Genomic DNA, 288,358 nt, shown 5'->3' with positions numbered 1-288,358 from the left:
CGTGTAACTTCTGTGTCTTCCAGATACCTTAACACAGCTCCCAGGAGCATCAGCTCCATAATCATCCCTGGCACAGAGGAGAGGCTGACAGATGGGTTGTTCCCTGGGTTGTCATTTTTACCCTTGTTTAAAAAGGATGTGATATTGTGTTTTTTTCCAGTCATCAGGGACTTCACTTGACCACCATGACTTTTCAAGTATCAATGAGAGTAGCTTGGTGACTATATTAGTCAGTTCCCTCTGGACTCTAGGATACATCTCATTGGGATTGTTTCTGAGAGAATGCATAAGCTTACACAGAATCACAGAATCACAGATTGACCTGGGTTGGAAGGGACCTCAAAGATCATGTAGTTCCAACCCCCCTGCCTAGCAGGACCACCAAACATACACCTTTACTAGATCACCCTGCATTGGAATTGGAGTTCTGTGTAAAAACCAGACTAATTTCTTCTTTTGTGTTTATTTATTTATTTATTTTAATAAAACATTATCAGGGCGTTGTTTCTTCCTCAGGAATTCTATGGGATCAGATTAATGGTGTCTGAAACATGTCACGATGATGCATAATCTTACACAACGATCTCTTGTTCTGGGACTAAAAGCTGTTTGTTTACATAGTATAAGATGACCTTTTGGAAATACAGTACTGGCTCAGTTTAATGACACTTCTGAATTTCGTAAGATCACGATGCAGGAGAGAAATGATGTTGCACAACCAAGAGCACAGTTTCCCATGCCTGCTGTGACTCAGTGTGCTGCTGGTGTCTTAGAAGTCAAAATAGGAAAGCAAAGGATCAAATTCTTGCACTAAGAAAGTCAGTTTGATGTTTTTATTATTATTATTATTATTTTTCTCTTATCCCATGGGACAAGCAGCCTGCCCAATTCCTATGCAGAATGAGAGTGATATATTTTTCCAGCCATCAGCACCAGGAGGTTTATCAAGCAGGATTCTTCTGAACTAGTCCCCCTTAATCCTTTCTACAGGAGAGAAACAAATGCAAATAAGATGCAGTTCCCCTGTTCTGAGTGTCTGCAAGATGCTCTGCCATTAAATTCAATTACAGACAGGAGCTGAAACCCAGCAGCGTGCACTCCCAGCAAGACATCTGCTTTACAAATAGGACACAAAGCTCAACAACTGGCTGCAGTTGTTGTCTGCTGGCTTCTTGGCTGTACTGAAAACTAAAATTTAAGGGGTGTTGACTCATATTTCCAAAAGTCTTTGTTGACCTACATATCATCTGACTTCTCCCTGTGCCCTGCATCTGCTGATAGGGCATCTCTCCTGAGCTTTGTCTTCATCCTCCATGGACACAAGGGCAGTCTGGGGCTGGTTCTGTGGGGTTCCTTCAAAGCATTTCCCCCCCAGGTCTGCTCTGATACAAGGTGCAGGGAAGCAGAGCTGAGAATAAAATTCACTTTTTGGAAGAGTCCTGCTAGGGAGAGATGCGCTGCTTTTAGGCCAGCATGTTTTCAATACAAAATATAAATGGTTTATCTTAAGCAATGCATCTCAGTAATGAATTTTGGTTATGCTGTTTTTTCAGTGTCTAAATAACAATACAGAGTTCTTATGGAGTGAATTTAACGAGCTGTCATTAATCATAAGGAGTCCATATTATTAATAAGGCTGAATACTTAAAGTGCCTGGTGTTACAAGTTGTCACAGGAAGAAAACACTTGCCAGAAGCCTAAGTGCTAAATAGGCAAAAGAGATATTATTATCACAATTTTAGCAAAGCAAGACTCTGAGGTGCTGGTTACACCAAAAGTATGTGTCAGAGCCAGGCATCAGAAGAAACAACACATCTCCAGGTTTAGTGAAATTCACACCACTATATTAATCACAATCATGTCTTAAATGCCTAATAAATTACAGTGTAATTTACTCAAAAATACAGTTGGTTGCTTCTCAGAGCAACGATTAACATTTGGGCCCCAACTTCAAGCCTTTGCTTTGACTACTACAGATGACTGAAGTCTCATGTCTGTTTGTCAGACCTTCTCCTCAGTTCCATCTACTGCAGGCAAGCACTTGTTTGTTGTGTTTCCACCCAAGAATTCTGGTTGTGGCTGTTCAGTCATTTGATTTTTTTTTTTCCTTTCTTTTCCTGAATAAGATTTTGTTTCACTAATAAAATTAATCACGTATACTCACACCAAAGACCTCCAGCCTGTTAAACCCAATAATACTGTGAATAACTAAAACAATTCTGTACCAGCCTTCTCAATGGGTGGGCACTTATCATTGAGAATACATTTCTCTTTCATTTCCCCTCTTTCTTTCTTTAACAGATCATTTTTTTTTCAAACCTTCTCTTTCAGATATATATATATATATTTCCAGAGCATGGAAGTCAGAACTCTATTAGAATTTCATCTAGATGCTCTTTTCAAGTACATATTTTGGCTTTACAAAGCAACCACACTCCTTGGAGATTCTTTCTTGTAATTTTATAAAACATTATTAACTGTGGGAAAAATCTTGATCTCTTGTTGTTTCTGACTATCGTTGTGGAATGGTGTCTTTTTCTTTCCTTCTTTCTTTCTTTCTTTTTCCCCTCCAGAGACATCTGATTTATGGGAGCTGTCTCCACGAGCTCTCCTAATTAACTGGCTGTTCTTTTATGCTTCAATAGGAAATAAAATCTGCATTTAAACATCTCCTGTGAATCTCCACGCACTGGTGCCCCCTGTGCTGTGAATGTTTGCCATTCCCTCACCCATTTGCCTTGGAGCCCACTAAGGGTATTTATGTTGTCATGGCTTTTTTTTTGGTGTGTTTCTGAAGACATATTCCCAACTATTGGAAGGAGTCAAAATGCCACAGGATCATTCTTTCTCACATGCATTTTTCTTATGGAGGTCATGAATTGGCAGTGGATAAAAAGAACAAAAAGGGAAGACAAGTTAAAATGTTGGGCTGTGTCTAAGTTTCATTGCCTCTCTTGACAGGTCAGTATGGTATGAGTGCAGCTGTCTATAGGATGGTCTTGATACTACTGAATGTTGAAACATATGTTTTGGTAGATGAATCTGGAATGAAAAATTAGGAAGGGGACTCCCAACAGGTAATGAGTGTACAGGTAGCTTTTGGGGCTCTTCTTTTCAGAGGAACTTGTTAGAAATTAGGCTCCATCTGCTTGCTGGAGGTGCACTATATGATCACAAACTCCTCCTTTTCTTAAAAAGAGAATATTGCAGTAACTATGGAATATCTGGAGACTCTTTATGAGCATCTCACATGCAGGATACCTGGATACACTCAAGGTCAGTCTAGGTGGGGATCTGAGAAACCTGATCTAGTCATAGTTGTCCCTGTTCACTGCAGGGGATTTGGACTAGATGACCTTAGAAATTCCTTTCCAACTCAAACAATTCTATGATTCTATGACACAAGGCCAAGGCTGATGTCACCATACTCAAGTACTGCAAGCTGTCAGAGCTTCTATTATGCTTGAACTTAGCTCCATGAGACCGATAGATATAAACTGTGATAGCTTTATTCAAACCTGCATGGATGCATGGAGATGTGCAAGCTGAGGTCTTGGTCCCTCACCTCCTCTGGGAGAGGTTGTGCAAAGGATGCCTGCAGCTACTGGTGGAGTAGGACTCCAGCTGCAGAAGCTCAGCCAGGCTCTGCAGTGCTGTTGGTGCAGGCTGAGTGCACTGCTTCTGCAAAACAAGACCAGTAGATCTAAGTGGTGACATCTGCCATGTGCTTATGGCACAGCTTCTGCAATGCCATCCCAAACATGCTGTTGCTGTATGCCCAGAGCCACAGTTATGTTCTGACAGGTGTCTGTGGTATGGGAACTATATTTTCTGTGAGTGTCTTTGTTCTTTTCATGTCCTTGCCAGTGTAGGGAGTCTTGCACCAAAGGACACATCAATCTGTGTTTGGGTAAAAGACAAGTCTAGGGTCACTATTATGATGGGAACAGCTCAGTTGCCCTCTGACTGGGGATACTAAACACACAGATGAACTTGCCTACTCTGTGAATTTCATCAGCCCATCCCTTCATTTTTGGTATGCGTTTTGTTTCTGTACTTAATGTGCTTATTAATCTCAGTTATCAAATCAGCTGCTGAAAGCAGGACAGTCAGCTGGCTACATGCCTTGTACCACTTCCCAGTCTGGTCCCAGTTGTCCTTCTGCTCACATTGCCCAATATTCGCCAGGGCAATCCATCCCTGCAGGTCTGAGACCTCCCAGTTCTGGTAACTTGAAACAAGTTATGTTTTTCTTTAGAACCAAATGTAAATGCTCATTTCATTTCTTCCTTTCTTTCATATCTCCATGGGATTTTCAAATTCTGTATTTCAAGAGCAGACAATATCCATCAGGGAGTAAATTCACACCTGTTTGCACTAATCTCCAAAATCTCTTACAGACATTTATATGATACTTCTGAAGGATGATAGGATGAATCTCCACAGGTTCAAAATATATGCATGTATGTGCTGCTTTACAACACGCATTAGAATTCTGAATGGCCTGTGAGACTCAGATTTTCATTTTTTTATAGAAGTTACAGATGTTTTTGAAGACAAAGGGATTCAGAGTGAAATTCAAACCTCAGTTTGACTTTTTGGCTTTAACCACTGATGTCACAAGCTCCACTCCCATTTGTCCAAGCTCAGCACAGAAGACCTATTTTTCTCTAATGAAAAATGACAAGCAAGCAGAGTTTCTGGTTCGTGGGAAATCTTGTGAAAGTTTTGATTTAATTTCATTTTATTCCTATTTCCCAGAAACTGGGAATTTACTTCTTAAAAATACTGAACCATGCTGTTTACTAATGAAATAAATAACAGCAGCTGGGGAGTCCAGGATGGTGCCAGTTTCACAAAGAGCTGCCAGGACAACAGGGATCTGTGGCTCTTTAGCAAGCAGGGAGCCTGGGAGCAATCAAAGCCCTGGCTTTACCTTGAAAGCAAAGAATTTCCAGATTGCCAGTTATAGAAGAAAAAAAAAACCTCTAAACAGATCTGGCTTTTTGTGGAAGAGATTGGGGTGTGATGAAGAATGTGGTAGTCCTGGTCATACAATCACAGAATTACAGAATTGTCGAATCATAGAACTATCAATGTTGGAAATATCACTGAGAATCTAGACCAACCATTAGCCCATCACCACCATACGATTAAGGTGTCCCTAACTGTTTCAGGTGCCCCTGAAGGCCAAGTCACACACCTGGTCTGAGTTCACCTTCCTTTGCCTTGGTCACCACAGACTACCAGGGCTGCATATCTGTAATGGGAAACATCCCTCTGGGACATGGCACTGGGTGTTCCTCATCTGTGCTACTTCCAGAAAACATCTTTGGACTCTGTGGTCCACGAGGATGTGTTACCTCTGCTACCCACAAGGTTAGCTCTGTTCTAACCTCAGGGCAGGATGCAGGAACATTTTTTTGTCAACACTCAGTGTAGAGTAGTTTGTGACATTGTACAAATGCAGCTAAGCAAAGCCTGTGGCAAATTTCCACCTCATATTTCTCTCTCACCTCTCTTTTGCTTTAATTATAACACTTTGAGAGGGCGGGGGACATTTCCCCCCTTAATCAGTGCCATTATTTCATCTTTGGAAAAGCTTTTTGCCAACCAATTGTATGAGTTACTCTCTCTCCTTGAGGCCTTGGAGTAATCAAGAGCAAATCCCTCTTTATAAAAACCCTGAGCTAAAATCTCCTCTTGTTTTATCGGAATTATGTTACCCTCTATAATCTAAGGCTGTAACAAGCTTTATCTACCCAAACTCAACCCACAGTTATAGTTAAATACATTTTTCTGCATTGATTGGCTTATTAATATTTTAACAGTCCATCTTGATTGTTACTATGTTATCAAGGTTCGACTCTGCTTCTCTGAGAGTTATTAAAAAGAAGGCTAATGAATATACTGATAGACAGAGAATAAACCCTTCTTGTGCTCTGTTTCTCTGAAAAGTTGCAATTTGAATCATATTTTGTTATGACTTCTCTCCTTGTGTCTGATAGCCCAAGGTTTAGCAGCAGTAAGGCCAGCCTGCTTTAAGTCTCTCTTCTGACTCTGGTTTCTTAGGCTGAATACTTTCTTATCTTTAACACTGGTACATGCCAATGTCCCACACAAACGTAAGCCAGGTAATTGGAAATGTCCCCTACACTCATGCCAAGTATTAAAACTGGCTCTGCAGCATTGTAAAAAACTTTAAAATTTTATAGCGGCACCTTCTTAAAGCTATTAGGGGATTTTATATTCATTTTGGAGGGTTGACAGTGCAACACGCTTGAGGCCAACCAACATAGACCAGATCTCTGTCATTTACATGAATTTACATAGTATACAGACCAAGCATCAGTTGACGTAATGATAAATGATTTAAAAGTATGCAAAGCTGCAATTCACTTTGTGGCAACCATAGAGCAGATAGATAGGTAGAAGCAAAATTTCCTGTGTTTCGACCATTCCTTTCTCATCTTTCCCATAGCTCTCTTTAGACTGTGCTGTGTTTCATACCTGTCCTTAATACCCAACACTTACAAAAGATCCACTGCAGCACAGACAACAGTGTTGCTCACAGTCCCCTGTTAATTATGTGAATGGGTGTTTGCATGTGTTGGTAAATTGTCGTGATACAGACATGGTGGCAATGCCTGACTTCTGCAGGGTGATGCAGTTCTGCTTTGCTCCTGCCCCACTCAGCCTGACTGCAGCACAGCTCACAGGTTAACACTCCGGGGGCCTTCTTGGGTGCGACATGATGGGTGTCTGGGAATGAGCTGTGTGGGGATGGATTCCGGGAGAGGAGATAAAAATAATTGGAAATGTTTCTCTTTGCCATGAAACATCGGACGTTTACATGAGTTACGAGCAGCCAATATGTCTTGTTCTCAAGAGAGGCAGGTAGGAAATGGGTTTATAGCTGGCAAGATAAGCCTTCTCCTAGAAGTTGTTGTTGACTAATACATCTAGAAATAGCCCTCGATTTTCAAATCCTTGGGGATTGACCAGTGAACCAGAAAAAAATTACATAAAGCTGGCACTTTTTCAATGCAGCCAGGTTGAAAAGTGAAGGGAACCAATCAGGAAAGACCATTATAAAATACTGCCATTGGAATTAAATAGATGATAACTTGTGAGACGGGGAAGTTTCCCCAGATAGAGCTTGGCTACGTGCCTGCTCCAGTTAAGTGCTTTCTGACAGTAAGGCGACAGCAGACAGAAACTGGGACTTTCAAAGGAGGTTTATCTTCCCTTGTTCCATTCTCATTCTCTAATTGGTCTGGACTCTGGACCATTAAAAGAGTTGCCAGATGCTACTGGACTAAGAATATGAGTAACCGATGCAGTTAATGATCTTGAGTAGGCTTATTACAGGGAGGATGAATTCTTTATTTCATGGGGAATGTAAATGAACTTTGCCATAGGCATTAATTGCATTTAATTCCATGCTAGAGCCCATTCATCCACCAACATCTTGGATAAAAGCCCAAAAGTAAATGTGATTCTTTCTGAAAGTATTTCTTATGATCAAATACTTTAGATACTAAGAATTGAAAGTACAAGAAAAGAAAGTACTTTATATATATATATATATAGTTAAATGAAAATAATCTGCTTCCATGAGTGTAGGAATTGGCAAGCAAAAACACGTGGGAGTACAGATGGGTGCAATATTTTTATGTTGCGCTTCAGATGATACCATATGCCGAGCCTTAGGAAGTGCTTTGTTGCCAGTAAGGTACAAATAGACATTTACAGAAGGTAAAACCGAAGGCTGTCTTCTCACCATGTTTTCAAGCAGTGTGCTCTACTGAAATATCAGGCTGTCCTGAGAGAAACAGCAACTTCTCATCTTAGAAATTCAAATGTCACTTTTTGTTTTCTCTTGAATTACTTTGTCTGTGATCCCTCAAAGGTAACTATGAACAAGATGCTCCCTTCTAGCTGAGGAAGTAAGCGGGCAATATTTTTGAAGGTGGACAATATCACTCCCCTGCTGGCATTTGAGAACAGAGCAGAAGACTGAGGAATATCTTCTATTGATTAGCAATCATACAATTAAGTATAACGAAATATTCACATTTGATAGCAAGCCCTTAGGCATCACATACTGTGCCAGTCTCTGATCTGCTAGCATAGAAAGGCTGTTCAGAAAACAGGGTGGTTAGGAGAATCTCTGGGGCCAGTGTGCTTATTTGTCTTCACCCTAAGAGAAAAGTGTGTGGACACTTGGACAGCTGAGCTGTTTCCATAACACTTACCTTCATCTCACTAGCGTTTACATACCTTGCCATTTTGTGAGGTTTATTTGTAGTACCTCTGTTGCTGCCAAGGTAGCAATGATGGCAGACTTTGGGAAGGTGGGAGGCCTACAGTTTAGTGAATCTCGACCAGCAGCACATGGCCCCTGAAGATAAAACCCAACTTGTGAGCTGCTTCAGCCTGAGCTGGAGCTCATCCCTTGACTTCCCACATGCTGTTCTGCACTGTGCCCACACTGGGTGCTCACGGGAGGATGTAAGAGAATCGTAGAATCACAGAACCATAGAATGGTTGGGGTTGGAAGGAATGCCAAAGATGATCTACTTCCAACCCTGTGCTGCACTGGCAGGGCTGCCCCTGAACCGCTGCATGCTTCTCCCTGCTGACCCACAGCTCAGCATATTGGGTCTCAGTCTCTGCTCCTGCTTGCTTCAGGAATTTGCTTCAATGCTGAGACCCTGTGCTGCCAGGAGGAGCTGCCAAGCCCTAAGCAGCACAGTTTCCGACACAGTACCCTATTGCTCCATGGATAAGACTGGCTGAGAGAGACACTTCCGTTTTGGAATTGTGAGGCTTTAGTACTTGTTTCCACTCATTTTTTCGATGAATTCCCAAAACTCCCACACCCTGTGTGACTACTTTAATTGCTGTTAGTACAGAGCAGGAAACAAAGTTGTGACTGGGCTGGGAAGTATTTTCTAATAGGAATATATTTTTGTTCAGGGGGTTCTTTGCTTTTGAAATATATATGCTATTTTACCAGATTTGTTGATTTGCTGCATTTGCTTTTTCATAGGCTTTATTAAAAAAAAAAAAATAGTAAACCAATGAACAAATTCTAACCTCCAAGTTCTTGTGTCAGTGAAAGGGCTGAAACACCAAAGGTGTATGGCAAGGCTCATAGTGTTGATTAAACATGAAACAATCTCATCCTAGCCTCTGTTTCATAATACTGAATTTCTGCGTTTCTTCAGATTGACAGCTCCTGCTTCTAACTAGCTCCGGGCTGCATTAAATCATTGCTTAATCAGAGTAATTAACTTGTTTTTGTAGCAAACAGATTTTTTTCCCTTCATCTTCAGTATTTCTTCAGTTTGCTGGAATGTTACTATTGTGTGTCTTTGGTTTATTAACAGGTTATCGTTGGATAGACCTAGCATGGAAATAAAGGAGTTGGAATTGTAGTTAAACATCTTTACCCTAAATTATCAAATAAAGCATTCAGAAGCTGAAGATAAGCAGTGTAACTTACTGAAATGTGACTTATTAAAACCTGTAAAAATGCCAGGCCAACCAGATGATGAGGGGACCTGAGTTGTCATGATTTTCTTGGCAGTATCACAATTATTAATTAGGAAGGATATACTATTCACTGTGATATAACTCTGCAACTGGAAATAATAGAGTATTTCCACAGTTCGCCATCTGAATGCTGTGTCCAGGAAACCACAGTAGGTGGTTGGACTGGCGCCAGTGGGATGCAGTGATTCAGTCAGCCCAGTGCCAGTGACCAGAAGGAGCTGATGCTGAGTGCTCCCATATGTAGCTTGGTAGAGGGGCATAAACGTCAAAGTAGTCACGGCAAGCCAGCAGCCATGCTGAGCTTCACCAGCAGGCCAAGTCTCTGCTCACACAGCACCTGGAAGTCAGCAAGGTGGTAGGAGGAAGCCTGTTCCTCACACACCCGTTTGTTCATACCAGTTAAAGCCATGACACCACAGAGTTTTGCTGAAGCGTGGTGCAGTGCTGGGCCACCATGTTAGGTGGAGAAAAGGCAGATCTTGTGTGTGTTGCTTCATGATGTCTTGGTGCTACCCTCTGAGCAAACTGATTTGTGGTGGTGTGGCTTTGCTGGTCTATTTGTTTCTAGAAGAGATGGAAGAATAATTGTGGTCACCCACAGAACCATTAAGTGGTACACTTAATGCTGCTGCTGCTGCTTGCTGTGTGTGTTTTCCTTGCTTGGCTCACCATCACTTCACAGTTATTCATTCCAGACATTGAAATCTTGCCCAGAGAGTGGGCATTCTGGCAGGACAAGCAGTCACTGCCTCTCCTGTGGCCCTACTACAGGGGGTGACCAGAGACCTCCTCAGGTTGTTTGGGGAGTGTTGGGGCTGATCTAAGGTGAAACAGCAGGAAAACACATTTCCCCCCCAAACCTGCGTCAGCACGCAGCTGAAGCAGGTTACAGGCCACCAGCTAGCTGTGTAGCCCATCTGCCTTTAGTGAAGAGACAACAGGGATGATCCTCACTGCAGTGATGGGAGCAGGCAGGCATGGACATCTCAGGTTATTATTGTAGTCACTGCAGCTTTATCAAAGAATTACCGAATCACAGAATGGCTTAGGTTGGAGGGGCCCTAAAGTTGTCAAGCCCTAACACCTGCTGTAGGCAGAGCTGCTCCCCACCAGCTCAGGCTGCCCAGGGCCCCATCCAACCTGTCCTTGAGCGCCTCCAGGGATGGGGCACCACAGTTTCTCTGGGCAGTTTATGAATGCATGCTATCTGTTCTTTGAATATCAAGTGTTAAATAGTGCCAAAAAGCTTCCTGGTCTTTAGAAAACATAACAAAGGGGAAAAAATATATATAAAAATCTGTGTAGTAGAATAAGAAGAAATTCTAACACCCATAGGTGGTACCCAAATGAGTGTTGCTGGGAGGTGCCCAGGCAGAACAGACGAGATCCGCAGTGAGTCTGGAGCAGAGCTGAGCTGTTTCAGTGGTGCTTGGGGTTACGTACACACAGCTACAAATAAAAATGGGATGGTGACTGCTTTCCAGTGCTGAGGGCATGCCTTGTGCTTGCATGGCTTAGCTCCCTTCCTGGCACCCTTGACAAACAGGGTTGCCTTGTTTTAACCTCATGCTGGGTGCTTCCCAGGCCACATTTGGTGGGTACAGATGCTGGCATGGTTGCTGGCTCCACTACTTACTGTTGCACAAGGAGCAGCTCTACACATGGCAACAGTGTTTGGCTTTGTGCCCTGGTGTAACTTGGTCAGCAGCAGTGGCTGTAAGCTGTACTTAGAGCATAGAGTGGATGCCAAGGTGAAAGCACGGCTTCTTGTCACACTTGTGGAGCTACTGTCAGGTCAGCAAGATTGTGCTGGCACAAAAGCACTTTTGGGATGGGTATCTGAGAGATGTCCCAGCTCCTTGTCACCTGAGGGTGACCGCTTTTCACCAGCATCTCCTGCCGGGTATTCCCTTACGTTTAACTGTATAAAGCTTCCAAAAAGAATTGTCATCAGTTTGATCACCGAATCAAAGAAGTATTGAATCATAGAATATCCCAAGTTGGAAGGGACCCACAAAGATCACAGATTTCAGCTCCTGCCTCCACCTAGGACCACCCAAAATCAGACCATGTGTTTGAGAGCATTGTTCCATGCCGTTCCCTCGGGCCCTGTCGCTGTCACACAGAGCAGAGCTCAGCGCTGCCCCTCCGCTCCCTGTGAGGAGCTGCAGCCACCATCAGGCCTCCATCAGCTCCTCTGCTCTGCGCTGAACAGAGCAAGGGACCTCAGCTGTTCCTCATACATCTTGCCCTCAAAGCCTTCCCCATCTCTGCAGCCCTCCTTTGGATGCTCTCTAACAGCTTTATGCTTTTGTGTCTTTTTTAATGTGGTGCGCAATACTGCACACAGTACCCAATGATGCCCTCTTTTTTCAGCCTCCATGCTTCTCTCTGACGGAAAAAAAAAATAAAGCAACATTCTGGAGCACAACAACGTGTTGCTCAAAGAAATGTATACAATTCACGTTCTCAGCCTGGCAAGAGTGACCTGCTTTTGTGAGGCCAAGGGGTTAAGCCACAGCAAACATAATATGTGATGGATGGCCAGGGGATATTGTTAGCATGTGTGCCTGGCACACGGGGAATCAAGAAATGAAATATCTGATTGGTTGTTTTCATCCTACATCAAACAAACTTTCCCTTATGTAAACAGAGAGAATTAGTTAATCCATATCTATTGCCAGTCTCTGCACTGCTACAAAACCAAACAGTGTTCTGAATTCAGGATATTTTTCCCAAGACAGGAGCAACAACAGAAGTGATATATTCAAGTCTGGTGAAATGGACTGTAACATTTGGCGATGCATGCAGGTCTTGGAATATGTGTTTCACCAGAATAAGCAGTGCTGAATATAATCCTTTGAGTTCCCCAACTCACACACATTCAGAAAAAATAAACAGCAGAGTGTTTATTGAGCAACTGTCTTTGCCCCTTGGCTCAAAGAAGGCATTGTACTGTCCACCTGCAGGTCTTCTTAACTTTCCTCCTGTTTTCTCCTCTTTTGTAATGATGAAAGCTTTCCCGCTTGAAAGAACAGAAAGGGATTGTTGTTGTTGTTGTTGTTGTCGTCATCTTTAAACAACAAATTGCAGACATTAATATGTGGAATTTCCAGGCAGTATAGTATGAGTTTTAAAAATTAAGAGGAGCCTCCATTCTTTAATAGAGTCACCTCCAAGAAGTTGAAAGAAGAAGAAGCTCAGCACCTTTGCTCCATGGTGTCTAGTTCCTTTGTAAACAGAATCATAGAATGGCTTAGGTTGGAAGGGACTTTAAAGATCATTGAGCCCCAACCCCTGCTGTGGGCAGGGCTGCCCCCACCAGCTCAGGCTGCCCAGGACCCCATCCAGCCTGTTCTTGAACGCCTCCAGGGATGGGGAACTACAGCTTCTCTGGGCAGTTTTACCCTCCAGGTAAAGGATTTCTGCCTAACATCTAGCCTAAATCTCCCTTCTTTTAGTTTAAAGCCATACCCCACCCCCCGCCTTGTTCTATCACTATCAGACTGCGTAAAAAATTGGTCCCCCATGGGTGTCACACAAGAGACTTGTGTGTACCTCCTGCCATTGCAACATGTTACTCAAGCACAACATTGTTATACATACTCTCATCAGGTCTGTGATGCAGCAGTGATGTATGGCACTCATATGGTTCCTGCTGCTTTAGTAAAGTATCTGGGGAATTGCTCAGCTGTGCTTTAGTAGCTGTGATGGTTTTAATATAACTCTTTCATTGAAACTCTCCCTCCTTGTGTCTGTGTTTCCAGTAGAACCAGTGACTACTTTGAGAGGCTCAGAATTAGTCTGTTAGAGGAATTTCTTTCAGAAGGGCAGGGCTTAAATACTCTTGTGGCCATTCCTGGTTGATTTTGCTTTACCTCTGGCTCCAAGGGAAGCTGAGGCTTTGCCACTGGCTGTGGGTGGTAAATATGCTTAGCCAAGCAATCGCTGGGGTAATAAAAAATCCAGTGAGTCATGCAAAACTGCTTCTTAAGAAGATCTGAAGTCTTTCAGGCTTCTCTGGCTCATTAAAATCCAAAGTGAATGGGAAGGATCCAGACCTGACTGCTGAATGAGCCATATGAACTCTTACAACATTTATTTTGATACCATAAAAACTATAGCCAAAAAGTGATACTAAATGTCTGTTTAGAGCTATTTGTGTGTGTCTGTCCTAATTTCATCTGGATCACCACAAAAGAAAAGAAAAAAAGAACAACAACAACAACAAAAAACATAAATGAAAATGTTCTCCTGCTGTAGTATTGCCTGCATACCCTTCTTAGCCAGCAGTCTGGATGCAAACTGCATATGTTAACTTCAGTCTTATCTACAGGACTGAAAAGTCTGCTGCTCCCATTACTTCTTTTCCTTTTATAGGTGTTAATGTTTCTGGATACACTTTAAAGGACACTTTGCACATGTGTATGGATACTGCTCACCAGTACTGTATTGTAAACCAGGCATGCACTGCAAATTGTGCAATACATCACTGCTATTACTAAGCCCCGATAAAATGACTTCTTCTGTGATAAATGTGCTCAAGCCCTTTCATATGTTACTTGAGTAAATGATAAAAGCTGCAGTTAAATTTTAATAGGCTATGTTTACAAAGGCATTTTTAACTAATGCCAAAATATACAATCTGCAGTCTGTATTTTTATACATCCCAAGGTGGAGTCTAGGTTATTTTTATGGTAAACATATGGAAACTTTTTTCACTTACTATTTTTTTTCCCCCAAGTATATATATCTATTTTCATTAGACTGGGCTTTTTTTGTTGATATATTCAGGCTGTTGGAAGGACTAGGAATGGTGGAAGAATCATGACTGAATTTCTCCCCTTTTTAGGGAGAATAAAGGGCTGGCATGCATTCACAGCTTCATTTTGGTTAAATACAAGTCCTTGCAGAGCATATGTGAGCCTTTGTTCCCTGCCTGGCCCTTAAGCGCACTGCATGTGCAGGTTATCATCTTTGTAGCTGTGTGGGTTAGTCTGCAGGTGACACTATTCAGTCAGAAGAAAATGCTGTCTATCCTAAATGCCTTCCAGTGTTACAGCTTGATCCTAGCTAATAATGTTGGTGACAGGTGAATGTCAATATACAAGTACAAACAGCGGGATTTATTTATATCTTGATCCTGTGCCTTGTGTGGGTGATGAGACTTGTGCACCAGTATGAGACTGGAAGACATCTGGCTGCTGGGCTTTACAACCTTTCCTTCTTTGTTGTGAGGGAAGGTCCCTGAGCCAGCCATGTACTGAAGCTTTGGAGAGATCCTATGTATTTTCCTGTTTGTTTGTTTGTTTTTTGTGTGTGACAAAAGAGCGCAGTGTAGGACTTAGAAGACTGCCAGACATAGCTGCAGTTGAAAGGAGTCTGACCAATCCCTTCCCTTTCCATGGCCATGAAGTTCTTGCTTGTGGGCACGTGCTTCCCTTCACACATGGGCATGGTCCCAATGCAGGTAACACTACAACTCATGCATACAATTAAACAAGTATGTGCATGCTTAATAGAGCTGAGGCCAAAAATCAGATCATACTGGCTTAGCAAGGGGCAAATCTGACCAGCAGTTTTACCAGCCCTATGACATCACATTTTCTTGACCTATCATGAGTAATATAATTACTGCCCAGGATGAGCAAGGTGTGAAAAATAGGACACGAGAGGAAAGAAATTACAAGGTAGTGACGAGACAGAGAAGTTAGCATTGGATACAGGTCCAGTGTGAATTAAGTGCAGAGTTCTGGGGAGATGGTTTCAAGTGATGAGAGCTGAGAAGAGAAGGGCTGAGTGACCTGACCAGGTTTAATTTTTCTTCACACCAGCAGTCTCCAAGTGAGCCACCACTCTAAACTATCCTATCAAGTTAAAGGGAGAAATGGATAATGCTAGGGGCCTGGACTTCCTGCCAGTCCTAGATGAGTGAGCTCATGCATATACTACATCTTCCCTCATGCCTCCATCCCTTCAACTAATTTAATGCTCACAGGGGCTGGGATGGGGCTCCCCTCAGCTCCCTTTTGATATGGATATCATGGATGGAAGTGGGATTACTTTACAGGGAAACAAAAAGGCAAGCCCCAGAAGATAAGGGAAGCCCCTAGGCCACTCTTCCCTTGCCCACCACTAACCAGTTATATTAGCTTTATGTGAGGATGGGATGGACTTGGCCAGAGAGTATTTCTGCTGCTGTGAAAAAGAACACTGGGGAAAAAGAAGACAATTTTTCAGGCATAAATCATTGTTATTATTGCATCTATAGAGTATGTGGCAGTATTTCAGAATATGCATTACACAGACAAAACAACAACAAAAACAACACTTGTGAGCTAACTTGTCTTTAATAAGAGTGTAAGTATTTTTCTGGTAAAGAAGGACTGGTCTGAAGTTGTGGAACCCATAACTGAACCTACAGAAATGCTACATCTTCTGAGGATCATATTCCTAGGAACAGCCACTTCACTGTTCCTGACAACAGCATTATTAAGTCCTGGAAGAACTGAACTGAGGAGAGCTACTGGTCTTCTTCCTTGATGAACATGATGCAAAGCCAGCTGTCCCAGGAGACTAAAAATCACAAGCTGAGAGTCACTGCGGGTGAGCTCAGTGTAACTCTGGGGTACCTCCCTTTGCATAGATGATATCACACGAGTGGGATCCTTTGGTGCAACTCCCACTGGTTAGGTTCATTAGCAACGATTACACACCTGTTAAAAACATCTTATATTGCCTGTAGCAGGATGTGGCCCTAAGTGTCACGAAACGAGGCAGGTTGCATGGACAGCCCTGTGTAGTAGAAGTTTTGCAAGCACGTGTTCTAGACAAATGTTGCAATCTCTGTCCACCCATCATATGAGACTTGTAGGCAGCATGGATGGGATGTCAAACGTGATGAAGCCATAGTACCACTCCATCTCTTGAAAGGGATTAGTGATGAGCAACAGTCCTTAGTTTGCAATGTAAATGTAAACATAGCTGTTAGAATTGGGGAGGGGGCTATGGCCAAGCCAAAGGGTTGTGCGTGTAGTAGCAGGAAGATACTATGGAAATGGAGAGTAATGTGGAATTCAAACAGCCAAAGGAATTCTCCCTTGTTGGCATTGTGTCACTCTCAAGGGCCCCAAGTGAATTCTCAAAACATTGTTGTGCTAGTGGGAAAGACTTTTGTACCTGGTCACTGGTACATGAACTCACATAACCTGACCAGAAAGGAAAGACTTGAAACAACAGAATTTCTGAGTTAACAAATGGTCTTTGCATTACTTTGAAGACTACTGGAGTGACACTGAATGGCAAAGATCTATTGCCATATTCTTTTAAATGTACCTGTGTCACACTGTGCACCTAAACACTAGTTAAGTCCCAAAATGCAAACAGTTAAAAATTGTGGAGAGGATCCCAGTAGGTGTCATCCTCTGTATGGAGACATTATACATCTAAACAGTTCAGTGGAGACACCAGATCAAGCCACTGATTTTCTGTATGGTACTTCCAGTGCTTGATGCTTCTATTTGCTGAAGCAGCACTTCCAGGGACATGACCTTCTGAAATTACAGTGTGGCCAACTTAGTCAAGCTCAGGACTGAGCTTTGTGAATTCCTGCATTCTCATGGACTGTGGTACATGTGTGGCAGCTCCATTTAAACACAGGTGTCAACCACTCATCTTTTTTACTCTGAACTGTCTCAGGTTAGTCTTTGATGTGTCGGTTTCAATGCCAGGTACAACACAAACTTATGTGAATTCTCTTGGATCTTGCAAGAGTATATTTCTGGTTTTGTTTTGTTTTGTTTTGTTTTGTTGTTGTTGTTGTTGTTGTGCTGAGCTCCCAGTTATTTACATGAAGAAATTTCATGTGTGTGTTTGTCTGTGGCGGTAAGTTTGTGCTATATGTACACTAAATATTTTGGTCTTCAAGAGATCAGAATAAAATAGGAAGTGCATACCCATAAGTCCAAAACCACAGCAAGTAAATAAAAGGAACACAATATTAACAGGAAAATCAGAAGGTTCTTGAAAGAAAAAAAGGTTTTGAATTTGTAGCTTTCCAGTAGATTTTTTTTTATTTTTCTTTTTGTACGCTTATACTGTAATGATCTTGTTGATTGTAAAACTGAGTGATATAAACCCTTTTCCGATTGGTTTTCCTTCTGAGGGGCAAGAAGCAGTTTCCAGTAAATGAACAACAATCAACTGCTGAATCATCTCTGTTGAGCAGAGGTTTCAAAACCAGAGCCAGATAATAGTGTGAGTGCTGTTGGCACTGTGTTCCTCCTCTCTGACTGATGGAGCCAACCTTGGACTCACCTTTCCTGAGCATGTGGTTTGTTTGGCTTCAGGATTGCTCTGGCAAGTAAAGGTTGCCAGAGCCAGCCCCAGGAGGTGAGGAATGAGGACCTGTGAGTATTTGTCAGTGCATTCAGTGATGCAGTTTAGTAAATGTTCCCCCCACTTGGCAGCCCCTCTGTCCATATGCTGAAAATATTTACTGTAAGAAGAAGACAACTTCAGGCTGGGTTCTGTGCCTTCTGGCTGAGCAGTCAAATAAATAGACCTTGATTTCAGTCCTGTGTTCCCAAAATGTGCAAATATGTCTCGTTTAACAGGGAAATAACAATACATAATTCAAAAGTGTGTGCATTCAAGCCTCTTCCTTTAGGCTGACCTATTTCTAGAAATGAGGGAGGATTCACCTGTCTTGACCTTAGACATTTATTCTGTAAGTATCTCCAAAACAGCTAATCACACACACACCTTTATAGACAATGTTCTTCTGGAGCAAGAATCACCCTGTCCTACTGTGAGCACCTAAGATGGACCACAAGATCTAACTGCACGGGGGAGCAAGGGATGCCATGGCTGTGGCATCTCAGACATGGTGAGAGGGATCTCATTCTCAGCTGTTGAGAAAGGATGCCAATCTGGAGGTACTTTCATATCCACCTTACCTGGGGGGTGCCATGGAAGCCAGAAGCTGTGGTGACACTGTGAAGACCAAGGCAGGGACAGCAGAAATTCTTGAACTGTGTTCAGAGTCCACATGTGCACCTTGCTTTGTCCCTGTCACCTGGGCACATGCTTGCTGTGTCCTGCTCTCTGACACCATTGCCACACATGGAGGCTGCTCACTCAGAAGGACCTCAGTCACAGCTGTGAGCTTTTCCAGTAGGTGTGAAATGGCCTCATGTCATCAGCATGCTGTTTGTACCTGCCCACAGTGAGTGGAGACTGAAGTTGTGTGTTCAACAATGATGGATGAAAACACTTGGGAAATGGCATCAAAAAACTTCTACCAATTCTCACTTGTCAGTCTTGGCTGGGATAATGGTTTACTGAATCCAGAATCTAACTCCTTCTGTGAGAAGATAACTTTTCTACAACACTAAAATGTAATTTTATGCAGTCTTCTTTTTTCAGTGTCGTTGTTGTGGAAAACCGTGTACCTGTTGAAAGACCAGATTTCCTGGTTTCCATCTGTCTTTAAGGTCTGCAGTGGGGAGATCAGAAATGTGACTCAGAAAAGGAATTTTCCCTTAGAAAGCCTCCTTCAGTGGAATACTAAGGTGTATTTGTTTATTCATTAATGATGACATGGTGCCTTTACACAATCTCGTTTAAAAGTTAGTTTTTACAAGTTGTTATCCACCCACAAGGCTGGGGCTGATTGGTCTAGATTCAAATTGTAGCATGCTGTACACACCTGTGACTAAACATCAGCAGGTTTTCATAATCAACTTGTCTGTGAGTGTCCTGCAGAAGATAAATGAGAAGAAAGACAACTGATGAAAGTGTGATGGACACCTTGCCATTTCCAATATGTTGGATGGCTTGTAGCTTAGGAAGACAGAAAAAGAAGGAAGCTGTGATAGCCCAAGTTTAAAAAGGTGGAATGGGGATTAGAGTAATAGTTCCAATATAACACTATAGACTGATGTTAAAAAAAAAAAAAAAAAAAAAAAGGTGACTTCAAAATTTGTGGCCTAAATACAAACACTGAGAAGTGCATATGTTACAAAATGAATAAGCAAAGCTCAGTGAAATGATTTTGTCTGTGGGGTTATGGGTCAGCCTGCATGTGAAGGTTGTGTAAGAAATGAAATGTTTAAGAGATGGCAGTGGTACAAGAAACACCTAAATACCAAAACTTGCTGCTATGAGTGCTGGAGGGAGGAGCTCAATGGAGCATGTCCTCTCATGTCAGAATTTGAGAGGCTGAAGATTTTTCCTGGAAATCTTTTTCATCAGGATGTTTTTCAAGCTCATCTGTCTGACAGAAAAAGTGTGCAAACTTTATGTCACCATATTAGAAACTCCCTCTGCTCTCCACTACTACATCAGTTGGAGGTGATGTGAAGGTTAATGAATTAAAAGTGTGATGTGCTAGAACAACAGACTTTTTACTTATGGGAGGGAGTTTGATATCACTTACTATACAAAACACATAACAACAACAACAACAGAAAAAAAGAGTTGGCAGTGGTAGAGGTTAGAGTGAGTGAGAATCACAGCAGTAAAGGTGTTGGTGTCCTTCGCACGTAGGAGGTGGTGGCATGAGGAAAGGGAGGTGAAGCTGCTGGACTACAGGAAGGAGAAGAGGTGATGGTGATAAGTAAGGATTTAAAACATGCAGTGGAGATGACCACTGTTTTCAGTTATGACTCAGGAGCTGAACATGTTTGTTTATACATACGTGACACCACGACACCAGAAGGAAAAATACATATCTGTGAGGGGTGTTGTATGCAATTTCCATGAATTGCAGTAGCAGCCTTACTCATGAATATCATTGACAGAGGTGAATAAAATAAACTTAATGAGTGAAAAAGCCAGCGGGCGGTTTACCGCGCCCTTGGAAACATGCGGCTGGCTTGCTTCATTGGGGAGGAGCATCCCGGGATTGCAGTTTCCATTTCAGTGGCATGGGATCCACACACAGTGGGAAATGGCTGTGGGTTTTGAATAAGGGAAATGTGCTAATGTGGTAAGAAAGGCAGTAGGCTGCCTCATGGTGATGTGGGCACCTCTCTCATGGTGGCAGAGGGGTGATGAGCATAGGGGTGCCTGACATGCAGAAGTGTGACTTTGCCTAGGCTTAAGGGACCTTTGAGGTCCTTTGATCAATCCACTCCAGTGGTAGCTGGGCCCTGGGACCCTTGAAGCCAAATGATACATGGATTGAAACAGAACTGGAGGCAAACCTAAAATCCAGTTGGGAACCTTCTCAGCAGCACTTGTTGTAGGGTATGGGACATCCCCTCCTGAGATTCTTGAGCTGTTCCCAGCATGGCTGCCCGTTTCCTGCCACCACCACCGGCAGATCTGACACTATCACCAAGCGCTGAGTGCTTCACTCTGGGTGAGCCCAAGCCAGATTGTCTCAACAATCTTTTTTTTCACTGTACTCTGTTTGCTCTGAAAGAAAAGTTTGTTGTTCGCTACCTTTCAAGGACCCAGACCTTTATGGTACATATTAACTACCTGAGAGGAGGCTGTGGTGAGGTAGAGATCAGCCTCTTCTCTTAGGTAACAGTGTTACAATGAAAGCCCTTTCTGAGTGGTGTTAAAATATATTCTCTTGCTACCACAGAAATTCCAAGATATTTCCCCACACATCTGGCAACCACTGTTTACGTCTTTCAGTGTTTCAAAAGGAGCTGCAATTAACAAAGCTATTTGTGTTCCCAAATTGTAAAAAAGTTATGTCATAACATATTTGCTGTATCTCCATCATCTGCTTAGTCCAGATTTTTGAAGAACGTTTATTTGCTGGGAGTTTATTTTGAAAGATTTCCAAAAGATGCTGTGGTGCTGTCCAGTGGTGCAGAAGCTCATTCTTGCCCCGTGCTTTGGCAGCAGTCTGAGGCAATTCTTCTGCCCTTTTCTGCATTAAGTCACCTTTATCTGATCTGCCCACATATACAAATGGCTCAAGTGCCTTTTTAGACCTATCTAGATAGGGATAAACTGCTCCTTGGGTGGAGTACTGGTAGGCATAGTGATCTTCCTCACCAGATAGATGTCTCAAGTACATCATCTTTGAAAATTAAAGGCTCCAATTGCCTCATGAGGAGCTGCTCACGTGGGATGTCACCTCCCTGGGTAGCACTGCTGGCAACCTGTCTACCCTGATCAGATGGGACAAGTGAAAAGAGCTGGGAAAAAGAGGCAATGGCAGGATTTCAAAGGAAAACACTGGGAATCACTTGGAAAAGATAGTAGTTTCCCCTTTTCATTTTTTTTTTCACCACATCCCCTTGCCAGAGGGCCATGAAGTCGTGGTTATTGCAGTGCTACTGCTATGCTGTCCAGGATGGTGGGTTCTCTAGAAACCCATTTACCTGAGTGAGTGAACTGGCAGCATCCAAAGACTCCAGCAGCAAATACTGATCTCCATTTTGGCAAATCAGTGGAAAAGCTGATGTTCACACCCTTGCTCCCTCCTCTGTAAATTCCGTAATGATGTATGGAGCAAGGTAATGGTGGGCTCTGTACCACCAAGAGGGTCTCATGGAGGCTTTTTCTCTCAGGTCCACTCTCACATGAGTGTGTCCGGGAGACAAAGGAAGTTTTGTTGGCTTATTTTTAATGAGAAATCTAATTCACTGTTACATAAAATATATTACAAAGGCAAACGATACTTGCAAGCTGCCCAGAGAAAGAGATGCTGGTGAGCTTCACCTGGAAGACTCACATGAACTTGAAACACTAAGCCATAATTTGGGAAGGTAGACTTGGGTTGCTGAGGATGATTGCACAAAACAGAGTCCCAACAAACTACAGCAACACCCACCCAGCACTAATGCCAACACTGCAAAAAAGAATAAAAAAAATAAAATAAAATAAAAAAAAACCCACAAAAACAACAAAACATCCCAAGCACAATAATGTCCCCAGGGCTTTGTCCAGGCATGTTGGTATGCTTATTCATTGAGCAACAATTCCTGAACAGATGTCCTCTGTTTAAGTGGCTATAGCCCACCCACTTTCCTCCTCTATCATGGCTCAGCACCCTAACAATCTTCTAAGATTCTAATTCTAATTCTAATTCTTCTAGTTCCTTCTAATAATTGTTTCCCCGTGCCACCTAAAAAATAACCACTTCCAGTAGATCAAAATATATTTACTTTGCATTCACTGCTTGAGATTCATGGACTGGAGGAGAAGAAAGGGATTTATGTTCAGACACATGAACAGAAGTGAAATGAGCAGTGGTCATACTGCAAAGCAAGACTGTAATATCAACAACATCCATATAGTGCACCTCACCAGACCTGGGTTGCCTATACGTGGGTGCTGGATGATGTGTATATATGGATCCTACTGAAGGGACATCTCCAAGCATCTTGTGGAAACACTAACATTTCTCCCCAGTTTAGCAGGTGAATTTGAAACCACAAAATGAGCATGAACTGCCTGGGTCTAGCACGGAAACCAGACAGTCACTGCTGCTGGAATAACAGCTGTTATGCAGGAAGATGAAAATGCCAAAAATAGCAGAGTTCGGGTAAAGTTTGGGTATTTACTTACAGATTTTGTGGGTGTTTCTAAAGCCTCAAGGAGATGCATACAGTCATTTTAAACTTACAGTTGTGCTTGCATCATTCAGGTTGAGGAACATTGCAAAGAGACTGGGTTTTCTGTGGTTCTGAACACCTATGTTGCTCCTTGCCTCCTTGGCAGTACCTGTGGAAAATGTAAAGAAAAACTGATAATAGGGAGCTCTTCGTACAAGTGTGTTTTCAGCACTCATCCTCTTTCTTCTCTTTAACCTCTCAGATGGGTCTTTTCCAATTTCACCCAAGTCAGTTTAATGACTGGCTTTATTTTCCCTTGGCGCTACTGAAGCACACAACCACCTGACAAATTTTACTATGAGAAGGACATGGTGACCACTCTTAGAGTACCAAGAGAGTTCACTGAAGTACTCCTTTGCAAGGGCTTTCCAAGAAAAAATCACTTATGAGTTAAAAGTAATCCTGGGAAATTTCAAACCAACAGTAAGCAGACAGGAGCACAGACAGGGAGTGAGAAAGCAAGCAGCATGTTGTATGCTCCCACTTGTGGTGTTGCTCCAGCAAAAGGAAACAGACTCAGGCTGCAGTGGATCAAAGGAAACAAAGGCCTGGCTTGGCTTCACTCATCATCCCCGGGAAGCTGTGTGTATTCAGAAACAGCTAGAAACAGACTATTGTTTTCCTCCTTCAAGTATAAAATAAGTCTCATCCAATTCTCATCTGTAAACTGCAGTATGTAACAGCTTCCAAAGCAGGGAGCAAATTATTTTATTCAAATCAGGTTAGCTAGCAGGTTGTTTCATTGCATGTCAGGTTTAGGAAAATATAATGGGGCAGTGGGAGGAGAAAATACCACTTCAGACGTGCTTTTTAACATGTTACTAGCAGCACAGTATATGCATTTTGTGGTGGTGGTAGAGTCACCAACCCTGGAGGTGTTCAAGGAACATTTGGACATTGTGTTGAGGGACATAGTTCAGTGAGTACTATTGGTGATAGGTCGATGATTTGACTGGATGATCTTTTCTAACCTTGATGATTCTATGACTTAGCTGTGTTCTGAAGGGAAAAAAATAAATGAGCATAGTAGTGTTTGCATAGATGGGCATCAAGCTTTGTTTTGTGAGTTGTAGAGCCAACACATCTTCACAGATTATTTTATTTAAATACAAAACCATAAATGCATTGTAATAACTTACCAAGTACATAAACATTAAGAAAAAGAATAATCATTTAAAAATATTGCAGCTCACTGTGCAGTTTCAGTTTGAGTATGTTTTGTTCCATAAATAAAGAGCATCACCATAAGTACACTATATTTTTCAACAGGTATTGGTCTAACTCAGTGTATAGGATAGCTGGTGGTCTTAAAAGATTCAAAGTCAACCTTTAACAGTCACATCCAACAGTATTAACTTTACAACTAATGCAAACAGTCAGAACACTAACTGCTGCTAGACATAGTTGTATGAGCACAAATTAAAGCACACTCTAATGTACCCAGAGCTGCGCCATATATCATATTTTATGCTAGTTATCATCAACTATCCGGTTGTCCAGCACTTTAGATGTTATTACTTCAAGGAGAGGTTTCAGCTACTCAGTGCCAAAATTGCCAGTTGTACTGGGTTGGGACAGCCATTAAATTCCTGCAGATTGAAGCCAATTTCATTATGAATCATGAATTTTGTGGATTACCACATGCTTGCTTAAAAGGACAAATAGCTTTGCTACTACAAGAATAACAGTCTAGGCAAGATTAAAAGAGAGAAGGAAAAAAAATAAATGCCTCCAGTCATGAAGAACACTCAAAGCAAGTGGTGGCACAAGGATTATATATTACCCGTGCATGTAGAGCAAAGCAAACTGTCATTAAGTGTTCCCAGGAAGGCAACTAAAGAGTACTGGCAAACTCTTGTAGGCAGTGGAGATACGTAGGCCAAGATTTTTTTTAATTTATTTTTTTAATGAGAGTTTTTTGTTAAGCGCATTACAACAGCTAAAAGAAGATATCAGGCTTCCTTTGGACTTTTATGAGCACTTTTGGAAATCAGGGCCAGGGCTAATTATCTGGAGCTTAAGGAATTAGGAACTCAGCAGTAGATGGGAGCAGAAGGTGGCTACTGGCTTTTAGCATAGCCCTGGCAATCCGCTGCTTTGGTTGTCAGTTCTGAAAATCTAGGTACTTATGGGAACTTACTCTAACTTACACGTATGAGTCCTTGGTAGAGCCATAAGCAATGAAATTGTGCATAGTTCAAGAAGAGTCTGGACAGAGCTCTCAGATATGTGGTCCGATATTTGAGCAGTCTCCTGTGGGGCCAGGAGTTGGACGTGTTGATCCTCACAGGTCCCTTTCAACTTGTGATATTCTGTGACACTATGATTCTAAATAGCTCCCTAGTATGTGGGAGAAGCTGGAGGAAACAACTACTTTGACCAAATGGCAATATATCCCATGTGAAGTCCTGGTGTGTTTGCAAAAAAAACAGCTTCTGTCCCCTCAAAAATCTATATTATATTATTGTACTGTATTGTCCCTATGTGACTCTTCAGTTTTAAGTAGCAATACCAAAGTCTCAGTCAGTAGCAATTTTTTCTTTCCAGGGCCTGTTTTTAAAAGATTCCAAATAAACTGTGAAATAACACATGAGAACTGAGATAGAGGCTCAAAGCTGTCTATGAGGTATTCATGAAGGGTTTTGGTTAATGAGTTGATGCTGCATGCTGACCTGGGAGAGGGGACAGGATGGCGCTTGGTGCTGCACTCCAGGGCCATGGGGTGAGCAGTCAGTGTCATTGTTTGAGATCTTTCCTTCTAGCTTTGTTTCATGGCAAATGTCTTTGGTTTTGTTGACATTACAAGTGTGTGAGTGCTGAGAATTTTAAAACATCACTCATTTTCAAGATGAAGTACTGAGAAACATCTGCTTGCTTTATACAAGGGAGCTGGAGTTTCCTTCTGCAAAAAAAATAAAAAATAAAAAAAAAATCAAACAAACATGAAGAGACATGAATCTTAAGAGTTGATGTGAGAGTAAACCAAGGCATCCCATGCCTGTGACACAGACTGGGAGGACTCACATATAGGCAGATCATCCCTGCTAACTTGTCCCAGGGCTGTGACCGTGTCTGAGATAGGCGTCTAGTAGGAACTATGTGAGAACAAATAGCTTGAGCATCTGAGGAGCTCTAGTGTGTGTTCTGATGTGCAGTGTGAGGCCAGGCCACACATGGCACTGTGCCGCTGTGCAATGCGACCTCTGTCAGCTGCAGGGAATGGAAGTCTTTCCCAACCCAGTGCCTTCCTAGTTTTGAATAGTTACTTTGATGAAGCCACCATGTAATTTGCACAGCCTGGCCTTGGGTTTTATAATTGCGGAGTGCTTAGTCAGCTGAAAATACTGTGCTGTCTTGCGAAGAACATTTTCGTTCGGCAATGTGTAAAGAGGGGTGAGCGCTTGCATAGCAGTGAGGGAGTGGAGCACAGGAGATAAATGAGCCAGGTGACGCAGCCTCTGTGACGTGGTTACGGTCCCGTGACAGGTGCAGGACATGCTAGGTCACAGTTCCACCTCCTACGGCTTCTGAAAACACACAGGCTGTGCTTCTCCTCTGTACCTTGGCATGGCCAGAAGGAACATAGTTCAGTTTCATGTGCAGCAGGCGTGACAGGACATTTCCTCCTCACACTCACCCTGCTACATGCTGCACTGTGGTGGTACAGCCACCAACTTCGTGATCCGCTGGCATTGTGCCATCAACATGAATACTATGAAATGCACTGAACAAAAACTGAAGTTCTGTGCTGCAGTAGGTCAAGAGAAGAGCGGGTCTGGTAGGCCTGCAGGCCTTCTTCATTCACATTCTGACCCTTGGTTGGGAGCATAGGAGGAAAAATTAAAGAGACCTGGGACTGTTCAGTCTGGAGAAGAGAAGGCTGAGAGAGGATCTCATCACTGTTTATAAATATCTAAAGTGTGGGAGTCAAGTCAATGGGTGTGGATTCTGTTCGGTGGCAAGCAGTGACAGGACAAGAGGCAATGGGAAGAGGCTGGAACAGAGGTAGTTCCATACAAACAGGAGGAAGAATTTCACTGTGAGAGCCACAGTGCAATGGAACAGGCTGCCCAGGGAGCTGGTGTGGTCTCCTTCTCTGGAAATATTTTAGACACTTTTTCACATAACTGCTATAGGGAAACTGCTTTAGAAGGGCGTTGGTCTTAATGGTCTCTAGAGATCCTTTCCAGCTCCTACAATTCTGTGATTCTGTGATTCTATGATCACCTGCTATGATACTGGCCAACACCGACAGCTTCCCACTTTCTGCTTTATAAGGGCCACACTTGCTTAAAGGAGGTGAGCAGTTTGCAGGCTGGAAGGACAAAGTTCCCCCAGCAGGTGACACGGCTCATCTGGCAGCCTTGAACTTTCCTACAGAGCACACCTCCTACGTGGCTGGGCAGCCAGCCAGGAGCTGCACCCACAAGAGCTCGCCCCATCAGGACGAAAGCAAGCAGCTGGCTGCTGGTATGGTACTTTGTCAGGCTGTGGGTTTGGGGTTTTTCCTCCCCTCTTTCTCTCTCTCTTAGAAACGGTTCAGTTTTGCCTCATTCTTACTCTTTCTCTCTGCCAGAAGCCTGTCCACATCCTTCCCAATTGTGTTTAAAGACTTCTCAATCCTGTGAATAAGCACAGTAAAAGTTAACGTCCTAAGGATGGCTACTAATGTCCAGTTATAAAATGAGGTCATCAACCAGGCAGCATTGCTAAATGCTGGCTCAGGCAGCCTTTTTACTCCTTTCCATGATGCTCTCAACACCCCGACAGCCTTATTGGTGTTGCTTATTGCAGCACCATTGCCCAACATGGAAGTCCTGTGAGGTACAGCAACGCACCGAAACCTTTGCTCATTCAGACAGGTGAATGGAGAGCCAGCACATTTGGTGCTCCCTACCCCTTGTTCCACTCCAAGGACAAGGCTTGCTCACTGTCCCGAATACATCCAGGGATCAGGACCTAGGGTTCTAAGCCTCACTTCTGAGTCAAGTCATAAAATGGGTTTATGAGATCCAGAGAGTATTGTAAAAGCTGACACACCCTTGCTTGTATTGTATGCATCTGCAAGTAGGTGCTACTTCAATAATTGCAGCCTTGTAAAGACATCAGACTCTCGCTGTTGTCCTTTGTATGTCCCCTATTGCCCCAGGGGGCCCCAGGGGGGCTCTATGTTTGCTCTCTCCATGTGTAGATCTTTGGTGAACCCCCAGCAAATGCTTCACACAGAGGACACCCTCCTTCCTTGCTAGTGTCAGTATAAGGCAGCTGGAAGAGAGCTAGTCCTGGCTGGGGCAGGCACAAGACAGTAGAGCAACTCCAGACTGGTTTTGAGTGGGCTGTGTTGGTTTCCAGGGGCACAGCAGGGGAAGCAAGACCACCTAAGGTGCTTGAGGCTGCTCTGCTGGACACTAACCCTGGATGTTTTCCTTGCTGGGCTTTTGCATGCCCACCCTCCATAAAAAACAAGAACAAAAAACAAAAATCAACCTCTCCCTCTTCCTCCCCCCCAAGAAAAAAACAACAAAACAAACAAAAAACCCAAACCCTCTGGAAGTTATTAATAGTTGAAAACAAGTTGTGTCAAGTTTTAACAGTATTGAGTAGCATAGCTGAACAGATAGGCTGGGAAAGGCACAGCCAATCCTCTCCTGACACATATGCTGCTTCTGCAGATCACTTTCAGTTATGTTTTGAGTCCCCAGGGAACACGGAGTGGGACTGTTGCTGTTCTTAGAGGGCAAAAAAAAAAAAAAACAGACTCCACGTGCTTCAGAGGGGACTTCACTTGCAAAGGCTTATTCCTGCTTTGCCAGAATCTATCGCTTTCAAGTTAGTTAAGGGCTGATTTAACTGTCAAAGATAATTACCGGATGGGGCTTGCTATTCCCGTAAAGATTATATTCACTCAAAACTATCTTTTCTGAATACACAGACAATATTCACAGACAATAAAATGTTATTGGTAGCTGTTAAGTCCTAAACATTGTTTATCTGCTGCAGAGTAGGGACACAAAGGTGGCAACAGTTCAAATTCCAACAAAGTGCTCAGACTAAACCTGTCTTTTTACACCTGGGCTCACACAGCAGCTTTGTCTGAAGGGGCATTTGTGTGGATGGGGTTGGAGAGAACCTTGGTGCCTCATCCCAGCTAAAAGAGAGGGGATACATTTATTTGACTGGGGATAGGGACCAGGATGTCCTCTGTCTCCACCCTCCCCCTCTCCACTTCTTTGGCTTCTGAAAGATGAATGTGGTTTGAGAATCTTGGTTTGGCATCCTAGCTGAATTTAAAATAGCCATATAGCATTTTATTTCACAAAATATAGTAATATATAAATATAAATGGCACATGTATGCATATGCATGCATACAATGTATCTTTTTTGTTGTTGTCAAGGCTATTAGATGTGCTTACTATTTTTGTTAAAGATCAAGTTCTTGTGGTTAGTCACTCCTATACCCTTCTGCAATGGCTAAATGATTAACATCTGATTTCAGTTAAAAAAAATTAAAACACGGGAAGAGGTTTTCCCATTTTCTTTAGGACCTTGTAGGCTGGTTGTATTTCTGTGCCAAATCGCATTTTTGGCTAACATGGAAACATCGATTTTTGGCAGCGCATTGAACTAGACTGGCTTTGCTAGAGGGATTAACTGTGCAAACTCAGTTGCCATAAACTTTTGCCTTAACTACTCTTCTTTCAAGGCAACTTGATATACCATGTTTGATATTAGTGCCAAATGGATGAAGGAGTTGAACTTGCTTCCAAAATGGTTTTAACGAAAGGGAAATACTGACTTGATCTATTTTGATAAAAGAAACGGCCAGGAATGTTGCCAAGGGCTGACACCTGCAGACATAGACCAGGTAAGATAGTAAACTATTTCACTGTCCAAAGCAAATTGGCTGTGTGCAAGTGTACCTTTTGGGAGTGGTCCTTGAAATGCTTTATCAAGTCATGCCCTAGAGTTATTCGGGTGTAATGCTAGACACTGAATTCAGGTCTTCTTCTGCTTTACCAGCATAAATGATTGTGTGGCAGGGCCTGATCACACATAAGGACATTCGGTTTGTCATAACATTCATAAAAACTTTAAAAAAGAGGCATACTCCATTGCTTCACTCTTCCTTTGTACTGCTGGATACTCATAAACACAGAGATTAAGAAAGGACCAGTTTGACTCTACATATGTCTAATATGGAATAATTTAGTGTAGATGGCTGCATGTACTCCCTTTGTTCCTTTAGGGAATATATGACTGTGGAAATTAATGTGAACAGAGGGTCATACAAACTAATTCACTGAATTTATGCAAGAAACCATGCACTTCTGCTCCATCAGAACAGTGGGGTCCAAAGACAGTTTTCAGTAGGAGTATGGTGCAACTTCTTTCCAATCCTGAATAGTTTCTAAGTGGAGTTTATTACTATTTCTAAATTGTTTTATTGGAAGTGGTACCAAGAGAGCATATTAAGCAGTCCACAGACCTTCTGTCATACTTTCCTATTGGCAATCCAGAGCATTTGGATTGCTTGACATCAAGAGATTTCAATTGGGAAATTCAAGAGTTTTACTCAATGGCTTTATGGCAAGCTGCTGGAAGGGTTCAGTGGTCAAAACCACTGCTTTGGTGAGCAAACTGTTCTGTTTAATGGCCATCATTTTATAAGATGCAACAGAAATTAACCAAAAGCAACATAGGACTCCCTGACTGGGACTTAGATCTGCCCCATAATGGTTATGTATTATATCTACATCTAACTGCTGCAGCTAAACTGCATACTGTGTTTTGCCTCCAGCTCGTGTGTCAACACAATTCACAAAGCACTAAATGCAGGAACATTTATCTTAATTTCTACATGGGTCTGTGAAAGTACAACAAATCAAAGTCTTCAAAAGAAAAGTGTCTGCTTCTTCTTCAAATTTCATTGTTTTTACAGATAAGTTCAAAGCTGTGTAAATTTATGTTACTTCCAAAGTGATAACTTCTAAAAAGCTCCACATGCTCTCTAAAATCATACATTTGTAACTGCATGGCCATGCCACACTACATGGAAACAACTCCTAGTAATAGCTATTCATGCCAATTGCATGCGTGAGGAACAAGAAAGTATTAGCTTATTGTTGTTCTCCTCCTCACTTCACTCCCCACAACTTGACATTTGCAACTGATTTTTTGTAGCCAAGTAGTTCTACTCTAAGGCAGTCTTGGAGTAGTTTCAGCTTTGTCCTCTGTGCCCATGCAATGCCTCTTGGAAGTGCTCTGACTAAAGTGGCAGGGGAGCTATTCCAGCTGGGCTAGACTCCCTAGCCTGGCATTACTTAAAGCTGGATTGGATTTCTCAAGAGGTAGTTGTTGCTGAAAAGTTTGCAAGACTTACTGTTTCATTTTAATGACAAAAGCGTTCACAGTACTTTTATGACTGTGGTTTCTGATAACTGATTGACCCTTTAGTTGTTCTTGGCTTCCACCTGAACTGTCTACCTGAGTGGTGAGTCACAGTCTAGTTTCAGCTGAGGGCAGACTTATTAAAAGATCCCTTGTTTGTGTGTTCTTTCATTTTCAGATATCACAGCGAGAAAGGAGTCATCACTAGGTTATGTCAAAAGAAAGCCACCATAACCCTACACAAGATGAACAGTGTGCCTTGTAGGTGTAAAAGATTTTCATTCTTTATGAAGGATGTGGTGAAAGAAAAGAGTCTTGCTTACTAAAGACTTTCTGTACAGCTGTTTGGTTTTTGTTTGTTTGTTTGTTTGTTTCTCCTCTTTAGACACTGTCGCCAGTTCAAGCAATTTTAGAAGAGGTTACTTTCCTTGAGACATCACACTGATGGCCCATCTCCTAGGCTGTTGGGTTGCATGTTATTTCATGATGAAATACTGTGGTCATAGGGCTTGAAATGACCACTGATTTGTCTTCAGAAGAACTTCAGTCAACTTTCTCACTCTGGACCATTTAGATTTGTGGTCAAGAGAAAAGAACAAAGGTTCCCCCTCAAATTGCCACAACAATTTTCAATGTCAAGAGTTCTGAAACAAGCAATTCAGAGCATGGGCAAATCTGTCTTTGCTTTGCTTTGTTGTAACGATTTGTGACTTAGTAATCCATTTGATTTGTGATCCTTAACTGAAAGGAAACAGACCATGCAACCCACATGCTGCTTTTTATTTATTTATTTTCTTTTTAACTTGTCTTCTGAATTCTGCATTGAGGGAACATATCTTTGCCACTAGAGGAGCTTGTGATGTGTGTTGTGAGCTGCTCTGACAGATACATCTGTAAAAAATGTGTGTCTAATCTTTCTAACTACAGTTGATTACAATTTATTCCCCTATCTTGAGGGGGTTTTTCAGCTTTTTGAATGCCTGGCTGACAGTTGCCCATGAATGATGTATCAGAGTGGTGATCTATACCCAATTCAAAGACATAGATGTTCAGACACACACACGTTTTCTGAGAAAAGTGGATTTTCATGGGACACCAAATCTTATTACCTGGCTGCATCCTTCAGTCTTGTGATAGAAAACATTCCCCACACTTTTAACATAGGATTCAGACTCGAGTGCAGCACAGAAGCTCCTGTGCTGTCCAGATGGATTCCAAGCAGAAGGTCCAAGCAACTATGTTCCCAGGAGCCACCCATGCTGGTATGTCTCCCCTTCCTCTCACTATCAGAAAAAAAGAGGGCTTGATCTGTGGCTGGACATATTAATTACTGTCTCCATACTGCTTGCCCAGGTGAGACTGGTCTCAGTCTGGACACTAGTGTAGAGTACAGCTCTGACACCAAACCCTGTAAGCATGTCTCTCTCTCTTTTTTTTTTCTTTTTTTTTTTTTCATTTTCTTTTATTTTTCCTTTTTAATTTTTATTTTTATTTTTTAAAATTAACTAATGGTTTCCGTTATTCCATTTTCAATTTTTTCTCCACAATAACTTATTGGCTGTAACAAGTATAAGCCATGCAGCTTGTTTCTAAGGTGATCATGCAATGGCTCCTGATCTCCAGCTGTTCCTCCCCACTGCAGCCAGAGCGTGGGAGGTGAGAGAATGCACCCATGGTCTCACATCTGTGAAGTGTCAGGAGAACTCCCATATCCAATGGTTGTGCTGCAGTCAATTTGATGCACACCCAAAACTCAGAAATACAGTGCTGCAGGCAGAGTTATACACTCTCAGAACAGCACATATTAGTTGTGAGACTGCCATGACACTCAGCAGGAAACTAAGGAGTACAACCACTTCCACAAACAAAACCTGCCCCTTTTCTTGAAATGTCATTCTTTTGAGAGCATGGAAAGAATGAGGATTAAACTGCAATGCCTCTTTAATGACACATCAAATGATGTTGAGCAACACTGAGAGGCTGCCTGCATTTTAGAGCGTTAGTTTGAATGCTTGGTAGAAATGGTTTATAGAAAGTCTTTCCAGGCATTTGTACAAACAAAGCTCCATTAAACTGCATACCAAACTAAAGCCTTCATTTGGTGAGCAAAGCAAGGAGAATTTAGAGAGATCAGAGAGGCTGTGATGGGCACAAGGAAAGGAAAGCACAAGAAAGGATGAGGAGGTATTTCTTCTTTTCTTTCTATTGCGTAGTCCCCCAAGTGCAAGTTCCTGTTGCGGGGCTGTAAATTGCTCCGTTCCCACTCTGTAAAAGGTTAAAGCTCAGAGAGAATCACAGCGCAAGACAGGAATTGTGAGGTTTCCCACCGAGAGAGATTATGGGACCAACCTGATCTCTGACGATGTCTGATCTCTGACATATCGTGTCACCTCTTCGATTTCCTTGAACTGCATTTTCCTTGAAATGATGTTCATGTGAACGTAAGTGCATGAGCAAAAAATATAATAAATAAATAAATAAATAAAGGCAACAACCCTTACTGTGTGTTGATGATGACATTTCTAGAAATCAGAAATCTAGCACACCACATGAGATGTTTTACACTGGTTAATTCCTTTCATTATGAGAAATGTGTTTATTTTTTTTGTAGCTCACTCATATCTGGCTTTAGTTCTGAGACACCGAGTTTTGTTGTATGTTCATCACATACAGTGGCCTCACTGTCATCTAAGTTGCATTTTCCAAGGGCACATTGATTGACTCATTGCTCTACCTTTATTTTTTTTTTTTATTATTAGTAAAGTTAGACTAAGTTTTTGAAGTTCTTCAAAGAAAATACTAGTTTCTGTTTAAAAGCTTGCTGTTTTTTGTTTGCCTGCTTGTTTTTTCCTAGAAAGCTGGGCAGAACTGATAAACTATTAGACAGTTATTACATTTAATTTTTGTACCAGAAGCCCCTTGTACCTTAATGGTCCTGCTAAGTCTTGCTGTGAATATCCATGTAACAGTACCCCACTGGAATCAACTGAAGGCTTAGCCATGATTCAAGACAAAGGGTGGTCTGTGCAATCCAAAAGGGTAACTAGCACACAACACCTCTTCACTGCATTTGGTCATGGGCAGTATGCATGTTGGGAACCATAATTCAGAACTGTTCTCCAAACCATCTCCCTTTAGAATTAGCCACCATACTTCGGGAGCCTAGAGGAAGTGCTGGACACCATTACACTTCATGATGTATAAATGCTAACAATGGCTGGGGGCAGGGCAGGGGGATAAGAGATTGCAGCATTACTTGGGGTTGGGAGAGGGGGGTGGTGAGGGGGCAGATAGTGAAGTCCCTGCAGCAGTTGGACCTTTTGCCAGCTGTTTGGCAGTCAGCACAGTGGTGGAAGGCTGGAGGGGAACTAGTAAAGAATATGTGTAAATGATTATGGAGAGTAGTTCATTGTGTAGATACTACGTCTTCAAGCTTTAGTGCTATGTAGTAATGAGAGAACTTGCCATAAGCCAGCCATCAGGCAGGGGCTGCATTCCCAGAGTACACTGAGGAAATGGTTGGGACAGAGACAGGTTGTAAAGGAACTGAGATCTGACTTGACCATTGGACTGTAAGACTTGAAGATACCAGTGGTCTTGTGAGACAAGAAGTCTGGTGCTTTAAAAACCTTAAACACAGAAGACACATCAACTTTCTGTTTTTAATTCATAGAATCATAGAATGGCCTGCATTGAGAAGGACCATAATAATCATCTAGTTTTAAGCCCTTGCTATGTGCTATGTTGCCGTCCACTAGATTAGACTGCCCAGAGCCACATCCAGTCTGGATGTTGGTAATTTTGGTTTTCTCCTACCCCCACACTCAAAGATGATATTAGCTCTCCAGTCAAATGTCACACTGTGATGATAAGCACATCTAGCTGCCTGCTAGAAAGAGACATAGACATTATCAAAGTTTCTTCTCAGAAATTTTCTTATCCCAGGCTTAATGGTTTTATACATGCCTATCTCAATGTGCCCAGTTTATTTTTTTCCATCTTACCACGTCTCTGTATCAATAATCTGTTATCTTCCTCGATGGCTATCAGGTCTCAGAAATGCTCCATGAGGCTGACTCTTTTGCACTAAATTTGCTTCCTTCCTTAGAGAGAAATGCAGAAAGCACTAAAAAGTGAGTGCCACGAGCATCGTTAGCAGTCAGTTACCAAACACCATCTTAGAAGGCTCAGTTATGGAAATGATGATGTTGGGTTATACCTGTTGCCATTTACCAGATGACAGCATTGCACAGTTTAAGCAATTCTATCCCACTATGAAGCCTGCTCTTGAGGCTTAGCCTTATGTGGCCTGTGGGAGTTACTCCTGAGTGTTGTTTTGGAAGTCAGTAACTGAAGCAGTCATGAAATGCAAGGCAGAGATCTAAGGAAGCTATCTTCTTCACTACTGGACTCCCAGCAAGGTATGAAGGTCAAAGACATTGGTCAGATAAGGGCCAGCAGGTGAGCACAAGCTTCAGGTCATTGTGTTCTCAGTCTCCGGACTCTGTAGGCTACTGTACCACAGCTCAAGTTTGTACCTCATTTGCTCCCCCTGCATAGATGGCAGCTCTGGTGGTCCAGTCCCAGTGTAGCCCCAGGTGAGATGGGGCTGCCACACTTCTTCCAGGCCTTGTTTCCAACATTTTCCAGAACAGGGAGGAGTTAATCTCACAAACATTTTCTGAGTACTAAGTGCATTTGGTCACATTGGTATCACATCAGGAATGGGATATGTTTTCCAAGCTGATAAATTTTCAAAACCTGGACAACAAGTAAAATGTTTGCAGTTGCAACAGGGAATCTACTCTCATCTTTACATGCAAATCTAGATAGTTTTTCCTGTTGTTATTATTTTTCATATTGTAATCAAAGTCATGGACAGTAATTAGATTTCTTGATGTTTTTATCTGAATTTTCAAATAAAAGAGCAACACTATGAAAATAATCGCAAACATGTTTCACTAAATCTGATAAAAAGCACTTGCCAGATCTAAGAAAAAAAAACACAAAACAAAAACAATTGAAATCTTCCTGCCTGTTATCCCTTCAGATTTTCTTGTGAAATGCTACACAGTCGCTTGTTTTCTTTTAAATAAACAAACAACCAGAGAACAGACTACTTCTCTAAATTAGGTTTATCAGTGTTTGTTTGTTTTCCTCCATAGAAATTCAGGCCTTGTCCAGACTTGGAGCCTTTAACAATGCCCAATATTATGTTATGATAGATGAGAAAGAGGAACTCAGCTGAGGAATGGATATGCTGTCAGGACTTTCATGGGCTGAGCTATGCTGCCTTGTTTTTGCTTGTCTTTTCCATCAGTACAAAAGAGAATCTGCATTGGAAATGAAGCCATGATGATGCAAGTAATTTTTTCCCATAAATACGTATTTTAAAAAATAACACTTAAACTGCTTCGTGCACTGCATACAAATACACCCCACTTCCAGCAAGGGAACCATCTAAAACACCTTATCTTGGTTTTCACTCTCTCCCAATTAATTCAAATAAAGGGCAATAATGACACAACATTCTTTGTTTAGAAAGCTAGAAATAAAACTGTGTTTTTGAGTTCTGTTTCTCCATTCCCATATATAACACTTATTTTCAACCCGATAAAACACTTGATTCATAATGTATGTACAGTTCTAGTTTTCATTTCAGGCAAAATTGGCAGAGGGGAGGCACAAACAAAGAAATGAAAAAATAGATCTGTTAAGAAAGTGTTTTGAAACATAAGATTACAGGAAAGAGGAAAGACAAAATAGTCTTCAAACAAGTAGAAAAACTGAAAATATGAAAAGCAGCTTCTGCTTTGTGATGCTGCTGAATGCCTTCTGAATGCTGACATGCGTGATTACTTTAAGAAGCCAGCACTTATTCCTGACATGCAAGTCCGTCAGAGCCAAAACAGTATGGACATTTACAACACCATGATGTAATCTTTTCCTACACTTTGTAAATGTGGTCGCATGTTGCAACTTTCCTTGTTTTATAATAGCAGAGCAGCAACATCCAGTGCACAGTCTGTACTGCAACATTGCATCTCTTTCCTAGCAGTTCAGAAGGCATTTCGTAACTTGATGAAAAAAATCTGTGTTCACACAGTTATCACCCTATGTCTTCATCTGGGTACAACTTTCGGTTCCTCTATTTTTGCAAGCGGAGCTGACAGGTGCTGTTCCTGTTCCTCTGTGGTGAATGGCAGCCTTGTAGCCAGCCCTGCAAGACCAGGGATGCAAACCCCATTTGGCCCCGAGGTCTTGTGTCCCTGGAACATCCATCCCCTTCCTACCCAGGCAGGCCCACACTCACCATAGGGCTGGCCCTGGCTCTCTGTGGTAAATGAGACCTGTCAGGAAGCAGATCTTGCATTTCAATGACCACACTAGTATGAGAATGAGGGGCAAGTGGAGTCCCAGCCTGCTCTCTGCCTGCATTCCAGGGCCCTTCCCTGATGTATGGAGCTAAGGAAAAAGTATTACCCTGCCAAGTGGTGGCAGCCCCATCAGGGAGAAGTTCTACCTAGAGATAAGGTGAAGATGGAATAGCACTGTTGTAACACTAAACACTGTAACACTATAAGGTGGAAAACAGTATTCCATGCCTTATTTTAACATCTGGAGACACAGAGCTTGCTAGCAGGGTGGAAGAGCCCATCTATACTGGCAATTGTGAGCAATTTAAGAATCAGCTGTGTTTGTAAGGACCCAGAAGTGCTGACATTACTGCTAGGCCTTCTACATCTGCTTGAGAGCAGTCAGTGAGCAGCTCTAGCAGCTCACTGACTGTTGTGTGGCCCCTCTGCCATGCTGGACCGTGGTCACTCCTGTCCCTTGAGGACATCCCACATCTCTGAGAAGGTGTTAAGGCACAAATATTGCAGTCCCTTAATTCCATACAACAGACTTGCCTCACATATTTGGGTGAAGGAAGGTGCCTTCAGAAGACAGGCAGCCAACAAAAATATCTGTTGTTCTTGTTGTCATGACATGACTTTGTAATATCAGAGTGAAGGATGTGTTGGGTTGTTGCAAACAAAAAACCAGGACATGCAATAACTGAGGCTGGCAGTGTCTGTAGTGCAGTGTCTGCTTGAAGCAGGGCATCTCTAGGGCTAGCTACATGAGCTTGCAGAGAAGGCATGTCTGTCACAGGTACTTTGTGATAACACAGGATGAGAGAAGAGGTAAAAACAAAACCTGACAAACCCAGAGGGTTTGGGTTGTATGCATGTTGTTAATGGTTTCTGTGTGTCCCCTGCAGCTCTGTTAGTGATAATCACAGGATTACATAATTGCAGATCTTGAAAGGGACCTCAAGAAATCCCTGAGTCCAACCTTGCTGCTATCTTCTCACAGCCAAGAGTCCAGATGGGGCTTAAAAATCTCTTGAATGGTAGCACAGCCTTCTGGTGTGTCAGCCTCTCCTCCCAGCTTTGTATCACCAGCAAACTTGCTGAGAGGGGATTCTGTCCCTTCATCCAGGATGGTGATTAAGATGTTGAACAAGACCAGACTCAACACCAACCCCTGGGGAACGCTGCTAGTTACAGGCCTCCAACCAGACCTCTGAGCTCTGTCAGTCAGCCAGTTCTCAATCCACCTCACCGTCTACTCATCTATCCCACACTTTCTAAATTTCATAACAAGGATGTTGTGGGAGATGATATCAAACTCCTTGCTGAAGTCAAGGCAAACAACATCCACTGCTCTATCCACAAAGTAGAGAAATCAGTGCCAACAGTAAAGAAGATGTAGAAACATTGCTGTGGTGACCAGTTCCTTGTCACAGCCATAACCTGCCGAATTCCTTATGGGAAGAGATGGGAGAGTTTCTATCCACCACTGCTGGTGCTAGAGCAGAGACCCACTGCTGGTGCTAGAGCAGAGACCAAGCAGGGCTGCAGAAACTCAGTGCAACCTTACTTCAGCTGTATTCACTGTGTATTCCTCTCCAATTGGAAGAAAATGGGGACAGTAATTGGCATGGAACAGCATCTTGTCTGTGCTAATGACTGTTAATACCATGGGAGATATTAAAGGGCTGCTGTTAAGGTACTACTAATAATTTTTGGAATCATTTCCATTCCTATTCTTCCCCTGACAGACTGAAACTACTGTGGGTCCTGTTAAAAACTGTTCTGTCTACTAATGGTTTATTGCTTTATTTGATAGGTTGCTTAGGGATGGGATGGCAAGGAAGCTTGTGTTTTTTTTCCCCTCCTCCCTTTACATAGGGAGAACATTCTAATATTTCTTGGAGAAAGATGGATGCAATAAAATATGAATGCTTTGGGTCCAATCACACTGCAGTGGAAAGCACTGCCCTGAGAGGCTGTTCTGTTGCTGTGCTCTGAAGAGAACTGGCATCGTTGGCACTCTGGCTCCTCGTAAACATCTCTGTGCTGAAACTAGTGGAAAGATTCACTCATTTAGGAAGGGAAGATGGAGCATATCTGGACCGCTGTGGTCTTCACTGATGTTTTTCTGAATGAGTAATTGCTCATGGCTGATCTGGGAAAAGTCACGTGGCAGTGGCCAGAATTGCCCAAGCACCGGTGTTACTGCTAGCAATGTCACTTTAGACTGTGGTCTTCAAAGTTGGGTAAATATATGTGTGGTAGTAACGACTCCACTGAGAGCTAGTTGTACTGACGCACTGGAGAACAGTCAGTGGTTACAGGTTGCTAACAGCATTGCAACAGGCACCATGAATGTAACAGCGTTTGAATGAGTATTGGTAAGATCTGAACAAAGCTCCTTCAGGGGAAATGACAAATTCTCCCATTTAACCACTTTTAACCATTTAATCACATTTAACCACTGATCCCACTTAACATTGGATCAGGCAAAGAAACAGGGAGGGCCAAATGGCCATTCTGATGGCTCTAGCTGCTCCTTCTTAGCCGTGAACCAGGCTTGGGGGAGTCTCCTTCCTTTGAAATGTGCAAGTAATCAGATGAGAACTCATCTAAGGCACTGGTCTCTATAGTTGGGGATGCCATAGATTGCTCAAAAAAGTGAAATGAAATTCATGTGTATAAAACAGGGAGAGAGCCTTGAGTTCTGGGAGGAACTGCCTGTGGAAAACATCCATTCTGAGCCTTCAGCTGCTGGCAAAGCCCCTGCAGGAGAAAGTGGAATTTTCCCCTGCATAAGCAACAATGCATATACTTGTTTAAAAGAAAAAAAAAAAAAAAAAAGGGAAGCCAGCAGACGTAGAGTCCTGGTGAGGAACAAAAGGAGCGTTATGTCCAGGACATTGGGGAAACTGTTCAAAAACAGTCCATCCTTATGCAAGAAATCATCCCTGTTTGCTTACCAGTGGCAGTGTTAGCTTGAGTTAATGTTGGCTCTGCAGAGGGTAGAGCATGAGAACACAGTTTTGGGGCCTTATCCTAACTTCAAGTAGATACCTGGTTTCTTGGCTGGCACACTCCTACGGGCTGGCACTCAGGATGGGGAAAACAAACAAAAAGATCTGTTCAAAGGCATGCAGGAGGAATAATTTCTTTCGGAATATCTCTTCTTCCTCAGGGGAACTGCAAATCTCCCTGCAAATGGGAGGAAGCTAAATGGAAGAACTGCATCTGCTGAATTGCTCTTTGCCCTCTGTCAAAAATGAAGAAAGAAAAAAAAAAGGAAAAAAAAAAAGATTAAGGAAAAAAAAAAGAGAATATTGATTCAAGATTTATCAAGTCAAAGAAACACAAGAAGGAACAGATATATCTCTTTAGCCTAAAAAGTAGGTATCCATCTGAAAGAGGGGAGAATTCTGGTCTCTGCATCTGAAGTGGTATTTTTGTTTGTTACTACCTCATAGATAATTCCTTCCTTCTTTTCTTCAGATTGACATGGCTTTGCTTGGATTCCCAAGACTGGGAATGGACACTGGAAACCCTCCTGTGGCACAGAAATCTGACCCAGACGTTGCCATGCAGGTGAACAGGTTGTACACCAAGGTGAGTGGGAGCCACCTCTCCACCAGCATCCCTTTTGACCACACTTACTTAAAGACAGCAATCTTAGCCCTGGTTTTCCAGGAAGGTCAGGCCTGGCATCAGCCTGTATTGCCTTCAGGCCCATGTGCAAATATGGCTTAGGAGGGCCCCAGTGCACAGTGATGTTGAGCTGGAAGGGATTCACTGCTTAGTGGGTTGGATCCTTCCATTTCTACATCATTCACTTTCAGCTCTATTTACCCACCTCCTTCTCAGCTCCAGTTTTCACACCACGGCCCAAGCACACACATATTATATATTACACAGACAAAATGGTTTTCAGCTCTGGTTCTCCTTACAGTGAGAGAAAACAATAAAGAACTCCTTTTTGGATATTCAGGCTTCAGAGGAACAGCATTATGACGCATTGACACTCCCATTTTAGGATGTGATGCAGAAAGTCACTGCAAACCTTTTACAAGATAGAGTGGGACATTTTGTTAGTACATGCTATTTTGTTTGCAAATGCAGTGAATTCGTTATGCTTGTTATACTTGTTGTATATTAAATTTAGTTAAATTCATCATTTTCTTGGAACAGGCTGCCCAGGGAGGTGGTGTAGTCACTGTCCCTGGAGGTATTCAGGAGCTGTGTGGATGTGGCACTGAGGGACATGGATCGTGGGCATGGTGGGGATGGGCTGACGTTTGGACTATGTGGTCTTAGTGGTCTTTCCAACCTCTGTTATTCTATGATTCTCTTATTTACACCAGTGTAAATACCAAAAGACTTAGAGACAGAAGGGAGAAAAATCGTGGGATTTTGTGCTTCATCCCAAAAATAAAGAACTGCCGTCAAACTCTTCCATTCATAAATGACAGTAATCACTTGAAAATCTCAGTTTTCACAGAGCATATTATGTCGGCCAATGTATTTTACTCATTTTTCATATTTTTCTTTATTGTGTGGTTTCAGAATACACGTCACATGGCACCCATTACGAATGAAATACTAGAAATCTTTCTCAAAGATTGTACACAGTGGGCTGAATTTTTAATTCTCCTTGCTCACAGGGTTGTCTTTTATTCTCTCTTTAGCATGTTGACTGTTCACATGTCTAGCATATGAAGTCTGTTTGAGTCACATGGCCATGTGAACACATGCGGTTGAACTGGTGTTCAGCTTCACAAAGGCCAAAAACAAAAAGAAGCATGAGACAAGATAAACCAAGATAGCTGACATCTGGCAATTCCTTACTGCCAAAATTTGGACCATCCTTGGAGAGGGCATCAAAAATACTTTCAACTAGCACTCTGAACATATACTTTGATATATGGTCTGATTTTTGGACAATCCTTTGTGGAGCCAGGAGTTGAACTTGATGACCTTTATGAATCCTTTCCAACTGGGGATATTTTACAATTCTATGAGTGTATATATATCCCTTTTTAGTTTTTGCTTCTTCTTCAGTTCCGAGAGGCTAATTCAGTAAGAATATGAGAGGTTTCTGAGTCTAGTTACAGAGTAAAGTACTTTCAGAGAGCTTTATAGAGTACTGAACCCTCTAGAGAGTCAGATGATATGTTTTCATATTGCACAAGCTGCTGCTGATCTTTTTCACTGCCTGGTGTAATGCCATATGACAAGAATGGTGGCCCATAACCTACTCATGGTGAGGGAAATCCTACAAAAGATTTAGCAGAACAATGCCTTGGTTCCAGTAGTAGTACACACAATCACAGAATCATAGAATCATAGAATGGTTTGGATTGGAAGGGACCTTTAGGATCATCTAGTTTGAACTGCCCTCCTATAGACAGAGACATCTCCTGCTAGACCAGGTTGCTCAAAGACCCATCCAGCCTGGCCTTGAGTGTTTCCAGGGAGGGTGCACCCACAGTCTCGCTGAGCAGCCTGTTCCAGTGTCTCACCACCCTTAGAGTAAAGAATTTCTTCCTGGTAGCTAGTCTAAATCTATCCTCTTCCAGCTTAAAGCCATTTTCCCTCATCCTGTCACTACATGTCCTTACAAAAAGTCCCCTGCCCCCCCCACAGTTTTCCTACAGGCCCTCTTCTGGAAGGCTGCTGTAAGATCCCACCAGAGCCTTCTCTTCTCCATGTTGAAGAGCTTCTCATAGGGGCTGTCCTCATAGGGAAGGTGCTCCAGCCCTCTGATCATCTTTGTGGCCCTTCTCTGTACCCTCTCCAACAGCTTGATGTCCTTCTTGTCTGGGGCTTCTCAGAACTGGGCCCAATACTCCAGGTGGGGTTGGATATTAAGTGGGACTACCCAGCTAATTCCTTATCCAGTGACTAGTCCATCCATCAGGCCCATTTTTTTTCTCCAATTTGTTGACCAGGATGTCATGTGGGACAGCATCAAATGCTTTGCACAAGTCCAGGTAGGTGACGTCAGTTACTCTTTCTTTACCCACTGATGTTATAACTCCATCACAAAAGGCCACCAAGTTTGTCAGGCAGGACAACCCTCTTTTCCATGTGCTTCAGTAGGGTCTTCAGGAGGATCTGCTTCATGACCTTGCTAGGCGCAGAGGTGAGAGGTTCTTCATATGGTCTCGATCCTGATTTTCACTTGCAGCAGGCATATTTTTGTTTTGCAGGTTTTTACCTCTGCTTTCTGCAACTTGAACAGTGTGGCTAGAGCCCTTGCTGGTGAAGACTGAGGCAAAGAAGTCATTGAGCACCTCAGCTTTCTCTGTATCTCTTGTGACCAGGTCTCCAGTTTCCTTCTGGAGACAGCCCACATCTTTCCTGGCTTTCCTTTTATCACTGATAAACCTGTAGAATTTTTTCTCATTTTCCTTTATGTCCATGGCTAGATTTAATTCTACCCAAGTTTTAGCTTTCCAAACCTGATTCCTGGCTGCTTGGACAACTTCTTTGTAGTCCTCCCAGGTAACCCATTCCTGCTTCCACTCCCTATAGACTTTCTTTTTGTGCTTAAGTAAGTCCAGGAGCATCTTGTCTCACCTCTTGGCTTTCTTGCCTACCTTCCTTTCTCTCAAGATGTGCTGCTTCTGGCTTTGGAAGAGATGGTCCTTGAATACTTACCAACTTTTTTGGGCCCCTCTTCCCCCCCAGGGCTTTATGCTAAGTCACCCTGCCAAGCAGTTCCCTGAAGAGGTTGGAATCTGCTCTCATGAAGCCCAGAGTAGCAAGCTAACTGCTAAACCTTGCTGACACCTTAAGGATCTCAAACTTGAGAAGCAGTGCTGAATCTTCCCATAGCTCTCTTGACACTTAGCATAAGAACAGGCAGAAATCCTGGCTAATCCTGGACTAACGAGCAGTCACTGAAATCTCCAGGTTTGCAGATAATGCTGAGTAGTTTGAGTGGTCAAATGCCTCTAGAAACTCTAGAAGGGCATCACAAGGCAGTGGACAAAATATGGCAGGTGAAAGTCAGTATAGGTTAATGTAAGGTAACATCCTCAAGGGAAAATAACCTAAACAAAGGCTAGATGATGCCAACCTTGAAAACAGTAGTTACTAGGAAACAGATTGCAGTCGTCACTGACAGCTCTCTGAAGTGATCACTTCAGTGTACAGTACCAAAAGATCCAAAAAAGAGCCTTCCATCATGAGGAAGCATACTGAGGGGAGAGCTCTGTTTGGCTGCTGTTGAAATCTTAGAGTACTCTTACATGAGCCCCTCGGTGAGGGGCTGGTTCCTCCTGCTTGAGGACAGGACAGCAGAGAGAGGTCAAGGGGCCTCCTTATAGCTCAAGCAAGGCAAGAAATTCTTAAGTAGGTGGTAAAAGATGTGGGCAGGGTGTTTCCCCCTGCAGACCAAATGCAGCAACAGGGTGTTAGAGGCACACATGGGGAAGGGACAGGGTTACTTGTCCCATCTCCCACTTGTGGAATACAGTACTGGGCTGAGTGAACCATCATCTGCCCTGTTTCTCTAATGCTCCTATGCTGTACCTGATTGTGGTCAGCAGTTAAGCCTATGAATAGGGCACAGTAGATAGATATTTCTCAAAATAGCCTCCTAGACATCAAGCCCTTGTGTCTTGCAGACTTTCCAACCCAGAGGAGGTATCTTGTTTTTTTTGATTTTTAGAATGAGATTCTATTTTTATTTTTAGTGCATATATAAAAGAGCAAAGAGGGCTTTGAAATCAAACTTTGTTATTGGAGGTGACAGGCCAACTATGGGTAGTTGCCAATTGCAATGCTTTATTTTGGCTGCCGTCACAAGAGGAAAACTGGCAGCTGGAAGGGCAGGGAGGCATATCCTGGAGAAGACGAAGAATTTAGCCAGACTTTCAACAACCTCTTTGACTCTGGGTGGCTGAGAAAACAGAGCAGTGTTTTTCTGTGTGCTCTGACAAAATACTCTTTAATGGGTCACATTGAGCTGCAGCTTGTACCAGTGCACTGACCCAACCCAGTGTGGGATACCAGGTTTTGCTTTTGAAGATACACTAGTGGGGGTTGAATGAGACCATCTGTGGCCAGCACTTAGGTGCAACCTAAGCCTGCAGCAGCGGTTGGGGTGAAGGGAGGAAGGATGCAAGAGGTTCCTTATCCTTCACAGGGATCATAAAAGTAAGACTATTGGCAGTTGCCTGTAAATGTATGGAGACTACAGCTACAGTGCAAATGGAGACCTATCCTTTCAGCTCCAGACACTTAAAAAGGTATACTCTTAAAAAGTCCATTTTCTCCAAGTTGTTAACATGCTGCTACACCAGGGTGATAGTACAGAAAGCAAGATCAAGGTACAGCCACATTTTGATAGAAAGATTAAGAAACCTAGGGAAAGTCCCTTTTTAAAAAGCAATTAACGTTGCGTATTCTAATTTCTTAAATGGATGCTTTAAAGCCTATTGATTTTATTTCCCAGTTCTCTGTAACGTGGAGGGATGGCGAAGAACATGAGATCAAGACAGCTACAACAGTAGGCTCACTGTGTGAGACAGCAGCAGGAACAGGCCAAGCACCAGCAGTCTTCACACACCTGCTCTCCCTTATATTTACTCATAGTTACACATTAATATGCAACACAATTCAGAACCGCCAGTTCTCTTTCAAACACCGAGAACAAAGGCATTAGCTTCTAATTTATACCTAAACAGAGAACACTGGCATAGCTTTTAACTTGGTCCAAGGCCATTAGCCTACAAGAGTCTTATAGGTCTTTCTCTAACAATCTCTTCACTGCCCTATTCTTACTATTTCTCCCCATAGAGATGTAGGCTGGAGGAACTCCTCCTCCCCCCACCCTCCCCTTACACTCTGCAATAACCGAGGTAAAAGAAGCACAATACCTTCTTCTCCCTTGTTCAAGAGGTTTTAATAAGGACTCATTTTTCAACCTCTCACACTTTACAACATTTAAATGTACACCAAGCTCAGGTAAAAAATAAAGCTTTCTTACAAAGTACATTTTTTTTTTTCCCAGTGAATTGTTTGACGGTGTTTTTTTTTTTTTCTTTTCCCTTTCTTTTTGTGCAGTAAAAATAGCTGCTACATAAATCCCTCCTGATCTCTGAAAAGGAGGCACAGTTATTCCAAAAATAGAATTCATATCTTAATCATACAGGATAAACTGCAGGAAGAAGAGACAAGTCAACTGAAAAAATAAGGCTCGTATATAAATTTGTTTTGTTTTTTTTTTTTTAAAAGGACATGCATAGAAGTTGAAAAACATATGCCATTTATAAAGGAAAAACAAAAGTTATTCGTATCCATATTAGTATTTTCATTTTCAGTTAAAGAAGAAACCACAAATAGGCCCTTAATGTCCCGGAATATAATATTAGTTTCTTGTAAAAATGCCAAAATGCACAAAGATTTGCCAGCTTCGGTCTTAACAAAACACTGAGCCAGCTTCCCACTGCGCCCACCCCCCCAATGCCATGTCATCAGCATACCACATGCATGCATACTCAGTACTTATGTTGTCTCTGAGGCCAATTAAATATTTGCAGAAGGTTGTATACCCTACACAAACATGAAATAGCCATTCAATAGGTTTACATTCGTCCCATTTAAAAAAAAAAAAAAAAACAACAAAAAAAACCAACAAAACACATACAATTAGTTTAATTTACACTATACAGTATCTGTTAAATAGGAACATTACGGAGCTTCAAAAAGAATCACAGAATATATACAAAACTGAATATTGAAATGGTATGATTTTCCTTCCTTTCTCACGAGGGGTTTTTCCTTTCTTAAAAGAGATGCTACATCTGGTTTAGGACACAGAGCGTTGATGTACCTATGCAGCACATTTCTGGAGTAATAATAATAATAAAAAACATGCTTGAGAACAAAACATTAATATCAATCCTTCTTACTGCTCCTTTCAAATAAATTAGTTTTTCTTAAATAAATTGCATGATAGAAGAGATGGAAGCAAGGATGACGGTGTGTTAAAAAAAGAATCTGAGCAATTGTTCTGCTCCATCACCGGTTTCCTCATCCAACCTTTGGTTTTAAAGCCAACCCATCATTACATGGCAGTGTAAGTAGCCAAAACATTGTATGCGGCAGAATAGGTGGTCAAAATGCTTAACCCTAAAGCATTTCTGTGTCATCCTGACAGAGCTGTGATCTGTATCAACTTCCATGCTGCTCAAGTACCTGACACAGCAACATTTGAAGCCACTGATGAAATAAGGCCACTTCCTTCCAACTTCCCCTGGTTACAAAATCAGTCAAGGTCCTTATTTCATCACAGTTGAACCCATCCGAACAGCCAGAAGAACTGACTGTAGAAGGCTCCTGGTCACAGTCCCAACAAGTGCTCCTCGCTGGTGCAGCACCAGGTGGTCAGGTTCAGTCCTCAGTGTCAGGCTGCACCCCCAGCATAGCATGCAGCTCCTCTGCTGTGTATCCCAGCAAGTTCTGCAGGTCGCACACAAAGCGATAAACATAGCGCTTCCCTGAGGTCTTGTGGATGATGTTCTTGTCATAATAGTAGCGCAGCCCTCGGCTCAGCTTCTCATAGTTCATTTTTGGCTTGTTTTTCCTCCTTCCCCACCTCCGTGCCACCTGCCAGTGCAAACAGAAAAGCAAGTGTAAAGGGTTTGTTTAAGTCACACTTTTCTGGTCAGCAGCTGATAAAGGCAGCTATTAAAACCCCTTTCGATCAAAAGTTTACTTGTTTGGGTGTCCCAAACTTGGAGCCACATCTTGGTGGCTCAAACCCCAAGACAAGCATGAATTGCAGCTCATTGACAGCAAGCAGAACCAAGTGGTGGTAGCAAATGACAGCAAGAATGCTTCCCTACAGACGATGGGCCCAAGTGTCTTTAAGAGGAACAAGCTGAAGTGAAATACAATCACCTCTCTCAAGCAGGACACAATTAAAGGTTTAATTTGCTATCGAGCAGCAAGGGACAGCTTTTTAAATGGAAGCTTAATTCTAGGAAGTTCCTTGCAGTTCATGACTCCCCTTCCCTTCTTGAAATAAAAGGGGATTCAGCAGACTTTAAATCATGTCTCTTAATACAGTAATCTTCCTACTGGTAGCAACAATCAGGAAATGAAAACATGGTCTCCTTATTTTTCATGTCTGAAGCCATAAGTTCCCAGCAAGTTTAAAAAGCAGCACTAACACATTTGCTGTTTACTAGAAGAGCTGTAATACCGCGAGCGCCTTTTCCCTGGGAATTCATGCAATCCCAGACGTTGCTGATTCAACTGTATTCAGTAAGCTAGCCTACAGTATTGCTTAGCCTGTCAAAACATCTAACTTTGTATGCTTTAAGTTTCAAGCTATGCAATGTGTTCTCATTACTATAAGCAAATGCTGATATCCCAAGGGAGGGGGAGCAACCCACAGCAGTCCTGACCACACTGTAAAGTATTTGCAGATGAAGAGACTTCAGCAAGTGTCTGATCTCACAAATGCTTTATAGTCAAGAGGAGGCCCACAGATAGCAGATGAGACCCTCAATCTTTTTGTACAGCTCAATTAAACACATACCTCATCTGGGTCAGCAAGTTTGAATTCCCATCCATCTCCAGTCCAACTAATAAAGGACTGGCAGGACTTGTCAGTGAGCAGCTCCAGCAGGAATTGCCACAGTTGGATGGGTCCACTGCCTGTTAAGAGAGCAGGGGTGGGGAGGAGCCATAATTAATACTTCTGCAAGCTCATATCACAATCAGTATATGCAACCATATTCAGATCACAAGGTCAATCTGGTCATTACTCTGATTTTTGTTGTTGTTTTTAAATAGAAGGGGGGAAAAAAAGCTTTACTGTAAGATTTTTCCTCTACAAGTCTGTTCCTACATAGGTTAAAATTACAATTTTTCATGGAAAGATTGGATCTGATGCAAGCTACGTCTTCCATTGTTTGTAATTAGATTCCTCATCCCTCCCGTCTGCCTCCCTTGGCTTGGCAGACTTTCTAGAGGAAAATCTGATCTCAGCAAGGACTACAAGAATAAGGTCCTAATAGGTAAGCCAACATCTGCAGGAACTCAGAACTGGGCAAGGCTTTGTCCAAGCTTTTCTTTTTTCACAATAATCAGAAAGTGCATTTGATATTTACAGTGTTCTAATGTACCTGTACTTTCTTGCTTTAGACAGACAGTCACATACGACCTCCCCTAGGTACACTTACAATTGAAAACCTTCAAGAGTTGTGGACTTTGACCACACTATAAGACATACTTTACAACTACACAATTCTACCAGCACAGTTATGCGTTACATATTCTTGTTACATGAGTAGTGACCATTTTGCTTCACTACTTACCAGTAAAGCCAGCTAGAATCGCTGCTGGTATAACTGGTTTCCCTTGCTCTACAGGATCACTTCGATCTTGAATATAGTCTTTGAAAGACATCGTAGGTTTGCTCATGCACAAGGACTGGCTACAGTCATCTTCAAAACTCTCATAGGATGGCACACGCTGTAAATCCACCAGCGATGACTGGCTGTTCCAAGACTGCAGCATTGAATCTGAGCTTTCATAGCTTTCTGCACCACTTTCACTAGATTCATGTTCTCTAAGTTTACCTTCGTAAGAAAAGAAAAAGGAAAATGAAGCTTGCATATATAAATGATGCAAGGGAGGAAAGGACAAAGAATATGGCCTTAAATCCATTATTGTCACACAGACAGTAACTCACCAGAATTATCTATCAGCAAGTTCAGATTACTTCTTGTGAAATCTTGATTTACTGCACAGTAGTTCACACTAACTGCATCTACTTGGGTTTTAGGGAACAATGAAAAGTCTTGTTCTGGATTAAGGAGATTTGGTCCTGTGGAAGTCTGGCAGATGTCATTCAGGAGATTGGGTTTGGGATAACTGAGGGCTTTAGTGTATCCAGGCATCTGCATACCATAGGGGGTTTGATCCACATTAACAGCTGAAAGAAAAAAAATATATATATGTGTGTGTAAAAGAATGAATTGTTTTCTCCTCGAACACCTCAAGAACCCCACAACAGTTGTGCCGCTAAGTAATTTTCCTCTTTAGAAATCTGACAGAGAAACATTGGATGCTGTGGACCTCCTAGAAAGGCTACTGACATCATTAACGAGACTCCCATGTACTGGGCTCCCAGTCAGACTCTGTTAATCTCCATCTGTATCTTCTCACCACAAACATGTATATTGTTTGTTCTTGAAAGACAGTGCACGGCTGCAGAAAAAGCTGGAGAAACTTAAGTGGTTTTGAGGCAGGCCCTCATCATTAAGTGATGCAATAAGGCTAATCTAGAGATCAAACTGTGGTTCAGTAAAATATGGCAGCAAAAGCACAATCTGAAGGAGGATCTAGCACTTGGTCTCTATAGTTATGCCATACACTGTCAAAAGCTCTGTTACGCTTCCACAGCCCTCAGAAAGGCTAAACATAGCTCCTGCTGCTGCTTTTTGGCTGTTTGCTAGAGGTGGGAGTGGTCACTCTGCTCCACAGATGTAGGCTTTGGCAGTCCAAGAGGAAATTTGTTGGTTTCCCCCCCCCCCATACCCTTTAGTCTTCAAAAGATTTCTGGTACGAGTTAGATGACAAACAATACTAGGAAAAAGAACTGCAGCAATTGAAGTGTTCTCCTGATGCACAGTAACTATTTTTTTTTCAAAAAGGATCTGTGTCATTCTTAAAATAAACCTACAATATCTGAAGCATCAGATTTCTTAAGATACTTACTTAAGGAGTTATTATTGACCCAGTGAGGAACTGAGGTGAGATGAGAGCTCTCCACATATTGGTCCTGTGTTTTTTCTTGGCTGTCTGAGAGGCAGAAAAAAAAAAAAAAGAAAACTTGGTTTTACAGTTCTAAAGATCTGACGTGTATAAAAAAGGTTTCTGTCTCGAGCATTTTACGGTCATCGTTTACATAAGGTTTACTAATGTACTACATCAAACTCTTCCAGAGGAAAAAAATACTCCTAAAATGCCTCCAAAATCCCACAGAAACAAACACTGAAAGAAACCCCATAGCTTCCAGCACACAATACATACATACACCTCCATATGAATGGTATTTTAACATTGAAATAACAGTAATTTAAAGGTCTTAACATTTGCATCTACAGAGTGTTATGCTCCAAAACCAAGGGAGCACACGGGTGAACACTGATGATGTTGGTGAAACTCTATATGCAGCAAGCCTGGATGCCTTCTAAGGCATCCCCTACATCTCTTCCCTGAATAACCTCAGAACACTATCTAAAAGGAATAAAACCAATTACCTGTAACTGCATCAGCAAGTTTTGCCCAACTTTTGATTGGTCACATGTATTTTTAATAAATAATTATTACAGTAGCCTTAATCTCATTATTTCAATTACTAATGCAAATAAAACATGAATGCAAGAGGTACTTTGCCTGAACACAGAATGATTTCAGCAGATACCTGCATTTGCACTTTGTTTATGATGGATACAGTACTACTTTTGATAATGCCTTTATTGATTATGCTTTACATTTCATCTTGACTTCTGATACTTAAAAATCCTTCACAGCGAAATTAGCTTTTGGAAGAGTCCTATTTCTGCTTCTGTCAGAAAAGCCTGAGCTTTTTCTGGCTCCATAGTTACCTTTTATCATCTGCTCCAGGTGCTCCCACAGAATGTCACCCACATAGTCAGGTGCAAGTTCCAGGAAGCGTTCCTTCCCCAGGTTGCAGAGATCTTGACCACTCATAAGAAACTGATGCATGTTCACATTTGCTAAGCTAAATTCATTGGTAGCCCATGAAAGCCACTGACAAACTTGCTGTTCAGTCCACAGCCAGGGATCTAAAAGAGAGAAAGCATCCAGCATTTAGAGAGAAATCCTAACGTTTGTCAGCTCCTGAAATAGTCTTGATTAGGAAGCAGTGAATGAAAGAAACTTTTAACCCAATTACTTCTGAAGCTTAAGCTTCAGAATGAATGTATTCTTGAACTTAAAGCAGTTCTCTATTTTCTTTCTGCATTCACTTTTAATCAGATGTCCTCAGCCTCGTCAACTCTCTCATGCTGCCAAAATATGAGCTGTCCATGCACCCATTTTTAATACCAGCAAGTTTACTCCTTCCAAGTCAAGCTGTGCCAGATTCACATAGGATCCATTCTTGTATTCCCTACTGACATCATTCTTTCTCTTTTGAAAGAACCGCTATTCAGTGTCCTCCTTAGCATCAAAAAAAGAGCTTATAAATAGAAAACACTTACTATTTGGTATACCCAGCCGACACTGTTCCTTTGTGAAACCACTGAAAGTATCTTTCAGGGCTTGACTCATCACAGCCTTACTGCATGGGGTTAATAGAGGCAATTCACAGTTGTTGGACTCTACAAGAAAGAATAGGGGGAGGAGGGGAAAAGGAGATGCATTAGCTTTTAGGCCAGTCAAAGAAGTGGCAGGTTTTTGCTACACCATTTGAAGAATAAGAAAAGGCTGCTAGAAACAAGGCACTTTAAAACAAACAAGGTAGATCCATTTTCAAATCATCCAGTCTCTTTTCATGTATTTTCAACACTAAAATCCTTGTAGTTCTGTGTTGATGATGAGGAGGTTGCTAAATTAAAGCTTTGCTGCTGTCTATCACATAGATCATTACTGATTCTTTGCAGTGGCACAACATGCCTTTGTTGTAGTGAACTTTTACTATATCTTTGCTTTAAAGAAAATATAAGACTGCTTATTCCTATTTTCTCATCTATAATTTGACCTCAGACTTCTTTATTATAACTCCAGGCAGTCTTAATTTAGTCTGAGAGCTATGTAACTGATAATAGGGTTATGAAGAACTAGATTGCACTACTCAACAATAAGGTCCAGTGGACTATTTCCAACCTTCCTATGCATCCCTCAAATCACTTCAACCAAACAGTTGTGACTGGTCGCAAGCTGTCACTCAGTGCCTAAAATAATACAATGAAATCCAAAAAACAGCATCAGCCATATATTACTAATCCACATAATTGATTTTTGGGTTTGTAAATGGATTATATTCAAGCTGGATTTGAAATGAAAAAGGATTGTTATTATTATGGGTAGAACCACAGAACAGTCTGGGTTGAAAAGGACCTCAATGATCATCTAGTTTCAACCCCCTGCTGTGTGCAGGGTCGCCAACCACCAGACCAGGCTGCCCAGATTTATTTTATGGACAAATTTTGTTTCCACCCCATCTCATTGAAGAATTCTCATGGGAAGGTACCTCTGATTATTCTGAAAGAGCTCATAAGATGATAAAAAAAAGCCCCCAAACAACTGGACTGCTTATGTTTCAGATTAAGAAAGCTTTCAATGATATTTTGTTTGAGATTGACACTGCTGCAATTGACAAGCATGGGGTAATTTAAGGACACTTTGGCCACCTCACTACTGCACCACTGAATACTTGGGAGCCTCTGAAAACTAGCACACAGGTAACACTTGAAAATTCTGCTATGTGAGAAGCGTGTAATGGTGATGATGTATGTGAAGTCAGACTTCAAGTTAGTTCATAAAAGTGTGTGGCTCTTCTTGTTTTCCTAGGACCTAACTAGGTCCAGGCACCACTTGATCCAGCAAGCAGAGCCCAGTGCCAGTTGTATATTTTGCTTCTGTTTGTACCACACCCATCCCTTAACATAAGTTAAGACCTGCTTTGCTGACCAGAGCAGGTGACCGATTAGAATTGCAGCAGAACAAAGGACTGGTAGTTTTTAGAGGTTTTAAGGCTTTTTTTTAAATAATAAATCCATTTCCAAGTAGGAGATAAAGGCAGCATCAGGCAGAAAAATTCAAATATTTTAAACTGCCATGAACTAAATCTACTTTAATAACAGCTAAGGCCTCTTCTGTGGACTATCTTAAGCTATTCAGTCCCAGTTCCCAGATAACAGCACCTACCAACAGAGCAACTCACACTGTTTAAATCAAATATGTACTCAGAAGTACATGTAATAAAACAAGGGTGGTTTTTTTTTTGCTTGTTTTCTTTAGGAAAATTATCCAGCATTTAAACCTCACAGATTCCGCTCTGACCTACAGATTGGACAAAGGGACAGAGTTAAAAGTTACCGTAAGATGTAGAATCAAATCCTGTCGGCACTTCCTGGAGTGTTTGATCTTCATTTAGCGATAAAAAATAGCCAGCAAACAGGGAGTTGGAGCTATCAAAGGTGTCAAACGCTGGTTGCCGCTGCAAAGCAACAGAAACCTCAACGTAAGATTTTTTTTTTTCTAGAGCAGCGCTGCTAGGAAACCAAACCCAACCACTTCCTAGACTTTGAGATCATGCACAACCACTACCTCGAATTAACTAACCAGTACCTTTGAAATAGGTTAACACAATTGCAACATGGTTGCTTTGTATTTCTGTGCTAGAAGGCAATGCTCACACCACAGCACTAAATGCACAGCAAGTTCTGCAAGTCAAGTAAAGCCAAGGGAGGGTATTCTAAACTTTCCTGTGATGGATACTTTTAACAATTGAGAATGCATATATATCAATGCACACACTCCCAGATATGCTCTGAAGAAATCTTAGCATTTCCTTAACCTATGAAATTCACTGATTCACTTGGGATTTTGACAGCAAAGGGAGGATAAGGGATGGAGAAGCAATTGGTAGGCATGGCCTACAGTAAGTATTTCTTTTTCCTGAAAACTACATATAAAAAGAAAGCTGTAGCCTAAAGCATGCCACTTCAAGCAATACAGCCAGTTTTAGGAGACTTAAGGACTTCCACACTTGTGAGTAACACGATTTGCCAGCCACTGCATTTTGCAGTCTTCAAGCATTCAGTGAAATACTGCTACTTAAATTGTACAAAAAAATGGATAGATACGAGCACAGCGGAAATAGTCCAGATAAATTCTACTCATATAAGGCTGCCATGTATATTTTAAAAGCTTAATTTCTTGCATACTTGACTCGTGCATCCTAGAAACACAGAGTACAACCACTAGAGCTCTCCAGCCACATAAGGGGAAGGGAAGAAAATGCGTAAGAGGAGAAAACTTTAAAAACAACTTATGCAGCTTGTCCTTTAGTCATAAGGAAACAGTATCTATCATAGCCAAAGGCAAGAAGAGACAAAAAGTTGACCCTGAGATCTCAAAAGCATCTGAAGATAGAAAATTGCTCTGGAAAGCCATAGCAAACACAGCAGCTATTGCAGCTCAGAGATGTGGAGACTACAGAATCTTGCAAACCCTTCTTTCAAACATGAAGTGGTACACCAGCTTATATCAAAGCAGAGGACAAAGATGTTTTAGGGCTGTGTTCAAGTATGAAGCAAAAGCAACCTGAACCACATTTCTGCAATTGCAAGGGTATTTCTGTGTATCCCCTAACTTTTCTTTTGGTGTCACTATGAGGCTTTGTCAAAGAAGAAACAGAAGCAAAGGCTGTGGAAGAACACAGTACCATGCCTCTAGGGGTTAACCGGCTTCAGGAATCCCCACCGGGAGCCAGACGGTGGATACAAGTTGTATACTGTCAGTCCAAGTGCCCACCACAGGTAGTGGAAAGAGTCAGTGCCAACCCATGGAAAAAAAAAAGCTTACAACCACACAAAACAAGCTGCTGGCACATTGGGCAACTGTTATTAAAGAATACTTGGTACGCTACGAGATAAAAGCACTGACTCATCACCAGTACCTAGAAGAAAGGGCAAGTTCTTTCAACATAATCTGGAAACTCCTGTATTTTGTGTAAATAGCTGACCCTTATCCTGAGTCACTGGAAAAAATGCTGTGGCATGTGAATGAGTAAAATCTATACCGTACTAGTTTCATATTTCAAAAAGGATTAATGTTTAAATAGGTTCTTGTTTTAATGGTAACCGAAGGGAAGGAAAAAAAAACAACAAAGCAATGTAGAAATAAACTCTGCTTGCCCTATCAGTCATGCAACCACTTTATAGGGCATTTCAACATATGTTAGGACTAATTATCACAGAACAAAATTAAAAAATACATAAAACTGAAAGCAGATACAGAGTAGTAGAATCTACATATTGATTTTGACTTAATTATATCACAATTGAACATCTGCTTAAAAACATCTACTGTGTTCAAGAGAACACAGCTGTCAAGTTAGGGGAACTCTTTTGTACCCTACTGTTGCTTGGGCAGGAGAAAAAGTTAAGAGAGGCCATAAAACACCAGGAGTCAGAATACTAAAGATTCACTAAATGATTCTTCAAAACATATGCATTGCTCAAAGTTAATCAGAACTGAAAGCATTTTCCTAATCCTTGTCTGGTTCACATTAATAAATGCTGTGTTAAAAAATAACACTGCGATAAAAAGTAATTGGTGTGAATAAGAGGACGGAAACAATAAATGGAATCTTTGTAGTTTGCTTCTGGTTTCTCTTCAGTTTGAAAGTTCATTTCAAAACAAGGTAACAGAGGCAATTAATCTACCAATAAGAACCACACTGAATAACAACACTGGGTATCTTACAGGGTACTGGACTTAGTTGCACGTAATAAGTGAATAACCTCCTTTTTTCATTAAATACTTTTGAACAAATCAGACTTAACTAGTCACATTAGTACAGCACTTCACTACTTTCCTCAAAACAGACATATTAAGGTCAACCATGCTACCAGCCAAGGGACCTTTATTTAGGAAAAGTGTGATGAGATGATTGGAGTTTAGAAGCTGCTCACTCATGAGAGCTCACCTTGAGCATTCCTCTGTACATACTGGAGACAGGAGCTACTTGATCCATGTTTCTGATCGCAAACTCACTCATCTGAAAAACAAGAAGGGTCACATAAGATTCACTGCTACTGAAAAAGCAAGGATGTTAAGAGGCATCTTACTGCTTTAGTACAGACTGCAGAACAGCTCTGAGTGTGGCAAAGACAAAGCTGTTTCTGTTTCATCCCCCCCCCCCCATATGCTGTTTGCATACCAATCATATACAGTGAAATTCTCATCTTGCTTACACAGCTTTTCCCAGAAGGCTTCTCCCAAGAATCAACACAGTTTTGTGAAACAAGTGCATAAGAGGATGATTAACTTCTGGTCCCCTAAGCCAGTGCTTTCAGTACCTCATCCCATTATGTGGTCACGAAAGCCTTCAGAAGTGCTTTGCCCATCAAGTACCGATTGCTTGCAGTTATTTTGTACCTTTCACCCATCATTTTAAACATGAAGTGTTGTCTACCTTCACTTACTATATTTATGCTTACACTGCACAATTCACTTTGGACTTTGCCTTTAAAGTAATGAAGAGAAGCAGCATTGCTTACTGTGGCACCTTCAGACTGGCATTTGCCTTGCTCACTCCTCACACGAATTACCCCTGAAAACCAGCTCCAAATACAAACAACCTGCTTCCTTCACTAGATACAGCATCTCTGACACGCATTATTTCACCTATTTTATGAGCACTGGGTTAATACACTTAAACTTGAGCCTACTAAATGCATACAAGCCAAAAAGGGTTCATGCAATAAAACACCCTTCTCAGAGCTGGGACCACCAACAGCACATTCATGCTGCTCGAATCAAGGCTATCAAGTTCCCAATGCCACCAGAAGCAGGGTTGTGTGAGGGCTGTATAACATGTTCTCTTATATATGATTCAAGGAATACAGCGATAAGATCCTTATCCTATGAGAGATCACACTCAATGAATAAAGCAGATTTTACTGCCACTGTTCAAGTTTATCACGATGCTGTAATTCGGGTGTCGGTAAATGATACCTTATCAGGCTAGACTGTGGCAAGTTGTCTCAACAGTTTTTCTTCTACTTTGTCACTGCATTGTGCTGCGTTGTTTTGTTCCACAGAAACTGTCTGAAAACACTCACTCTTATTTAAACAAAGTAACCGAGGGCATTATTATTCCCACAAAACTGTGATTACTAAATACAAGCAATTTCTCTTAAGCCATTTCAATACACACAAAAAAAATCAACATACAAACTTAAACATGGTCAACATACAATCTTAAACGTGGAAAAAGACGGCAAATTAGAGCTTAAAAACAAACACCAAAAACACAACAAACAAACCAAAACCACAAAACAAGTGGAGCTGCTAAGATGACAACACATTCAACATCTGTCCATCTAGCAGAAGAAAAATACCAAACAGCCACAGATCCCTTTCATCCTCCTGTGTTTGCAATCAGTTAAAAGTCAAGAGTCCTCAACCTGAGAGGCCTGTTTCAACTTCACAGCTCTTACATGTATGGCTCTTATCACTGAAACGACATAAATCAGCCCAATATAAAAGGAACAGTCCACTTATCCTTCGTTAATGTTACCCAAAAGTGCAATCTATGGAATGATGGGTTTTACCTCAAATAGCATGTGCAAATATTTGATCTAAATTACACATCTCATTGAGCACCAAAGAATTTCACACAGCGCGAGTCTCACTCAGCAAGCATCCTCATTTTTTTATTATTTATTTTTTTTTTTCCCCCATTAAATTCACTAGTTTAAACAACTGCTCATCCTTACATTCAACTGGGCTTTCTTTATTCCTCTAAGCAAACAAAAACCAAACAACTACGGCACTATGGAATTTTTAATGGCTTTTGTCTTGCCTTTGAAACCTGGTCAGGTACATAGGAAAACAAGCTGCGAGCCTCAACAACGAGAAGGCATTCGTGAGGGCACTACACACGCTATCAACAATCCTACATCCCATCTTCACAGTGATGGATAGGATTTTTGACAATTTTAGGTGCTACCCAGGCCTTAACAAGACTCCTCTTTGGGACTTTCCCATTGATTATATCTCCCCCCTCAGGAGATATTCAAGACCCATCACACTCTCCTGTGTGACCTGCTGTAGGGAATTCCAGAGGTCCCTTCCAAGCCCTACAACTCTGTGATTAAGTGGGCAAGGATTCTACCCTTCCTGATTTTTCTGTCTGTCTCCTCAGAAGCTCTTTGGGTGCTGAGACAAAAGATCTCCAAGAAGCCCTCATTACCCAGCGTTGCTCATTAACCCGGCTCCTTGTATTCCTATGTCAGACTGCTCGTTCATCCTATGGCCTCCCCATCGGCTTTCTCACGAGGCACACAGCGCTCTACTCTACCAACAACACAAGGCACATCTGTTTCACTCCGGTTTTCTACCTCCCTCAGCACCACCAGCCCCAAACACCTGAGAAGACACCGCAACACCGAGTGGGCTGAGCAGCTCCCGCTGGTTTGGAGTTGAGTTCATAGAAGACACACGGGCACAGTGCGCCTGGGCCTGGCTCCCAGCTCCTCAGCAACGCCGATGACTGCTCCCTGCCAGCTGTAATTGGTTTAGCCGGCAGGACACCTTCCTCGCCTCCCCCGCATAGCTGAGTGGGTGAACCAGAACAGGGTCAACAGGATCAGGCACTTATTAACTAATACTCCTGAATTCTGATCGACTCCTTTTCAGCGAGGACCAGGTGCGCGCCCACAGCCGGCACGCCACGATGATCCCAAGGCAAGTCGTGAATCCTGGACAGACTGATTTCGCTCCTGGGGGCCCGGCGACAGAGAGCCGCTCCGCCTCCTCACACACACACTCTCTCTCCCATCTAAAAGTAGTTGGGCACGGCGATGGCACAGCCCAGCCCTCGGGGTCCCTCCGCAGCCGCCCCTTCCCCCCATCATACCGCCAGGTCCCCGCCGCATCCCGAGGGTGGGATGGGACGGCACGGGGTGAGCCACCCCGGCTCACCTGCTCTTCCACTTCGCAGCGGCACCGCGCAAGCACAATTCCCCCAAAAAACGGATAAAAGAAAACGCCGCTGCCTCTCCGGGAGCCAAAATATCCTCGATGTGGCACAACCGACCGACAACAAGAGAGGCAGAGCCGGCTTGATCCCAGCGGAGAGTCCCGGAGGAGGAGGAAGAAAGGGGCGGGCGGGAGGCGGGCGCCTGCGTGGGCGCTGCCGGCCGTGCCGCTGGCCGCTCCGTAAGGCCGTGCCTCGCTCCGCCGTACAGCGCCGTGCTGTGCCGCGCTACCCGGCCTGCCGGCCGCTTTCAGGGGGCAGGGGCGGGGGAAGCTGCGGGACCGCCCCCCGGAGGCCGGCCCCTGAGCGCGGCCTGCCTCGGCGCCGGCATAGGGCGGTGTGAGGCTGGGCGGGACTGGAGTCGGCCCTGCGGGTGCCTCGCTGGGCCTGGCGAGGCTTCGTTTGGGATTGTGAACCTTGGTTGTGTGTGTGTGTCTGCCTGTCAGACCGTCAGCACAAGAGTGAAGTTCCCTCCGGGCAAAGGGAGGAGGGTTTGATTTAATGCTGTGCGCAGAGTGGGGCCTGCGGGATTCGCTGGGGAGCATGGGGATGGGAGAGGATCTTTGGGGTCGTTCAGAAAAGCAGTTTTCTTCCCCTCGCTATACACGAGATCACAGCATCACAGAATGGTTTGAGTTGGAGGGGACCTCAAAGCCCACCCAGCTGATGGCTGCCCCCCACCAGCTCAGGCTGCCCAGGGCCCCATCCAACCTGGCCTTGAGTGCCTCCAGGGATGGGGCACCACAGCTGCTATGGGAAGCGGTGCTGGTGCTTGGCAAGTGTTTTGTATTCTTAATTAATACCTGTCCTCAGGAGGGCTAAGTTTAGGAGAATCAACCCTTGAAATCCCAAGTATCTGTATGACTAGTATATTTCGTAATACACTGGGACACCTATTACTCAGCAGTTGTGTCGCATGTTCTGTAGATGTCTTGGGGACTTTTCGATGACAGGTAACACCCAAACACCACAGTCAGCCAAGCAGCTCCTCAGGCCTCACATAAGCTTGGTAGCCCTGGAAGGGTCCCATGGATCCCTGAGTGACCAATACGCAGTGTGGGTGCCATAGCACCTCCTCACTTCCACCTTCCACTTCTCCAGCTTTTCAGTGAGCATCAGGAACCTAAGCTGCCTTTGCAAAGCTTCTTGGAGCTCACTGTTACACATAGCTTTATTTAAACTAGCTACCATTTCAAATTATCTTGCCGTTGTATCTTTTCTTGTAACAGGAGCTGGATAACTGCTACTCACCAGATTTCCATAGACCCTCTGTGGGATGACTAAATGATGGTTATTTATACCAGTAAGAACCTGTAGTATCTTTGGCTGGTGGAGGTGCAGCTGACAGGTCCACCTCCTCTGCTCTCCATCTAAGCTCAGCAAAGGTCAGACCACAACACTCGGATTTCTAATACTTCTTCCAAACCCTTCAACATGCCTTTCCCTCTCCCTTTAGGACAGCGGCTGGTATTCGTTCCTTATGGACAAATGTCACCAAGTAAATAGTGACAGCACACACTGAGATTGAAATAAAAGTCTTGATTATATCAGTAACATTTCTCACTTTGGGAGAGTTCTTATCTAATAAGGCAACATCTGCTGTAATCTCAAGGGAAACCATTAAAAACTCTGTGTCGGCTGAATAGCAATTTTAATTATAACACTGACAAAAACAATTGTGCCACCCTTTATACAGGGGAAACATCTGTCGAAAAGATAAGATGAAAGGCTGGGTGTTACTTATTTCTAGCTAAACTGATGTTCTGGATCCAGAGCAAAATGATTAACTTGGCTGTATTTTCCTCTATTCAAATTCTAATTTTTAAAGTAATTCTTATTATAGACAGGTATTTAATTTCATTACTGTTTAGTGTAAAGTTCACTGTTACTCAGCTTTACAAGTGGTGTACACTTAGTAGGTTGGAGCTGGGTTCTATCAGTGTGGGGAAGAGCAGGCTAATGTGGAATCTTGTTGCTGCTTTCAACTACTCAATGGAAGTTTTAGCAAAGAAGGAGCCAGACTCTTCTCAGAGGTGCACAGCTGCAGCAGAGAGCATGCCAGTTGGATATACAGAAATAAATGCTCCAAATGCAAGTAAAAGCTGTGTCCGTGAGAGTTTCTCTGGGCTGGGCTGGTCAAAGCTCTGAGCAACCTGGCTGAGCCCTGTGGGTAGCCCTGCTTTGAGCAGACTGGGAGAGAGAACTGCAGAGCTCCTTTCCAACTTGCATTATTCTCTGTTGTTCTCTCTATAATCCCTCTGTGGTGCTCTTTTTAAAAATGTTTAAGCTAGAGAGTCAAAGGTAAGAGAAATAGGTTTTGTTTTGCCTTGAAATAGTTCCATAATTTACCAATATGTTTCATTCTCTTTTAGGAATCTCCATTATCCTCACCATTGCTTTAGTCCTTATCTCTGCTTTTGTGTGCGTGTTGACATACTGCCAGTGAGAGACAACAGGAGGAGTTCTGCATAACCTAATGCACAACTGTGGTGTCAGCACCAGGCTGTAAACTTTGGAGATGTTTTGTTGTAAACCTTCTGATGCTTTCTGTTGTTTTCAGCAATGATATCTCAGAACTAGACCAAAAAATGGCTCTCTTGTACTGAATTAAAGAAACTTGTGAGCGTTTTTAAAAATTTTAAGGTACGTGACATCTTGTGCTGAATACAAGGGAACATTGTCCAAGGGTATGATTTGTCCCTTGGAGCTGCAGTGCTCATTTGTGAGTTCACTGGGGGAGAGGAGGAAGAGTTGAGTGTGGTGGCATCCCAGGGAAGTATTCTCACTGCTGCCAAAACAGAGTGGGAATAAGATCCTAAAAATGTAGAGGTTTAAAGCACAGGGAGGGAATGAGAGGTGGCAGGTATGTGGCAGAGCTGCATTGCAGCCAGCGCTCCAGCGAAGGTATGACTTACTCCTCCAGAATTTCTCTTGCGACACTGGAGAGGACACTCAGGAGTGAAAACGCCGTCGTGCTTTCAAAGTATGTGCCGTGCACTCATCTGCATTTTGGCTCAGCTCCCCTGCCCGAGTGTGTCTGGCGCACGTGTGTGTCTCCACCTCCTCCTGCTCAGCTGCGTGGGCTGAAGCATCTCCAGGTGCCCTGGAGCATAGGTGCCCAATACGGGGCTCTTTGTTGCCTGGCCACTCCGTCTCACTGCAGCCAGCAAGGTGAAGAAGCCCCTCCCCCTGCACTGGGAAGAGGGGGCTGCCTACATGTGCATCCCCTCAAAACAATTACCAGTGGAACGCCAGCAGGGAGCATCTGTAAGATCACAGCCTGAAGGGTCTCGGGAAGTGACGGCTTTGGAAAGCAGAGACCCAGTTATCTCAGTTTGAAAGGGTGACTTCAAACAACACAATGTTATGGTTGAAACAAAGGATGAAACTCCTTAGCTCTGTGATTCAAACAGAGCTAAACCAAAATATTTATACAGGGCTGGGGGAAGGGCAGTATCGAGCAGTCTTTATATAGGTAGTGTATTCTTCACTTGATGAGGGAGAAGCTGATAAAATAAAACACCATCAACCATCCCCACTAAAAAGCTCTCCACACGGTGCCTGGCAAACACACTGTGACCAAGAGCATTTCTGCGAAGGCATCTCAGTGAGTCATAAAGTATAGCAAGTTATTCGTGTGTGTCATTATTCTTAGCACATGCAAACCAACACTAGTAATTACCATGGAGAAAAAAAATAATACTATGTCAAAGTTCTGTCAGCATGTTTGAGCGGTAACAAAAATCGCTGCATTTCACCCAGGTTGCATAAAACTGAAGGAAATTAAATGAACTGCCAGCTCCGCAGTGTATCTCCTGCTTCTCATTTCTTAATGGAGTGAAAATGTTACAAGCGTGCCTCGAGTAACGTTGCCAGTGGACGGAGGGAGATTCCTAACTCATGAACTGTATGATGATAGATCATATGACAGAAAAAAATAAACCTTTACCCTTCATACTAAAGCAGAAGATCAGTCACTGGACTAGCTAGTGCTTAAGAGATTGCTCATACCATTTTGTGTGTATTTAATTCATTTCATGCAATTTGAGGCATTAAATAAAAAGCACATGTTAATACTTTAAGGCCAAGTGTATTCAGAAACTGAAGAGCTTAATAATTACTTTAGGATGACTGTACTCAAAAAAATACATTTTAGCATCCTTTGGCAGCAGAGCTTTTTCTTTTTTTTCCCCTTGCATTTTGCATACTGCTGGTTTCATTTAAAAACTACCTTGGTTGTGTCCAGGCTTCTGGTCCTCTTGCTCAGTTCATGAATAACTGTGAGGTGACCTGCATCACTGTTTTTTCTCTCCCATCTGGGGAGGCAGAGGCATGCAAGCTTAGGTTGGATATGAGGAAGAATTTTACAGAAAAGGTAGTTAGGTACTGGAATAGGCTCCCCAGGGAGGTGGTTGAATCGCCATCCCTGGTTGTGTTTAAGAGCCATTTGGATGTGGTGCTCAGGGATATGATTTAGTGGAGGGTTTTTAGAGTTGGGGTACTGGTTAGGCTGCGGTTGGACTTGATGATCTTCGAGGTCTTTTCCAACCTGGGTAATTCTATGATTCTATGATTCTCTACCTTTTGCCAGGGCAGTACTTTGCATTGTGGTTGACGTGATTCCTCTTCTCCTTCCCCGTCTCCAAAAACATCAGAGTTTTGCATTGTTTGTAGGTGGTTGTAAGGCTTCATGCTGGTAGCAGTAAGATGCCACAAGCATTTTAAAACTTCATATTGTCCCAGATTTATTGGTAATGATGTTTGTGCTCCAGAATATGAAAGACCATTACTAGGAAGCCTAATTATGTTGTCTGTTACCATCTTTATTATTCTCAGCCTGCTCCTTTCCCATCTCCCATCTTCTAGAGCAAACCCCAGCAGGTTGCTATTTCATGGTTGTGTAGCAAGAGTACAAGAGCTAGGTGCTGGCGGAACGTGCGGAACAGAAAGGGAACATAGGGTCATGTCCTCTTGCTGTACACTTAATGTCTGCATGCATCCTCACATGAAGAGCAGCGGTGAGTCTTATTGTGGTCAGTGAATATGGAAGATATCTTGTTTTATGTAATATTTTAAAATTACAGATCTGAGCCAGGCTGGTACCATGTGCTGGGACCTATCGAAGAAGCTGCTGGCCTCTTTTTTGACCTCAGCAAAAGTTCAGGCACAGACCACTGTAGTCGGGGTCATTTAGTCTGCTCAGTGCTGAGGATCTCAGTTTGGTGGGAAGATACCTATTGCCTGGCCATAATTAGCATCTGTGCAAAGTCTAGATCCCATTGTAATGCTCGCCTCTTCTGTTGAAAGACTGTTTGGCCTTCTATCTCAAGTGATTTAACCTAAATCTCAAAGAAGCAGGGAGAGGAAAGGCAGTACCAGCTTTAACCATAAGTGAGTACATATGTTGTTGTGTCCGTCACTATGTACATGGGTAGACTTGGGAAACCACCCACCTTTGACTAGCAGACATCTTCACTGTGAAGCACTACTCATTCTTAGCCAAGCTGGCTAACTTTTGCTTTTTCTTCCCCAGGGGCACAATATCAAATTAGTAATTTTTATAAGAGAAGAAAAGCTCATAACAGCCGCAACATACGTTCTCTGGAACTCTAACAAGACAAATTTGCTTTATACAAATAGAAGCAGCAGTTGCTGTATCTGTCCTGTGGTGTCATTTTGTTTTGTTTTGTGCTTTGTACAGTGGAGCAGGTGCAATGCCTGTGTCTGTTATCAGTGTCTAGTATGGCTTAAGCAAATGCTGAATTGCTCACGTTGTCTAGGTGTTGCATGTAGTATTATATTAGTCATCCCGCCTAGTGCTTATCAGAATACTAAAAAACAACATTTGAGGTGAGTCATTAAGATTCATTAAAGAATATCTGTGTCATAACAGCAAATGAAGTAGAAATATGGAAGGGATGGGTAGGTGTATGTTTAATGTTTATGGAGAATATACGACATATGCCATATACCAGGAATCTTGAAAATCATATCGGTTAAGAGATTATTATTAGTAGAACAAAAAACGTGTTGATTAACCATAGTTAGAAAATTCCCCACGTGGAGTTCAAAATACTGAGCTTCTAGGGGAGACTGATTATAGGGTGTGGGGGAAGCTGATATCCTGCAGCAGTGTCAGACTGGGGCTAGGCCATTAGGCTTGCCTCATCACACATGCACTTCTGTTCATGGCAGAAGCTTGGGCATGGTGGTCCCCTTGCTCTTTGAGCAGAGTCCCAGTGAAACAGATGTTCTCACATGGAGTGGCTATGTCCCATGGGGCTGTGGCTGGCCACGTGTGAAGCCCTGCTGAGAGAGTTCTGCAGGCACTTCATGGAATACAGCATAAAACCCATCTTCTCTGTGCCAGGCTGACACAGAGCAAGGCATGAGAAATCCATGAGAATCTGCTGGAGCTCGGGCAGTTTTCCCACAGGAACAACAAAATTGATCTCAAAACTGCTCTGTGAATTGCATTTTAAAATATATTTATTTTAAATTGTCTTTTTACAAAAGTGGATTTTGGTGAAGCTCTGGATGCACCAAGCAAAGGGATCATCTCATGGGAGTGTACTATAGACAGTGTCTCTGAGCATAAATCTCCAGGCATCTTTTCCCCCACTCTGGGCCAGATGCCCTTCTTCTCTTCATTCAGCTGAGTGTTCCCACCGTCAAGGGGTCAGTCCTGCTGAGAACACTGAGATATCTGGAGTCACTGATTGATGCAGGTGTGAAGTGGATTGCCCAGAGAAGCAACCATAGAAATTTGCTATTTTGCTGTCCTTCCCCAGCATTAGAAATCTTTTAATTGGAAGAGAAATAAATTTGTCTCCCTCTCTCTTTTTGTGTATGTGTGCGTGTGTGTCATAATATCTTTCCTTTATCCCCGTACAAACCACTTCTGTTTGTTTTTGTTTTGTTTTGTTTTGTTTTGAACATGGCTGTTGATTGCACCAAAGACTTCAAATAAATGTATATATTCTACTGCAACCTCTATGGTAATCATTCATTTGCTTTTTCATCCCTGTCAACCAAGGGATTGTTATCCACAATATGGTCATAACTCAGTGCTTGTATGGAAGCTGAACTTTGGAAGCAGCACTCTTGGGTCCCATCTGGGTGAACTCCATTGATTTCCATCGAGTTTCTGTAAGCACAACCTGTATTGCTTTTAATGTTCCTAAGTCAACCAAAGAAAAGCTAACTGCGGTATGGAGCTCTTATCTCAGGGGAACACATGCTTTGGTCATGTAGGAAGCAAACTAAACTGGATTTAAAAGGCAAGGATTGTGGGCCCACCTTTAAATTCCTCCTGGGCTCCCTCAGGAACCTAGAGTTTCTGGGAACTAACACTCAGCCTGTACCAGGGTTGGAGGTCAGCAATCATCTTTAAATGCCCTTTCCTTCTCTTAGGCTCTTCATGCCTGCCCAGTGTTTGTGCAGATTGCATCCCTGCCTTGTTCTTATTGAGCTGCTGCTGCTGGCAGCCTCCAAGCACAGGCAAATCTGCAATGTGAGGATGCTTCCCAAAAGGACCTTGCTGGACTCTCACCTGCGAAGGCCAGAGTTTGTGCAGTATGTGCCTCCTGTATGCCTCCTATTGTGTATATACATACATATATAAAAGAGTTGAGAACTGTGTATAAATAGCCCCATAAGTGCTATGCCTGCTTCCCACGTCAGACACTTAACAATCAAAGGCTCCCTCACTTTCTTTAGCCTTCTGTCTCCTGTTTTATTTTGTTTTGTGCTCTAGTGGAGAGTTTAGTTATTGAGAAAGGGATAAAGAGATTTTCAATGATCCTGCTTCACTCCCTTCGCTGTTTTTAGGAATTCTGAGAACACCAACATATATTTAGTTTTTCTAGGTTATTTCATTCTTCTGCCTCTACATGCATACCCTTCTCTTCCCTTGAGAGGAACGTGTCCTTGTAGTTTGTTTATCAATTATTTTTTACACGGGTTCATTCTTTCTCTGCAGGGATATACTGTAGCTTGAGTTTTGCTCAAGGAAATGAGAGTCACGGAGTCACTCAGCCATTTTTTTGTTCTGGCTTCCTGTTTCCCCAGACAACTTTTGAACCCTTTGGTCAGCTTTAATCAACCCTGGGAGGGAGCTCGTGTTCCTACGGGAAATAAAGTTCATATACTTCTCAGAAATAAAAAGCAGAAGAATAGATAAAAGACACCAGAGCTAGTGCCCCATGGAGATAAAGGCAGAAACATGGGCTCAACTGTATTTGTTTCCAGAGAATCACACAAGAAAGAAATGCTATTAAGGAGGACCTTTGATCAGAGCTCACACCTTATGAGGCTTAAGATAAGAGCCTGTAGCTTATTAGATGTAAGATAAGTCACCCTACAACACGAATCACAGCAGCAAGGCATCGTTTGTTCTCCTCTTTGTGGGACTGTTTGTTGCTTTGGTAAAGTCTAGTATTTTATTTCTACTTAGTGGTTTCTCATCACTACTGAAACTCTGTCTGAGCCAGCTCTCTTATGGGAATATTTGATGAGATGTGAAAGGAGACTTGGGCTTTTGTTGCTGTTTCATTGTTGACTGAAGAGTGAAATTGCTAGGATCGACCTTAAACTGTTTGCCAAGCCTACAAGTTGTGGGGTTGGGTGCCTCCCAGGCTTCATGGGGAGATGCCAGATGGACACGCTCCTAGCCAGACAAGATCAACAGTGGCTGAATGTCATTATTGGCTGAAGGCTATTCAAATGTTATTAATTAGTTAGTTGGCAATTCCATTTGGGAACCTATTTGGCAAATGGCCACTGCCATTGATACTTAGGTTTGCCAAATCCGAGCAGGAATGAGTGAGCAAGAATAGTAAATGGGCACCTATCCATCCCTAGAGAGTGAATTGCATATCTTGTTTCAATTCAGGGAGATAAATACTTACATTCACTGTCTCTTTGTACGTTTGTTTGTTTATTGTGTGCCACTTCTTTAAGTAGTTTGGGAACCTCATGGTGGAAGTGAGGAAAGTGGAAGAGTTCTTTCTGCACTCTTCTCCCCGCTGTGACAGCCTTTCTTCCAGGTTTCAATGCTCCCAAACCTTCATCTCACCTTCTTCCCATGTTTCCAATATTTCAGTAAGGAGAATGTATCACCTATGTTTGTTACAAGGAGTATACTCCTTACCCGGAAGCAGTGGGATAGGAGATGCATTTTGTCTTCTGATGTTCGGAAGATATCAGATAATGATTCTAATTCCAGTATATGTGCTTAGCAATGTGGAACTCAGAATCCACGCATCTTTTGTCTCTGGACTTCCAAATTTTTTTAATTTTTATTTATTTATTTATTTATTTTCTCAGATTTCTGACATCTTATGTAAACAGTAAATTCAAGAACAAACTTTGTAGAGCTCTTAATCCTAATCTCCCTTATCAATCGCAAAGGTCAAATCACAGGTTACACTCTGTGTTTGTTTCCATCCTCTGGGTCTCAGTTTTCATTTCACTGGCTTGCTTTTGCTCCTAGGGATTCTGTGAAGCTCTTATCTGTGTCAGATGCTGTACAAACAAAGGAATCAATTCCTTTTCCAAAGACCTGACATCCAGCTTGAAGATGGCAGTGAACTGCAAGCATGGCTAGAACTCTGTGGTGTTTAATTGTTAGGTTTCAATCCAAGATTTTTGAAGAAGAGAATTAATGTATGGAGGATAACAACTAGTTGTCTAATTCCATTATTTAATATTTGCTTATTTCTCCCTTTCTTTCTTTCTTTCTTGCTTGCTTGCTTTCTTCCTCTCTCTCTCTCTCTCTCTCTCTCTCTTTCTCTCTTCTTTTTATAGTGTGTTTGTGTCCATTCTCTGGAAGAAGCCCAGTGTTTAGCCAGCTGCTTTGTATTATTCAGGTGGAAGAAGGAACAAAGTCATTTTGGTCTGGAATACAGTGGGAGCTCCAGGAGCAGGAAAGAAGGTACAAAGGCTGGTGTGTAGGAAGGACTAAATCTTGTGAGTCAAGTCCCTGGTAAGGGCTGGATGCCTGTGGCTAATGTGATATAAAGCCTTGGGGAAAAAAGGTGGTGAAGTGACAAACCACTAGGATGACTTCAGAGGCAGCAGTTTCTGTAGGACTTGAGGTGAAGAATTCAAGGAAGAAGAGGTAGAGAAAAGACTTCAAATGTTCAAAAGAGAAATGTTCATCTAGAGAATGATGTCTTTTATCTGCGAGGTAATGGCTAAAAGCCTATGAACAGTTAAATGAAGCCTGTTTTCCTGTGTCTCTCCATGGTGGATTCACAATCTATTCAAGCTTCATCACATTTCTTTCAGGAGGGACACTGACAAGATCCCCCTGCCCTATCTAGTTGCTCATTTTCAGGAAGTGTAGCAATGTAATTCATTTGAGACCTCCAGTATACTTTCAAATGAGACTGCAGTTGGCTCAGGGTTCAACCTTTTTTCCAACCTTTTTTTTTGTGATTGATTATTTCCTTACAGAAAAATGAAAAAAGTAAGAAAATATCTGAATCTACTCGATGTTTTTTTGACTTACCTTAAAAAATCACATAATCTATGTTTAACTTAACTTACTATGCTTAACTTCAAGATACTGTGCATTATACTTTACTTTTTAGAATTAAAGCAACTCAGGAATGGCTTTTGCTGAACCAGTAGGTAAGAGATAGACTCTAAGAAATGCTATTAATGTGCTGTGCTGTTGGCTAATGCTTTGGTTCCTCTGCAGGGACAGCACACTGCTTCAGTCTCAGTCATGACATCCCTGAGAGGCAGTGCTTATGAGGAGCAGGAATGTGAAGGGACAGTTTGAATATTTGATAGCACACTCCAAGGTACCTGGATGAGCAACTAATTTAGAAACCAAAGCAATAGGCATGCATCTCGAGGGAATAGTAAACAAAGTTGGAGTCATTCCTAATTATTGGGATACGGCTCTGTCATCAGCTCCTTCTCCAGATACTATTATTTATAGAAATAATTAGCGTGCAGCGTTTACATTTGGGATGCACACAGTTCTTTAATTGGGGGCTGAACTTGTGTTTGGCGATCTGGATTCCTATCCTTACTCATCTGCCTATCATTTATAAAGATTATATATCTGGAACGTGACCTGTACATAATTACAATTAATTAACTCACCAGCAGTAATGCTGAAAAACTTGCATTTAAATCAGGGGTTGAATAATTAAAGCAATTAGTTAGAACTGACTATTTGTAATACGGCTTCTTGAAAATATGGAATAATTGCTAATCTTCTAGGCAGAGATGGACAGAACATCAGTTTGGTATTTAATTTTGTAAATATGAATTAAGCGAGGTGGTGCAAGTACAAAATCTGTTTTTATTTTTTAAAGTTTTCAGAGGCTGTAAGTGATGGGCAACCCAGAGGATTATGTCAGGACACGGTCATTTTAGGATATCCCCACAAGCTATTGAAACATTTCCCTCTTTTGGCATTCATGATCTTGATTTATAATCCTTAATTTGTGTGGTCAGGATGGTGCTGCTGGCAGAGTAACAGTCCTTACCACTCCTAAGCGTGCTGGGGCTGGTGCTTGTGCCTCAGCAGGGCACTTACTCTGTGGTCCCTATGCCTCCCTTAGCCAGCTCCCTATTCATTACTTACTTCAGGAGGGTGTGAGGGAATCATACACCCACGCCATGCAAACTCACCTCTTTGTCATCATGTGCTCACTGGTCACAGTTGAAGAGAGCATGTCAAAGAGAGCATGTCACGTGCAGGAGAAATCAAGGGGAATACATCACCTGGTGCACACAGTGAGGAGAATCTGGAACAAACTTCCCCACCTGCCTCTCCTACATCGTCTTCGACTTACAAAAGAGGTGCACTTCTCCCCAACCGGAGCTGCCAGCATTTTGCTTTGAGGTAGATGGACTAGATAGCACAGGCCTCCTGCCCAGTGTCAGCCTCTGATCCCTACTTTGGGAAACGTCTGTGACTCAGAGGATGCAAATAGGAGCTGCCTATGCAAGCCAACCCCAGGGAGGAGAGCCAGCCCCAACCCTCCTAGGACAGCGGTTGGGATCTTGCTCAATGTCATCGTCGGGTGGTGATGGAAGATGTTATCTGCATCTTACCCAATTCGCCAGCCAAATAAACGTGTCATGATACCATCCAGTATCAATCACAGTGCCTTGCAGAGAAAAGGCTGTACCTGGGGCATCATCTCCCCCCCACCCACTCCCATCCTAGGGCTGGGGCATCTGTGGCTCTTCAGAGATTGCCCAGAGAAGCTATGAATACCTATCCCTGAGGAATGGAAGTTCTGCATACTGAAATGCTAAGCACATACACAAAGATGAGTTGGTGGGACATCAACAGAATGCCTCACTCCTATCCCTGCTCCATTTCTTTGTGCAGTTAAAGCAAACAGAATGCAAAAGCTCATGATTTGGTGTTCTGTGCAAGGGGAACAGCCGCTAGCCAGTGTAGAGGCATTTTTAGGCACTGATAAAATTATGCTTTGTAGAATGCCAATCACAAAAGAGGAAATAAGTTTGCAAAAGACTTCAGGAAAGCATAGATGTATTTTTAATTATCAGTCTTTTCAATGTTGTCAGCCTCTACCTTAAGCAACAGGAATAATTGTTGAACTTCCTTCCTATTTGATGTGGTCATCTTATAGCTGACAAAAACAGCTTTTTCTGGTACCACCATTTATGGCCACAGTGATGACACACAAGGGGGAGCAGACTGCACAGCCACCCCACTCCCCATCCTCCTCCTGCCCAGGCTCCCCAAAGATACCCATAGATTCCCTTCCTGGATCTTCTAGGAGGATTGTAAAGCAGGGAGAGAGGAGATTCATGCTCCTTGCTTTTGTGGGCACCTTGAAAAGCTGTCTCTTTGCACTCCCATTCAGTGTGTGTTGTTAAGCTATGTCCAGCTGTGCCCCTGCTGCTTCACTGTTATTTTTAAAGGCAAATTGATGCTCATTAGCAATTATTACAACAGCAAAGACTCACTTAAAGAAAATGGGTGCAGCTTTCTCCAGCACTGTTTTTTTTTGTTGTTGTTGTTGTTGTTTGTTTTGTTTTTAACAGAAAACAAAACTGTTGAAATGTACTAAAATGCATGAACCTAAGATTAAAGCAAGACTTTATCATCCTTCACAATGCATCCGTGTCAGCTTCTCCTCAATGAATTCAGCTGGTCCATACCAGCTGAAGTTCTGGCCCTGCAGACAGAGCCTGCATTTATTTCTCATGTGCTCTTGGCAATTTTGATTAGTCTATATGCAATGTGGCCTAGAGCAGGACTTACTCATGTCTTCAGGTGAAGTTATCTCACTTTAGCATGTTTTGACCTTGCTTTCAGAATCACAAAGAAGTGAAATAGTTAATATTTTTCAGTGGAAACACTTGTCTTCAAGAGTTAAACGTGCTGAGAAGACAAGCAAAATATGATATCCACAATATGCTCACTGTTCAGCATGACGGCCCATGGGTCAGCCCAGGGAGAGACTGTGATACTGAGTAGACTCCCAGCATGCCATGGAGGTTTTCCTCAGGGCATGTGTTTCTCCTGCACATTATAGTAAGAAGCTTGGCTAAAATAAACAATCCAGTTTCCCTAGACACTGACCCCAAAAAGGGACCTCCAGTTGGAGGGTTCTGGCTCCATGTGATGTGAGCAGTTCAAAGAGAGTCACATCATTTCTCAGAACCCCATGGATCCTGATCAGAAAGGATAACACCTAAGGATGATATTCCCATGTGTGCAGCTTGCCCAGAGAGAGGATTTGACTCCTTGAAGAATGCTAAGGATTGGTGGCCTGCATAGAGGCTCTGAGAAGATGCTGACATACATGTTCCATCATCCACACATCTTCTGAGGAAAAAGAGCTATGCTGGGTCTGCAGAGCCAGTGGCAAGGTATACCATGCATGGAAACACATGCACAATGCAAGGATTCTCTGCATGGCCGAAGAATATCCAGGTAGCAAAATAACCCCTTTGTGTTCTTCAAGTAGTATGAAAGGGCTGCAGTATCTGCAGAAGACAGGTTCTTTATCTTAATTTGAAGGAATCGTCTGTAAATGAGGAAGATCTCACCACTCTAGCAGAGCAACATATATCTGCTTTTATGCCCCATCATTAATAACAGTGAAAATCTGCTGATGGTGAAACAGTGCAGAGTGGGAATGATATGTAATGGAGAAAATTAACAACTCTAAGGGAGTTTCACAATTTTTGAGTTCAGAAGCTTTCCCTTTCCCACTTATGTACTGAAGAACATCTGTTGTAGAAAAGCTCTAACCCTGTAGAATTCCTCCTCATCCTCATGATCTTGGGCCTAAGCATTCACTTTTCTTTCTACGTAAACATTCTTAGCTTATCTCTTCTTTGGGACATATACAAGCTGCACTGTACTGAAAGGCTGTTATATTTCTGCTGACTGATTCAGTTCATTGTTTTGTTTTGTTTTTTTTTCACATTTCACTTGCTTTGATTGTCATCAAAAAACTTTCAACAAAATATTTTTTGTTGTTGCTGGGGGAAGATAGAAGTTAAAGTTAGAATTTTCTAATCCATCACTGTTTGTTGGTTGTAATATGGGAGAAGACAAAGCACAAATGAAAAAGACTGGTAGATTGATGAGTCAGTGTAAGCAGTATCAGATGCTTTTGAATGAAAGACTCATGAAAGAACCTGGATGATGTGATGGCATTTACTGCTTGTACTTGTGATACATTGATTTGTTAAAGAATACTTAAGAGTTTGATCAGTCTTTGGAGACCTTCATCTCATAACCCTACTACAGCAGATCTTTGAGATCTTCCGTATGAACTGAGTTTTCCAAAACGGAAACTATTTAAAGGCTGTGTGTAAATGCTCATTCATGCTTAGCAATGTATAACTGGATTTAGAACAGTAATCCTGGCAGTGTTTTTCTTTTCCTCTAAAATGCATATTTTCCATTAAGTAGTGTAACTAACGAGTGTTGCTTCTTGTATGAAGATTTTTTTCCAAGTTACCAATGAATCACTTTGAGCTGTGACCTTATCTGATCTTGCATGCCTAGTAGGGCTGGGACTAATCAATACTTGGTGCAATTTCGTCACACAGCCTGTGGGTGCTGCAGGAAGCATTTTGGTGAATAAGCAGTTGACAGTGTTTCTCTCAGCTATTAATGAGCCTCTGTCCCATTGAAGCACTAGTAAGACTCTGCAGTCTTCTGGAGGGGATAGAAAATTGAGATCTTCACCACTCATCATTCATAACTATCTGATGGCATTTTTCTTTATGCGTGAGTGCAAGGGCAAGACTGTTCAGCCAAGCAGTTCTGGCTAAGCTCCAGTTTCAGTCATTGTTTTCTGCCTAGCTTCCTTGGTCAATTCAGACTGTTATTCTTCTTTGTGTTTTTTTTTCTAACCCATGGTGTTATGCGTTGTCTTGAATGCTTCCCAGGCCTGAGCTGGGAGTGCTGCATGGAAAAGGTTGATGTGATCCTGCTGCCTCTAAACTTTATTGAGTATTTGAAATCCTCTCAAAGGTCTCCCTCTGCGAATGTATGATACAGCTAGCATGGTGTGTAAACATCTGGACAGGGATAGCATTTCAGCTGCCTGGGCCAGAAAGACTTCAGCTATTGAGGTGCACAGATGTAGTATGATCTTCAGTTTGAAGTTTAGCTCATAGACAAGAATAGATTTTTTTTTTTCTTTTCAAAATGAATTTCTCCATACTCTGTTTCTTTTTAATTTTTTAAAAAAATTCAGAGTATGGAGAAAGACTGACTTTCTTGGTTTGGAGCTGGTCAAAACCAGGTAAACAGAGAAAACCAGAACAAAATAAACTTGTGAGAATTAGACTGAGTCAAGAAGTTGACATTTTTTTCAGGGAAAATGAGAATCCTAAACCCCCAGCTAAAGGGTGAGCTATGGATCCATGCCTTAATCCTGGCTGAAGCTGCACCAAATGGAGCTCATCTCTGCTTTCCCCATCCAAAAATTATTACTAGTCACATCTGGTGGATCTGTTTCTTGGGCAGGACTGTGAAGACTAAAAATGAGTAGGTTACTTCACATGGTACACACAAAGTTCTTGCTAACTATATCTATGCAGTCCTGAAGGAAGCCTCTGAGGTCTTTAGCTCTCCAGAAGCTGTAACACAGTCAATCCTGAGCTCAGTATCTTTTTATGCCTTAACCTTCCTTAGCACTACCTGGCAGATAAGTTCTGAAAGGCAGGTTGCATTTGTGTCTGTCTCAGCTTGGAGAAGGGCTTGCATCATATCACATCTATGGTTGTAGGTGCTGCTGCAGCCAGCCTCTTGCCTGCTGTGCTGGGTGAACTTACATGCTGGCCATCCTCGTGCTTCAGTCTAGCAATCCCTCCCCACAGGGTCAGCCTGTTAGGCCTGTTTGGACACAAGTTGTTTTCACAAGATAATGTCACTTAAAGGGTCCCAGTGGAAACTTTTGCCCTTGTGTCTGATGTGCCACGTAAGCACATAAGGATACCCTCCCCCGAAGAGCTGACAGAGTGAATAGTGAAGCCAGAGGAAGGAGCTGGAAGCCTGGGCTTCCTTCCTGTTGTCCTGCACTCACTCAAGGCCTGAACACCGCTGGCTATGTAAACTGATGCCCAGCGTTCAGGACCTGCTTTTTCCTGGTATAAATTCTCCTATCGTTTTTAGGCACAGCTTTATTTTTAGATTGGCATTACCTCAGCTGTAATTACATTTGTACTAATCAAGTATGTGGTAATGTTTGTAGGTCTCTGACTAGTCATTTGGTGTACGAATTAAGTGGTGGGGTTGGAAAAGGTGGAATGGCAGGTGTTTCATGGTAGTGTGTCATTGAGGTTTCACCTGCTCCGTAAGGCTACTAAAAGGTTAGGTCCCAAGAGAAGATAACAGCAGTGGGCACTTCAGTTACAAAATGGGTATTGAGGGTCCTTTTCCACCTTCTTATTTGAGAAGGGGAGCTTCGATGCTAGTCAGGTCTTGGCCCTCTCTTTTAACAGAAAGCAAGTTTTGAATGCTTCTTTATTAGAGAGTTAGATGCATTTGTGTAATCAGTGTGGGAGTACAAAATTGTTTTCTGATGAGGAATTGAGTCAAAGTTTGTTGGCGTCTCATGGAGTGGCTGTTTATGTGTAAACTTGAAACCCAACCAAGTGAATAGAGTGAAACCATCCAAGGCCTTAAATGTCATCTGGCAGAGAGGAGCTCTGCAAATATCAGATTGAGAGAGCACAGAAACAGCTGGCTGCTGCTCATGCTGAAATGAGTGCTTGACAGACACTTGAAAGCTGCCCATAAAGCCTTCCTAAGCTCACTGGTTTTAGCTCTTTTGGTCACCGTTGCTCAATTGGGGATCATAAGCAAGCATGAAGGATGCTGCTGTTGAGAAAGCCGGGAACACAGCAAGAAGTCAACATTTTTAGTGTTCTTTTTCCTCCACAGCAAAGACCTGACTTCTTCTCCCTCTGAAATCAGTTGCAAAGTTTTTGCTGATTTTCAGTAGGAGTAGGGTGAAACCAAAGTATAATGACAAGTCACAAAGGCTATATTAAAGAGTGACGCACACTCCCTGAGAAAACAGCTGCGGTGGTTTAAGAGGTTCTTGCCTACTCTAGCTAGCTGTTTTGCTCCTACCCTTCTGATGGAGGTTACTACTCCCAAAACAATGCCAGAAAGGGAATATGAACCCATGTCTTTTCACTCTTCTTCACAATATTGGTGCAACCCCATGTTTCTGGGAAAGAAACCCATTGGCAGTTGCAGGCAGTGGACCAGAGAAGAGCTCTGGGATGCACACGTGGCTTCTTGCATCTCTGCTGTGGGGTGGCTATCTTCAGCAGAAGGGCAGGACAGCCAGATGAGGATGATAAGAAACCCGCAGAAGCAAGATCTGTCAGATTCTATTGTGAGAGGCTGTCATTATTCATTGTTTCCTTTATTGAATGCAGTTGTGCTCATTCCATGTCTCTATACTTGGTATGACTTAAAAATTAGACCTGAAACACAATGGATTGAGCTTGCTGGTCAGGAAGTGTTTCTTTTTATACTTTAAAAAGCAGGAGGCTTTGTTGTTGTAGCAGCAATATCCTGATACGTTTGTTATGATGATGGATGAAGGAAGTTTCATTCTGAATTTAGCAAGTCTTACATTAGAAACGTAATGCTTTGAGACCATTATGCCTGTAAAGTAAAACATTGAATCTCAGCTGTCACTGGAAAGGATGAGTTTTAAAAGTCACCTTTGAAATATTATCTTTAAATCAAATCTTACACAACTTTGTTCATACTCATGGAGCTCAATCTTTATTTGCGTGCATGTGACTTCAGTCCCCCTGATGGAGTTGTATCCCATGTAGCCGTATTAGATAAACTGGAATTGCAACTTGCAGCTACAAGAAAACATACATTTGTATTGTGCTTTGGACAGATTAATAATAGCTCTTGTAGAATGTAGTGTAGCTCTGTCTCCTTTAATTCCTTGTTCTCTTTCTCTTTCTTTCTTTCCTTCTTTCTCTCTTTCTTTCTCTCTTTCTTTTTTTCTCCCTTTCTTTCTCTCTTTCTTTCTTTTGGTGTTTTTTTTTTTTTCCTTTTTTTTTTTTCTTTTTTGTTTTTATTATATTTTTCATAATTGCGTTCTGGAACTTGGCTATTTACATACTGCAAGAGACCTATGCAATATATAACTCCACATACTTTCTCATATGAGACATCGTTAGGGTTTATGGTTATTTGGTCCTTTTAAGGTGTGAACATCAGAACACCCCAGGACAAAGAGGAAAAAAGTAATGGAGAAAAAAATATTATAAGAGAATTTAGCAAACTGCAAAGGGTTCTGCAAATTACTATTCTTTCAGTGATGTGTTTACCAATTAGTTAATTTACAAAAGCAATTACGAAAATTACAAAAGCATTCATGGACTGTGTTAGTGTAGCCCAAGAAAATTCACTTCAGAGAAAGAGTATGGGGGAGAGGAACTGAGAGATCTCTCTTGATACTCACATATTAGCTCTGCTGTGGGTCCCATCTCAGGGGCAGGCACACCAGCACAAAATTAAAACTCTTACTTCACATGGAGAGGGTCAAACTCATGCCATATCATGTCTGGAAAGATACAGTCTACACTGTACATTGCTCTAAATTCATCATTGATACATTTACAGGTAGAGGGGGATTGCCTCCAGTCCTCACTAGGACTTTGAAATGATTGCATAACTTTAGTAATCAAGAATATTCAGTAAAAAAAATTTAAACATCACGACTAAATACCTCATCAAATACTGTGAAAAACATGAATATCTTCAGATGATGCCTACATTTATGGAGTTTTCAGACATGTTATTCACTGAACTATTTTCAGTGGAAAATCAAGGATTTCAGTGCAATTCATTTAATATTCCCAGTTTTGACACTTCTTTAAATTAAATTGCAGCAGAAAACATCGAGTCTTCGTGTGCTTCAGGACAGAGTATAAAACAGTTGATATCTGAAGCACTGTCTAAAAATTCCAAAATACGACCTTTTAGTACTAAGACCAATGATGTGGTTTGGTTTACTGTTCCTCTGGCCTCATGTTACATCATTGTAGGTAAAAGAAGCACCTGCATGAAACAAAATTTGGGCTGTTGATTACCTGCTGGTCCTCAACTCAAGCACGTGTTGTGCAAAGACTGCTAAAGGGTTTAGCTTGGGCATCTCTACATTAATTTGATCAACATAATGGATTTTTAATAGAATATTATCTCAGCACCCAGGTTAGAGGAGTATCCAGAAAAAAATAACAAATCAAAAAAGTTAACCTATTTTTCCTGTTAAGCAACTGAGATTTGTTTAAAAGTTACTAAAATGTAAGCAAAGTAGGCCTCCTCTGAAAGGCAGGATTCAGGCTATAGGTTTTGCGGTGAAAGACAGTCCCTGAGATTTCTTTCAGAACTACTTCTTATTGCTTCACTTATTAATGGCTTCACTGAAATTCCCTTTATTGTCAGATTTTGGGGGAATAATAGTACCAAGAAAGAGCCAACACAAGCAACTTCCCATCCTGCCCTTTAAAAATAAAAGTTGAATGTAAAGTCCGCAAAGTTTGTTCTTTGGTAATGAATGGGCTAATAGGATACAGAACTTGGCATGCTGAAACAGCAACTGGAATGAAGATATTATCATAAAATCACCTAAATCTTGACTTCATTAAAACATATTTAATAGGATCAACAACTTTTCCTGGCCAAAATTTCTTCGTTTATGTAATAAACTCTGTGTGCTTTATCCTCCAGGGTTATTTCCACACTCCATTAACAGGCTATAGCAGGTTTTTAAATATCCAGCGTGGTATGGTGTGTACCTGGGAACAAGGAACAGAAGGTTCTGTTAAAGATTGTATGTACATATGTCTGTAGGCTGCATGAGCTTGCCTAAACAATTCACACCACTATCTTGGCAAAAAGAAGAGAAAAAGAGATTCAAATAAGTTACATAACAAGCACATATCTCTTTCTTTTTTAAGCGTATCTCTGTCTTTTTTTAAGCTGTTTCCACTTAACAAATGATTTTCGTAAAAACTGTCAACAAAGTCAATTCCCATGGTCTGGTCAGGAAAGATATTGTTTACACATAGGATGGTAAAACACTGGCTTCAGATGCCTTATTTTCTGGGAATTTCCTGATATTTATATCTCTCAATGTTTAAAACTTTATACCAAAACTGTTTGTTGACAAGAGATAGATACACAAGTGTTGAATTGGAAAGAAATGTAGAAGGGTAAATAGTGTCTCCTATCCCAAGCTGCAACAGACCTAACAGCACTGGACTTTAGCAAGAAATCCACCTGTACATCCCTCCAAACAGCTAATGAACATGTACAGATTATGTATTTCTGACTGTACCTAGATTTTTCAGACAATTTAAGGTGGTCAGGTGATCCTGCCTATTCACTGTGGTTGTATTTGGGTGCTCAAGTTCCAGCCTGGCTACCTTCCCCTGAGAACTGCCCTCACTTTTGCTGCTTATTTTTTCACCCTTGAATGCAGCAAACGTGAGATTTTTGGAAACAGGTATAGAAATTGAAGGAAACTGCCTCAGCATTTGCACAAGTTTTTCACTCAGGAACTTGACAAGCATTGAATACAACTCAAATTCCAGGGTAACTGGAAGTTTTAACCTAAGCAATTTGCCTGTGGCAGAAGAAAAGCTTTGCTGCCAGAAACCTGCCCTGCCCCGGAGCCACCCAGCACTGGATGCTGGAGCTGGCACATGCTCTCCTTTCTTCCAATGCATCCTTCCCATTGCCGGAAGCCAGCTGCACTGGGATTTCCTTATCCAGAGACCATGTTTGTGTTTTTGTGTTGTGTTTTCGTGTTCAACAGCTTGAGGCGGACTTCTCTTCCATGAATTGGACTAATCTTTCCACTTATATTTTTGGCTGCCATAACATCCGATGGTAATGAATTCTGCAGTGTAGCTATGCAGTTTGTGAAAGAATATATATATCTTTCCCCTCCTCTCCACATCTTGTACTGTGGAAACAATGAAAGAATGCTCTGTTTGCCATCTCCCAGTAATTCAGCCTGTCATACTCTCACTGGAATTAGCGATGGTGCTGTCTCCTGAACAAGCCAAGGGCTTCTACTGACTGATTATTCTTTTCTTTTTTTTTTCTTTCCTTTTTGCATCAATTAAAAATAAAATAAAAAATCAAAGATGTGTATTCTACTCTTATATTAACAGTCCCTATATTAATAAGTCCTGTTTTGCTGATAGGACTATCTTGTGCTTATTCTGCAGTGGCACTATAATTTGGTGAGGTCAGTACCGTTATTTTCCCATGATGATGTAAATTCTCTCTGTTCCCTTAAATGACATTTCAGAACAGCAGCACTGGAAAATGAAAAAGCAAGCTTGATGGGAGTCTGTCTCTGATGTGCTGAGTTAGCTCTTCTGCCAGCCAAGAAAAGAAGGCTCAAAAAGTGAATTTCATAGTCCAGAGGGGAAGAAGATTCTTCCACTCCTTTCCCACAGTTAAGAAACAGCTTTTGTTGAGTTACATAATCTATAAACAGAAAGTTGAGCCAGCATGATTTTGGGTGACTGGAAGTAGAACAAATGGGAAAAAAAGACATTTCCCTGCTGACTCAAAATGAAAACCTCCCATTATGTTGGCACTTACTGCCTGACCACCGTGTAATCTGTTTTCGTACTAACTTAAATTGAGATTATCTTTGTGGATTTGTCACTCACTTACGTATAGGTTTCCATGTTGAAAATTCATCAGTGTCACAGCTCTCAAACATTGGAAAATAACATCTCCCCAAGTTTTTTTCCCCGTACTCCATTGGGACCTATTTTGCCCCATGGCACCATTTTCTACTCTATCCGTATCTTAGGGGGAGCAATAGGTTCCTCCACCTTGTCCTGCAGATGGTGGCTTTCTACCCTCCACCTTTGGCTCTGGGTTGGAGAGGGTGGCAGAGACAAGTCTGCATGTGGGTGACAGGAGGCTCCAGCTGGGACATGTCTCTTCACATGTTCCTGTGCCACTTTGTTATCTTGGCAGTAGGATTGGAAACCTCACCGAGCCAAATGCAGGTTCTCCTCCTGTGCCTGCTACAAAATCTACTCTTTCCCTGTGGAAACCAGGAAAAAATGATGCTCTGGGGATGGTGAATTTCTTTTAGCCTAGATGTGTCAGTACTGACAGCTTCAGAACTAGGGGGCATCTAACATGCAGAGTTGCTCTGAGTGTGCCTGGTGGCTGTCTGGGGGCATTTCCAGGTGAACAGAGCACGGGGTTGACTTTGCTGTGTATAAACTAGCATTTATTTATTTATTTCTCATTTGAATTTTTGTTTGATGCCTGACAGTCTTGAGGAACTTTTCAGAACGCTCATTGTAAAGCACGGTCTTGATCATCTAGGCAGTCAATGACCTATGTGCCAGAATCTACAGAAGCTTCTGATCATGTCTGGAAGTGATTCCTGAATGAGTGAGTGTGTGTGTTTGTCTGAGAGAAATCTATGTAAAGATTACCCAACATTTCTTCTGGAACATCTTCAAAATGGATTGGATCCAGGAGTCATCTTCCTATTTACGAGTAGTTTGTGACAGCAGTTCAGTGAGTTTCCCTGGAGGCACCTCTAACATAACATACAAACCATGCAGGGCAATCTGAAAAAACGGTGGGCTGACAGAGCTTCTTTCTGACTGCCTAACAATTCAGGACAACACTGAGGATCTTTCCACCACCTCCTTTCAGGGAGAAAGGCAGGCTACTGAAACATGCATCATCTTGCCAGGAGATTTACTTAAATAGTGACATACTATCCAAGAAATAGAATGTTTCTGAGGGGAATCCTAGCCCCTGGCTAAGTGGATAAGACACCAAAGTCTAGTTGTAAGCATTTTTTGTACAGACATGCTAAAGCTTGTATTATAAAACAAAATTGTGTCAAACAAGTACAGGAAAAAACATATGTGATAGAAGCTGTGAGAGCAATTCCTCTGATTGTTTCAGAAACCTGTATGAGACTATTTCCAGGCTGTGAGTCGTAGGGCTGCCTGCCACTTGGGAATGTTGTCTTCAATAAAGTGTCCAGGTGCAAATTCTGTAGTCTATTATTGTGCATTTTAGCACACTGATCACATGATTGTTTGTGTCTACTATACTAGCCTGACCAAAAGATGCAAAATTTCTTTTTATATTGGAATCTGGAAATCAGGAAGCAATTTTAATGATGGCTTGTTTTCTTCAGTTATGTGTAAACATAAAATAATTGAGTATATATAGCACAGAGAAATACAACAGCAGGTTTAGGATGTGTATATTTGCTTTACTCTAACTGGACACTAATATATAAAAATACATGTGTTAATATGCATATACTAATGCACATGTAAGCATGAATTCATTAGGTGCACTTATGTATTAAAGCATTTGGTATCTATAAACATTAGACTTTATTACACTCGGATAATGCTTAATTCATCTATAAGACTTAAAGAAATCCCTACACAGCAACATTATAAACAGCAAAGATTGATTTCTGTTTTGGATATGAAAGTCCCTGAGAGGAACAGAGGAGAGATTTTCTGAGTCTTCTTAGATTGTTTCTAATTGTTCTGTTGAAGAAGGAAGAGAAACCATCCCTCATGTGTGCAGCAGGATATATAATGTGTCCCCACATTCTCCAATTCACAACTGCAAGTTGCTAATGCAAACTCCCCGAGCCAGTAATGCTGATGGTTCCTCACTCCCCTCTCCCACCCTCACCACACTTGAAGCACCTTGTGTCAGAGCCACACGCATGGAAGTGGCCCATTGTCTGACACAGTTATTGAAGGCAAGCTTTTTGTTCCTCTGTACCTCAGCTGCGTTTTTCAGCATTGCTTAATTTCATGTGTTAACCTCCACAAGCACACTGTGAATCTTTGCCACTGTTCTTTCCCTCCTCTATCCTTGCTCTTCCCCCTCCCGCCCCCAAAATCCCTTATTTGCAATTAGAGTCATCTTTACTGAGGAGCAATGGCTTTTTAATTTTCCACAAGTAATGGAAGTGTGCAATTATGCAAAAGCAGCTTTCTTTTAATTCCCCAAAATTTCCGGTATACACTGTAATCAGTCATTTTCTACTGTATTTTTTACTGTCTGGAGCTGTAAGCCTAGACCATTAGAAAACCATAATAAATAATTCAATGATTTCCTTTCAGCTTCATATTCTATTTTGCTGAACATATTTGGAGGTGTAAATATCTCTCTGGAGGAGGATAATTTTAAGTTTAGTTTTCTAATTAGATTAAGGAAGTGGAGCCTGCCTGTTTCATCTGCAGGCATGAATTCTCATGCGCTGGGGAGATGCTCGGATATCTATGTAGGTATGTTTAATGTGTTCCATCTAATTGTATTTCCTTTTCACTAAATAAAAAAAAGTAGCAGTGCAAGGGAATTCATCTTTTCGTTTCCCACCACCTCCTTGTTTCTGCTTTTAATTGTGTTGCTGCTCCTCACAGTCACAGCAGTGTGCACTCATACTGCATTTCCATGGAACAAGCTGCTTGCATGCCGGCAGCAGCCCAACACTGGAAGCTGATAGCTGAGAACTGTAGAATCATAAAATCCTTAGAGTTGGAAGGGACCTCTGAAAGTCATCTAGTCCAGCTCCCCTGCAATTAGCAAGGACACCATAGCTAGATCAAGTTGCCCAGAGCCTTATCCAGTCTCTCCTTGAAAGTCTCCAGGGACAGAGCATCAATCTCAGCACTAGGTAATCTGTTCCAGTGCCTTACCATCTTCACTGTACAAGATCTTTTTCGTATCTTTAACCTAAATCTATCCTCTTTGAGCTTGAGTCATGGAATAATTAAGGTTGGAAAGGCAGCTAAGATAATGTAGACCAAATGTCAGCCCATACCTGTGACTGCTCTAGACCGTGTTAGTCAGTGTGATGTCTACACTTTTCTGGAAAACCTTTGGATAGTGACTCCACAAACTTACTGGACAGCCTGTTCCAAAGATGGCTGTGGTCAGCATGGTGCTTCAGTACCATGGCTTCATCCATGTCACCACTGGTGAGTTGCTTGACATGGAGTGAATCCACAGGTTGCCCATCTGTTTGCAATGCAAGGCACACTCTTGATTTGGCTTGCTCTGGTTTCTTTGCCTCAGAGGGGGGAGGAAATGATATCTGCATGAAAAGGAATGTTCTATTCTCTCCATCTTAGGAGTAAAATAGATATCATATGAGATGGGTCAGTCTTTCAAGAAAGCAGCCTTCTTCTTCCTTAAGTAGCTGTGGCTAATAGCTGTGACAAAAGAATGCATTCTGTTTAGTGCCTTTTCAGAGGCATTTTAATATATTTTGAAAAGAGGAATGTGATAAATCATTAGAACAAAGATGGACATGTTTTATATAAAAAAAGAGAGAGCGAGAAAAACATGGAAAACTATTGGGCTGAGGGTTCTTGAGTTTGTTTTCAGAGCCTGCATGATGAATTTGCCTTATCTTTTTGAGCTACTTTTTGAAGCCTTGAAAGCTCTAAACCCCACATCTTTAAAACAAATATGAAAATGAAAACCTTCACACAATCTCTTGGTTTCTCTAACTGAAATTTGAAGGGGAGTGAAGAAGAGAGCAAGCACTGGCCTGGTTGGTGATCTCCTGTGCATGGCAGGAGGGGGTTAGTGAGGGCAAGCAGCTTCTGCAAGGCAATTCTTGTTTATCTTATCCATTCTACTGCAGAAATGGAAAGGGTAAGTATGCCTAGCCCTAGTGTCTGCTTCTGCAATTCATGTTTAAATATGTATTCCTTTGGGGAAAATCTATTCCCATCAAAATGTGCCAAGGTTTATTGGGCTGCACGTATTTTCAAATTCCCATTCTCTTTCCTCTGACAGGTGTCATGACACCTAGTTCTTTCAGGTTTTGAAACCTAAAGAAGAAAACTGGACTGGCTAGTGATATTAATAATAGCTGTGCATGTAGATTACTAATACATGCAAAGCAATTTTGACCAATTCTTTCTGTAATTCTGTAGTTCCTTTCAGAAACATAATTGTATGTCATGGTAACACACATTGTAACACACACTCAGGCCTCCTTTATGTTGCCTCTTCCCAGGCCTTCCTGAGCTTTTCTGAGACAAATTAGAACAGCCATTCACAGCAGGTGAGTTACTGAGGGGATCACAGATAGCAGTCAATCTGCATCCCCTACTCATGGGTGAGACTGCGTAGGGCTGATTCAGTTTTGTGTGCTGTGGCCACTTGAATGACTTCTATCAAAACACAGCAAGCTTATCACTTCTGAGGCTGGATAAAATGCTTTTTGAGGACTAATAAAAACAGAGAACTATAGAATCATACTATCATGGAAACATAGGATCATAGAATGTCTTGGATTTGAAGAGACCTTCAAGATCATCTAGTTCCAACCCCCTGATCTGGGCAGGGTTGCCATGCACTAGATCCCAGGGCCCCATGCAACCTAGCCATGAACATCTTCAGGGACAAGGCCATGCCTCATATTAACAAATGGTAAAAAAATCCTAAGCAAGAGCATTTCGGAAACTGTCTCAGTACTACTGCAGATAGAATACTTTTCTTCATAGTATCATGAGGTTTTCTGAGGGTTTGAGAAATCAGAAGCAGTTATGAACCCTGGTGTGATAAATTGTTCTGCCCCTCAGAAGCTGCTACACTGTTTGCTCTCATGTCCCAGCTCTGACAGTTATGCCTTCCTGGATTCACAAGGACATTGCACTTACAGGAGAGCATGGTGTTCCTCAGTCAACCTAGAGGTTAATGTGCTTTTTTGGAAAGCACATTTGACTCCCTACAGGCTGCAGAGTGTGTTGTTTCCAGCCCTTTCATTTCCTTGGAAGGCATGGTTGAACACTAATTAGATGGGCACCTCCACCTGCTATAGTGGTATTTAAAATAAATGTTTCTGAATTCCTTTGATGAGGAAACTTAGTCTTTTTTAGCTGTACTCTGAGCATGCTTGGCTGGTGGAGCACTGCAGAGGATTAAGCTCAATTTCTGACAGCAGTGGAGTCAAAGTGAAAGCTGAAGACACCAAAGAGATGTGCACAGAGCAGTGGGGTACCTAGACATTCCAGATCAGCTCAAGAGATGGGCAGATTGTGGAGGAATGTTCTGTGGGGCCATAAGCTATATGGCCCTTAAGATGGCCCTTTGTCTTGGAACACTTCGTGCTGCCCGGTGAGGTGGTGGATGCCCCATTACTGGAGACATTCAAGACGGGACTGGATGGTGTTCTGAGCAACTTGTTCTAGCTGTAGGTGTCCCTGTTCACTGCAGGGAGTTTGGACCATATGACCCTTAAGGGTCCTTTCCAACTCAAATGATTGTATGATTATAAGATTCTATGACACAGCTGGCTCTTGAAAGCACACTGGTTTCTGAAGAACAGAACTTCCTTATGGGCCTCACCTTTCCTCATGGACCTTTGTATTACTTGGTTCAGCCCAGGACCAAAACCAGGCATGCAGAAGCCCTACAAAAAATATGCAGCTGGAACATTCTTGGCATGACTTGACATGTGGAAGCATAGAGATGGGGAATCTCTGATAGGTTTCCAGACTTGCCCTGCTGATTCAAGAAGTACAAGCAGTTGGATAAGCATCTGAACTTTTGTGTGTTTATCTGAACTGAACTTGAACTCCAAGCCACTTCAGAGTTTCCCTAGTGGTGGCTAATAATTGCTATATAGAATGTTTGTTAAAATTAGAAAGTAATTTTAATCATGAATTAATTCACAAACAAAACCTTCCTGGGAATTGTGCTGTATCAGAAGGTTTGGAGATATTCCTCTCAGCACAGAGTCTAGAAAAACTTTGGATGAGAAAAAATAAATAAATTGTTAGTTCTCTTCGTCTTTAAAGACTGTTGGGACACTACAAATCTGAAAAGACTGCTGGGGAACTGTGAAGCTGGAAAACAAGCATATTGTACAAATAGATAGGTGGCAGCTGATTCCAGTTCTTATATGCCTTTGTATGCAAACATCAATACTACAAAGTTACCTGTTGCAGTGGTGTGAAAGTTAGTGTAAGACTAGCTCATGCCCAACCATGCTTAAGGTATAGATATGTTATTAAAGTGAGGGTGGTTATTAAAGGCTCATTACTGTGAAAAATGTGTTTAGGATCCTGCCTAGGAACAATATGGTTGGCTTTCTTAGTAAAGTACATTATTTGATTAAATAAATAAAGCCTGTTAGGTGATGTAGGCTTAGTTGTCATTTACTGCCTCTTTAGTGACGTTAAACTTTAACACAATAACAGCTTGGTGAACAGAGAGAACAGTTTCCTCCCACATGGATAAATATTGATCCCAGTGATAAAGAAGAATAAACATTCTGATGGAGTGGTATGAAAGAAATAGAATCTGATACAGGTTTATTTTTACGGAGTAGTAAAAGAGAGTTAGTCTTTTAACTAAGAACAGGGAAGGGCAAGGGAATGGCTTTATCAAAATGGTGTTTACAGGATAATAAATACTCTGACTTCAAACTTTAGTATCAGCCAATTGGCTGTGCACAAAAACAATGAGGTGGCTGAGGTGAAGTTCTGGTCACAGTCAACTAAGTGGCAGATTTCAGCAGAGCCAGGTATTTGTAGCTGAAGTACAGGGGCATTAATACCCTGTGGAGGTCTCATTTGAGCAAACTGCTTTCTAAAGTTCTTTCTTTGTCGATATCTTTTTGAAACTAAGCACATGCTTCTCTGCTGTGTTAAAGAAAGTGTGATCAGGGCTCAGCAGACAAGCTAGGAGCAGGGAGGGTGACATGATGGACATGATGGAATGATGTCCTCTTGTCACATGCCACCTTAGGGTGGTGAAAGCAGATGCAAATGAAAGCCTTGATGTCTTCAGGTTGGAAGAGGAGGTGTGATTTAAACTCTAAAAAAGAGTTAAAGCACCAACCATACCTTCAAGAATGAGGCATGTGGACTCTTAGGGGAAATATTCTGGGGGGCAGGAGGTAGGAAGATATCCATATGATCGAAAGTTGGTGTCCACAGTAACTATGTCAGAGTTAGTCATCTAGGCTCCATCTGCAGTCAATGGGGAGGTTCAGACACCTGTAGGGCATGACTCATCTCCTATTGCACATATGGATCAGATCAGATCCTCCTTCTAGTTTCCCTCCAACAGCTGTGAAAAGAGCCCTGTGCGACTTGCTATCTAAGCACGTATCTTACCTCTTGGTGTGTTAAGGTAGGGCACATGAAAGCCCTGCCTTTTCTTTGGAAGCTAGCCATTGAAGAAATGTTTTACACTCTTGTGGAACAAAATCAACAAAGCTCTGACGTGATATTCAAATTGTAATTTCCCTGCTTTTCTCACGTTTTTCTGTGTGATCTTCCAGACAAATCATATCTATCACTTTTCCTAATAGCTCATTTAGATGGTGTTTAGTCATACTCATTCATCTGCTCACAGTATGTGACAACAGCATACTGCCACACATAACGATGTGAAGCAGACATCTTTTTTGTTTTTTCATATGGGTCACCCTAGAACAGGCATGTCCAACCTGTGGCCTATGGGTTGTACATGGCCTAGCCCAGTCTGTCCTGCTGCTGCCAGCTGCTCCACACCATCATGGTGGTTCTTCTTCCCCATTATGGGGCCCCAGCCTGGCACCGGTTCCTCTTCACTCAGCGTGGTCCAGGCAAGTGAAAAGTTTGGACACTGACACCCATGCCTTAGAGGTGGGTGCATGGTCCCAGTCTCTTTATATCTTAGTACCTTGTGAGCCTTAAGACATTATTCTTTAATATAAAGATGTTACCTTCCCCTCCTCTACCTCCTGTCTGACTATTCCTCTTGGCTTATGAATAAACTAAGGGCCATTAAGCTTACTGAAGAGCTCTCTTGGCTTTTGTACTATACCAGCAGCTCCATTTGTCTGCCTTGCTCTCCTCTTACATGTGCAGTTAAGAGCCTACAAACTCCAGGTACCTCTGAACTTTGCCTGCTGACTTGTGCCTCCTCCTCATGATGCTAAGAGGTTTTCCAGCCCAGCTACTCTTGGCTCATCAAGAGCTTTCTGACAGTCAGTAAATCGCATCACAGCCTCTAGACTTGATTGAAGCTTCTGCTGGCTAATGTCAGATACTTAGTGCAAATATTCCATTTCACTATGACATACTAAACCAAGTTTTAATAATTGCCATAGGTAACTGTAGGGAAAGGCAGGAGGGGGCTTTTATGTATTAGATATGGATTTGTGTGGTAGTAACAACACATGCACACCTCAGAAGTCAAAAAGGTGATGAACTGAAGAGGGAAACAGTGGCTTGGAATCAGCAGGTATCTTTATAGCAAACAAGCTCAATGGGATTTGGCTTTGATGGGATTACCTGCTTGCATTTATCTGTGACAGAAGGTGTGGCTCCTGCCTCAGGAAGTTTGGAACTGAAGGCTTTTTTTTTTCATAGCTATTCAAAAGTCAGGCAGAAATGTGCAGAATAAAATAGTCACTTCTCATTCCAGCTTTTGCCTAGCTGAGTCTCGTTCTTTCTTAATCCTTCAGTTTTCTGTTCCTGGGGGCAGGTTCCCTTTCAAGTGAAGTAAGAATAATTATATTTCTGTTCAATTTTCAAAAGAAAACACCTTTGAATTTTCCTCTGAGCTCCTCTGCCTAGATTATCTGTCTCCAGTAAGTCTTTTCTCCTGGATTTCCTGGGATGTACTCAGTTGTCAGAAAAGAGGCATGTTGAACCCCCCACCATAGCTGGCTCCAGCCCTGGGGTCAAGATTGGTGTGATCCCTGAATGCCCCCTCCTATAGTTGGGTGCAGTTTGCTTCTTCTGTAGTGTCATTAAGGCCACTAGGGCAGTGTGGAAATTCCTCACCTATGTCCTTATTGTCAGCAGGAACATCAGGAATGCACATGCAAGTAAAAACAAGATTATAAAACCCAGGGTTGCTTATCAACTCTACTGTGCCATTACTGACTTGTATCTGAAATGAAAAGAGAGTTTCCTATGGAGTTCATGGATCCTGTCAGTCTCTGGAGCTGTGGTGCAGCACACGGCTTCATCTCCATGCACACTCAGGAGGAGTCCTGCTCAGCTCACTGCTACACAGTGTCACATATGATGCTCAAAGGGGAAAAGCAGAAGGCCACAGGAGGTGTCAGATGTAGCTGCCAGGACATTAAGCTTTCATGCCAGCCTTTTGTCTGTCTGCCATTTTCTGGGCCTTCTTTTGCCATGAGGCAGCCCACCTAGCAAGAAGTTTTCACTTTCTAGGGACATGTATAGCTTTCCTAGGCTGTAACTTGAGCATTTTGTTCACTTTGGTGCTGCATATTACAAGAAAGACATTGAGGTCCTAGAGAGTGTCTGGAGAAGGGCGGTAGAGCTGTGAGGGATCTGGAGTACAAGTCTTATGGGTTGCTACTGAGGGAACTGAGGTTGTTCAGTCTAGAGAAGAGGAGGTTCAAGTAAGACTTTGTTGCTCTCTATAACCACCTGAAAGGAGGATGTGGTAAGGTGGGAATCAGTCTCTTCTCCCAAGTAACAGTGATAGAGCAAGAGGGAATGGCCTCAAGTTGTTCCAGGGAGGTTCAGTTTGGATATTAAGAAGAGTTTCTTCTCAGAAGGAGTGGTGAGGCAGTGGCACAGGCTGCCCAGGGAGGTGGTGCAGTCACCATCTCTGGAGGTGTTCAAGAACTGAGTGGATGTGGCACTGAGGTTAGTGGGCATGGTGGGGATGGTGATGGTTGAGGTAGGTAATCTTAGTGAACTTTCCAGCCACAATGGTTCTGTAATTCTATGATTCTGTGATTCCTATACACAAATGCTTTAATTAAAATTCTGTTATTTTTCCCAGGTGTCTTGAAAAGATTGTCTTGTCTTCCTTCATATTTTCAGCATTCGGACAGAAAACAGCTCTCCCGAACAGCCTCTCCTCTGTCACTGCTGTCACATACTTGTTTTCCTTTGCCTCTATCTCAGGCTTCATTTTTCCTTTTTTGCCTCTTATTTAAGACACAGAGACCCTGCTTGGGTTTCACATGTCCTGTCTACAACCAGCCAAGTGCTGTGTCACAGCCTAGATTTCTCTTGTCAGGGGCTTTTATATTCTTTCTTTAGTCACTTCTCTGATGCTAGGTTGCATTCAGTCATTTTAGCTAGTTTAGCTGAGGTTGCTTTCTGTGTTACAGAGAGATGATTTAGTTCTGCTGAAGCCTGGCAGTGAAACTATACAATAACAGTCTATATTTTCCATCTAGATTCACTTTCTGTGATTTATGGCACCGGGGAGAGCTGGATTTTGTGTCTTAGGTGCCACTAGAAGATACGTATTATTTCCTGAGCATTGATGATTGTGTTGAATTATCCCAGTTCTGTTTTAGAGCTGTTGCTTAGAGAGTTCTTAGTATTTATGTGCAAAGCTAGCAAAAACAAAGCAAAACAAACAAACAAAAAAAGCAGTATTTTTTTTCTGAGCTGATGGATCATTCCTAAGTTAGGTTTGCATCGATAGTGGACAGAATCAATTCTTCATCCTCTTTGAAATCTCTGCTAAATTTGACTTTCTTCTGCTCTTTCAGCTGCTCTGTGAAACAGTTGCCCTATGCAATTGCATTTCTCCTGCCCCAGCTCAAGTTTGATAATCAATTTGGCACAGCTGCCTGGCATTGCCAGGGCTTCAGGGGGCCACCCATCACCAAAGAGTTTGTGTTCTCCGGTAGTGGGGTTCCTGGCCCTAAGGAGAACAAGCCGGGAATCACAATGCTGCTGAAAACACTGAATCAAAGTTTGATAGAACATAACACTGCAAATTGAACAAACAAGCTTTGTTCTGAGAGCCTACACTGAAGCATTTATTTGAAGATAAGAGTAAAGCTAGTCCTACCTAGTGATATAATCTAGTGTTAAGACTTAAATCCAGACAAGACAAATGTTGTGCAATAAAGTCTGGAGCAGTCCATGTCTTTCTTATCTACAGGGTCTTCATGAGTTTCTGAAACTTCTGGCTCACCTGATTTTGAGGTACTTGTCTGCTGGATGTGCTCTACTTCACTCACTGCTTTGCCATGAAACACCATGGATTTGGTGGTTCTCTCTGGGCAGTTTCCAAGGGTTCTGAGTCCCTGTGTTTTACAGGCAACCCATGGAACTTGTGTGGTTCCCCAGATCTGATGGAGAAATATGACCTTCACATGCTGCCTGCAGCTTAGGGCAGGATGGCCGTGTAACCATGAGACCTTGAGCTCACCAGTACCCAGTGCTTGAAGAGTGCTGCTCCCTGCTCAGTGAATGTGCCTTGAAGAGGGACCTTTTATGCATGTTTGTTGTTAATCTGAATCAAACATCACAAAGTGTCAGAAAACACAAAAATGATGTTTCCTACAGCTGCCCTGGTCTGAGCTCTGTGTAGGAAGGGCCTTGGCTAGAAAATAAATGAGTACTCAAAGAAAATGTTATTGAAGCATTTCAAACTGGAGCTCTGTTGAGTTTGCTATTCCACTTTGCATTACAGTATCCGGACTAACATGAACTGTATAAGTGCTGTAGAATGAGGAAGGCAATAACTAAATCTGGGGGAAAAAAATGACTTTCCTGAGTTTCTAAAAGAGACAAGATTAGCACATGAGATAGATCTGAAAAGCGTGATTTGGTGCTCTTCCTGATAGTGCTCCAGCTCACAGCCCTATTGTGAAAAGATGACTTCACTGGGGCCCAGTCCTGCTCCTGCTTGCAGCACTGGTGATCTTCCTCCTGATTTTCATGGTGAGCCCTCAGTAAAGTGTGCACAGATGAGCAGGCAAGGCTTGCAGAGCACAGTATTCTTTAATTCTGCTATTGAGTGATCCTCATTACATTACTAGCAAATTGTGCAGTTCTTCCTAATGGGCTTCCTTTTTCATATGACCAGTGCTGGAGAAAATGAAATATCTGGAGAAACAAGGAAACTGGAGAAATTAGTCTGACACAAAGACAGCTGCTTGAAGTCTACATTAAATCAAAGCTCCTTTGTGATGCATTTATGCACAAAGATCTTAGCAGCGGTGGGATGTGATTTAATTTGAGTTTGTAGCTACATGTTAATTCACTGTGACTTGTTCACAATGTGGGAGTTGAGGAATTCCTGTAAGACTGTCCATTAGTTTCTGTTGAGTGGATTGGCTGCAACAAGTAGAGTGGCACAATGTCAAAGAGAAACATTAATTATTTCTCTACTGGAAACCCCTATCTCGTAGCCTGATAAAGTCTAATTCAACTTATTTTTCCTAAGTTGGGCAAGTATTAGCTATTGAACAAAAGGAACCAAATAGGAGTGACTAACATGTCAAAATGTGCAGAAGTGAGATCATTTTCCCCACGAGGATATCCTTTTTAGTGTGATTCCTCATCGGAAAACTAGAAGTAAAAATATTTTTTTCTGAACAAACCAAGAAGGACATTGTGATGGCATTTCCTCATTTTCAGTTTCCTCAAAGAAACTCATAGTCAGTCTGGTTATTCACTCGGAGATGTATTCAGAGCTTTCTTTGCATTCTAGGAAGAGAGAAAAAAAAAAAAAAGTAAATAAATAGAGTTTATATTTATACACATATTTTAATATTTGTTCACAAACACACACATATTTGTTGACTGACACCAGTTGTAACTTCACCTTCATTCAGAAAACTTCTTCTTTAGTGAGGGAAATAATTGCAGCAGTTATTACCTCTTGTAAATCTAAGGCGGGGTAACCGTCCATGTTTTCAATAGTATATATTATATAATTATATTATATTATATCATATATTAAAAATATATATATATTTAAAAGACCCCACATATATTTTGAAGAAGGGTAAGTTGTTTGGAACTGATTTCAGTTTTTTAGAGAAAATTACCTCTAATTTCAGAACTTGTCCAGACGATCTTTGTTAGAAGACACGAAGGCTGTACTTTCAATCATTTTCCTTCTGTAGAATGTTAGATCTCTGTTTCATTTACTTTTACCTCTTACTTAATCACAAGAGGAAAATAAAAATAAAAAGAAGAAGTATTCTATCAGTATGTATAGTAATGTCAGTTCTTCTTTCTAAGATGGCAAGGATTATTTTCTTCTGTAGATGGGAAGAGTTACTTGCTACACTCCTGAAAGTCCAGGAGAGTGAGAACCTAATTTTTCACATTCATCAGGCTTTGGCAAGCTACTGCCTTCCTTGTGTTCTTTGTCACCTGCATTTGTTTAATGTATGCCTAGGTTAAAAGACCTTCCTCCAGGAGAACTGGGATAAACCAGATGCTCAGGTTTTTCGTATGTGTGCTATGTATCTATAAAAGATGTTTGATATGGGAGTATGTCTGTTGGCCTTCCAAAGGCCAGTTATATTTCTCATCTGTAATGCAGTGAATAATTTTCAGTTTTCTATGAGCAAAACATCCAGTCAAGGCAAATCCCTGATACTAGACTCATCTCTCAGCATTTGAACTGTCATGCAGTGAAACTTCAAGTGTAATCTCGAATGTCTTGTTGCTAACAAACTTCAGAAGATTTGGTCTCAAAATGTTTTGGCTTTTCAGTGTGGTAAAGATATGGAATCTTTTTTTACTGTTTGTTGTTTTTGTTTTTAATGATTAAATGGGGAAAAAGTATAGTCTGAACTTTTAAAAAATGAATAAAACATGTTTATCATAGTTTTGTATAATATTCCTTTTCTCCCTCTCCTGTTTTGAAGAATTATTCTTAAAGGTGGTGATTTCCTCAAGATTGACTTTTTTTTCAAGAAAGCTGAAGAAGAAACAGTTGCAGCTGCTATTGGTGATAAATATCTACTCCTCAAACAATTTTGCATGCAAGTAACTTGCTGCATCTATGTATCCACATCAAATGTTATCACAAAATTATTTATATAAACAGGAGTTTGCCTTATTGGTATATAATTTGTTCTGTTTCTGAGTTCTCTCATGTTTCCCCATCTGTAAATCAGTGACATCACAGGTACTGTTTGGTCAGTCCTTTGAAAACGATGAATTTAAAGTAGTTTATATGAACATTTTCACACAGAGGGTGGTGATGCGCTGGAACAGGTTGCCCAAGGAGGTTGTGGATGCCCCATCCTTGGAGGCATTCAAGGCTGGATGTGGCTCTGGGCAGCCTGGTCTGGTGGTTGGTGACCCTACACATAGCAGGGGGTTGAAACTGGATGATCATTGTGGTCCTTTTCAACCCAGGCCATTCTGTAATTCTATGATTTTGTTTGTTTGTATATGTGTTTTAATGTATTGATGTCAGAGAAGGAATTCTGACCAACCAAAAGGTTATTTTGAATTTTCCACAAGAAAATGAGAAAGAATAATAAAGTAGAAAAGTGGAAAGATTAACCTGGGAAATCAGTAAGTGCTTCTTAAAAGGGAGCGATCAAGCAAAAGAGAGGAGAGCAGAGGAGAGGAGAGGAGAGGAGAGGAGAGGAGAGGAGAGGAGAGGANGATTAACCTGGGAAATCAGTAAGTGCTTCTTAAAAGGGAGCGATCAAGCAACAGAGAGGAGAGGAGAGGAGAGGAGAGGAGAGGAGAGGAGAGGAGAGGAGAGGAGAGGAAAAAGGGAAAGAAAGAAGGCTCTGGAGCAACAGTGGCAAATGCAATTAAAACAGGATTAACTTCACATTTAGTTTGACATAAAAAATGTTAAATAAGTTCACTGTTAGCCTGAGAACTTTGGTAATATGATGTCTGAATGGCTGCATACTTCTCTTTCCCTTTAATATATTAAATGTTTGTTGTACTTTTAGACATCTTTTCTGGTTGATTCTCCTGCCAGATCCTCACAAGGAATAGTTCTGCTGATGCAAACAGATTCACACTTCTGTGAAAAAGTGAAGTCCTGCTTTGACTTGGCCACACAGAAGTCAACAGGAAAAAGGCACTATCACTAAAGAAGCCAGGATTTCAACCCGTATTTTCCATCTTCTTTAAATTCTTGCTTTATACTCTGTAGCAAACATGTAATCTGTAAGTTTTACAAATTGTTGCTGATGATATATCGTGTACCAGGTTGTTATCCAGTGTGTCCTACCGCTTAATCTGCTCAAGAAACAGTTTTGAGTTCAGTGCCCTGTGCTTTCTGTGTTCTATATGTTTTGCTATCAATGGCCTTATGTTAGTGGTGTGGTAAGAGAAGTCATTTGGCAGCCCATTGGGATTCCTCTCTGCTATTTTAGAACAGAGTGGGAAAAGAAAGGTTTTTGTTTTCCTTTAGAAGGCATTTTTGAAGGAATCATGACACACTCTTACACTATTCCTTCTAGCATGCTGTTCATTAACCTAATGGTTTGGGCTCCTAATATAGCCAGCTCATGTATGTTTAGTCATCTGTGAAGGTCTCTCATAAATTAAAAGATGCAGGGCTGTAAAATGATACTGTAGAGATTACCCTGCTTTAATTTCTTTTTTATTCCCCCCCCCCTTCATGTCTATTTATAATACTCTTAGGATAGAAAGTACTTATAGTGCCACCGTCTGGCTGAAATTGCAGCTGTCTCCACTTTCAGACTGCCTTTAAATGAACATTTTGTTATTATTAAAAGAAAACATATACCAGCCCTCTGAGGTTGCTAACACCCCTTTCTCTTGTTTCTAAGTTTCTGAGAAGCGTAACTTTAAAAGAGCAGCCAAAATAACTGGCACTGGAGAGGTATGCACGGCTGATCCATATAGAGTATGAATAACCTCGTTTATGCACATTTTAAACTGAGAATATTAACTTATGTTAATATTCTAAAGCTAACAGTTAAGCTAGAGTTCTCAGTTTTAAATTTGGTATGTTTTTATGTTTATTCAATATAAATTTCAGTAGGTATTTATAGTTTCCAAAAAAAAAAAGTCTGTTTTTCTCTTTGCATCACTGATTCAGCCAAGCTGGAAAGTGACATTACATAGTACAGCTGATTTTTCCTGTCTGAGTTTTGTTTTTTCTGCAGTCTAATGCTGCAGTTGTAAATGCTGTTTTAGTAGTTATTATGGGATAAAGTATGCAAAATAAGCATCTCATAACTGCCACACCTTGCCACCCCCAGTCATCCAGATCTTGTGGAAGCCTGGGGACAAATAGAGCAGGTTGACCTCATTGGATAAGTGTTCTAAGGTCTGGGCTGTTTGTTGGTTCCCCTCATTTCTTCTGCCCACTTGCTGTCCCATGGGTAGTGCAGCTGTGTGTATGCATGGAGACTCAGACTGGGTATCAAGAAACATTTCTTCTCAGAAAGAGTGGTGATGCAGTGGCACAGGCTGCCCAGGGAGGTGGTGGAGTCACCATCTCTGGAGGTGTTCATGAACTGTGTGGATGTGGCACTGAGGGATGTGGGCAGTAGGCAGTATTGGTTGTAGGCAGATGGTTGTACTAGGTGATATTGGAGGCTTTTTCTAACCTGAATGATTCTGCAATTCTCTGGTGCCCCACCATTGCAAAAAACAGTCTGTGGTTGCTGTGCTGCCTGAAGTTTCAAAAAGTCTTGTGCTAGCACTGGCCTTGCAGTGTTCTGACCTCAGGTTTCAGACTCTGCACTGCTCTTCAGGCCTCCTCATTGCCTCTTCCCTAGGTGACCACAGGCATTAACCCAATTTGTGATGGATGTCTGAAGCTGCTTGGAGACCTTCTGTCAGCTGTGGCTGGTTACTTTATGGTGTCTGAGGGTGCTGTGGGGTCCAAAAATGAAGTACACCCACCCCCACACTTTTGACCAAGTGGCAAACCATTTCCTTCTCCTTTCTTGGCTTCTGCCTTTACCATAGCCTCCCACACCTCAAGGAGGCAGCAAACCCAGCAGCACAGCCCTGCTTAACTGTTGGACTCCATGCAGCCTGTTTCTTTGACCCCTTTCTTGCATGGATCTTTCTGATGCAGGGCCCTGATGGAGAACTCGAGCCTTTACATACAAAATATTGGCTACAAAGTGGTGAAAAGACCAATTACATGTTGCTTGCTGTTACTTGAACCTTCAGCCCTTTTCATGGAGCATGGGCTCATGTGGCAGTCACTGGAGGACACAGTGGTAAAAGTGGGTAAGGAATCTTGCTTGTTCTTTTATGGGTTTCTTCTCAACAGCTATGCTGTGCAGGTGCCACAAGCAATTAAATATTTTATAGGACACTTGTGTTGAACATTGTCGGAGGGGGAGATTTGAGTAATCTCCTGGCCCCAAGGAGTTGTTTCATTTTTAATTGTGCATTTTAGGGTCTACTGAGCTCTGATATTTGAAGTTCTGTGGAAACAGCCAGCACACTGCTATCATTGTGCTCTCCTGTTCAGGGCTCGTGGCTGAATTACCTCATGATAGGCCATTTAAGTCTTTTGGCCTCCTTCTTGGCCTCATATTTCAACACAGCACGTGAAAGAGATGAAGAATGAGCTAAAATTCCCTTCCAACTGTTGCAGAGTTATGAGCTATTTTATTTTTCATTCCATATGGTTTTTAGCAACCTTTGGCTTCACTAAGACGATGCAAGTTAGGTGAGGACGGCACAGAGGGAGGGAGTTTCCCCTCTGATGTCAGAGCTTTGACATATTTACCCTCACCTAAAAGACAGCGTTTTGCTTCTGTTTGCTGCAAACAAAGGGAAGGCTCCTTCTCCAGCATTTCTCTCCTCTATGTAAGCATTAATTTTTAAAGTGTAGCCTACACATTTCCTTGAAAAGAAAATGCATTGTGACATTTCCACGGTTCTACAAAAAGCTTTACACTGCTAAATGTCAGTCAGCTCTTCATTACAGTAATATTTTCCCAAGCCTTGAGCAGGATTCCTTCAGAAAAGGCTGCGGGTTGCAATCAGCCCCTGCTTCTTCAGCTCCACAGAGAACCAGCTAAGAGCTGCAAGGGCACTGCTCACAGCACTCAGAACCCATCAGATGTGGCACTACCAGGGCTTGTGGATGCTCCACTGTAGCCTCTTCAGCTTTTGAGAAGGTCTTGGGGTGCCTGGGATTCCTTGAGAATGGTTTTCCATAAGAAAGTTCCACAAGGCATCCCAGTGCAAAACCAAAACATATTCCCATCCAAAAAAAATCATTTACCCAAAAAACAATGGTGCGAAACTCACTGGCAGGGAGACGCAGTGCAGAAGATGAGGAGTTGCTTGGCATTCCTGGTGCACTTCCACAGGCAGGGGTATTGCTGGTGCCAGCGCTGGGTGCAGTGGAAGCAAAAATGGCTGGACACAGCAAGCATCTCACAGACTGATGCTACCAGGGCAGACCCTGGGATGGCTGCAGTCTGAAAGTCATGCAAGCCATTGAAGAAAGCAAATTCTGTTGTTGTTCTGCATCAGGGCAAATCTGATGTTTTTCTGTGGATGACCCAGCTCAGAACTTCCTGGTGTCACATTGTGATTGTGTACACGAGGAGGCACAACTGCTTCTTGCCAAATAAACTTTCACGAATATTAAATCTTGGTCTTGAATAGAGGAACACAGTCCCAATAAATTATCCTTGTGACCAAATTGTATGTGATGTGTGAATGCCACAGCAGAGAACATGAGGAGGAAAAGGTAGGATGTGGAACTGGGACCTCGGACAGCCAGAATGCTTCCAGGATGGAGGTGGAAGAGTCGACTGGTACCAAGCGTGTCAGAAAATCAGCAGACTTGCATGTGAAATGTGAGAGAATGGGATTTCACTGCACAACTAAGGTCTGCGAGAGCAGGGAATTGGCAGAGCCAATTTAATACAGAGAAAAGAAATATTACCACAAGAAGGACTGGTAGCAGAAGACATGTTTAGCATGTGGTCAGTACAACCTCTGTAGCCTGCTCTCCATGCAGCAAGTCAGCCTATATACACGAGAAGAGGTGGCTGTATTTAGCTGGAAAACTTTCTTCCATGCTGTCATCTGGAACTGCTTGAAAGCAAAGTACTTAAAGATGAGGAAAGGATGAGAGACTTTGCTTCTGTTGGGTAATTAAAGGGGGAAAAAATCTCAGTACCATAAAAAAGAATGAGATAAATCATGTCACAAAGAAATTTGTTGCTGTGGTAAAGTCTTCCCCTTTATTAAAAAAAAAAAAAAGATAATAATAATAATAATAATTAAAAAAAAAGAAAAAGAAAAAGAAAAAGAAAAAGAAAAGAAACTCATATAGCTAGGATCAAGTATGATTAGAGCTAAACTCCCCAGAGAAAATACAAATACAACAACTGTAGCAATCATAGAGGAAGAGTGGAGGAAGAGATAAAGGAGAGCACAGGAACAAGATGCCGGTAATTTGTAACTTAGAATCACATTCAAGAAGATTTAGAGAGCCTGTATCCTCCCAGAGGAGCATTGGCATGTCATTGAAACCTTTAATACCATCTTGACAACTCTTCAATTATTTGCATGTAGCTGACTGATAAGATAATATTCTTAACTTTAGCATGACTTTTTTGTTCCTTGTAAGTACTGTAGTTGATCCTGTGCTAAGAAAAGGGAGGAACAAAAATCTCCTGGATCCCTTGAGATTCTTGTTTTGTTTTTTAAAGAGTTAAGCCTGGAAGGTTAACAAAGCATGAGAGGAGCCTACAGCCTCTCTCCCTGCCCCTCCGCCCGTTGCCTGCTTTGCTGTTGGAAAACATTTCTCCAGCTTTGCTATGTACCTTTGCTGCAAGCTTGCCTGCATGTCTGTGGGCTCGTAGATTATCTGCACAGTGACAGCCAGACTGCAAAACCTTTGCTCGTGACTTCAGGTCTGGCAGTCTGCTGGCTTTGGTGGGGCTGCTGCCGTTGGGTGCTGGTTTTCAGCATGAGTAATGGTGTCACGGTCTGGCCCATAAATTCTGGGTAATTTGCAAAGTGCCTGTCACAAAGTTATCTAAATAGCAATTGCACATTGAAAACTGTTCTGGGCTGTTGCAGGGAGTATTCTCAATTTGCATCTGCAAACAGAATACAACTCTGTTCTTATTTAGTCCAGCATGTTCCTTTCATTTAAGAGCTTCTGAACTCTGTTCGTATTATGGCAAGGCATGTATAAGCAAAACACAACTCCAGAAGGCATTTCGATCCCTAATGTTGGCAATAGACACACTTGAACAGAATAATAGATGTTGGAATAGGTGTTAGGAAGGGCAGAAAATACCTCCCATGTTCTTCTGTGGTTTCTGAAATAATTCATTTTGGCACTCTGTGCTTTTCTTTGTTTATGCTTGCTTTTTTTTTTATATTATTAGTCAGATTTCTAAGCTGCATGAATCGTCGTTGTTCCTGGTTGTGCCAATGTTGTCTGTGGTTGAGCAGACTTAATAGAACATATTTAATTCCTCACTTCCCAGTTTTCCATCCACATGATAGTACTGAGGTCAGAAATCTTTGTGTGCTCCCCCAGGCTGATGAGCACATGTGGTGAATTACCTGGGCAATTAAATGATTGCACTTGTGTGCATGATGCACACAATATTCTTTGAAAACATTCTGTGATCAAAGCAGAGAAAGGAAATAAAAATGAGTAAGTTTGCCGAGTACTGAATAAATTAAATGTGAGAGTACTGCAACTAAAAGGAGGAACATGTTCTTTGAAAAGCCCTGTGCACTTAATACTCATAACAAAACATCTGTTGTCCTCTTACTGTTCCTATAGTTCCTGGTAAAGAAATTGGAGAACAAATGGAGCCAGGAAGCTTGATGTATGCGTTTTCTTCTTCTTCCTCTCTCCCTCTCTCTCTCTCACTTTTTTTTTTTTTTTTTCCCAACATCTCTTTATGAGTATTGGTGCAATGTTCCAACACCTGGGCCAGTGCCAAATTTGTTCTAGCTCCATTATAAGAAAGAGAATCTAGATGGCTGCCAGGGCATGAAGTTGAACAGTGGACTCGTGATGTAGGACACAACAGCACCCCTGGGTACCAAATTCAGTGAGATACAGGCAAGGCAGGTGAGAAGTGCTGTGCAAGTAACTTTTTGAGTGTTCCAAAGGTTCAGTTAGGAGCCAGAACTACAGTGGGAAGTAGGACCTTGCTGGACAGTGAACCTTTTCCTTGGCTTTCCTCGTGATACAATCACCTTCACAAAGTCATCAGGCTTCAGTTAAAGAGCACATCAATTGTCCTTTCATCATTATAGACCGCTGCAGCCAAAACATGGACCAGCAGACACAACTGAAGTTTCTGCAGAAGCTCATCTATGGTAAACAACTCAACAAGTGATTTCTTTAGGGGATGACATGCTGCCATAGTTTTGCATGAGTAGCAATAATTGTTATTTCTTTTTAAGTACCCAGATGGCATGAAAACAGAAAATTAAGAATGAAGTTAGACTAGGCTTGTAATCGTTGACAGTTTAACTTTTAACCCACAGAATCAACACCAGTTTGCAACCTAGTGTAATTCACTTAATAAGCTTTTGAAGGACTGGAAATTGAGCTTTCGTATTTATACAGCAGTTACAGACTTAGAAATTGTTCCAATATTACTGTTAAGTAGATTCTTACTGTGAAAAAAAATACACCATGGAATAAAAATATATATAGTCTTTGTGAAGAAAATCCCTTACAGGTGCAGGAAAATAATTTTGCATGGTTGTAACAGGGAATAGAGAGGGAGAAAAAATAGTAGATTTCAGATAATGCATTCAGCTTCAGAAAGGGAAATAAAACCCATTCTGTTGACTCACTTTAGTACTCTGCCTAAGCATGATAAGGCACCGGTCTTGTTTTAACTATAACTGGGCAGGCACCATTTTTTTGCAGGAAATACAGAATTATTTGGCATTTCTTAAAATATCCAGTAGTAAGTTAGGTGAAGAATAGAAGAATATGATGCTTGAGTATATGTGGGTATGAAATTATGGTCTTGAACAAATATGTGAGTAATATACAGTAAAAGGAAAGGAAAAAAAAAAGTGTCTCTTTTTTCATAAACTATTTTCTGAATTGGAGGGGCTTCCCACCTTTTAATGTGACCCTGTTCAGTTCTCAATAGACCAGAAAGTTCCCACAGCTCCAGATGGCACATGCTAAGAGTTTTTCTGAACGTTGATTTCAGTTACTTCTTCTGACTAATTGGGGAGTTTTCAGATTTGTTTAGTGGATTCTAGTTCAGTTTGCTCCACTGATTTCGACTAAGTTTCCCTTAAGTTTGTATATATGGAATTCATTAATTGACAAAATCAGCAGCTTCTACTCTTTTTATGCTATATGCATAAAATACAATACTTTGCATGGGATTGTCTGTACCTTTTTTTAGTACTATGGCAACATTCACCAGGGTTGTCAGATCATGATATATGCATTGATATTTTTTGGCAGTGAAACACTTGAGACAGAGCTTCAACTTTAAAATTGATGTACTTACCTCAAACCACCATGTGGGGCTGCTTTAGTGTGGAAGTAACCGAAGCAAGCAGGATAAAAGAGGGTAGCAGGGTCAGATGAGATGCTTTCATGAAAGATTCCCCGTCAGGAGGAAATGTATGATCTTTTGCACTGCTGTTGATCTTTACATGAATCTGGAAGCCTCTGTGCTCGTACTCCTGAGCTCTCAGAATCTCCATAAAATGGCTGGTGGCACAGAAACTGGCTGTGGGGCAGAGCTGGTAGGGAACCGCTGGGGAAGATCTGCCACTGAATGCCCATTGCCTTTTTACCATGACCACTGATTCACTTTTCTTGAGCCCTTCAAAAGTTATGCCTTAACTCATAAGGAAAATTCCTTATGATATGAAAATTTAAACTAAGTTCTTGAATTCTGGGACTCAATTTTTAATTCTGGATTGCTCAGATCTGAGATTCTAACACATAGGAAATAGGGAAGGTGTTGAGAGAATCACTGTTGACTGAGTCTTTGCTTCCACTCATACTATCCAGCAACACAGACATCAATTAAGTTCAAACTTGTTATGCTACAGTCTCGCTAAATATAAGGCAATACTTCAAATCATACTATCTAAGGCTTATTATCCAAAGATAGCATGATTTACAACCCACCTTTTACTTTTAAACTAACAGTTTTTCAATTGGTGTGTCCAGGCTACACAAGAAGGAGAAATTCATCACCTGTTGTCCTCAGTACCTCAGTAGGTATTTAATGTGTTTCAAATTCTGGTCATTTTGCCCTCCCAAAAACATTACACTTTGAGCATACGAACTTCCTTATATTTTTGCAAAACCACATAGGAAATGTGACAAATGTAATCTTTTTCTCCCTTCCTATGTATTCCTACGGATAGCAGAAATCATCATGTGTTTTATTCACAAATATGTGAGTATACTTCTTTCTAAAAATATTGCATATTATCCACAAACCCTGTGATGCTTGCACACTTGGTCTTAGTGCTGTTTGAATGACTTCAAAGAATGAGAGCAATATTTCAGGATAGACTACATTTATCAGAGATTTATTAATGTATTAATTATAGATCCTGGTTTTCTTAGGAAAAATATTGTCAGTAGCACAGGATTACAGAGAAGAAACATACTCTGGAAAATAATAGTTTGAATATAGTGTTCATTTCTCTTCTGAATTACTCAAATGGCTGTGAGAACATACATTCCTCCAATGATGAGCTAATACTCAGAAAGCATTTAATGATACAAGGTGCAAGTGTAGAGTCTTGCACCTAGGAAGGAATAACCACCTGTTTTAGTATAGGTAGAGGGATGACCAGCTGAAGAGGACCTCTACAGAGACAGACCTGGGGGTCCTGGCGGATAACAGGTTGGCCATGAGCCAGCAGTGTTCCCTGTTGGTGAAGAAGGCCAATGGAAATCTGGGGTGCATTAAAAAGAGTGTGGCCAGCAGGTCAAGGGAGATGATCCTCCTCCCCTACTCTGCCCTGGTGAGTCCACATCTGGAGTATACTTCCCAGAACAAAAAAGGCAGGGATCTCCTGCCACAAATATGGCCACATATATAATGATGGCCACAGATACGATAAAGGGCCTGGAGCATCTCCCCTGTGAGGAGGGGCTGAGTAACTTAGCTCTGTTCAGCCTTGAGAAAAGACAGTAGGCACAATGCGACATACTGGAAATTCAACATAAGCATAAGAAAAACCCTTTTTACTGTTAGGAAGATTGAGCACTGGGAACACATTGCCCATAGAGACTGTGGAGTCTCCATCCTAGAAGATGCTCAAAACCAAACTGTACATAATCCACAACAACATGGCATCATAGCATTGAAGAATAATTTAGTTTGAAGGGGACCTTAAAAATCATCCAGACTCCCTGGAGCCTTCTCTTCTACAAGTTGAACTAGCCCAGCTGCCCCCACCTTTCTTTGTAGGAGAGGTGCTCCAGCCCTCGATTATCTTTGTGACCCTCCTCTGGACCCACTCCAACAGCTCCACATCTCTCCTGCACTGGGGGCCTCGGGCTTGATTCTGCTTTGGCCAGAGCTTTGCACTAGAAAATGTCCAGTAGTGCTTTCCGATGTCACCAATCTTGTGGCTCTGTTTTTTTAATAGAGAACTGTACCTCCAGAGAGATCACAGTTGAATTTGTGAGAATGTCAGAGGGTGAACATATGCAGCTGCCTCTCTAACATGCACTATAGATCGTTTGGTCTTGCTGCGGGGCTGTGTGAATGAGAGGGGAATACTTACACTGGAAGCAACAACTCTGGAAACCTTATTCAAGCAAAGCAGAGAGGCTGGGTAAAGTGTCTCTGCCCTACCCCTATGGAGAACAAAGATTTCTCCCAAGATTTTTCTGAATGTATTGCTGCTACCTTCACTCTGACACCAGGATTACTTCATCCACCTTTGCAAGGGAAACTCTTCTTCTACCAGGGTTTGTTTAAGAGAGCGAAAGGGCTTTGGGGTTTTTACTCCCGCTTTTCTCATGCTATTCCTGTAAGTAGATTCCAGCTGGGAACCTGTGCACTGTACCAGGACATGCTCTACACTTTAAGTACTTTGGTCAGACATCAGGCAAATATTCATCAATAAAACTTTACCAATCCTTATTACCTGTCATAGTGAACATACCTGCAGGAAACCATGGCTGACAGGGATCATCACTCTTACTGCATACACAGATGTAGTCTGTTTCTTAATGCCCTTTCCCTCAGGATCCACTTCATGTATTACATTAGATGCTACATATTAGGAGTTCAGTGACCTTACCTCCTCCCCTTCCCCTGCAGTCTAGTCTTCCACCACTTGAGATCCCAGACTTTGCTAAATGACAGGACATTTACGTGCACTTGGTATTTTCTGGCCCAGAATTTCCAGTCTCAGAGCAGCTACATTAAGCAGCTAATTCTCTTTTTCTTATTACCGCCATCTATTAATAATTGCAGTCTTGAAGAATGAGAACATTCAGTATTTTCCCTAATGCAACACTTTCATTCAATCCAGATTAGATTCCACCCCCTGCACTATTTATTTTAAGGTGCAGTAGAGAAAAAAAATATGCAGAGAATAAGAGACTGTTTGTTTAAGCATATGGCATATTTGGTGCAGAAATCTTAATTCATGCAGGAGAATTCTTAAAGACTTCTTTGTTATTAAGGTAGACCCTGAACTATTACCAGGCCCTAATCAATCTTACTCCAGTAGCCTGCCTCCTTTCCACAGTTAGGTACTGGGAAGAGAAGATCTCACTGTAGAAGTCACTGAAGTCTTTCTACCCATCCCACTTGTCAATAGCCTGCTTTACAGAATCTTGATTCTTTATATGTTTTGTTTTGACTTCAGTAAAATACCAGATCAAATGCTTTGCGGACTTTCATCTGCAATATTTTTCTCCTCCTATTTACTTAGTTTAAAGGTATATAAAATTAATCTCTAGACACTGCATGAAACATGAAGTTTTGCCTGATGTTGCAGATATTTGTTTTCATAGATATATTGTGTGCCTAGAAGCTGTGTTTCCAGCCTAACTACTCCCTTTGCTTCTGTTTGAAGGATGCTTAAGCACTCCATTCTTCTGATTGTTAGCTATCCCATTCCCTGTTTAAATTTACTTCTGGTGAGTTTATATTTATTTGCTTTACTGCCATCTTTATTCTTTGCTTCAACAACTCCAATACATTCCTAATTTGTTTGTAGAATGCACTTAAGCCTTCTCTCTCCTAGCTCTAACTGTAGGTCTAAACAAACCAAACTTCCTTGGGTGAAAAGCCACTCTGTTTGAGATCTTAGTAACAATTCTACACAGCTTCTCTCATTTGAATGCAAGAAAACACAGTTGTACCACAATGTTTGCAGTAAAGAATATGTGATTTTAATACAAAGATGAGAGAATTAATACCTTACTCTTTTCACTGTCTGGGCGTTTGGATTGAATTTGTCTTTTTCTGTGCCACATCACAATGTTGGCTCTTTGAACTTCATACACCTGGGACTTTCTCTTCTCTGCCATTTTGAGCTTAAAGCTGCATGACATGCATGCTATTTCCTATTTCCATGGGTATTTTAAATATCCAAGAGGACAGGGGAAAAGTGGGACTTCTGTTTCCCTCCATTATGATTTTTTTTTTAATTTTTTTTATTTTTTTGGTAGACAAGTTGAGTTTAGAACCTCTCTTACATCTAACATAAAGAAAGCCAAGTAGGATTCAGTCTGAAGCCAGCTCGCAAATTCCTTGCTCTTCAATCCTTTGGACACCTGAATTAGGTTAAATACTTCAAAACAGCAAATTAGGTGCATATTTTATATGAAATACATTAGCATTCAAACACAATCATTCAAGTGACATTACTCACAAATGTTATTTTAAAAAGCCTCTTGCATATTCTTGGCCACTTTATTTGTCATGACTGTTTTTGGAATGGTTATTTTTAACAGTGTGGTCCTTTGGCCTTTAAGTAACACCTAAAAGTTCATGGTTCTTCCCAGAAAGTGCTGCTCTGATCTCAGAACAGCTCTGTTAACTCCACAGATTGAACAGGTCTTGTTATTTCTGAGGGCTGACATAAATCATATGGAGTCTGGACTGAGTGTGACATGAGACTGGAGAGTGCAGGAGCAATGGTGGAAAAGAAAAGCTTACCTATCCCCATCATAAACTTAGAAGAAATGTTATCAGAAAGAAATGTAAGCAAAATAAATCACAGCTTTGGTCTAAAAAAAAATTTAAAAAAATACAACCATCAATAAAGTGCTGGATCTCTTTGCAAATGTGATAGAGGAGCACTTCAGACACAGAGGCAGTATTGTTAATCCTGCGTACTACAGCATGAGCTCAGTAAATGATGCAAGATGAAATAATCTGATTGATAAGGAATTTCTTAGCAATTTAATGGTGTAAGAAGTAGTAAAGAAAAAGAATGAACTGAAACAAGAAACAGCATGAGATAGATGTCTAACCTTGGAAATGTTAGAAGCCTTCTACAGTTGCCAAGATTTCTAGTTAGCCAAGAAGAGATGTAAACTTGATGTCACACAACCCAAGTGAGTGTGGCTGTATAAATGACTGTGTAATGACCCTGTAAAGTAGCATGCAAAGGGCAGATGCTTTATAGCTACTATGCTGTATGCTAGATGCTGTAGACATTGTACAGTACAGTCAGTTTTCATGATTTTCACCTCAATCCACTGGTTGAATCTTTTCTGTGGAAGCTCTGAAATAATCATTCAGAGATTCCCACCACATCTAGAATGGCAAGACATCTGAGAATCCCAAGACATCTAGATTCCCAAGACATCTGAGAAGTAGAGCAGTAGCAGTGATGAGTTATGCAGCACTTCTCTAGCAGCCAGGAACAAGGAAAAATCCTTTCTGGAAAGCAGAGAGGCATAAGGGGTAGTTTGTGCAGGTTCCTTCAGGTTTTATTCTCTGTGGCCTGAAATATCTACAGAACAGGAACTGGAGATTTGCCTTCTTTATAGAATTCTGTCATGGCAGCTGATCTGGTATGCAAGTCTGTAGAGGCAACAGTTTTATGGGAATAGTTTGCAGCAGGGTAGTGTTTTGCCACTCAATATTTAGAAATACAGTAAAAGACACATACTACTTCTCAGTAAAGTTATTGGCACCAACTAGAGAAGATAATCCTACATATGTTTTTTGTGTAGGATTTATTTTCATTCATGGATCTGCTATAACAGTTATTCTTGGTTCAGCTTCAAGACTTTGAATGCTGCGATTTAGAGAAATTAGAAAATATCTTCTGTTTATGCAAATCTTGACTGTCCACGTAGCTGATTGATAGGTTTGCTCTTAATAATTTCAGAAGTATCCCTGTAATAATGCTACGTGCTTAAAATGCTGAAAATCTAGTTCAGAAATTAGAAATGAAATGAATTGTTGCTGGCTTTGATTGGCAAATTCAGCCCAAAGAGTTGTCAGTCTGATAATCATGTTCTTCTTATAATGAAACCATAGCATCTATATAAGTTTTATTATGGAGTGAGTTAGTTAAAGGAATAGAGAAAAAACATCAGTAAACAAAAGCCCACAAAGAGTAAGAAGGGGAAATCCTTTGTCCCAAGCAATACTTGTTTGAGGAAGAGAAAAAGTAAGAGACAGTAATGAGTGCTTATCTTCGAGCATGTCTAAAATATCAAACCCAGATGACTATGTCTGATAAAGCCATTTACATGAATTTACTAAATACTTTGAAGGTTTATAGATTTCAAAGAGTTTCTTCTTCACAATGTTTCTGTTCTGCATCTAATCCATAAGCACTTCTCATGTAAATTGGCTCAGTTTAGTCAAGACATAACCTGGAAACTTATCTCAGATAGCTGCTCTGTAACACGTATTGTCCCTGTGACACTGTAGTATAGCAGTGATAACAGATGTTCTGCTATCCCTGCTGCAGCAGGGATTTAATAAAGCTCCTGGAATGGTGCTAAGGCTGAAATGTTTTAGTCAGGAAGACAAAAAATGGCATGAATTCTTTAAGGAATGACAATAAAGTTTTGATTTTGTTTGCTATTACAATACCTATTCCAGCCATTCCCTGTAAAGACACGTAAGCTGGGTCTTCCCAAGCCAACAATGTTCCAAACACTATCTAAAGAAAACCAAAACCCAGACATACAAAATCCCACCACACAAGTAACTTGACTGTGGATGATTTGACATTCTGTTTCTCAAGACTCTCAGTCAGCAAAACCCTTCAAGTAATACATGCTGAAATCCATCCCTGTTGTCTTTAAGCATGTGCTCAAAGGCTGTCCTTAATTTGAGCCAGGGACCAGTGCTGTCTGCACTTTTGGCGCGATTGGATCCCGTGAAACCAGAGAAGAGGAGAGCACAGTCTGAGGGATAGGGATTATTTGCTGGAGGATTTTCCTCTGTCACCTCCGTGTCTTTGAATCAATAAACACTTGAAGAAAGAAGCCATGCAGGAAAACACAGCGTGTGGCGCTGGCCCTTCTCAGAGAGGGGAGCAGCAGCCGGCCAAAGCCACGCGAACAAACGAGCTATTTGTGTGGCCGCGTGATCCAAAATGGGAGACATGTGTCACGCTGCGAATCTGTGGGACTTGGCCGGCACGTGCAAGACGGGAGCCGCGGGGCCTCCTGGGCTTTCCACCACCCTTCAGATCCCTGGCTGTCACATTAATCCTGGTTTAAATCCAACTCCCTTTTCCAGTGATTGACTCCTACATCTTTTTTTCATCTCGTGGAGCAGCCAAGCAGTATCCTGTGCAGCTGAAAGCTATTCAGCTCCAGGATCGGCCTACCAAGCACACACTGCAAGAGAAGCTCATGGTCTTTGGTGGTGGTAGTGGCCAAATATGTGTGTAATGTGCTTAGTCTTCATGAGCCCACACAGTGAGAGTCCCTGCTCCTCTCCTGAACTTGGGCGTAACGCTTTCCCTCCACCATCAGGCAAGCCAGCTCTAGACTAATATTTTCTGCGTAGTTAATTATGACAGGACAAGTACTGTACCCCTGTGGAAATCTGCCATTTGAAAAAGTGCCTAAAAATATATCCTACAGTAAATGTTTCTCTGTGTGATTAAGTGTGCATGCGGACTGCACTGCGCAGAGGGTTTCCCAAAAACAAATGTCTTGACTAAATCTTTTGGCAAGGCTTCATTGTTTTTTTAACAGTTTATCAGCTTTTGTTTTATTTACTAATGGAGGGAATTAGTCCATCATTCCTTTTTAAGCTAAAAATCTCCCAAAGCCTGCAAAGACAGGGAACTGTAAAGGTGAAAAGAGAAGAATGAGGAGAGGAAAAGAATTTTGTTCTCGGGAATGAAAACGCCCTCAGGTTCAGATGTGTTCTTTGGACAACTAAACTTGGGGTCAGATCTTTGTTTCACTATAGTCTTCATATATTCTTTCGGTACCTTGTTTGCTGGACTGTGGGTCCTAATGCACAAAGGAGTGGGAACGAGAACATTTCAGAACAAAGGGAAAATGCCCATTATAGGCTGCAATTACTAAATAGTAGGACAAGATATTGCACATTTGCTGCCATGGAAGCAGCACTGTTGCCCAGACCTACACTGTGTAGTGTTGACACACTGGATGATTTGGGGTAATCTGTGGAACCCTCACTGTCACCTTCCGGTGGATTACAGAGATGAAATCTTCCTTCTCAGTGGGTCTCAGTTCCCTGCTTTCAAAAGAAAACATGTTACTAATTCTTAATGGGAATGTAGAGTCACCTGCACTGTGATTGCAGGGAAGGGGAAGGGGAAGGGGAGGGAAGGGGAAAGGGAAGGGGAAGGGGAAGGGAAGGGAAGGAAGGGGAAGGGAAGGGGAAGGGGAAGTAAGGCGAAAGGTAAGGGCTAGAAGGGAAGAAGGGAAGGAAGAGGGAAGGAAGGGAAAAGGGAAGGGCGGAAGGGAAGGAGGAAGGGAAGGAAGGGAGGGGAAAGGAAAGTAAAGGAAGGGAAGGGAAGGGAGGGGAAGGGAGAGGAGGGAAAGGGAAGGGAAGGGAAGGGAGGGAGAGGGGGAAGGGAAGGGAAGGGAAGGAAGGGAAGGAAGGGAAGGGAAGGGAAGGAGGAAGAGGAAGGAAGGGAATGGGAAGGGAAGGAAGGAAGGAAGGGAAGGGAAGGGAAGGGAAGGGAAGGGAAGGGAAGGGAAGGGAAGGGAAGGGAAGCAATGTAGCTGAGGAGCTACAGCCTCACAGCCTCTGGAGTCCTTTCTCAAGGTAGTTGAACTGATCTAGTGGCCCCTTGATCTCAGAAGGGACAGTCCCCTCCCCAGTTCCCTCCCTACTCTCCAGCCCATGCCACCTTGCTGCTTGTCTGACCATGGGCAAGTTGGATTGGATTGCTGCTTTCTAGAAAAAATTCAAGATGAGTTTGCTGTGGAACAGGCAAGTGCCAGAGCTCTCTGAAGAGAGTGTGGAGGCCCTAGTCCAGAGCAGGACTGGGAGAAGGATTATTCTTTCTGGCAGCCTTGAGCTGCTGGAACAGTCCAAGCAGTGTACTAACCTGCATTGGAAGGCACAAGAAGAGCAGGAGGTTTCTGCGTATGCTGCCATGAACTGGGGCCATGCTCCAACCTGGGAAGTGGGTTCCTGCTGAATATTTGGTTCAGTTTCTTGCTAACACAGCCCATGTTCTGTTGTGCTTGATGGCTTGCAGATTTCTCTGGGAGCGTATTCTGTAGCTGGCGAAAAGAAACACAAGAAAGGAAGGAAGCAGCGCTGACTGCATTTCAGCCCTTGTCTGTTTGCCTCTTCTCTTCCCAAATGTTCAAAGACAACTTGCAGTACCAAAGACCCGGTGTGACACAGGGACAAAACATCACTAGGAGCCACAGAGCAAATTTCAGCCTAGACCTTGGTCTTTTCAATTCAGAGGGACTGGTGAAATTTGACAGGCATAAGACGAGCTGTGTGAATGAGAACCCCCCCAGTAAAAGCCTGTTCCAGTAAAACCTCTCCTGGTGTGACCTGTCTTGGTGTTTCATGCCGGATTTCTCTGAAGACAAGAAAGGACTATTGCAATTACATCCTCAGAGACAAATTAACAGAATTCCACTCTCTGCACATACAAGACTTTCAATTCTGTGATCTGCCAGGGCTGGAGCACAGTTAATCTTAGAAGCAGAGTTTTATAAAGGTGCTAACTGGTGTTTCATGGAGCCCCTGTGGTGTTTCGCTTTCGTACAAGGCCTTATTTGGAGAAATGCTGCGTGCGCATTTAAAGCAGTTCCAAGGGTTGTTTGATCAGCCAGAATGGTTCCTTTGGGCAGTATTTTGGAAAAATAATATTTTAAAATGGCACTTTATAAAAATTCCGAGGACATACACTCTGAATTGTTGAACGTCAGCATAAGAACATTTTGAGAAACGTTCCTCCCTTTATTTTAAACTGTGAAAGGAGAACACAGGAGTTAGAAGGAAACCTAGTGGTGCAGCCTAATACAGTGACACTTTTTAATAGGATTTCCATAGTTATCTTTACATCTCAGTCCTGTGCTTCTGAGGTGGGCTTTTTTTTTCACTGAACTCAAGGTCACCTCCTTCCAGAAAGAAGTATATTACGCTTTCATAAGTAGGTAGTACTAGGAGGAAATTGCATACTCCTTCAGGTTTTACACATTTGGAGCTTTTGGAAAGGATACATGAGAAATACCTTGTTTGTGCTCAGTCCCCAGCCTGCTTCACACTTTGGTCCTGTCTCCTCTCACAGTGGATGCACAAGTGTAATCCTGCAGGCGCCTATGCGTTTTAGGAATTGTGCTACAGTAGTTCAAAGGATCACACCTTTCTATAGGGAGTTCTATAGGGAGTTATGCAGGAAGACAAGGAGAAAAGAGAGGGGGCAACAGGATGCTCCTGCTTGTATTCATTAAGGCTCCAATAGCATTTTTTTTTGCAAGCTGTAAAGGTCTACCTTTGGTGTCCTGGCTGTATTCCAACCTCTGAGATCTTTCCTCCTGACCTCAAGTCCCTCTTCAGTTTCAGCTAAATAAGCTATTCCTCATTTTTCTATCTGTTTACCTTTGCTGTATCCTGTTAGGAATCCATCTGTGAGGTGTGGAGTCCTCCTGTGATATTCCAAATAGAAAAAGGTAGTGAAAGTCTTTAAGTTTCAGTAAATGTTTTTAAACGATATTTCTCATTCCACTGCTGGAAGAATTGTGGGACAGGAGTTTGCATAGGGTCCGCTCTGCCTACTTGGTGACCAGGTACTTTGCAGCACATGCTCCTTTGGGCTGGACTCAGGATTTCATCCCAAAGTGCAGAGTATTTAATAAAGTGGCAGTCATGAAAAAGTATATTTTCTTATGAGAAACTTGGTGTCAACAGCTTAAAAAGATTTAAATAGCATTTTCTGTCATCCAAAAACGCTAGTCACCTCAAGCACTGAAATTTCTTTTGACTTCACTAACAGCAGGCAGCTTTCAGAGCCAAATGGATTTGGGTCCTTAAACCGCTGCTGCTCTTCCTTTGACTGATGATCTGTGCATTTGCTTCAGTGGGCTGTGTGCCACAAGCAGGACAGCTTGCTGGTCTGGGTTGTCTGTACACGTGTATGCTGTCACTCCTTGCACTTTCCAGAGGGTGGTGTTTGCTTCTTAACCCTTGGTTCTCCTGAACAAACATGTTGCAGGAGGTAAATATGGTTTTCTTGTTAAAATCCTTACCACCTTTTTGCTTTTCTTAAATTTTTGAAGCTCTGAATTGTGTCTTTTTTTTTTTTTTTTTTTAAATTATTAGTATTATTTTTAACCAGTGATTAGGCGAGCATCAGTGCCCAATTACCAAGAGGCCTCAACTCTGGCTGTTACCAAGCTGGCCTTGGTTGGGATTCCCACCAATACACCTTAATGCAGCTTACTGACTCCTTGCCTGAACTATCATGTAGGTGCAGCCTGGTCTCCAGTCCTGTCTCTGTCTCCATCTGCTCCTTTTCCTGACTGGGCTTGCTGGATGAACCTTGAACTCACTTGCCTTCACAGGGACTGTTAATAGGTCCAGTTATGAGGCTGTGCATGCCATATTCAGATGCCATAAGGTGGTACCTTGTTGGACGCAATCTGTAATAGAGTCAGCCGTGGTTCTTGGGTCACCTCTTCACATGCAGGATTCTCACTTTTGCTGCTCCCAGACAGACAGAAGTGCCATTTCTCCTTCCTACCAAATTATACAAACTTTCACGAGTGAGTGCTACTGTTATTATTAAGTTGGAAAGAGAAAACTTGGAACCAAACTCTGAACCTAATGTGAGCTTGAGATCATCTGGATTCAAATATGTATTCCCTCATTCTTCATCTGGGTCTTTCTCTGAAGATGTTGGGGACCCTTACTGTTAGTGCCTAAAAACATCTCAGATTCTGAGCCAGTCTTCATACAAGAGCACATATTTCAAGACTTACTGGATTTCCTTTAGGATTCATCCAAGGCCAGTGACCAAGGATCTTACAGACTGTAGACACTTTATCAGAGAACCTCTGAACAACAGTGGAGGACCCCTGTCCTACTGATCTTCCAAATCAAAGATAGAACATTACCTTTCCCAAAAAACAGCTATGGGGACTGACTTCTTTTCAGTACCCTCAGGACTACAAATGGCTGACTAGTGAAGCTGGCACATGCCAATGCATCTAGATCATAGCACAAGCAAGCTTTTTTTTTTTTTAAGATTGACACCCAAAGCACAGTTGTACCTGTTTCTAGAGAAATAACTTTGTTACATGGTCACTGGGAGCACAGAAACGTATGTCACCAATACCTGAAGGGACAGGTATAGAACAGCTCAGCTACTCCCACAAATGTCAGATCAGCTGTGGTTTGGCTTGTGGAGGAGAAAACCCTCTAAGAACCTGTCCTGAAAACTACAAGGACAGTAATAAAACAAAATAAAACAAAACAAAACAAAACAAGCCTATTTTTCCATTGAATTCACGGTAAATTGCAAACAGCTCTGAAGGAGCAAGAAACGGTTTCACCTTCAAATACAGATCTCCTGGAATGATCTATGGCAGTCTGTAGCAAAGAGAATTAATGAAAAAACATCCTGCAAAGCGTTATCATTGAATATCTATGCTGTTTCCATCCTCTGATCACTAAAAAAGAAAAAGAAAAAGAAAAAAAGAAAAAGAAAAAGAAAAAGAAAAAGAAAAAGAAAAAAGAAAAAGAAAAAAGAAAAAAGAAAAAGAAACAAGAAAAAGAAAAAAAAAGAAAAAGAAAAAGAAAAAAGGAAAAAAGGAAAAAAGAATAAGCCCTAACAGTAAAAAGGCACAAGACATACGATTCTCCTGGAGAGAATATGGGATCAATTGTACTGACATTGTTATGCATGGCTGAAAGATTCTTTAGGTAGTAGATGGGTGAAGTTTCTGGGGTACATCTTCAGAGACATGTGAAAGTATATTCTACATGTTTTATTTTTCAGGAGGTACAGTGTCTTTTAAGTTTCTTACCAACAATATTTGACTAAAATATTGAAATGTCTTTAAAAAAACTGTGTTACAGCATTCATATCTATGTGGGTCATACAAAAAGCAAAGTGATGGTCGGCCACTAGACTGCATTTGGCCATTTTAGGGCCTCAGTTGCTGGTGTTTTTTGTTTGCTTGATGGTTTGCTTGTTTTCTGGTGGTTTTACTCCACTTGTAGAATTAGAAGCCAATGGCAATGCACAGATTGAGAGCTATGTTCAGACTCTGTCCCCAGCAGAGCACTTGTGAGTCTACAGAGAATACTGGACTAAATAATCATTGCAATGTCTTTTAAAATATTATTGATGACAAAATCATGCTTTTACACAGATGTCCATGTGTATTACAACACAGAAGCTACACTACGGCAGATCAAGACCCGTGCAAGTGGATTTCAAGGGATGATAAGCGAGTATTGAGTCCTTTACTTCTAAAATTATGTCCGCTCCAGATCAGCAATAGAATCCTAGACAAAATGAGTAAGGTCTTAAATACACAACACATCATCATACTGAATACTATCTCCTTTATTGGTAGTACTGACATGTAAGTTAGGACATACATCCTCCCCACCCACTGCCCTATAATGAGATTCCTCCAAGCTAAACTCACATATTGAAATCACCCATGCTGTTCTGTGGAGCAGAGCTTGCGGCCACTCTCTGGAGATTTTTTTCTTGAACTTCTTTCAAGGGTAGGTTCATTTAAGTGTGATTTTATAAGTGAAGACAAAATTTTTGTGGTCAGAGACAGCAACAGTCCAAAGCACATCCCCTTTCATGTGGAGAGTACATCTGTTCATGGGAAATTCTAGTACTTTTCCTATCATAATGGTACTTTTAAAGTTTACTTCTAATGCAGAGAAGGAGCTCAGTCAAGGCCTTTAGGCACCTAGTCTCCTAGAATAATTTAGAGATAGGCATCATTTAAATGGTCAGGACCCAAACTGTTGTTTTTATGTCTTTGTTTGCAACTCAGATATGCTCCCCATTTATACAAAATCCCTCAGTATAAAATTCAGTCTTTGAATGTTCATACATTGTGTATATTGCATTAGGGTCATACTTTGGCCCTAATGAAGTCAGTGGCAGCTGATAAACAATAATTCTAAGGCATGATGGTGAAAGATACTTCAGTAAACAGCAAGTCATATCAGGCCACCTAATCATCAGCCTCACCTCTTGCCATTCATATAAATGGAAACAGCTGCAAGCAGAGAGATTTCTTACATTTGATCATAAGATTTCCAAATATATTAATTATTTTTAGATAGTGAGTACAGTGAGTGTAGGTGAGGAGTTTTCAGTACATGAGATACCTGGAGCTGCTGGAGCCTGTCCAGATCAGGGCCACAAAAGCAATTAAGGGGATGGAACACCTCCCTTACAAGTACAGGCTGAGAGAGTTAGGTATGTTCAGCCTGGAGAGGAAAACTCAGTGGGGAGATCTGAGTGTCTTTTCAGTATTTAAAAGGGATCTGTAAGAAAGAAGGGGACAGATTTTTTAGCAGGGTCTGTTTTAATAGGACAAGGGGAAATTATTTCAAACTGAAAGAGGGGAAATTTAGAGTGGACATAAGGAATTTTATTTCATTTATTTATTTATTTTTATTTTTTGCCAAAAGACTGGTGAAACACTGAAATAGATTGCTCAGAGAGATGGTGGATGTCCTGTCCTTGGATACATTCAAGGCCAGGCTGAACAGGGCTCTGAGCAACCAGATCTAGCTGTTGGTGTCCCTGTTCATTGCAGGGGAACTGGACTATGCAACCTTTAATTGTTCCTTCCAACACACATGATTCTATGATTCTATAAGACTAATCAAAAGATTTGGGACCTCTTATTTGTGCAAAGATTTTCCCTCCGTCCAATTCTTGTCCCAAGGAATGGTCTAACATCTCTGGATCTGGCTGGTCTGACTTAGCCCCTTATGCTAAACACACACTCAAAGACTTGACAACATTTTGAAAAGGTACTGTTTAAAGCTGTCTAAAGAATAAAAACCAAATACACAACACTGATAATGGGAATAACCTTGTAGAGAGCATGCTTTTTGGTGACCAGAATGCTTAGAATAATTTACTATTGTATGAAGTGAAGCAGCTGGTTAACTTAAAATATTCCTCTCTTCCACACGAAGGATGATCGCAGGAAACAGTTCTAGAAAGTCATTCTCATTCCCCTGAGGCTTGTTTTGCTAAATCGGTTGCAGCAGAAGATCTGCTCCAAATGGTGCATTTTTTCCTGTTTTGGTTTATTTTGTACTTGTTCAGTAAAACAGATTCCAGAAAAGACAGCGTTGTATAATTTTTAATCAGATTTGTTAAAAATAGCTTGGCTGTGGTGAGTGGGATGACCAGAGGAAGCGATTTGTTTCCTGTGATCATTCCTCCTCCTTCACCAGCAGCCTTTCAGAAGCAAGCAGAAACGAAAACATTAACTTTACTTAAAATTCATTGCAAACAGCCAGTGAGGAGCAGGGCTACCACAACTCTCATAAATTACACACAAGCCTGACCCTGCTGGAAGATGCACCAGTTGCTTGCTAACAGGCTTTCAGGGTTTGGTGCCACCACCCTGACCACAGTGGCATACAAAATACACAGTGTGGAGATGTCTGGGGGATGGAGGGACCTAGATGCTTGCTAAGTGACCAGCCCTATCCATCAGGCCCAAACTTCTGCAGAGGCCAACCCAGGGAGGAAGGCTTCACTCTCAATGGTTCCTGTCTCCTTCAGAGGGGAACAGTGTGGGCCTTCATGTGGTTATGGCACCCCCTCTTCCTGGGTGAAGAAGAAGGTCTAGGGTGGCTGCTGTGGGATCTCAGCTAGTATAGGCTAGCATAGGCTGTGTGAGCAGCAAAACACCTTTCTTTTTCTTTTCTTTTTTTTTTTTTTTTTTTTCCCCAGCAATGCCATAAAAGGGAAAAACCAAGGAAGGTGCTGTAGAGAACAGTGGTAAAATAATCAGTGGAGCAAGCCATACTGGGGATGAAAGCAGCCATTCCAGAACTATTTATCTCTGTGAACTGGGAAGCTTCCTCCTATATCCAGAAATGATCATTTTTGTCTTAAAGGACTTTTCTGTGGGTCAGATTTGCCAGATTGCTAGGAGAGCTGTTTTGTGCTCTGTCCGCTTTAATAATAACAACAGCAGAAAAACTTTACAAGATGTTCTTTCCTCTGTGTCTGGCAGGATCAGTGGTTCAGCCAAGGTCTGGCTGTCCAGAGAAGGAGCAGGGGAAGGCACGTGGAGGGAGCAGGCCTGGGAGAGCATGGTGGCCGTAACAAGGCTTGCTCTAAGCAGGAGGTTAACTGGAATCTGGCTGAGGATAATGGGAAATAAACTTGCCTCTGAGCCAGGGGGTTGCCTGTGCCAGCCAGTCTTTCTCGCTGAAAGCACTAAATTAACTGGAAAATTGAGAATTAATTGAATTATTGAGAATAGATACTGAGGCCACCACATCAGAGAAATCACTCTCAAGGAACAGGTTCTGGACAAAACCCAGGATATAAACATCCTTGGAAAAGTCAAAGGAAGGTCTGACATTTGTGTTTTTGTCTAGGGGAGGGGGAGAATACCATCCGGTGCCCAGACTGCAGAACTGAGTTTTATTTTTTTCCTTTTGGTGGAAGATTTTCTAGAGAGACTTCTTGGAAAAGCACGGTCTGGGAGACAGACACCAACATCTTCTCTTCTTCTATACGTCTCATTAGGACTGAAGAACTGAAATAGAAAATCTTTGGAAATAGCCTGGAAAACATTTTTCTCCCTTGGAGTAATCTTTTTACACGGGTATTTAAGCTAAAAAGAAGAGCGTATGTTGTGTGAGTTGACTGAAACAAAGTATTAACTCCATCACACTTCTTTCTGAACCGTTTTAGCACATCACTGAAAGAGCGAGAGCGTCACAAGATCGGTGTAAAAACAGGAACCATCAACAGGTCTTGGGGGCAAGAAGCTGGGAGGATATGATGACAGGAAATTTCATGCTGAAATGAGATTTTTTTTCCTCCTTGTTTGTTCTAACCAAGAAACTTCTAAACACTGCATAAGCATCAGCATATAACCACATAATCTCTGTGCTGTAGGTACTGCTAACACTGCAAACTGCCTCTGCTAATCTTTACTCGCATGAGAAGCTCCCACTGAAGATATTAACCATGGGATTCGCTTTCAGCAAAGGAGGAAGTGTTTGGCGCTGTGTAAGTCAAGTCAAGGAGACAAAAGGGAGTTCACTGGACTAGGGCCTGTAGACTTGCACTTTTGAACAAGTCATGTCACATTTGCCTTTTGGCCAGCGAGGAAACGGAATCAGGCCCTCACTCTTCCTGCTCACATGTTGAGTTTTCACCTTTTCATGTTCCTTCTCCAGGGCAAGCATCTGCTAAATTTAGAATACCTTTTTTAGAATTTCTTTCATGAACGCGCACACAAAAATAATTACATTGTAAAAAAGGCACAGAAAAACGCAGGCTTTTGAAATGCCATTCGTGAAGCGTTCCAACTATGTGCAACTGGCTCGGTTACTACAGCTCACAATTGCCATCTGAACATCTATTTTTCCAAGCATTTAAGAAAAGTGATGTGTACATTTTTCATGTGTAATTAGGCAGCGTAATGTGATCTCTTGCTGCAGTCAAGCTGCCATGTGCTGTAGCCTCACTGAATAGCTTCCAGATTTCAACCCAATCTCTTCTGTCTAGACTCTACGTTGCTATTTTTTTTTTTTTTCTCTGAGCTTAAAGCAGACTCCAATATAAAATGCCAAAAACAGAAGGTTTTGTCCCTCTTTCTCATAAAGATGTGGGACAGATCTCAGAGGCCCAGACAAGAGCTGGGTCCCAGACTTTCATAAGACACGTGTCGTCTGAAGCTGACATTAAAGATTGTGCAGGCATTTCAACAGGTCATGCACACGCAGGGAAAAAAAAAAATGCCAAAAAATATGGTTTTCATTAAGAAACAGAGTATTTTTAGAGAGGTGTGGTTCAGTGCAGATGAAAAGGAAAGAAAGAAAAATGAAAGCAGCACAAGAGATCCCAAACTGCAACATTATTTATATTGCTGTTGAAATGCAGTGTGTTCTCTTTATGAAGCTGCTTTTGGGAGTGAAATAATATAGACCCTGCCAGAACCAGGTGCATATCATGTAGATTGTTTATAATTCAAGTTAAAGGATAGCAGATTTATACCAGAAAGAACTCTCCAAGGAGACTTTGGAGTTTAAGTGTACTGTCTTAATCTATACATTACCTCCTCAACAAAGAAGATGTCTTAAAAAAAAAATAAAAAAAAATACAGTTTCAATGAATGTATAAATAGTTCCAGGGAATTTTATCTAGTGTGATATAGCTTTAGACTGCTTTTGGTGTTCCCAGCTTTTTATGTGACTCTAAGTTGTTTTATTTCTGTGCAAAGAAAATGAAAAAGATCAGAGAGGAAGCATTTCCACTGGAAGATGTTTCTGTGCAATATAAGCAAGAGACCAAGTTTTATCTGACTTGTGTTTCTGTTGACTTGTCCTGGGATGTTGCTGCAGTTGGCATGCTCTTCAATGGCTATTTCTACCCAAAGCAGAAAAAGTTTTAGTGGAGACACAAAGTTGTAAACATTTCCTATCACTATTTTGTTTGTTTGTTTTAATTTTTAATTTTACATTCTCTTTTTAGAAAGCTCATTTTCTCATCCATGCTTTTGTAACAACTCACTTCAAATTTTCTGCTTGCTCTCAAGAAAATGACTATTGTTGCACTGAAAAAATGTCCTTCCGCTTGCTTTTTATACAGATGGCACATTGGCTGGAAAAAACAGGAGCATTTTCACTCATTTCTGAAGGAAAGTGTGCAATGCCTGCTAAAAATTCCCATGCTCCTGGAGAACCAACTGTTCTTTTCATTAAAAAATAATAATCCTCCTACTTCAGAGAACTTCTCAATATTTTTGCCGTTTTTTTTTTCCTTTTTTTTCTTTTTTTTTTTTTTTCATCAGGGTAAAATGTGAAATGCTCAAAATGTTTGAAATGATTGTACAAATGCTTTCTGATCTACGCAAAGGGAAACTAGAGCCAAAATCTACCTGTTCTAAATGAAGCTCTGTGTTAAACTGCAAATGATGTCAGTAATTTCTATTAATTCAGTGATCGTGAAACTTTTAAAATTACATTTGAAGCCATGTGAAGTCGATGTGTGTGTGTGGTTTTTTTGTTATATGTCTGATATCCAAAATACTCACAGGAAGTGGTTTTCTGTTTCAAAGAGCTTTGCAGAAATAAAACTCAGTAATACTGCCACATTTGGCAAAAGAGGAAAAAATGAATCTCGGTGTGGAAGGTCCCTCCTTTACATATGCACAGGGGCCAGTAGGTACTACCTGACCTCCACGGAATGGCTGCACAGTGAAAGGAAGAGAAATTCAAAGCCAGGTGCCCTGGCAGGGTCCCAGAATGGTGTGCATTTGTAGTGTAGATGCCACAGATAACTATATGCTGCTGCTGAATGGGAATACCAGATTCCCTGTGAAAAACCTTCTCTCAGTTTTTCCTTTTAATTTCAGTGCTGTATCGATGTGAGGTTTGCCATGGTTCATAAACTAAGGCCTCCTTTCACTAAAACAGGGATTTTCTGAGCTGTAAATCAAGTCAGAATTTTGACATACGGACTGAGGTGAGTTTCTGCAAGCTTTTACATTGGCAACAGGTTTTTTGTTGGTTTTTTTTTTTTTCTTTTTTAACAGAGGATCTGTCCTAGGCTATATCAATTTCATAAATCTTAAAGCCAGATGGGACCCATTATGATAATCTGCTCTGATGAATGATAGTAAAAACCATAGGATTTCTTACGGTTGTTTTGTGTCCCTTTCTTGTTATCATCTGGTGCATATTTCTAGACATTCCTCCTAATATTTTCAAGAACATGGAGGGTTTAGTTCTGATCTTCATTCTCCTCATGCGTGTCACCAAATACATACATGTAAGGCGACAAGCAAAGGCTTTCTTCAGCCTTCGTGCAAAACTGTAGCTGCCCTAAGAATCTGTCATCCTTCATGAGCTGTGTTGTGACAGATTGTTATGTCTGGCACACCTGTGCTACGTGTGTACTTTGACAAAATAAATCAGTTCTTGGTCTGAACAACCTATTCTCATATTTTGCTCTAAAACCACAGTGTCAGAAGCATATTTTGGAGGAGAGATATACTTCTGAATACTTTGCTTTTTTTAATAAACAGCACATGCGAGCCTGGTCCCCTCTTGACCTAGAGTCATCTTTCAGTGTTCTTCAGTTATTTCAAGGGATCAGGTACAAAACTGAGGAAACCATGTCCCTTTGTGGGATAATCCAAAGTTTTCTAAGTCTGTAAGTCAAATAACAATGGGGCTCCAACATGCCATTATTTTTACCTCTGGTGGAACAAATAGACTTCACTTAACCTAGTCCAAATGTCTACGCTGAATTAAATATGATATTCAGATTATTAGGAAAAACATGATCTTCAGGATATTAGGAAAAAAAAAAAAATCTGCTTGGAAAGAGTGGTGAGGCACTGGAGAACACTGCCCATGGAGTTGGTGGAGTCACCATCCCTGGAGGTATTCAAGAACAATGTAGATGTGGCACTGAGGGGCACTGTTAGTGGGCAATACTGATGGTAGGTAGACAGTTGGACTAGATAATCTTGGAGGTCTTTTCCAACCTTAATGATTCTATGATTCTGTGATTCATTTTCCGTTGTTCCAGAAGATCACATGTGAAAGAAATGTGAAGCATACCCTGCTTGTGCTGGACAAGACTGAGGGCTGTGGCAGTGGGACACACAGGAAGACTGCCACCAACTTGCCAGTCACGGAGATCTCCATCAAGGTGCTACCTGAGAAGCATATATGGTGACATGCCTGTACCTATACAGATGGGCCACTTATGCTTTTAGGTGCTGCAGGTTCAAATTGAAAAGAGAGTGGTCCAATTACAATGATTGTCTTTAGCTATGTAACTTCAACACTGAAAGCAGGGGGCAGGTCTTTCCCTTGGCTGTGGTTCCTTCCTCCAGAGAATGATTCAGTGTCATGTCCAGGGTTGAGTCATCTTCTGTAGGGGCCTCTCCCTTCTCTCTAGTGAGGCACCTGCACTGGGGCTCAGCCATGCCAAAGAGTGAGCACTTACCTGCCTGTCATCTAAGTACATGAGATTGATGGGAGATGTAGGACTTTTTTGTACTGTTGCCAAGAGGTGGGTGGGAAAAAACCTGTGTGTCTGCACATGCATGTGTTTGCATATATAACTGTACTTGTGGAACTCCTATTTTTATATTTCTAATGTTTGGGTTTGGTTGTTTTTTTGCTTTCTGGATTACTTGTTTTTCTGCCTCTAAGTAGACTTTTGGATATTAGTCTAGTTCTTGGCACATTTGGTGAAACTTGTGTTGGATTATCTGAAGGCAAGAGGTATAATAATGTTATTATAAATTGGAAAAGCCAGAGACAGGTGTAGAGGAAGAACTAAGTCTGTCTGCTACAGCCATGCTTCTTAGAGTCTTCCAGTGTAGTATGCAGATTTGATAGCCAAAGCCAGTACAGCTATTTATATATCAGCATAGGACTGATTCTGTATACCTGAAGGCAAAATCTGGTGTTTTCTTGGGAGCATGACAAATACAGAAATCAGAGGAGCAGACTAACGTGTAAAGGATAGATAATTAGAACAGCTCACAAATTTAAATCCTATAGGCATTTTACAAATTTGGATATAGAAACTTTGTCTAGTTACACGTGAAGTAAGCTATGACCTCTTCAGAGACCGCTACATGCCAAATATTTAAAGGGAACACAAAAATCTAAGGATGTATAAATAAAAAGCAAGTACCAATATGGTGTTTAAACTTCTTAATTGCTCCGTACTCAGCAACTTAATCATTTTATTTTTGATCAGACTTGTCTTCATGCATAATTTATCTGTCATTTTATATTGCAGCAGTCATCATGATCTCAATATTTCTTCATGCTGGCTGAATTCTTCACTTATAAATAGATGCAAACTTCAGTAGTGACAGCATTTTGTCACCTACCTTTGTCATTCTAGCCTTTGAAACTGCTCATATATTATTATTATTATTATTATTATTATTATTATTATTATTATTATTATTATTATTATTCCTTATTTGTAGTTTTCACCATGTGGCTGCAGAAATGAGCAGTTCTTAAAAAGATGCCCTGCTCAGCATTTCTGTGCTGATTCATTGGATGAGTTCTTGTTACTTGAATCTAGACAGTGAGGCAGAGAAATGTCCCTCTAGAGAGGGGAGGAACAGTGCCTTGGGTAAACTAGAAAAATACACAGATTCTGCCCCCCTACACTCTCAGTCCAAACTAAGAGGCTAAGTTCTGGATGCTGAAATGTGGGTGGGAAAGTTTACTTGGTCTTTATTCTTGTTTCTCTCATGCTGATCTTCAGGTCTAGTGTTTATTTGCAGGTTTTGTTGTCTAGACTGGGACTTACCTACCAAAATAAAAAGACCTGGTAGTTTTGTCATATAATGGAGACTATTGGAGAGATTCAGGCAAGTATCCCAGTTTTCCCATCATATGAAGCAGACCTTCGTCATTTTTAATTTTCTTCCATCATCCAATCTGGCCTTGAACAGCTCCAGGGACAGGGCAAATTCCTTATCTAAGCACAGACTTAAATTAGATAGGTCCCAGTTTCTCTCTTAACAAAGTATTTTCTTTACCACCTTCAAGCTTTTAGCAAGAAATGCTCTTTCTTCCCCAGAAAAAAATGATTCTCACACAAGAAGGACATTATTGAGCTCCTAAGACATGGACACATTGCTGTCATCCTTTCTGCTACTTAGAAAAAATAAAATAAGAAATGATGCCTGTTAACACCTAGGCAACAGGGTTTGTCAATATAACTCTCTATCTCTCTTGGTTTAAATGTCATTTTTGCATGAGAGAGCCTTTATCAGTGAATGTCATCCAAACCTGTGATAGGTAATACTTACAAATGCGCCCCCTCTTTTTTATTTTGCCAGCCTAGTTCATCTTAAGTGTTAATTATTCTCTATTTTACTGAGAAAACCAGATGCTATAATTGGATTTTGAAGAAAAAAAGATAAACAATGTAAAAAATAAAATCATCTTTCCTGCCCACACCTTCTTTCATTCTGAAGGGAAAACATCATATCCTATTTTATTTTTAATATCTATGATAATGAATGTTACTAGCTTTTCACTAACACCCCTCTTTTATTTGTTCTGCTTAATGAATTGGAGTTAAAATGCCTCTGAGGTAGGTGAGACTTAGAGACACTTTTACAGGTGCTGGAGCTCCAGCAAAAAGCATGAGTGTTTTCATGGGATCGCATCCTGTATCCAAACCCACATGGCTTTGTGATCTGCTCAGGTGTAGCCCTGGTTTCTGTGCTATGCATTGCAGTCTGTCCTGCTGGCTGTTAAGCATATCAAATCTCAAAACCTCTTCAGCTACAGGTGTGTACGTACTCTGGGTGTTACAGTGGAAAACACAGATGAAACATGAGAGGTATGTGGAGACATTGTCTACTTTTTACCTACTGTAGCACTGCCATTGTCTTCTTGCAGCCTGTGGCACCCAGGTTCAATCCAGCAAGATCTGCACCACTGAGGGGTCCAGGCCCCAGCAAGGAGGTGACAGCTGTGTTGACACGAGAGACTGCAAGTTATCCATGACAACAACAAATGCATTTTCATAGGTCTGTGGGACTCATAGGAAAAGAGCTGGTAATGTTTTTTCATCTTCCAGTTGTGAAAATTCAGTTTTTTGATTGTTCATTTCAATCCTGTATTCTGAAAACTGTGTTTGAGGAGGCGGAGGATGATGTGAACACACTGTCCTTTCCATTTCTTACCAAGCGGTGGTATCTGAAGGCCTGGTCTTCACCTGCAGAAGCACCTGGAAGTTTCATTCTTCCAGAACTGTGTAAGAAGTGTTGCCTTGGTACTCTACCATAGAGTCACAGAATCATCCAGATCAGAAAAGACTTTCGAGAACACAAGTCCAACCACCAACCACAATCACAGAATTGTAAGATAGTGAAATATCCTGAGTTGGAAGGGACCCACAAGGATCATCGAGTCCAGCTCCTGGCTGCACACAGAACCACTCAAAATTCAAACCCTGCTTCTGAGAATGGTGTCTCTGGCTGCCAGAGCATGCTGCTGGCTCAGGTCCCTATCAGACCTGTAAGCCACATCCCCATTTCCTATATTGGAGGATGTTTGCTTACAGAAAGTCTGCTGTCCCTGCTGGAGTAAGTGGCTGAGGGTTTTGCTTTGGAGATGGTGGAGAGCTGCTGCCCCTGTGTCATTCATACTGACAGGAAAGATGCATTGTGTGCCTTCATAGGGACTCATGTCCCTCTGTCCCCAGGGGTGGGATGGACTTGTTCCTGCCTGGTCATGGGGCTTAGTACCCATCCTAACCCACTTCCACCATATTTTGGGGAGCAACTCATTTTGGGGCTGCCTTTCTTCAAGATTTATATTTTCTGAAGAGTTAAGTACATTAGTACAAGTAATCTCACTCCATTACCTTCTATAAAACAGAATCTGTGATTTCCTCCCTGGTGAGCATTTACCATAGTGCAATGGGCTACTATTTTCATATTCAGCCCATTGGTAAGCCATAAAGTCAGCTCACATTCTTGGACCTGAAGCTCAGAGCCTTTGGGGTGAGACAGTGGCTCAGGGCTGGGAGGAGGGCACAAGGCATCGGCATCACCTCACAGCCCCATCACATCCCAACCTCCTCTTTGAAATCGACAAAATTCAGCAATTTACAAGGCTTTTTAAAATCTGAGATGAAGCAATTAAATCTCCAGACTGGAGGATGTGAACCTTTAAAGGCCCTTTGCAGAATATCAAAAGAAAGAGAGGATTATATTTAGCAGGTGTGACAACCCACGCAGGACATTTCATTGCAAAAGGGCCTGACACGAACCAGGAACCAATACTTAAATTAATACAAAACATCTTGGGGAAAAGGTGTTTTCTTTTCTTTTTTTAAGCATTAGGAAATCATAATGCTTTCGGGCTTCTTCAAAAGCAAAAAGTCCAACTATACAGCAGTCATCTGGCATGTAAAATAAAAGAGGGAGGGGATAAAATGGGGAAAGGGGCACCTAGAAATGCTTGGAACAAGACTGGGAGGGGATATCTTGCTTTTCTGAAGCTGTGGTTCTAACACTCAGTAGGATGTTGTCCGTTCCCAGCAGGGAGGCATAGACTGTGGGTCAGGTGGGGGGGGAGGTAGAGGGAGGGAAAGGGATGCTCCCTGGCCACACAGAATGGACTGGGAGGTGCTGCTGTAGCAAGATCCACTTTTGGGGTGCTCTGTCTCTTTGCTTTGCTGCTCTGAGCTGGGCATGGGCCAGGTTGCTGCTCACTTCTTTCGATCATGATTTAGGCACTCAAAAAGGCACAGTGTGGTCCAAAGTCATCATGCTCCCACAGGAGAGAAGTGTGAGGTCTGTGTAAAGGGGACCCTTTGGCATGGAGAGAGTTAAAGGTCCCCAGCACCCACCAGCCCTGGTCTAGGCAGTGTCTAAAATCAGACCTAGACCCGCTTTATTTTTTCCTTAAAAACAGGAAATGGAGCCCTGAAGGCTTTTTAGCTGGAGAGAGAGTGAGGAGGGGGTAACGCTCACTTTGCCCATATCAAGCCCTGGGTCTGACGCAGACTTGGGGGTCTGTGTGTGTGTGTGTGTTTTTATTTCTCCTCCTTTTTTTTTCTTTTTTTTTTTTTTTTTTTTTTCCCTATTATTTTGGCAGACTTTTTGGAATGTCTGGGAGCTCAGGGCTTTGCTTCATGGAGCAGAATTCTGAAGCAAGAAAAAGAGAAAGTTATAGACTAAACCACAGAAATGTAAACATGTCTGCAGCTAAAATAACTCCACTTTCATTGAAAACACTCCTCGCTCACAATCAGACTTCTGTGTGCTACGCTCAATAAAACTGCATGCTAATAGTGACCAATTAATACATTATGTAGTTCTGCTTTAAAAACTGAGACACTTTTAATTTTTTTTTCTACTTTTTTTTTTCCCCCTTACTATTTTATTTTATTATCATTATTATTTTTTTAATTAAGGGAGCACTCTGCTCTCCGCATCGCACGCTGCTTCTCCGTGTGCTGACTGCTGCCCGAAGAGCGCTGCGGGGATCGGCGGCGGGCGATGCCCGGAGCGGCGGCGGGGGCCGAGGAGCGCCCGAGGGCGGCCGGGGCAGCGAGGCGGCGGCGGCAGGAGCGGCTCCCCGGTAAGGAGGGACGGGACGGGATAAGGGCAGAGGAGTATCTTTCCTTGCTCTCCGGCGTGCGGGGCTCTCCCTGCTTCGTGCGCTGTGTGTGTGTGTGTGTATGATGGGAGAGCTCTGCTTCCCGCTCCGAGACGCGTCCACTCCCCAACTCCCACTGAAGGGGCTCTCTGCTCCCGGCTCTCCGCACCGTTCTCCCCCCTTCCTCTTATTTCCCCGCATCCATTTATTTATTGCACGGTGCTCCCGAGCCCCGCTGCCGTCTCTCGGACTTCACGTCGGCTCGTCGCATGTACTTCTCTTTAAACCCTCCCGGGCCGAGCCTCACAGACCCGCTCCCCCTCTTCCCCCCCACCCCCGCCGGTCTTGCTCACCTCCAGTTCCGCCCGCCCCCACCCCCGTGCGGAGCGGGGCCGCCCCGGGGGGTGCCGGTGCCCGGCGGGCAGCGCGGGGCGGCCCCGACGGCCGCGGGGGAGCCGGGGAGAAACGAGGAGCAGCGGCTGCGCCGCTCGGCGATTGGAGAAAGAAAGAGGCTCATTGAGCCCGGGGCCAGCGCGATGGGCTGAGCCCGTCCCGACTGAAGTGACTCACTACACTCCGCCGGCCCCGCGCTCTCTCTCACTCCCTCGCTCGTTCCCGCTGGCGGCGGCCGCCGCCTTCCCCCGTCCCCGGCCCCGTCCCCCGCCGCACGCCGAGCCCGGTAAGTCCTTTTCCCGGACCGCGGTAGACAGAGCGCGGGGGAAGGCGGGGGGGACACTGAGCGGCCCGAGGCCGTGGGGATGGGCGCGGAGGGGGCGCGGCGCCGCCGTCGAGGCGAAGGGAGTGGGGCGGCGGTGGCCGAGCATCCTCCTACGTGCGCCCGCTGCCCGCACTCGGACATCTCCGGCTGCTTCGGGTTGTAAAGCGATAGCACTTTCGTTTTGATGCGTTTGGTTTCAGGCTGGCCGCTCTTTTTTCGGGCTCAAGTCTTTGAAATATCCTCCCTCCCCCTTTATTATTATTTTTTTCTTCTCGTTCGTTTGTAATTCTTTCGGCACTTTGCCATTCAGCTACCTAATACCTGTGCCGCTGTCTCAAAAGCTGGCAAGCGCTTGAATGTAGGAAAACCTTCAGTTACCTGAGTTGGGCTGATGAGATCAGGGCTGGTTGTGGCACTTTTTGGAGCCAGAGCTTGGGCACAGCGCACTCAATGTCTGTTTGGGTGACCAGATGACTTTCCCGTAGGCTTTGTAGTGAAGGTAATCTTATTTGCAAAAGCTGAAGTTGCAAGTTCTGGCTAACATAAACTTCCATTCATTGCTGCCTTCACAGAGTGCCCACAGTGTACTTAAACTTGTACTTTCTTTTTTTTTTTTCCTTCTTATTTTTCCCTAATAGTTATTTGTATTCAAAGAAGTGCCACTCTCTGAATTAGCACTGCTTCAGCTCTAAACCAATAGTTTGGAAATTACACTCTACCCATGTAATTTTGAGCCCGTTAGAAAAACCAGGATAGGTCTCTGAACTGCACATGGAGAAATGTCACATTCCTTTGGTTTAACCCTTTAACGGCTTCCCCAGTTTCATGGAAACAAGCAAAGTAGACAAAGACAGCATCTCACCAGGGTAGGAAATGGAAGCTTTCATCGGGTCTGTGCACCACCACCTGTGGGGTTTCAAACACTCCTGAGCTGACATGGAAAGCGAGAAAGAGAACGGTCCGTTACAGATCACTTGGAAGCTTCCTAATTAAATGAAAAGAAAGGAAGGCTAAATGCTTAATGTAGGACAAATCTATTTTGATGTTATCTTGTCTGTTTTCTAAATGACATCAAAAATAATCAGTGATGCTGTGGGATGAAAGAGTAATGTCGGCTCTTACTTATTTTCTACTACTCTTGTGTGCAGCCAAACAATGGCTGACGGGATGCGCAAATCTTTGGGAAACTTTGCAAGGAAGAAAAGAGCTACCTCCAACAGGGCTTAGAGTTTGGGATAGCATCTGTCCCCACCTCCCACCACTGACTCCCCAAAGTTAAACAAATCATACAGTGCTGGATAGAGTTACATGTTGCAGGCACTTTATAAATGATCTGTCAGCGGTAGTCCTAGATGGGATCAGTCGGACTTTTTGCTCCTAAGGTGTTACTCTGGCTTACAATTTATGTAGCATTTCGTTTCTAAAGATATATTCTAGAAGATATCAGTTGGTTGCCTCTTCCAATGGTTTATAGCAGCATGAGATGTGGGGTTTTTAACCAGTTTTGAGCTCCTTGTCAGGCTGTGATGCAGTGTGGGTACATGAGCCTCTTGAGCAGTATCAGTGTTAGGAGCCATGAGCTTGAAGTACAGATTGCTACAAACTCAGAAGGAGCATCCCTCATCATTAGCACAATTGCTCCTATGTCAATAGGCAGAAATTGCAGTCTCAGTTGTTAGTGGCATGATTGTAACCCCAGACTCCATTACTTTTGCCTGGGCACTGTGGATGTCTCTGCTACTTGCTTGCTGGGGGGAGAGGGGAGTGGAATTTATTTTCTATGTGCACGTGGAGCTGTGTAAACAAACACCAAATCCCCAGCTGGTTGTTTGTCACCCGCTTGGTTTGAGCAGCATCACATGAGCGAATACCTGGCTACTGATGAGGCAAATCCCTTCCTTCGCACTCCCTACAAAACACCAGCGCTTCTCCAGCCAAGCTAGAGATGGACTGCATTGGTTCTCGTGCTGCAGGGCAGCTCGTTTTGACCACTTAATGAAGGTTTGCCCATATAAGAGTTTCTCCCCTTGTTTTTATGCCCTTTGATGAGAATCAAAAATAAAAGTCATGGAAAGCTTTTGCAGCGCTGTTGGCATCTGGTAGCAGTGAGAGGATACATGCCACACTTCCTTCCTTTCTTAAACACTCCAGGAGTTATGAGCAGGTAACAATGAAACCATTACAACTGCTTGGGTTGAAGCAAATCCTTTCCCTTGAAATACCTACCACAGGTTGTTGGGCTTTGGGGCTGGGTTGTTTGGAGGTGTTTTGTTTTTTTTTTGGGGGGGGGGGGGGGGGGGGGGGGGGTGATTTATTTTTTATTATCAGTGAGATTACCATGTTGTTGCTTTTTAAAGAAGTGTATATATATATATATATATATATATATATATATACAAAAGTGTATATATAATATATATATTGGGGGGTGGGGGTGGGGAGGAGAGCGTCTGTAAAGTCAAATTGTATTTCATGCATTGTGGAAGGCTGTGGCCTGAACCCTAGGTGGACACTGCTGACAGGGGGAATGGTCAGGGCTTGAAAGAATGACCTTTTGTGTTCTAACGCCATGCTGGCTTTCATTGCACCCATAGCTGGCCACTTTTTTGGCCACTAGAATATATCTGATTTCCCAGCATGGTTCTAGCCATGTACTTTTAGTCAGGTAGGTTTTAGCTGAGCATCATTTTGTCTTCTGGCTGGGCTGAAGGCTGGAGCTGTGAGGATTTGTGTTACTGCAACGGTTTGAAAAGTAATTAAATAAATAGAGGAAATCTAATACATTTCTTTGACAATGTTGCTGGTAGTTAACTAGTGTAGGTAAAAAAAATGACAGTCTAAAATTACTTTGCTAAATTTAAATGTCAGTAAAAAGTAGGGAATAGAAAAAAATTAAAGGGTGCATCTAAATATGGAGCTGCAGACATATCTGTTATATTTAAACTACGTTTTGACCTCTTCTATTTATATGTAGTGGTATGTGTATAATCTGGAGAGCTTGATTGAGCACGAGAAACAGCAATTTCACAATGAAAACCCAAGAGTTTATTCTGCTGTAGATGTAGTGCATGTCTTTGTTAATCGGTGTGTATATAAAAGCTGAAATGTATGCGGTGAGGCATTTTTATGTTGTTTAAGAGCTAAAATGATATTTGATCTAGAGTAAACATGCCATTTGCAGGATATCTACTGCCGTACTTCTGTTGCAGGGGTATCTCCTGTTAGTCTTGGTGGCACTTTTTCTTGGACAGAGCAGCAGAGTGCTCCGCAGCATTTATTTTCAGTCTTTCTGGGACACGTTCTGAAACACTGCTTTTCAGTTTTGAAAGTTACGATGGGACGTGGATTGCTCTTGCATGCTGCTTGCATCAGATGAAATCCCTCCTTGGCACAACTTCATTCCGTTATGAAAAAAAAAAACTTATTCCAAGAACAAAATACATAGTTATGTTTGTTTGATAATGCGTCGTATAAATATTAATTGTCTGCCCTAAGAGAAAACAATAAACATGTGTTTTCATTTTAGCTGTAGATACCAGATGCTTTGATAGACAGTGGGTGGAAGGGCCTCAGTTACAGCCACACGACCTGGACGCAGTGGTACCACTGTGTCTGGGAGGCTGCTGGTGTGCACCAGGGGCTGGAGAGCCAGGGGTTTGCTGTCGTATTGAGCTCTTCAGTTGTTTGTTTCAACATGTGCACTGTGTAGTATTCACACAGTATGGTATCCACAATGTCTGGATAGCAGGGTTGCTTTCAGCCTTACTATCTGTTCAGTGATGATGTGCTGCTGCTGATCCTCCCAGCGCAGGGAAGCTTGGAGACTGCCTGCGTGCTGTGCCATATTGGCTGAACTTTGAGAAGCAGCTGCCCTTTTCACAGTGCTGCTCATGCACGTGAACCTCAACTTGAGCTGTGTTTCAGATCTGTGTTTGCCAGGTAGTCTGCAGCTTTGAACTGCACGTACCTCATTAGCTGCTGACTTACCAAAAGGGTTGGCTTGTAGGAAGTGATCAGCACCGGCAGGCTTGCAGCTCTGCAAGTTAAGCAAACACGAGCTTCAATGTGGTTTCAATCAGTGCCGTTTAGACACCCAAGTTTTCAAGTTCCTGCAGGAGGTCTGTAATGAAACAGGCTTGTTTTCTTTTCACCTCGCAAGGAAGCAGCAAGGGGAGAAAAAAATCTCTTGGACTTTGCTCAGGGTGACGTGACTGGATGGGGACTGAAGGGCTCAGAGAGCATTGCTGCAAGTCATTGAGTGCAGCCTGTGGCCAGCACCACCTTTCTCTCCAGGCAGAGGGTGGGCTGTCCTGCAGCACCTGGGCTGCCAGCAGGGAGGTAGCAGCAGCCTTGACTGAGGCAGTGCAGGTGAGAGGGGTTGGGAGATGATGCTCTTACCTGTTAACCTCCTTTCATTCCCAATTACACTGCCTACCGAGCAAGCTTTTTATGCTTCTATCTTCCTCCAGTTGCTGCAAGTGGCCTGTAAGGGTCTATTTTTGCTAATGCTCTGCTGTTATCAAATATGTGTGAGAATATATCTGTGTCTTTTTCCTACTGCTGACGGTGGCGGGTTAGAAGCAGTAGCTTGCTGCTCTGTGAACTACTTGTAACAAAATACTGTGCAAAATCTGGTTGATGCCTTCTCATTTGTAAGTCACATAGGCTTACCAGTTTGAGTTTTTCGTAATACCTCCTAGCTTTGCACTGAGTTTATTACTTCATTTTTAACTTATTAAGCATGGATATACACAGTCTATTTGACCTGATTTGACTGAAGCATGCTTTTTCAAGAAGTCCCATACATTTTTTGTCATTCAGTAGCCGTATTGCACGCAGTTCATGTGTGATTTGTTTTAGCGTAATTGAGTGTATGTGCAAAAATCATATGGATTCACTGAGCTCCACATGCATCTTCTTTGCAAATTACTCTTATGTGGTGGCGGTACAAAAAGTTAAGCATGACAGTCAAAGAAAATGAAGTTCAGACAAATTTCACAGTTTATCATGGTTTATACTTTTATTTTCTGTGTAATTAAAAGAATTAAAAGGGATTTAGAAAGGAAAAAAGCTTATAAGCTGTACAGAAGGGAAATCTTGGTGGAAAATTCAGTGTTTTAAAAAGGCTTTGTCATTTCTGAATGAACGGTAATAAATTTAAACCTGGTGTTTTAAAATTGTGTTTATGAAAAGGACTGTTCTCTGCCGAGTTCACAAAGGATTTTTAGTATAACTAAAAAAGTAACGCTAATACATTGCATAGCAGCTTGCACTGAGACTAAACTGCAAACTGCTTGGAAAAGAAGCTGAATTGCAGGACCCATATGAAGCAGGTACAGCAAAAGTTATCAGTCATTTCTCCAGAGAAGCACTGTAATATTGACTGTTCTGACTCTAGTTGGCTCTTCAAAGGCTGATAGTTTTTGTTTTTTTTTTTTAACATGTTTGTGAATTAAAAGCAGTTTAGAAAATAAAGAAAAATAATCTTTATAAAAGATATTAAATCAAGTGAATGCTTTTTCCCCGGCTTCATTATATTTGCCCAGAATGTGAAGCTGGAAATTTGGGCCGGTAATCCTCATTCCTTCACTGCATTTATAAGTTCTCTGGTATTTTTATGAATTTATGGCAAACAGTCTGTAGCATGCTCTGTATCTCTAGCAATCGGGACAAGCCAAATCATCTGTCACCAATATGAATGTCAACATCCTGAAACCACAAAGAGCACCTCTTAGTAGGCACAACCAAGATTTCATGTCAGCAAAGCAATTCATCATGCTCTCAAAATGAAAAGCACAGAGGAATCTGAGATTTTGGTTCTTGCACCTTCTAAGCAGAGAAGTCAAATCTGTTGCGTTGAGCTTGCAAAACTGCTTTGTGGGAGTAGGCTTAATTTCACTGAGCTGTAGCCACCTAAAACATAAGCAGCTAGTGGATGGAAGTTGTCAGCTTCCTCCCTGGGCTGAGGACAGATCAATTTGCCAATCTGAGGCAACCATCTCTGTTTGGGAAAGCCACGGGGAAGCAGCCTCTATCCGTCTTTTTTATCATTAGAACAAGATAGGAATTGATTAGTCTTGTTGTCTTTCTATTGAGACTCAGTTCTATTCTTGAAGGAAATGTCCACGTCAGACTTTTACAGAAATTACCTCATCAGGGCAGAAGGTGATGCAGCCCTAAAGATGATACACACCTGGGGCTCATCCCTTACATCTCCCAGGGCCCAGAGCTGTAGAGCTTGGTTAGGGGCTGGTTTGCTGCAGGGAACTCCTCTCCTCTCCTCTCCTCTCCTCTCCTCTCCTCTCTCCCTTTCAGATAACAACACCCCTGTGGTGTACTGAATATTGTATGGGACATGCAAAACAGTGGGCAGTGGTGCTGCCACCCTCAGAGGTATATTCAGTCCTTCCCATGTGTCTTATAATGTGGGTCACAAGTCCGAGTGGGTTTTGGTTCTGCATATGATTTATATTCCTCCCTCCTCATTGTGTTGCTTCTGAAGGGCTAAAGAGGAGTGAGAAGTAGTAAAAATCTATTTTGGTCACTGAAGTAAGCAGACATGAGTCAGAATACTCACTGGGAACAGATCTGCTGGATGAAAAGGTGCCATTTTTACATAGTCACTTTTCTGACCATGCCCTTTAAACTCTTACAAAAATAGAATACTTTCTCTGGCACTTCTCTTGGAAAGCAGAAATGTGAGTGAGAGTGAGGATGTTTGCTGCACTTTGGTCCCCGCTTCAAAACACAATTTGTGTGCGAGCTTTGTAATGCACATGTAACATATGTTTAACACCAGGGAAAATAGAAAGAAGGCATTTGGGTTTTGTGGGGAGGGGATTTGGATTTGGATAGTTTTAACATTTGTCGGAGAAGAGTGTGATTCCCAGTTCCTGTCTGTGAACGGTTGGATGAATTCTGGCGAGCTTTCTGCCCTGATTTCTGGCATCCTTGTTTCCCTGAAGACATACACTTCTGATCAGTAAACTCATGTGGAGCACAGTGAGGATCCTTTTGACCATTGGCTCTGGGCTCCCTTTGGACTGCTCAAAATGAGTGGTCTGAGCTAAAAATGTGCCTGAAACCACATTGACGTAAGTTGGGAATGTTTATGGACCTGTGAGGTGACAAATCATCGCTGGCAACTGGGGTCCTGGAGTGGTGCTGTTGATGTGCATGTGAGATGAGAGCATGTCCATGCTGGTAAAGTTAACAGAGCTCAGCTCTTCTGGGTTGGCTATGAACCTTCCCCACAGGGCTGCAGGGGACATCAGCTCTCCTCTGTACTGTATTGCCCTCTGGGTAATAAGGGAAACAATTAGCATGACAAAGGATTTCACAAAAGGTTGCTCGAAGCTAAGTAGGTGCTGCTGAATTTTTGAACTCCTTCCTTATTTTTAATGGGTTGGTAGGAAGCTAGAGCCTGGCTGGTCCAATGAAACTGAAAACCAGTGGTGCACTTCACCACATGTGCTTTTATGGGTGTTTGTCAGCCCTGTTGTTCTCCCTTGGACCAGTTAACTCTCCTGAATAAAAGGAATAAGCATGTTTAACTTATTTACCATTTTCAGTTGGTTTTACATGGAAAAAAAATCAAACTAAAAATTGTTCTTTCTCCTCCACTCCAGTACAAGTAATGAAAATGTCTGAAAGTTCTGAATTGGTGTTCATAGGATGAAATCAAACTTGCTGGAGCTCTTCATTTGGTTTCTAGGAGGTGAAGAACTGTACAGATGGACAGTTTTTTCTTAGTATTTCTACTGGGTCAGGGAAATGGTATAGTCTTTTCTGTGTGATGGGGCTAGTAGAGAATTTAAATGTGCTGTCTTTTTAGCACAGGAAACAGACACTGCTTCTCCTCTCAGTAAAATTTCCTTGAACAAAGTCAGATCATTTCTGCTTTCTCTGGATGAATTTATCTTTCCTGGGTGTGGAGATTTGGGTCATACACCTGCTTACCTCCTGCTCAGTCCCTTAGAAGCAAGGTATCAGTGAACATTTACTGTCAAGATTTCCTAATTTAGTTCCTCAGAAGGTCAAGTAGCTTCTTATTGCAGGAATCCTAATTTTTCCATTTAAAATTTGAATGGTGTTTTGGATATGATGACATTTGCAGCCAAAGCACATCAGGTTTTACATATCCATTCCTTGTCTTGCAGTGAGACAGGTGGTGTCAGCAGGCCAGAGAAGGGAGGAAAACAACCATAGGCTTGGCACATGCAAGATTGTTACTAGGCTGATACAGTAAGTGGACATGTAGACTGACGTCCCTCCTCAGCCCTGCTCAGATTGTCTGGTATGGAGCTGAAGATACCATTAGAAAACTTTAAACTGTTGTTTTTGAGTAGAACTTGTACTTGGTAAAGCCTCTTGATTTTTTTATCCACCATGGACCCAACACAGAGGTTGCACATCAGTGCCCAGGATCCCTCTGTTTCTGCTCATGAGGTACTACAGAGGAGTTCAGCTGGTGATGAGCCAGGGTCAGCTCTGCCATACCTGAGTGTTTCTTAACTGCTGCAGACTGAAGATCTACTTATACTTTTTAAAACTAAATCTTCTCTTTTGGTGTGCATGTGATTAGCTGTTGTTTGCCAGGGGGAAGGAGGAATGAATGAAGAACTTAGGTTTTAGGTAAACAAGAAGTTGCTGTTGTACTGTTAAAATTACAAGCATTTTAAATTAGGTATTGACAGCAGTTGAGAGCTGGTTCTCAACTATGCTGGCAGGCAACTAGATGTCTACCAGCTCCTAAGGGAAGCCTTATTGCAGGCTCTGAGAATAACTCATTAACCAGTTAGTCTACGGCAGTGCTACTCAACATATGGTCTGTGGGCTGATGGTGGTCTGGAAGACATTAAAAAGTGGTCTGAGAAATGATTGCACAAGAAAGGCAGAAATAACCCCACAGAGACAGATCCACATTCTCACACCACTAGCAGACTTGTGCCCGTGTCACCAAGCTGCCCTGTGTCAGAAGGCTGTGCTAAGATGTAATTGCTTTAGTCTCCCATTTTGAGCCTGAATGAATGGATCTGAAGCAGTGGCACGAAAGGGGAACTTTTACTTGTTCAGACTGATGTGGAGTAAGTCTTCTCCCATTAAATGGTATGAATGCTTTGTCTCTTCTTTCTTGGGTTTTTGACACATGAGATGGGCTGAAGGATGCTGCTTCTATATCCATGTTGCTAGCAGTAATGAATGCTACAGGGAAACGGACGGCGGCAAGCCCATTTCCTTCACAGTGGGAGGAAAGTAGTAATTCAGGAGACCATTAAACTTTAGAAATACCTCTATGAGGTCCCTACAAAGATACACTCCATTTAGATTAAAGTCCCGTAGGGCCAATTACCTTGGAAGAACATAAGAACTTAAACAAAAGCTGAGTAAGGTATGCTGCCCACCAATGGGTTTGAACAAAAATGGATGCAGTGAGAAAACACTTGTGTATTATGAAAGCAAGGACATTTAGAGTAGCTCTGTGCAATAACCAACTTTTACTGTTCCCCCAGGATCCGTGTGCACAGGAAATATCTGTGGCATGTTTGCTTTTCCTGGAGATGACAGCAACCCTTTGGCAACCACTTTATAATACGTGCTCAATACTTTTTAAAATGTTGGGTCATTGTTTTATGAATGTGCTTGATTTCTGGGTGCCAAAACCATTGTGATTTGATTTCTACTCCTCCTGACTCCCGTTCCCATTTCAACCCTGGATGCTTCTCCTTGAGTGTCATTCTTTAGCTCCAGCTTTCTCAGCAGAAACATTGAGACGGGGTTTGAGGAAAAAGGGCAGCAAACATAAGCCCTTCATGCTTCTTGTGTGAAAATAACATCTGTTCGGTGGCTGTGGGCTCCTGGAGGTGGAGGGATGACTTAACACCATGTTGTGGCAGGAGGATTAGTGCAAACAAACTGAAAACCTTTGTTTCAGTCTGCGTTTTCTGTGAGCAGGTAGAGTAATTTTCACAAGACTTCAAAGAAGAGTCCAGTACAAGCAATGGGATTAAAGTTTGCTTTTGCTTCAGTTGATAGTCCACAGATTTAATTGATCAGTTAGCTATTTTCAGTCAGACCTGAGCACTGGATTGAACTAAACATTCATGCAAGGAATATGGAAACTGAGCCAGTCCTAAGATGCTGTAGTTACAAGTTCCTGAAAGTGTTTACTGATGCAAATTACTGTATGGTTTTGAAAGCACCTCTTCCATTTAACATCATAAAAGAACTTTCTCAAGAGAAGACACAATAAACAGTCTGAGGTCTAATAACTGAGCATGCAAGTCTGAATTGTTTCAAAATACTTCTTGCTTAAATAGGAATCATTAACATTGTAACTGATAATGAGAAAAATGCTTGTGCCATTAGTGGTTTACCACTTTGGTTCCGAAAGGATAAAAACAGCTTCATAAAAGAGACCACAGGCTGTCCACTTTCAGCCTCAGTGTAGGGTGAATGCTTCAGTGAATATGAAACCCATCATTTAAAATAATATTTTCATATTTATGTTTGGGAAGGATGGTCAGAATGCCCTTTGAGTATGCCGGAGCTCCATGATGCGCAGCTGTGTGGTTGCAGCAGAAGGGACAGAATTTTGATTGACCCTGGTGTGGCGCTGGAGGTTTCACTAGGGTGAACAAGCCTGTCTGGCCTTCCCCCAGTGATGGTGCAGGGCTGGGCAGGCTCATTTGGTCCTTTCTGTCTTCCCCCAGTGTTGCCTGTTGCAAGACAAGTTGGGATTTTCTATGTGGTTGAATCTCAGTCTGAGTTCTGTGAACCAGTGAAGGAAACAGAAGATTTTAGGTCTCCCCATCATACTGGTGGGATGTGATGGCTCAGGAACCAGGTCAGGGGTGATGGTATGGCCTCAGTGACCTTATCAATCAGTGCCAGCTGCTCGCTCCTTTGAAGATGACTCCTTCCCTTCATATTGGAGATATGATTTAGCAAAGGGTTGTTAGAGTTAGGGTACTATGGTTAGGCTGCAGTTGGACTTGATCTTCGAGTTCTTTTCCAACCTGGGTAATTCAATTATTCTATGATTCCCCTACTTTTGAACACCTTCTTCCCCTGGACAAAATAGACTGGACTCAGCCCCCTGCTCAGGTTTGTGGAAGGACCCTCAACAACTTCAGCCAGGACTGGAGCAAACCCTGGAGAAGATCTGGTGTCCCCTCTCCTGAATGCTATATTCAGGACTCAGTGTGCTGTATCTTAGTCTTGTCCTCTGCAAGGGCAGCTGGAGATGGAAGTGTCATCTCAGACTGTCTGTAACAAACTTTTAATGAGGCTTTGTGTGGTTGTGTTAAATTGACAGAGATGTTTGCTCTTACATAAGAATGGAAAGTTTGTCCCGCTCCCCTCAGTAAAATGACTGTTGTGCCGTATTCAAAATGAAAATCGATCAAAGAAGGAACACAGCTGGGCAAATGACAAGGGAAACAGAGCTGTGCCAAGGTGAATTTTTATGGAAATGCTCTCTGAACAGTATTTCCATGAAAATGCAACTTAGAGATGTAGGCTGCGCTTACATGAAGGAGAGCGTAATGCACCACACCCTGAATCTGGCAAGGTCTATAAACTTCTCACATACATAGTTTAGGCAACAAAGATGCCATACTTAGCACACAAAGGTTTTCTTCTTTACTGCAGTGTAATCGTATTAGCCCTGATACTGGAAAATAAAAATAAGCTTTGGGAAAAAAAGTTTATGGAAAAAACATTCAAATATAAAGTAAATAAACTATTCTACCAAAAAGGAAATTTTCAGTATTGTAGGAAATCTATCAACAGTATCTTAGCTATGACACTGACTTGGAAGTCTGTCTGTGTCAAGCTCTGTGGTGGTCCTCTTTGTGAAGGAGCATGAGTGGCTTAATCACTGTGGAAAGTTGTTCCTGTTGATGGCAGTGAGATTTTTCTCATTCACTCTAGTAGAAAAGGGATTAGGGAAGTGATATAAAAAGCAAGCAATGAAAGATGATTGATGTTAGCATTCAAAAAATGGGAGAGGGGAAAAAAGTAAAAGGGTAAAAACATCATCTTACACTTGAAATTGCCACACTCATATCTACTTAGCCATATTTTCTGGAGGTGTTGTAGGCTTTTCAATGGGCTGTTTTCCAAATGGCCTGACCAGTTTTACTGTAGGCTTAGTGACTATCTGCAGAACTCTTGCAAAGGTTGATTTTCAGAGTCTGTTAGTTTTCCCTTGTTTCTGGGATTTTTCATTTCATACCAATCAAGTCTGAAATGTGCTGAGAGAGAAATTCTTGAAACAACATTGGAATTTTTCAGCCTATTCCTGCATGTCACTCTCTGAAACAAATCGGAATGTGTTTTTTAAATTTATGATGGCTTATAACTTGATGTCATTGCTATTCTAAAAATAATAATCTGGGACTGCTTCACAGACTCGATTGTTTATATTTCCTTTTGACACTTCCAGCAATAAGTTAGAGGTAATAGTATTAAAGCATGTTCTTCTGTCGTCCTCTCAGGACTTGTCACTGTCAAAGAGAATATGACCATGTATGGGTTTTAAAGATAAAGACAGTTGCCAAAGGCCTTACTGCATTCATAAAGGTCTGCAGTGGAGATCCAATTACAGAAAAACACTGAATAAGGTAGCTCTTGGCTCTCAGATTTGGGAGTAGAGGTGACTGACTGTAATTTTTAAACAATATTAGGTTTACCAAAAGAAAAGGAAAGAAAAAAGGGAATATCAGTGGGACTAAAGTTCTGAGCAGATATGGTCATGGCTTTAAAAAGGATTAGAAGACATGCTCTACAAGGGATTGGTAGCTCCCCCAGAAAATCCTTATGGTAAAGTTGCCCAGAGAGGCTGTGCAGTCTCCTTCTACGGAGATATGGATCACATGAGGCCCCTTCCAACCCATGTGATTCTGTGATACCAATGTAGGAAAGTACCCTGTGTCTGTCAGTTTTTAAGCAGAGGATCCACACCTACTGAGCATCTCACAGCTGTGTGTAGCACCTCATAGCAGTAAGCCCTCGTGCAATAATGAATCTTCAGCCAGCAGCACCTGGAAGCGCATCCTTGCTCACTGGGTGACAGAGGATGGTGCCCATGCTCCCCTCACCAGCCTCCCAGGCTACCATCAGGCCTGTATAATAAATGTAATAAGCCATGGAAAATGCATCAGTAGCACGTGCTGACATCAGTGGAACCCACACGGGGATGGAGAAGGGATCCTGTTACCCCCACTCAGCTGCACAACCTTCTAATCCAGTCAGGAACTACATTTTAACCCTTTCAAAGCTCTCCCAGTGAGGAGGGAAAAGGCAAGAAATGTTCCTGTTTTTTCACTGAGGTTTAACCTCAGGTCTGTGTGAGCACAGACAGGTCGTGGGGAAACAAATGCAAAGGGCTCAGCAAATATTGTGGATCGCAATGACTGTCCTGGAGTGAGTGAACACAAAGCCAAGTTCAATCTGCTGCCATTAATAAATTGTTTGTGCTGTGCTCTCATCCTCTGAGACGTCTGAGAGTGTTGGAGTGAATTACAGCCTTCTGTTTGCACTGGGACTGATTATTGCCCCTTGTGTAGTGGACAAATGTTTCACTACAAGAAGCCATTCACAGGACATTGTCCTGAAAAGAAGAAAAATCAGTTTATGCCAATGCAGGACTTTCTGCTATCTCTGGTTACCCCCCCCCAACCGCACACCCTCACCCACAGGCATGCTAATGCATCGCCTGCTTGACACTAGAAAGGGATATTACGTCTCTGGGTTATTTCCCCAGTGCTTTTATTTTTCAGCCCACTACAGGAAGGGTTCATAAAGTAAGTATATCCAGAAAGATGTTTTTGTTCCCCACCTTGGGTTTCAGTCCCAAGACTGCCAATTAAATTATCCCATAAATCCTCCATTATAGGTAGTAAAACCTAATTTTAGATTTCCTGCCCACTCTAGTGTCCTGCCTGATTGCTACCAGTTGGATAGAGGCTCAACCTGTTAAGCAGACAATTGCAGTGAACTGTTTCTTTCTGTGCCACATGTGGAAAACTTTTTAATATGGTGCATTTGGTCATAATTCTCTCTAGCTATTTTCTACTTCATAGCTGCTCTAACTTTTTCTTTAGGCTGAAAAGTAGACATCTGTAATTTATTCTTTTGTCAAGGGGTTTTTGTGAGAAAAAAGGTGGTTACTCTGTGGATTAGGAAGTATGTTAACCTCCCTGCCACCACTGAAACAATAGTAGCTTTCAATTAGTTTCTATATAATTCCCATTTAAAAGAAAACTTCTGTATTAATAGATCTAACGCATTTATATGTAAGTCGAAAGTATTTCAGGTCATCTGAAAAGAAAAGCATTCTTTGCCTTCTTGTTCAATTGCAAACATGTTTTTTAGCCTCAAACAGAGCTCATTTTCATGAGGTTAGCTTCTGCCAGCCATATTCTCACTGAAGAGCATTTTATTTCACATACAGACTCACTGAAAATTCCTATTTTGTTCTCACTGTAAACAACTCCTAGTTTAGTATTTTTCTTCATAAGCTCTAGTGAGAACAAATATTAAATAAAGTTGTCACCAAAAAAACCCCCAAACCCAAACATTTTTATCATGTGAGAAAGGTGTAGACATCTGTCTGTCAGTACCTTGATCTTTAGGCAAAAGGGTACTTGCATTCAGTGTGGAACAATTCTCCCACTGAGATTTAGGTAGGAATCAAGAACCTGTCTGTAAGGACAACAGGAGCCTAACATTCTCCAAGAAATTAACACCTTTCTTTGGCTTTTGTTGTTAACCTGACAAAATCTTTGTGTTTTGATACTGCGGAGATGCCTGACTTGCTCTAGCACCTTGCCAAAGCACTGTGGTTTTGGATGTGACTGTCTTTGTTGCCTGAATAAATCAGTGATGTTTTAACAACTCTGTGTCAAATCAGGAACATCCGTGGCAGTCAGCAAGGGTTTTTTTTTTCATCTCCAGAGTACAGCGACAGGGATCTGAAGGCTTTCATTCAGATACAGGGTGTGGACATTTGCAAAAGGGAAAAGTACTGCTGACAGATGTCACACTGGGGAAGCATGCGCTGCTTTGGGGGAGCCCTAGGAGGACGATGTCAGTAAGTACAGGTAGCACTGATGTGTCCGCACAGCTCTGTAACATAGAAAGAATATATCCCATCTGGTAGAGGGCTGTGGGTGCAGAAAGGGGAATTTCTGCTTATAGGAACAAAATTGTTGTTTTTGTTTGTTTTTTGCAGTGTCTATCAGTTGCCTCTGAGTGCAAAACAACCCCCTGCAGCGGTGCTGCCAAGGGTGGGCTCTGATGCCTAATGGAGGGTGCTCTCTATTAGCTTTCCCCTTGGTGAAGACATGAGCAGTGCCTCCCTGATCTTCCCAGCTGCTTCTTCTCTCACTCTTTAGGGAATGCAGCATTTTCAAGTTGATTATCCCCCTTATAATCAAGGGGTGGCAACCCTGCGCACTGCGGAGGTTTGGAACTGGGTAGGCTTTGAGGTCCCTTCCAACCCAAACCATTCTGTGTCTCTATGATTCTGTTAAACTGAGGGAAAAGTATGTAATGATTTCTAAGCGGATGGAAGAAAAGGTCAAGAGACTCGCATATACACACAGTGTGATATCTCATGTCTTGTTTTGGGCTAAATATGGACCCAAAGCATTTTCCTTGCTAAATGGATCTTCTCCACCTAGCTTTGTTTATTGTACTGTGACTGTATCTGGGGAGATTATCATTTGTCAAGTGATGTCTGAAGCACTGTATAAAAATAAAACATACATAAAGACCAACAAAGAAAAGAAGAAAGGAATTTAGGCCTCCCAGTCACAGCGCTGTTCTTCTAATGATCACTGAAATATTATATGTATTTTTCCCATCATGTTATTTGTCTAGTTTAGGTTCCTGTAAATATGAGAGGCTGTCCAGGCAAGAGGGAATGGTCCCATCAGTGCTCAGGAATGGAGGACAGGCAGTTTGATAAAGAATGTGCAATGTAGGACACAATTGCATATTTTATCTACTGATCATAGCATCATAGAATGGTTTTGGTTGGATGGGACCTTTAAGATCACCTCATTCTAACTCCCTGCTATAAACAGGGGCACCTTTCTCTAGACCAGGTTGCTCACAGCCCCATCCAGCTTGGCCTTGATGGTGACAACTGTGCCATTTGGGGCACAGAGCTCTGTGAGCTGGATATCTTAGTTGTGTAGGTTGCTCTAGAAATCACTCCATGTAGCAAGGTTTGTATTGCTTGATCCCAGCTTCGAGTCCCTATAAAGAAAACACTGAAATGTAGACAAAGTGACTGTAACCATTCAGCAACATCTCTATCTCTGTAGAGAGCAAGGGAAAAAAACTATTTGAAGCAGAGAGCACTTGATCATCTGTGGGATATAATTCTGAAACCTAATGTCTAAAATGTTAATACTGTAAATTACTTCTTAGTTTAATGGTACCAAACTGGCAGCAATAGACCTTTGTCTGTGCCAGCTGTTTCAGTTTTCTTGCCTAGTATCTTCCATGCTTCAATACCTTTTTGTTGTACTCTGAATTTTTAATTGAGAAGCTGAAAGAAATGAAGAAAATTTGATACACAGGCCAGTACCAGAAGGAATTCTACATTCACCGATTGTACTCGGCAAAGTCAGACTTACCTCATTTACAAATATTGGCTTTTTCCATCGAGCTGAGAGTTTTGCTGAATATCCAACATCTTGCATGGGAATGCTCTTAATTCTAGGTATCCGGCTGCAGAATTTGAGCTAGGCTTGTGTCAAGCCTATGCTGTCCTGAATATGCTACTGTTACGAGAAAAAAAAAAAATCTCTCTGGTATGCTAAGAAGAGGGGACGTGCTGGGGTTTGCAATTTTAGCATTACAGATTCTTTATTATTAATAGATTAGGGGGATTTTTTTTCCAAAGACTCCTATGAGTCACAAGAGCTCCTGTTACTGAATTTCATATACTCATTTATTTATACAACTATACATGAGGTCTTACGGTCTTTTCAGCACAGAAAGAGCCAAAGTACTGTTAAGTGTAAATGTAGTTTATTGAGTTCTGAAGATCATAAATATCTCCTTTAGCATCTGATTTATCTTGAAATATGTGCATTGAAAGAGGTGTCTCAAAAGGAGGAAAGAAGGGGCAGGCACAGGCTCCTTTGCACAGCCTGTGTATTCATACCCAGAATGAATCTTTGGCAGAAAGTAGTTAGAATTAAACTGTCACCACCAAGGCAGTTTTACTTTATGTACTGAAAGGTTACATGAGTTTTATAGGTTCATTTATTTTGCTGATTAACAGTCAAATCCCACTCTTGACAAAGTATCCTGTTTCTTTCATCCAAGTGACTTCCCTAAGATGAGCAGAAGAGATAAAGTCTTAGGTGGAGGGAAATGTGAGAAGAAGAACATTGAGGGAGGAAATTATGTATTCTTCCTTTCCTCTACCAACACACATTTCTCTGGACTTCATGATAACAATTTGCTTTCGGACTCTGCAGAAACCATCCATGCATATCATAGCAGTTCAAAACCTCAGCACGCCAGTGAGCCAGCTACAGTCAATGCCACCTGGACACTCCTCCATGCTGGTTAATGTTGAGCAAAGGGATGTCATCAGATCAATGGATTTCTGAGTGCATCTGCTGCTACCAGCCACCAGAATCACTGGTGGTTGAGAGATGACTTAGTGAACACTGACCAAGTTGTTTTCCTTTGACCCCCAAGATGCTTTATGGCTATTTTACAGGGCTTTGGCACTGCCACAGTTGGTTTTCGTTGCAGGAGATCATACATCTTGCAGCCCATCTTCCCTCTCTGTTACCATCACCAGTGACTTTAGATGTCTTATGCTCCAAACAGCCAGTGAGAGCCTGGAAAACTGGTTGGAAGCATAACCAATAAACAGGAAGTAGTCACACAGAATGTCCAGATTACTAAAATTGTCGAGGTCTTGCTAAGTTTTAGACACTGCTTTATACCAAGGTGCTAGCTAGAAGAAATGTATAGCATGTATGGGAAAAAGAAGTCAGGGCCAGCTGACTGACCAGTCTATGTTCCATCAATTTTTCAGCTTCTTCGGGCTGTTTACTCTTTAAGTAGGAAGTCTGCATTTTTAAGGTTGTATGTGTCAATCTAAATTTGTATGTGTTTCTGCTAAGTGGTTTTACTTCATAATTTGTTCCATGCCAAGTGCCAGAAAAATAACAGCTACGTTCCAAACAAAGTTTATGTAAAGCAAGTGGGTAAATGTTATGCATATCATAATAATGTAGGCTAGAGTAATTTTTCTTTACTGAAGTGTAACTGAGCCATTTAAAGCAATTAATGAGTTTGGTTGTTCCTTTATTTCCATTCTGAGTCTGACATTTGCATATGGGTGCCAAGCAGATTATGAAAATCTGACCTCTTTCTTCTCTTGACTGGATTAACAAAACCACTTAGCAGAATTAGAAAATAATTGCCTGTACTTCTTGCTTCCATGGCAAAGAATAACATTCCAGGATTTTTTTAAATAGTGTTATTTTTATCTTTTCTTGTTATTTTATTGCTACTGAAGTGGAATGATGAGTAGGCATTGTTTTCTTGAAAACTAAGTGTGAGTAGGGAATGTCCCTATCTCGTTTCTTTCAGCTACAGTAATAATAAGAAGAGTGAAGAGCATTCTGAATAGTTGAATGACAGTATTGTTCAATGAAAGAAAATCATTTAATCATAGAGTCATAGGGATTGGTAGGGACCTCTGGAGACCACTGAGTCCAACTCCATGCTAAAGCAGGTTCCATATAGTAGCTCTAGCAGGAAAAACAGGGTGGTGTTTTCCACAGGCAAGTGAAAGTGATGCATCAACACATCAAGGGGATGATGATAAATATTGTACCTAAAGGCACAAAATGCAATGATAACATTAAAAAAAAATAATTAAAAAAGAATTTGGATTCAAATCATAAAAACAATCTGAATACATGCTTGTCTGTAGGCAAACATGATGCGAGTTCTTATCGTCTTTTAAAATGGTCTGAACAGGCACAGCTTGCTGTACGCTCTCTAATTAAGACAGAAAACTTCCTGCTGCGTGCAGGTAGTGCAGAGCTGCCCTTCTACTATGCTGAGCTATTTGGTAACTTCCATCATGTCCTCTGCCATGTTCTCTTTCTACGACCCTACCATAAAGCTATTTTCCAAGATAAGAAAGGATTTTAAAGGTCATACTGGCCTTGAAAACCCATGCACACCCCAGACAAATGAGACAGCGCATGCCGTTGTTACTTTGTTCTAGGAAGACAGGATGGGAAAGAAGACCAGCAGAAAGTAGAGTATTTGGTTATCATTCTTTGTCTTTTGATGTGACACCTGGTCAATGTGTTATACTCCTTTTCCTTTTCTGTTCTCATCCAGGAACATATTTTAAGAGAGCATTTGTTTCCTTACTTGTCTCTGCAGTGCCTCATACACATTATGCTTTTGCCCTTTATTTGCATTCTGTGCGATGTCGGCAGAGACAGACTATATCCTGAGGGCTGTTAGCTGAGCAGGAAATCTAAGAAATTACTCCTGGAACGAGTTCTTCCAATGATTATGGAAAATAACATCTATGAGAAGCGTGCACTGCTTACCTGCTAATTCACAAGTGCACACAGGAATAATGTGTTGGATGAGAGGTAGTCATCCATGTTAATTTCCAACAAGTCTGTAACTGGTATCCAAGGTGATGGTTTAAATCTGTAGTCCCAGGGGTGTAAAGTGATGTTAGCAGTTCAGTTCTGTTCTTCTGCTTCCAGAACTATCATATTTTTCCATAGTTGAGGTGAGATGAGGGTGCATTTATAGGACAGGAAATTCTCTGTAAGGTGTTCTTTATTCCTAAGCCCAAATTATTATTTTTTAACTTAATTGAATAACCTCCTTTATGGTAAAGAGTTTGGGTGGATATAATTATGGGCAGTCCTTTTAGCTGTGTTTACCTTTCACTTGTTTCACAGACCTCCAGAACAGTGAGTGGGTGTCCACAATTGTGTTCTAGGATATTAAACTTTTTTTTCCTGTATGCTTCTTAAGCACTGTTGTGAATTTGACTGTTAGAAGTTTTTAGAAGCAATATCTCTGCTTTTCTGAAGAGTTCATGAATTTGACTCCCTCACTGGTCAATGGAAATGCATTTTCAGGGTAAACAACTGCAATAGTAGAGTGTGGCTGTAAAATGGGATTGATCATGTTTGAGATATTCGCTCCTTTGAACATTAAAAATAGTGGAGTCACCATCCCTGGAGGTGTTCAAAAGCCATGTGGATGTGGCACTGAGGGACATGGTCAGAGGATATGGTAGGGGTGGGCTGATGGTTGGACTGAGTGATCCTAGTGGTATTTTCCAACTTCTGTGATTTAATGACTCCATGATTCTGTGAAAAGATGCTGTTAGACAGGTATCCATCAATCTCCTCTCTCTGAGTGGGTCTGTTTGAATAAAAACTCCCCTCCTGGAGGGAAAAAGACTCTGGTCCATGTGGTTGAGACATATGGAAAGCAGGACATGTGCACATGAGTCTCTGTTACTCTGCTACAGCAAATGTCTAATTATTTACGTACAACATAACATTGCCAAAAGGCGCAGTTAAAAGACCCACTTTGTCTTTGTAAATCCTATTGCCTGTATCTTGGAGCATGCTCCTGGGAGTCCAGGGCTGTGACTCAGATGCAGGAAGGGGATGGACCTACCTCTTGTGGGTGCCAAGCCAGAGCAGCAGCCACTGAGTGGCTGGGGCAGGGGGACGTTGGTGGGACAGGGTAGAGGAGCCAAGACATTCCTGATTTTTGTTTTCTCTTTGTTCCCACAACACCTTTTGAAAGCAAAACTGTTCTACTTGTTTCAAATGTTCTGATAGAGGCAGCTGAAAGCTGCATTCTTTTACACAGAAAAATTTCCAAGATGTCATCATCTCTAAATTTGAAAAAGAAGTGTCTTGCTTGGAGTAGTTCCCACCAAGAAATAAAAATATCAGCAATATTCCCGTCACCAGTACCACATTGTTCTGTATTCTACTCTGTGGGGTTTCAATATGCTCTGCTTGATTTTGATTTCAGAGGATGGGAAGACACTAGTATTTTTAGGTAAATGTAATTCACTGGACTAGTGCCTACTCACAGCCAATTCTCTTAGGGCCATACAAGAATGTTTGCACTGCTTTCAGTGGAAGACTTGCTCTTTATCCCTGTGGGTGGAGGTTAAGTCAATGACAACTAAGCTGAAGAACTGTTCAAGCTCCCAGGAAACTTCTCTGTTGATACCAGTGCCCATTTTCAGCCCCATTGTGAATAGCAAGAGGCATCAGTTAAGATAAATTGACTGATTTTGTTGCAGGTTTGTATACAGATCAGTCTTCCAGTTAACAGCTTAACAAAAGTATGACTGAGATGAAAGATGCCTTTATAGCTAGATGAAAAGGGTTTGTCTCTTTAAATGGCACTTTGTGTTTTCTTTATATTCTATAATATATATATATTCTATGGCAAGAATTTCAGTTAAAAAAAAAATGGAAGTTCATTCTAGATTAGGGAGAGAAGCTGCCCAAATATAGTGATGAAGACACTTGAGCCAAGCTAGGGATTTGGTGACTGTTTTAAAAGTCTTTTCCCCCCTTTTAAGTAACTCTGATCCTCGCAGAGACATGGGGTTTTGGTGCAGATGGTTATTATACATACAGAAAGGACCGTGTACTTACAATACACTCCATAAGCCATTAAATGCTGTAAAAGCCTGGTGGACTTTATAGTTTGCATCCTGCCATTAGAGTTCCCTCTGAAGTCTGTCAGAAAAAAATAATTCCACTCTAATTAAAGCTATTCCCCTTTTTAAAATGTGAAATCAGTCTAATTATGACTAATTGTTTCACAAATATATAGTAGCTCTAATTGTACCTTAGTCCTGGACACTGCCCCACTTACCCTCAGCTTAGCAGGACCCCTGTGGAGAGTGTTTTGTCTTCATTATTCTCCAGCAGGACTGTGATATGCAGCCAGAGAAAAAGGGAAAGTGCTGAAGAGGGTGTTGCTGTTATTACATTTTCAATGATGGTAGAAACGGGCTTCCCAACATCACAGCACATGGGTTCCCTGCTGCCTACAGACCTCAGAAATGTCAGATCACTGCATTTTGAACCTGTCTGAAAACACCAGCTCTTTTATCCTGTCTGAAGGTTAGTTTGGGTCAGATCTGTAGCCTACTGATAGGAATGAGAACTAAGCAGGATCTGAGCCTCTGATCTTAGTGGATCTTGTTGGCAGCTGAGTCCATTTGCTCCTTAGGGGCAATTTCTTTTGCAGGGTCTGAGCTACTCAAAGATGAAGCGCACAAAGAAACATATACCCAGATCAGCAGATACTCTAAAAGTAAAACTCCAAGTTACTGTTTTTAGAAATTACGGCATCCTGCAACAGCAAACTTCAAAGAAACTGGAAGTTTCAGTACTGACTTGTTACTTTTTCATCCTAACTGTATTTCATTAGAAGGTTGCACAACAATGAGTCAAAACTTGGGGTGGAAATGTTAGTGATTTAGTTTTTTAATTCTACTGAAAAAGCACAGTCATGGCTGTTACAGATCTGTTATTTCACATTTGTGCACACCTGGCATACAAAAATGTGGAAGGAATGGGATCTGGATTTAGAGGAAATATGTTGCATCACTCAGTTAAATTCTTTGAACTTTCAGATTGCTTATTTTTTTTTTTTTCCTATTAGAAGTGCATTCTTTTAAAGAAATGCAAGATTGATGTTTCAGTCAAAATAAATCTGAATCTGCATGCTAACATGCCAGAAAAGATTTGTAATGCTGAAATATGTGGCTTTTTCTAACGGTTAACAATTTTAAAGATCACAAGTTTGAGAAAAAAATGCAATTTTGGTTCAAATTTTGGGGCTATACTAGGGCTTAGAGTAGTTATGAAGGCTTATGATAGATAATAACTTTGTTGTGACACTGCATGTGAGTGGCTGGGAGAACTTATGTGGCCAAAGCCATATCCCTATTACTTCTACTCCACTAGTAGATGGCATAAAAGGGGTTTTAACATGTAGTCTGCAACAGATGCCTACAATGTCTATTTGGCCCTCGGAAATTAAATACACCCTGAGTTATTATCTACGGGGTTCATATGTTCTGAAGATCATAGCATAGGAAAACTACACACAGCTACAAATGTACCCACCTGAATGGGCCCTTTTTTTTCTTGAGAAAAGTTCCTGTACTGTATGGCTGTTGTAACAGGCCCATGCAGTGCTGAGTAAAAGATCAAAAGAGTGAATGAAAAGGGACCAAAGTTCACAGAACAGACAAAAAATATCATTGTGGTATTCACCAACCCAGTGGTGGGTTGCAGAGAAAACACACGTGCGCTCAAAGGTGTACTGAAAAAGGCCAGTGGACAACTGCAATCTGCAACAGTGGAAATAATGACTAGAAACAAGGGGGAAAAAAATCACCCTGAGAGTTGCCACACATTGGAACAGGTGCCAAAACCATTGTGTAATACTGTTCTATTCATAGCTGGACTAGGTAAGGCCCTGAGCAACCTACTGTAATTGGTCATGCCAAATGACTCACAGGTCCCATCCAACCTCCCTTTCTCTGTGATTCTCCTGACCAAGTGCTCGTGCATCGTCCACCACATAAACAGAGAGGTACAGCAGGGAGCAGAGAGCACATGGTAGAAACTGGAGACGCTGCTAACTAAATATAGCATCTTGTCCCAGTATGATGTAGGATTTCCATGTGGGCTCTAGAAGGGGGAGATTAACTTGATGCTCTGGAGATGCATTTATGGTATACTGTGGGAGAGTTTCCATTGGTAGGGAGAAGAAAAGGTTGTTTGGGGGGCAAATAAAGGACCAGTGTAGAATTTGGACTACATTTAAGTCCTGTCAACAAGGAAGAGGTTTGAAGGGTCACAGTTCAACACTGCAGTTGTTTTGAAAGACCTTTGCCATCTGGGCTGGTTCTCTTTTGCTAGGTCTCCGTGCTGGAACTGGAGCTCACCATATGGGATACCCCAGGGCAATGCTCTGCTTGTTGTCCCAATGAATAAGTCAGGTCTGTTAACAGCATCACTGTAGCTGACACAAAAGTCATGTGTTCAGATTACAGCACTGTTGATTGTTACTGGAATTGGTCTGAATTAGCACAGAAAAGTCGGCAGGGTTTCAGGATAAAAAAATTTGGGGAAATTTTGAATAATGATTTTTTTTTTTTTTAATGAAATATTAGTCAACTCTTTTTGAGTGTAGGAATGGGAGTGAGATTTTAAAATTCTGAGATTCTATGATGGTTCAAATCTGACTGTAGAGTCCAAGTTTAGAATACACTTTTATACATGCTACACATTCGTTTGAATTTCAGCCAGTCTTTCCCAGAAGGGCAGCCTTAAGCAGGACCCATTAACACTTTTTAATGCTGCAAATCATTCCCTCTCACCTTCTCATTGTACTTTTCCATTGTTCCTGTTACACCTGGGAAATACTTACTTTTTTGTTGTTATTGTTGTTTTTTCAGTATTTCTGTATAAAGTCTTCCTCATTTCAGTGTGTCTACTTCTCACCCTGGTTTAGCAGGAGAATTTGAGATGGCATCTGTTGTTTTGGAGAGAGAGAACAAAGTAAAATTTTGGATTATATAACTGTTGAAGGAAGGCTTTCTTGTGCTCTGAACAGTTTCAGGTTATGTCTGTTGTGCAAAGAGGTCTGAAAGTATGCCTGAACAAAATGAAAGAGAGGATGGCCAACGTGGGCTGCAATCTATGTTAAGCTCCTGTGACAAAAGTCCCATGAGACCTCACATAGGTTATTTGAGTTATATCTACAAGGGATTTGGCGCCGTGTGTTGACTACTAAAGAAATAAGCACAGGTAGCAGAAGCATTCTGACTACCACAAAGTACTATGACTAGTTTAATTTATCTTCCAGATGCTTTCATCTAGCATGGATAAGCTTCTATAGCTTTTCAGATTAACGGGGCAATTTGAATGCACAGCTTTCACGTCAGCTGCCAGTCTATTGAGCCTGATCCCTGCAGGCTCAAGTATAACAGGCTCCAGGCCAACAAGTTTCTCAGCAATGTAAAGTAGCCCAGGTACTTATTAATGCATTTAAACTATTTTATGTCATGCATATACCTCCCTGCATACGAGACCCTGCACATATCTCCATTTTCCACTTCAAGGCTTGTAAGGTGTTGAATTGCTAGAAGCACAAAAACCATGTGACTATGTCAGCTGTATGGAGTATGCTGGTATTGTTTAAGGTCATGTGAAGGGGCCAGATGTTAAATACAGTCTTGAGCTTACCATATACATAAGGGGAAGGTGTTGCTCGTGCTTCCTGAAGTAATTTGAATTACTTATTTCTCTAAAATAGCTACATATTTCTTCCAGTTCTGGGAACAATCTACTTTCTTCATCAGTGCTCTCTGTTTGGAGTTGATGCTTATTTTAGGTACAAATGTGTATATCTACATAGTAGTAGGAATCTGATCCTATAAGGCTGAAATCTGTGATAGTTTTGCAGCTTACTGTAATGTAAATGGGTCCCGGTCCTGTGCTTTTGCAAACTGTCATGATGGAAGGCACAGCAATAAATGTAATAAGATAATAAAATTTGGCTGTTTTTCTATAATGTCTAAGCCCATCTGTATGCCTCATGTCAATAAAAACAACTAATTACAAAATAACTGAATATAAAGGGCCCCACTGCTTAAGAAAATTCTCCTGTATTCCATTCCTAAACTTCCTTTTGCATCTACTGAAAATCTAGACTGTAAGACATATTTATTCCATTAAATCCTGATTTTGAATTAAAACAAGAAGATAACTGCAACCTTATCTTTGCTAAGGTCTATTCATGTCTTTATGCATGGAAAACAGTCTCAGTTGCTCTGGGGGAACTGCTTCCAAAGTGCAGAGGTGGTTGTATCTCTAATGCTTTGCCAAGCTTGGACCTCATGAAATTCTGCTGGAAAAGCGCACAAGGGTGAGCTAAACCTGCCTTAACTCTTTAATCCCCTATTTTCTACAGCTGGAAGTAAAATGTACCGTGATTTTCAACTTAGCCAAATACAAAACCCAAACACTGCTTCTGCTGCACTTTTTGCCTGCTATGAAGTCAGGCTCAGATTATGTTTATCTTTTCTCTGTTTTAAAACAGTGTATGAGGCAGGATACCAACATTTCCCATGCAGTGCAGACAAACACTAGGAGTTTTCAGCTGAGCAAAATTAGCGTCTTTTCCATTTGACATTTCTTTCTTCTCATTACTTTGTCAAACTTGTATCATTGCTTAATACAGGTTTCATACTGTGTTGTAAATTCTATGTTATAGCTCAACACTTACTGTTAGGCAATACGTTTAGATCCACAAAGCATTCTTTTTCTAAGCCCTTAACTTTAGACTGTGCAGATGCATGAGTGGCGGTGAGTCCACATTTCTTCCAGCAAATGACTGCAAAATCCAGATGCTGAAAAACTGGGCCTAAGTTAGACATAGTATTAGCTATTAATAGACTTTCTTCAAATGAATTTGAAATAAAAATAAAGCTGCCAAGGTCATAAATCTAAGCTTTATTAAAGATGATCACTGGAACAGGCTGCTTGGAGAGGTAGGTGTTGGAGTCACCTTCTCCAGAAATATTCAAGATCCTCGTGGACATTTTCCTGTATGACCTGCTGTAGGAAATCTGTTTCAGGCATGTAGTGGACTCAGTGCCCTCCGGAGCTCTCTTCTAACCCCTATGATTCTATGATTCTGTGTGGTATCATTTGAAGATACTTTCTTGCTAAGGATATACAGTATTTCCATTTTTATCATCATAGTATCACAGTATCATAGTCTTGTGAGGGTTGGAAGGGACCTTAGAGATCATCGAGTCCAACCCCCCGGGATTCGAGCCTCCTGTGTAGCAGAGCGGCACTTCTACCACTTGCGCCACAGGGGGATTCGAACCCAGGGCCTCCGGTGTTGCAACGTGGCATTCCTACCACTTGCGCCACCGGGGCATACATTATGATACTTTAATGTTTTTATTGATAAAGCAAAACTGAAATTGTGGCAGTCTTCCTGGTATGCACTTTAGAAGTATTTTGTGCAGACCAAGTCAATGCTTTTTGAACGTCACTCTCTTTCTTAAATACTTCATGCTTATACAAATCTTCAAATTTTTGTTTTTACTTTACAGCATCTGAAATGGAAGTATCATCAGTAAAAAGAGAAATCAAACCAAAAGAAAACACTTTATGCCAAGGATGTATAAAAGAAGTAAAAAGCATTTAGAAACATAAAGGAAAATTTGTCTTAAGAACTTCAAAGCCTCTCCTATGTTTTGTTCTCTAGTCAAGTAATCTTCTGCAAAGGAAGGTGCCTTACTTTGCTAATTCACTGAAGAAGCATCACCACATCTAATTGCACTTTTACTTCCTCAGAATGCTTTAAGAAAAAAAATAATAATGTTGCCAGCCGGTCGTGTTGTTCGAATTAATGTTGTTCCACCAGATCCCCTTTGCCATTCTCAGAGTGGGGTTTCAGAAGTCCAGAAATCCTGCAAAGGATTGTGAAGGGTCAGCTATGCTTCTCCATCTCCCTTTCTGTTGAGTTTTGCTTATCCCTTCACTGATGATTTATCCATTCCCTCTCCTGCTGCTGTCCTATAAGCTGACTCCCCTCTTCTTCTTCAGGAGATGCCCATACATGGCTGTAGAAAGGAAGCAATTACCATGAATGCTTCTGAACACTAAGCTGTGCTGAAAAAACCTGCCTCAGTCACAGCTGACAGCCAGATAATGTTGTTACCCTTTCAGAGGGTGTCCATAGCTAGGTCAGACTTCAGACTTCCTTCTAGAATTTTTCCAAATATAGAGCAATTTTTCAGTTTTCTTGGAACACCTTAAGTCCATAAACCAACAAAGTGCATGCCCAAATCTGTCATGCGTTCTCTGTGACTGATAGAGATGAACAGTAGTGAGTGGACTGATCTTTGACTTGCTCTGGAAGAGTTGTCAAGCTTGATTTAGGGCTTGACAGGGTCATTGCTGTCCCTAGAGGCCCACCAGTCCCCTGGAGAAATGTGACCAGGAGGTGTTTTTTATGGCTCCCACCCATGAAGGAGGCAACTGAGTGAATCCAGCATAGGGAGTGTCAGAGAGAGGTTCCTCAGCAGAAGAAATGGGTTGGCTGGTTGTGAATGGGATGTACAGGATGTACTGACACCCTGAGATAGCTTCAAAGAGGGTGCATAGTGGAGCTGTTTTTGGGGCAAATTGCCCAGCACACAAAACTGCCTCTCCTGTTTGCATCACTTGGACCAGCAAGAGTACATACACATAGGAGAGAACAATGTGATATTCCTTATTAAAAGTGATATTTCCTCATAAGAACAAAAAGTACCCCCCAGAAACCTGAGGGGAGAAAAGGGAGAACAACTTTCCTATGCAGATTACTGAACTTTTCTTTCATCCGCAAAGTGAATACTTGCATGCAACAGTTTCAGTGCCAGTACATTCTGTTCCTGAACAGCATATACATTTCTTAAATATGACAACTGAGGAAATTTATAGGATGCTGAGAAAATGTTAGCTAGTTCTTTTTTATTTCTTGCTCATATATTTCTAAGCATTACACTTCGATTCTCTCATAAATCTAGTTTTAGATTCTTCAGATTTTACTGTTTTTAACTGTAGCAGGTCAGGAATATAGGCAGAACAGTGTGAATAAAGTGCAATAAATACTGTGCTATTTTAATATACTCAGTAATTATTGAAAGTGCAAGGTGTATGTAACTTCTGATTATATAAATTTAATCAAGTAACTGTTTTCAAAAAGTCTGTGAGGTGTTGACAAAACCTGTTATGGCCTTTAAAAATACCATTGCTTACTCTTATTCAGTGTATGCTATCAGTTTGTAATGGATACTTAACTGTGGTTGAAAAAATTAATATATCACCTGAACTCTGTGTGTGATGCAAAACATACTGATTCTTGCCTAGCACTTTTCATAGCTTTATTAGAAACAGACCTCTTGTGAACAAAAGAAAAACAGAGGCATAGGTATCTCACAGCTAGAGGGCAGCTAGTGAATCCAGTCTAATCTCCTATGTATCATCTGCCTTTCAGTTTCACTCAGCTACTTCTGACCTGCAAAATCCAGGTACAAGAACTGTGTGCTGAACAACAGGCTCATGGAATCAAAGAACCACCAAAGGCTGGAAAAGACCTCCAAGACCACCCAGTCCAACCACCCACCCACCACCAATATTTCCCCACTAAACCATGTCCCATGATACAGCATTTAAATGTTTCTTGAATGCCAGTATCCTCATTTTCTTTTTCCAAAGAAATATCCTTAAAGTGCAAGAGGTGCTAGCAAAGGAAGTCCTGAAGGAGCTGATAACATGCACTACAGGAGTTTGCTATGTAATTTGTTATTTCTGATCTGGATCTCATTTCACTTTCTAAAAACTACTCTCATTTTCTTTTATCTTTTCTCAAGAGATATTAGTTTTCCCTAGCTTGTGACTTCAGCCTCAAAATAATTTCTCATTAATTCATTTGATAACAGGATGCATATCTTTCCACAGCTGTAATTTTAAGTACAGGGTGAGTTAAAATGTTTGAAACAGACCCATGTTCTAAGGGTGGAATGAATGTTAATTAGAAGTTACTATTTGTCACTCTGTTTGTTGGAAAGTCAGATTTCTGTATGGTCCACAATAATAACCTGCATACAGAAGCTGTGTGATGGCTACTTTTTGGCCTCATGTCTTGTTCTTGTGGAGCTGAAACTTCCAAGCTAAGCATGGAGTTGTGTTGAGACTGAATAGCCAAACACAGAAATCTGACAGGACAACTCCAGCATGAAACAGAAAGGCAGCAAAATGCATCAAGGAGGAATTTCATTTGATCTGGCAACTTTTCTGGTGAACTCTGCGGTTTTCCACTTGGAAAGCACAAAGTCTTGAATTCATTCATTGCTCTCCCCTTGGTATCCTGTGCATGTGTATAAGTATCCTGTAACAGGATAAGCATCAGGGAGTAATCATTATCAAACACCCTTGCATGGTATTAAGAAAGACAGTCAAAACCTTGAGCTATGGAAAGTGGTTGATGTAGTTAAAATGTGTCAGACGTGACTCAAAAGTCTCCTTCCTTTCTGACAATATTACTTCATTCATGTTAACCACATTTGTAAGTGGCCTGGACTGAAGAGATAGTGTTTGGGGAATTCCAGACTCCTTTATACACAGTTGGGAGTTTCAGGAATAGCTACTCTGCATTCCACTTTGATATATAATCCTCATTATGGCTTTGAATAAGAACATGGTAATTTGCCAAAAAAATAAATAAAACAAGTTATTGGTCAGAGTCACACTATATAGGGAGTACTAATAAAAACAAATATTTCTGGCTGTAGTCTAAAGTTTCTACTGTAAATGAGCTAATTTAGGGCTGTATCCTCCCCTGAGATCATGGGTTGGAACTTAAGATAAGCAGTAGCTGCACAGATAACTTTGGGTGGTAGGGTAGAAATGTGCCTTCTCCACAGGCTCCACATTCAGGGGGAAGGAGGGTAGACCATTTGCTGCCTTTTCCCCTTAGGTGGAATGACCTCTCCAAGAAGGGGAGCTCTGTTCATTCATTATGCGATATACTTAACTCCTTGTATGACCGAGTCACAGTTTAACTCCCTAGGAATGTGCTCTATTTCCCAGAAGAAAATCCACCTTCAGTTTTGATGAACTTCAGGGGGGACAAATGTAGACATAGATGACAAAGACACATCTAAAGATGGTTGGGTCTATTTTCACCCCTAGATCTAGAGTACTACTGTTAGTGCAGAGCTAAATGTAAACTCAGGCCACCTGGGCCCTCCCAGACAGGTGGTGACACATGGCTCATTCTTCAGTTACTTCTTTGCTTATGGTAATGTTCAGCCTCTGGTTTCATGGGCAGCTTCAACCCCTCCAAGCCCAAGGCAGGCACAAGCCTCAGCTCTCTGCCACTTGCAGCCCAGTACATGCTCCATATTCCTCACATCACCCTAGATCCTGGGTGATGTGCTGAAGCAAGGAGAGGTTGCTGCTGAATGGGGAACCATCAGAGGGTGATGTGCTCTTGGTCACACCAGGGCCCTGCTCTGAACGCCACGAAGGACATTGTGTTAATGTTGCATGAAAGAGAGTTTGCAGCCTCTCCTAGCACAGATCTATTAATTCTTATTTATTAAAATAACAAGAAATGCCATTTTTAGCATCATTTCATTCTTTCAGGAAGGCACATTGGACCGTGCAAAGCACATCCTTTGTAGGTGATCCTGCAAAGGCGAGATGGATACAAAATATCTTAGTTGAGTTTGGAAAGCTGTACAAATGCTGATGGACACATCTCTTCATGTTTTAGTTTTCTTGTCCTTTGTGCCATTTTTCCCTCCCTGCATTCTGGTAACACTCTTCTGCTTCAGAGTTCTGAATGTGCAAACAGAGCTAAAATGAGTGAAATTCTGGCTCATCTCTGACTGTTGCAGAAGTCCAGTTTATTTCAGTAGATGAGGATTTCACCTCTTCTCTTCATAGTATTATTAGGGGACTTTTTTACATTTTAATAATGTAATAATTTAATTACTTAATTTCAATAAGACCCATACGATACGAATAAAGTAGCTGTGACACTAGGGGAATGATTGCACACTTTTTCAGGTTTTGGTCCGTGAAGCTCCTTCAATCTATTTGATATGTTTAAAGTTTAGCAAGCCTCAATTTATCTTAAATTTACTATGCAAAAGCTCTGAAAAGTCCACGTATGGCTCTCATCTGCCTAGGAAGGGAAGCTCTGAGTTAAGGCAGCAGTAACTTGCTCTGTTTCTAAACACTACGAGGAGCAGGTTTACATGCCTTTTGGATATCACAGCCTTTCTCTCATTTACACAGTCACTATGCTAGTAGGACCCAGATGTCCAGAGAAAGATTTCCTGAAAAAGAAAGCAATCCAGAAATGGACAGAGTCACACATTGCGAAAGTTATCCAACAGCTGAAAAACATAAGTTTTTACTAAGTATGTGACAAATACAACTTGCACGACAGTGGGAGAGGGTCTGCAAGTCCTGCTGGCACTTGCTGGGGATAGTCTGCATAACTGCTGACAGATTCACCTCCTGTGAGTAATGGTAAACATCCCAAAGTCATGCCGGTAGAAATTCTCTGCAATGCCACTCGGCATTATTCATCCCACCAGCACGTGGATGTGTGTGTGCAGCTTTCCAGTGTTGTGTGCTATGCATAGCCTTTCACTGCCTCATATTCAAGTAGTTGTAATGTGCAGGTCCTTATCACCTTGAAAACACTGATCTTTTGGGATAGAATCTGTATTCAAAGCAGAGTTTTGACTCTGATCTCTATTGTTCAGCTTGCTCTAGTGTAACCACTTGGTATCATCCTTGCTTTCACAGTGCCACCAATTTGGTCCAGCACTTCTGGTGTGATGATTGCCACTAATCAAGCAGTGCTTTATTTTTCCTTTCCTTTTTTTTTTTTTTTTTTTTTTTTTCTTTTCTGTATTTTCATAGTGTTCAGTACATAAACTTATGGCTGTATTTTGAATGCTATAGCTTTTGCAGGTAAGCATTTTAAGCCTTGTTCACCTAACCATCAGTTGTTTCAGTGAGCATTGCTTGGAAGAAGAACCTGTGTTCCATCTGCAAGTAGGAAGGTACATGGCAGGAGGCTGGATAGTGTCAGTGTGAAAATCCAGAGGTGTGTGCTGCTCCCTAGATAGAGGACTTCCAATCTCTCAGTCCTATGGCAGTGTATGAATCTGTTATAAAGTCTAATCCTTTTGATATGACTGTAAAAAGGAAAAGCAGTGTAATCGCATCTGGTGAACTCTAGAGCCACACATAATTCTGTGCCCTTTCGATGCATTTGCATCAGCCTAAAATTACAGATTGCACAGCAGAAAGTAAGTCAGCAGACCTTGGAGCCTCACTGCCCACTCCTGTGTGGAGTCCAGCTGTGGAAGTGGCACATACAGCTCTGACTGCTTTCCTGTCATAGCACGGCTGATGCAGGAGGATCTTCCTCCCTGTCAGTCACAGGAGGCGCTCCTACAGTGCAAAGTTAATGACAGCAATTTGTGATGCCAGAAACTGCAAGGAAACCTGCTCCATGGCTATGAATATCTCACTCTCAGAGTTAAGCTCTGGCAAAGAAAATCACTCAAGCAAACACTTAGCTTTTGGTTTGTGTTAGAATTTCCTTGTTTCAGTTTCCTGGAAAGAGATATCTCCCTAACCCAAACTTCGGTGTCATTTGGACTTTTGACTTAGAGCCAATGCCAGCTAGGGGACGCAGGGCAAAATCTCCTGCCACATGCCAGCCCTGTGACGGACTGTCAAACACAAACACAACCAGCGTGAAATTTGGGGTGGGGGTGGTGGAGGTTCTGACAATAAATACCATCTGGTTCAGAAAGTTAGTACCAGATGTCTGGAAGAGTCCAGCTCCAGCCAGTAAAGGTGGAGCTGAAGTAATTAAAATGATATTTCTGTTTGGAAAAAGGAAGGAGTACTGTCACGGCTTTTAAACAATGATTTGCAAAAGTAGAAAGGCAAAAGTCATGCCTTTTGCAAAATATCTTCCTGTGTAGGGGATGCATGAATGGATATCCAGGAAAGAAACATGGATACATTGCCAAAGGTTGAGCTCAAAGCATAATTCCTCCTTTGGGGATCATTGTTATACAGCAGTGCAGGGAGCAAGTCAAATGGACTGAGCATTTGCAAAAGCATCTTTGCAATTTGTACTGGCTTACGTCTGCTTGTCTTTAATTCCCATACTGTGTGGTACAAAGCTGGCGCCCAGCTTCCAAATGTTCTCCATCTTCTTCTCTCCTACAAAGGATCTGTTTTCTTGGGGGAAAGCTACAATATTCTGATCCTGGAGTAATTCAAGGAACTTCCAAGTCCCAGGGCATTCCAATTGGTCTAAGCAAGTCTGAGCTCTGAAACCTTGTTTCTGTCCCAGAGCAACAGGGGGCATTTCTGGAGCAGCTGGACAGAAAATATTTTTCTGTTCAAAGGAAATTTAGTAGTTTCCAGATTCTGTCTATGATCTTTTGAAAGCTCAAAATAAAAATCCAATAAATCCAATCTAATATTTGTGTGTGACTACAACCTGAACAACACTGTTGTTGAAAGTTTATTTTTACTGAAAAAAACATCTATTGCTTTTGGAGATATTTAAGCTCCTTGGGAAGAAATATCTTCACTGAAAGTTGTGACATCCATATCCCATTCGAGCACCTAAGGAAAGCATGCAAGAAAGAGGTCAATATAATGAGAATTTGGATCATGTTGGGGTTTCCATTATAAACTCCATAATTAAGTACTTGGATTTCATTGATTTGAAGGGAAACAAATATGTTTCTAAGATCTAAATGGAGATATCATTAATTGCACCATGTAGTGCTGCATATCACAGTTTGCACCTGGTTTCTTTGCATCATGAGGACTAATTCTGGGGCAAACTGCATCTCGGCATCACTCTATCAGCATTTTTCCTGAAACAATAGATGAAAACTATCTGCAGTTTGGTCTGCAAGTTAGTGCAGATTTGGGAACAGACAATGAAATTAAGAAGGTGATACTGAAGAAGATTGTTTTTCTGATTTGCCTTATCTTTAAAAGATGACAGAAGTTCAAGGTTGAAAGGGAAGTGTTTGTGTGGAAAGTGAGTATTTCAAGGCTTTTGGAGAGAGCAGAGAAAAAGACAGATTAAATGCCATTCATGTTCATAAATTTTTCCATGTTTTCTAGTTTCCTGACTTATTGATCCCAACTTATCAGCCTTAAATTTATGTTCTAGTTACTGAGCAGTACTTTGCTGTATAACGTATAATTATTCTAATTATATATTGTTGTTATTTAAAATTGCTTTTACGATCCCTTACCGCTTGCATGCGTAGACAAACGCCTCCCACCTGCCCCAACCTGTCAGTGCTTTATTACCAGACATGGATAAGGGACCCCAGAAGATCCATGCTCTGAAGTGCTGTTAATTGAGTGCCTGGACCAGCTTTGCAGCATTTGTATATGGACACAACTTCAGCAAAATGATGCATACTTCTACCAGCACCAGATCTGTCCCAGTCCTGCTGTATATATTTCTACATTGAGAAGAAGAGATTCTGTAAATCCTTGGTATCTCTGATGGTTAATATGGCTGTGCAGTGATTGCAGGACACACCCCAGAGCTCTTGTTTTGGGAAAATCCTCCACTAGAGATAAAGGCTTATTTTCCATGAGAATTTCAGGGCCAGCTGTTTTCTCCTATCTGAATTTTTTCCTTCCAGACTATACGGAAACAGAAGTGTCTTAGGGCTCCAGCTGTGCTGGTTGTTGAGAAGGTCTGGGGAAGGAAAGGTGTTTATCCTCCTATAAAAAGATAAGAGATTTCTATTGAAAATAAATTCTTAAATATAATCATACAACTTTTCTTTCTTTGGTTATGCAGCTGCCTTGGGATCTGAGCTTCTGGTAAACACGTTGGCCTGTTAAAGGACATGATTCAGACTGTCCCAGATCCAGCAGCTCACATCAAGGTTAGTTTCCTGTTTACTCTGAGTCCTCTGATGTTTTGAGAGTGATAAAGTTAAAGAATATGTACACATACTGGAAGTTTTACTTCTGTGCAGCACTGGGTCTTTTATTCTTTGTTATTTATGTTATTGCATGAGTCAGTCGCAGAGTCTTTGTTGCTGACACCTGTTTTAATGTGTTCCGAAGTGTGTGGATATTTTGAGGGTAATTTTTTCCAAGCTTAAAAAATCTCTTGATCATCCTACAGTAGTTGGTCTGTGTAATAAAAAAAGATCTACTTGGAAAATTCTGAATTCATATGCCCCCAGTTTTGGTCCTTTGAAAGCCAGGGGCAGAAGTTAATGGAGAAGGAAAATAAGCACTATGCAAAAAGCCAAACAAAAATCCCTTTGAAATATATCAGGACCTAGTTCTGTGTAAATCAAAGGAGCACAGACATTGAACTTGTGCTATACAGGCTTACAACAGGATTGCTTTGCTACACTTCAGAAGGCTCTGCATTGCTTTTCAGCTCCTTTTTATTTATTTATTTATTTATTTATTTATTTATTTATTTATTTATTTATGTTCCCAAAGAATAGGAGAATGCTACATTTAGCAGGCATTGTTGATGATGCTCTGCAATGAATAAGACATCTTTGGATATTGCCTATAAATAGCACCTGAGTTTTACCAACTGGGAGTGGTGCTCTATTTTTGCCTTGCTGCTTTATCACCTAGAGGTTTTGCTTGGAAACTGACTGCTTCTAGAGGTGAACAGCAATTCATTTCCAGAAGTAGAAAGGATACTTACATAGCAGTGGCTTAAGCTGGAGAAGCACCTGACACATAAAAAATATGTTTATCATTCACGTGGTTTCTGTTATGCGAGAGCACTGCTGATAAATAAGATTTCTGTAATCAAAGGGATAGATCAGCCATGCTAAGCAGGCTGCCAGTGAATAGCTTTCTTTTATTCTTTCTGTCTGCCCTTCCTTGAAGTTACTTTTTCTGCAACTTCTTTCATGGAGTTCCTACTCAGCCAGCTGCTATCAACCAGTCAGCAGCTCCCTGTAGAAAATCTTCATTTTTCAACTTATTTTTAACTGTATAAAAATGCAATGTTATTTTAAATATCTCACTTTTCCTGTAGAAAGATAGGGAATAAGAAAAGCCCTTCTGTGTAACTCCCTACAGCATTTTTGGATTGTGTTTAGATACTAGAATGATGGGCAGCAGTATGAGAGCTTGTCCCTTCAGTCTATACAAGTTTTCTAAAACCCAACACTCTCACAGTCTTCTGGCACTCCACTGTTTTTGTATAAGCAGTCTCTCCACTGCATGTCTCATCACCTGGATCTCAATCACTAAGAATTCAAAAAATTTATGGGGATAGAGAACCTCTTCATGCTTTCTATGTGTCCACACTGAAAGAAAGAAAAACACCAGAACATTAAGAAGAACTCCATTTCTTGCTTTCTGCCAACAAGTAGGTTTTTGTTTTGTTTTGTTTTGTTTTGTTTTACAATGGGAGTTAGTTTGAGAGAACAAAGCTGGATACGTATGCTTCTTTTTACAGTGAGTACAGAGAGCTGCACAAAAATCTCTCAACAATTCTGTGTTCAAGGGAACCTTTGGGAGCCTGTTATCAGTAGAACAGCACACACAAGTTGTTGCTACATTGAGAAGGGGTGTGAAGAAGGCAGTTACATGAATGTTCTGCTTGGGACAGGACGACTAGCTAAATAAACCTCAAATCCTTCACGTTTCTGTTTATGTAATTAGGGTCTGCTTTGGTCTAAGAGCATTCTTCAGGGACATGCCATTAATGCCATTCATTTAAACTTTAAAATCAGATGTAAAAAAATTCTTAAATCATGAGAAAGTAGTGTGCATTGGGCATAGGAAGGACTATTTGGTGTGACGATCTTTTCTGCTTCTAATTGCCATGGTGATGTTGAACATATGGGGTTCATTGCAGTCTTCCTTAATATAGTTTTGTTTAACTGTGCTCGATCAGGTAAGTCATATGCTACTCTTTGCTGGTATTTTGTTCCTTCAGTGAGCAGACATAACCTCACTCATGCACATTTAGAGATGTTACTTTGAAGTTTGCTTTCTAGGAAGTGTCTGAATTATTAAGATTTGACAGATTTTTGTTTTTAATTTTTCTTCCTGAACATGTGCAGGAAGTGAGTGTGAAAGATAAATGAACATGGTGGTATGAATATTCAGAGACATCTTTTTGCAGCAAGAATGATTTCATTTGTATTATGTGAGTTCTCATGTGTGCTATTTTGAAAACAGCCTTTTGCACTACCAGAAGGAAACGTCATCCAATCCAACAGCTCTTGTTACACATTTCAGAATGGGAAGTTTTATGAGCCTGACTTCAGCACCTAGGCAGATCTTGTTCAGTTAGGGGAATGTTTGTCCTCATTTTGTTTGTGAGCTTCATTCATTTTAAATGAGTCATTCATAATTGATCTGGTGAACTTGTGATCCCGTTGCTTCCTAATGCATAGTTATACCTTGGCCATCAGCTTGTTTTATGCCCAGACATAAAGGACAGAAACATTTCATGTGGACAAAAAAAAAAAAAAAGGTGTGTTCCGACCCTTAGTTCCAGTTCAGCAAAATATAGGGAATTCTGACCCCGATCTTTAAGCGGTTCCACACATCTGGTACTTTTGAATTGAATTAAATAAGTAAGACTATTCACATCAATAAAGCCATTTGTGCTCAGCAGTTTGTAGGTTCCAATTCAGCACCTTAATTTAATAAACTTTGGCATGGCTGAAGTGTTAAAATAGTACCATTAGTTTGTTTTAATGACAAATAATTAATAAAATAGATTTGTATTTGATTTAAAGGTAGAAAATGAATTTTTGATTTCTGGTGTCTGCAATTATAATGAACAAATTATTTTTGTAAATTCATATGTATAGTTTATTTAGTCTAAGGGGATTGGCTACATTCGAGTTAGTATCAAAATTTGTGTATTCTCTCACTCTTCTGGAATATGTTTTCTCTCATTAGTCTGAAAATTGCAGAGAACATTTGCAGCCTACTCTGTCCTCACATCTCAGCCTTCCCATTCCACCAGAAGGGGCTTTCATTTTAGTTGGGAGCTATAAAGTGTTTAATATTATGTTAAGGAATATTCTTTGTGCTGTCAGGGGGTCAAGATCTTTCTGTCACCAACAGAAAATTGCAAGCATTATGAAAATAGGTCTTCTATATACACTAAGTCTCACTCCTAGAAAGAACATTATTTTTCCTATTTTTTGAAATATGATTCTGCATGGAAATTCTGGATACCATTTTCACCAGGAAACTGAGTCTTTGCTTGTCAGTCTGAACTGTGTTGCTTCTAAAGCCCAGTTTTAGTCATTGAAGCTATGTAAGGATCTAGCTGCTTATACTGGCATTAATTAAAGCAAGAGATACAGCTCATCAGTAGAAATGTTTTGAAGAAGTCAGTGTCTGGACTGCCTCTTTGAATGGGCGAGACTAATTGTTTTGTAAATACATTTTAAAACATTTATTTTTTCTCCTTTTGATTAAATTATAGTTTAAGTAGCCATAGAAACACTGTGCCAGTCGCAGATCTGTATTTTGTATGCAATCATAATCATAGAATCATAGAATGGCCTGGGTTGAAAAGGACCATAATGATCATCTAGTTTCAACCCCCACTGCTATATGCAGGGTCGCCAGCTACCAGGCCAGGCTGCCCAGAGCCACATCCAGCTTGGCCTTGAATGCCTGCAGGGATGAGACATCCACAACCTCCTTGGGCAACCTGTTCCAGTGCATCACCACCCTCTGTGTGAAAAACTTCCTCCTTATATCTAACCTAAACCTCCCCTGTTTCAGTTTAAAACCATTCCTCCTTGTCCTATCGCTGTCCACCCTTGTAAGTAGCCATTCTCTCTCCTGTTTATATGCTCCCTTCAAGTATTGGAAGACCACAATGAGATCTCCCCAGAGCCTTCTCTTCTCCAAGCTAAAGAAATTATATGTGCTTTGTGAATGCTGACTCTCAATAAAACTTCAGAATTTTTTTAAATGTTAAATTCTGCTTACAGAAGTCTTGTTTGCAAAGGCCAAATGCTTATTTGGCTTTAGTTAGCTTGTGCCATGACTGGTGGGGATTTCATTGAACTGCTTCTCAGGAAAAGAAAGAGTCTGGGGAGGTGATGGAGTCACTGACCCTGGAGGTGTTCAAGGAACGTTTGGATGTTGTGTTGAGGGACATGGTTTAGTGAGAACTGTTGGTGATTGGTGGATGGTTGGACTGGTTGATCTTGTAGGTCTTTTCTAACCTTGATGATTCTGTGATTCTGAGTTTGTAATGTTCATTTACTCCTTGTTGGGAGCAGAAGAGTCCAAGTTACAGCAGTGTAGTAAGCAGCTTACTACATTTGTCAGGAATTAAGCCAGCCCTGGGGTAAATGGGTATAATTCATTGAAACAATATTGATCTGTGCCAGTGAAAGATTTGGCCTGCCTATATCTAGGTTTTTATGTTCCTTGGTGATCTAAGATTCTGAGATTTAGGATAAAGGGAGAGACAATTGAATGGCAACAGCTGAACAGAGGTGCTTGTGGACTGTATAGCCTTCATCTTCCTGGTAGAAAATGAGAAAGGGAATTCTTTATGTCCCAGATAGCTTAATCAAAGAGGACATCCAAAACTCTTAGCCAAATTCTGTATGAGCATCTCTCTCTTTTTTTCTTTTTTCTTTTACTTTTTCTCTTTTTTTCTTTTTCCTTTTCTTTTTCTTTTTCTTTTTCAAATTGTTTCAAATTGTGGCTACCAAATCGGAAAGATGTATGTGATATTACAATGAAATAAAAATCTGATTTCCCAGAACAAATAAAACAATTACCTAAGNTTTCTTTTTCTTTTTCTTTTTCTTTTTCTTTTTCTTTTTCTTTTTCTTTTTCTTTTTCTTTTTCTTTTTCTTTTTCTTTTTTTTCTTTTTCTTTTCCTTTTTCTTTTCACTTTTTTCTTTTCACTTTTTTCTTTTCATTTCACTTTTTTTCTTCTCATTTCACTTTTTTTCTTTTCATTTCTCTTTTTCTTTTCTTTTCATCTTTTCATTTTTCTTTTTCTTTTTCGTTTTCTATTATTTTTTCTTTTTTTTCTTTTCATTCTTTTCTTTCTTTCTTTCTTTCTTTCTTTCTTTCTTTCTTTCTTTCTTTCTTTCTTTCTTTCTTTCTTTTTTCTTTTTTCTTTTTTTTTGGTGGATGTAACTAGAGATTGCTGCTTCTAGGTTTCAAATTGTGGCTACCAAATCGGAAAGATGTATGTGATATTACAATGAAATAAAAATCTGATTTCCCAGAACAAATAAAACAATTACCTAAGAGCTGTTTCTGAAATCTACTCCTGAGTTTATCACTTAGGCGTCTGGGCTGAAAAGTAAATGTCACATGCATATTTTCAGGCACAGCATCCCATTGGAAGCATTAAAAAGTCTGATCTCAGAGCTCCTTTGTTGGCCAAAATGTACACTGGAATTCATGTTGTGGCTGTGTAGAGATGCCGCTGGATTAGCTTGATATGTTGTGTTAGGTTAAATCTGGCTTGTTTCACTGGTATTATTAATTAAAGAGCATATTCTGGGTCTGATATAATCTGTTATTTTTCCTGGAATTGTAGAATATCCAAACAGGCTCTAGAATACTTCTATGCTGCAAGTTTTATATGCACAATACAGTCTCTGCCTGAATAGGCACAGGGGACAAGAAAGGAAGAAGGATAGTGTTACTATTATTCTCATTTTACTGATTCATAAAGGCCAGGGTTTTCCTCTCTGCCTCTCCTTGACTACTCTATGAGCCTTGTCTTTGTAGATTCCTTGCACTGCTCAAGCACTTCCTTCAGTGCTTATAAAAATGTTTTTGGGCAACTCAGCTAAAAATGTGAGCAAGGAATTCTGGGCAAAAAAAGAAGAGAAATTTGCCCGAAGTCACACTTGAAGTAAGCTAGTGGCAGCATAGTTGAACGGGCAATCCAAATGGAGTGTATAACTCTACTATATTATGATATGTCACTGCTGGATTCAGTTTGATAACATACTCCCACTCTCTCAAAAAATATGGGCTGGTATCTTTTGGAAAGTAAGCCAGACCTTCTACAGGTGTGAATTAGTGATGATCCCATGGATGAAATACCTGCCATAGACTCTAGTTGAGAGAAGATGTGCCAAGGTGAATAGGCTACTGTGGCTCATCTGGGCTACAAACTTGCTGCCTAACATCTGCTTCAGTATGACTGCTGTGTGCATGCTCTCCTCTTGTGGGTTACAAATGTCCCTGAGTGACAGATGTGAAAAGGCATCCCTATCAGCAGTCCCTAAAGCTGCTGCTGCTGAGTAGCTGTAAATCCATCCCCTTTACTTACACTTCACCATTTACTTCATTCATTATTCTGGCAAAACTGTAAAAGCTCTTCCCGTACTTTCTTACTGACAGGATGACAACACTGTTTCCATTTCACAATGCTTCTTACTAATTATTCTAGCTGGATCACAGTTGTTAAATCTTGTTTGAATGATAGGAATGGTTTAATCTAGATTCTCGTAAAATAAAGCAAACGAGTTTATTATGAATGTGGATAACACTCCTCTGCACCAGCACTCATTCACTGAGCCCTCAAGCTGCCAGGCTTAAAATCTTGTGTGTTACTTCCACCCCTATGTCAGCACACACCATTTACATATAATAATGCCAAAATCACTGCTGTATTTGAATACTAATATTGTATGTAGAAAGCATAATTTGTTTCTCAGAAGTTTTGAATTCTGGACTGTACCAGAATGTTTGCCATAGAGCTTGCATCAGTACTTTTTTCCCCTGAACTCTACCTCCTTCTCTCTGCCTGAGCAAATACCTTATTGCAAAAAGGAAAAGGGAGATAATGGCTTCTGTGTACTATAATTGATGAACTTTCAGCAATTCGGAGCAAATCCAAGATTGCTGCCAACAGCCAGATGGAAAGCAGTGTTAATGACATGTTCAAAGGAATGTATATTTTTTGATAGGAGATGGTCTAAAGACTTTAATCTCTATTGTTCTAGGGACTAATGGCATGGATAATTCCTTAAGCGAGGCCATTTTTAAACAAAATTTATCTTTTTCATGAGCGGGAAAGAGCAAACTAAAGCGTACCAAATGCATTTTTCAATGAGATGTTTTACACTAACCCTTTGGTATGTGGAATCAGATGTATTCAAATCTACGGTCAGCCAACCCAATAGAAGTTTGCACATTTCTAGTGATGATGAATAGTAAGCATAAAACGAACAGTTGTGGAAACTAGGGTTAGAATGGTAAACTGAGGGTAGGGAGAAAACACAAAGAAAAGCTGGGAAGAACTAATTAGATAGCCTATTGCTTGATCACAAATCATCATGTTGTTATCCTTCTAGTAATGCTTCCTAGAGTTGATAGGCTTATCTCAAAGGCTTGTTGGTTCTCCAGTAGCCTATGGGTAGGAAGAGCTGCTTCAAACTTGAACATGCCTTTCTGCTCAAAAACAAACCTCTCTCCCTCTGTCCCTCTGACCCCTTCTTTTCTCTTTCTCTTGCTTCTCTTCTTTCTTTTCTTTTGTTACTTTTTTTTTTTTTTTTTTTTTTTTGAGATTGGGGGATGAAGTTGCAGTGGTTGTTCTTTTCTGTCTTGTATTGCAGGTTTAAACTGACAACCATTCGTATTATATTTGAAATCTCATTTTTTTTATTAGCCTCTTTTAATCTCAGGGCCCTTTTCCATTATTTCACTAGTCTCAGAGTTGTCCCAGAGTTAACTTTGAACTGTAATATCTTTCACTGATGTGCTGTTTAATCCCCAACTTTAGATTATTAATACAGACATTACCTCATAAATAGTTACGGGCATCTGATTAGATTCCACCAACTTGCTATTTTATCATTTACCATAAGTCTTTCCCCGTATTCTGTATGACATTTTCAGACTCAGTGTACTTTCAAAACTTGTTCAGACTCTGTGAAAAAATATTTCTTCTGTGGATCAATTCAGTAGCCAACAACTGAGTACTTCCAGGGTGTTTTCTGAGCATAAACTACTTCTGTAGCTAAAGTGTGTTCTTGGGGCAATTTTGTTTATATATCAGAAGCGTATATCCTTTCCTTTTTTGCCCCAGAGAAACAGAAAAGGAGAAGTGTTGTTCCCATATATTTCTGAATAGAATGCAAAACCCAAATGCTGCCCTGCATAAGAACATAGGATGCTCTGAAACCAGTGCCTCTCATTTATTTCCATGGAAACTACATCAAATATACAGAGCATGGGAACACTGAGAGAGTAGAATCTCAGCTACAAAACACTGTTTGTCAAAAAACTCACAACTGTTAGCTCTGCATTTTCACCTGTGATGAACAAGAGCCTGTATGGCTTTTGCTTGTAAAAATCTGCACCAGTAGAGGAGAACCACCTTTGCTGTCACCACTGCTGAGATGCATCACCCACCAGCTCACTGTGCTCACATCAGCTCCATCAACATTCATCAAGCATTTATGAATGTCAATGGATGCCATTTTTTCCACATGGAGGAATTCAGTGACACACCTTTGCTTCATACGCACTTCCGTGTCAGATGCCATTGTGTCAGACTGCCCTTCTGCTGCCATCTGCCACACAACACCATGTAGTGGGATATTGGTGTGAAGGTTCAACTTCTACTGCCATCCCACCAATATCTGCCTCTGATGTTGTGGGCCAACATGATAAAATAGGAGGTTTTGCTTTCAGAGCAGCCCTCATATATGCCCTATTGCCAGTGATTACCTTGTAACGAAGAGAAATGTGCTCACAGTCATCTTCACCTCCTTGCATAGCACTAGTGCTCAAAACGAGGCAGATATATCTGTGTTGTGTTGAGAGCTTTCTCAGATGAGCATACATAATTGTTTGTCCATACTCTCTTGGTCATATATTGAGATTTTCCAGGAACGTAGAAACCTGGCAGTTGTCATCACTGTGAATAACATATGAAGAATCCTGCAAATGTGAGAATATCGTGTCCAGCACAGACAGATCTTGGGGTGAGCATTCATACACTTCTCTGGTAGGTGTCATAAAGAGCAAATTGCAGTGTGTTGGCTTAAAACAATGGTAAACTGATGGCAGCAGAAATCTGAATGCACACATGACCCATAGAGCAAGGATGTTTAACTGGCGGCCAGTGGACTGCATGCAGGCTTGCCCTGCTCCATCATGGCAGCAGCCAGAATGCACCCATCACTCAGCAACAACCAAACATCAGTGCGCTATTAACCCTATCTGGGCTGAAACCAGGACAAGGAGAGGGAACAGTGCAGTGCTAACTTGAGTTATGACACATAATCGTAAGCATTTTAATACACTGGCTAAACATGGTCCTGTGAAAAGTAAAAAAATACACAGCCATACTTTCCATTCTGATAAAGGAATTTGAGAACAAGTTTCAAGATTGCAAAAAATTATCCATTTTTGATAATGAGAAGCATTACTTCTGGAGTGATGTGTATATGCAGCCCAAGATTTTTTCTTTTCACTCAGTGCAGCCCAGGGAAGTCAAAAGGTTGGACATCCATGCCCCAGGTTAATAAATGGAAATGGGTGGGTGTGTTTCTCAAACATGTAACTCTTTTCTCCTCCTCATGGTTACTTCTTGGTCACAGCACTTGAGGTTGCAAACAGTAACACTTACTTCAAACCTGCTGGTGGGGGTGAAATTGAATAATTGTAGCTGTTTTTGGCTGGTATTTATTATAACAGGTTTTGGGTTGTCTCTGTAGAGAGCGGGGAAATACCCCTTTAGGAAGAGTTGTCCTTGGGAAGTGCCTCTGTCTTTCTACTCTCCACACATGGAGTCTACAGTGGTTGTGTTAAGCATAAGATGTCTTTTAGAAGATCATCATTAGATGAACTGACTTGCGCCTTATAGAGAGTATCCTTAATGTTTAACACCAGAACTAGGAATGTATCCACATCTCTCTTAAATGTGCTAGCTCTAAATATCAACTGGATATAATTAGATGCATATAATGTTTTATATAAACATAGCAATCCTTTGGAAAGTGAGGGGTAGATGACCTGCCATGCAGGTAGCAGCCATGTCCCAAATGTTAGTATGCCTCCCAGTCTCCAAGCTTCCTTTAAAAGGAGCCCATTCACCAGAGCATCCACCAGAGCCCTGGGACAAGGGCTGCAGAGCACAGTGTGCTGCATGGCTGGCACCTACTAGGCATGCAGGCCCCAGTCTGGGTCAGTAGGACTTTCCTGCCAACATTTAGATTTAGAGGCCCTCAAAATGACCTCAGAGCGAACAAAAAAATTGTTTTAAACTTAAAGTGGAGGCCAACTGAGAGTTCAGATTCATTCAATTACAGAAACTAAGGGAAGCCGCCTACTCCTTAGTTACAGTTTCAGAAAATCTTTCCAATTTCTTCAGAATCATCCCAGAACTGCAGCCAGTCAGCTAACAGTGTGAGCCATTGCAGCAGACATCATTAACTCAGACAGAAGAAAATACACTTTCAGATATTACATGCTAATAAAGCCCAAACTAAACAAATTTAGGTAACAGAAGCAATTATATCATTAAACATTTAACTCCGAGATTGATTTTTAAATTGCTAATAATTCAAACCAAAGCATACACACAAAGAGGAAGGGGGAGGAAGGTAATTTTAACAATTGCATCTAATCAGTGCCTCAGTCTAAAATGCACAGCTATAAATGTCAAGATGCATAAGATCTGATGGAAGAACAGAAGTGGAACCAGAATGAATATGCATTCCTCACTTGACCAGATTCCCCTAATTGGGAGGAAGTCAAACACATGGAGTGGGAGAACTTTGTGAGCTGGGTTATCTCCAGAGCTCTCTTTAGATACCAGGCTGTGTTTCTGAGAATCCTTTCAAAATTGACAGGAAGCAGTAGGCTGAGACACTGATGTTAGGACTGGCCTCCTACTTGCATGAGCCCTAATAAGTTCTGTTGCCATCACCCACAAATGAGTTTAAACTGGACCTTTACTGATGCAGTGGACGGATGTTTATCCGTGAAAGCAATAGAGATCTTTCTCTCATCCGAAAAAAGAATGTTTTCTGTTTCTCTTTGAATTGCACTGGAAGGAAGGGAGACATTTTCATAGGCTGCAGCAGAAGGTGGGTTTGATGAAGATCAGTTCTGTTGGAGCGAATTAGGATGGGACAGTCATTCAGCAGTAAGACTGTATTTATTTTCACAGTTCATGGCAGGGCTGCTCCCTTTGAAAAAGTATAAATCTTAATCAAATGAAACTGATGTGCTGCCATATTTACCCATCTCACTGGTTGTCCTACATCATGTTTTAGCATAGAAGTTACATGACAGAGTTATCCAGGGGTTGCCAGCTGACATAGAAACAAACCCTCATGTTAAATTGCCTGCAGATGTCCTCTTCCAACTCCTGTAAGGAACATCTACCATCTCTCTCTCTCTCTCTCTCTCTCTCTCTCTTTTTTTTTTTTTTTCCCTTTCTTTTTTTTTTCTTCTTAAATAAAAGCAGCAGAACAGGGAGAGAGGGAGGAAAACAATCTCAGCTGAATTTCGGTGCTAGTGCCTCTGTGTTCAGGACAGGAAGCCTTACAAAGACAATGCAATTAATAGGCAAGCACAACAAAATTCTCTGTAAGGATTTCCATGAACTTTAGTGGACCAAATGAATTGCAACTGTCTTTAAGACCGGAGCTGAACGAATAATGCTGAGTCTCTTGCTGACAAGGTGGGCTTTTCAGAAGAATCAGATCCGGGGAGGTGAGAAGATCTTTATGTTCTGTTGGCTTTGATTTATTTGACATTAGAATCTAGGGCTTAGAGTTTTGACTCGGCATCCCTTTTGTTTTGATACTGATCTAAAGAAATCAGGATTTTATCTGAGGGACTTAACTTCTTGTTCTGTTTGGCAGAAATCTCCGAGTAGGTTGTGACATTCTTGAAAACATTCACTGTTTTCATTTACATAATTAGGAATTTTTGTTTTGTTTTCATTGTATGAATTTACTGAAGTTTGTGAACTTTTTGCCTGGCAGTCCCTCTTGGTTGGGGAAATCACAGAATGTTGTTTCTTTTTCCTGGCTGGTGGAGTATGGGCTATTTATGCACACAGTTTTAAAATATGCTTTCTGTGAGTGCTTACGTGTTCCTCTTTCAATGCTATATTTCTGGATGATTAGCCTAGCCAAAAGCAATCAAAAAAGGTTAATGCAGAGCAGAACTCCCATTTAAACACCTACATGAAGTATCAGCCCTTTGAAAGCAACTAGTGCCAAACAGCTCCTACTTGGAACACTGGAAGCTGGAGAGTGCCGAAAATCTGGCCTCAGAGATCTTCAAAAGAGATTGATTAACAGTTCCAGCAAAGTTCTTTTTCTGCGCTTGATTAGATCTGTGCGGAGAATATTTCCTGCATTTGAAGTGTGCACAGCTGTTCCAGGTAACTCATAAAGAGGAAAGTTCTTCCTGGAAAGGTGGAATTCCGTGTAGTAGGTGAGTAGGTGGAAGCAGGCAGCATTTTCCCCAGGTTTGCTACAGGTGAGCTTTTGCCATGAGTGCTGGGCTTTGCTGGGCAGGTAGTAGGAACATGGCATAGAGCTACCTCTGTAACTCCCCCACGTGGATGCTTTTTGTCAGCAAGAAGACAAAAGTAGTTTTCCCAGTTGCTTTAAACTGCTTCGGAAGTGACATAAACAAAACCAGAAAAGGCCACTCTGAAATAGGGATGTCCAGATGGGAAAATTATAGTAGTAATATAACTCTTGTGTTCTAACTTCACGTCCTGTCTAACTTCCATGTGTGGGCAAATGAGATAAATTTGCTCTCTGCAGCTACACATGCGCTTCTTTCTTCTGATTTAGCCTGGGATATTTTGATTTTCCCTCTTGTGGTGATGGACTGGGGCCCACAAGAAAGCTAGAATTAGAAATTAATGTTTCAGGAGCTGTATTTCTAAACAAAGTTATCTTTGTGGCTTTTTCTTTTTCTTTTCTTTTTTTTTTTTCTTTTTATTTTTTTTTTTTCAGTGAGACTTGCTGCAAATATAAGAACAATAGGATTGTCCTAAAATCATGAAGGGTTCATTCTGAAAATCAAATAATGGGTTTATACTGCTGTTACTTTTTAAACATGGCAAACAGGTAGGGGACCAATATGCTTGCAAATGACCTAAGTCTTCCTTTTCCAGCGGTGATCTGTATTCTTTTGAAAAGCTAATAAAAGTAGTGTATGAAAGAAATTCCTGGGGCACTGCAGAACTCACCCTCCTAGGGAGAGGGCCAGATGTGCTGGTTAATAGCCTAGCAAGCATTCAAAGCCAGGGCAGTAACCGCTTGGTATCACCTAAGCCAGACATTCCGGGTAGATGCAATGCAATGCAATATTGCATACTGGTCACATTCACAGCAGAGCTGGAAAACATGTGCAGTCTTATTAAAAGGGGAAGAAATTGGAAGAGAAAAGGAGGGGACACAGAACCAAAAAGAGACAATGTGTCTGTCCTGAGAAGCAGTGAAGTAGCAGACGCACTCCTCCACATGTGCATTAGTCTGTCAGCGTCGATTCTGTTCTCCAGATGTTGGGGTGGATCCTATGGCAGCGACCATGAAGGAAAAAGCTTTTAAAAGAAATCATATTTCAGTGGTGAAATTAACATTACCAGATTTTTCAAATGCAATCACCAGTGTAATTTTTCAGAATGCTTTAGGAGAACAACTACATCTAGATGTAATGCTTTTCACAGAATTCATTGCCAGTGCCTCTTCAGAGCTTACATATCTGAAACTCGTTAATTTTAGAACTACCACATTGCCATAGAGTCAGAGAACATGCAAACTCTTCTCAAATCAGTTCACTGGACTGAAAATTATTTGGGGAGGGGGAATCAAAAGTCAAACCCCTCAGCATCAAACCCTTTTAGAGCATTGGCCATTGCATCAAAATGAAGCTTATGCAAAGTAAAAGCACATATATTTGGAGAAGCAATCAGAATACATCAGCATCAAATAAGGTGTTTTTTTTAAATCCCAAATTTGCTTTCCCAGGCAGGGCAGAGAAATAAATTACTTATGGCATTTATGGTGTATTTGTAACTTGAAACTGATGGCTTCGCATTACTGGGTGCAACGTGTGCAGCATATAAACACACGCCACACAAAAAGACGAGTCCCAGCTTTGTCTCTCTGACATTTCGCCTCCATGACCGGGATCCCGCACTGAACACCACACGTGTGTTTATGCTGAGCTGGTGTTTATATTGAGCACAGCTCAACCCAGTGCTACAGTGTTGGGCCTGCTCGTGGTAGGAGGATGGTGGCTGAGGGGAGAGCAATGTGCTGGGGAAGGAGACAGCATGCACGCCTGGTCAGCCATGGCCACTGCACATGGAAAGGAGGGCATCCATGAATAAACATTTATTCAGATGCATTAAACAGTATGGTTGTTGTTCTGGTCTGTAAGTTTTTCATGAGGCCTTAGGAATGCAACAGTTAAGTAATAAAGACTGTGATGTTCAAATATGGCTATACCTCAGGCTCATGTCTGGTAGATAAGGTATCGTTGCTCTTCCAGCTATCACAGAAAGCAGAAGGTGTGGGTATGTGAAAATGTAGAGTGGATTTGTGATTCTGTTGCAAGTAGAAACAAGGTGGTTTTTATATCAATGTTAGTACAGTGCAATTGGGAAGCAGTCAGGATGTTTTCATACATCATAATGACTTCAGTAAAACTGTATAATTATAAAGACAGCTGGTGTATTTTTTTCCCATGTTGGAATATTATCAGCAGAACAAGTATTGCAAGAATCTCAGAATTGCAGAATGTCATGGCTTGGAAGGGAACTCAAAGCCCACCCATCCCAACCCCAACCGTGGGCAGGGCTGCCCCCCACCAGCTCAGGCTGCCCACAGCCCCATCCCACCTGGCCTCGAGTGCTTCCAGGGATGGGGCACCACAGCTTCTATGGGCAGCTGTGCCAGAGCCTAACCACCCTCTGAAGGAAAAACTTTTTCCTGATATCTAATCTAAACCTCCACTCCTTTAGCATAAAACCATTTTCCTTTGTCCTACCACTGTCTACACTTGTAAAAGGTTGAGAGCCATTTCACCAAACTTATGACTCTTATGTGTAGATTTTTGGTAGCCTTTCACCCTTGCATCTAAACTTGCTTCTATAATTGATCTCAAAAGTTAGTGGAACTCTGCTGTTAGCTCTTTTGTGTTAAAGAGAGTTCATTTAACACAATCAAGAGATTGTGTTAAAGAGAGTTCATTAAAAGATGTAGCATCAACTAACTGGTGTGAAAAAAAAAAAAATAAAAAAATGTTCTTCTTTCTGACATAGCCAGAGTAAAGCAGGGCATCCAGAAGTAACTAAGTTGACTGATGGCCTCCACACATCAGACACATTGGTATCACATTTGTGGCTCAATATTCCCTGCTTGTTAGCCACGCCACGAACAAGGAAGATATCTCTTGAAGAAGAAAATGTGACCAAGCAAACATACTGCCTCACTGAATGACCAATGTGGAGAGCATCTAAATTGACAGAGGACATTTGTCCATGATTGATGGCAAAGTTAATATTTTGAATAACATTTCTGTCATCCCAGCAATAGACCTACATCACCTAGATTTGAGTTCAGCAGTGAAGGAGCTGAATGTTATCTCATCTCAGACACCCATTAACCTCATGGACTCCCCTTGGCTCTGTGCTCATGCGTTGGAGTGGGTTAGGCTGAAGGCTGTCAGGACGCTGCGGGTGAAAGCTTTCAAGGCAAACCAGCCCATCATCACACACTGCAGTTTGTCAGAGTAAGAGCCTTGGAACCAGCCGTGTGTGATTCATCCATCCCAGCAAGGTCTCTGAGGCAATTTGACATTATTCGGGCTGATATCATTAATTAATGAGGGCTGAATGTTATTCTTAGACACTGGATTGAGTATTGGGTAGAGGAGCCTATGAAAGAGCTCTTTGATTTTGGAAAATTCCTATGACACTGTCGAATTTGCTAACAAAATTAAATCATCTGCCAACTTTCCAAGTTAAGGAGCACATCCCTTCTGGAGGCCTGACTTGAGTCTCGTCAGTGCCTTCTCTGGATCAAGGGATTATTTGATTTATAGTAGTGCCAAATGAAAATGATAAATGGGCTCTAAAAACTACTCATATTAAATTTTTCAGGCAGTCTTTGGAGAAAGTGTTTTTGTTTGTTTGCTTCAGTCCAGACATGATCCACCCCCACCTTTGTTTTGCTGTTTTAGCTTAATATGCTCAGGGCAGAAACGAGCCAAAAACAGAGTTATGCACAGCCTGGGGGTGGGTGGCTGGGTTTTGCCTGGACTCTGCTCCTCTACCAGAGTCCTCTTAACACAGCTATTGCTAGCTCAGAGCCTGGGCTTGAATCCAGTCCTGGTGTGGTGAGGTTTGGGTGCCAAAAAATGTTGGCATTTGTTTCAGTGTGGATGAGGAGAGCATCTCCCCTTGCCCCATCTCTGCCATTCCAGGGCTGCTCTCTTTCCTCCATGGAGCCACTGTTTGTCTCACAGCCCCCACATGTGGCCTGGCCTAGTGAAGCCTCAGCTCCAAAAGTAGATGCATAAATATGACAGTGTCATGCTTCTGCAGATCCAGCCCCAGCAGAGCAATGCACACATGGATCCCATTGTAGTGCTTGTAGTGCTGTGAGGGGAGGAGGGTGAGGGGGCCACCAGGAGGTCACCCCCCACCCATCTGTCTGCAGAATGCTCTTTGGATAAACTAGAAAATATCTGAGCACATCTGATTCCTTAGGGCTGTTTGATTTTGTTGCCTTGGTTTTCAGGCAAAGAGATGGCACATGAGGCTGCCTGGTCAGCCTGGGTGATCATGCTTTGTTGGGTCATTGCTGCACTGAGCACACTGCTTTGTGGTTGAATCAGTATGCATAATAGCTGAGGTAGGAGTTCTCTGGATAGCGGAGTTAGTTGTGTAACCAATTGTTCGTATGAGGTGTGGATCAGGTTATTCTTCCAGATGCAGCACACTGTGCTCAGGGCAGCAGATACACACATGCACAAACACTGGTAAGAGCAGACCATCTGAAGACCTTACATGAATGCAATATACACAGGCTTGCCACTGGGGAAAAACAACAAACAAACAAACAAAACCAATTATAGTTTGTGATGATTGTTCTAGATTTGATATGGTAGCTTACGATCAGAAGCAGAAAGACCTGCATTAATTGAATCTTCCATTTGATTTCATATGGACTGTGTCCGTGAGCCAGTTCATAATCTGTAATTTTGGCTGCAGGAATGGGGACTTTTTTCAGTGACTTGTTTTAGATATCTACTCTAGAGGCGCCCTTAAAACATTTTGCTTTCTTTGCCAGGATCAACAGTCGAGGTGCTGGAACAAACTGATAAATTAAATAGCAGCAAGTTACACAGACCTGATGGTATTAATCCAGGAGCTGTGGAAGGCCTGAAGAATGAAGTGCCTGAGCTGCTAACAACAAAAATGTAGGCACTCGAGGGAAACAGAGAAGCTGGGAGTGACTGTCTGTGTATGCACTTCTTAAAACAAACACTAAGGCAGTGCTGGGAAGCCCCACTGAGCCTTACTGTAGGGCAAAAATAACACCTATGCAGTCGCAATAATAAACAATGGTGAAGTTATAAATAGATCTCCTATATCAAATATAGGAATGACACCAAGTGGGATGTATTTTTTAAAGGAAAATTGGAAGTCTTTATTGTACTAGAATTTTTAGAATATTCATGTGTGCATTTAAAAAAAAAAAAAAGGATTTTGTAAGAACAGTTTAATTATAAAGAAAAGCTCAAGGTTTCTTTTCAAGGAAAAAAAAACAAGTGATGTTCAGTCACCCATTCAGAATATATAGGAAAGAGAAAACAAGAGAATAATAGTTAGGATTGAGTTTGAAAACTGTCACCCAGAGTCAGCAGCAGAATGTTTCAAATTGCATCTTAAATGCTGTGCTAATACGTTTAGTAATGAGCTGGAGGTGAGGTCCTCTAAAATTTGAGATGATGCAAGTGTTTATTTGTGTATTTTTTAGGCTACTCAAGACTAAGTTGAAGGAACCACAGAATGTTTCGCTAAGCCAAGTAGAAAGTACTGTGCTATGACAAATGAATATGAAATTGTATATGTAAAGGTAGCACATGTAGAAAAAGAATGTTCCATTGAATATAGAATAAGATTAAATATACTGAATACCTCTTTCGAAGCATGCTGCATTAATCTTCTTCAATGCTGAAAACTGGTCTCCTTCACTTATCAGTTTCTAATTTATGATGTAATACAAACCTGAATCCCATGACAGTTATTCTTCAATAACCTAAGGTTATTTGACAGAAAATACTGAGGTCCAGGTACACTTGTATTCTGTCTGCACCAACCACAGATCTGCTTGGTGCAGTTGCTGATAAATTGCTATGATGATCATTAACACCACATCCTGCCATTGTTTTTGTTATGATGGAGCACCGTGTTTGTGACTGAACATAGTGACTGGGATGGATACCAGATTAATGTGAGTCCTGGTACTTCCCCACAGAATCATAATCAGTGCTGTCATTTCTGTTGGTTTTGGTATCAGTGCCTTTTTTGAGATACCCACATAAAATATTTTTCAGATGGCTTACATGTACTGTCTCTCACAGTATAAAATCCACAGAATCATAGAGTCATTTAGGCTGAAATGATTTTCAAGGTCACACAGTCCAACCATAAACATGATCTACTGAGTCTCATGATTGAATCATGTTTCTCATGGCAACAGATTTCCATCTCTTTTGTACTAAGAGAAGTGAGAGAAGTTCAGTGTTTTCAGGAATACAGAAATAGAATATATGAAAGAAATTCGCAGGATATGGTACTCAGAGACATATACAGAAATTCACCCTAAAACTCCTTTTGGCCAAGGAAATTTCCTACTTTTTCTGCAATTGTAACAAAGAACGTACCTGGATTGCCAGCACCTTGCAAACCACTTGCAAGATGAGAGAATAGTTTGGTTTCTGTCCCTCTAGGAAATCTTCTCTTTTACAGTGAAGACTACTAACATGGGTGTTAACCTGAGCTTGCTTGGGTGTTACCTGAGGTGTGGTCAGTGTGGTTTTTACTGGGACATGAACTAAAACCACTACTAAATAACCACCTGTCTGCTAGGCACAGATTCTTGTTGTTCACCAGCTAAGCTGGATATAAAATGGTAATGTGGATGACCCAATTCCTATTTACAGCTTCCTCAGCTCTTCCATACTCCCAAATATATTTTTACTTGGGAAATTACATTAAGCAGTTGGAACACATTTCTTTCAGAGTTTCCATTAGTATCAGTTTGTGGATATGGTGCCAAGTCCAGTTTTCACTTACGTCAGTGAAATCCCCACGCTCTTTGAATTCCCTCGGATCAAGGAGCTGGTGTGGCTGCACAGTGCCATGCATTTTGTAGGAAATGTTTTGTGCCTTACCATCTCCCATGAAAGTCTGTCTTCCTTGATGTCCTGTAGGTTATGTTGATGAAACCTGCTCTAATTTCAATATCATGTCTTCATTACTTTATGTTAATAAGACTGAGATTCATCTCACCTGACTTTAGTTGTCTGAAAACTAAACCTATCTTCAGAGTCATATTCAGAGGCTACTTAGTCCCACTTTAAAGTAGATTACAAAAGGAGCCTAGAAGGCAATTTTAGCCTAAGATATCTAACTTTGGGGAAGCTAAATTTAGGTAACGATAACCTCATAGAAGGATTTGCATACACTGATTATTTTTTATTCTGTAATAAAAAGATGCTCTCATGGACATTAAGAGTCTGCTTAACTTAAAAGAAAAACTGCATGCCACACAGGGGGAAAAAAATCTACTAAATATGTTTCAAACTGCTGTCTTGTGTAGTTTCAGCACCCAGCTGAAAGTATCAGAGATACAAGGATTGGCAATTTGGATTTATAAATTAGCAATTTTTGATCCATGTACCCTTACAGATTCTGTTTTTCACTTACAAGGAGGCATAATGTCCTCTGCTATTTGCACCGCATGGTGAATAACTTATATTTATAATGTAGCTTTTATCACAAGGGAATCCCTGGGTGCTACTGAAACTATTTTTATAGGTGACTCTTCATTCATCATTGAAATTGAGCCGTTTCTAGGGTAAGGCACAGCAACTAAGTACAGCATAGGAAGTTCCGCACAAATGTGTGCAAGAACTTCTTTACAGTGAGGGTGACGGAGCACTGGAACAGGCTGCCCAGGGAGGTGGTGGAGTCTCCTTCTCTGGAGATATTCAAGACCCGCCTGAACACCTACCTGTGCAACGTGGTGTAGGGAGCCTGCATTGGCAGGGGGGTTGGACTCGATGATCTCTAGAGGTCCCTTCCAACCCCTACAATTCTGTGATTCTGTGACCAATCAGTGGGAAACAGAGCCTCCAGCACTTGTGAAAAATTGGGACAATCTTGTAAAATGTCATTGTTTTTTATGATGTAGGTCATGGAGTCATTCAGTATGAATGAATTAACATTTTGGCTTCAGTGGTGTCTGTAGAGATGTCATTATTTCTACTCACAGCAAAACTTGCCCTGTCCTGGGAATGTTCTGCTCACTCTCTTGAAGCCTCACTGTTATTCAAAGCCATTTTCATCTGATTTGCCATTGTCGTATCTTGAAGTACCTTTTAGAAGGAATATCCAAAGTTGTCTGGAGGGAAACCAGTGGCTGCCCCTGCCCAGTCCTTGTCCCAGCTGCTCTCTGATCTCCTCAGGTCTTCTGCAGAGGAATAGGTCTGTAGTTGATGCAGTTCTGCAGCCTTCTCACTTAAGGGACGATAGAAAGGAAAAATTCTTCTTGGCTTTCTTCTTCTTGCTTATCCTCATACCCAAGGCTGGGAAGAGGTAACAAACCATGGTACAGGTAAAAGAGTTACAAGATAGATGAATAAATTAAAAAACAAACAATGCTTTGTTACATCTGTTGGGATGAACAATTCAGGGCCATCTTGGGTACCTAAAGTTAGACATTACAGTTTTCTGGCCATTTCTTGTAGACAGATACAATTAGAGATTATCCGTGTGTTTTAGAAGGAATTCCCTTCCCCTGCAGTTAAAAGTCCCTCTTAAATTCTGTGGATGTTTGCTTGAGTCAGAGCAGTAAGATCTGGCCCAATATGCATCACTATTACAAATATAGCTTTGTCTTCACTCTTTGTCTGAGTGGAAGCTCACATTGAAAGAATTGAACAGCAGCTCCATAAGAATACTTTTTATCTTTAAGATGTGCAAATTCTCATGATCTTGTAAGTACATACTTTAACTAAAGGCTCTTCAAAACAGGTTCAGTCTGAACTCTAGGAACTGCTAGTACAGGACTTCCCACTGCATTTGAGAGTATGTGCTGAAAAGTACTCTAAGTACGCTGAAAATGAGAAGTATGACATCATGGGTGGAGTTGTGTGGAAGAGAGTGTGTGTCTTACAGCAGTTTTTCCAGGAAACTGGACAGTGGGTTTGTGATTTCAGATACTTTATTAGATATTGCTGATGATCTTGATGAGCACAGCAGGCTGTTTCTGGTGGGTGTGGTTCAGATAGCAGCTAGCCTCACTGTTACGTACTTTTGTGTGGATAACATATGCTTTGAATGATATGGTTTTTAATGAGTAATCAATTCTGGAAGCACTGGCTGTAGCAGTAGCACTCTTTTTGGCATGGTAGACATAGGAAAAATATTTTTAGAGGGAAAAATCTGTCAGGCTCAACTAGGGGTAGCATCTCTACTGTCTGTTTCACTCTGCATGTGACTATTAACTTCAGTATGTTGTTTCCTCATTGAAAGATACACAGATTTGGCTCAAAATTCACTTGGATGTGAAAGACAAAGATCAACCTGACCCATGACTAAGTTTCAATTAGGTTTGCTCACAAAATGTGAATTTACTACCTTAATCTCTAAATTTATATTCAAGCTGTGTTACCAGTCCACTCTATGAATTTCCTGTAGTACATTTTCTGAATGAATAGATAAAACTGTATAAGCTACATACCCATAAACAAGTCCAGCAATACTCATTTGTCTTGTAGTGAAGTGATCATTCAGTACATAACTTCCATGAATAAAAGACACAATTGTAAGATGCTGGTATGCTTAGTTTTCAAAGCACCATGGTGCTGCCATAGTTTTATGCCACTGACTTCAAAATGTGTCAAATGGAAAAATAAAATACTGCATATTTAGAAAAAAATGTAAGATGGCTGGTGTAAAGTAATTACTCCTCAAGTATGGTGGAACACATAGTCTTTACTGGTAATTCTTTTTCTGTACTGAAAAATAACTAATGGTGCAACCCATTAGAGTTTGGGTAAAATTATACTGAATTTTAACTAGCAGTGGACATTGGAGACAAAGATCTTCATAAGGGATTAAAAGTGAGCTTATGGAGTGTCAAAATGCCAAACAGTTAACATTTTTTTCAAGTATGCAAATCTTGCATCAATGCTTGCATTAATCTAAGTATTTTGATACATAATGAAACAGCATTAACATGAGGAATACATTATGCAACTGCAGTAATTACTGAGATTCTATAACATCTTGATGACCTTCCAAATTCCAGTTGATGTAAACTTTGTAAAGCTTGTAGTAGCAATGATGTAATTTGCCTTGTAAACAGCTTGATAGGATTGGATGAAAAACATCAACCTTGGAACTTGGGATTTTTTAAACAAGACAGCAAAAAATGTACACACAGAAAAGTTACATATCTCAGCTTTTTTCAGGGAGTGGGGAGGGGTGGGGGGAGGGGAAAGGATTAATCTCACATTAAGCTCACCTAACTTAAAGACATCTGTAATATCTGCGCTCAAACTATTTATCTGAAGATCCCTTTAGATGATTGTATCTCTCCAATGGGAAGGAAGTAGCCATTTCTAAAGGCAAACTTCGTCTAAGCTGGAAGTAGTCATTAAAAATTAACCAGAAAAATGAATCATACAGTCCTCCTAATTCCCCCGGAAGCTGCTCTGGAAATAGTGTCCCACTGAAAAAGGAAACATCTGGAAAAGGCTTAGAGGCTTTTGGGAAGAGATCAGGGGAGAGAAGGATTCCTCTCATGATTCACTGCTGCAGAAGTGGAGCTGTCCAGCAGCCCAGGCACAAGAAACTGAATTGTTTTGGGGGTATGGAAGCTGCACTGCCTGGCTGACAGCAGAAATCCACATGTTGGAAAGTTTTACCTTTTCTGTCCACCAGCAAGGGAAAACTGTGCTTGTGTGTTTTGCAGCTGCAGCTAATATCACTTTTGAAGTGTCCTTGTTTGCAGGAGTTAAGAAAGTACTGAATGTGTCTGACATCATCCACAAATGTTAAACACAAGTGGAGCTGGGTCGACGGAAGTTCTTCTTTGAAACTTGCTTTTGAAACACGGCAGTCTTCAAAGCTGGCTTACATACCCTGTGCTGTGATACACAGCCTTTTGTTTTGCATAAGTGTTTGTTTTAATGAGGTAGTGCAATGCAGCTCATCAAAATCAAAAACATATGATGCACCCTAGGCAAGAGAAAGGCAATAACTATACAGATTTTTGAAGAGGGCTAGTCATACCACAGGCTACCATTATAACAGAAAAAACAACAAGAATTTTAATAAAGCTGTCTGGCCAAATATATTAATTTAAATTGAATGGCTTTTTCTGATATTATAGCTGTGAGGCACAATGTTCTACTGGCAAGCATCTTCAAAACCTTTTTTAGAAGATTTGCTTCAAATTATTTCTGAGCACCAGATCTTGATGGTATGTACATTTGGGAGTCTAACCAAAGGATAAGCTTTTGATTAAATCAATGACCTTTCCTGGAGGTTGCATGAAATGAAGATTGTAATACAAAAAGCTACCTCCTCCAAATAGTGTGTTTTTTCAAAATATTTACTCTAAGCTTTCCTCCATGATTTTTTCACGTATACTCATATCCTTGTGCCAGCACAGAAATGTACTTTCTTATTAGCCAGTCCTTTTAAATAAATTCTTGTCATTTCCACTACCTCTTTCCCAATTGGTTTTTCTAACCACCAGTCTCCATTCTTTGCCAGAGAAGACTTCTGGGTGATGTTTCTTCTTGGATATGTGGTCTTTATTGTGCTCATGCTTTGTTTGTTTCCCTTGACTAATTGCATCTTTTCCCACTTGGTGAATTTGGGAAGTTTTCCTACCAATGTGGTTGATGAGTAAGTGTGATCATTTCTTAAAATTATTTTCTGTGTTCATCTAATTTGAAAAAATAATTTTGTATTAACTTTGCAGACTTCTTTGTGCTTTATTATTATTCCCATGAGTCTGAACTCTGGGAACCCACTGACACTGAGAACTGTGTAACATCCTCCCCAGCCGTCAGTGACAATGAAAGTCAAGTCCTACAAGGAGATCAACAACATTTGTGCTAGCAAGCTGCTTCTATTCGATTAGGCTTGCTACATACCCATCAGAAATCTACTACAAGGCATGGACTCAATTGCTGTACAAAGCTGGTGGAAGAAGATCTCTTCTCTACTAACCTGGACAGCCTCATCTTCAGGTGGTTGTGGTGCAACCTACAGACAACAACACACAGCTTAAAATGGTTCCTTAGGAATTCTTCTGAATCTATGTGAAGTGGATACTGTTTCTTTGCAAATCCAAATTGTCTTATACAGCAAATAAATAAATTGATTTAGTGACCCCTTCAGGGTAAAGCTCTTTTTTTTTCTTTTTTTTTTCTCTTTTTTTTTTTTTTTCCCTGTGCATATCTGATGCACTATAAATGACCTGATCAGGATTTGACAGTCTGGCCCTACAATGACAGCTCACACCTTATTTTAGAACAGGAAGTTGGTCCTTGCAATATAGTTTTTAGAAATGCATTCTATTTCCAGAAAGATAACTGTTTTTTTCTCCACATTCTTTTCATGATTTGGAACCATAAAACTGTTTTAAAACAATTATGATAAAATCAATTAAAGAAACTACTTACTGTGAACATTTTCCCCATTCTTTTTGAATCATATGCTACATTGTGTTGCACTTCTAAAAAGTTGGTTGGCATTTCTGAGCCCCTCATAGGAGATAACGGTAGTTCTTCAGTGTGTAAGGTGTTAGGAATTTGCTTTCTCTTATGAGACAGTATCTCATCTAAATATGGAATGTATGAAAATTGCTAATGGAAACAGTAACTACCATTATTTTATTGTGCTAATAGCCCCACTGTCCTGAAACATGAGACTGAATACAAAATTGAGATCAGTCTCCACAAAGGCATAAATACTCATTCCAACTCAGTGGATTGAAAAGTCTTAATCTATAATGGAATTGTATGTTCAAGACTAGAGCAGTTAGCTGCACTTGTACATGGATAGTACAGAGCCCTAATCACATGCATACAATCATGCCTAGCTAAGAGTTTCAAACAGAAACTTTTCTTCTGAAGTGGCTCCATGCTTTAGCATGATCCATATCATTTCTCTAGGACAATCAGCTAAACAATGTTTCCCTAAAATGAACTGTTTCTTTATGATGCCAAAGTAACTTACTTCAGCTACCAAGACTACTTCTGTAAAATTGTTTGCTTACATGAATTTTTCTCTGACTTTCTAACTCTATTCTTTGTCACCAAATCTGGAATGGTTGGAGTTTGGCAAAGCCATTTTTATGTCTTATATATAAGCTTGAATACCTGATTTGCTGTTCTGTGAGCACTGGAGGATGTCCAAGCCTGTGTCAGATTTGGTTATTTTCCAGCAGAACTTTCTCATTTATAAACTAGGTTTTTATGAAACAGAGATGCATTTTTCTTTTACCTCTGGCTGTAGCTCTCCCAGGGCCAGACTGAGAGAGGTGATGGTGCCTCAGAGCAGCCTTTGGCTGCACAGCCTAGGACTTAGCCCACAGTATTGTAGCTCTTTCATCTCTGTTTGGAGGTTAAGATGCAATAAGCTACGGCTGATTGATTGGTGTTCTCTGATATCACCTCTGAATCACCTTGTGCCAGCACAATCTATTTTATTCAGATAATCCTTTACACAGGGAATATATTTGTGACTTTAGATAGGAGAGCAGTCTTATTCTAGTTCCATTCCCTCAGGTTTTCTTCCTGGTTTTCTTGAAACTTTCTTAATAACATTAGACATTCCACTAGTTCATTGTGGGAATACAAGAAGGGCTGTACAGAGCAGCAGCTGCAAGATAAACAGCATGAGAACTAAGAACACCTCTAGATGAAGAAAGAACAGCTCGTGGCTCTGACTGGATAAGTGCCAGCATGAATGGTTGAAGAGTGTTTGTGGAATGTTCTGTTGACATGTAGGGGCAAATGGGAAAGCTAGGAAAAGAAAACTTGTGAAGGTATATAAGTGATGTGAGAACTTGTAATAAACAATTTGGATCATTCACATCTGAGTCTGTGCATCAGACACAGCAGTTCATAGCATGAGTTGCTTTTTCTTCTGCATTAATTAAGCACATGCTCAAAGCGAAACCTAAAATCAACAGTCCTTCTTGAATGAGGATGTTCTCCTAAGTCAGACTCTGCATGCAGTGTCTTAGAATAGATCCTGGTTGTTCCTTGAATACATTAGATATGCTGGATACTTTCAGAAGTGATTAATCTGGCAAAAGAATTCATTTCAAAATATTAAAAAACCCACAGGTTTCCTTCATTTTCAATCTCTTCAGTCTGCTTCCTTGATATCCTTGGTCAGCTTCTTGTGCTGCAAGAGCATTTGCTTGGAAGGTTTTCTAAACTTACAGTCATAAAGGTGAGATGCTCACTTGCAAAAAGCATGGTGATGAGAGCCTGAGAGCTCCCTGAAATGCCTGAAACATGGAGTTGGAGAACTGTGTCTGGGTGAATTCCCAGCAAACTCCAAACAGGATTTCCTGCTGTAGCTGAATGTGCATAAGTCCATGGAGTCCAGTGGGACTGAACTTAGGGTACTGACAAAACTGGTCATAAGGAGATTCCTCTCAACTGTTTTGCAGTCATCTTGGGAATCTGGAGAGGTCCCTGTTGACTGTAAACTGGCAAACACTGTAACAAGTTTCCGGAGAGGCAGGCCTGCCAGTTTCATTCATGTACCTGATAAAGTTACAGAGAAGATTATTCAGTGATTTTGTGAAAAACGCTTGGAACACAATGCAGTCATTAGTCAGAGCCAGCACAGGTTCGCAAAGGGAAAGTCCCATTTAACAAACTTAAGTTCCTTTTATGACAAGATTATCCATCTATTTGACCAAGGGAAACCAGTAGATGTGGTTGTTTAATTCTTTTTTTGTTTTGTTTTTTGTTTTTTTGTTTTGTTTTGTTTTGATTTTAGCAAAGCTTTAGATATGGTTTCTCACAGTATACTTCTGGGCAAAGTACACAGCATACAGCTGGAGAAGTACACAGTATGATCTATTAACAATTAGCTGATGGGTCAGGCTCCAAGAGTTGCAGGATTATTTCAGGCCAAGGGCTAATAGTGTTCTACAGGGCTTCATTTTTAGGCTGATTCTTTTCAATGTTTACAGACATGAGCTGGGTGCAGGAGTTGAATGCACACTAGGTAAGTTTGCAGATATTTAATTAGGGGGTGCTGTTGTCTCCTTTGAGAGTGGTGAGGCTTTGTAGAGAAATGTCAGTAGATTACAACCCATATGAAGTCTAGCAAGAGCAAGTGCCAAATTCTATGCCTTGGACAGCATAACCCTGGGGATACAGATTAGATTATGAGAAGCTGAAGAGCAGCACTGCGAAACAGGTCTGGTGCATTTCATTGGTGGCAAGTTGAATATGAAAATATGAATCAACAGTGTGTCTTAGCAGCTTAAAAGGTCAACTGTGCCTTAGGCTGCAGCAGGCCCCTCTGTGCTGTGCTGTGTGGCCTCACCTCCAGCACTGTGTACAGGTTTGGAAGCCATAATGCGGGAAAGTCATAAAGCTGTCAGAGAGCATACAAAGGAGGACTACAAAGACAGTGAAGGCTCTGAGGGCAAGGTGTGTGAGGAGAAGCTGAGGCCCCTCAGTGTGCTTAGCTCAGCAGAGGAGCTGAGGAGAGGCCTGATGGTGGCTGAGCTCCTTACAGGGAGCGGAATGGCGGCGCTGAGCTCTGCTCTGTGTGACAGCGACAGGGCCCAAGGGAATGGCATGGAGCTGTGCCAGGGGAGGGGCAGCTGGGGGTCAGGGAAAGGGGCTGCACCACAGGGCGGTGGGCATGGAACGGGATGCACAGGGCTGTGGGCACGGCCCCCTGTGCTGGAGTACAAGGAAAGTTTGTATACCCCTCTCAGACATAGGATTTGTTGTTGGGTGATCCTCTGTAGAGACAGAAGTTGGACTTGATCCCCGTGGGCACATTTCTACTCAGGATATTCAATGATTTTGTCTCATTTCACAGTATCACAGTATCACAGTCTCATGCGGCTTGGAAGGGACCATAGAGATCATCGAGTCCAACCCCCAGGATTCGAGCCTCTGTGTAGCAGAGCGGCACTTCTACCACTTGCGCCACAGGGGGGATTCGAACCCCGGCCTCCGGTGTTGCAAAGCGGCCGGAGGCACACATGGTATATGATAATGCAGGGGATTTATTCTAACCTCTTGTTGTTTGGGCTTGGAAATAGAAAGGCAAATTAACTTAAAACAAAAACAAAAAAACACACACACAAAAATAAAATCTCAGAATCACAGAATTGCAGGGCCTTAGAGGTCTTAGAGCCCAGCCACTTGCTAAGGCAGGTTCCCTATAACAGGTTGCACAGGAAAGTGTCCAGACAGTTCATGAATATATACAAAGGAGACTACATCTCTCTCTGGGCAGCCTGTTCGAGAGTTCTGTCACTCTCACTGTAAAGAAGCTTTTCCTCATATTTGTACTGAAATTCTTGCGTGCCAGTTTTTTGTAATTGCTCTTTGTCCTTTCACTATGTGCCACTGAAAAGAGTCTGGCTTCATCCAATTGCTTCCCACATTTCAGATATTTATAAGTGTTGATCAGATTCCCTCTCAGCCTTTTGTTGTACAGGAAGTGCTCCCAACCTCTCAGCCCCTCATCATCTTTGTTGCCCTCCACTATACTCCTTCTAGGAGATTCCCTGTCTGGGGAGGCCAGAAATGGACATAGAATTTCACGTGGCCTCGCCAAGATGGAGTAGAGGAAAAGAATCACCACCCTTGGCCTGCTGGCCATGATCTTCTGAATGTACCCCAGAACTGCATTGGTCTTCTTGGGCACAAGGGTGCATTGCTGGCTCACGGCCAATCTGTTGCCCACCAAGTCACCAAGGTTCTTCCTCAAAGAGCTCCTCTACAGTAGTTGAGCCCCTAACCTTCACTGGTGCACATGGTGTAAGGATCCCCAAGTGCAGGACCTTACACTTCATCTTGTTGAATTTCACCAAATTCCTCTCTACACAACTCTCCAGCCTGTCTAGGTCTTGCTGAATGTGAACACAGCCTTCTGGCATGCCAGCCACTCATCTCAGCTTCATATAATGAGCATACTTGCTGAGGGCGGACTCAATCCCATCATCCAGGTCACTAATGAAAATGTTGATCAAGACTGAAGCTACCACTGACCAAGCTGGTTACAGGGATCTATGCCACTGATCACAACCTTCTGAGCTCTGCCAGTCAGCCAGTTCTCAATCCACCTCACTGTCCACTCATCTATCTCACACTTTCTAATCTTCCTTACAAGGATGCTATTGGAGTCTGTGAAATGCCTTGCAGAAATCAATGTAGACAATATCCATTTCTGTCCTTGCATCTATCTGGCCAGTGATGACATCATCTAAGGCTACTGGGTTGGACAAATATGATTTCTCCTCTATTAATCCATGTTGACTATTATATAAGTTTCTTCTCTTTCAACTGCTTGGAGATGGCATCCAGACAAGTTGCTCCATCACTTTTACAGGCATGGAGGTGAGGCAGACTCCTCCCATAGTTCATCGTTCTTGCTCTTGAAATCTGGTGTGATATTGGCTAATCCTTTGAACAAAACTCACAAGTAGCAGATGGATTCTTTGTTAAGCACTGGACCCACTAAAACAATCATCCTAGTTGAAGAGTCAATAGTTTTGACTACTTTTGCATGGTCTTTAAAATTAACAACTTGAATTATCATGTATGAATCTGGCTTTTCATAATACATAGAGATATGTTTGGTACAGAAATCCTGAAAAGCTAAATCACTTGTTTTCTACCTTAGTAGAACTAACGTGTGCTATTTTATTTGTTAACCTCTTCAATTTAATTTCTTAGGACAATTTCTAGAATGGCATCTTAGTAAAAACAGACTTTCTGTAACTCATGCATTTTTCATTTTTCTAATAGAAGTACAAGCCAGAAAAATATTCCACTTCTTGGCAATTGATTAGAACCATTTACTACAGTTTTTGACACTGCAATTATATGGTTCTGTGTCAAATAACACATTCCAAATTCTTTCCTCATGGAGAGAACTGTGGTGCTAGCAATATCTGGATGGACTTGCTTGGATCTTACTTCTGATATTGGCAGATAAACAGCTCTAGTTCTACTCATGCTTGGCTTGAAGAAAGCCTACATAAATATAACTTCCAGAGAAATTAATTCTTTTATAACGTTATTCATCTGTGTTATTTATTCTCCAATGGCAAACAAAACTTCCTCAACTCCCAGATCTGGAGCCACCGTTGTCCAGGTATGCTCCTTGGAGGAGCATACAGTTGAAGGTCCTGATCCAGAAAAACATCTGAGCGAATATTGTATCATAGTTCAGTTGCTTATTATTTCTTCTGTCCCAGTTTGTCTAATACACAAATAGCAAATGAGGGATCAAAAAACTTAATGATTAAGCTTATGTCTGGCAAGTGACAGCTCCTACTGGTGGAGGATAGAGGTGAACTGAAGTGCTATGTCTGGGCATATGCTGGGCTACTAACTGAATGGGAGAATTTTACCCTCCTTGAGAATCTTTGAAAATACTACTTTTTCATGACAAGTGCAATGCAACCACTTAAAATATGTGAGAGTGTCCAATGTCGTCATAGTCTTCTGTCCTTTTTGTTCCAGCCAAACCTATTCACCAAGTGTGACCTCAACTAGTAAATGGCTTCAGCTGTCCCAAAACCACATTCTTTGGCATGTGGTTTGCCAAAAATACAGTTTCCCCAAACTGTAATGGAAATGTCCCATATGATAAGTCTTTGCAAGACTGGAACTGCAGCTTGGACTTGTAGGGGAACAAATACTGTGTCTGAGTGCTACGGTATTAAACTACATGGTTGTGTTGGTTATCTTAAATACCTGTGGTTAATTGGTGAAGTAAGTTGATATGCTGCTTAATTCCTTATGAAGTAGTGGCACTAAAAGTAGTGTCAGCAGCTCAGTATGGAAACATCAATTTATCTGACTAGGACTGTTTTAAAAATGGCTTTTAATTATTATTATCATTTAATTTTTTTTTCATTGTAGAAAAGCCTCATTAATAGAGAAACAAATAATTGAGGCTAATTACTAGAAAACTGTAATATTAACAAAGAAAACACTTTTTTTTTCTTTCTTTTTTTTTTTTTTTTGGTATTTTGTAGTCTAAGGATAAATTGTTACTTTCTTCCATTTTCCATTTTCCTTTTTCTTTTTTCTTAATGCCAGATTATTAAGAAAGTGTCACTGTCTTGAATAACATTTCTTCTCCCCTAATAGCACATTTTGCCATTTAGAAGCCAAGCAAAATGTTCAGACTGATTCTCATTCCTAGGTTGTTAAAATAGAACTGTGTTTGGGACATGTGGGACATTAGCTACAACTTCGTAGGTGAAAAGAGGATCACCTCTCCATCAAAGCAGCCATTCATTGCAGGGATAGATTTGATTGGAGAGATAATCTGAAACAGGTTTTCCTCGAGCAGGTCCTGTTCAAATTTCATAAGGAAACAGAGTTCTCTGTCCATTCAGTAGAAGGGTAGAGAGCTCACAGACAACCAGTTTTCCACAAGGTTGTGTAGCTCAGCCGGGAGGTGAGGAAGAGAATTCTGAAGTCCTGTGCCCACCAAGGGAGAGGCAAGGGAAGCATTCTGTGCTGCAGTGGGTGCCTTTTGTATTGCATCTTACTGCAGCTCCTGGGCACACAGCCACCTTACATGGACCCAGACTGACTGTGGCACTCTCACTCTAGCACAGCAACCATGGCAAAATGGAGGGCACAGAGTCCTTCACAGCTGGGAGGAAGTACAAGGATGCAAAGAAAACCAAGCCACCTTAATGTCACAATACCTTTTTGAGAAATGTGATATAATATTTTATATGGCCTTAGTTTAACAAGGAACTAATTCTGTAGACCAGTCATGGTATGCTGTGGGAAATACTGGCTAGGTATTTCTAGGTTAAATGCTTATCTTTCAGTTGGTAAAGTCTTCTGATAGGATGGAGATAAGGAAGCAGACTACCCACGTAGTTGAGTGCCATGAACTGGAAACATTTGGCATCTTCTGGGGCTAGGCACAAAGTAAAAGATCCTTTTAGAATAAGTGCCTCATTCTAGAGCACTAATGCTGCATACAAAATCTCATTTCTGTTTTACTGGATCTCAGCTAATTGGGAATGGTTTTTGGAAAAGTCACGGGCCACCAAGGTAATATAACACACATGTTTTAGCAAGTTTTTCACACATGTCTGGCAAGCCTTTCATAGCAGGAGAAATCTTTACGGATTTTTTTCTGGGCCTTAAAGCCTTAAATCATGCATCAAATCCTATCAGTTATCAATTTCTCCCCCCTTTCCCCTTCTGCTCAGTTTCATTTATTGGACAGTAATTTTTATGTCTTGTAACATGCCCTTTGAAACTCAAAATTTCCAGTTTGCAAGGAAACTGTGATAATGTATAATTTTGTTTAATTCTCAGTGGACTGAAACATTTGTGCTACTGAGGGAGAAGGAGTTTTTCCATTCGTGTCAGTGAAAGCAAGACATCACCTTTGTTTTTCTTAAAACACTTGATAACCAACAAAGTGCTTTAGACACAGGGAGTAAGATGTGATGATAGAAAATCCCAGGTCTGTAAAAACTCAAAAAACTTATTTTTTCTCTTTTTCTTGCCAGTGTATTTAGTCCTCAAGTGAAAATACGTTATTTAATCATTGCCAAGTTCTTTGATTTCACTGTAGTACTTTCAAGATAATAATCTCATTTTCTTGTAGGTATTTGCAAATGTCTTGTTTTCTAAATGAACTGAGTTTTAGAAATGCGGTTACATAGGATTCAGATCAGGCAGGACTTTGTCAGTGTGATATTTTTTGGTTATTTGTCATCAAGCTTTACGCTGGTACTGTGTAAAAGAGGCAGATTTCATTCTGATAGTAAAAAGTAAGATAGAGTTGCCAACAGGCCATTCTAGAGTCATCAAGTTTGAAGACAAAGGTATTTTGCATGACCCAGACAACTCTGCAGAATCATCACTGCCGATATGGGGTAAAGCCCCAATACATTGGATCTAATAGAAGAGAGGAATGAGAGCTTTCTGTGCTAGATAAATAAATGAACTGTTTGTAGCACACAGTCATGCCATGATCTGAGGCCTGTCTTCTGCACCTCAAGAAAAATCATGAAAATCTACTTTCCACAGGCTTTTTTGATTGTTATTTCTTCTCAATGTATTTGTTCTGTTCTTCAAAAAGGTGGTAAATATTTTTAGCATAACTGTACAGTTGAGATTCAAAATAAGCCAGTGTTAGTTAACATATATATATATATATATATATATATATATATATATATTTATTTTTTTTTTTTCTCATCAGGCATATGGTATTACTGGGACACAGAGAGAAGAAGAAATATCAGACAGTTCTAGAAATATGTGTGTTTTATCCTTTTTGTACCACACATCCTAGCCTTCGGGTATTCCTAAAAGACATACCATCACATTTCCTGAGTACTGAATTTTTTCATTTTTTGTATTTTATTTTCTAAATCTCAGTGCAGAATAATTATTATTGTGCAGTGATGCTCCCAATATTAAAATAGCTAGTTAAAAGTGCCTGTTTGTTCTAGACAACATGTGAAAGTAAAAAAGAGGGAAAAAAAAGAATTTAATAGTAAAATTGAATGCTTTTATTGTATATATATGAAGCATACATCTAGGGTTTGGAAATAGTGATAGGAATGACATCTTCTGCTGCTCAAATTTCTCCTTCATGTTTCTGACAAAATAGGAAGAGTCCCGGAGAAATGTATCTACTGCACTGCTTCATCAACTCCAGCCCCACTGCTCTTCTACCAGTGACACCAGGCTAAGGGTCCCTGCTTCATTCGGGGCTGTTATTTCCATCTCAGTGCTCGATATCATGAGCTTCCTGATATGGATTAAAACACTACATAGATCACAGGGTTTTTTATACATCTATTGTTACTTTTACTTTCCTCACTGTTGAAGAATTCATGTTTTCTTGAAGGCAGTCATCTAAGTGGAAAGAGGTTGATCGATGCTGGGGAAAAACATCCATGAAGGATTTAGGTTTTTTTGCTGTTGTTCAAATCCTAAACTAGTCCTGAGTTCATGATTGGCATAAAGATGCATATAAATCCTGAGGTTTCTATTTATGTCTGGATGTCTGTTGGGAATGGAGAATACTCCTGCATGTGTATATGTATCTCAAGGTGGTCAAAGGGTGGCAGTTTTCAGTTATTAAGAATGATCTGGATTAGCCTCAGTCTTTTTGGGTCACTAAGTTTCAAACACAGAGATTTCACATCTGTTTCTTGTTCACAGCTACTAACAAAGAAGTACAATACCGAAAGAGTCCCAGTTTTAGAAGCATGTCTGGTCCTTAAAGGAACTCAACTGGTAACTTAGAGGGAGAAAGAGAAAAAAAAGCACAGTTATACCTCCTATTCAAATTTGCAGATTAGGCAAAAACCCAGAGGTGGAAGGTCAAATAAAAGAGTTGAAAGCATTTTCTATAGACTTCCTGGTTGTGGAGTGAAAAAAAAGAGCACACAGTCCTCCAAAGCATTCTATAAACACCAGAACGGTGTGAGAGACACGTTAATAGGTTCCATTCTTGATGAAAATCTCAGAACAGCTTCACTAATATGGTGTAGAAATCCAATATGCCAGACGTATTTGCTAGGTGCAGTGCCCTTCCATCTGGGAATAGTAAGACTTTGAAGGACAGTATTCTGCAATAACCAGCTCAAACTACCATGCATTTTAGTCAAAATTATGTAGAACACTTGGAAAAAAAAAAAAAGAAAGAAAGAAAAAAAAAAGAAAGAAAGAAAAAAGATGAAAAATGGTGGCCTTTGCCCTCAAGGTTATTTCTTTTTTTCTTTGCAGAGAACTTGCTTTTTTGAAGTGCTTTCTTTGTCCTGTGTTTCCAGTGTCATTTAATCAGCTTTGAATTAGATGACAGAAAACAAGCAGTTTTCATATTGGTGGCAGCTTTCAGTCAAATGTTTCAGCAGGCTTTAATCATTAATCCATTGCTCCTCTGCAATGTGGCAGTATTATTATCAACATTTTAGAGAAGGGAAAATTTGGGAAGAATCAAAGGACAGTTACGATGAGAGTCATCTTATGTAAGCACAGTTACCCAAAAGTTAATGTCTCAGGTAATCATGCAGGTTCCCATTGTAGACAATAAGGAGTGAGAGTGTGATAGATCTCATCTTTTAAGTTGCTATTCTAGGGGAAACTGAAAGATGTGATGAAGAAAATTGTATTGAAGGCTGCAGAAGATGTTGCGGACAACTGATCTGGGCACCTACATTTAAGATGGGTGAAGGTTAAGGAAATGAATCCTAGCAGCAGTCAGCAATTCGATTCCTTGTCTGCAAATTAGTATGTCAGCACTTCCCAGCCTGGCTAGGTTCCTGTGAAATACATATGTTGGATATTACAGGCAACTCCAGTGTCAGGATACTAGTGACCATGCCAGTGTAGAGGAGTGAAGGCTCTGGGGAAACCTCATTACAGCCTCCCAGTATTAAAGGGAGATTATAAACATGAGGGAAATCAACATTTTACAATAGTAAAATAAATAGTGGTAAATAGTGATAGGACAACAGTGAGTGGTTTTAAACTAAAGGAAGGGAGGCTTAGATTAGATGTTAGGGGCAAGTTTTTCACTGAGAGGGCAGTGAGGTGCTGGCACAGCTGCCCAGAGAAGCTGTGGTGCCTCATCCATGAAGGCGCTCAAGGCCAGGTTGGATGGGGCCCTGTGCAGCCTGAGCTGATGGGGGCAGCCCTGCCCATGGCAGGGGTTGGAGTGTTTGGGCTTTGAGGTCTCTTCCAACCCAAACCAGTCTATGATTTTATAAAATGTGATTCACACAAACAGAGCTCCTATTTCATTCATCTCCCACTCCTGTGGTACTTTTCATGTACAGAGTAGAGCTGGTCTCCAAAGGATAATCAAAAGGGATAAGGTGATCAAAGGGTGACATGGTTATAAAAATAATATTTTGTGTGGTGCAAAATTAAATAGTTTGGTCCAGAGATACAGACTCAGAGGTGGACTTTGACTTTCAATCTGAAAACCTCCAACATTTTGTTTCTGTAGAAATGAGTTCACTGGAATACAATCTATTTTTTGTTGCTATTGTTCCATGATATGAGAAGGATGGGAGGAGGGAAGGGGGAGGGGGGGTGAGAAAGAAAAAAAGTAAAAAAATCACTCCGAAAGACCAAACCTCTCCAAGCCAGGATCTCTCCCAGCTTTTCACCTCAGCCAGCAGACAAAGGCAGTTCATTGCTCTGAGGGCGGTGGAATAAGGGACACAGCAGCAAGGGTAAGGGAAGATGTGAAAGGACAAACTGACTGAAAGCAGCTGGGTAACGTACCCGAAGAAGTCGCTGCAAAGTCTGGAAGGAGCTGCGTGCGCACCGTGTCATTGAGATAAAACAAGGCAGGCGGCGCGCCCCGAGCTCTCGTTCTCGGGGCACCGAGCACCCTCTAGTGACCGCTGCGGCCTTGCTCGGTGTTGGGGAGAGGTCCCTCCTCCCCCCCCATGCCAGAGCTGACCTTAAGGCAGCAGGAGGCGTGAGAGCTTGGAAGAGACGCCGAAGGAAAGGCTGCTTTTATTTATTTATTTATTTTAAATGGGGTACGTGCCGTGTTACCCCAGTGGCCAGGCAGTGTTAATATTAATAATGCAACTCTATGCGTGGAAAGGAGGAGACTTTCCCCTCCGTGATCAGATTTGCTGTCACATTCTTCAGTCAGCTGAAAGCTGTGAAGTAGCAATGCAACATGTGGTGAAAATTTGATAAGACCGTATTTGGTCCTCACACAACAATCAGAGCATGGCCAAGCTGAACAGAATATTTGGTTCTACATTTAAGCAGAAAACTGTTTTATAGAGAAGTAAATGTAGATGTATCTTTGTGTGCCATGAAGTAGCGTTAATTTCTCTCAGTTTCTTTATATCTACTATGAAAAAACTGCAGTGCAACGTCTTTTACTTAAATTTTTTGACTTATATCCTGGTTCAGCCAAAATGGGACCTTCTTTTTACCCTGATATTGATAAAAGGATTAGGACTCTCCTCTCCTCTCCTCTCCTCTCCTCTCCTCTCCTCTCCTCTCCTCTCCTCTCCGGCGCCCGGTGAACCGCCCCATCGGCCCACCCAAGCCGGCCCCAAACTCCCGTCCAGCCCGCGGAACAACACCCTGCCAGGGCTCTCGCCTGCTCTTTCTCTCTCCTCTCCTCTCCTCTCTCTCTCCCTCTCTCCTCTCGTCTCTCTCATTTTTTAATAGTCAGATTTGCAGGGTGCTAAGTATACCAGATGAGGTGAAAGTTTCTTCACAGCATCCAGCAGAATTTAAAGAGAGATATTTATAATGGAAATAATTCTGTAGAGCTAAAGGGACAAAAGCCATGTTACTAACAGTACTAATAACATTATAACATAACTATCCAGGCAGACTGCTGAACAGAAAACATGAAAGTAGAAGATCTAGTGGCTTTTGTGAAGATGTTAGAGGTCTCCTCTATCCTCTTGATCAGCCAGGGCCAAGAGCCACATTCTTGGTTTACTTCACAGACAGCAAGATGGATTGCAGAGCTGTCCACAGAGGGAATGCTGTGATACATTTCCTACATCCTAACTCTAGTAGATATGATATATAAAACAAAACAAAACAAAACAAAATGAGGACAGATTGTTTCGAAAGTTAGTAAGATTGTTTCTAATAGCATGAGAATATATTTCTTCAGATATATTTTGCTTGTTTTTCATGTGAGTGCATGCATACTAGCCATAGTTCTTGTGCTTGAGCTAAATGTGGTAATAAGCACAGCAGCTTGTTCCAGGATTTTCTTTGGAAATTCATCCTTTTTAGGACCTAGTCAAATCACTTATTTTGTATAGTGAGATCAAATCTATCTTTTGTCTCCAGTGTAGAAACACTCATCTTTAAAAATGAACTCTTTAGTCCTGAAGATTGAAGGCACTTAAAGCAGTATTTAAGCCTGTCTGTATCTTTGAAAGAACTGAAGCACAGCTACAACTTTAAAGCATGTGTAAAAATCTTGTTTTGATCAAATAACATAAGCACATATGTAGTGCCAAGCAGATAAGGTAGTGTTTTGCTCTTCTGTGGTTTCTAGATGCAAGTTTGAATGTAAAAGAAAATTTCATCAGAAAGTAGCCCAAACAAATTGGGGCAAAAAGCTTGACAGCAAAGTTATGGAGGGAAGCTGTTTTATGTGGCTTATGTGGCTTTTTATATCCTTTGATACTTTTTGTATTATTGTGTTTTCATTCAGTTTGTTGACAAAGACACATTTTTTTCAAACGCACACAACATTATTTCAGACAATAGCGTGTAGTTGCCTAACATAACAAAAGCTTATTTTCTTTCTATTTAGCCTTAACAAAATGCAGAAAATAGAAAAACAGTAGAAGTGTTTGTATTGTTTTTCTTTTACAACTGGATGATGGTGATTTGATTTTCCTGTTCTTACAATACCAAGTCTTTGCCTTGCAATTGGATTGACATAAGTGTAAGCCCTTAGAAATCTGCCTGTGGGTATTAGCATGAAAGTCAAATAAACTTCATTGAATTCTTTGGCACACAATCTATGCCATTTTAAAATGGCAGAATCCTTACTGGGCTGTAGGCTCTGTAAAACTCATGTAATGATAATAATATTGCTCAGCAGAGTCAGATATTGCCTGCTGTATGCTTCCAAAAGCCCTAAAGAAATCAACAGGTTTGTCTATATGGAGACAGGATGGAGAAAAATCATTACTAAATCCTGCTTGTGAATGAATTTGTTAAATCCCACCCACTAGAGGGATGGATACTTCAAGGATATGGTTGAGAAAAATAAACAAATAACCAACCAAACAAGCAAATAAATAAATAAATTGTGGGTTTAACTAGAGTGTAAGTCACCTAACTGAAACATACAGCACTCTGAAATTTCAAGAAAAAGGCTCTAATCTTTTGGCTGCCTTACTCATTGTTTGGAGATGAAAAGGGAGGAAATCAACATCCCCATGAAATACAATTACTGTAAACTGTTTTCTTTTTTGCTGTTCATAATGAAAATAGGAAAGTTACCAGAAGTTACTGACTAAGTCAATGGGTGAAGGCATCAAGAAGACATTCAGCAGTGCAACTCTGAATTTTTATATGAATAACTCATATATAACATAAATTATTCACAGTGTTGATGACTTTAGATTGCTCCAACTGAACCAAAAGTCACCTTTGCAATGGAGGAAACCAGAGCCCATAAAGTGAATGTGAAAGTCATGGTAGACTTTGATATCTCAGGATCCAGAGTGGGGAGTAAAAGTAGGGTGTCTGCTCTCTCTACTTTCTTTGCATCTAGAGGATACTAGGTTGGATGTCAAGGGAAAATTCTTTCCCCAGAGGGCGGTGAGGTGCTGGCACAGCTGCCCAGAGAAGCCCTGGTGCCCCATCCTCAGGGGCTCAAGGCCAGGTTGGATGGGGCCTGCAGCCTGAGCTGGTATGGGGCTTCCCTGTCCACAGCAGAGATTGGGGCAGCATGGGCTTTAGCCCAAGCCATTCTGTGAGTCTCTAATTCTGTGCTGGAGGCTTCCTCAGCATGCTGGACTGGCTAAGGAGGCCCCAGGACTTCAAGCCTTGTGAGGTAGCTGGAGATGAGCTGGGATAGAGGCTCAGCTGTGTGACACACTGCTAGGGCTGAAACAAGGACTTCCCAGGAGGAGGTCTTCCAGATTCTAGTTGCTCCAGTCCTGTGTCACCCAGTAGTAGAAGCACAACAGCTAGATTCTGGTATGTGGTCCTAATAGGACCATTCCCATCAGCAAGGGTGGGTGACACCTTCTCCTCTGCCCTGCCTCATCTCAGGTGAAGCAGTGCCTGGAGGGTCAAGGGGCTAGGACCAAACTCTGGGAGTTCTTCACCTCCAACAGATGCTGCTCTAGAGGAGCATCTTCTTTGGGTCACCATAGGAGGGAAAGACTGAGCCGACGCTCATGGTCTTACCTTTGTCAGTGTGTACAGTTTGGTAAAAGTTCATTCCAAATATCAGCAATCATGGCCAGGTACTGAAAAATGCTCTTATTTCAGTTTCTTTTCCCAAGGAGAAGGAGAGGAGAGGAAGGCACTGGGAGAGGATGAGGTTTCCAGACTCTTCTAAATAATGCCATTATAGGTTGTCACTGTTTTCTACTCTTTTTTGACCACAGCAGGGTTCCTGGGCAGAGTGCATGTGCATGCTACAGTGGGAATTTTATACACCAGGCTGTGGTGCTCTGAAACAACGTGTATGTCCGATGTTCTAATGTTGTTATAGCATTAAGAAATCAAAAGCTGGTTAAAGACAGGCTTTAAAAACTACAAGACAATTGAAGAAATACTATATTTTGACATCTTCTTTTTTTTTTTTTTTTTTTTTTTTTTTTCCAGTTTTAGAAAGTTCTCAAATTTTTGTCAGCCAAAACCCAGTGAGTTGTGCCATCACTGGGTCTTTGCCTGGTGTCTGATTCCATGAAAACACTCCTCCTTTCTTATTCCAAACCTCTTTCTTTTTTGTTTTAAGAGCTCAGCCCTCCTAAGCAAGGGCCTAGGACAGGGATGTTGTGTTGTTTGCACAGCTGGGAGTTTTGGGGTGTCCAGTGTATGCCAAGTGCTACCTAAGGACAAATAATCATGAAACACCGTATAAAATGTTACTATCATTCTCAAACCAGGAAGGGAACTGACAGTGAAACCACCTCATTTTTGAGCAGGAAAAGCTATAAACTAACAAACGGAAGAGTGCGAAAAATTTAAGACTGTTTAAGGTATTCAGGCATTTGCTTTAGAAATGCATGTTTTTCTGTGACTTCCTTTCCTTGGTGAGAAAGAGGTATCAAAAAGAAATTACTGTTGCCAATCTCTTGCTTCTTCTCTAAGAACAAAGGTGCTAAACCTGATAGGCTAGAAAGCATCTGTAGCCCAAGAACCCAAGCATGAGGTTAATGGACAAATATAGATGCGGTGTAAGCTGGCTAGGCTGCATTAACATATTTGGAGAAACACCCGCTTATACCCAGTCTGGCTGTGGCCCTGAATCAGCAATTCCCCAGTGAACAGACTGCATGAAACCAATGCTGAACGTGGCCCATTTCGTCTGACATCTGCATCCTGCTTCGGAGTGACATGTCGCACTTACTGCACATCAGATCACACCTGCCCAGGCAGTCACAGGCAGTGGACTTTTTTTGTTAGGGAAAAAAAAAAAAAAAAGGATTTTTAGTCACATATCATCAAGAAAAACAACATTGTTTTAGGACTCTTATCTCTTCACTCCCAAATATCCTGTTTCTTCGAGCTGCAGTGGCCAGGACCAATAGAAACCTCTTCCTGCCATTGGCTGACTTCATTTCCCAGAGTTAGCACAATCTCATCCGCTCTAAACAACCTCATCAAAACTTCTTTCTGGTCAGAGCGAAGCAATAATTATTATTAGCAATTATTAGCGATCAATAATCTTGATCACATTATGGCAAGCACTATTAAGGTAAGAAAGGGGTACCTTTTTCATTGGAATTTTTTTCAGTAGAGTTTTCTTTGGTTTCCTTTATCAACCTAGATAAGTTAGAATTGGGCAACACCCCCACTGCCACAATAGAGGACAACAAGATTTCCTTTGTACTGCCTAGTAAATTTCCTTTTTCCTACTCCAACCATCCGCAAGGCTTAAAAACTTCAAACTCGGAAAAAAAATTGGGTTTTTTAAATTCAGTGTTCAGTGCTGTGGATTGCATATGCGAAGCCCTTTTATGAGAGCTTCTGAAATTTCTTGTAGGTACCATTCTGACAACTTGGATGTGTTTGCAGACTGACAGAAGGGGAGAGGGTGTGTGCTGAAAGGGAAAAAAGGGTTCCTAAGAGAGCTAGACTTTTGGATACTTTTAAATGTTTCTCTTGTTGATGGGGACACAAATACTAGCAAACGGGAACCAGAGGCACCAGCTCTTCTTTCCATGTCTTGCTGATGTGCTTTTCTAGAAACTCTAGCCTGGTACTCTTTGTAAGGTTATTTTAATGGTAATGGCAAGATCTCGTGGGTGTGTTCTTTTTCTTTTAAATTTTCGGATAATAAAATTATTGTGCTGACATAAATTTCTCTCGGTGCATGTTTTATGTGTTTATTTTTGCTTGTTTGTTTTATTTTGATTTTTGAGGATGGCTTTGCTGATTTTTTCAGGTTTAGAAAGTGGATTCAATGTATCCGTCTGTCTATCGAGTTTTCGCTTCTCTATGTCGCAACAGATGTCAGTTATATCTATTACATCTAATAACTGTGATTAATTGCTAAATTGTAACTGTAACTAAATGTTTTGTGATTGTGAAAGTAATTTTGTGCAAAGAGCAATAGAGCTTGTGAGGTGCAGTGAGGGCTCAGCAGTGTTGCATTATCAAATTCGGGAACAAGGTATTTGTTTTTTTCATGGTATTGTCTATTTTTGTACTTTTCTAATAATGCCAGAGATTCTGTGAGAGATGCAAAGTAGTGATGGTGCTGGTCACTAGCTAAGTAGAGCTGCAGTTAGATTTCTCAGTAATTTCTGCATAGCTGTTAGTATTTAAAGATCATCAAATTGTTTTTTGTTATAGTTTTCAACATTTGAAAGTCTTACCTGATGACAGTGTGTTTAAGAAGTGCAATGAGCCGTCTCTTTTTCTAGTTACTGATGCTTTGGAGAGGCTATCTGTAGAGATAAAGTTCTGAATCCTCTTCGCATTGCTGGCTAGTATCTGTTACATGCAATGTAGCTTCTGTACCGGCTGGATTCCCTTTGGTTTTGCTGCACTTTTCAAAGTACATTTTCAGAGATGAGGAGATCAGGCTCTCTTGAGGCTCAGGAGGCAAGTTTTGCATTACTGAGAGAAAGGGGTATGTGCTTAGATAGTAATGTGGTTTTTTGTGTTTATTGAACAGAGTACGCTCTCAATGCTGATGGGAAATTTTTCTTCAAAACTGATGGTACAGTGAGATTAGATGTTATGTATGCTTTGACAAGCTTTTGTTATTTATTTTTGGTCACTTTTTTCTATGATTATATTATAATAGGGTAAGTGGTCATGAAGAGTATCTCATCCTTAGTATTTTACCTTCACCTAGTACTTAGAGTGATGAGAAGATGTCATGTGCAGCTGGGTATCGTGCAGCCTGTTTGTTAGTGCAATGCAGGCAGCAAAGCCTCCTGAGTAGGAAAATGCATCTTTTACATCCCAGAACGCTTTTGCTTGTAGCACCAAAGAGGTAGGGAAGGACGTATATTCTGAAGCAAGGATTTCATTTATGATTGTAAAATGTAAAATTATTGGAGAGAAATGACAGGTGCTTTGTACTCTAGGTGCAGGAAATGTACTCTGACATGAGGCTAAGCCAGTCCAAAGAGATTCAGTTCCTCTTCTATGCTGAGTACATAAAGAAATCATTAAACTGAAAAGTTTCTGATAAAAAGAAATTCCATTCAAAGGTTGAAAGGTTTCCTGTGCTGTGTGTTTTGTAATGTGATTCCAGTGATTTTATTTTATTTTATTTTATTTTTTTTTTGCCATTTCAAAATAATGGCCCTTGCTGCCTGCCATGTCAGCAGCACCAAGCTGTAACCATGGGAGGTAGAAAGCCTTCTGTGGGAGCTCTGTGAGGAAGCTTTCTTGCCTCTTTAGGGAAGCTGTGGAATCATTCAGTGTGAAAAGAAAACCAGGCTGCGGTTGTTAATAATCAGGTAGAAATTGCTCTTGACATACACACGTGCAAAGATTACCTGCCAGCAGAACAGTTTGATTCATCCTTCTGTCAAAAACCTGAAGCTAGACCTGCAGGACTCATGTGAAATGGGACTGGTTTAATACAGGCCAGCCAGGGAAGCCAAACATTTGCATAATTTGGGGGCTAACACCATGACTTTCCCAGGAGATGCACCTCTCCTCATCCCTGGCCTCTTCTGCTTGTTTCTCCTGGAGGCTGAGATTTCTAATACATTCACTTCTGCCTATCTGTTGCATTAAGTTTAATCACTGTGATGTTTTTTCTTTAGCATTCAAAGGCTAAAATAGTTTTTCAAGTGGGGGAGGTGTCCCAGCAGTGAGGATTTCAGTGCCGATATGACATGTACTCTTCTGGCACCTGGTAGATACGTGCAGAAGCACATTTATGCATAGCCCTGAAGCCGAAGGCTGTTGAATTATACACAACACTGCTAATTATAAGCATCCCACTTGTTATAGTAAATACCACGTTAGAAAATATCAAGGACTTCTGAATAAGGCATGACTTTTTTTTTTTTTTTTTTTTTTTCCCCCCCTCTGGAATCAAGCAGAGGTAAAAATACCTACCCTGAAGGTCATTTTGTGTTGTTTTTGTTTTGTTTTGTTTTGTCTTTCCTATAATTTTTACCATTATCTCATGGTGAAGGAAACAACATGATGTAGAAAAATACAACTGGAGTCTTAATTCCATGCCTTGTACCAGACCGTGTTGAATTTCTTTATCTTTCTTACCAGTGTATTTGCACTAATTCTTATAAAATCTGTTCAGTAAATTATCATGACTGAACAGTGACTTATTGATTACACTTGTGGATATCTCTTTTACTCTAATTTAATTCTAAATATGTGCATGTCCCCTTTCCATTAGGGATTTCTAATGTAGTGCTTGTACGGAAGCTATGATTTCTGGGAGAAAAAAAGATCTGTATATTTGATAAAGGGCAGGAGAATCACTGTGACTTCAAAGACCTGAAAATATTTAGACGTACTTTGTATAGTTTGTATTGTTGTACAGATGTATGAAGGATTAAAGCAGTATATACATATATACATGACAATATATTTTGTGAGAAATATTACAAAAAAATTTAAGTTAGTCTGTGCTTCTCTCTATAGTGTTTTTCTCTCATTTTCTTATAGAAAATTTTAGTACTCTCTCATGTATTTCTGAGGAAAACTAAAGTCAGTTAAAAAAATCTGTTCTTGGCATATGGAAGTCTTTGTTTAGAGAGCTGTGACTGCACTGAGGCCAATAGAACTAATACAACAATTACTTCTGCCCCTTGCATAAAATTAATTCATTCATTAATTGAAGATGATTGTTCTTTTTTTTTTGGTTGTTGTTGTTGTTGTTTTTCTTCACTATTCAGTTAGCAAATGGTTCACTTCAAACCTGAAAATTGGTTTTGATGCTTTAGCACAACCTTCTTAAAGCCAAGCACATACCTGAGATCTGATGAATCATAAATAAGGGCAGAAAGAGTGCCTTAAATTATTTAGACTAATTTTGCTTCATTCAAAATGTTTCCACTAATTTCAAGATGTTCACAGAATCAGAGAACCATTAGGTGCAGAAAAGGCCACCAAGATCATCTAGTCCAACTGTCTGTATTTCGTTTCAATAAAGGTAGTAGAATCCTACCTATATTAATTTCCAAGTAAAACTGTATTTCTGACTCAAGTATAGAATTTCAAGTAAGAAATAGTCATAAAAGAACAAAAGGAGATATTTTGAGGACTTTCATTCTATTTTCTTTTGCTCTTAATCATCAGTCATTTAACTCAAGCTGATTTGTGGCTGCATATGCCAAAACTAACTCCAATATAAGGGTCTTGCTTTCCAGAAGTAAGTCCCCAAGCAAGAAACATCAGCTGGAAAGTGCGTATGTTTGGCTGTCTGGGTTGGTTTGTTTGCTTGTTTTTTCTTAACAAGAACTGTATTATCTCTTAACAAAATGTTTTTCAGCAAGATCCGTGAGTTACTAAAAGCCTTTCAGAAATAACCCTTAAGGAATCAAGTGCTCTTGGAGAATGACTTGCTGAAGATAAATAGAGAAGTATTTTTAACAAGTGTCAGTGCCAAAAGAAGATATTTATTTTCCAAGTGACAGTTTGCAATCCAGTAAAAATATATAATGTTGTTCTCTTACAGGGAAATAGGTTTCTTAGTACAATTTTCTACATCAAGCCAGCAGAATAAATTTGAAAAACAACAAAGTAGAGAAAAGAAAAATTATGTGTGTATTCCTTGTGTTACCAATTTAAAGAAAGTTGATGGGATATTGTAGGGTGTATCACATGCAGTGCCAAACCTGGTCAAGTCAGAAAAATCTTCACATTGACTGCAACATGACTCCTATCAAATTTACCATTAACTAGTTAAAAAATAATTTCCTTTGTTGAATAGTTACTCAGTAGAGAAATAGAAGCCTTTTTTTTTCACTGTGTCAGTTGTGAGAAGTCAGGAGTCTGACAAAACAAGCGTGTGTTCTGTTTGTCATTCTGCTGTTCTTAATATATGTTTGTGAATTATGGAAGAAATATTGCCTGAGTTCAAAACACAGACAAAAATACAGAAACTCTGAAGTGCTTATATGAAAAAAGATCAATCCTTTCCTTAAAGGGTGCATGTGCCTTTATGTTTGCAGGGTTTATTTTATGCATTGCAACCAAGCCTGTGTGATGTTGGATAGTATTTTTCAAGTTGTTCCTTGTTTCTCCTAAAATCACCAACTTCTTAAAGAGGGGACTGTGTAAACAAGTCATCAGAGTGAACAGAGAGATAAGTTGTTTCAGGAAATCTGCTTCCAATCTGAATCTGTATCAGGAGTTAGGATGCAAACATGTACTGCAAGGAAGCTCTTTCTCTCCCTTCCATGCATCCTTAGGTACACAGCTGCTCATCTTTACTGCACAGTCACCCCATTAGAACCATTAGACATTGGTTAATAGCTGTTAAATACTGATTAATAACCAGTAAATATTGGCTATGTTTCTGTTTGTTATTGTTGTTGTTGTTTTTGTTTAGTTTTGTTTTTAAATTACAGTATTAAGACCGGTGATTACTACCTCTGCTAACTACCCTTCATAAATATTATTTGTTTCAAAGTAAAGTTAATTAAATGAAAATAACATTACAAATATCACTGAACTTCAAATAATAAAGAAGTATGGTGAAGAACAGCATTTTTTCAGTGGCTAGGCTGAAGGAGACATCAAGTGATCATCCAACAGGCTGCCCACGGATTTGGTGGATTCACCATCTCTGGAGGTGCCCAAGAACAATGTGGATGTGGCACTGAGGAACGTAATCAGTGGGTATGGTAGACATGGGCTGATGGTTAGACTAGATCTTCAGCCTTAAAGATTCTGTGATTCTATGTACAATGAACCAGACAAATGGTCTGCATATTTTCAAGCACATTTGGAAATTTGGAAATGAATAAATGAATGAATGAATGAAAGAAAGGCATGTGATACAATGTCTCCCCTCACTTGCAGCCTATGTTTATTTGGGATGTACATTGCAGCCCATGGGTAGGAAGTGGTGTCACTAGGCTGGTGTTAACCCCTTCACACTAGGAAAAGATCCAACTTGTTGAGTGAAACACATGTGGCCTGGCTATGCAGTGCTTGATTGATAGATGGGAAGGAAATGCAACAGTAAATTACAAAGACTGGGTATATGAAAATACCTGAAGAAAGAGGTGGTGAGTGACTATCTGTGGCAAGTGACCAAACTCTTTAAAACTACCTGTCTTAAGAGAGATTGGAGAGTGTGAAATAGCGCTATAGCTGGGAAAAACTGCAGGCATTTGGGCTTGCATTCCTCTTTCTTAGCTGCTAAGGGCTGTACTCACACTTGGAAAGAGAAATGTTTTGTGTGACAAATACTTCATTACATCCGTGCAGCAAGAAATAAGTGTGGCAGTGTATAAATTCTAGAAGCAAGATTCTGCATAACTTCAGTGCTAGCTCATAAGATTTTTTTAAACTGCATTCTTTAGAGCTGAAAAACATCTTTTTTTAGACTATGTGTTTATTACCTTGATAAACAGTAAAATGCTGCTACAGCAATTACCTTGATGATAAAGAGACTGTAGACAGATACTTCCTGCATTCATTTCCTGCCAAGATAAGTCACCAAAATCAGGGACTACCAATACAGGAAATGCTTTCAGTAGGAACTTCCTATCTGTTAATATGTAATCCACTGAGAAGATCTAAGCACTTCTTGCTTGATACAAAGGTAGTATTTCACCTGTTGCTGTTTAAACATTTAAGCCACATTACAGCAGATCAGTTTGTGTAGAGGTTTAGGACCAACGCTTTTATATTGAACTATTAAATATATTTACATATATATTTTCCATTCAATAGATGGCCCAGCATTTACCACCTGTAAATTGAGGTGGTTCAACATACATTGTAATACGGTCAGGTTAAGAGCAAGAAACCTTTCCCCATCTTCATGCTTGTTGCTTTTATCCTTTCCTTATTTGTATGCATGATCAAATAAAATTCATGTTTCTCTAGTGATTGAGGTGTACTTCTCCAAAAAATAGCATGTTCTGGGCATATTAAAGAGTCATGTCCATCTCTTACAATCCACAGTGACATATATATTTAACTAAAATAACTGAAATGGAAATTCTGCCTCATTGTACACAGAAATAAAACCATGGCTAAGCTGTACATTTGAACTTCTGGTAAGAAAATGAGAAACCTGGAACAAAAGAAAAGTAAACAATGCCAGAAAACCCCCACAGCTAACTGTAACTTCAAGGTAATTACTTCTGGGCACTTGAATAGAATGAATGAGGATTTTGGAAATCTTGAGTGAAACTGGCCCAAATGAAGTCCAAATCATTTGGCCAGTGGCTTGACTGGAGCCAGGCTTTCACCCAAGTTATTCATGACCTCAGCCCAAATATTATGCATTGTTCTGCCAGTGACTCCTGTGGAGTCATGCCAAGTTTCTGCCACTGTGACTGAGATCAGTAACTTGGCCTTTCCCTACAGAGTAGAGAAGTGCTTTGCAATTGTGGCTTCAGATATATCATGCCTTTTCATCTTTGAAGAATAGACTAATATTCAGTTATCCCCCTAGACTATTGTGGGAGGGACAGATATCTAGCTTTGAGTTGTGGTCTGAATGACTAGGAATCAGAATGGATTTACAGACTCTTTCAAAGAACACCATGAAGGTGTTGCTTGGAACACTGGCTTTTGGACACGAGAACCGGTCCTTTTGGGACCTGACCTAAAAGCCTGGTTCCTGAAAATGGATTCCCCTGGTTGAACCTAGTGTTGATAAGCAACATCTGTGAGGACATGGGTGAAGTTGCCCCTTGGCTTTAGGTTCACAGCAGTGCTGGGGAAGTACATGCTCCATCCTGAAAGGAATGTCCCTAGTACGTGATTAACCAGCTCTTATCTACTTTTATACATTTTTATTATTGTTAGTCTTTGGCGTATTCACATCAGCTTCCCTCATGCACAAGGTATTCCCTTGGAAAGTTCTCATTTTTTACTAATCAAATCAACTCACTAATGTGATGGCCAGACACATTTTTTTTTTCATGATTTCCATGCAGCCATTACCTTGTAAAAAATTTTCCTGTGATTTGTCATCAAGGCACAGTTGCATGTACCGTTTTCATGGAATTCAGAATCTGATTGTTTAGTCTACATAAAGGGGAAAAGAAGAGGGGGATCCTGTGCCTTTAATGTTGTTTATAACGGTTGGACAGAGCTTGTCAGGTGAAGGTTAATTGCTCTCCAGTTAAAGCAGTTCTCTGCACAGATGGGTTATCAGGGCTGAACACTCGTTACAAGATTAATCTCATTTCCGACAAGACTTCCCTTTCCTTCAACTGATTTTTGCTCAGCCATTGGACCTGTCACCAGCCGTTAAAAGCAGGGTGGGTTACCTCTGGGATATTAATGCTTGTGTGCAGTGAAACAATACAAAGTATGTGTCATATCGGTAGGGAACATCTTTAGGAGACAGCACATTTCAGTGCTGTTCTGAAGGTCGAGATTCATAAACAACAGAAACAATCAGGAACATTTATATTAACCCACTTAATGAACACAAATTCCAGCTGAATCATCTGTAGTCTTCCTTTCTCATGTCTACCCTTCTCTAAATGTGATATTTTTTAAGTTCCAAAAACGTGTTCTTGTTGAAAGTTTAGTCAACAAAGTAGCCACTTGTGAGATGCAGAACCCAGGTCTATGCAGTTCACTGAGATTCAGCCACCTCAGTTAATGCTTGTTTCAGCAGGAGAAAATTTAACATAGTAACCACTTGAAGAATTTCAAACTTCATGTTTTTGGGGTTTTTTGTTTGTTTATTTTTGGTTTTGTTTTTGTTGTTGTTGTACTCTACATTAAACCTGTTGAATTTTCCCTTTTTCCATAAGCTGAAGTAAACCAGAACTGAATCCACTACATTTAGTGGGCCGCAGAGGCATGAGATGGATGTCAAGTGAATATAAATGTTCTTAACAAAGTATTGCCTCATTAACCAGGTCTACAGCAGGTCTGCCAGTTCCAGGTGTCCTGAGCAATTGGGTGGAGGTAGTTTAAAGGATGCTAAGGTGTGAACGTGAATTTATCACTAGAGTTTTGAGTCTATTTTCAGGAGTTCTGATACAACCAAAATAACACAAGTTGGCAAAAGTCTCTGACTGTCAAGTTTTTTCCACACAGCTTTAGTCAGTAAATTTCAAAACACTAAACAACTACTCAAGGCAACAAACAGGGTAGCTCTTATGTTTCCTCAGAGTTTCCTGTCCTGGCTTCAGATCAACACAGTCCTGTCTGTTTAAGGTACAGTCTTTTCCACTGTTTTCTATAAGCTTCAGATTAGGCTCTGTAAAGTGTCACAGGCAGCACGGCGTTCATCTATAATGATCATTATAGATGTGAACCATTAGACAATATGAATGCATGCCGAACTGAAAGCATTGGAGCTATTCCAAATACGTTTTAGATTAAAAACATGCTTACCTGCTTCATCATCCAGGGCTCTGCAATGGGGATGTGGTGGACCCCACTTACTTTTTATTGAACAAATTAGATAGGACATTAGGACAGAGGTGTTTGCATCATGTACAGTCAGAGAGGTTAAATAGTAATGAGGCTTATGTACAGGGTGACATCAGAACATTATGTTATTTCTTCCAGTCTAGAGGGTCAATATACATAGGAAGCTCTGACTGTAGTGTATCCTATTTATATAATATTTCCACAGAAACTAGGACAGATACAAAGAGCACAGTGTCATGGTTTAATAGAGCAAGTAAAATTTTGTCATCATAATCACAACCATTAGCCAATTTACATGGATTAGCTGACTGAGATGCTCTTAATTTCATGGTATGAAAGCTGTTGATGTTTGTCCAGAATGTGGCTTTTCTTTCACATTGTTGTCACTGCTGCTGAAATGTATTACCCACCACCCACCACTGTGCTCATATCCACTCCTTGGTTCCCAGGACCATTCAGTAAGAGCCAATTAATGTCAATGGGTGCCATTTTCTCTGCATGGAGAAATTTAGTGATACACCTTTGCTTCATATGCACTTCTATGTCTACCATATCTTTTTCAGACTGCCCCTCTGCTGCCTTCTGTCACATGGCAACAAAATGGATATTGACAGGAAGGTTCAGTCTCTACTGCCATACCTCTGACATCATGGGCCAACATGATAAAATAGGAAGCATTGCTTTTGGACAGCCCTTGTGTGTAAAAATAATTATTTGGTCATAAAGGTACATTGTACCAACCAAACTGACAATTTCTTAATTATTTTAATCACAAAAGTAGTCTAATGACTTGCCTGTTGAATTATTATTATTATAATTAAAACAGTAACAAGATTAAAAATAAATTTTCCCTTGATTTAGAAATCACCGGTTTTATGGAAGTGTACTCGCTGCAGTCACAGGGCTGAAATGAATGGTAGAAAGGAATTTAACCTCTCGTGATCATCTTCAGAAACTGTTCAACAGTTTATATTCGGAGCCAAAGAAATTCAAGTGGATTTTATTACTGGTTTTAATAAGATAGGAAAAGTGCATAGTAAATCTTCACAATCCCAACTGCTTCTTTCTTCCAGAGGAGGCAAGTTTAGTAGAAAGTCTTTAAATGGACCAAGTTGAAATTTTCCAAAAAAGGGTCCTATGAATTAGGTTGTTAAATCACTGCTTAGACCTCCAAATAAGGCTCTCCATTTTGCAAGGTGCTGGAGTTCCCACTACTTCTAATTTTGTAGAAGCATACAAAATCATTGGATGGACTTTTGAAGATTAAATATTTCCTCATAGTTTAAAAGTGCTCTTGTGCCAGTTACCTTTTGGTTACCTGTGTGGGAAAAACAGACAACAATACCTACTTAATCAATACTGCCTAATATCTAGAAGTAAAACAGGAAAATTTGGAAATGTTGAGAACTTATTTTCTAGGAAAAGAATTTGGTTGCTAAAATAATATAGTTGAAAAGCTAAAGAAAGATCTCCATACAAGAGATGAATTTAGACAGAGGCTTTACTGTACTCTTCTTCCTCTTACCTTACTCCCAGTCTATAAATTTTAACAGTTGAAATGCAACAAAGCTGAGGTTTTCCAAATTCTCTCCTGTATTTTCCTTCCCACTTTTACTATACTGAAATGGAGACCGTTATTATCTTGCTGATTAGTAAGTCTTGTCCATTTAAAACTCTTCAGAACTTTCTCTTGATGATTTTACATTAGATTTTTATTTGCACAAATATCAGTGATATGCTTTCAGATTAAAAAAATGCCACTAGCATAATGCATATTGAGGATTTGACAGCTACCATGACTTTTTAAAATGTATTTGAATAGCTCTTCAAAATATATTTTGAAGTATAGCATGATCTTCACAGTTACATGTAAAACAATGAACTTCAAATTATTCTGAATGGATTCTCTCTCCATAATACTGCCAGATACTTTCCAATTAGTATGAATGTTAAGTCTGAGCTGTCCTCAGATTCGCTTATTTTTCCCACCTGCATCACATACTGAATCTGACCTTTTAGAATCCATACCGGAGCAGATTTAATCCCAAGTATATTTCTCTTCTGAGTCTTCATAGTTTTCCTCTTTCCTAGAGATTTCATTTGGCCTTGACCTCTGTAAGTCTTAGCTGCCTCTCAGAGGATACAACTCTTGCCAACGCTCACATTTTTTATCAGGAGTCTTGTGATACTTAGTGGTTTTCTTAAAGGCCAGTTTCTTATGCTTAAGGTACTCAGTTTCCATTCACATTTACAAAAGACTCTCTGGTACTAGAGATTCTACCCTAAGGGCTTAAAAAGTGGAGGAAGATCCAAAGTACATTGCTTTTAAATACTCCACATTTCTGGGTCCCTACTTAAAAACTTCAAATGCCTTTGTGTGATGGAGCTGAACTCAACACAGAGCAGAGACCCTGCAGAAGAACTACAAGCACCATCTGGACAATTCTTACCTCTTCATAAGAGCGCTATATGTACTGTTACTACCACATAGGTGTTGACTCGGCCTCGTGTTCAGAAGAAAAGCAAGAACCTTGTTTGAAGTTTAAACGTAGATGAGCTCTCACTAACCTGGAAGTTTATGGTGCACTTTTTAATTAAAAAAGTAATGAGCAGAACTAATTTCTTATCATGTTTCTAATTTCTAAACTATTACCCAGGTGGATTCTTACCATCAGATGTTCAGTACTAAGTCTTACCTCTAAAACTGTAATTACATAAAAATGAAAGCCCAACCTATTAGATAAATATATTTTCTATATTGTAATTGACAAAACCTTCAGCTCTTTTTCTTAAGTCAGAAAATACCTGATGTTTGTTATATCACAAGTAGATATAATGCATCTCTCTATACTAGTGACAATTTTCCTTCCAAATATTTGAATTTGTGGAACTTGAAGGCTTTTGTGACACTGGAGAGGACTGATTAAAGGGGCTGGTAAACTGCTTGAGAATGGTCATCATGAAGTGGGGTGCCTATGAAACCAAAGGCATTGTTTTCCTATTCTTTCTGACTCCTATTCTGTTCCTTGCATTTGTCAAGAGGATGACTCCAAGAAATACATAAGGCTCAATAAGACCAGGAAAAAGTTTGCAAAAGATTCCATATGGAAGTTTAAATGTGGAATTAGAGAACCATGATACACAGTGTTCAAGTTAAGGTAACAATAAAGAATTTACATCAGCTTAAAATGATGACATTTCAGGGAGTGGTATATGTTATATTTTTCACTTTCTTATCTGCTTTTAAACTTCATTATTCACATTTTAAAGAGTTTTTTTCTTATTGTCAAACCATCCATTCACTGAAACAGGCTAATATTTTATGTTCTTTAATTTTAATTTTATTTTATTTCATTTAATTCCATTTTACTTAATACTGAATTGAAAACTAACAGTTTTTCAGCTGAGCCCAGAGTTTAGGTTCAAACAAACTTAAGGTTCAAGACGTTCATGAAATTTGGCAACTACTGCTGCTTAAAAGGAAGCTTTATGTTTACTCAGAATTAACTCTTAAAATCTCAGTGAGATAAGACAAACCAAATGGGATTGGGATGACACTTAAAAGGAACTTCTAAGTTTGATAATGGCACTAAAAATAAATGATCAGCAAAAGCCCAAACAATTCACTTTCATCCAAAATAGTTTACAAATGACTGCATAAACAACAGCAACAATAATGATGAGTGGAGATCAGTGCTCATAAAACCACAATAGAAGGTGGGAAAAGAAAATCTGCCAAGGACATACTTTTAGTCCTAAAGTAGTGGGATAAACTGTCTGCCTTCTTTTAGCATATAAAGAAGAATAAAATCATCAACACCTCTGCTGTGTGAAAGTGCTGTCCTTTCCAGGAAAGTTGTGTCAAGAGAAAGAGGAGCACTACACTACCTGTTACAGAGTGCCTTATGTCAGCAAATGACAGAGCAAGACACATAGCTGTCCTAGGGAAGTGATGCTCTGTGGAAGGAGTCCTCAGTTTGTACATGTGAACACATTCTCTTTGTTATATGTAGTTTAGCAAAAGGCTTAGTGTAACACTTCAAAGATTCACATAAGACTATTTGCAAACTCAGCTGGCTCAGAAAAACTGCACTGTCCTGTCACTAAAATACCCAAACAGAGCCTGCATGAAAAATATGTTCATAGACTGTATTTTTCTAAGATATATTTGATGTAGCATTTTCTAAGCTATATTTGATGTAGCATTAATGTTTATTATCCATGCATTCTATTTCAGTCTTCAACCCAATGTGTTGGCTAGATGCCAAATGTTAATTCTACCTTCTTTTGGATGATGAGAGAATTTTAATGCAGAAGCTGGCAAGGGAAATATCCAATACTCTGATCTTCAACATCACGCTTTTTTCCCCTTTATCTTTTTGTTTCGCTTTTAAATTTACTTTCTAAACATTCTACTGCCTATGGTTTTTCTAATCAAATGTCAAAAGGTATCTCGTAGTTAAAATGAATAATGTTTTAAAGTTAGATTTATGCACTGCTCAAAAAAAAAAACCCAAACCAACAACAACAACAACAACAAGAAACAACAACCACTTTGCTAAAGAGATGAATGTTTCATCTCTACATGAAATCATAGAATCATCTGTGTTGGAAAAGAACTCTAAGGTCATCAATCTGTTTTCTCTGCTTTATGTAACCCTCAGTTGTTTTCAAGTTCTAAACACGTTTCCAAAGGACAGAGTTGTTTTCACACTGTCTCCTACATCTTCACACAATTATCCTACACAACTTTCCACCAGAAACACATTTTATCTAGTTGTATATTTAGGTCTTGATGAAACTCTTTTAAGAATGGCTTATAGGTGAAAAAATGAAAGCATAGAAGGAAAACAATAAAATAAAACCCACATAGTTCAATGTTTATTTTATGTGTATGATCTGCAGCTTGCTAATTACTCTGTGTTTCTGGTTAAGTACAAGACGTATTGTCTGTGTTAATTCCCATGTTCTAAGGCCAGTGGGAACACAGAGTTATTTAGCAGGGATGAATCAGAGCAAGTTCTGTACACATGTGATCTGGTGGTTGATGATTAGAACAGAACACTAGAGAGGAGTCTTCTTCTGTTATATCCACACATCTTTGGAAAACTCAGTGTGATCTGGAAAACCCACTGTATGGCTTTGTTGTTGTTCTGTTTTGTTTTAATTGCACTTTATTTCCAGGTTCCCGTACTGTGATTTTCAGGTTTTTTTGTTTCCCATAGAACTGGTTTCAGATCACTAGCACTTGTTGAGAAATAGTTCCATTAATATTGGTAGGAGTGCTCATGTAAGAGATGAGCATGGAATGCATAATTTTGAGCTACTGAATTTTGAAATAAGTAATGTTTGCTTTGCAAGAATTGATGATCTTACAAACGCCTAGTAAGTATCCTCAAGGACTGAACTAGAAATACACCGTCAGGATCTCTGAACTTAGAAAGCTTCTAATATAAGGACTGAATTTTCAAATAATTGATTTTAAAGCTGATTTTTCTTTGAAAAAAAAAAAAAGTAATACTTAATGTACTTAGTGCAGAAATGATATTGCACAGAAGAGTAGAATACAAGATGTTGTAGGAATATAAAATGTTTCTAACAAACATTTTCTCTACAGTTGTGGCTGAAATCCAAAGCTTTAGAGGGCAATAAACAACTTTAAAACATGCCTGGTCAGTGATGAAATACTCAACATGAGGATGCAAAAAATCTTCCTGAAGCCTTAGATCTGTTTTCCATATTCTTACAGAAGAGTTTATGAAGCTCTGTTTTAGATTTCAGCCTTACTGAAAGTATCTCATAAGAAAAAAGTTCAGAAAACTTATTCAGAAGAACCACCTTTTTCTTATTAAAACTAAGTGTCTATTTTGATAATTTCCAATGAAGCAAAATTAGTTTACAATGAGCAGTTTAAAATTGGTGTTTAAAGTCCTCAGCAATCAGTTTGTATTTGGCTATCTGCACAATTACAGTCTGAAGAAACGTTCACTTTCAGCATCTGTGTAGATGTAGATCAAGCATGGATATGTGAGGCTGGGCACCTATGTGTACATGAGCATCGTAATTAGTAACCTGGCTTGCAAGTGTACTGAGCATCTACAACTACAAAAGACTCATTAACTGGATGTGTTCCTGGTGAATTGGGTGATATATAGGAAAAAATAAAAATAAAAAAATAGCCTCTAAGACTTTCCTTGGTCAAAGTCCAGTCTGCAGTCTTCAGGCTCTCAGAGGGGGGAAAAAAATCATAAAAGCCTACCTTTTTGCTCTCATATCAAGTGTTTTTTTGACTAGCTGTTGCCTTTGGCTACCCTCAGCTGTTGGCAGGTCCTGTCATTACCAAAAGCCAAACCTCAATGTTGCAAAAGGGCAGGAAGATTCTCTACACAATGAGTGAGAGTTGTCCTCTCTTTGATGGGGTGTTCTGCCTTAGGGAATTAGCTCCATGAGGAGCATTCTGGGATATTCCCTCTCAGTCTGAATGGGCTTCTATAGATGAGAGGGATTGGGACTAAGAGGAGAATGAAGGGGGCACTGTGAGTACCTTACATTGCATTTCCTCCAGCATGTTCTCCCCACAGTGAGGTCCAAAGACCTCACCAGTTCTTTGCAGGTCCTAGGCACTTCAGGGGCATCTATAACAGGAGGAATCCCTCCAGGTACCCCTTGCCACCTTGATGCTGACAAAGAAAAAGAGATAAAGCAGATGCAGGAACTAGGACAGGGATTAGTCATGTCTATAGTTTGTTCCAATTTGCTTCTCCTTTCCTTAGTCTTTTCACTACCACTCAGTTTTATTTTTTATATTTATTTATTTATTTATTTATTTGGCCAGAATTGCAGTTTCTTTTCATTTCTTTATTACATGTTGTATATCACATTCAGATTGAGAAACAACCTTTGGCATAACTGTGACAGTCACATTGGTTACACTATGCACTTAACTTATATTTTGTGCCTGCATCTCTCCCCTGTTAGTTGCAAACATTTTCCCTTGATGTGTTGCATCTAGTCCTGCATAACATTTGTAGTTAGTAAATGATATTGAAACATTTGCAATATCCTTTTTTTGCTTCAGTACCATGGAAGGTTAAAAGTCCATAATGGGTCTGTACACTGTGCACTGTGCTGTAAGTTTTGCTCTATATCTTATTCTTTGTGGAATATATTTATGGTAGAATCATAGAACTTGGAAGGGACCACAGATACCACCCACCCCAACCCCTGTCGTGGGCAGGGCTGTCCCCCAGCAGCTCAGGCTGCCCAGGGCCCCATCCAGCCTGCCATCGCCTCACTGCCCCCTCAGTGAAAAACTTCCCTCTAACATCTAATCTACATCTCCCTATCTTGTCCTGTCTATGATAAGGTCTTTGCTGAGACGTGGTAGTATTACGGATTGTAGGTGATTCGAAGCTCTGTATTTCTCCATCTTTTATTGACTAAAGAAAGAAAGGAACCACATTTTTTCCCCTGAAAAAGCAATGTCTCTCTACCCAAAGATTTGAAAACCAGTCAGATTCATGATCTGGAGAAATGTGATCCAGTTTTTCTTCTGATTGTACAATTTTTTTTTTTTCTTTCCAGCATAATTGTCACAGACAACAAGACAAAAATAATTCCTTCCTTACTTTTCTTCCTTCTATCTGCTCTTTCATCTGTGACAAACCATACATAAATCCAGGATTTTAAAATGTCATGGTAACATTTATCATCAGCTTTTATCATGTGTGTCTCGATGAGTGATAGGTATTGTACCTGTGGGAGTTTAATGTAGGGTTGGTTTTTTTTTTGGTTTACTGAATACCAGGAACTTTGAAGACTGCTCAGGTCAGCCAGGAACTTAATCAACATAATCATCTGGTTTTCTCTTCTTATAGACTGACTTGTATGGTTTTGCTTTATTTAGTCCATTCTTTCTTTTTTATTAGATTGCAGGGAAGCATAAATGGTGTCTGTTTACATTCCTTACTGCTTCAGCTTAAAAGTATGACCAAGTACGGCTTGAGTAGTCTATAAAAGGAGGTGGTAGTTTCTGGCTCTCAGACATATAAAGGTGTTCCTGGAAGCTCAAAACCCAGAGTGCAAATCAGTTAGCCTTCTGGACAATTTTGAAAGCTCAAATCCTTTGAAATAGTTGGCAACCTGCCTATTACATATTTACAGTTACACAACTCTTCCCCTCTGAGACTTTTAAAAGTTCCTCCTTCCTTTTTTTTCTTCAATCCCCTTGGCAGCATCAAAACAGCTTTTCTCTCTGTCTTCTCTCTCCAGCCCTTCCCCTTCCAGCTCTCACTCTCCTTGGTATGGTACATTGTTCTTTGGAAATGGGTTGTTTTGAGTTCACACTTTGTTTTGCTGCTGTTTTTCTGGGAAGTTGGATGTAGCACAAAAGATACGGGAGTAGCTTGTAGGAAATGGGTTTGTTTGGGGAAACAATAAAAGAGTAACAGCATGCATACCTTTCTTGTATGTATATTTGAAGGTATAATGTAGAGTATATGGAGATATTTGGGGGGCCATTCTTCAGTACAGTCCAAAAAAAAAGTAAATTCAGAACTTTTCCATTAGCATAGCTGGTGTCACAGAAAACTGAAGTCAATGTAAGAAATGAATGGAATGGTTTTAGTATGGGGAATAGCCTTGGTAATTGCTAACTTAGAAAAGATGCTACTACAGGGAAAAAAATTTGCAGTATTTTTCTTGTTGCCATAACAAATATTGCTACATACATTTTCCTTTTCCTCTTCACATGTACAATTAAAAATGTCCCATAACACGTTTCTTTTGCATACTTGATTGAGCAGAAAACATCATCATGGAGACATGATTGAAGTTGGAGTTTACCCACATGTGTTAGTTCTCTTAAAAAATAAATAAATAACTGAGAGAAAGGAGGAAAAAGAAAAATATATTTAAAAAAAATAATTATTTAAATGTTCTACTTTTGTGTTGGTGATTTTCTTTACAATCACGTCACTTAAGAGATGTAATGACTTCAATTAACCGTACCAGTGTCTTTTAGTGAACTCATAGTGCTTAAACTAATATGACAATATCCTACTTTATATTGGTTCAGCAAAGCAGGTTGAATATGCTTAAATCTAAGTGCATGCATAACTTTGTCATTATTTTACTAAATACTTTCCTGTGTTAGTCTTTGCAAATGTAAAAGTGTCTTAATACTATGACATTCAACCCCTTATTAATTTCATTAGTCATGTTTTGTGGCAAATGACTAAAATAACATGCACTGAATTATGAACCAAGATATTCATTATAAACAATTATAGGAAAGTATGTTAGGCTATACACTATAAAGGTTATCGTGACAGGAAGCCATATTTTATATACTCAGTGGGCATACTTGAAAAGTTCATTCTGAATTTAGAAAGATTACCCATCTGGGCAATACTCCATATACTATTAAAATGGGGATTACCATGAGAGACATAAGATACTACAAATGTGTATGCACGGAAGATCCAGGATAAAAGGTGGCTGTGGAAAAGGAAGGGAAGCTAATGTAAGCAAAGAACTTCTCTGTTACAGTGCAGTGCAGAAGTGAAGAAAACTCTTGATGTAGTGACTTCTTAAAAACCAATAGCAACTTGCATTATAATTTCATTTATGCAATGGAGAAAAGTCAGTCAAAAATTTTATATCCAAATGTATCAAATACATTATTTAATGATAAATTAATTATTAATTATTTAAGCTATCAAGTATGGAAATTACTTCAGTACATGCTGAATGTGAGGAGTGTTCTCTAATTAAGAAGGCCAGAAATTCAAATGTGTATGAAAGGGAGCACAGGGGAGCATCTGAAAGTGGGCCTACCAGCAGCAAGAGTCCTTGAGCTGCAGGAGTGAGCATCCAGGGCTCTTGTGAACAGTCCCTCCTGCCTCTCTCCATTCTGGTCACCGAGTCTGGCTGATGATCTGAGAGCCCTGGCCAGATTTAACTGATGATATGCCCAGTAGACAACCTTTTGATTTCTCCCAGTTTTGTTTGTTTGTTTGTTTGTTTTTGAGATAGTTAATGGCCAACCAATAGGGTGACCTGCTCACCTTGCATGCAAGCACACATATGCGTGTGGATAAGCAAAGTACAAAAGTGGACTATGGGAAAGGGATAGGTCACCCAGAAGTTCAGCTCATGGCCCTCATCCAAGTGTTATTTCCCCAGTGTCACTAGGCATTCATAAAAACAAAGGTTTGTCAGAAAGGAAACTAATTTGGATGCCCTTTTCAGTTTTGTTCCTACTGTTTAATTCATTCATCAGAAACTTATTTGTAAGGTATTTCTAATCAGTTTCTTGATAAACTTGTCTGTGGTATACAATGCACCTTCAAGGAAACTGTTTTAAATCCTTGATTATTTCTTACTTATTTTTTTTTTTTCATAGACTGAGGATGGGATTATCTAATAATTGTGTACAGAAGCTTTTGTTTGTAACGGACATACATAATTATATATACAAATATATTAACCCACCACAGTTAACAAATGTTCAAATGTTCAAGCAAGGCCCTTAGTTCCACACGGCTGACAAAGAGGTAGCACAGAAAGGATAGCTTGTCTGGGATAGGATTGCTGTCTTGTTTTAGGCAGATGTTTTGGCCTAAGATTCTTCCCCTTTATCATTCTGACCTATTGACAAATGGTCATCGCAGGTGTCACATGCAATTTCAGCTCACTTCCCACTGGACTGTGGGCCACTTCACAAATTTGCTGCCTGTTTTGCCAAACCACTTGTTGCTTTAAAGATTGCTGAGAAAGACAAAACAAAACAAAACAGATGTTTATGGTTACTTTTCTTTGTTTTGTTTTTAATGAAGTAGAATGTTGCCTGCTTCTTCAGATCAAGAAAGTCTACCAGAAAACCAGAGTAGAGGCAACAGGCTAAAATTGTACTGAGGCAGAAATGAAAAGGAGATTTACATGTAATTTTTTTGCAGATTTATAGCCACTTTGGAGCCCTAGAAGTTAACAGCTAGGCTTGAAGGAGGAAAAAGCTTTAGGTTTTCAGAGTTTATAATTGACAATACTATCAAGATGAGAAAGAAGAAAAGTCTATTGTATTGACTGAAAAAAAAAAAAAAAAGTCATTCAAACCTCAGTGTTAAAGCTCTTTGAAAAGATGGAAGTGCTAAAATAAGTATACAAAGCTGCAATTTCTTAAATGTGTAACTACAATATACAATCTGCGTGATGCAATTGTGTTTTTAGCACTGGTGAATTAAGGTTCACATGATCATTGTGGAATATATACCTAGGTTGCTCAGAAAGTAGCGTCTCTGTGGAAACGATAGCAGATACACAGAACACAGTAACACTGTTTGATACAGCAAATTATCAGTCAGAAACTGAATAGTTACCACCATCGGTCATGCATTTTTGCCAGCAATGAACAAGAGACTGTGTGCTGCACTCATAAGAGTCTGCACCAGTGGAGGTGACCCACTCTTTCACAGCTGCTATGATGGTGTTGCAAGGAAAATGTTTCCCACACAGTCCGTCTTTCACTGCCCCAAACAGGTGGAAGCCAGAAAGTGCTAAGTCTAGACTATATGGTGGGTGTGGTAGGACAGTCCAGACACAACTAGACACACATTCCACTGTCATCAAACAGGTATGGGGCCTGGTATTATTGTGTTGCAAGAGAAAGGTTATCTTCTTCTCCAGCCTGACTCTGGAAGTTTGAGCCTTCAGCTTAGTCAATGTTATGGTCAGAATTGATGGTTTGTCTGGGTTCCAGGAAATCCAGAAGGATCAACCCTTTCCAGTCTCAAAGGACAGTGCACATCACTTTACCCACTGAGGTCTGTATCTTGAACTTGTTCTTTGAAGGGGGCTTTTCATGTCACCACTCCATGGACTATCATTTTGACTACAACTCATAGTGGTGACATGACGTTTTTTCACTGGTAATGATGTGATCACAATTCTATCACTTTCAGCCTCATATTTGTTCCATACATCCTGAAAAACTTGAATACAGTGTAATTTCTGCTCCTGTGTGAGTATTCATGGTAGTCATCTGGAGCAAACTTAGTGGTATTCCAACATTGCCATCATCATCTCCATTCTCTGGTCGTAATCCACTCACTCATGCAGATGAGCTGATTGAGGCACTCTTTATTTCATTGCTGCTTATGGCCACCTGGAACATGGCATGTTTTCCACATTGTTATCACTGCTGTTGAAATACACCACCCACTGCCCCAGTGTGCACGCATCCACTCTTTGATATTCATAAATGTTCCGTAACCTTATTGGTGCCTTGGATACACATAGGACACTGAAATAAGAAAGGAATGAGCATTTTCTTTTTTGTCTGAAATATTTCAGATCAGATGTGTGAACTCTTTTGCATGGGGAGTAATGTTTGTACTCTTACCATTGTTCAGCACTTGTTTTTGCATGGAGAATGTGTTTGTCCTTGTAGCAACAGAACACAAAGTCATGGATCTCAAACTGCCAAAGAGCATTAACATGAGACTAAACAATTTGCAAGCTGCAGCACCAGGTTCCTGGGCACCAAAGCTATCAGTGTAGCACCATCATCTTTTAAGTTCTGCAATATCACTCTGCAGAGGAAAGAAAAAGAACTGCTGTACTTGATGTATACAATTAGATGGTTTACTTCATTCCCTAAGCTTTTTGATACCATCTTGTGAATTTTGAGGTCAGCTTTCACTTATAGGCCTGGTGCTGTTTTTCATTGTGAACACTGTTGTTGCATGGGCAGAGCTACCTCAAGACTGGCCCTGCTGGGATGTTGGTTTAAAGGCACTCAGATGTTGTATGTGCACTAAACTAGGTGCAGGGTGAAGACTTTCATCACTGCACTTGAACAAGCCCTCTGCTCTGCTTTGATGGCATAGTATCCAGGGAATGTGACTTGTATGAAAGTTTCCCGTTTCCAGTTATTTATTCTTGTTTTGTGGTTAAACTATATATTTGCTCTTTATTCTCAGATTAAAACGGAAGGTGAAATAATTGATAGCGAAATGTCAGCTCTTTAAATGAAATGCTTATGGACAATTCTAGCTCTCTGGAGGTTAATGATTCATCAACTTTTCTTGGTATGATGATTTTTCCCTGAGGGTTGCAGGGTTAACCCAAATATGTCATTGAACTTCACATGAGGAAGACGTGTCTTTCAAAGCAAGACGATTTTTATCATTTTTACCTATTCCTTGTTTTGTGAAACACTCAGAGACACAGATGTGAGTGGTTAGTGCTACAAATATTGCCTGATGAAAAAAGCTGACAACAAAAATAGTATGCTGATATTTAGGAATGACAATCTGTATATTCAAAAACATGTGAAAGCACTACACTCTACATTTGAATTTGTAACATCTCAAAATTTGTTCATTAAGACAAAAAATATTAAACTTTTGGGCTTAGCCATGATGGCTTTGTTCGCATTGTTAGTTCTAGTGAAGCCAGGAGAATGATTTACACAAAGAGGGCTGCACAATCACTCCTTACACATCTGTGATTGTTTCCCAGAAATAAATCTAGCCTGCAAGTTCATACCATCATTTTGATGGATGCTTGCTTATTCCTTTTTTTCAAGTGGGAATACAGCAGTGGCTTTCCTTTGCTTCCAAACGTTCTTTGTATTTGTCTTACTGAGAGGTGAAGATAGCAGATAGTGGCAGCACCCAGTCTGTGTTTGGATTACCCCACACTATCCAAATGCTCATTGCAAATAAGTGGAGGATGTTAACTGAGCTGCAATAAGATTCTGATGGGTGGAGGTGAGGACAACATCTGTCTTTCTTATCTTGTACTTGCCAAGGCTTTCTGTTGTTCCTGAACTCTCTCATGAATATAATATGTGGATTTATTCTGATCTAATGAATCCAAGACTTAGAGATTTAGAAGGAAAACATATTCCAGATGTGTGCTGCAATTCCTGACTCAGGTGACTGCATTTTAAGTAGTAACCTCTTCCAGTATGTTCCACACACCATATTGAATATCTCTCAAAGCCACTTCTAATGCAAACACTCAGAATAGAGCTGTAAGAGCACCATGATTAATAAGCTATGGCAAGACTAAAACATCAATCATTTGTCTTTTGTTTCACCAATTATTGCTTGATGCAATGAATCAGAGGCTCAAACGATTGACCTTGAAGCAGGGCTGCAAATTTATTCTAGTTGCCCTTTTGCAGTTCAGCCACAGCTTGCTTTATCATGCAGTGATTCCTGTTTCAGACGTGAGTGAAGTTTCAGGCTGGATGACTGCCCATTGCTCTGCAAGATTCCGGTGTCCAATCGCCCATGTGATGTCTATTCCAACTTGGAAATGACATTCTTGGCCTGTTTGAAATTAGGCTTTCACTCCAGATAAACAGCTTCCTAGAGCATCAGAAGATATAGTTTGTCATAGAACAGAAGAATAGCAAGCAAGATTAGAGAATGTCAGAGCAAGCTGGTGAAGTCTGGAGTGATTATGCCAAGGTGCATACCGTGTGCTGTCTTTCACACTTTCATTTGCTCTCTTTTTTTCAGTCACAATTGTGTTACAATTCATTTTGATAACAAATATTATCAAGTACACAAGGGATATAGAGTGCAACCAGGCATGGAAACACTTAATAACATAAATTACATGATCCTAATCAAAACAGTCTTCCTTCAGAAAATACAGGTCCTCACCAAATGTAAATGTTTAGCAGGAACTTGATGGGAATTTTCTGGGAAAGTGATGAAACTAATCATTTCAATAATGCTGAAGCATCTCCTTCTGATAAATATTTTGATAAACCTTCCCATGCTGATCATTTCTTTCAATTGTACAATTAGTATATAGAAAGTATCTGTAACAAGAGCTTTGTATTTACATTTTTATATTAGAGTGATTTAACATCTGCAAAGCACACATCTATGCCTTAGAATCCATCCTTTCAATAAATGTTTTGGTGAAACTTTTCACATAATAGCTTTTTGTCTAATTTAAAATGAAGTTTCAGTATCAGTCAGAATTCCTCTGTGATGGGAGAATTCATTTTTCTGACCAACAGTGAATATTTGACAAGCACAAGGAAACAGCCTGTCTCTGAGAGGATTGTGGCTTTGTTTAAACATGCATTATCATGAAATCAGATTAGAGAAAGTAGAAGCTGCTGCTTATATTATTAAGGAAAAATATTACAAAATCAGTGTAAAAAAAAAAAGAAAAAAAAAAAGCCAACCTATAAATGTTTACAGAAATACTTAAGATCTAAAGTTCTTGATTGCAGCATTACTGCAAGTCCCTCACAGTCAGGACTTACGGTTCCATTTTGGAGCATAGGAGAGATGGCTGCACAAAGAGGAGATGCCTTTTACTGTCTGCATCATCTTTCAGTGGACAAAGTGGTTGGAGTTATGTTTGTGACTCATTGATCATCCTCCTCTTTCTGTGCAGTTCTTGGCCAAGATCCTGCTGTTTTGTGACCAATATTCTCAAACATACTAGTGTGCTATGGTCTACTATGATTTCAACAGTGCTGGGCAGTAAGTTCTTGACTTCCAGTGTCCTTGAAGCATTTTTTTTTTTTTTTGAGCAGCAAGTCACTTGATAGGTTATTGCATAGGCACTGAGCATAGAATCTACTGAATACTGTTAGATATTCATACATATACACACACATACAGTGGTTGTGCTTAATGGAGAAATGATTGCCATGCAGTGAAAGCTTACTTGATAGCGTGCAGGTGCACAAATATTTTTCATTCGCAAGCAGGCATGTTTCCTTGTGAGCATTAACTTGAGAAAAAGCAATGCCATGTTAGAATGTCCCTAAAATTCTTTTTAAAATCTTGCAGTATTTTTTCCACTGTAACTCTTTATTGTGAGCAGATTACAATAAACCTCATTATCTCCCTTGCACACCTCATTATCTCCTTTAACCATTCCTTAATTTTGATCAAACTCTAGGAAGAAAATTCTTTGCCCTTAGCTCCTGACACTGTGTATAAAAGACAATCAGCTTGTGTATACTTCTCATGATGGGAACTACTTCAAACACATTTCCTGTAACTTCGTGTTTTTAGGCCAAGTAATCTTGTATTTGATTAAGTAAACACCTTTGTCCTAATGACTTCATGCCTACTTTAAAGGCGTTGCTCTACCTATTGTTTTACAGATTTGTCAGTCTGTTGTTTTTTCTGTTTTTTGGGGGTTTTTTTTTGTTTTTTTTTTTTTTTTTAACTTATCAGTGAACTATAAGTCAAAACTAAGTAAAGACATTTTGTTCTTTTATCATTTATTGAGAGTCTGGCAGAGAAGGTTTGGTCCAATACAAGGGATAAAAAAAAAAAAAAGTCTTAATGAAGGAACAGATTTTCATGTTTTGTTGGTTTTGTCATGAGAGGAAGTATGTTGAGAAAGAAAGATGAAGTAAAAGAAAGTCTGTGTCCAATATTGACCTCAGATAACATTAGAAGTAGTTCTACTTCACAGACTTTCATGGAGGTCCTCCCCACCTGCAACTACAAGCAGTCTGTGTGGATTTCTTCATATTACATTACACAGACACTGATTACTAGAGGTGAAAGAGAAGACTACATTTCTGAGATGTCATGAGAATAATTTATTGGAGAAATCTAGGGTGACGACCCATCCAGTGCTGAAATTATTCCCATAAAGGTGCAGAACATGGGAAGATTGAAAAGAACTTTGTCATGGATCTGTTTTATAACTGTTTTGCTTTGTCTCACTTACTGCTTGATGTTGCCAAACTGTTTTAGTAACTGTATTAAATATGATGAGGGGAGGGAAAAAAAAATAAAAAAAAAAATAAAAAAAAATTAACATGCAAATGTTTAATGAAGAGCATTTATAAAAAATAAATTGGCATCTATATATAAAACTCACTCACCAAACATAGTATCATTGTCTTTGTGTATGTTTATGTACGTTCCAATCACGCAGCTATTCTTCATGACGATAAATGCTGACAAATTGATATTATACTTGATCCAGGTATTAGCATTTAAGATTACAGCAGAAAGTGATTTTCTAAGTCCCAGTATTAAAGAATGAAATATCCATTCTGTCTTTTATCATCCGTTTGTTATGCTAGTTTGCTGTTGGAGTGTTCATTTTTCAGCTTATGTAGGGTTAAGACTTGAAGGTTTTAATTAGTAAAGAGAAAAGAAGGATGGATCAGATTAAATGATGTATATCAGGAGTAGCTGAATTATATTTTTTATCTGTTTTTGGAATATGGAATTATGCCAGTTGTCATACATTCTTATATGGTTGAGAAGTGTTTCATATGATGCTATTTCTGTGCTTTGCCACAGTATGTGGGGATAGTCAGGTTTTATTAACCTGTAATTTTCAGCGTCACTGTGTCTTGTAAAATCAATGAATTCAGAAATTCCTGGGCCAGACATCCTCACTTTTTTAGATCACTAGGAGGTAAAAAAAAGCCAGCAGTTACCAACCCTCAACACACAACTCCAATCCATGCATTGCAGAAAACTTTTCCCTGCATATAGGGATGTGCAAGGACTACATATATCACCCTGTTGCTCTTGCTGGTACATTTACACCAATGGGCTTGACAGCATTTAAACAAGTGGCCAGTAGGCATGATCATCTGCAACCTGTCTGACAGGAAGAGCAGCAGAACATATGTTAAACACAGTTAATATGTTTCACACAGTGAAGTGTCCATCTCAATGTGTGAGAATAGAGAAAAGATCATTAAGGAGGATTCTAATTCTAATTTAGACCATATTCTCTAGCTATGCAGGTACCTCAGCATTGTACAGAAGCTCAGTTGACCAAGGCAGCCTTCTTTAATGTGCACAGAGGAGAGGTGTTACCTGTCCTAGTGTCCTTCGAGACTGCCAGCAAAGATCAGTGAGAACTCAGAGGAAAACATTAGAAATTCAATTGTAGGACATGTAGTAATGAGACATTCACGCAGAAACAAACCCAGTGGCACCTGAAGGAGGCAGAAACTCAGTTATTTCTATAGGGCCTTTAAAGAGCAGTCATTGTACCCTAACTGATAGCTAACAGGATGGAGTAAGGAGGAGTACTGTTAAATCAGAACACAGCACTATCTAGCTAATTGAAATTCACTTCATCTGTGTATAGCAAGACATTTTTTCCTGAAGTGTTAAGTCTGAATCCTTTTCCTGGCTTCATTTATGTTTGTATTGTATTTTGCCATACTTTTTAAAATATTCACATAATCTTTATTAATTGGGTTCATACTTCTTGTGTTCACTGTCCTCCTCAGAAAGCTAAACAGTGTGTACTTTCCTCTTTTTGTGCAATATAACATATATCCATATAACAGGCAATATTTTCTGTCACCAGTAATGTCAGTAAATAGCAACCCTGTATGTTTTAGTTTATACTTATGACTATCCTAAGTATTCCTAAATTAACTTATATTAGATGGCATCAGGTCAAATAGGAACAAGAATAAAATTGCTTCACTTCACTTGTATGGTAATGGTAAGAAATGTATCCATTATATAGTGCTTGATGACTACTATTTTGAAACATCTTTTGGTAAGTAGTATACAGAGTGAAATAATATCCTATATATGCAATCTTGTACCTGCTTCCTTCTGTATAATTCACACCCAGCTGTGTCTTAGCATCCTGTCCAGATAGGAATTGTCCTCAGTCCTAGAAGAAAGAAGAGATGCTTGCTCCCCATGAGTCAGCAAGTTTCAGATTCTGGACATCTCTTGCTGGTGTCAGCTGGCACTCATGGCAGAGCTGGCCCTCCACATCCGTTCCTGAGATGTGAGGGGTCTGAGCTGTTTTCCTTGCTTTCTTCTCTCTCAAACCTCCCCATCACTATTCTGAAGCATTTGGATGAGTATGTGTGTGCCTCTCCTCTGCTGTTAGCAGGAGGTGCCAGGTATGAGGGCTGTTGTACTTCCCTGATATGTGTCTGGCATAGTAAGTAGGTCCTCACATCTGCTAGCAGCAGGAGCACACCTAAAAAGTAACAGACATTTACCAAGAAACAATTGTTAGTCTTCTAATGAAATAGTCAAGCATTACTTTTCTTGATAGGCAGTATAATATCTGCTCCGAAATGCTGACACACTGACTTCTCTCGTTTGCAGGAAGCATTATCAGTGGTGAGTGAAGACCAGTCCTTGTTTGAGTGCGCCTACGGATCGCCCCACCTTGCGAAGACAGAAATGACGGCCTCCTCCTCCAGTGAATATGGGCAGACATCAAAGATGAGCCCACGTGTTCCCCAGCAGGACTGGTTATCACAGCCCCCAGCCAGAGTCACCATCAAGATGGAGTGTAACCCAAACCAGGTTAATGGATCAAGGTAATAACCACACTGTTACCATTACTGATGTACTCTTTTACTGTTGAATGATAGAATGGCTGAGATGGGAAGGGACTTTTAAGATCATTTAGTTCCAACCCCCCTGCTATAGGCAGGGAGGTCTCCCTCTAGACCTTTCAAATACGATGCACAGCAGCTTGGCAAGTTCATCCACCAGTTCCCTCAGAACCTGCGGATGGACCTCGCTGAGTCCCATGGATATGTGCACCTTCAGATTCTTTATATGGTCTTGATCCTGATCTTCATTTACAGCAGGCAGATCTTCCTTCTCCAGGTTCTTATCTTTGCTTTCTGCAGCTTGGTCAGTGTGGCTAGAGCCCTTGTCAGTGAAAAGTGAGGCAGAAAGCCCATTCTTGTGTGCTTGTGCAGTACCTTTCTGTTTTTCCTCTCACTGTGGATAACTGAGGATGTGAACTTAGACTGTATCCTAGGTGAAAGAACACATACAAAAGTTAGGAAAATGTACCTGTGATGTGATTTTGAGCAGGTACTTTGACCCATCCACGGAATATATGATCTTACATTCCACTGAAGTTGTCAAAATACAATGATTAGGTCTGGTGCTCTTGCTTTAAATATAACATAGAAAGTAAGTTCTTGTAATGGCAGAGGGAATTAATTATTGGTTTTCAGTCTTATATTTACTGCAAATACAGTGCTGCAAAGTGTAATCGTAGAGTAGGATTTTAGAAGTGTTTGCAATGAAGAAACACAATATGTATGGAGGCAAGTAGGGGAGTAAAAAGGAATGGAAAATAAATTACTGAGCTTAGCAGTCAATAGTCACAGCATGTAAATGCATTCACATTTATTTTGTGGATGTCACTGTCATGGAGAATTGCAAGGATTAAGTTGAAAAAGTAATGCATTAGCTTTTGTGGATATTGACTGGTGGCTCTCCCAAGCATAATAGCAAGCACTCTGTGTTTTCCCTTCTGAAAAAGTGCAGTGATGCATTTTCATTTTCCAAGGAAACTATCCAAGCAAGTGCTTTCCTGTATAAAATGCTTGACTGTCAAAACAGTTTTCCTTTGGTTTTGTTGAAGGGCAGACGTCCAGAATACTCGATGGTTGCTGGTGATGTACCAGTGAAGACTGTGTTTCACATCACTGTGTCATAAACACCAGCCTACTAAACCTCATCTCCTAGCACCAGCTGTTTAGAAAAACCTGATCCATAAGCACTGTGGTTACTGTTCATGTTTGCGGTACTAATGTCTTGAGCACCATGAAGCAGGACAAAGTGGTCTGACAGTTTATTACACTTGCACTTTTTATTAATAAGGATGGAATTTGTGCTGAAATCAAATCAGACTTTCCAGAGAATAGACAAAGTCTATTTTTTTATATTACTTTGAGATACAAAGTAACAAACAGTAAACTGAAATCACAAAGTTTTAAGGATGTCTTGCAAGACTGCGTATTACAAATCACTCTCAGTGAGGCTTTTTTTGTTGTGTTGGTTTTTTTTTGTTGGTTTGTTTATATGTGTGTACTAAGCAAATGCATGGGTATGATGACAAATTGTATATTGATTCAAAATTAGATTCACCTGCTTCCTAACTTCTGAATATTTCTTTTGAGATTTACATAAGGCAACTGTTCACAGTTTCTCTCAATGTAAATTTCACAAGGTGCATTAGGGTAGTGTTTATAGTTGGGGTAGTAATTCACAAAGTAATATTCTATGATTCTATGATAAGTGAATTCAATTAACCATAAACAGCTGTTTTCACACATTTCTAAATCTTAAGGAAGAGTCTAGATCATACAGATGCTCTTGAATTTGCTCAGTCACATTTTAAAGCATAGCAGCAAATCTTTCATTTTCTGTCCTAAAACATGCAACTATCCTGAATAGTGGCAGAACTAACCTGAATCACAAATATGTTCCTGCAACAGTTCAAGTACAATTGTAGGCAGTAATATTGTCTGCAGGGCACCCAAACCCTGTTTCACAATTCAGAGAGGTCTGAAAGTGTTGTAGATAAATGTGCTGCTGGACATGAAACTAGAAGAGATCCTGTGCTTTGTGCCTCTGCTAGGCTATACCTAGGGGCTATACCATCATTGGATAAAAACTGAAATAAACCAGGGAGTGAGGAACTGCAGCACAGCCACCAGAGCAGAGAACCAAACTGCAGAGCTGGAGTAGCTCCCCGTCCCTTGCTTGAACCCACAGCTCATGTGGTGCTGCCTGCCTGGTGTCACAACTTCAGCAGGGGGGAGAGGGTGGGCTTCTGTTCAGCATGTGTTACAGCCTGGTGGGTGGCTGGGGGCATGCTCAGGCTGAGGGGGCTTGCCAGCTGTTTCTCCTCAAAGTTATGTTCACTTTGTGTGTGGACACAAAATACTCTCCATTACACAGTATAAAAGCGATGAGACAAGGGGGAATGACTATAAAATAAAGGAGGGGAGATTTAGGTGAGATGTTAGAAGGAAATACTTTCCTCAGAGGGTGGTGAGGTGCTGGCACAGCTGCCCAGAGAAACTGTGGTGCCCCATCTCTGGGGCAGCCCTGCCCACAGCTGTGGTTAAAGTTTAATGATCTTTAAGGTTCTCTCCAGTCCTAGCCAGTCTGTGATTTTGTGACTAGTCATTGGGTATGATTTTGATTCATATTTTTCTAGTAAAACTAGTATGTATTACAAAGAGTTGTGATCGCACCCAGAAGTTGTCATGACATCTGAAACTCAGGTGACACACTTTTGTACCATAGCAACCACCTTTACAGCCCATGAGAATTTTTTCTTTTTTTTTTCTTTAAAAAAAGATGCAGTGTTGTGCTCTCTCTCTCTCTCTCTATATATATATATATATATTTATATACACACATACACGTATGTATATTTTTTTATTTATGTTAGGGCTACCTACCTTATCATTAGGACGTAGATTTTGATGTAAATTATCTGAGCAGTGCATGAAGACTAAGTTCCTAATTTTTGTCCAAACAGACTCACTGAGAAGTACTTAATATGACCATCACTAGAAAGTGAGCAGGTCAGTGGTGACCACTGCTTCCCAACATGAAGTACCATGTGAGTTGACACAAGGGTTGATTTGTGTAAGAGGACATGCAAGCTGGTACTCTTACCTGCAAGATGTTCTTGGTCAGAAGAGCTGTTTTCTAAAGGGCATGTTATTGTTGGCTATTGACAAACTTTTTCTTTACAATAAGGGCAGTGGAACAGGTTACCCAGAGAGGTAGGGAATGCCCTATCCCTGAAGAAACTCAAGGTCAGGTTGGATGGGGCTCTGAGCAACCTGATGTAGCTGTAGGTGTCCCTGTTCATTGCAGGAGAGTTGGACCAGATGGCATTCAAAGGTTTCTTCAAACTCAAATGATTGTATGATTCAATGATACAATGAAAATAAATGCATTTTTTTCTATATTAATTATAAGTAACTCACAACATCTAAACCTGGACTTCATGTATTAGTCTTGGATTCAGCAGCCTCCTCTAATGGCAGCAATGCAGAGTTGATAACTGGAGAAATAACAGAAAGACTGGATAACCAGGAAAACTCATACTTCATTGCAATTGTGTACAGTGAATTTACTTACTAGTAATATGTTATTCCTAGAAAAACTATATCAAATATTATGATTTCATACTGATTAGGATTGCCAATACTGAAGACACTGAAGTTCAGTGCAATATATCTATCACTTACAAATATGAAAACCATTTATTCCTTCCACAAGCGCCTTCTACAGCCTTTGCCATGTGTATGTTGGTGTTTCACTGCTTTTCTGGCAGATCATCTGCTGTTTGTCAGCAGATTATCTGCCTTCCCCACCTAGCTCATTCCTTTCCTTAAATTAAATTCTCAAGCCCCAAGAGTGCTATCTCTAGGATCTCTGAAGTTCCTCTATAATTGTCTTCCAGTGTATGAGCTTGATTCTGAATAACGCTGTGCACAGAGGAAGCAAAACTGTGTGCCAGGCCCCACAGAGTAGCGTCTAGAGAATGTTTCATTTCACGTTATTTTGCTGCCCCCCTCTTGCTTCCCTCTCTGTCAGGCTGCTTCCTGGGCATATATTCTGCTGTCTGGAACAGGATATAAAGTTTTAGGAGCATACTGGACCTCTTACACATCAACAGTTTAGTACCCACTCAAGGCAGAAATGTACTCACTCTGCTCAGACTCTCCCCAGATGTACTTAGTCTGTAATTGCACAGCATTAAATCTCAAGTCATAATGGATTCAGAGCTGGTGCTCCTGTGAATACTGAAAAAAAAAAACCAAACAACAACAACAACAACAAAAACTTTAGGATAAAATTAAAGGGTTGTTTCCATGCAATGCAGAGGGATTAACTACCCAAATTTGCTGCACGGCAGCTGAAAATATAGCCTAAAGGCCTACCTTAAATTAAATAAAGCAAGAATAATTGAAATTAAAGCTGTAATTTACCTTGCTGTCATTGCATTTATAATATAGATTGTCACACATAGTATCAAATTCAGATTCTTCAAATCCATTATGTTGGTTCAGACGATATATTTCCTCCAGGTACATAAATCTAATGGGACCTCTTGTGCCACCATATAATCAGTCCTTCACCTGAATTTAATAATATTGTTTCCAGCTGTTCAGTACTGCTCTTGAGTTAGACCGAAAGATTCACCCTGATATAGTAAGGCACTTTAATATAAACCTGAAGATTGCCTATGTCACAGTGTTACTTACTTTACTCTTTATTATCTTTATATATTTTATCAAATTAAGAATAACCAATTTTATTACAACGAATAAATACAACCCATATTATGCATTTAGGGTGAAATTCACTTATGTGGAAATCTCTCAAAAGGCCTTGGATACAACATCTAAGTCTGTGAATTACTCAGTGGGCTCTGACAAACCTTAATCATATATTCCCACCATCCCATGGGTAGGAAGTTCTACATTTACTGGTAGGTAATCCTGCTTCTTTAAGGGAGTCTGGAGTGGAACATAGAGTCTTATTCAGACCTCAAATAAATTTTACTTGCCATGAGCAGTGTGATGATTTCATTGAAAAAGCATTTTAAATGTTCGCTGCAGTGAAAGCATAGCAAAAGTTCTCCAACATCAGCTTAGGTGATGCAGAAGTTTTAAAGAAATGCCAAAAATAATTAGTTGTCATTAAGACTTAATCATGTGCAAAATGTTGTTTTAAGTGCTACCAATTGTTGCTTGAAAAGCATTCAAAAAAGAAATTATCACTTAATATATCTTTTCTGCTGGCTCTTTTGGGAAATACCATTTTTCTTTGAGTGTTTGTGTTCTATATTTTCATCAAACAGCCTCTGAACTAGCTAGATTGAGTGCAGGCAACACACAGAAGGAATTTCAGGGTCCAGAGTAGCCTCTTGTTATGTCTTCCCCTCTTACCCTCTCTTGATGTAAACTCTCTTAAACTGTAGCTATTTCATGCTTTACAAACAAGCAAATCAGAATGAGTAGAGCTCAAGATACCTTGCACAGTCTAGTCACGTGCCAGCTTACTTGCCCAGTCACAAAGAACATGTGTTCATCCATACGGAGTTCATTGTCGTCATGACAGGACCATCCCACTCCCATAAAGCAGGCTGACATACTTGAATGTAGGTAAGGCACATTTGCATTATTCTCCAGTCTGTGGGATGATACTGATGGCTCTAGTTTGAACATTTGCTCACCCTCTGTGCATCTAGCACATCAAGAAACAGAATTTATCTGCAATAATTATTTTAACATCACTTGTTTTTCAAGGGCATGGCTTTTTCCACCACTGGAGTACAACACTGCAGTGGAGGCTCAGTGCCATTCCATCCACACCTGGTCGCATAACACTAGCATGCGTTTTTGGTAAACCTCAGCTCAGCCTAAATAAGCAGGGTCCAAAACAGTCAATGGGATTTTCTTCTTGGGCTCAACAAGGATTGAGTCAGCCCCCGTTTCAGTCTACAGCAAAGCTGGGAGATCTTTGCTGTGCTTTCCTAATGCTCTTATTGTAGTTGCCTATATAAAGTAACATTTATCTTGTACAAAAGGACATGACGTTAGTTATTTCAGGCTGACAATCTTTTTCCCCACTGACTAGGCAGGCGGTTGGTGGCTGCCTACCAGACTGGAAAAACTACAAATTCACAATCTTCTTCATGCGGGGCTTTATGTGTGGCAACCCTAAGAGGTTTCTCTTCACTCTGAAAATCCACCAGCTTAACATTAGTGTGTCAATGTGTGTGTACATGGTTTGGCTCTGTTCTTGAGGCAAACATGCTGCCAAGGAGAGAAATAAGCCCCAACTCCAATTCATCACTATCATAGCTACCTGTTAGCAGCTTTTTTGGGGGGGATGGGGGGGTGGGGGGGGAAGGTTCAGAGGTGGCAGGTACTAGTTTTAAGGTGTTTTTCACCCTGGGTTAATGTCAATTCTTAATTGGTGTGGCTGTATTTTGGATTGACCACTGACGCTTAAATTGTGTGCTCAGACTTAGGAGTTTAAGAGGAAGATGGGGAAAGCCAAAATTTCCAAAGTGCTAAGCAACCAAAAGCTCTCATATGGGCAGTAAAATATAAAATTAGTCTTCAAACATTGACATTGAACCTCACAAGAGTTTCAGTCACCATCATTATTTATGACTGCTCCTACCATTACTGCTTTATTTCCAGTACAGTGTTTACTGTGTTTAGAGCATTTAGAGGCAGTGGTTGTGGTGCTCTCCCATGCTGGCACAGTACCGGCTCTGACAGTAAATAGGTTGTCTTTAGACTGGCGTGTTTGGAAATAACTCTTCTCTCTTCATTAATAGATGTTTGGTTTTGATCAGGGTAGGATCAGTGAGGGTGCTCAGAATTTGAAGCTTGGAAACAGCATTTTCAATAAGAAAAAGAAAAGTGGCTAATCTTCTTTGACTATACATTTCACACCCACCAGCCTCACGACCCAATAACACTAACCGTGAAAATCAGCAGACATTCCACAGACATGGGGGATTGCGGTTTCCATACAAGATGTCACTTCTGCTTATGCTTGGCATGCTCTACTTTGCTAACTTTCTATATGATCCCTGCCCACAAAAGAAGGCACATGCGGCTTGGGAAGGGCCCTGTCTCCCAGTATTTCATATTTTATGAAACCACAAATACAACAGTCTTACAAGCTCTTGAAATGAAATACAATTTGAGAAATGTACTCCATTACCATTATAATAGAATTTCTATAAAAATAATAAAAGAAAAACAAGACAAAATAGGTCCTGAAAGTTATAGGCCAACTGGGAAGTCATTGTGGCTTTGGCCAAGCTATTGCCATATCAGAATTCAACGTTCTCCCAGGCAGCAATCTAATTGTAAATTACGTACATAAAGAACATCATTTCTTAGTTTTGGCTTTTAGTGACCCCATTCCCTTATTTCCCTTTCTTCACTCCAACCTCACACATAAGAAATATTGAAGTGTTTGCACTAATGGAGGAATGACAACGTGCAGTCAAACTTAAACCAGCTGTTTCCCACACTGTGAACACTAAGAGCCGAGCTGGTAATATTTATAGCTTGACTGGCCTCTAGTGAGCCAGACGCTGACTGCCTTAATTTGCCATGATGGCCTTAAGGCTTGAAGCAGCTGTGGGCTGCAAGATAGCTGGGAAAATTACGCAAAAACAGAAACAGAAAAAAAAAAAAAAGAAAGAAAAAAAAGCATTAAAAAAGATTGCTTCAATTAGTAAAAGTTATTGTTAGATTGAAAATGAACTGCTGCTGCATATACAACTCAATAAACAAGCATGTTTTATTTTGCTTACAGAAAGCCAACAAAGTGCACATGCTGGCATGTGGTGTTTGCTTTCTCCTTTTGTTGAAGGAAAGAACAAGGCATTCTACATAGTACCCTGTAGGAATCCAGGGGCCATGCATCCCTGAGCACTGCAAGGCCTGGGGCAGGACCCCAGTGTTACTGACCTTCTTTTGGATGCTGCAGTGGGTGTTAGTGCAGGACTGCCCCAAGCACAGCTTCTCCACAACCCTGATTTGTTGGGGCTGTCAAGACTGTTTGGCTGCCCCTACATAGCCCAACATGGAGCAGTGCACATCCATGAGCATGTGGCCCCAGGAGGACTTCAGTTTTTCTTTATTTCTTTTGTTTTTGTAGGATTGCATTTGACACTCACCTTCTAGCAAAGATAAACAGACTGTCCCTGTGTCTTCAGCATCACCTTTAACCAGCTTTAGTGAGAAGTGCTGATCCTGGGGGCTTCTCTCCCTTCCATCCTGACCATCCCCTTCCTGTGGATGAACACTGCCTTTCACGTGGTCACCCCAACAGGGAGGGGGATTTAGGACATAGGAAAGCACTAAGTTACTCATCCACCCACCCTTCTACCATCCCGTTTATTTGCTTATTTGCATGTGTGCTGGGAAACAGCTCCCTAGCACAGCCCACTGAGCAGTTGAGTAAGGCCTTGTGCGTGCACCCCAGGGATGCTTTGACCTACATGCATTTTGGGTGTTTTTCTTTTTCTTTTTGGCATTTTCATGTCTGCTATGCCCTAGTCCCCTCTTTTGGGCTGTCACTGGTGATTGCTACCAAAGGGAGACCCACAGGACCCCTCTTTATTTGTGGCTGTGGTCTTAGCAGATGGGAATCTCACTGATGGGAATCTCACTGGCCAATTTCATGACAGCTAGTGCAGCTGCAGTGGGTGGACATGAGCCTGAGAATGCTTTACAATATGCTCTGTATGAGCTGACCCTTAGGTAGCAATGTTTTGTCTAACTGTAAATTTACATATGTTGGCCTTAATTCCATTCCACCAAATCTGGCTTTGTACAGTTCACTCTTTTCTTCATATGGATGGAATGGTGACTCTATAGCTCGGCTGAGACCATTCCTTCCTTTCTCAGACTGCTGGCATTAAAAAATGGATGAGGAGAGGAAAGCAGAGAGGTCTGTGTTCTGTAGGACAGTGACAACATTTGTCTGCAGAAGAAGAATTTATGGTAGCTCAGCATCTACATTGACCTGACTAGTCCCAGTCTGATCAGAGAACAACAAGTGGAAATCTCTTTGAAGATATTTTTATGCACTTCTACTGTTCTGAGATCAGTTTTCTGTAAGTAACTCTATGAAAAACTTATCCAAGCTGTGGTTATTAAATTAGCTTAGAAAGACACTGTAGATAGTTTTTCTCACCAATCAAATTTGGATATGCTTGAAACAGGGACTTATATTTTTGGAATGTAATAGAGATTATGTAAATTTTGCTTGTGCCTCATCTTCATTTTTCTCACACCTTGCATTTTAAAACAACGCAGGTGTTTTATGTCACAAGGGGAAAATAGTAGCAAAGTGAAGAGGAAAAAATGTGTTTCGTACATTTATTTATGAACTTGCATCTGCTTTCATCAGTCAGTGGTTGGCAAAATGCCAATCATCTTTAGTTGGGGAGGGTGCTAAATTTAATTGATTTAATTGATTCTAAGCAACCCTGAATAGTGGCAAGGCTTCCAGATCTGACACCCATGGAGAAATACTTTTTTTTTTAACAAACATTTATCAGCAACTAGAGCTAACTCAGCTCTAGACTGGATGACGTGCTCTTGGGTAGCACGACTGCAGCCTTTACAGTTTCTTTTCTTATTATTTGGTTAAATTCCAGGTATAACACAGTGTATTTGCAAAGGGTAAAAAATAACGTGCAGCTGTGAAGAAAAACATCTCAGGTTTCATTTCAGACCTGAAGCCAGGGATGAATCACTGCAGAGCTGCACCCTCTGCACTGGGCACAGGTTCTGAAAAGCTGCTTTTCTACTGCCCCTGCTCCCCTGGTGGTTCAGAAATACAGCAGGCTCACAGAATTTCCTAAAAAAAAAGCCTTTGAAGACAGTCAATCTTTTGTTCTTCTGGGCACTATAACACAATTTTCTAATGTCTACTTCTATTTTCAGTTTTGCTTTCTATGCTGTAGAAGTCAGCTCCAGCCACCTGAATTGAGCCCTTGCTAAGTGGTACACATAAGCACACGCTCAATTTGAATTACCCAAGTGGCTGTGTTAGCTCCTACAGAGCTTCTTACATACTTCAAGTAAAGCACAGAAGGTTTGCTGAGTTGGGGATCTTTTTGTCCACCCAGTACACCAAAAGGGCAAAACTCTTGACTGTTTCCTTCTGGGTTTTAATGAAAAATTATAACCCATTTATGATCTTCTTCCCCACCCTCTCTGTTTATATTCATATCAGGGAACCAGCTCAGCAGCCTTTTCAGGCTGCCAAAAACTGTCTACTGCTACTGGATCTTTCACATCACTTATTGCTCAGTGTTTACAAGAGTATTTTTAATGCACACTTACCCATGGAAGTGGTGTAGCCTAGTACTGATACCGTATTTCACATCAGCAGCAGGATTTTGACATGTCTTTATCCCATGTTCCTCTTCACAGAAAAAAAGAAAACAAAAACAAAAAACAAAAAACAAAAAAAAAAAAAAGGAATTGTGCCAGTAAGGCCAAAAACACGAAAACACAAAAAACAAGTCAGTGAATGGGTCAAACTGCTCCTTCTTTTCTCCTTGTAACATAACCAACATTGGGAATCAGGATAGATATTGCACAGGTATAAAGGGAGTTGGCCTATGATTCCAAATATACATGATTTAGCCTGCAGACTCACTCACACACAGATGCCATTCCTATTTGCTAATGGTAAACAGAAAAAGCCAAAATTTTAGTCACAAGCAATCATCTCAAAAGCTCACTTTCAATATGTTTATGTCTGAAAGAGAAGTTGTTTTGTTTTGCTTAGCTCTGTTTTGACGGAAATAAGCTGCATCCCAAAATTATATTTATAGGCATATAGGGGGATAGAAAAATTAAACCTGAGAGAATAATGCTGAAGTATTCTCATTCTATGGTGGGAGCCTAAATCCACAACCACTCAGTGACAGGCAAGGCCATGTTCTGACAGTATTTTCCCTTGTGGTTATTATACAGTTCTGAGGCTGACAGAGTAATTTTAGGATCTTTACAAAAGGCAGATTTCATATGTGGTATGTTAAGTAGCACCCAAGATATTTTATACCTGAAAGAGGTACGTGCAGCCAACATTTCCCAGGCAACATTCAGGACCCTGTTCTGTCTCCTAGAGAGGAACTACATGATCCTTGAGGTCCCTTCCAACCCAGGTGATTCTGTGATTCTGTGTGTGATTACAGTACTTCTGGAATGATTTCTGTGATACATATATATTTATAACTGAATACCATTGGCACTTTTTTTTTGCTATTTTACATTGGTGGTGGTGGTTGGTTGGTTGTTTATATATATGTATAACTGAGTCACTTGAACATTGGATAAATTATATGCCACATCCTTTTGCTGTGTGTTGAGCAGACAGTGGGCCGAACTGTACCTTTCTTTTCCTCTTTCATTCTCAAACATTAGATTAACTCTTCTGGGACATTGCCTGTAGTCTGACCATTGATTGGCTTTCAGTGACACCGCTGCCCAATGCTTTCAGCAAGAGATGAAGCTTCCAAGCCAAGGAGAGTAAGAGGCTCTTGTTGAAATGCATTTGAAGCCATTATTGATGGCAGTTCCTGAAGCACTTTTCCAAGAGCTGGATTCTTGGAAGGTCTCTTGGTTTTCTGGGCTGCAGATTTGTTAGTTTGCAAGGAACTGAAATGAAGCATAGCAATCTAACTGCTGTTATAGTACAACCACAGCACAATTTCAGCAGTTAAATGGCAGAACTAAATGAAAGGTTGTTAGTAATGTAGTATCAATAAAGAAACTCGAGCCCAAGTAACACCATTCTTTCATTGCCAAACAACCTCTTTGCATTTAAAGGTAATCCCCATGGCTCTGTTCATTCTTCTGATTTTTGTAACAATTTTTCTCTCTCTGATGGAACACATTGTAGACATTAAATTAAGGGACAAATATGTCTCTGTCTGCCAGAAAGAAAACTGTGATGCAATTAAAATACCATTAGGGAGCCCTCTGTGGGATATTAAAGCTAGAGACTCTATTCAGAAAGCAAAGCCAAAATTAAAGAGGTGTCTGGTTGCAGATCCTCTGCAGATTTCCCTTTCTTGACTATCGTAACATAGAGACTGCACTAGTCAGGAGCTGAAAGGTTTTTCCAGCCGTGTGTGGTATTTTGAATCATGGCTTTGGTAAATGTTTCTTTTTCTGTGGGCCATATGCAGAAATATGTCTACGTTGCTTTCCATAAAGTGCAACAAAGCGTGGCTCACATGAAACAGTGACAGTTAAGTGCATCTCTGTGTTTTGCTGAGTTGTCTGTGAGATGCTTGGACAGAGAAGAACAGTTATTTGCAGTCATAGTACTCAGCAACCTAATGAACAAGCCTTCATTCTAGCCCTGTCTCTGGAAATAAATCATTAGCATTTATAAGTTTGGAGACAAGGAGACCAAATTTTTTTTATTTTTTTATTTTTTTATTTTTTTATTTTTTTTTTTCCCCATCTCAATCATCCTTGCTGAGGATATTTATTAGTAGGGACTGGAATAATAATCAAAGTGCGTCTATCTCTTCTTTGTCTAGGAATTCACCTGATGACTGCAGCGTGGCAAAAGGAGGGAAAATGGTTAGCGGTTCAGACAATGTTGGGATGAACTATGGAAGCTACATGGAAGAGAAGCACATTCCACCTCCAAATATGACTACCAATGAACGAAGAGTTATTGTGCCAGCAGGTTAGACTCTCTACTCAAAATGTTCAAGCAAACATATGCATTTCCCCAGATAAATCTACTAATCTCATTTAAGCAGCTTTGAGGAAGAGTCAGTGTGATACAGTGTGATCAGGAAGAGGCATAATTTCTCTGGGTTAAGAAAATGATCTGGGAAGTACCACAGTAAAGCTACCTCCTCAACCTGTTCTTCCTGTTTCAGAGACAGAGCTGGCTATTTTCAGGCACTCAGATCCTATGTGACCATTCTCACTCCTTTTTGTAGTATATCACCCTCACCTAAAACAAGCAAAATAACAATGTCATTTATCTATGTTGCTCCCTGAGTTTGGGCAGTGTAATACATTGTAATAAGCAAGCAGACTACTCCACTGCAATATGAGAGCATAATTGAGAAATTCTTGTTTCTGGTGGCAAGCTCTGTAATAGGGTTAAGTAGTTGAATTGCTGTGCACCTTGTCTTCCACGCAAACCTCTGCTGGAAGGGTGGTTGCTTAGGTCTGCAAAATAGCATGCATATATCTGAAGTCCAAGCACTAGACATATAGACTAGACATATATGAGAGTCCAATAACCACTGGATATGAGCAGCATATACTCAACACCTGCAGCCTGCAAACAGAAGGAATGTTTTGCTACTGGTTCCTCTCTGAGATGTGCCACTCTGAAATATTGCTGCTACTATTATGTTGCTTAATAGTCTTGCAGTTTTTCAGTTGCTAAGATATGCAAGAGTCCTAACTGTGGCTAATTTTGTAAGGTGTGATTATTTCAGTTATTTGTCAAGATATGTATGAACAAATATGTTGAAGTATTCTCTTTGATGATGTTGACAGTTCTTTTCTGAAACACAGCAGAGTGATGCACTGGATAATGAAATGTCTGGGATAACTAGATGGAGATCACATTAAGTATCATGGCACATGAAAAGCAAACATTTGTCTACTTGCTGGATGGTATTATTTCAGTCTTTTAGTAACCTTCAGCATGGTTACCTCAGCAGGACAGATCTGGGGTGATTTTTTTTATTTTTTTTTTTGGGGGGGGGGGAGGTATATTCCTGGAGCTGTGTTTTGAGGTGAATTTGAGTGAGATTCAAAGAACAAGATGATCACAACTACAGCCTTGTTATTTTGAGATCTCCACAAGAAGTATATGGGTAAAAATCACAGAATCATATAATTTCAGCGGTTGAATGGAACCTCAAGAAATTGAGTCTGATCCTCTGCAAAAGCAGGTCCCCTACAGTAGGTCACATATATTTTGTTCAACTATTACATAGGCATTGTTCAGTTTATATGGCAATCTTTAGGAATAAGAAAGCAATATTCACGTTTACAGCTGCATTAACTTTCTAGTTAAGATAAATAAGAAAAAAAAATTAAAAAAAAAATAAATAGGCATAATGAAAACCTTTTGGTAAAATTCCCAGTGTTTGGTTTGCTTCAATTCAATGTGATTTTTTCTGGAGTTCCCTGCTATAGGTATAGGTGATCTCATTTAGACCCCAAGGAGTCAGACTTACTTCCCTCTAGTTTGCTATACATTTCATACCAGATAGAGGGGGCCTCTTAAATGGATTCTGGTGCGTTTGGAAGAGTGGAGAAAGTCTCTGAACTTCCAGAGAATCAAGTAGTCTGACTTTCAAAGGCTTAAAATTCCAAGAGAATCATCAGAAAAGCTGAGGTTCTGTTGAGTGAAAGTTTGGGAATGAGCAGCATCATGGCAGTCTCTGAATAGTGTCTAGCCCATGGAAAGACATGCATCCCAACAGATACAGTTTGGCACTGAATTTATGCCACAAAGAAGCTACTGACGCTGTCATTCAAGACTCAGACACTTCACAGACTTTTATGCAGAAAGTAGAAAATCTTCATTCCAGAATCTGCCTTATATTATAAAGATATGTATTGCAGGTCTTTCAGGTTGGTGTGTGCTTACTCTAAGTCACAGGAGTAGCAAAAAGTAGGATGGAAGAGATAGAAAAAGTGGGCTTTAAGGACAAAAGCACAGCTTCAAGTTAAATTCAGGGATTCATACATGACTCTCAAAAAGGCATTTGCACTTGTACTTATTTTCCTTCCCCAGATGGTTTTGCCAATACATCTAGCAGTAAGGAAAAACCTACTTAACTGTAGCAACATATAGGAAAACAACACAGCAATCTGTGAAAGGAAGCATGAGATATTTTAATATGACCCGCTGTAGATTGTGAAAGAAATAGCTGAATCTGAGTGCTTGCTTAGCCTATGCCCAAGAAACAGTAAAATTGATTTGAGTAGAAATTTCTCTTGAACAAAGGTACAAATGCAACAGAGAGCTTAGAAAACTGTAGAGACACATGTTGTAGTGTTGCTAATGGACTGTCTTAAGTGCTTTTCTAAGTAGTATTATTTTCATGAGGACAGGAGTCTGTATTAATGTGCGGAATCTAATTCAGAAAAAGGATAAGATAAAATGCTGAATGGAAGGAGTCCAGCAGGGGGTTTGTTAATAATCAGGGCTTACTGTTCTTCACTAGAATTTTCTAATGGAAATTTATTCTCCTTTCCACCCAATATGATAAATTAATTACTCATGTATCTCCACTGTTTAGTAAACAGGAAGTCCCCTGTCTCTCCAGTTTGGACTAACAGTGTTTCTACATTCATCCAGTAAATCACCACTTTTCCCTCCCCAGCTAATTGCATTCTTTGTGATAACACTAGATCCTACGTTATGGAGCACAGACCATGTACGGCAGTGGCTGGAGTGGGCAGTGAAGGAGTATGGTCTTCCAGATGTGGACATCTTGTTGTTCCAGAACATCGATGGGAAAGAGTTATGTAAAATGACCAAAGACGACTTCCAGAGACTCACTCCGAGCTATAACGCAGATATCCTCCTGTCACACCTACACTACCTCAGAGAGAGTAAGATAGTTTTCTGTCATTATGGTAGTGCCTACCTTCAATCTGTGGCTGATACCACTCTTAGATCTTAAAGCAGTGGGTATTCAGATGTCTCTGTTAGTAATATTGATCTTCAAAGTATAGCAGGAAGCTCAATCCAAAGCCTCTTAAATTTGAAGGAAAGATTCCCATTGATTTCAGTTGGCTTTTGTTCATGTTTGTTGGAGACAAAGAGTTGGGCAACATTTCTAAATTTTTATCTGAGACAAAGTTAAAATTGAACTCCTGCATATTTACCGGTACACTGTAGGAAGAAAATCAAATGGGATTCAGTGCTAATGTTTTTTCTGGTCACATACTCATTTATTTCCATTTTAACAATGATTATACTAAACAATAATGCAAGAATTGATTCATGAAGCAAATTCCAGGCATGATTCTATGGACTGACAGCACTTTGCTCTACTCTGAATAGAATAAGCAAGATTTCACTGAATTGAATAAATGTTCTATAAATTTGTGGAGAATAAAAAACTAAAAAGGGGAAAAAATAACAGGAAAACAATCAATCAAACAAACAAACAAAACAACCAGTCCCTGAGGTCCAAATGCAAAGTGTTTGTAGTGTAAGGCTAACTTTTCAAAGAGAAAGAGGGGACTAGTGAGTTCCTGACTTTTGTACTTTCATCTAAGCTTGAGGAAATTTTGCATGTTTACCTCAGTTTAAACATTTTAAAGTGATCTTGGTTTTAAAACAAACAAACAAACAAAAAAAAACAACCAAAAAAACAAAAAAAAAAAAACAAAAAAAAACCCCAAAAAACAAAAACAAAAAAAACCATTGCAACACCAGTGCGGTGCAGTCTTCTCCACACGCACACTGTCAATAATCAGCCAGAAATATTCTGCATTCGTAATGCCAAATAAATGAATGAGTGCCCTAGTTTAAGCTATCTGTCTAAGCTATAGCACACACACCTCCCTGCAAACTGCAGACAGAAACTGACTGTTGGTAGATTCACTTTCAAACAATCCTCTATGGGAAAATATGGTTTTAAAAGATAATTCTCTTTTTTTTTTTTTTTCATTTTGGTGTTGCTTTTTGTTTTGTTTTGTAGCTCCTCTTCCACATTTGACTTCAGATGATGTTGATAAGGCCTTACAAAACTCTCCACGGTTAATGCATGCTAGAAACACAGGTAATGCTGGCACTGCTCCTGTTGTGATAGGTCATATTTTGAAAGCACAGGATTCCTGTTTATGGTTTGCTTGCAGAGTGGAAATAGTAAACCAGGAGGGAGATGAGTGTGTCCTCTCCTTGCTGTGTGCATGACTTTTATGCACAGACACACAGAAAAATGATGGGATTATGTAGGGCCAGATGGTGCAGAATGGTTTCCCCACTGATAATTTCTCATGTCCTGTAAGCTAGTGGGACCCCTAACACATGACAACCTGCAAGCTCTGAAAACTTATTCTCTCATTCTGTCTCATTTTACTGTCAGATCTACACCATGGATCCCAAAAAGATTATTGGGGTTGAAAAGTGCTTCAGCGTTTATCTATGATGTGCTGTGGCTGCTTCCCCCTCATATGGAGTATATATTGTATACTTAAGTAAAATTCTTGTTATTTAGGCAGTTAGCCCATCTAATTTATCAGTCATCATATAAGGTTTGTGTTGGGATCTCTACTAATTTTGATCTGAATGTAAAATGTTTTTTCTTAATATTCATCCTTCTATTAAGTTGGCCCAGACAAGTATGGATATAGATAGAAGAATCATAATACAACACAGGCCTCAAAATTGTGTCTATCAAAATGTGGCTTAAAGTACTTATAAAAATATTTCAAAATAAATTTTATCTTGCTGTAGCAGTTCTGTAATAGAGGATGGCATGGAACTGCACACTTAGTGCAGTGTACATATTAATAGAGTTGTTTGGAATACTGCATGATCATGCCTGAGGGTATTAGTTACCTACAGTGACCAGAAATAACAATTATTTATGATAAATGAAAAAGATAATACAAAGGATAATGCAAAGAAAATGAAATAAGAAAACCTTATATTTGTATCTCACTGTTTTTTTTCACTGAAGTAAAAAGCAGCCAGTTTCCTAGAAAAATGAACTAGATCACATGATCTCCCACTGAGATTAGATGTTTGCCATTTGACGTGAAGTTCTATTGTGGGCTATGGGCTTCCAGCAAACCCCACCAAATGGAACAGAAAATTTTCCATTGACTTTGATGTGGTTTGGAATAAGCTTCAAGCCCTTTTTAAGAATAGATAGTCTCCATAGCCTTTTCCATCTTTGGTTTCCCAGATTCTAATTTTCCAAGCAGTTTTCACATAGAGTTATCCAAATGTTGTTCAGCAATTCCATGTGTTATCTTTTTCTATGTGTGTATGCACTGACAATGCTATTCTAAAATTCACTTCACCAAAATGAGATTGCCTGCATTTGTGTCACTGAGAGTATAGATAATAATATCATGATGATCATGACCATAAGAAAAATACATTGTTCTACTGGCATAAGAGCTTTGGAGTGGGATTTTCAAAACACCCCAAAGGGGTTAGGAACAAGCTCCTCTTGAAGTCACTGGTAACTTCCTTGCGACCCACCCTTTTCACATTCCTAGAAATGGTCACTAGAAGTATATTGACGTAGATGAAGCAATTTCAGTTCCTGAGATAAGTTTGATACCATTTTATATTATCAACTTCAATATTTTTAATGGGGTTTCTGAGAGTGTAGCCCACAGACCACCAAGGTCTGTGAGAAGATTGACGCTGACATGAATAGGCTTCGGCCTAGGGCTGCAGTCTTCATTGGGAGTATGAACTTGTTCAGAAAGTCAAATATGAACAAAGAGAGGCAAAGTTTTACTGCAGAAGAATGGAACAACATGCGCACATGGTCAAGATATGTAGGGAGGGCAGAAGAGATTTACTGAAGTTGGTTCTTTTCCCCCCTTAACACTGATTTTGTACAGACATTTATCCAGTAATTTGAGCAGATTTACACAGGTGCAAAAGCTATCAGAAGTCATATAACATTCCTAGTATATAAAATATTTACTCATAGTCTTCATTTAGATACACTAGAAGAGAGAAAATATTAGTGGAATCAGGGACTGTGAAAATGAATCTTCAGATGTGTCTTCTTTCTCTTTAGGAGGTGCCACTTTTATTTTTCCAAATACATCAGTTTACCCAGAAGCAACACAAAGAATAACAACAAGGCCAGGTATGAACAATGACAAATTTTTGTACTACTCATTTAATCTCTTGAAGCATCTCTTTCTTTTACTCCTTCTATTTTTATTATAAATGATAAGCTAAATTATGAATACATACACATGTACACAATTAAATAGAAAATGTTTACTAAATTTGCATCTTCTACTTTTCTCTGTCTTTGAAGCAATGCTTTCTAGTGTTCAAAGCAAAGGAGGATAGTAAGAAAGTTGCATTCTGCTGCGTGATACCAATGCAGTCACTTTTCAGTGTGCTTCACCTCCTTGCCTGTAAAAGGAAGCAACAATATCCTCCTTCATAAGTAGAAACCTATTTGGAAAAAGTACTTCAAAAATGCTGGGTACATACATCCACTGATATCTACTTCTTATTTATTTATGTTTGATATACCTGATCATGAATTTGGGAGTTTAAATAAATAAAAACAAACCACAATAAAGTTCTCCATGCTGAGAAGTGTGAGGTCCATTGGAATACTGTGGGGGTGCTGGTTTGTGAAAGGCTGAAGGGAATAATTAAAAAGATGAGGGCATTGCAATGAGGTTAAAAGCTTTCTTTGCATCACCCTTCACAACCAGTGATGTTGGAAAACTGCCTGATCTGGACATTTGTTTTTCCAGTAATTAGTACAAAGTACTGTAAAACACTGAGGGGAGTTGGAACAAAATACTGAATTTAAAGGAAACCCATTACTGAGCCAGAGGCATACATCCAAGTGTTCTGAAGGGACATATACTAGAATTGACTGAGCTCTTTTGAAAAGATGCTTTCTCTCATTAAAACTTTTCAGTAGGAAATATTTTAGCTGTGTCTTATTAATACTGTGTGGTATAATTCAGGAAATATACACAAGTCAATTTTTTTTACAATTATATATGTGCATATATGCATGTCTAAAGATTTGTTAATTGATAAATTAAAAACATAGGGAAACGTCTATTATAGTGTTACATGAATAAATCCACTCTAATTAATTTATAAGAAAATAAACTCTTCTACTAAATTTATTCATCAATAAAAGTACCTTAGTGAATGAAAAAGAGACCACCGATCCAATTCATATATTTGGCTTTTGTAAGGAATTTACCAAGATGTCCCATGAATATTTACAATAAGAGTTAAGTCAACAAACTGTAAGAAATAAAATATTGTCACGATCAGGAGCTGGCCAATTAACATGATAGCTTGACTTTAAAAAAGCATAAATTATAGGTGCTTTAGCATTCTCTACTATGATAGTTATTAATAATGGGGAAAAGAACACAATAAAATGTGGTACACAACTTGGAGATGGCATAAGATTTTTACATTACTCAAACCTAAAGATTCTTCTTCAAGATCCCTGTAAAAAAGTCCAGCAGTCTTATTTGAGCTAAATGAATTTGCAGTATGATGAGAGCACAAGCTGATAAGTGCAGCGTAATGCACAAATTATTTGTGTATCTCACTGATCTCAAATTAACCCTCTTCAGTCACAAAAGAAGAGCTAACCATAGGCAACTTTATTTATGGCACAATGAAAGCCCATGCTCTAGTTGCTGGCTGAAGTGAAAAGAATAAACATGTGAAAGAGCATAGTAGAGGATCATATGGGAAATCTGATTGTGCCCTTAAATAAATCAACACTATGGCCTTATATGGAAAGCTACATTAATCATCTCTTATCAGAAAGGCTATTTGCAGCACTAGATGTTGCTTAGAGCAAGACATGGGAATATGGAAAATCTTTTGAGCCTGCTGAAAGATATAAAAGTTTGTTCAACTCAGGGTCTGAGGATGAGGAAAAATGATATATTTATATATCACAGATTGCCTGCTATACTTGCTTCTCAGTAATAGAAAAAAAGAATTTCAGAAAAGTTCCAGATATTTTCAATAAACAAGAAACAGTATCCTTCATAGTCACAGGTTATTATGGCATCTAGAAACTTTGAATTGCTCAGAGGAATCTGGAATATGGATGGGAAGACAGATCAGAGATGGCCAAAGTTCTCAGCATTTTCCAATGAAAATGAGCACGTAACGTAAGACCAAGAGGACCTTGGTGTCCATTAGCAAATAAACAGAACAGCTGAGAGTCTGAGAGTCTGTTGTGAAAGAATTTGTGGGTATGATTCCAGTGATGATGGACAAAAATTGCTTTTTGTATAGATAAACAATTAAATTTTCCATATTTTTTTCATCCTGACTTGTGATGGAAAATAACAGTTTTCTCCAAAGTAAAAGGTGTTTTTAAAAAAATCCCATATCAGATATGCTGAACTCCTTCAGTTGAGCATCTTTAGCCAAATAAAAAATCCTGACAGTCTATAAATCTATAAAACAAAATGCTTGATGATAAAATTAAAAACATCTTCTAGTGACAGAATTTATGGTGGAATTTGTAGTTTGGATAGAGGGTATTTTTATTATTCTGTGTAAACTGGTGTATCTTATCATTTTCTGGGACTAATTATATAATTTTGAAAGTATTATCTTTTATGGCAGAGTTTTGGCAGATGTCTGTATGGTCAGAATTTTCATTCATCCATTCAGAAAGATTTTTGCAGGAATTCAGCTTTCTGTCAGGAAACTATATTGCTAAATTGTTCCTTGGTCTTTCCTGTTAAACATCGTGTTTCAACTAAATGGCAAAAAAAGCTTTTTCATAACACAGTTCCTTTCATGGAAGAGCAATAGCGGATTCTGAGGACAAGTACCTGATGACATGAAAAAGGTCAAAAATGAGAGTGATGGGTGAGGAAGATATAAACAAGATTAAATGGCAATTAGCCAAATTCTGAGATGCAATTTTAGAGAAGGTAATCAAGTACTACCATTGTTAAAACACCACAATAGTGAATAGGAAATGAGCAAGACTCATAATAAATTGCAATGACAAAGACATATTTCTTCAGTCACCTTTACAACAGAACATGATGTTTCAGCAAGCTAGAAGTAATACAGTGAAGTTATCAGGAGCTCAGGAAGGCCTAATATGGGTTTGTCTACATGTGTCATCAAACAGAATTATTTCCATCAAAGATCTGTCCAAGATAAGAACATGTTGTACTAACATCCCATGAATATGAGCAGATCTGCTTATCTAGGATAGCAGCATGTTTATCAAGGCACAATAATGAATGAAGAATGAAATTGGAATGTTGTGCTATTTCAAGCAAGGCTGATAGCTGGATTTTTCTCCTCCTGGAGAGGATGTAGACAGAACATCTTATGATGTGTTGCGTTAAAAGGAAAAATTTTCTCACAGTACTAAATCTGTACCAAATTTATTTGAGGGATGCATTTGCCACTGAGTACAAGTAGACAGCATCACAGAGCCTTCTTAACATACAGATCTCTAATTATTGGAGATCCAGAAGGAGGAGAGGAGAGGAGAGGAGAGGAGAGGAGAGGAGAGGAGGAGGAGGAGGAGAGAGATGAGGAGGAGAGGAGAGGACGAGGAGAGGAGGAGAGGAGAGGGAGGAGCGGAGAGGAGAGGAGAGGAGAGGAGAGGAGAGAGAGGAGAGGAGTGGAGAGGAGAGGAGAGGAGAGGAGAGGAGAGAAGAGGAGAGGAGAGGAGAGGAGAGGAGAGATTGTGGGAGCACATACCTTCTGTCTGATTTTTTTTTTCCATATTCATAGTCTTTTGGGCCAGGAAATGAAACTAGAAAAGACAGAAGAATTTTTTTGTAATTTTGCTAGAATCTCCCTTGGTTGCAGAAATTTGGCAAGGAAAGACAGGAGTGGGCAAGATACTAGTTGAAACTCAGGGCTGACAGAAGAGCACCGTTCTGCAATCAGCACCATGTCTGAGCTGTCCCATTCCATACAGATAGAGCTTGAAAAACTCTAGAGTTGACATGACTCCTTCCAAATTTCTGAAAGTTTTCAGTCCATGGTGCAGCTTCAACTGCATTAATAGCAAGTACTAATCTGATACTGGCCAGGAAAACTACATGTTAAGATTCACCTTTACATCAGTTTTCTGCTCAGAAATCAGTGCCTGTGTAAGTCAATTTTCTCCAAGTTTCTGAAAGAGTCTCTGGAATAGTCCTCAAGAAATCAAAGATAAAAGGATACTAGTTATATAAATGCAGTATAAAGATAAAATGCATATGTCAGCAATAGTGAAGTTTTTGAAGTGTAAGCTTCCAGGAGACGATGAGGCTGGTAGTGCCAGTCTGTGTCTTAAGCCAAACAGACTAAATAAATTAAGAACAGTTTGGTTGTGAATTTCACATTGCACTTTATTTCCATTCAATACTCCTGCATGAAAATGTGCAGAGAGCTCAACAATTTGGTGTGCACTGAGCCAGTCTGGGACTGTTTCTTTATTTCCCAGCTGGCTTAATTTACAGTCATTTCTAAAGTAAAGCACAAGTACTGTTAACAGTCAGATCATCTACACCAATTTAGTTCTATGAGGAGGGTATGGCTACCTTGCTGGGATCCTGGACAGGCTACCTAGATCTATGGTCTTGGCAGCAATTTCAGGTGGTACGTTTAAGCCAGACATAGAAAAGCACAGGCAGCTGCAAAAGATTTCAAAGGGTAAAATGAATGTCTGACTTTATTTCACATAGTTTATGAAGAGAGCTTTTATGTTCTTCATTTTTATATACTAAACCATTTAAATGAAATAAAAGTAATGAGTATGTTAAAATTAAAATAATAATAATAATAATTAAAAAATAAAAAAATAATTTAAAAAAAGAAAAAGGCAAATGAGAAATCAGATACATAAAATTAGCAGCTTGTCCCAAGAAACAGGAAAGTACACTTAAATTGATGGAGCAGGAGGAAAAATAATAATAATAATAAAAATATAATTTAAAAAAAGTGCAACACGAAACCTATCAACTTTCCATAAGAAATAGAAGAATATGTATACAGATCTATACTTAATACTGAAGCATGTTCAGTATTTTCACATTCTGTGTTTCTGGAGGTCTATGAGACTACTGGGATGTGGAAGGGAAGGTGAAAGAAAAGGAATTGTTACAAGTTTGAAATAGCAAGTAAAAGAAAGAAGTGAAAATCAAAGTGCAGCAGTCAGTTACCCCTAAAATCTCGATTCTGTATAATGAGAATTAGACCAGATGATGCACCTGGGGAAAAGAGGGCTTGCAAACATGAAGAAAAGCATTAAAGATAATCAAGTGCATTGCAGCGGTGACAGCTAGTAAGAGCACAAAGAGCATGTCACGGTGCTTTAGACAAAACTATGCCTTTGCCGTCTCACATGTCCCTGTAGAAAAAGGAACTCTCAAATTCAGCCTATAAACTTTGATTAATCTCAAGGGATAACAGCAACAGACTAGTAAAGAATGGCAAAGTAAATCAACTGCAGTCTATCTTAAAAGAAAATACTGTTACATACACAGACTGAAAGGGAATGTTACACAGTTTACTCTTGATCTGAGCTCTGACCTCTTGGGAGACTTTTCCCACAAGACTCAAACATAAATTGTCCTTAGTGCACTGTGTATGTCATTCTTTGGTGTCCTTGGCTGAGAAGGTGTCACAGGCAATACCCAACACTTATATAGTTCTAGTGATATAGCGACAATTTAGTTTATTATAGTAAGTTGATTGATAAATCGTTATGACGATGAGACACAGTGATTAGTTAAGTTGTTAAATCTTAATGTAAATCAGGTACCTTTGAAGACTGAAGTTTTGCTCGCCAGCCAGCAAAGTGGGTAAGGATCTCTTGACCTCAAGGAGTAATCTTGAGAGGCATCCCAGTTCAAGGGGAGATCACTGCCATACAGCCTGCTGCTTCAGCAAAGAAGCTCAGATCAGGATTTCTTTGACTGCTATAAGACAAAGTGATTGGCTTGTAATCAGACTTGGAATTCTACACATTGCTTTCAATCTCTTGATGTAATTTGTTAATTCTCCATGAGGAACAGGTCATCTGTTCTAGGACTGTACTCCCTTTGTTCATGGTCATGGCCATGTGCACCCATTTGATATTCTAATATCAGTGAACTGTCCAGTTCAGAGAACAGTCACATTGACATCTACTATTGTCACGGGTTACCTAGATTTACCTATGCCCGTGACAGGGGGGAGCCACCCCATAGAGCCCCCCCCCCGGTCCGGAAAGGAAGGGAAAAGGGGAATGGGAAAAAAAACAGCATCAGCAATCTAAGGAGGAAAACCTATTTTACTAAATGTGATATCAGAATAGAAGATAGCACAATATAATACAATATGATTGAGACTAATAAATCGAACAAAGCAGAGAGAGAGAGTCCCCGAAAACTGAGAGGCCTTCTGTGAACTCTAGGCGACACGGCTGGAACATTTCCCACTCTCCGAGAAGTCCAAGAGAGAGAACTCCAGCCTGGGAGCAAGATTATATAGCTGGTCCTGGTCCCGTGACTTATCCCTGACTGTGATGTTCTCTGGGATATGTAGTATTCTTCTGTGAACTGCACATTTGGTAAAATTATCCATGCTTTACATGATGTTATGATGCAGAATACTGATAGCAAAAATTACAAAATTACAAACCATGACAACTATGAATCACAATCCCGAGCAATACTCATGTCATACATGGAAATTAAGCATACCTATAACAGAAGGTAACCAAAGTTAGTCCAAGTACTATGGACTCTTGAGAGTATTTATGCCAGATACTTAAGAGTACTTCAGACATTTGAAAAAAATAGGCACTTCCAAAGAGCTATGCAGAGAGCAATGTGGTACTGTTATTATTAGAAATCATAAAGACAATTAAGTGTTTAACAAGGAGTATCCTTCCAATTTCCATAATTTTTCTTATCCTGTGAGTTCTCTAGAAACTTGCCCTTTGGGACAGATAACATTTTATGCTATATCTTCATGAAGAATGGTATTTTTCCTTTTCAGATTTACCTTATGAGCAAGCAAGGAGATCAGCATGGACGAGTCACACCCATCCCACTCAGTCAAAAGGTAAAAATCATTTTCATGTGTCCAACTTGTGGGCCCAATACACATCTGCTGCAACTTATCTCTGAAATGAACTTCAGAGCTACCTCAGGAGCTACTTCAGATTTCAGCTCTGGGGGACTTTTATCTGTGCCTTATCTGTCAGACCTATTAGTTATATGTAGACAATGCTGGGTGAAGTTACTGGGGCAGCCATAACTTCCTTGATTGCAGGCTTCATCAGGTCGAAGACCAGATAGTCTTAAAAAGCTAAATCCTACTCCTGTGAGCAGCAGGAGTCCCTGGCCTGTGGTCTCTCACAGGTTTAGTGACCAGCTTTCAGACTGGAAAAATAACTATGTGGATTTCTCCATTTTCAGCTACTCAGCCATCATCCTCAACAGTGCCCAAAACAGAAGACCAGCGTCCTCAGTTAGGTAGGTGTTATTTTGTTTGAATTTTGCCTGGGTGTGATGGGGTTTTCTGGACACGTTCAGGTCAGCTTTCACCTACCAACCAGAAGCCATTTTCAAGAACTGATTCAGAGCTCTAATGAGATATCCAGCCAGTGACAAGTAAGTCCTCAGACATGTGTGAGCTGGCTGTATGGCTGGATCTGAAATGGAGACTCCCAGGGCTATTTAAAATTTGCTTTTAGTAATGTTTAATGGTAATTACAACTTTTCAGAGTGAAAAAGCTGTTGAAGTACCTATATTCAGTTTAAGTACAAAGGTAGAAGGTAAGAAAGCCCGAAGACTTATACTCCACAGTAGTTGAAATAATAGCAACTGGAAAGAGTGTATAAACAAAGAGATGAAAATGGACTGAAACACCCAGAAATCTATTTCATTTTACATCCTAAACTCCTGAAATTAAACAGGAAAAATAGAAGGATTATCAATCTACTGGAAAACTATGAAGAGAAAGTTGAGGTTTGTAGGAATGTAGGCTAGTTGTTTAGCAAGATAAATGCACTCTGTCATTTCAAACCAGCAAATTCATGGGGTAAGACTTAATACTATATTGTAAAACTAGAAAGTGTCTTGAACAGATTGTTAGAAAGCACTGCACTGTGAGTCAGTGATGTCCTTTGCTAACAGTAAAAACATAGAAGCAGGACACAGAGAAGGTTTGGAGGATATTCTTAGATCAGAATTCTCTGTGTCTGTTTTTATCACGTGGATTTCAAATCATGATTCTGGTTTTTGTTACAACTAAATAAAACTGTGTGAAGGACTACATCTCATTAACTTGCATGCATGCTGCTTGGTAAGTACTGTACTTCTTTGTGCCCAGATAGCATTTTATCTAATCTGGCCTCCCAACCATGGGAATCTTTTAAGAAGTATATTGATGATTTATGTTAGCCTTCGAGACCATTAAATGCAAGTGTGTGAGCTTCACAGATTATTTAAATGTGTAAGGAATGTAACCTGATTATCTTCTGGACTGTAACTGGATGATGTTTGAGAGCAATTGTCTGGAGACAAGACAGCCCAGTAACATTATTTCTCTTCTTCAGGTTGTGCTCTTCAGCCATTGCTTTGGCTTTCCTACTGTCATACATATTTCAGTTTCTGTTAAATTCAGATTAAATTTCCACAAGGAATCCCATGAGAAAAGCACTGAGATGTTTTAGAATTTGGGAAGCCCTAATAGCAAGTTTAGTACAGGAGATACCTCTCTGGACTGTGGTGATGAAGAAAAGCCAACACAGCCACTTTGCATGGGTTCACATATGCCCTCTCCACCTTCTTTTGGAGGCTGTTTTGGAACAGAAAAAAAAAACAAACAAACAAAAAAAACCACAAAAAAAACCCACAGCAGTAGTATGGAGAAAACAATGCGGCCCCACAAGCTGAGAGGTCTCTGTCATTTGATGAGGAACACCTCTCCACCCATCTATGCCACATTTAGCACTATGTCTCTGGCCTGTGGACCCTAGCACATTACAAGGATAGAATCATAGAATCACAGAATCAAAAAATCACAAAGTTGGAAAGGACCTACAAGATCATCTAGTCCAACAGTCCTCCATTATAACCATTACTACCACAAAATAGTCCAAGAGGGTGTCTTGTTCAAATAAGAATCAGAATACTTCTAGACCAACCTTACAGCGTGTCCAAACATGTATTTATTCACACTAATACAGAGAATAAAAAGGAAATATATATCCTTGCATCCGTTTGCTTGCATACCCAATTTTAAGGGAAAAAAATTCAAATCTTGTATTGCTGAGAAAAAATCCTCAGTGTAGGATCTGCTTTGCAGGTGGCACTTGCTGACTCCTACATGGTTAAAAAATGATGCCTAAAATACACAGTGTTGTTACATGATTTCAAATCTTTCTTTACAATTTTGTAGATCCTTATCAGATTCTTGGACCGACCAGCAGCCGTCTTGCAAATCCAGGTGAGGAGGGATTTTGCTGCTTTATGAGAATTTGTCCCCACTCCTATTTTAAGGCCAGACTCCGAAGGTGATATGACAAATTTTGCTATTCCTTAGTATGACTCAGTGAGAGCTGATGATATGTAATACATTAAAGTATTAGTTTCTAAATTGCTTAAGAGTAAGACTGAGCTCACAGATTAAGACACATAAATTCCAGGGTCATAGAGTAACTGTCTAGATAGGAGTTGTTAGGTGTCTTAGTTGCCATTAGATTAACTGGAGATATAGTTATTGTAGATCTAAATAGAGAGCTGCTCATCTCATCCTAGAATATATGGTTATATTCAGTCAGTCAGATATCTCATTATGTTTTGCCAACTATATCAGTTGGAATTAACTTCTGTTGCTTAAACACCAGGAGTTTTCTTAGGTGCTGTCCTTCAGGTACCCCTCCAGAACAGCATGAGTTTTTTACCAGCCTGTGTCATACATGTCCTAGATTCTGTAATCCACAATCCAATGACATGCTGACCTTGACCAGTACAACATTTTGGGCTACATAACAGAAGCCAGTAAAAATATATAGGGACAAGCTGAAAAGCAGAATCTAATCACAAAGAATAATTGGATTAGACACCTCAGAAATGGTATCTAATGATAATAATGTGGTAGCTAGGTTCATTGCAAGCTGGTCCTCGTAGTGTATTTCAGCTGAAGGTGGATAAACTTCCTGATGAGTTAATAAAACAGATTGTGAACTGGACAGATTTCAATGTTGTTTCTCTGAGTCTGCAGGACAAACTATAGTGTCCTGCATCAATATTATCTGCCACGATAAAATGACATTTGTGCCACTTCCTTTTTCCCTTTCTTTAATACTCAAAGGGCACATTGTTACATGTTCCACATTATAGGTCTCCTCAACTCTGAGCGACAATATTTGATCTCAGAACAATTTTATTGCCTTTCCAAGCATGAATTTACTGAAGAAATGCTACATTTCCTTTCATTTTGTCCCAAGTGACACCAAACATGGTTCTAGATTAGATTACTTTCTAGACAGTTTAGCATTGCACAGGAAAGCAGCTAAATATTAAGAATATTTTTTTCCAGATGGTCTCAGGAGATGGATTTACAAGTGACATTGTTCTTAATTGGTTGTGAGGGCTTACCTCCCTTTAATTTATATATCTCAGGCTTTTACAGTTTTACCAAGTGTTCATTTGGTAGCCTTCATTACTCTGGAAGATACTAAAGTGCTCTGGATTGCAATACGTTTTTAGCATTTGGGTATGGCATTTCTGTACACCACCATTTCTGTGTTTTAACATGTTTGAATGTTTATAAATTGGTGGAATTAATCTCTCATTAAAAGGAAATTGACAGCAACCATTTATTTTCGTAGGACTATATATTACATTTGGAAGGCAAGTGTTTATGTTAGAACATATGTTGGATTGCTTATTCAAAAATTTGTGCGTTGTCCTGTGCTGAACTGTTTATTGATTTTCAAAGGCTAATCCCCTTGTTTTGTTTCATGTATTAAAACTTGCATGCCTTGCTCATACCACAGATTCTTTTGTTTGTTTGTTTACTTAATGCATGTTAATGGAATAGAAGAAATTCATTACGAGCAGTTTGGATAAGTGTAATTTAAACGAATATGGGTCTCAGTTGCACTGAATTATAAACTGCTAATGGATTTCAGATGCTAATCTATCTTGATGTTGTAATTTACTACTATGAGCTTTGTAAAGAAAAGCTTGTTTATTATATCCACATTTCTGGTTTGGAAAAATGAAAAGAAGAAACAAAGAAAGAATAAAAAAAAGAAAGAACGAACCATATCCTGGTTAGAGATGTACTTAGAAGTTAGGACATGCAAGCTGGTTGGCAAATTCTGCTGACATTGTGCTTGTGAAACAGATTGCCTTGCAAGCTGCTTCAGCTGTGTTTTGCATCATTCCAGTGCTGCTTTATTAAGAAATGCTAAGCTTTTAGCATGAATATCAGTGGCAAGGCCCTTCACAATTGACTTTCAATGGCCTAAAATGGTTGAACTTTGTTCCTATAACCAGGCAACACTCTTCTGCAAAAGTGCCAGCAGACTGATTATTTTCCTTCAAAAGCAAAATTGGCGGAGGAAGGAGAAAAAAAAAAAAACAACATTTGATGCATTAAGTTCAGTAATCATTTAAATTCTTGTTTGACAAAGAATGATGATGAGAATGTATTTTATGGACCTTTTCACTGTTCTTGCAAATGTTTTGCCCCATGGTTGTATGCAGTGCAACAGCAAGCTAATAAGTTTCCGTTCTGCATTTCCCCAAATGCTGCAAATGGGTGATATGGTTTGGCATGTGTCCAGCTTTATCTAAACTTCTCCATTTTTTGCAGGCCTCTTCCATAGCAGAGAACATTTAGTTACAAAATAATGCTGTGAGAACAAGCAAAATATTACGCAAGTGAAAGCTGTTTGTCCTGAACTTTAGAGATTAGTTTCCTAAACGAGTGCTGTATGATTTCCCCATCAATTGTCTACAATGAATGACATTAAGCAACCATTAAATTTCCATGTAATGGCATTTTGCCACCCAGATGAGGGAAAACATGACACATAAGCACTATCTTTGCTCTTTAGGGTTTCATGAGATAGGCTGAGAGAAGGGGGACTAGTTCGAGTAAGATGCAGGAACTGATATTGCTGTATTTCCTAATAGGGTTCCGTGTGAGAGCCCAAAAGAATAGGTGTTTTAGATTTATCAGTCATCATTCCTGACATTTTCACTTTGTTTCCCCCCACAGGGAGTGGGCAGATACAGCTATGGCAATTCCTACTGGAGCTTCTCTCAGACAGCTCCAACTCCAACTGCATCACCTGGGAGGGAACCAATGGAGAGTTCAAGATGACCGACCCCGATGAAGTGGCTCGGCGTTGGGGAGAGAGGAAAAGCAAACCTAACATGAACTATGACAAACTCAGCCGTGCACTTCGCTACTACTATGATAAAAATATTATGACTAAAGTTCATGGCAAAAGGTATGCCTACAAATTTGATTTCCACGGAATTGCTCAGGCTCTGCAGCCTCACCCGCCGGAATCATCCATGTACAAATACCCATCAGACCTCCCCTACATGAGTTCCTACCACACACACCCCCAGAAGATGAACTTTGTAGCTCCCCACCCCCCAGCTTTGCCCGTAACCTCGTCCAGCTTTTTCGCTGCCCCTAATCCATACTGGAATTCACCAACTGGAGGTATCTACCCCAATACCAGGCTGCCAGCTGCTCATATGCCTTCTCATCTTGGCACCTACTACTAAGTGGGGAAGGAAAGAAACACCAGAAAAAGCAAAAACACTGCTCACTGGGATACAGTCCCCAGTGAATTGCAATGAACTCTATCAGAGTACATGAATTAAAAGTGCCTAAAGAGACAGGTGAAAGTTTGGCTGCGAGAAAAACACATTAAATTTCAAAAAGACTTTTTGTAGTAGGGATTTGAAGGAGATATTCAAGAAGTATTAAGATACTAAAATGTAATGTATATGGGCATCGACTCTGTGGACCAAACAACAATAGACTGTTGTAGGTAAAAGCATGAAATGATAAGGAAAACCTATGAAAGCTCATGGTCTTAAAAAGTTGATAAGCTTATGGGTAAAGTTTGTTATCTTGCTAGTGCAAAACCTGGGACTATAATACAGCAATATAAGGATAAGTCTATAGTGACCTAACATACAATATATGAATCATTACAAAAGAGGGAGAAAAGGGATTAAAAAGGAAAAAAAATATATCCAAACACCTACCTGTATTTAAAAAATAGAAACATATCAACATAGACTCATTTAGTGTGGAAGCTGATCTGGAATATGACAGCATTGTTTTGATTAAAATCAGATGCATTCCATTCATCAGAGTGTTATCTGCTACTCAAACTGTGAAGACAACCCAAACTTTATGATTCCTTGACAGTATTACAAGAACCCTGAGCCAAACATGGGAAATGAGAATGTGCTGAAGGGCATGTGTATGATTGTAGATCAGAGGCCTGCACCTGACAGAGGAAGCGGAAAGGAGATGGAGGAGGACAAAAGTCAATGAGAATGAGAGGAAATAAACTTCTTTATCAGTAGAGACTGAAGAGACTGAAAAATTAGTAGTGTTGGGACTGTGAAGAAATACTTGTTTGGACTTGTGAAACATTTTGCTCAGTATCATACCATTCCCAGTATTACAGGAGGAACAGACTTGTTTTTATAGTAATTAAAAAAAAAAAAAATGGAAAAAGGGAAAAGCAGAAGAAATCAGAATATGCATCTCTTTTTTTTTTTTTTAAAAAAAAAAAAAAGTAAAACTGGAATTGTATTTGATATTTAAAAGTTAACCAGTTAGAACCTCATCATTATTAAGGGGGTTTCTTTTCTATTGGCTAAAGCAAGAGACAACCCCTGACTGCCAAAATCAGAAATCACCTAAGTATTTTTGTTAGGCGGGCGCCAGTTTTTCTTTATTGAGTCGCGAACGCTGTGCGTTTGTCAGAATGAAGTATACAAGTCAATGTTATTTTTTCCTTTTTATATAATTATTATATAACTTATGCATTTATACACTACGAGTTGATCTCGGCCAACCAAAGACACAAAAAAGGGACAATCAAAAATATTGTGGCCTTGAATTTTAACTCTGTATGCTTAATGTTTACATTATGAATATATTAGTACTTAGAATGCAGAATGTATGTAATAAAATAAGCTTGGCCTAGCATGGCAATTCAGATTGACACTGTAGTTTGCATTTGCATTTGCATTTTTAGTACCTGACACACCTATCAGACCTACTTCCCACTAAGTTAAAAAGTATTTTGTTTTAAAATTTTGTTTCATTAAATGTGTTAAATGTAGGGCCAAATAGCAATGCTTAACATAAATTAAACAGATGCTGTGTATTTTCTAGAAAATTCTTCAGAACTGATTGCAGCCCTCTGTAATAGTGCCTTGCCATTCCTGTCCTAAGCTTCTTTTGCCCAGAGATTGCAACCATGCCCATTTCTTTGACATCTTCATGGCCAAGATTGAAAATGAATCTAAAGTAGGCCTCTAAAGAAGAATCCTTTCACCCAGAAACTATCTTATGTTGCCACCAGATTATGCATTATAATCTCAACCTGAGATGTATCTTCATACTGACACATATGTTGAATTACTATGCCCCCTTCCTATTAATACATACTGTATTATTATTAGTAAATAAAGTGAATAATGAATAACTTCCATTATTCCATTAGACTGGAGTGTATAGTAGCTTGTTAATTTGTTATTGCAATCCATCTTGGCTGTTTACAAAGGGCAGGACGTTTTCTTTCTGTTCTAAATTTAGAGGCTTCCCACATTGTACCCTGGGTTCCAAAACTACATCTGATGCCTAATGGCATGGCTCCCATTTTTTTTGCAACATCAGCTGAAGAACTGGTCTTCAAAATTAGCATTCATCCGCATCAGCTCATACCTCCAACTATTTCACTTCCTTTTGCTGTTCTTTTGTCTCTTTTTAAGACAAAATGAGCATGGTTTCAGGTTTAATAGCAAATGTTCTTCATATTTGTTTTGGGGAGTAGTAATCAGTGCTGTGTGCTAACTTGCAAGACTCCCATGTTATGGGTGTTTTGGTGGCAAGTCATAAACACAGGGTTATATTACTAATGTTTGAGACCTGAGCGGTAGCACTGTAAGCCTCGTAATCGTTCTGGAAATAACTACTGTATCTCTTAAAAAATCAAAACTCACTGAAAGGTTAGAAAAACTGATTTATTGGAAAAGGTTAGTCACTCAGTATTTTAAAAAGTTATGGTCGGCACACCTACATGCTGTCTATAACAATAATAGTTTGTCTTTCAGTAGAAATATATCTACTGATGCTTGCAAACTACTTCATGTGTACTTTTAACTAAAAAAAAAAAAAAAAAAAAGGTAAGTGCATTGTTGAATCATGTCTACATTAAACACTTAAAAATCCAGATTAAAGAAGCATTTGTGTTTAGATTGGCTAGAACTTGCCTGGCGGCCTCCAAATAGTCTCCTGTGCTTGCAGAGTTGTGCCTAAGATTTCCAGATAATGTTGCCCAGCTGCCAACATGTACAAGAACAACATCCAGATATGGAAAGACAGGGTACAAGTCCTCACTGCAGGAGGGATGGAGTCACAGCAAGTGTGTGTGACGAAGACCTCTCACAAGGAAGAGCAAGATCCTACAACAGGCCATGAGAAATCAGTCCTGGACAACCATCTTAGTGCTACACCTCTCCCCAGGGCTGACTCACAGCATTCCAGGAGCCTTGGAACACCTGGGTATTTCAACCCACAGGATGAAGAGGAGAGTGAAGGATGGAGAGTCCTTATTGCTGCTAGAGAAATAGGTTGGAGCAGGTGGTTCTGCTGGATCTGTCTACCATGGGGAAAGAAGCAGCCCATTGTTCAAAAGTATTTGCAGAAGCAAAACAGGCAGTGGACCCATGGCAGTATCTCTGCTGCTCACTACTTGCTAGTTTGGGCACAGCACAGCCAAAATCAGCCTCATGAAAGCTGAACTGCCTCTGTATCACAGGGAACATCCACATGAGTCTCAGCTGCATCCCAAGACATTGGCTGGAAGAGTTATCTGCCTGCTTAAGCACCTGAATGCACGGACAGCATGACTTAGAGTAGTCCTTGTTTGTACAGGTTAGTCACACTAATGTATTTGTTTAAATTTTAAATTTTAAAACAGTATAGCAATATGTGGACTGCTCTGAAAGTAGCAGCTTTATTTTTCCTGAACTTAAGGTTAACATGTGTGCTTATCTTTATTTAAGATATATGCTCCTGTCTGAGAAGTTGCACTGTAACAGGGAACATAAAATTGAGACAAGAATCTCAAAAGTAGCTCAAATCTCACTTTTCTTTATCAAGACATTCTACAATATTAAATCAGACTTAGTGAATATACTAAAAATGTCTCTAAAGTATGTATTTTATAACACCTGTATTGGGACTTATAAGGCCAACACAGAATTTCTCAGAGGTCAAGATGGCACAGCACCAATCATACTGAATGGCTTCATTCCTCTCACTTTCCACATTTAGAAAAGTCCAACCAGGGTACCTCAAATATCACATGCTTTTTGAACTACCCACATAAATACAGAGATCATCAGTGATGTAGACTTTCTTCTACAACTGCTCCTGCTCAGCCTGTTTCTCAGACCAGTTAAGAATTCCTTTAAAAATGTTGTTTTAAATACAAATACATTAAAGAGAGGAAAGAAAAAAGAAGAAAGAAAAAAAAAAAAAGAAAAGCAATAGTGTTTTTATTATATTTCTTATGATCCCATGGTATTTTTTTATGACTACACAAGAGGAATGGCCTGGAGAGTAACCTGAATCACTGGTAAACTGGAATAACACCTAATCTGCCCAAAGGATATTGTTAATCCATGCTTGAACTATAAGTGCTTCCTGAAGAAATCCTGATGCAGTGCAAGTGCTTAGCTCCCTTTCTGGCCTGTGGAAGGATCCATTGGATGTTTTCACTGCAAATCCTATCAGTCTTTGAGATCTATGTTAAGAAGACTACACACTACCATAGAGGCTCACAGTGGACTGAAGCCAGTCCTTGGGCTTATCTGGGACTTTGCTGAGCATCAACAAAATGAATCCTTTAAGGAGTAATAGATAGCAACACACAATGGAAAATAAATTAAAACCAAAAAAGAAGAGACCTCCTCTTTTCTTGATAAAGGATATTTCTTCTCTTTTATCCCTCACTGGAATTGTCACTTCCCTTGCTGTGCTGGGTTGTTCAGAGAACTCTCAGCTGAGAATTGAGTTCAGCTAGAAGCTTGCAGTTTGTAGGGCTCAGGGGAAGCCATCCTTCAGAAGCTGAAGTTAGGAAGGCAAAGGCTAAGGAGGCCAAGTAACACCCCCCTTTGTTAATCATCACTATGTCTGTCCATTCATAATAAGCACTACATATAAGCACATCTGGTTAAGTTATGCAGCTCTCGGCTATGCACTTCCTCATGCTTCTCACCTTCTGGTCATGTCTTGACTTCTGTGAAGACTGTATGAGTGGGGTCTCGCCTTGATTTCAGCAAGAGGAGAAAGGAAAATGAGGTCTGAGTAAGTCACACTTCTGCAGAAAGCATGTGAGGTTGCTCAAAAGTACACACTGGCTACTTACAGGTTTACAGGTTCCAGCTGCAGCCTCCAAAGTGGCTAGACTCCGCTTCTGCCAATTGGGTATCATGGCCACTCCTTAAAGGCACTAACCGCAGAGGCTACATCAGATGCATGACTCAGTAAGAGACTTGCTTGAAAAACTGGATCACATCACTAACAGGGTGTCTCTTCAGGCTGTTGGCCTCCAAGAACTATATGTCTTTTCTGCATTCTGCTGCCAGTGGCACATAGAGACAAATACTGGTCAAGCAAAGGGTAAGCCAATTAACAAGAATATTAGGCCATGTGTAATGTGGAAAATTGTTTCAAAACCTAATGACTTCCATTGCTTAAAAATACATACCTCTTCAGGAAAACAAAATAAAGCATACAATTTGTTTTTATGAGATGTACTTTTACATCACTGAAGATTTCTAAAAATCAGACAGAAAATGTCTTGGACTGTTCACTAGAATCTTTGGCTGTATATATTTTACAAAAGGATAAGGTATGGAATAGTTTTCTATGAACATTCTTAGAATAAATAGTGTGAATGTTTACTCAGGTAACCCTATATGTCTCCCTCACTATTACAGTTATTTTCTATTGTACATTTATTAATGTTTCTTTAATGCTCTTCTCACTTGAAAATGTCACAGCTCCAGGGTATTATTTCTACCCATTCCCTTAACACAACGGGTAATACATTTTATTGTCAATTTTTTTTTATATTTTCCTGCTATTTTTCCCTTTTGCATTTTCTTGTGATTAAGCTCCACATGTATTACACCCCAGAGTTCTTAGCCTTTCTCATTATTTACAGCTTTGTATTATTTGTAGTTTGTTTTCTCACTCACTCTGTTTGACTGGATACTATCCAAGCTTAGACATATTTCACTTCACAAACCTATCCCTCTTCTTCTCTGATAATTGTAAATTCCTTTCTCTTTCTGCCTCTGCTCATGAGCAGATCTGATGTATCCTCCTGTCTAAGCAATTTCCATCTACGACATCTGTGCCTGCTGCATCCATCCTTCCAGAGTCCTAGCCTCTTCTTCCAGCTAAGCATAATGATCTTCTCTGAACAGCTAAAAGATCTCTTCAGTTCTGAATAGACTTCCATGTTCTTCCCTGTTTGGAGTAGTTTCTTTCTCATGAACAAAAATCCTTTTTTTCCTCAGATATCTCCATCAACACACCACTAGGAAGGTTTTTCCAAACAATTGTTGTGAACTAGCAGCAGGTATTTCACCACCCCATTTCTCATTTTTGGCCATCTGCATAGTATTTATTTTGGCCTTTCTCTTTTTGCGTCCTGGTGAGGTTGGAAGCTGCTTCAGGCAGAAAGCTCACATTTAAAGATCACACAGCAGTGTGTAGCTGGTTAAGACTACATAATCGTGTAAGGCTGCCAATGAAAGTTCCTATATGCTCCCAAGTTTTCACATGATGAAAGTGTCGTTTGTCTCTGCTGGAAACTTCAAAGCTTTTTTGCAGACAATGAAGGTAGAGTTTTTAAAGCTGGCATAGGCACTTAGGCTAAATGACTTTCAAGGACCTTTTAGACTTCAAAGCAGTCTAAATGGGTTTAAACTTTTATATAAGTCTTTCATTCAATTCTTCCACATATTTTTGCACAATTAATTACCAGTTTGTACCAGAAACCAGTCATGTAGACCTCTTGACCAATTGATATATCATCACAGGACTGCCAGGACTGATGCAGAACTTCAGAGGGATTTGCACCTTCCTGGTGAGAAATTGAAGATGTTATAATGTTCTCCAGTATATCCGCAACAAGACTTAATAATGAAATTTTAAATTAATGCACCAATTTTTGGAGAGTGGGTAGATACATTCAACTGCATTACAGTAGTTGAAGTACAAGGGGAAGCAAGAATAGGGGTAAGTAAGGCCTATCATTCATTTTATGGATGAATCTTCCACCTCATGCTGTGTAGTTCCCAGAAATACTAGTGTGATACATCAATATATTGTGGTTTCCTGAGACAGGAATAGCATTCAGATGACCCAGCCATGAGGCGAATGCTCTTGTGCTGAATTTGATAAATACATATCATGACTAACAGATACTGCTTTGAAGTGCTCTTTTCTTTAAATACATAAGAAAAATAGATGCTAAAGAGAGGCTACATTATATACCAAGACTAGCAAAATATTTTCCATTTCAGTGCTTTCTGGATGGAGAGAAGGATTGTTTTTCTCTGTTAATGTACTCTGAGGACAAACCTAGGAAATGTGTAGAGTGTGCTCCAACATTGTGAGGGGCTCATATCCTGACACAGACAGACAGCTCACAGCCTGCATCCCCAAGGGAATGACGTGTCTGCTGTTGTCTTGAATGATTGCTGGTTTTGACTTTGGAAAACTTGTAACTAACTGTATAACAGCTGAGCAGTAGCAAGTGAGTTACACACTTCCCACCATGAGTTTCCAAGAAAAAGTCAGAAAATCAAGACTAAAGGAAGTGGCACACAGATTTTGGAGCAGAGCAGCACCAGGGAAGGGCTTGAATATCAAAAACAGGTATGAAAATAAAGGTCTTTCCCTCAGTTCTTTTTGGAAAATTAAAATGGAGAAGGCAGCAGGAAGGAGGGCGTATAACCAAGGATGCATTGGAATGATAGATGAAGCTCTTGTCAGTGGCTTGGAAATGGGAAGGGAAAACAGAAGTGGGAGACAGAAATCAAGAGGGAAATAAGAGAGTGTTATGAAGTGCTGTCAGAGTGGGTAGCAAAGCGACATGGCACTATCCTCTTTATTAGCAGTTTATTGAGGAAGTATAAGTAAATGTTTAAAACATTCTCGGAAGGATTACTTACTGAGTAATTTGATATTAGTACTAATTTGATTTAGTGATGTCAACATCAGAGGCTCTGCATGTACACACAGCCAGAGAGAAGAGGGAATTTCATATGGTCAGGGGATGCACATGAGGCTTCAGTACCTGGGAAAGCCCAGGCAAATTATTCTTCTGTATAGGAATAATGACTGAAGCATAGAGGAATATGGGGGAAAAAAACACAACAAATAGCAATTGGATATAAGCAAGTTAGCAGAAACAGACATCAGAGTGAAAGCAAAGGAACATAGACTGTGATGAATTTAGTAGTTCAAGAGAACAAAAAAATTCTTAAAGAGAAGATAATGTCAGGCTTAACTCCAAATTCTGAACCCAAAAGGGATGCTGGAGTCTGGACATTGTGGATGTCTGATGCAGTAGGAGGAGGCAAGTTAGCGCATCTGGGACAAAATAACAACTGAAGCCAACTGAGCTGAAGAGTCAATTGAGTTTGTAAATGTTCATTTCTCTTTTTACACTTCCCACTTTAGTATATTTTCAGCTAATGTTTCATTATAATTTCCACAAACAATTCATGTGACAAATTCATTACAATGTAGACTGCACACTGAACAGCTGTAAAATAGCCTTGCCAATGCTGGTAATTTGCACTGGGAATGTAATATCTAATTCCGATCACTGACGAGTGCTATGCAAAATGAACTAACCAACATTTTTCATTTCTGTAACAACTTGCCTCAACAATTAAATGTACTGCAATACTAAATTTACAGTGTATAATAAATCATTCCAGACTATGTAAAAGCATCAGACAATATATCTCTGTTGGTTGCTTTTATTTATTTTTTGTTGTCGTTGTTGTTGTTATTTTTGTCAAAAGCTATACAAAATGCTAGCTTAGCACCCTGTAAAAACCCTGTTCATCTTTGTTATTTTAGCTGTATAACAAAAAATAGTAGATACTCACTGTCTTCTGCTGTGTGCCAGATCTCCTTTACTACTACATGCAGATCACAGTGAAAAGCTTTAGCATAGTAGCCTGTGAGTTGTATAACTAATCTGTGCTTTAACATTTTTTTTTTTTGCTGTTCCATTGTAACTACTGGAATAGTTTGATAAAGAGTTGAGATATAGTTGATAGTCCTAGCTAGCACTGCACTTCCACAACTATATGATTCCTTCTCCTACTTCTCTAAATGCTGAGATGTCTGTGGTACAGCCATCTTCTGGAAAACGTCCAGTGGGCTTTACTGTAATTGTAATTATGGTGTAGAGAATCACTGGGCTCTAACTCTCACTTTGTCTTCATTTTTGGCACAGTACAGTGCAAAAGTGGATAAATGGGAAGATGCAGCACAGCTTTATTTAATCAGAATACATGGCAAGAGTAGTTAATTAATTGTCAGATGATGAGGTTTCCAAAAGGCTTCCAAAGCAGCTTAAGGCCTCAAATCTGATAGACTTACAGTGGGATTTCTGTTTTTCATTCTCTCATGTGTTGCAGAAGACCTTTTCCAGTTCATTATTTAACAAAGCTGTGTTCATCCTGGTGGATCTGGAGCTGAGTTTATAACACTGAGACCAACATACAGTTTCGATGACAAGGTACCCTCAGCAATGGCAGCTGCCAGAAGGTAAAATTCCATCATACAGAATGATCACTAATAAAAAGAACATCGTTCACCAAAACACCTTTCAGAACTTTTTGTTCTCGTGATGGTGTGGAAGGGAGGATCTTGGGATGATGCTGAAGAGAAAAAGAACTGGACAGCGATGTGGATTTTGGATTGTGTTTGAATGCCCTTGATTAAGTCTACAGTCTTGTTCTGACAACTGCATATTGATATGCAAATGTGAACTTCCCTCCCCAGTATCATCCTCCTACACAGGCAAAAATGCAGGTCTTGTGGCTCTTGGATGCCAGTAAAAAATGCTGCACATTTTCAAACCCATTCTGTGTGGCTGCTGGAGCCTCCTATGACCTTCAAGGTAGCAGCAGCCAACAGGTGCCCGGACAGTCAGCTACATCTGGGCAAAACTTGACAGATCATGAAGTTGCTAATCAGTTTTCTTAACAATAATGTGAGACACTAAGGAAGACTTGGCTACTTGTTGCTTTGTCTGACTGCCAAGTGATCTGGGCAGGGATGTGATTCCTGGTGGTCCATGCAGAGAACTGACACACCTAACTGGTCTTCCTGGGTTCATGCAATTAGCCATTTAATGAAGTACCTGGAGACTCCCAAGCTTAGTCCCCTGCACCTCCTAGAGAAAGAGGTGCCCTGAACTTTTTCTAGGAGTGATATGCTGTGTTTGACAGTCGAAATAGGCACAAGACTGAGTGCATGCTGGCCTTAGCCTTTAACTACATGCCTTCACTTCAGTCCTCCCTCATGTTACACAGTGATTGAGTCAGCTCCCACTACTCCCCCATCCCTTAGCTTATGCTTTGAGATCCAGTAACCATGGCTGCAGTGGCAGCTGGGCAGCCCTGAGCCTGAACAATCCCTACAGGTAAAGCTGCTTACAGAGCTATAAAGCACTGCAAAGTACCACACATATTTTCTCCAGCAAAGGCAAGTTTACAAGACATCACTGGTGTCACTTTTTGTATTCCAAATCAGGCAGTGGTATTAAAGGACTAGGAAGTCTGCCCGCAGTCAACAGGTCACAGCTGTCTCAGCCTCCCACCCAAACCTATTGCAGCACCAAGTCCCAAGTTGTTTAGCACGCTGCTCTGCTCTGTGTTTAAGTAGTTTGACTTATCCCTTCTAGCTGGAGATGTCTGGGCTGTCCTTGGTTTCCTTCAGCAGCTGCTGTTCCTTGTGCTGACCAGAGGCAATGTCCAGTGGCCGTGCAGGGAAGAGTAGTCCTCGACAGCCTGGCTCCCAGACTGCACAGTGCTTGTGCACACAGTGGCAGGCTTCTGTACCTTCTTGGTTTCTCTGACTGTAGTGTCACTTAGAAGTCATCCTGAGAAACAAAGCAAAATAGAGAGAGGGAGAATGAGCAGTGTTTCACACCTCATTCTCTGGCCCAACCACAGTGTTCCCACAGAGGACAGGAGTACCGGTGGAACTGTCCTGGCATCCTGTCATGGTCCACACTGTCTGCTGCTATCCAATAGCCATTGCTTTCTTCCTGTGCTGGGGCCCCTTCTCATCTTCTCCAGGGATTCTTTCCACAGTAAGCTCACTTTGTGCGTGAAGTTTCCACTCCCCCCAGTAAAGCTGCACAGAATATCTCCCCACAGCCTTTTCTTTCCCACAGCAATGTTCTCCTGTACAGCACTGTAGTACTGGAAGATGTGAAGGGTTTTGCCTAGGCTGCAGTGCTAACCCTTCTCCCTACAGGCAACTGAAAGCCAAATGCAGCTGTATGAGAGAAGAGGTTAGGTCAGTATGGGCCAGCAAGGCCTGCACTGTGCTTGCTCCATTGCCATGGCATGACTTCACACTGCTCCTCTGTCACACCACAGGTACAATCCTGCTATTCTGTCTGGGAAATGCTTCCAGTTTCCCCATCCCCTGGGAAGGTCCCATCCCACTATGAACTGGTTGTCCTGGCCCAACAGACACCTCCTGCTGCAGCATTTCATCCCTGGGGCACTGGGTAGAAGGCAGTGAACACCACATTGCCCCATGTATTGCAGGACATCATGTTTGAAATGAAAGCCAGCCCTTTTTTTCCTCCTCAAGCTGCTGCAATAGCAAGGCACCCCAGAAACCATGCACCCCTGACTCTGCTCTACACATGCATCAGCCGCAGCATCATCCGGCTCCTCTGGGAACAAGATCCTGGCAGCAAAACAGCCACTCTGCCTGAATGTGTCAAAGTATATTCGCCTGTCAAGGCATATTCCTCTTTCCCCCAAAAGATGGCACTAGGATTCATGAAAAGTGAGCCACTCAGCACCCTAAATATTTTAATGCCTGTGAAAAATGCTACTGGGCCCCTCCACTGTAGTGCTCATGTCTTTCCCCCTTTACCAAGTGACAGTACCTCCAGAGTGTGCAAACACCACATCCCCAGAGCAAACCCCACAGGGCCCTCACATTATAGGCTGAAATAACTGTGTGAAAAAAGAGCTGTCACCTGTTGAAAAGATCAGGGGGGTGGGACCTACTGGTAGGAAGAAAACACTGCCACATACATATATCCTGTTTTTCGTTTGTTTGTTTTCTAAGGTAATGAAAAAACAAATGTACAATACTGGAATTAATCTTCTCATACACTAACATGAACTACTGTAGTAAAATTAACATCATTAGGATCTTTACTGAGAAGTTAATTATTTTGTCTTTCTGGCAGCACAGCCCATAAATGTACGAATATAGAGTTTGACTGGTAATTTAGGCACAGCTTTAAGTTTTTTTCAATGCAAATGTTTCTACATAATTATCACTATAGGAATATTTTCATGATTAAAAGAATAAAACTAATGGAGAGAGATTATTTCTCCTAGCAATTCTTGTCATGTATTGAAGACAGCTTTATGACTGTCAGTGAAGCAATAGATTTCCGCCTGAAAAAAAGATTCTCCTTTCTGAGATAATGGACTTTTTGTATTCATTAACGTCTCTAATAGAGCTTCCACCTGAATAGTTAGGATTTTTCTTTTCATTAAAGAAAATGATAAGATCGTAGCTCTATAAATGAGAATGAGTTAAAGTGTGCAGATGAAGGGTTTCTAAAGAAGGCAGAACTCCAAGGCTGAAAGTGCTGCCTCAGTATGTTTGAAAACAAAGGGAGTGCCTTTCCAAAGAAGCTCAGCTATTTGGGTAGCTCAGCAGCCTCCAAGAAGCACCAGGTCCCAAGTGAATTTGGTTCATTAACAGTAGCAATTTCAGCAGTGACATTTCCTTTCCAATTATCTTATTTTTGTTTGTTTGTTTGTTTTGAAAATGTTGTGTCTTTTGAAAGAAACCCATGTGTTTCCAGGTTTTTGATCCAGAGGTACCATATACTTACTACTACTACTACTCATAGTAGTATGTGCAGCCAGAAAGTCACAGAATCACAGAATCACAGAATTACCCGGGTTGGAAGGGACCTCAAGGATCATGTAGTTCCAACCCCCCTGCCTAGCAGGGCCACCAAACATACACATCTGTTTCTTCCGTGTTTCTCTCATCAAAACGTAATTAAAAGGGCAAATGTGAATGGCCCAACCAGGGAGAGATGAAATTCTTGCAATGCACTTATTATTCTAAGAGCATAAATTTGGAGGCAACATTTTAGCATGTTGCCACCCCTGAGCATTAGTTTATGTTCTTATTGCATTGCTCACTCTTTTTGCTGTTCTTTGCAATACACTTTTGCTGCTCATGTATTTGGGTAGAAAGCTGGTCTGTACAAGATCTACAAATTGTCGTGAACCATTTCAGCACAGCTGGTCATGAAATAGTGAAGTGGGAACACTGTTTCACAGAGGACAGCTCTGGGCTGGATCCCTGTCTCCAAAGCCCTTATGCAGGACAGAAGTTCACTGCCCCGGGAGACCCCCAGAAGAAAGCAAAACAAAACAGAACAAGCATTACAAGTAGAGCCTGAGTGTGAAAACGAGCTGTTTAAAGAGTAAATGTTTAGGAAGTTTTGGAATAGAAGGCGTGGGTGTGAGTGAATTGGGTGCTCTTAAATGTGCTGTCACTAGATGGTGCGGTGGGTTAGAGCAATCCCCTCTTTGCTGGAGACCCTGGCTTGAGTGTGTTTCAGGCCTGGGGTTAGGCAGGACTGAGTATGTTCGAAGCAGTGTGGTTTTTAGGTCAGGGTGGAGGAGCTGTGAGGAGAGGTGCTCAGCTGTGTGCTCCACCTCCTCTTCTCTCACTTTCATTAACAGAAGCGTTGTCCAGAAATTACAATAAAACAAAAAGCCAGTTATCAAAATAAATCATCCCTGAGAAGGCAGGAGCTAACTTCTAGTGCCAAAATAGACAGTGGGCTGAGTCAAGCTCTGCTGCAGGGACTGTCTCCCTGTATCCTATAGGCTTATGTCCAGGTCTCGCTGACACAAGTGGGGTGATGGATGCAGAGGTCAGCACACGCACACGTGCATCACCATGCTGGGTCACTGATGCTTTGTCTGGCAAGCACTGAGCCATCATCGTGGGCGTCTGCTATGCTTGCTGATCTCAACTGCAGCAAATGGGATTCAGAGCTGGGCAGGATGGCTTGGCACTTTGCAGGCAAGAGGCTTTAATGTGGTTTCTTGGGTGTAACTGAAAGCAGCTTTTGGCCCAGGGGAACAAATATTTCTTGCCTTTGTGTATGCTCTGATTTTTGCAATCATGCTGTTAAAATATGTCTTCTGGAGAGCAGTAATTAATGGAGTATATGGTTTAGTTGCTTCAGAAGTCGTTAAGTACAGTTGTTCAAGGCCTGATTGCTCCCTTTCTGAATAGATGGTTTTTGGGGGTTCTTTTTTTTGTTTTGTTTTGTTGTTTTTTTTGTTTTGTTTTGTTTTGTTTTGTTTTTTATCAACACATGCTGACAGAATGCTGGGTTGGGAGCGAGGGGAGGGGGGGTGCAGAACAAAGACTTCTTTTGGGCCACTTCAGCAGTTTTGATCATCTCCCACTACTCCAAGAAATACTCTGAGTGTAATTTAAGTCTGTTGGCAGCTGGCCTGTTCTTCCAAGTAACAGTGATAGAACAAGAGGAAATGTCCTCAAGTTGCACCACAGGAGGTTCAGGTTGGATATTAGGAAGAATTTATTCTTAGAAAGAGTGGTGACACATTGGAATAGTCACCATCCATGGAGGTGTGCAGGAAAAGGATAGATGTCCATTGAGGGATATGGTATGGAGTAGTCACAGATATGGGTTGATGATTGGACTAGATATCTTATTGGTCTTTCCAACATTAATGATTCTTTGACTCTATGATTCTATCTAGGTGTTTGATACTTAGCTAATTTTAGGCCATTCTTCAGTTATGTGCACCAATGGTTAAAACTGGGAGATTGTGAGAAAGCAAAAGATACCTGCAGGGATTCCAGCTGAAGCTGAGCTCATGAAGAAATTGTGAAAGAAAATAGGAAGAATTCAAATAAGTGAATAATGTTTTCAGAACAATCATTCCATAACAGTTTTTAGAAATATCTCTTTCTGTGGTTCTTACAAAGTAAACTTTAGCTTCCCAGAAAAGTAAAAGTTTCTTTTAGCACAAGAAGGAGGTTTTAAAAACCTGATGGGGGGGGGGGGGGGGTAGGAAGAAAAAGAAAAGACCTGTGAGGGTAATGATCATAGTAAAATGATTATGATCATGATTTCACCTTCAGGAACACCTTAGAAGAAATTTGAGATTTATTTATTTATTTATTTTTATCATTCATGAAGTCAAATAAAACCTAAACAATTGTTTCAGGAATATTTTTATGAACATACAAAACAAGTCTGGTTTGCCGTGACTTCTGGCTTCACAGTTCTGAGAACGTTAGAGACCAGTTACTCTTTTTGTTTGACCTCCTGCCTCAGCAGAAGCCCCATCCGTCCCCTCCTGTAATGATCTTGACACCAAGGAGAAAGGTTCTTCTTATTTTCATGACTATGCAGACCAAAGTAGAAGAACTTTCTCACTTTTATACAGTTTTAGCATAAATGTGTGGTTCTGAGTTTTCAGACACTACTGTGTTAGTTCCTCTTCAGTTACTTTATTTATTTCCTGCCTGTGGCAAATATTATGTGTCCCTGTGTAAGTGCCCATCTTTCAATCAGAGAATAAGAAATGATCCCATCACTGAGGTGACTCATGAACCTCGTGGATACTGAATCACCATTGTGATGAAGGGAACATGTGGTGTGTAAAGTGAAGGCTGGAACATTTTCAGCCAAAACATTCAGAAAATACTGGTATCTATTAAGGAAATCACGGGAAGGGAAGAGAAGCAGCATGCAAATGGTCATTTACAAGTAAAAGGACTAAGCTAACAATTCCCAGATGCTCTTGGCTAACACCCTTACTGTAGATCATACATGCTGTGCAACCCCAAAGCCAGTGAGTAACATAGAAAATACAGCTGAATGTTGTCTACCTTTAGTTCAAAATCATTCCTCAGCAGTCCTCACTCAAGTTTAGACACCACTTGGCTAAACTATTATTTCACAGAATCACAGAATTGTAGGGGTTGGAAGGGACCTCTAGAGATCATCGAGTCCAACCCCCCTGCCAAAGCAGGCTCCCTACACCATGTCACACAGGTAGGCGTCCAGGCGGGTCTTAAATATCTCCAGAGAAGGAGACTCCACCACCTCCCTGGGCAGCCTGTTCCAGTGCTCTGTCACCCTCACTGTAAAGAAGTTCTTGTGCACATTCATGCAGAACTTCCTATGCTGTACTTTCATCCCATTACCCCTAGTCCTATCCCCACGCACTACTGAAAAGAGACCAGCCTCACCACTAAGGCTCCCACACCTCAGGTACTTATAAACCTGGATCGATTATTTGCTGTAGTACTATGACTGCCAAAAAAAGTGGTACATTACCATATATCACATACATCCCTACAATCCATTTCTGCCCTGAAGATGAGGATCTGTTGTCCTTGCTGATCCTAGGGGCAAGCTAGTGTCAGCACACTGGCTCCTGGGGGAAAATGGTGTCAAGCTGTCATGGGTTCTCCTTCTTCAGAGTGTCTGCACTTGTCCAGGCTGAGGAGGAGCAAGAGTGGTCCTCAGTAGCTCTCAAGAGTGGTCCTCAGTAGCTCTCAGGCAGACTCATCCTCTGACTGGGCATAGATCAGTGGGATGACTATAGTATATGATTAGCATGGTGGTTGAGCTTGGAGGCAGCATTGTGTTGTGACCACTACTGAACACCCAGCAGCACCGAGCCTGCATTTGTGGATAGGGTAAAACACAGATACCCTGCAAGGGCTTTTGAAACCCCATTCTTGAGCAATCTGGCCAAGGCCATACGGGAAGCACTCTGAAATTGTAGGAGATGTATCACAGATCCCAGAATAGGCACTCATGTCAGATTCTTTATAGGTTAAAGGTAAATCCAATTCAAGAAGCATTTATTTTTTCCCATGTAAAGATAACTCAGGATGGCTGTTTTGTTCAGAGTTGGATGCCTGATGTTATTTTGTTGTTGCTTGAACTAAGAAATTCACGTCTTAAACACTGTTCCAGAGCTGTACTCGATTGTGTACAGGTTAATAGAGAAGCCTTTGTCAAGGACATTGTGCAAACACATTTCCACAAGACATTATTGTCTGGACACATGAGCAAACATTTGCCTAAAAAGTGTAATTGACTATTGTTCAAGAGCTGCCACCTGCCCCCTGGTTTTCTGGCACTCTTGTAGAAGGGACTATGCTTACAGCATTGCCTTCAGCCAACATTTTAACGGGAGCCAACTCTCGACCAACAATTAAGTAAACATGCAACTTTCTGCTTTTTTTTTTTTTTTTTTTAACCTTTTCCCCAAGTCTGCACAGCGTTTTTATAATAGAAAAGTGTTAGGAAGTAAAGGAGAAAAGGCAACCAGCTTTGCCTCAGCAACAGCACTTTAGGAAGTTATATATGTGGGCAGTTGTAGTCTAATATGATGGGCATGCTGGCGTAGTCATGGACAGGACCAAGCAGCAACACAAAGGATAAGTTCATCTGTGTTGTAAAATTCATTGTGTCAGCTGAAGCTATGAGAAGTGATGACAGTTACGATGCCAGGGGGTGGATGGACAAAAGAAGACTGTGCAGCTGTCCTGTTATATGTGGTGCATGACATGCCAGGTGGCTTGAGCAGGAGCTCTGCAACCTCCTTTTGTATCTCCAGCAGACCTAACCCAAAATAAATGACTTGAAAGACAAATACTTGCCCAGTCATCCTAATCTTAAAAATAATCTTAAAATCTTTCCAGAGATGTATTTTGGAAAGCAAGGCTGTTTTAAGGTGGAATTATGAATATATCTGCATGAAAATCACGAAGCTGAATATTTTGATAGTTGTCACCGTCATCTCATCTTGTTTGAAGTTAAACTGATTTGATGGGAATTCACTAAAATATTTGATCAACTAAAAGGAAAACTCTTCTGTCTTAAAAACTTTTGTCAAAATTGTTTCATCCAGTTATACTCATGGAAAAAGTACAATGTTTCCAATTGTTGGTTTTAGTTTTGGGGTTGTGGGTTTGTTTTTGGTTGTGTTGTTTCTTTTTTTCTTCATGTTTATATCATCTTTATCTCAAATTCCATCTCCCTAAAGAAGTGGTTTACATATGGTCCAAGTTGTGCCACTAGATTTTGTGAAGGTATAGACTGATTAGGAATATATAATTACACTAGATGCATTTCCTTCATGTTTGCTCAGTGTAATAAGACACTTTGCTGCTAGTTAGCAGAAATTAGTATTTCTTTTTCAGTCTATCAGATTATCCAGCTGACTGGCCCCTGCAATCTTGGCTGTTGCAATTCAGCTGATTTCAAAGCTCAGTCCTGGATACCCTTCAG

At 40.6% G+C, this 288,358-nt stretch overlaps 2 protein-coding genes across 5 annotated transcripts; one reads left to right on the top strand and one right to left on the bottom strand.

Annotated features, from left to right (window-relative positions):
* Positions 1-46,781: 46,781 nt before the first annotated feature.
* Positions 46,782-60,886, bottom strand: ETS2 (ETS proto-oncogene 2, transcription factor). Its single transcript, XM_015882577.2, has 10 exons — positions 60,598-60,886; positions 57,596-57,667; positions 54,979-55,099; positions 53,139-53,258; positions 52,521-52,721; positions 51,628-51,711; positions 50,600-50,842; positions 50,223-50,486; positions 49,442-49,560; positions 46,782-48,504 (listed from the first exon to the last, which is right to left on the bottom strand). Exons 2-10 carry the CDS (start codon positions 57,665-57,667, stop codon positions 48,289-48,291), a joined length of 1,440 nt encoding a protein of 479 aa, XP_015738063.1. The 5' UTR covers positions 60,598-60,886; the 3' UTR covers positions 46,782-48,288.
* Positions 60,887-132,076: 71,190 nt separating this feature from the next.
* On the top strand, positions 132,077-275,651 carry ERG (ETS transcription factor ERG). 4 transcript variants are annotated; one of them, XM_015882537.2, is made up of 11 exons: positions 132,078-132,352; positions 167,933-168,020; positions 238,488-238,705; positions 251,269-251,420; positions 254,126-254,329; positions 255,427-255,507; positions 257,494-257,565; positions 264,441-264,506; positions 264,863-264,919; positions 266,851-266,898; positions 269,686-275,651. In XM_015882537.2, exons 2-11 carry the CDS (start codon positions 167,982-167,984, stop codon positions 270,204-270,206), a joined length of 1,458 nt encoding a protein of 485 aa, XP_015738023.1. In that variant the 5' UTR covers positions 132,078-132,352; positions 167,933-167,981; the 3' UTR covers positions 270,207-275,651. The 4 variants fall into 4 exon arrangements, with proteins under 4 accessions (XP_015738041.1, XP_015738023.1, XP_015738050.1 ...); XM_015882555.2 differs by lacking the exon at positions 255,427-255,507 and having other exon boundaries at positions 132,077-132,352; XM_015882546.2 differs by lacking the exons at positions 132,078-132,352; positions 167,933-168,020 and adding an exon at positions 209,915-210,058.
* Positions 275,652-288,358: the final 12,707 nt, after the last annotated feature.

This window comes from Coturnix japonica, chromosome 1, assembly GCF_001577835.2.
Source record: "Coturnix japonica isolate 7356 chromosome 1, Coturnix japonica 2.1, whole genome shotgun sequence".
Taxonomy (NCBI): Eukaryota; Metazoa; Chordata; class Aves; order Galliformes; family Phasianidae; genus Coturnix; species Coturnix japonica.
The sequence above is the reverse complement of the archived record's forward strand: the minus strand, read 5'-3'. Positions and strand labels throughout refer to the sequence as shown.

What these genes read in the sequence shown, in the direction of transcription:
- ERG (XM_015882537.2), top strand. Translation starts at nt 167,982, where the DNA reads ATGATTCAGACTGTCCCAGATCCAGCAGCTCACATCAAG. An exon ending in AATGCATGCTAGAAACACAG is followed by an intron (nt 255,508 to 257,493) that starts GTAATGCTGGCA and finishes CTTTCTCTTTAG; the next exon opens with GAGGTGCCACTTTTATTTTT. An exon ending in AAGAATAACAACAAGGCCAG is followed by an intron (nt 257,566 to 264,440) that starts GTATGAACAATG and finishes TTTCCTTTTCAG; the next exon opens with ATTTACCTTATGAGCAAGCA.
- ETS2 (XM_015882577.2), bottom strand. Translation starts at nt 57,667, where the DNA reads ATGAGTGAGTTTGCGATCAGAAACATGGATCAAGTAGCTCCTGTCTCC. An exon ending in TGTACAGAGGAATGCTCAAG is followed by an intron (nt 55,100 to 57,595) that starts GTGAGCTCTCAT and finishes GTTGCTTTGCAG; the next exon opens with CGGCAACCAGCGTTTGACAC. An exon ending in CTTGCTGATAGATAATTCTG is followed by an intron (nt 50,487 to 50,599) that starts GTGAGTTACTGT and finishes TTTCTTACGAAG; the next exon opens with GTAAACTTAGAGAACATGAA.